The sequence below is a fragment of the Lampris incognitus genome, chromosome 14 (genome assembly GCF_029633865.1).
Source record: "Lampris incognitus isolate fLamInc1 chromosome 14, fLamInc1.hap2, whole genome shotgun sequence".
NCBI lineage: Eukaryota > Metazoa > Chordata > Actinopteri > Lampriformes > Lampridae > Lampris > Lampris incognitus.
The window spans coordinates 12861248-13121926 of record NC_079224.1 but is presented as its reverse complement, the minus strand read 5'-3'; the positions used below and the strand labels follow the sequence as shown (position 1 = coordinate 13121926).

At 46.1% G+C, this 260679-nt stretch overlaps 3 protein-coding genes across 5 annotated transcripts; 2 read left to right on the top strand and 1 right to left on the bottom strand.

Moving 5' to 3' along the window:
- Window positions 1–60431: 60431 nt before the first annotated feature.
- On the bottom strand, window positions 60432–74051 carry LOC130123527 (alpha-amylase-like). The gene is made up of 10 exons (XM_056292718.1): window positions 74011–74051; window positions 72710–72884; window positions 71550–71696; window positions 70232–70429; window positions 67329–67559; window positions 66645–66778; window positions 65568–65790; window positions 65253–65374; window positions 63006–63131; window positions 60432–61702 (listed from the first exon to the last, which is right to left on the bottom strand). Exons 2-10 carry the CDS (start codon window positions 72875–72877, stop codon window positions 61513–61515), a joined length of 1539 nt encoding a protein of 512 aa, XP_056148693.1. The 5' UTR covers window positions 72878–72884; window positions 74011–74051; the 3' UTR covers window positions 60432–61512.
- A 45622-nt stretch (window positions 74052–119673) lies between these two features.
- On the top strand, window positions 119674–236514 carry LOC130123817 (collagen alpha-1(XI) chain-like). The gene is made up of 67 exons (XM_056293117.1): window positions 119674–120164; window positions 128642–128806; window positions 131494–131707; window positions 133380–133542; window positions 150939–151067; window positions 155313–155402; window positions 156082–156180; window positions 159971–160279; window positions 161928–161993; window positions 162808–162849; window positions 163198–163260; window positions 165834–165908; window positions 167025–167108; window positions 167990–168046; window positions 168991–169044; window positions 169482–169535; window positions 170440–170493; window positions 170765–170818; window positions 171656–171709; window positions 171817–171861; window positions 172811–172864; window positions 172966–173010; window positions 174682–174735; window positions 176205–176249; window positions 176775–176828; window positions 176947–176991; window positions 177650–177703; window positions 177787–177831; window positions 179202–179255; window positions 179381–179488; window positions 180497–180550; window positions 184148–184201; window positions 184975–185019; window positions 185271–185324; window positions 186321–186365; window positions 186738–186791; window positions 186907–186960; window positions 188004–188057; window positions 190834–190941; window positions 192437–192526; window positions 195550–195603; window positions 199061–199168; window positions 199457–199564; window positions 200810–200863; window positions 201819–201872; window positions 206744–206851; window positions 210454–210507; window positions 211222–211275; window positions 211447–211500; window positions 211847–211900; window positions 214632–214739; window positions 214874–214927; window positions 215414–215467; window positions 216682–216735; window positions 219085–219138; window positions 221851–221958; window positions 228037–228090; window positions 228491–228544; window positions 229182–229289; window positions 229539–229592; window positions 229685–229720; window positions 229840–229893; window positions 230686–230938; window positions 232434–232546; window positions 232973–233041; window positions 233394–233627; window positions 233727–236514. The coding sequence occupies exons 1-67, from the start codon at window positions 120050–120052 to the stop codon at window positions 233871–233873; spliced, it is 5466 nt and encodes a 1821-aa protein (XP_056149092.1). The 5' UTR covers window positions 119674–120049; the 3' UTR covers window positions 233874–236514.
- A 7839-nt stretch (window positions 236515–244353) lies between these two features.
- LOC130123914 (noelin-3-like) lies at window positions 244354–259933 on the top strand. 3 transcript variants are annotated; one of them, XM_056293242.1, is made up of 6 exons: window positions 244354–244436; window positions 252846–252981; window positions 255278–255433; window positions 256936–257155; window positions 258845–258951; window positions 259256–259933. In XM_056293242.1, exons 1-6 carry the CDS (start codon window positions 244354–244356, stop codon window positions 259931–259933), a joined length of 1380 nt encoding a protein of 459 aa, XP_056149217.1. The 3 variants fall into 3 exon arrangements, with proteins under 3 accessions (XP_056149217.1, XP_056149219.1, XP_056149218.1); XM_056293244.1 differs by lacking the exon at window positions 244354–244436 and adding an exon at window positions 244620–244676 and having other exon boundaries at window positions 252838–252981; XM_056293243.1 differs by lacking the exon at window positions 244354–244436 and adding an exon at window positions 251503–251532 and having other exon boundaries at window positions 252838–252981.
- Window positions 259934–260679: the final 746 nt, after the last annotated feature.

Genomic DNA, 260679 nt, shown 5'->3' with positions numbered 1-260679 from the left:
TTCGAGGTGTGCCGCAGAGGACGACGGAGTCCCGTCGACGGCGGGTCGGCTCTAATGAGAAAATCAACCTCGCAGCGTGCAGCTCATTATTCTTTGAGGCGAGCCCGGTCGGCTGGGGGAGCGCGCGCTAACTAGCGGGATCAGAGTGGCCAGAACACTTGCGCTGACAGGCCCTTTGAGAGGCCTCATTAGCAGCCTACATCTGAACTTAAGAGGTCCGCGAGACGGGGCAGACTCGACATTTTGAAAGTACCCCCACCGAGACGCGCGCACAAACATAAACACGCACACGGGCGCACACGCGTGTCTGCGCACCTGCTGCTGCACACACACACTTTAGGGGACATTTTACGCGCGCGCACGGACACGCGGGTGCGCGCTCTGTCATGCACGCACAGTGATACAGCAATACAAGCGCTCACGTCATGCGCCGAAACTCTACGCGGACGCACACACAAACACACGCACACACACTGCTAATTTGCTTATTTTGATAGGATGCAAATAGGAGACTAATAAAAACACTTATTAAGGTAAAGCGTGAGTTTGTCTGTGGGCATTCTCAGCAACACACCAAAGTCACATGGCTCAAAAAGTGATCCTCTTCACAATTAGTTAAACCTTGTATTTTTCTCAACAAAATCATAAGAGTGTGTGGCGTCCGGGTGGCATGGCGGTCTGTTCCGTTGCTTACCAACACGGGGATCGCCGGTTCGAATCCCTGTGTTACCTCCGGCTTGGTCGGGCGTCCCTACAGACACAATTGGCCATGACTGCGGGTGGGAAGCCGGGTGTGGGTGTGTGTCCTGGTCGCTGCACTAGCGCCACCTCTGGTTGGTCGGGGCGCCTGTTCAGGAGGGAGGGAGGACCTGGAGGGAATAGCGTGATCCTCCCACGTGCTACACCCCTCTGGTGAAACTCCTCACTGTCAGGTGAAAAGAAGCGGCTGGCGACTCCACGTGTATCGGAGGAGGCATGTGGTAGTCTGCAGCCCTCCCCGGATTGGCAGAGGAGGTGGAGCAGTGACCAGGACGGCTTGGAAGAGTGGGGTAATTGCCCAAGTACAACTGGGGAGGAAAAAGGGGGGAAAATAATAATAATAAGAGTGACTATTGTAAGTTATCATCTTGTATTTTTCTCACATATAGTAAAAAAAAAACCATTTCAATTCAATAACACTCAACTTGATGCCAGAGTTTTTGTCGGAACTCCTGTCAGGGTTTGATAACCTGCCTCACTTTTAGGATACCAGCACTTTAATATTATTTGTACACCAAAGTTTCAAATATAGTGATATCAAGTATACAAGTGAAGTGAAGTCACCTCCACTCAGACTGAGGCAAATTTGCAATTTGTGATACTGGGCTATACTAATAAAATTCACTTGACTTGACTCTACCAACCCCCCCCCCCCAAAAAATCCTCCAACTTCTCAGCCGTAATAGGGTGTTGGATGAATATTATTTGGTTGTTAGCCCTGCCTTACACCAGTATTTAATCTTATTGGGTGCAGCCCAGATACCACACAATGCAAAACCCACTGCATCATTGCCATGCAGCAGATCCTGGTTCTCTCATATTCTCCCCTCACGTATCCGAACCAAAAATCCTTCGCAAAGCCTTATAAAAATCTATGCCCCAGGAGAGAAGGAACTAGAAAATACCAAGATGTGCCAGGTGCTGCATTTAAAAAAGCAGGGCTCTGCCTAAACAGAAATGCATTATTGAAAAGACAACTGAGAGGCATAAATAGAGTGAAAGCATGACAAGGCCCAACAATCTGTAGCCCCTAATAGGTCCCCGGTGGTCTTTGTGTGATTTCCTTGAGCAAGATCAGCTGATTCACCCCCCCCCCAGCACAAAATAGCATGCTGTTTGCCTTGGTTTGACCTTGAGTGTCCGTTTCCCAGTCAAATAATTTAGCCCAGTTGGCCAGCTATGTGAAATAATGGTGGTGTTGAGAGAATGGCCGTGAATATTATTATAGTCACTGTATTGTGTACCGTTAGCTGTGGCATTGAGGGGCTTTGATCATTTTACCGCCAAGACATTGAGGAGAAAATTATTATTGATCTAGCGCTGTGATATGTCTATGGTAGTTGCTCATGAGTGCATGAATTATTCCCTTTTATCTGACTAAAATGAGTACCTAACCCTTCATAGGATGGACAGGCCAATGCCAGTGAATGGCATTGGCCTGTCTGGACCAAATGCTCAACTCGAATCCTCTGTACTGTTATTATACAGTGTTATGTAGGTTGTGTCTGGCCGTGATGGTTCACCTGAATAAGATCTGCCACTCTTCCGTTGTTCCTTCATTTGCAAGCACCCTGCTCCAAGGGTAAACAGCATCTAAAATGAATGGGAAAGCTAGGGCTGAGACACCGGCTACATGGCTAAAAATGTACTTTATGTGACTCTACAACTATGAATCTTTTTTTTATGTTTTGGAAAGTGTTATGTCTGTCCAAATAGTCTCAAACTCCAAAAAAACAAAAAGGCCACTTGAGTCTGGAACTCATACAAATTTTTTCTTTTCTTTTTTTTATACCAGCTTTAAAGCCATGAGACTAAACAATAGGGCGACCTGGTAGAGCAGTGGTTAGCGGTGTTGCCTCACAACAACAAGGTCCTGGGTTCAAACCCCGGGGTTGTCCAACCTTGGAGGTCATCCCAGGTCGTCCTCTGTGTGGAGTTTACATGTTCTCCCCATGTCTGTGGTGGGTTTTCTCCAGGTGCTCCGGTTTCCCCCACCATCAGAAAGACATGCATGTTAGGGTTAGTACTCCTGTCTGTGCCCCTGACTGAGGCGTGGCAAGATGAACCGGAGTTGGTCCCTGGGTGCTGCACGATGGCTGCCCACTGCTCCTAGCTACACAGCTAGGGTGGGTTAAATGCAGAGCAGAATTTCCTCCTGGGGATTAATAAAGTATCTCAAAATAGATAAATAAATAAAAAATACTGATTGGCGTTGGTAGGACAGGATGCAATCAAACCCTTACATTTGACACAGTGACATCTCTCGTAGAATAAGAGAATAAAGCTCAATTTTTCTAAAAATATAAGTCAAATGTCAGTTGTATTTAGTACATTTCTATCTAGCATGGACACAGTCTTTATGGAAATGAGCAAATATAATTCCCTAAATGGCTATGGTTTGTGATTTTTATGGAATTCACGCATTGTCTCCTAATCATTTTCCCACTTATACCACTTCAAGCGGCCCTAGTGGCCATTTTCCGGAGTTGCGTACCTTTCATTCAGGTTAAAGTACCTTTGGTCTGGCCAAGTGGCCACTGTCAGATTACATCATGATTGTGTGACACTGGCATTACAAAGTCAGCTGTCCCTTTTTGCGCAGTGGAAATGAGTCATTCAGCATCAGGTGTTGTGCAGAAGACTGCCACAACCTTCTGCTCCAGAGAAAGATGAATTGACTGAGTCATAGACTGGTACACTGCCATGAATCAGTCCCCTCGTGCCGGCAGCACACTGCATGGCATTTCAAATCATAGCAAACAGGGAAAAGACAGGGTACAACACATTTAATCACTGACATAAACCTTTTCTGATCAAAGTAGTCTAGTCAAAAGTCAAGCCAAAATTTATTATAGCCCAATATCACAAAGTATGTCTCAAAGCATTGTACATATAATAAGACAACAGTGACCAATATTAGTAAAATATATAAAAATGTATAAAAGTGTAGTCCGCGGTGGTGTAGCGGTCTAAGCATCGGCTTTGTGTCGATGCAGTTGCCCACTGGGGACCGGGGTTCGCGCCCCGGTCTCGTCAGATCCGACTATGGCCGGACTCGATGAAGCAGCAATCATTGGCAACGCCGTCTTAGGGAGGGGGGCGGAGTCGGCTTGTGTTCGTCACGTGAATGCGCCTCTGTGTGTGTCGGAAAAAACAGTGGTTCGGCCTGGAGTCGCCTTGTCATGAAAGTGGGGAGGCGACTCCCTCGAGACTGCCGGCCGGCCGGAGAGATGCAGTTGGCGAACGCATGCAGTACGAGGGTGGGTGTTTGAATTAAAATAGGGATCGATTGGCCACTAAATTGGGAGAAAAAAGGGAAAAATCAGAAATAAATTTATTAAAAATGTATAAAAGTGAGAAAATCTCTATATAAAAATTATATACAATTCATTCATTCACTCATTATCCAAACCATTTATCCTTACTCAGGGTCGCAGGGATGCTGGAGCCTATCCCAGGGCTGACACACACACACACACACACACACACACACACACACACACATATATACACATACCTACCTACCTACCTAGGGACAATCTTAGTACTGCCGATTCACATGTGTTTGGACTGTGGGGGGTACCCGGCGCACCCACAGAAAATCCATGCAGACATGGGGAGAACATGCAAACTCCACACAGAGGATGACCCAGGACGACCCCCGAGGTTGGACTACCCCAGGGCTCGTTGTGAGGTGACTGCACTAACCACTGCGCCACTATGCCACCTAAACAGAACAATACATTACAAAAATACAAAAAAAACAATACAAAAAATGTGTAACATACAGTACATATACATAACAATGCGCACATAAAATGAGTCAACTGAACTGAAATCAGGGCAGGCTAGGCTAACTGCTAGCCCATGCAGACCGGTGGTTCCGACAGTCATCCTGGCTGGCGTTGGTTCCCTTGGACAATGATTTTTTTTTTTTTAGGTTTGAATATATGTGTTAGTTTGAATGTGTGTGTTCTTGTAGTTCGTGAATGTGTTTTTGTCTGTATGTTGCACTGCTGTGGGCTGGGAGAAACGGCATTTCGTTTCACTTCATGTGTGCAAGTACATGAGGTGAAATGACAGTGTTCCTAATTCCTGATTCCTGAACTAGCCTCTTGAATTTGTACAGGAAGACAATTCCAAAGAAGAGGGGCTGGGTAAGAGAAAGCCCTGTCACCTACTGATATTTTATTAATTTTTGGATTAGTCAGGAGTCTGGCATTTTGTGATCATAGAGCCCTAGCAGGTAAATGAGGAGTGACTAGATGTGATGAGTAAGATGGTGCAAGTCCATGTAATATTTTCTAAGTTAAAAGTAAAATCTTGAAGTCAGCTCTAGCATATACAGGGAGCCAATGTAATGACATAAAAAAAACAAGGGTGAAATGATCAGATTTTCTACTCTTGGTTAATATCCTAGTAGCAGTATTTTATACAAGCTGTAATTTGCTAATAGTTGAGTTAGGTAAACCAGAGAAAAAGGTGTTATAATAGTCAAGCCTAGATGAGACAAATGCACGAACAAGTGTTTCAGCATCAGACAAGGAAAGAATGGCATGAATCTTGGCAATATTTCATAATTGGAAATGTGCAGTGTTTTAATATCATTGAAATGTGTTTCAAAAGCGAGATTAGGATAAAATAAAACGCAGAGATTTCAAATACTAGAGCTTTGTGAAATTGTGGAAGCAGCTTAGTTCAGAGTTGAGATCACTGAATTTGTTCCTAATCTGCTTTGGACCAAGAACCAACATTTCAGTCTTCTCAGCATTTAAAAGGAGGAAGTTAGATGACATCCATCATTTGATTTCTATTAGGCATTCCTCCAGCTTCACCAGCTGATGACATGCATTAGGTTTAACGGAAATGTAAAGCTGAGTATCGTCTGCATAGGAATGGAAACCTAGTTTGTAATGATTGATTAATGTACCAAGGGGCAAGATGTAAATAGAGAAAAGAATAGGACCAAGCACTGATCCCTGTGGTACACCATAATTGACCTTAATGTGATCTGATGATCTGTTGTTGTGTAAAACAAAGTGAGATCTGTCAGATAAGTATGATCTAAACCAGGGAGAGCAGTGTCAGTAAGACCAATATAACTTTCTATGCAATCTAAAAGAATGTGGTGATCAATCATGTCAAATGCTGCACTTGGGTCTAGGAGCACCAATATTAAAACTGAGCCAGAGTCCAAAGCAAGTAGTAGTACACCATTTACCGCTTTTAATAATAATAATAATAATGCATTTTATTTGTGGGCGCCTTTCAAAACCCTCAAGGACACCTTACAGAACATAGTTAAAAAAAACAGCACTGTATCAGACAGCGTAAAATCAAAACAAAGCAGGGTAGACAATAAAAAGTTAACACAACAGGTAAGTATACAATCAACATCTGCACAAAACTCAGTGAAGCGTGGATCAGACTGAATATGCCAGTTTGAAAAGGTACGTTTTGAGATGGGATTTGAAGGTTGAAAGAGAGTCAGTGTTGCGAATGTCTTGTGGGGGAGAGTTCCATAGGCGGGGGGCAGAACGACTGAAGGCTCTAGTCCCCATGGTAGTCAAGTGGGCCGATGGTGTAGTGAGTTGGAGAGCAGAAGAGGATCTGAGAGTGCGGGAGGGTGTGCAGATATGAAGGAGTTCAGAAAGATAGGAAGTAGCTAAGTTATTAAGGGCTTTAAATGTGAGTAGCAGGATCTTGAAGTCAATACGGTATAAATCAAAATTAAATCAAATCAATTTTATTTGTATAGCCCAATATCACAAATTACAAATTTGCCTCAGTGGGTTTAACAGCAACACAACATCCTGTCCTTAGACCCTCTCATCGGATAAGGAACAACTCCCTAAAAAACCCCTTTAACAGGGAGAAAAAATAGGAAGAAACCTCAGGGAGAGCAACAGAGGAGGGATCTCTCTCCCAAGACGGACAGCGTGCAATGGATGTTGTGTTCACGCAATTTACATAATACAAAATTGAAAGAGGATAACAGAATTATAATGGACATAAATTTATGAAGAACATGATGCACAGGATGCCAAGCAGTGTCCACGTGCCAACGGAGCAGTCCAGGACCCAAGCCACGTGACCAGCATCATCATGTAATAAAAGAAAAATTTATGTGAACGGTGAATGTATTTCCGGCGAAAATGACGAACGATATCTCGGTGACGTTGGAGTGCTGGTGGTGGCTCAGAGAGGTGGGGTCGTAGTCGAAAAAGTTCCGCTGACGTGTATTGAAGTAGCAGTGTTACTGGATGGAGTATCAAAGATAAAGTAATCCAGGTGAAAATAATCCAAATGAAAAGCCAATTGATCCACATTATTGCCAGTGTTGTACCAAACATAGGCTCCGAAGTAGAAAGACAGTCGCTGGGGGAGGCGAGGAGACCAGTAGCCAGGTATAAAACAATTGGTAGCCAAAAAACACACGGGATTGTCCGATAAAAACAAATGAAAACAAACAAACGTTTCTGAAATTGTGAGCCGAATGGGCTACTATTCCTTTGGCTAAAGGAACAGTAGAGTCTACGTCAGAGCAAAAATTAGCAGAAATCCAGCGGGCAGCGGCGGCAAGTTTCGTCAGCATTCACCCAGCTGGAAGTGAAGTCAGACTTTTGTCAGAGCAGTTTCTGTGCTGCGGAATTTTCTGAAGCCGGATTGATGAGGTTCCTACAGATTATTGGATGAAAAGTGAACTATGAGTTGCTGAGCCACTGCTTCTTCAAGGCGTTTTGAAAAGAATGGCAGATTTGTTATTGGTCTGTAGTTGCTGATAAAATCAGGGTCCAAATTATGCTTCTTTAGGAGTGGCCTGTTTTAAAAGATGAAGGCACAATGCCACTAATCAGAGAGCTGTTTATTATCTGTAGTAACAGTGGGCTGAGAATTGGAAAAAGGTCCTTAATAAATGTATCCCTGTCATCAATTATGACAGGGATATGACTATAATTGTGGAAGAAACAGTTTTCAATACTGTGTGGATTTTCTGGGGCTTGGCAGCTATCGTTAGAAGTTTTATCATTTGGATTAGTAAAAACTGGGTGTATTTAGAGTGGGTGTATTTAGAATCAAAATGAGGTTGCTAGGGTCTTATTGGGATGTGGTTCAAAAGGAGTTAAAAGCTATATAATTGATAAAATTTGACACCGGTTGCCTGGTCCCCTTGCAGTTTGGATGTAAACCATCAGTTTTATACTGTCCAAAATTAATCGAAATGGCTGACAAAACCATAACCTGTTGCTGTACAGAAATTTTGCAACCACTGATTGAGGATAAAAAGATGGCTAAAATGTTCAGATCTCGTTAATGGGGATTGGACCAGATAAGATTCAATGTTTGCCCATGCTCTCAAATTGGTTAATGCCAATGATTCCATGTCGCACTGCATTTTAATTGATTTTCTGGACATGATGTCATTTGTTCCCGCCGTTGCCCAGGAGGAGCAGCCAAGAGCCAGGCAGTTGCCATCCCCATATGGCATGATTGCTGAGATCAACAGGGACTGACAGCCTGGCTGTTCTAGACTGGCTAACCGAGAAGAGAGCTCTGTTTGTCAGTGGAGAAGATCCATGATAAGAAGCTCAATGGATTGCAGCTCAGTTTTTATGTCTGTGATTGCTGATGCATAGCCATTCTTCGGGAGGACACTTCAATCGGACGATCAGAGAGACAGGATTGTAGGTATGGCGATTGACCTAGATTATCCCGTTAGCTGTCCGTTTTGGTCATAGATTCATAGTCAGTGCCAGCAGGGAAATGGAGTATACTGTAGAATGTCACATGCAGTCAGGCCAGTGAGATGACCCAGAGGCTGGAAACCGGCAGCAGTGTGGAATTGTGTGAAATGGCTCCGTTTTTACTTGGCAGCAGCCATAGCTGTCAGAAAAACAATCACCACAAACATAAGATGCTGTGGTCCACATTCAAGGATGACAAACCAGGAAACAGGTTTGTGCTTTCCGAAACACTTACCAGCCGGGCCCGGCTGTGGTGATCCAGCTCTTGAAGTTGGTGTAGCTTGGTTCCCAGCTGACCAACAATAGGCAATTAACTTTGGGCAGGAATGTAGCCGCTAGTGCAGTGTAATCATGATAATCAAATGTGTATCAAAAAACGACAGTCGAAGTCAAAAGTTATTACCCAAAATGTCCGAAAGGCCAACCGCAGTCTCCACCTCTTCCATACATCCATCCATCCATTATCCAAGGCGCTTATCCCAATCGGGGTTGCGGGATGCTGGAGCCTATCCCAGCAGTCATTGGGCGGCAGGCAGGGAGACACCCTGGACAAGCTGCCAGGCCATCACAATCGAAGGTAATCCTACAGAAGTGAATGAGTAGTTGCAATTGAGGAAGGGGTGAGCCTGTTCTCTCTTCTCCAAATACCTGAACTACATTTTCACAAGCAACTGTCATTTTGTGAAATTGAATGTTTGATTATGAGTATTTGAACAGTTGTCAATGTGCATCAAGTTAGGGCGATCAAGGAGTACTTTGAGGGGCTGATGAATGAAGAAAATGAGAGAGACAGAAGGTTGGATGATGTAGGGATAGTGAATTGGGAAGTTCCGTGGATTAGCAAGGAGGAAGTGAGGGCAGCTATGAAGAGGATGAAGAGTGGAAAGGCAGTTGGTTCTGATGACATACCTGTGGAGGCATGGAGATGTATAGGAGAGATGGCAGTGGGGTTTTTAACTAGATTGTTTAATACAATCCTGGAAAGTGAGAGGATGCCTGAGGAGTGGAGAAGAAGCATACTGGTACCGATTTTCAAGAACAAGGGCGATGTGCAGAACTGTAGCAACTACAGAGGTATAAAGTTGATCAGCCACAGCATGAAGATTTGGGAAAGAGTAATAGAAGCTAGGTTAAGAGGAGAGGTGATGATTAGTAAGCAGCAGTCTGGTTTCATGCCACGAAAGAGCACCACAGATGCGATGTTTGCTTTGAGAATGTTGATGGAGAAGTATAGAGAAGGCCAGAAAGAGTTGCATTGTGCCTTTGTAGATTTAGAGAAAGCATACGACAGGGTGCCGAGAGAGGAGGTGTGGCATTGTATGAGGAAGTCGGGAGTTGCAGAGAAGTATGTAGGAGTGGTGCAGGATATGTATGAGGGAAGCGTGACAATGGTGAGGTGTGCGGTTGGAATGACAGATGGGTTCAAAGTGGAGGTGGGATTACATCAAGGATTGGCTCTGAGCCCTTTCTTGTTTGCAATGGTGATGGACAGGTTGACGGACAAGATCAGGCAGGAGACTCCATGGACGATGATGTTCGCAGATGACATTGTGATCTGTAGCAACAGTAGGATGCAGGTTGAGGAGAGCCTGGAGAGGTGGAGGTATGCACTGGAGAGAAGAGGAATGAAAGTCAGTAGGAGCAAGATGGAATACCTATGCGTGAATGAGAGCGAGGACAGTGAAATGGTCAGGATGCAAGGAGTGGAGGTGATGAAGGCGTATGAGTTTAAATACTTGGGGTCAACTGTCCAAAGTAACGGGGAGTGCAGGAGAGAGGTGAAGAAGGACAGGATTAGGAACGATTATATTAGAGGGACCGCTCAGGTTGGACGGTTTGGAGACAAAGCAAGAGAGGTAAAATTGAGATGGCTTGGACATGTGTGGAGGAGAGATGCTGGGTATATTGGGAGAAGGATACTGAATATGGAGCTGCCAGGAAAGACGAAGAGAGGAAGGCCAAAGAGGAGGTTTATGGATGTGGTGAGGGAGGACATGCAGGTGGCTCGTGTGACAGAGGAAGACGCAGAAATTAGGAAGAGATGGAAACGGATGATCCGCTCTAGCGACCCCTAATGGGAGCAGCCGAAAGTACTAGTAGATTTGAACAGTTATCAATATTACCTCATTACTTTTTGTCATTTCTGTCTATGGCGTAGCAAAAGGTCTCCCGTGGTTAGTTCCTCTCACAGACAGGCATGCTGTATTTAAACATAACATAGGCTACCCTTGTCCATGCACGAGAAATGCAAAGTATGGCATGAGTGTGTGTGAAAGGACCGAATTGCATGAATTTGGGCAGCCCTGGGCTCTGAGTAACACACACATAGAGTATAGCATTATGGGAAAAGACTAAACATACACACAAACACGCCCTCCGTAATATCACAAGAGCACAAAGTCCAATAATATGTCACTCCTTTGACATAATTTTACCTCAGTTTCATTGTGTTGTGATTGTGGTATTGGGGTTATAGAGTTGATGTTACAGAGGGACTCATGATAATGCCAACTTAGTAACAACTTCTCCATATCTGTGCTCTAGTACACTTGGTGTTTTCCCTCTGTCTTTTTTGCCGGCTCCGCTGTCCTTCTGGAATGCCTTTTCCCACTTCCTGTATTTTTTTTCCTTTTCCGTCTTCTCTCACATGCATGATTGCTTAAAGACTTGATCCATGTCTTTGACCAACTCTCTCACACTGTAGGAGTAGGCTTATGTAATGACTTAACCAGATTCCAGCCGAAAACATAAAATATGCTTGAAAAAAATCAAACATATTTCATTTTTACGTCTCACATCTACCATCTGGAATCGGGAGGCAAGACATTAGAGTCTTTAACCCTAACGCATCATAAGATGACTCAGCCTTGAAAAACATAAGGACCAGATTGTAGCTAAGATTTAAAAGTTATGTAGTGTGTCCCCCACATTAGGGCCATGCCCAACCCCATAGTGTTAAAAAACCAAGTGTGCTACACTAAATTCGTTTAATACAGACTGAATTCAGCCCCATCAGTGGAATCACTGCTGCTTTTTAGGCCCTTTAACACTTCCTTATAGCGCTTTCAACCAGGTCTCACACTTCTCCAGATCCAATGAGTAATTCTCACAGATCGCTGGAGTGCAGGTGTGCCAGAGAGACTGATATCTCATTAAAACATGTATAACCACCTTTCTTTCTCCGATTCCCTCTGCTCCCAACCTCACCCTGCAATAACCATATGGACCCCATGCTGACTCTCATTATACAGCATGAAGTGAGTTCATTCTCAGCAAGACAAGGATAGCCAAGTAAAGCTCCTATGTTTGGGCTGTCTCACTCCTAATAAGATCTATATCCATGGTAACGGAAAATCCTTTACTGCTTCCCATTTCAGCTTCACCTTTCAACTTTACTGTTACGACAGAAATTGCGTTTGCAGGCAGGGTGTAAAAATGCTTATATGAATATAATAAACAATATATCCTAAAAGACATCACATATAGTAAAGACATTGTAAACTGACAAACCACTCAATACAATATAAAGTGCTGCAACATGAAAGTGCCAAGTGTCATAAGAAACCTTTCTCGTGACATTAAAATGCTTGTTTTGTTTGTGGCCATGGGAGCACAAGAGCCTCTGACGCTGCGTTTTCATTTTAGGGGACCCTGAATCATCTGAAAAGTGGAGCACAAGCTCTTTAATAATAATAATGATATACTAACTTTATTTATATAGCACTTTTCTAAAACAATGTTACAAAGTGCTTTACAAAAAAATTAAACCAGATAAGGCAAAAATAAGAATAATATCAAATAAGAGTAAAAGTACAAACAGCATAAATAAATAAAAACAAATATCAAACATTTGTAAAAACGTTCATAAAAAGAAAATTTTTAAGGCGAGATTAAACAGAACCTAGAGACTTGGTTAGTCTTTGTTCGACAGGAAGAGAGTTCCGTAGTGTGGGGGCTCTAACAGCAAAAGCCTGATCACCCTTTGTGACAAACCGAGACCTAGGAATAACCAGCAGGGCTACATCTGCAGATCTTAATGGTCGAGAGGGCGTGTGCCAGATCAACAAATCAGGAGTGTATGTACGAGCAAGACCATTTAAAGCCTTAAAAGTGAGCAATAAAATTTTAAAATCAATTCAAAATATAACAGCGCCAGTGTAGGGAGGCAAACACAGGAGTGATATGGTCATGCCTCTTTGTCCCAGGTAATGAGCCGAGCAGTGGCATTTTTGGGGAGCCCTTGCTGATAACAGAATAAAGTGCATTACAGTAGTCAAGCTGAGAATAGAGAAAAGCATGTACAACTTTTTGCAGATCGGCAATTGATGAAAATGTCCTAATTTTGGAGATTAGCTTGAACTGGAGAAAGCGTGACTGAACAACATGTTTGATTTGATCATCAAAACCAAGGCTAGCATCGAATATTACCCCAAGATTCCTAGCAGCCTGCTCAAGACTACCTGACAGACCACAAAGATTAGCACCAAAAGGGCTGATGGAATTTTTGGGACCGAACAGAGTGACATCAGACTTATCCTCATTAAATTTGAGAAACTCTTCGGACATCCAGGATTTAATGTCAGAGGGGCAAGTTGTGAGATTTGCTAGGGCGCTAGGATCTGTGGCTTTCAGTGGTAGGTATAACTGTGTGGTGTCAGCATAAAATGGTAGAGCACATCGTGATTTTGAATGACCTGGCCAAGGGGCAGAATGTATATAACATGAGAAGGGGACAAAGAACTGACCCTTGAGGGACACCACAACTCAACTGAGCCATTGACAAAGGAGAGTTACCCAGAACAACAGAAAAAGTTCTGTTGGAGAGGTAAGAGCATAATAAACAAAAAGCCAAGCCCTTGATGCAAACCCAAGTCTCTTAAGCGATGTAAGAGGATGATGTGATCGACTGTGTCAAACGCAGCATTTAAGTCTAAAAGAACTAAAATCTAGCTGTCACCTCTGTCTGCAGTCAGCAGTAGGTCGTTAGTAACCTTAACTAGAGCTGTGTCTGCTCTAAAACCAGACTAGAAACTGTTAAAAACACTTGGTGTTCATAAAAGAAATCAATTGAAATTAAATTAGTCTCTCCAGAACTACTACTGCTACTATTACTACTAATTTCGGCTGCTCCCGTTAGGGGTCGCCACAGCGGATCATTCGTTTCCATTTGTTCCTGTCCTCTGCATCTTCCTCTGTCACACTTGCATGTCCTCTCTCACCAAATCCACAAACCTCCTCTTTGGCCTTCCTCTTTCCCTCTTCCCTGGCAGGTCCATATTCAGCATCCTTTTCCCAATATACCCAGCATCTCTCCACACGTCCAAGCCATCTCAATCTTGCCTCTCTTGCTTTGTCTCCAAACCGTCCAACCTGAGCTGTCCCTCTAATGTACTCGTTCTTAATCCTGTCCTTCTTCGTCACTCCCAATGAAAATCTTAGTATCTCTAACTCTGCCACCTCCAGCTCCGCCTCCTGGTGAGTGCCACTGTCTCCAAACCATATAACATAGCAGGTCTCACAACCATCTTGTAAGCCCTCCCTTTAACTCTTGCTGGTACCCTTCTGTCATAAATCCCTCCTGACACTCTTCTCCAACCACTCTACCCTGCCTGCACTCTCTTCTTCACCTCTCTCCTGCACCTCTCACCTCGCTCTCATTCACGCATAGGTATTCCATCTTGCTCCTACTGACTTTCATTCCTCTTCTTTCCCGTGCATACCTCCACCTCTCCAGGCTCTCCTCAACCTGCACCCTACTCTCGCAACAGATCACAGTGTCATCCACGGAGTCCATGGAGACTCCTGCCTCCAGTCTCTCCAGAACCTTAGACAGAAAAGACAGTTTGGAGATTGGTCTGTAGTTACTTAAGGACAGGGAATCTAAATGAGGTTTCTTCGGCAATGGGTGAACAATGGCATGCTTAAAACTGTCTGGTAAAGAACCAGAGGCCAGAGAATTATTAAGAATTTGAATAACTGGGCTAATGATTGAAAATACCTCCTTGAGCAGCTTAGTGGGAATGATGTCTAAGGTGCAGGAAGAGGAGTTCATGTTGGACACTGTACTCTAACACTTAAATTGTAATTGGTTGAAACTGGCTAAAGAGGCAGAATTAACTTGGGGAAGTAGAGCCTTGCTGGATTTGGGACCTGATATTCTCAACCTTATTTACAAAATGTGTGAGAAATTTTTCAGACAACAAAACATCAGGTTAAAAAAAAAAGTGGACGGACCATTAATAACAGTATCAGTTACCTGAAAGAGAACTTTAGGATTGCGGTTATTTCTTTATATCAGTTCAGAGAAATATGTTGATCTCACATCCTTAGCTGCCTTCTGGCATATTAACATTTAGTTTTTAAGGGTGTTATGTGCTAATTTGGACTTGTTGACCTTCCATTGTCGTTCTGATTTTCTACAGTCTTCTCGGTGCGTGGGTGTGATTGTTCAGCCAGGGGAGGCTATTTGATTTTTGTTTCCTAGTTTTAAACGGTGCAGTTTGGTCAAGGATGGATAGGCACTGATTATTGAATGAATTTAACAGTGCATCTGGATTGAAGGGTGATAGAGGGATTAAAGGATGATGAATTAAAAGCGGTACAGAGCCAGCATTGAGAATGTGAGATCATGTTTTAGGATAGTGACTAGGAATAGTGAGCTGTAGTGGGACTTTGAAAATGACAACTTTATGGTCAGATACAGGCATATCCACTAGATTAAGACACTCGAGAGAGAAACAGGATGAGAGTACAAGGTCTAAGATATGACCTTTGGAATTTGTAGCCCCTTTAATAGATTGAATGAGATTAAACGAGTCTATAAGATCTAAAAAATGTGAAGTCAGGGAATGGGAGGGACAACACACATGAATATTGAAATCACCAAGAGTAAGCACCCTGTCATATTTTGGTAGGAGAATGTGTGGCAGGAGACTCCAGGAGGGAACCGTGGTATGTCAGTCACAGTCAGTCACGTGAAGAGGACTGTACGGCATGCTGCAGGTTGGCCGCTAGCATCTGTCTACCCAGCCTGTTTTGGGTGAACTCCGTCAGATCTAAAGAAGGAGAGACGATCTCCAAACAGATTAAAATTGTCAATAAAACCAATATTGTGAGTCTGCAGGTGGAGTTGAGCCAAGTGTGCAAGCTGAGGATTCTGCTGAAACATCCCGCTCCACAGGCCAGTGTCAGAATAGGACCTGAGATAAAAACAGACTCTCCACAAAAACTCTCCACAAAAACTTCAGACTGCTGATGAGCTGCATTGTTTGTCTCCACATGAACAATCACTCGATTGGTGGAGGACGTGACTGAGTAGTTCAACCCTGGGAGTTGATTCAGGATATCAGGGACTGTGGCTCAAGGGGAACAGTCAGCGGCTGTGTTGAGAAAACGGTTGTTCCTGGTTATGGAATCCCCAACTATTAATGTTGGCTGGGATTAATAGGGGATGAGGAGATGTCAGCTGTGGGTGTACATGATCCACACTGTGTGTTGAAATCACTGACTGGGGATGTGGTGTCCGAGCAAACAAGTGTTGTGACGAGGCAATGACATCGGCACTGAGAATGGGTTTCTCTACTGGCTTAGGGTACGGAAGACTTTGAGAGTGTCTAATCATCGGCTCTTTCAGGATCTTATGACGGGAAGAGGAGGTCATTATCCAGGATGAGGGCTGTTGTTTTGGCTTCACAGTAGGATGGCGAATAACAACCAGTACCTTACCTGCAGCCTCCTCAATCTCCTCCTGGCCTTCAGTCAGACCCAGTGCTGGGCCATGCTCCAGGCCAAACTCTGGGTGCCTCTACGGCTGCTTTGGAGAGGCCACAGCCAGGGGTTGAGGAGGTCCGACCAGTATGAGCAAGGGCTCACCCTGCTTACTTAAAGGACTGTATCACAGAGTTCCATGCGAAGGCCTCAAGGGCATTCTACTTATACCAACCCCAATTCCAATGAAGTTGGGACGTTGTGTAAAATGTGAAAAAAACAGAATACAATGATTTGCAAATCCTTTTTGACCTATATTCAATTGAATACATTACAAAGACAAGATATTTAATGTTCAAACTGATAAACTTTATTGTTTTTTGCAAATATTCACTCATTTTGAATTTGATGCCTGCAACACGTTCCAAAGAAGCTGGGACAGGGACAACAAAAGACTGGGAAAGTTGAGGAATGCTCAAAAAACACCTGTTTGGAACATTCCACAGGTGAACAGGTTAATTGGAAACAGGTGAGTGTCATGATTGGGTATAAAAGGAGCATCCCCGAAAGGCTCAGTCGTTCACAAGCAAGGATGGGGCGAGGTTCACCACTTTGTGAACACCTGTGTGAGCAAATAGTCCAACAGTTTAAGAATGTTTCTCAATGTACAATTGCAAGGAATTTAGGGATTTCATCATCTACCGTCCATAATATCATCAAAAGATTCAGAGAATCCAGAGAAATCTCTGCATGTAAGCGGCAAGGCCGAAAACCAACATTGAATGCCCGTGACCTTCGATCCCTTAGGCGACACTGCATTAAAAACCGACATCATTCTGTAAAGGATATTACCATGTGGGCTCAGGAACCCTTTAGTAAACCATCGTCAGTTAACACAGTTCGTCGCTACATCTACAAGTGCAAGTTAAGACTCTACCATGCAAAGCGAAAGCCATATATCAACAACACCCAGAAACGCCACCGGCTTCTCTGGGCCCGAGCTCATCTGAGATGGACTGACACAAAGTGGAAAAGTGTGCTGTGGTCTGACGAGTCCACATTTCAAATTGTTTTTGGAAATCATGGCCGTTGTGTCCTCCAGGCTAAAGAGGAAAAGGACCATCCAGATTGTTATCAGCGCAAAGTTCAAAAGCCAGCATCTGTGATGGTATGGGGGTGTGTTAGTGCCCATGGCATCATGGGTAACTTGTACGTCTGTGAAGGCACCATTAATGCTGAAAGGTACATACAGGTTTTGGAGCAACATGTGCTGCCATCCAAGCGATGTCTTTTTCAGGGACGTCCCTGCTTATTTCATCAAGACAATGCCAAGCCACATTCTGCACGTGTTACAACAGCGTGGCTTCATAGTAAAAGAGTGCGGGTACTAGACCGGGCCTGCCTGCAGTCCAGACCTGTCTCCCATTGAAAATGTGTGGCGCGTTATGAAGCGCAAAATACGACAACGGAGACCCCGGACCGTTGAGCAACTGAAGTCGTACATCAAGCAAGAATGGGAAAGAATTCCACCTACAAAGCTTCAACAATTAGTGTCCTCAGTTCCCAAACGCTTATTGAGTGTTGTTAAAAGGAAAGGTGATGTAACACAGTGGTAAACATGCCCCTCTCCCAGCTTCTCTGGAACATGTTGCAGGCATCAAATTCAAAATGAGTGAATATTTGCAAAAAAAACAATAAAGTTGATCAGTTTGAACATTAAATATCTTGTCTTTGTAGTGTATTCAATTGAATATAGGTCGAAAAGGATTTGCAAATCATTGTATTCTGTTTTTATTTACGTTTTACACAACATCCCAACTTCATTGGAATTGGGGTTTGTACTTGTTCAGCAGTGCTGATAACATGTCTGTGAATGTTCTCATTCATCCAGGTCATGGTTATCCAAAGGAATCAAGTGCAACTGGACTTGGTATATATCCGTGAAGACGTTTCGCCTCTCATCCAAGAGGCTTCCCCAGTTCGTGCCTTTCTGACTAGACCAAGCTAGTCTGACTGGCTGGTGATGAGACTCAGAATTTATCCTCTAGGAGTCGTTGTCAGAGCTATTGATATGTGTGGCTCTTTGTGATCCGATGTTTACCAACGCCCGTCGCTAACAGAGCCATAGATATGCGTGGCTCTTTTGTGTACCGATGTCCGGCCGCGCTCCGATGGCAACGGGCGCAGCCGGACATCGGAGCACAGGAGAGCCACGCATATCTGTCCCTCCATGACCTCTACTCCTCCAGGACACTGAGGTGAGCAGGAAAGCTCATGGCCGACCCTTCCCAACCAGGACATGGTCTCTTCAATACGCTCCCTTCTGGCAAGAGGCGAAGGTCTGTAAAAACCAGAACCTCACGCCACAAGAACAGTTTCTTCTCTACAGCAGTAGGCCTTTCTAACAAGCCCCCAGACACCCACAGATCCTGACACTGCTGCCCACCCACCACACAAACCCCTTTTATCTTCCCTACTATGCTCTCTGTATATGGACACCCTGCATAAAACCTGCCTTATCCTGTAAATAACTCTTAATCTGTAAATAACTTCTTAAAATTCCAATTTAACTTTTTGCAAATACAGCTCCTGCCACCCAGTGCCGGGCATCAGGGACTGCCACGTGGTCTCTTGTTCAACTCTGAACCGTTGTTGATTGCACTTTATTGCACCTTACTTTCATTTTTATTTTATTTTATCTTGTATCTATATATTTTATTTGTTATTCTTTTTAGCTTTTATCTTTACTATTTACTGTTAATTTTTCCCTCTTACACCAAAATGCAAAGACAATTCCTTGTGTGTTCTCATACTTGGCTATAAATCTGATTCTGATTCTGCTTCTGATTGCTACCAATCACTTTAGGCCTACTAGTGCAAATACCAGATGTTGGGAACGTGGTGCGCGGGGAATATATCACAGCCTTATCAGTTACAGGTGGGATGTTGGACACTGCTCGAGGGGCGGACAGGAGGGACAAGTTATGATATATATTTTCCCTTGCTCAGTTTTTCCACAAATAAACCCAAGCATGAAAGCACTTATCGGCCGATACAGAGAAAAATGTACAGTATAAAAGCTGAGTCACTTCAGCATTTCTTCATCTCAGAGATGAAGAAATTAAACGCAACGCTTGCTCATTCTGAAATTTGCCCATTGCAAATGCTGCAGTGTATGTGGTGAAAAAATGTTAAGTGCAACAATACCCACTGCGCGCACATTTTATGAAATATTGTGTTAATAAGTGGTGTTTTTGAGAAGAAAATGCCGGGTCACACTACAGGTTCACCTCATCAATTATCTTCATTGTCACACCCATCTCCCGGATTCTCTGGGGGTAAGTAAACATTTCAGAGGTGTTATGCTCTCTCCCTATAACATAATCAAACAGTCTTTTTTTTATTCCTATTTTCATGTTCAGGTCATGTACTGTACTGTGAGTTTTTGCCACTTGGCTCTGGACATCTAACATTGTTCATCCAGTAAAAATGACAGATCTCCCTCTGGGCGGCATGGTGGCACGGTTGTTAGTGGGGTTGCCTCACAGCAAGAAGGTCCTGGGTTTGAGCCCCACCCCGGGGTAGTCCAACCTTGGGGGTCGTCCTGGGCTGTCCTCTGTGTGGAGTTTGTATGTTCTCCCCGTGTCTGCGTGGGTTTCCTCCGGGTGCTCCGGTTTCCTCCCACAGTCCAAAGACATGTAGGTCAGGTGAATCGGCCGTACTAAATTGTCCCTATGTGTGTGTGTGTGTGTGCACGTGTGTGCCGGCCCTGTGATGGACTGGCGGCCTGTCCAGGGTGTCTCCCCACCTGCTGCCCAATGACTGCTGGGATGGGCCCCAGCATTCCCGCATCCCTGAGTAAGGATAAGCAGTTTGGATAATGGATGGATGGATGGATATACTCTATATATGAGTCAAGTAAATTTGTGGATTATTTTGCTCCTTATTTGTTGAGCACTTTCGCTACCGTTGAGTGTTTCTTTTAACAAAGTTATATTTATTTTTTTTGGCTCTTTTTCCCCTCTTTTTCTCTTCAATTATACTTGGCCAATTACCCCACTCTTCCAAGCTGTCCCGGTCGCTGCTCCACCCCTTCTGCCAATCCGGGGAGGGCTGCAGACTACCACATGCTTCCTCCGATACACGTGGAGTTGCCAGCCGCTTCTTTCCACCTGACAGTGAGGAGTTTTGCCAGGGGGATGTAGCGCGTAGGGGCCAGGCGAGGTACTGTGGAGCGCTGGACAGTCTCCGCCTGAAAACAGACAGACATCCTCATGCCAACCGGCAACAGCTAGGAACCGCGGTGAACCAGGAGTGTTACCTCAGCCAGTTATTCCAGACATGGAGAGAGAGTGCAGCTGTCGCTCATCAGTAACGGCACAAACCGGTTCAAAGATGGCCATGTCCAATTGGAAAGTGGAGAGGAGGGTGACGTGTCTGTAGAGGGGTCTGATACTCCCTGGTGGCGTTATTGAATATTTGATGCTGCATATGGTTGAAAAATCGGTTGATCTGTGAACTGAACTAACTGGACTGCTTTCTAATCCTCTGACTGTGTATTACGGACTGTAGGAAGTCCTCCTGTCCTGTATATGTCACTCACCCCTCTGTTTCTTTATCAGAGAATACAAAGCCTCAGTCAAAACTGGTGGTTAGCTCACATTTGTGGTTGTTAATTCCAGTGAGGACATCTTCATATGGTGAATGTTGGCTGAGTTTTTTTGATACAGGAGTTGCCTGATGAATCTTATTATAGCCATATATACTGTATCTACACCAATAGCCAGGAAGGGTTTCCCCGTTTTGCTCCTCAGTTGTACCCGGCCAATTGCCCCCCTCCCCTGAGCCGTCCCGGTCGCTGCTCCACTCCCTCTGCAGACTACCACATGTCTCCTCCGAGACATGTGGAGTCGCCAGCCACTTCTTTTCACCTGACAGTGAGGAGTTTCGCCAGGGGGACATAGCGTGTGGGAGGATCACGCTACCCCCCCCCCCCAGGCGCCCTGACCAACCAGAAGAGGCGCTAGTGCAGCGACCAGGACACACACCCACATCCGGCTTCCCACCCGCAGTCACGGCCAATTGTGTCTGTAGGGACGCCCGACCAAGCCGGAGGTAACACAGGGATTCGAACCAGAGATCCCCGTGTTGGTAAGCAACGGAATAGACCGCCACGCTACCCGGACGCCCCCAGAATTCAGAAATTTTGCTCAAATCGCATCTAACATAGCTGTCAATTTGCCACAATCTACCATAGTGTATACTTATTTTCTCTTTTCTATCTATTCCCTCTCCTGAAAAGTCTGCAATTCTAACAGTTCGAGGAGTGCATTACTAGTTTCCTACTTAATTAACCGTTGTGATATTATATTAACAAGCACTTCCGGTAATCAATCATATTGTACCGCATTGTACTGTGCACTTGTGTTTTGTATTATGTAGTAACAGTTCATATCGAATGGCATCGAATCTTAAAATTATTCTATCACATCAACGGCATCATATTGCATCAGCCACTATTCAGACTCGGATCCTTTTAATGAAAGAACAGCCAGTCTGGTGGAGTTTACTTTCAGTACAGCTGTCTAACCATCCATCCGGACACTCTGGACAGGTCGCCAGCCTATCTCAGGGCAGTGACTGTCTAAAATGGCTGATTTTTTTCTTTTTGCCATTCAGGCTGTAAAGGCAGACTTGTATGTCTACAGGCCTCATGAAAAAAGTATATGGCTTTTTAAAATCACTCATCCACACATGCATGTACCACTCTCCCCCTGACCTCTTTTTCCGTGAAGCACCTTAATGTTACATGTCCTACAAGTCAGGATCCTTAAGTAAGAACGGGGGGGGGGGGGGGGGGGGGGCTCAGCCATTAAACATAGCCACATCTGCTGACATGGTGAAGCGAACAGCTCTATAATCAGGTGACAAGTGATGGAAAGAAATGAAGCAGGAGTGATTGGGAGGGCTGTGGAGAAGATGCGTATGCACTTTCCCCAAAAAGGTTGCATGTGTCAGGCGGCACATCTGGAAATTAGGTCGTCAGCTAGCTGTCAGGGTGCATTGACCTAGCGGGGCTAGCATCCCGGGCAGCTGTCGCTGACGTGTCAGTCTTGCTCTCTGTCTCGGTCTCAGCCAATCAATCTCCTTGACAGGAAGGAGACCAGCTCTCAATAGGAGGGGCGGACGAGGACCTGTCGCTGACAGGGCTGCTCTCGCTTACCATATCATCATCCCCCGCGTTTCCCATTCCTTTAGTGAAAACGGAGGTATTCGCGCTGCTCTCAAATGATACACATTTAAGTTCCCTTCAAAAAAGAAGACAAAACCCCCACAGGAAAGACGGCAAAAGTAATAACCTCAGGTGATTCTCGGCAGATTTGAGCTTCCCATCACGGCTTCTCTTGTTCATTTCTATACCTGGAGGAGAACCACTCGGCAAATAAATCACAGCTATTAGTCTCGCTTCTTTTCACTGCGGTTGAACAAAATGTCCAAACCATTTCTAAAAATAGTTCTCATCACAAAGACCTAAACACACACATACACACTCACTCACACACACACACAAACTGACCCACAGACTCACTGGAGCTGCATATATTTAACACGTCATTTCATCACTGAGAAAGAGAAGTAAAAAGTAAACTCCCTCTTTCTCCAGTGGCAGGCTTCCTCATTGTCTCTGAAGGTCAAGCAGGGGGGGGGGTGGAGTTTGGTGGGGGTTGTGGGGTTATGGGGGGGGTTGTGTGTGTGTGGGTGGGTGGGTGGGGTGGGCGTGGGGGTGGCAGTGTATATCGGTGTACCTGAGGGCAGAGGGAGCGCTGTGTATGTTTTCAGTGCCAGGTCTGGACGGACAACTAGGGCTCCTAACCACGAATCTACGCCCCACTCACCCTCCCCCCCCAACGCCACCCCCACCTCCCGCCCTCCTCAGCTTGGGCATGTCAGCTTTCTGGGGCACAGCAGCCGGGCTCCCCTGGGGAGAAGGGAGCAAGAGAGAAAGGGGGAGGGAGAGCAAGCGAGGTGCGGCATAAATAAAATAACACTTCTGTTTCACCTTGGAGAGGCCGGTCGCCTGTTGTTGTTTTTCTCTGTGCACATTTAAATGCAGAAACAAAACCCCAAAATAACATGACCATCCCCGGGAAAGATAACATTTCTCCCCTAGGTGTTTGTGTCTTCATCCACCAAAATTTGGTCAGTGTTGGCGAGAGCTGTTTGCTAATTCATTGCGAGAGAAAAATCATTACCGACTTATGTGAAAACTCCACTATTTCTTACATTTGGCTCGAATGCCCTTTACGGAAGTTATGAAGTGCACATAACCGGCATATAACTATCTATGACAGTGTAGTGTTAGTGCAGAGGTGGTTGAACATGCAGGTAGTGTGACAGTATACATGTACAAATTCACAGGAACATGGGATGAATCGGACCCAACAGTACAAACAGAAACCCTTCCTGCACAGTGGTGCACCTTTCTCATCCCTCAAGTATGCTTTTCCACATTTCATTTGAAGAACAATTAGCCGGCAGTGTTTTCCGTCATAAAATTCTGTCCCAATGTCACTGACTTGTAATATAATGTGAGAGCTCCACTCAAACACGTTTATAAGCTCTCCATTTGAAGGTGTTATTTGCCTGTTTTGAGTTTTTCCACTTACATCCATTTGGAAAAACTCGACACTCACTTCTCACTATTTGAAAAATGCAGATGACTGAACACCTATGTAATTATTTTGTATGAGCATGGCAGCTAATAAATTAAATGGTCGGGGTGGCGCAGTGGTTGGCACAGTCGCCTCACAGCAAGACGGTTCTGGGTTCGAGCCCAGGGGTAGTCCAATCTTGGGGGGGGGGGGGGTCATCGTAGGTTGTACTCTGTGTGGAGTTTGCATGTTTTCCTCGGGTCTGCGTGGGTTTCCTCCAGGTGCTCCGGTTTCCTCCCACAGTCCAAAGACTTGTAGGTCAGGTGAATCGGCCCTACTGAATTGCCCCTAGGTATGTATGTATGTGTGTGTGTGTGTGTGTGTGTGTGTGTGTGTGTGTGGGCCCTGTGTGATGGCCTGGTGACCTGTCCAGGGTGTCTCCCTAGCTTGCCGCCCAGTGACTGCTGGGATAGGTTCCAGCATTCCTGCGAACTTGAGAGCAGGATAAACGGCTCTGATAACAGATGGATGGGCGTCTGGTTAGTGTAGCGGTCTATTCCGTTTCCTACCAACATGGGGAATACTGGTTCGAATTCCCATGTTACCTCTGGCTTAGTCGGGCGTCCCTACAGACACAATTGGCAGTGTCTGCGGTCGGGAAGCCAGATGTGGGTGTGTGTCCTGGTCGCTGCACTAGCGCCTCCTCTGGTCAGTTGGGGCACCTGTTCAGGGAGGAGGGGGAATGGGGGAGAATAGCGTGATCCTCCCACACGCTACATGCACCCCCCTGGTGAAACTCCCCACTGTCATGTGAAAAGAAGCGGCTGGCGACTCCACATGTATCAGAGGAGGCATGTGGTAGCCTGCAGCCCTCCCGGATTGGCAGAGGGGGTGGAGCAGCGACCGGGACGGCTCGGAAATAGGATAATTGGCCAAGTACAGTTGGGAGAAAAAGGGGATTAAATAAATACTTTTTTTTAAAAAGTATTCTGCATAACAAGTTTAATTTTGTGTCAGGGTCAAGGTTAATGTATGAAGTGCATTCAAAACAAATATTTGGCACAATGCTGCACAAAATCTTAATTAAACTGAGCAAAAAAGGCGGGAAGTTGATTGTAGCAGATTTTTTTTTAGATGTTAGAAACATCTGCATTTAACTCTTCATCTGCATTAAATGCATAAAAAAATTAGAAAAAAAACCCCCATCTGAACGTGCAAGTTGACTATTTGTACAGTCAGCTAGTGTTGTAGATTGTGTGCAGTCTCACGTGTGTATGTGTGTGAAGATGTGGACGTTGCTTTAGAAACCTAAAAGGTGCTGTGCTGCAGAAGATGTGCGAGCCTCCTTGTGTTTTCTGAATCCGGCTGGAAGCGCGGAGACTGCAGGGAACTTGGGGCGGTTTCTGTAATGGCAGAGCATTGGGCTTGATTGGTCACAAAACAGGTTTTGACATGGTCTGTCTAAACCAGCCGGACCCAGACATACAAATTTAATGTTGTGTGTTGCCTGGGGGTGGTATGTATAATTGAAGTGTTTCTCTGGGCTCCCCCCCCCCCACCTCCCCACAAAGGCTCGAGCATTCACAGGGAATTAGGTGGGGAAAATCCATTTGAATCACTCACAGAGGTGAAAATAATCTGCCACGATACGGGGGGGGGGGGGGTTACTATTACTTAGAAAGTCCCTCTTTAAACGCAGCTTCCAGTGAATATTCATCCGTCGAGGGCAGTGAAGTTATCTCTTGATTTTTCACATTTGTGCCGGAGCAATTTTCATACAATAATGGTCCTGTAGATGTACAATTTACACACCCCTCCACCCCACAGAACCACACCATCCATCAACTCGGCAACACACACACACACACACACACACACACACACATACACACTCATATCAGCCACAGATCAGCCACATGCCCATACATACAGACAACCACACACACACTGTCAGATCAGCCACATGCCCATACATAGACAACCACACACACACACACACACACACACACACACACACACACACACACACACACACACACACACACACACACACACACTGTCAGATCAGCCACATGCCCATACATAGACAACCACACACACACACACACACACACACACACACACACACACACACACACACACACAGTCAGATCAGCCACATGCCCATACATAGACAACCACACACACACACACACACACACACACACACACACTGTCAGATCAGCCACATGCCCATACATGCAGACAACCACACACACACTGTCAGATCAGCCACATGCCCATACATGCAGACAACCACACGCAAGGCCCATCACATACACAACACATACATCAGACAGACATATTAACCACAAAGATAAAAGGCAACCACACAAACACGAGCACACACACTTGCACACGCACACACCACAACAACATATGTACAAAGTACAGGCAAACACACACAGACTCATCACACACACACACATAAAAACATGAGGGCAGAATCTTAAAGAAGTCAGCTCGTGTCAGAGTCCAGCAGTACAGTACAGTGAGTGTGTGAGAGTGGCAGCGATGACCTTGAAGGTTCTGCCTCCTCACGCAGAATCCGGGACGGTGGAGCCTTTCCAGCACATGAATTATGAGGAGCGTTTGTCGAAGTAATGTGCAGCACGCGAGGTAATGGGCGGGGGGCGGGCGGGACCTGCTGCACTATTCATGTCACCATCTGATGCCTTTCAGCATCTCTTGCTCCGTGGGCCCGTGGGCTCCGAAACTTGCCCGTGGCCTCGGTCCCTGGTCCAAGTTCCTTCCAAGCGCCGCTGTAGCAGCCTCAAGACAGATGTGCGGTTTAGGTCGGCCGCCCTCTCTGTTGCGGTCTCGGCTGCAAACAGTCAGGAACGAGCCACCTGTGCAGCTGAATCCTGCTGAGATGGGAAGCGAGTGTGAGGCGGCAAACAACGGTGGCGGTGGAGGGGGGGCTGGGGGTTTGGGGCTCCGCAACAATAAAAGGGATCAATAGAAAACCCACCCAGGATGATAGCAGATAGGGTCATCAAACAGGCATCTGAAAGCCCATGCTCAGTTGCACATGGAAAATGAATACTGCTGAAAGAGGCGGGATTTATTTTTTTGGGACACATCACTCTAGAGCAAACAAGGGCCGCGACCCATTTCCAAGCTTTTCGATCAGTCTCGGCGCTCGCCAGTACATTCCGGACATTTCTCTTGAACGCCGCGGCTTGCAAGCTGTTGACTCACTGCCCAATTTATCTCTGAAGTGATTAAGACCCGGCAATAGGTTAATTGAAAGCGTTAGTTTGCACTTCCCCGAGTGTGTTTGTGAAGTAAATCGGTGCTCTGATTAAGTGTAATATCCACGGCGAATATCTGTGAGAGGAGGCTATGTAATCTGATGGAGGCGTCTTATCAGTATGCAAATTGAACAGCTCACTTTGCTCATTATAGCAAATGAGCCGTGACTGAATGAGTTTGTCTCAATTATTCCGGGGCTGCGCAGTGCGTCCATTTGCCGTAGCGGTGTCTCAGCTCCATGTAAGAGCCTGGGTGAGATGTAAGGGCTAACTGGAGATTTTTTTGTCTCACTGTATGTTTTGCGGGCTTGTGCACGTGTGCACGCACACACACACACACACACACACACACACCGTGCAAGTCTTAATACCGGCCACCCTGTGGGATATCAGCTGTAAAAGATGACTAATCTAAGCAATGAAAGAAAGTGCAGAAATGCGGGAGGACACAAAAGGCCGACCCCCGTCCTGCTCTGTGGGTTGCTGTATAATCTGACGGCGGGAGGTACGAATTAAACCCGCTGGAGGGACAGCAAAGGTGTTGAAAAAGGGTAAATGTGACAAAGAGCAATATTCAAATGTACAAATGCGAATTCATTTTTATGTTCTTTTGTCCTATGCATGATGACGTGGAACGTGTGGTTTGAAGCTCAGCCACTTCACATCCTGTCAGTGCTTGTCCTCAGATAATTAGGAAAGACTTGGATCTGTTTCTGAAAGAGGATGTTTCTACGCTGCACACGTTATCAGTAATGGAAGATAGCAATGCACTTTATTGGACGCTTTTGATCGTTCCATCCATTATCCAAGCGGCTTATCCCAACCGGGTTCGCGGGGATGCTGGAGCCTATCCCAGCAGTTGTTGGGCGGCAGGCGGGGAGACACCCTGGATCGGCTGCCAGGCCGTCACAGGGCCGACACATTCACACCTAGGGACAATTTAGTACGACCGATTCACATGTCTTTGGACTGTGGGAGGAAACCGGAGAACCCACAGGTAACCTATGCAGACACGGGGAGAACATGCAAACTCCACACAGGGGACGACCCCCAAGGTTGGGCAACCCGGGGTTTAACCCAGGACCTTCTTGCTGTGAGGTGACCACGCTAACAATTGCGCTATCATGCCACCGCTTTTGGTAGTTATCATGGACTATCACAGGAGCCTTAACATTACTTTAGACCCTGGAGCCGCAGACGTTTTGGACCCCCCCCCCCCAAAAAAAAAGAAATCCTTGTGCTATGCATAAAAGCGCATCACCAAGCGTGTTAACAGGCTCCGACATCCCGCCTTATAAGCAAGCCCAGTTCAATTCATTTTTATGCATAAAACTATATTATCAAACTGGCTAAAATAATCCCACATCCCGACTTGTAAACCATTCCAGTTTGTATTCATTTTTTATACAGTAAGCGGGTAACATGTATCAACATCCCGCCTTGTAAACCATGTCTTTTCTATTAATTTTTTATACAGCGCACATCACCAAGCGGGTAACATGTACAAACATCCCGCCTTATAAAGAATCCTTATTCTGTTCATTTTGTATGCATAAAAGCGCATCACCAAGCATGATAACATGCTTCAACATCCCGCCTTGTTAAAAAACACGGTTCTATTCATTTTCTAAGTGTGAAAACAGCATCCCCTAGCAAGTTGACATGCTCAGACAACCTGCCTTGTAAACCAGCCCAGTTCATTTCATTTTTTATTTGTACTGGGGAGGTACCGTCACGATTCCTGCTTAGGCAGTGTGTGTGTGTTTCCCTTGCCCATTCTGTCTCGGTCCCTGCCTTCAGCATTCTCTAACCTAGTCTTTGCCACTTTTCCACCTGCCCACCATATGCCCCCAGGCATTCCTTCCTGTTTACCACACCCACCTGCACACCTACTGCCTATTCACTCATCAGTTCTTCAGTACTTATACCGGTCTCAATCATCCATTCCCTACAGCTTATCATAGTTTCTTTCATGGACTGTTTTGTTCTCGACAACCTGACCCTGATCCTAATTCTGCCTGTTCCTGTTTTATGCTCCTCACTGCCATCTGGAAGTAGTTCCCTGAGTCTGTCCAAGAAGTTGCTTTCCATAGGTGGAAATTCTTTTATACACCCTGTTCCTAATCCTGTTCCTCCAAAGCCCACCATTCCAGTCTCCCATGTTTCCCTGGAGTCTCCCAGCTCCTTCCTGGCGCAGCCAAGCAGTTTGTTAGCTAGCTCCAAACTTGTGTCTTGTGTGGCTAGCCTCTGGCTAGGGGGTATCTGGCTTGCTAGCTATCAGCCTGGCTCCCACTCTGCTGGCTTTGGGTCTGCAAGCCACCAGCCTGTTTCTCAAAATGCTAGCTTTGGATGGGAGCATGTTTATGTTCCCTCAGCCCTATGTTCCCTCAACCCTATTTCATTGAACTTACCTAAACGTAAACTAACCTACCTTAACCTGACTTAACCTCAACCTCTACCTAACCCTAACTCTAACCCTAGCACTTACTTTAACCTAATATTAACTGATAACTAACCTATTTTATAGCTAACCCACAGGGCTGAGGGAACATAGGGCTGACCCCCTTCGGATGTGCTAGCCATCACCCTGTCTCCCAGTCTGCTTGCTTTGGGCCTGCTAGCCACTGGTTTGCTACCCAGTCGGTTAGCTTTGGACCAGCTAGCCACCAGTTTGCTACCCATTTTGCTAGCTTTAGGCCTGCTAACCACCAGTTTGCTACCCAGTCAGCTAGCTTTGGCCCTGCTAGTGACCAGCCTGTCTACAAGTCTGCTGGCCACCAGTCTGGTTTCATGTCTACTAGACTCCAGTCTACTTCTGTCCCCGAGTCAGCTAGCCTCCTACCTTATCCTGCCTCAGAAGAAAGCACGGTTCCCGAGGCTGCAGGCTTTATCCACTGCCCCAGCTCGTCAGCGTCTTCACTGCCCTGCACCACAATCTAATCTCCGCTGCCCAGTGCCACGGAGTCTCTGTGGCCCAGCACCACAGAATCTCCGCCACCCAGCACCACTACTGAGGCCCAGCCTGTTCCTGAGCCGTTGGCCGCCCCTGCTGACGCTCAGGCTGTTACAGTTCCTGAGCGGTTGGCTGCTCTCACAAACACTCAGCCTGTTCCTGAACAGTCAGTCATCTTTGCCGATGCTCAGCCTGTTCCTGAGCTATAGTCCACCCCTGCCAATGCTAAGCCTGTTCCAGTTCCCGAGAGCTGTCGGCTACCCTCACTGATGTTCAGCTTGTTCTTGAGCCGTCGGCCCTCTCTAGTGATGCTCAGCCTGTTCCTGGGCCATCGGCTGCCCCTGCCGATGATCAGCCTGTTCCAGTTCCCAAGCTATTGGCCGTGCTCCCAACACTCAGTCTGTACCCGAGCCATCGGCCATCTCTGCCGACACCAAGCTGGATCCGGAGCCATTGGCCATCTCGTCTGATGCTCAGCCTGTTTCCAAGCCGCTGGCTGTCTTACTGATGTCTAGTCTAGCCTGTACCTGAGCTGTGAGCTGCCTTTGCCAATGCCCAGCCAGATGCCAAGTCATCAGTCGCAGAGCTGCTCCGCCCATTTTTTCTGCCTTTTGGTTGCCCTCTGGAGCAACTCCGGCTATCTGCCATGCCTCCTGGTTGCCCTCCGGAGTGACTCCGTCCATCTGCCCTGTCTTCTGGTCATGGTTTCCAGCCCCCTGGCTGTCCACTTGAGGTTCCTTGCTCAGCCCCTGTTCTGTCTTCAGGCTGTCCTCCTGAGTTCTCCTGCCCTGCTCTTCTCCAGTGTCCAAGTCATCCATTGGTTGGCCTTGGTTCTTTTCCCTGAATCCCGCCTCCAGAACCTCTCCACCCACTCTGCTCAGTTTGACCTCTCCTTTTTGTTTTCTCTACCCTTATCTGGCTGAAGGGACGTCTGGGAGTCATCCCTGGAGTGGGGATTACTATCACGATTCCTGCTTAGGCCCTGTGTATGTTAGCCCTTGCCCATTCTGTCTCTTTCCCTGCCCTTAGACCTTCAGCATTCTATACTCTAGTCTTTGCCATTTCTCTACTTGTCCACCATATGCCCCAGACTTTCCTTCCTGTTTACCACACCCACCTGTGCACCTGCTGCCCATTCACTCATCAGTTCTTCAGTACTTATACCGGTCTCAATCATCCATTCCCTGCAGTTCATCATAGTTTCTTCCATGGACTTTCATTCTCAGCAACCTGACTCTGTCCCTAATTCTGCCTGTTCCTGTTCAGATTTTCCCTGCAGCAGAGTTGCCATTCTAATTCCCCTGTAGCTGAAGGCCACCTCTGTGTTTTCCCGCAGCTGAAGCTTCTGTTCCTGTATGTTCCTGTCTGTTCCTGCACCTGTTCCTGTGGTCTAGACCTTCAGCCTGTTTTTGACCTGCCTGCCTGCCTTTTCCTCCTATGGACTTTGTTTGCCTGTATCGGACTCATTCCCCGCTTACGAACTGTAAGCCTGTCATTTGTGTTTTGAGCATTAAAGCCTCTTCATTCAGCCTGTCTGTCTGCCAAATCTGCATTTGGGGTCCTCCACCTGTCTGCCCCCTTCTTATTTGTGACAGTAAAAGGAATCTATGATTGATTACTCCTCTATTTCACTATGATTAATTACTCATCTCAGAGATGGACTGGGATTAAAAAAAAATCTGCCCTTGACTTTTGTCCAGACCATCCCACCACAATCAGCAAGATACACACCATACTTGCACTTTCACTTGTTGCACGTATACATACCGTACCAACCCCTATTGCCACCACTTAGCTGATTGGTATATAAGATAGTGAGCTACCATAATCACTCAGAAAATACACTATTGCAAGCCAAAGCCTGATTGAACGTGAGTGAATGATTGTTTGCTGGTGTAGGTCATAGTTAAATCTGCTATGGTTTGTGAGAACAAATTTAAGTAGCATAGTTGCAATCATGTTAGAACCATTATGCTGATGGAATAGTGATTACCCCACCAGTGACAGGACCACAGATGTCACTACTGACACAGGAATCCCTTTTTAATCTATTCCAAAGGTTTGCTAAACCCAAAGGAATAACTACTTACCTTAGGGTGGAGTAGATATAATGATCATTGTATATTTGAAGCTTCCAGAGAAGTAGATCAACAAATTACTATAACAAGTTCATAGAAGGCATACGTCTCTGTAGGGTCTTATACACATCTCGTGAGACCATTGGGCGTAATCGCTACGTTAGCAAACATATCTTGGCACAACAGACAATGTAGCTGAAGGTGGCTTGATGTCATAGCTGATCTCATTCAAAGTCTACCATGTCTCAGACAGAAGTTCAGAGTTTATCATCTGTCCTTGCCAGGGCCAACCACTCCTTATGTTAGTACATAGTAAGAGAAATAGTACTATTACAAATTAAGCGTATTAATTTTTAAGTAAAAGATGATACATATCTTGTTCTTTCAGCTTATTCCCTGGTTCTCAGAGGTTGCTACAGCGGATTTTACAGTTTCCATCGGTACCCTGTGAGGGCACAGCACCAGTGACAGCCGTTGTTAACCCGGGCCTTGACTGATCTGGTATGGAGCCTCGACCATGCCAGTATGGTCTTGTCAATCCGCATACAGATTTGAAAAATTTTTACGCCGGATGCATCTTCCTGACACAACCACTAACCCTATGGGTGGGAGCACAAGTAAAGCGCTGGATGCCATTCCAATATTCATGGACTTGTACCCATGCCTGTCGCCCGAAAAAGAATCATAAAAAAGACGATAAAAATATTGATAAAAATAATAATAGTGATGCATTTTATTATAGAACGATTTTCAGAGTACTCAATCAAAGTTGAAATGAACATAAAAGCGACACCCAAAAAAAACCCACAACATCAATCAAACATTAAAAGCAAATTTGAAAAGGTGATTTTTGATTAATGATTTGAATGTGGACATATCACTGCAGTCGCTAATGTATTTGGGAGAGCACCAGAGGAAGTTAGCAGCTATGGAGAAGGCTCTGTCGCCCCATGCCTGATGTTTGGTCCAGTTTGGTGGAGACAGGAGGTTGGTTTCAGAATAGCAAAGGCTGTGTGAAGGAGTGCGGTAGTGGAGTAGGTCAGTGATGTAGGAGGGGGCCTGATTATGGAGGGATTTGTGAGTGAGGGAAGGACTTTGAATTGGATCCATTGTGGGACAGGGATCCTGTGGAGATTCTGGAGGACAGGGATGATGTGGTCACAGGAGCAGCGGGAGTGGGTGAGCAGGCGAGTAGCAGAGTTCTGGATGTACTGGAGTTTGTTTAGGACTTTGAATGATGAGCTATAAAGAATGCTGTTGCAGTAGTCAATTCTGGATGTGATGAAGGCATGGATCAAAGTTTCGGCAGCAGAGAAGGAGAGACGAGCTATGTTTTTTAGGTGATTTGATTGACGTGGTGTTCAAAGAAGAGTTTGCTGTTGAAAACAATTCCGAGGTTATGGGTGTGTGGGGAGGGAGACAGAGTGGAGTTATCGATGGTGAGGCAGAAGTTGTGAATAATTTTGATAAGGGATTTGGGACTGATGATCATGTCAGATTTAGCACAATTTAGTTTGAGGAAGTTGGCTTGCATCCATGATTTCATTTCAGTGAGGCAGTTGGTCAGAGTGGAGTGAGTTGTAGTGGTGATGGATTAAGTGGAGATGTAGAGCAGGACATCATAGGCATAGCAGTGGAAGTGGAGACCATGACGACATATGATGTTACCAAGGGGAAGCATGTAAAGGATGAACAGGAAAGGACCAAGCACATAACCCTGGAGGACGCCTTGGGACAGTAAAGTGGTGAAGGAGGTTCAGTTTTTCATGCTGATGAACTGATGTCTGTTTGTGAGATATGACTTTAGCCAGGAGAGGGCAGTACTGGTGATGTTGAAGGAGGATTCAAGGCAAGAGAGAAGAATGTTGTGGTTGATGTTGTCGAAAGCTGCAGTGCGGTCAAGGAGGATGAGAATGCTGAGGTGGCCAGAGTCTGAGGAGAGGAGGGGGTTGTTGGTGACTTTGAGGAAGTTTTGTTTCTGTGATGTGCTGTGAGAAGAAATGAGATTGAAATGTTTTGAACAGGCTGTTAGAGATGACGTGAGCTTTGAGTTGGGAGGCAACAACACGTTCGAGTATTTTTGACAGAAAGGGGAGATTGGAGATGAGCAGTAAATAACTCATGATATCAGGGTTGAGTCCAGGTTTTTTGAAGATGGGGGTGACAGCAGCCAGTTTAAGTGTATGGAGGACTTAACCAGAGCTGAAGGGAGAGATTTCTGTGATGAGTGAGGAAATACCAAGGAGACAGTCTTCAACAAGATTGGATGGGATGGGATCCAGAAAGCAAGTGGAGCTTCTCATTCCAACTGTAAGGTTGGACAGCTCCATTTGGAAAACAGGGGAGAACTTTGACAGGGGCTGAGTGGTAAAAGGAGGGGGGGTTGGAGGGGTGGAGAGGGTGGGAGAAGTGGTCAGCTTACTGTAGATGGTGTCAATTTTAGTTTGGAAAAAATGAAAGGAAAGAGTTGCATTTGTGATGAAACTTTGCTCCTGCCCACGCTACAGTGCAGACGCTTTTGCTCTGGCTCTTGGCTTTGCTCTTTGATTTTCCAAGTTTCCCTACTTTTTTGTTACTTTTTACTACTTCTCCACAAGCAGTACTCAACTCTAGCAACTAGATTATTTGTAAAAGTTACCATGGTTTTCACAGAGTTTTCAGATTTCATCTCATTGAAGAGAAGAGACTCTCTGTCCACAGCTCTGAGACTGAAACACGAGTCCCGCTGCCCTTGGGAGCCAGAGTGGCTTTTCTTTGTGGCCATTGTTTTCTCTTCTAGTCGTGGATTGTGAGTAATTGTTGTGGATGAATTGACATTTGAGTCACTGGAATATATTAAATAGACTGAGGCTTCAAAAAGGTAGTGACATTCACTTGGGATGACAACCCATTAACAGATGAAATAATGAATAATGTTAATTGAATGTCAGGAAACAACTTGAAAACTTGACAGAATCAAGTTGAAGATAGTTGTACAGTACAATAGGTGAGACTTGAAATAATAGTAATTATTCCCCAACTATTCCTTGTGCACGTGGCCATTTTAACTCTGATTAATGGTCTCGGCAATTTGCATATGAAACCGAATGCTGGTTTCAGTTGTGACCCACCCATGCTGGTTTCGGTCGTTATGCAACTGTGCTGTTTATATGGTTGGGGATACCTGCAGTCAGCTGAGACTGATGAAGTTATTTAGATGAATGATGAAACATTACTGTCACCAAACCTTGTGTCCAGCTGAACCGATTCAACTTTCAAGGATGCCGTTTGTAATCCGTATTGACTTTCACTCTGTAATTATTGTTGGTGATTTAAACATCCATGTTGACAACCCCCGGGACAGAGGCCCCAAAAAACTGTTGTGTTCTTGATAACTATGGACTGACTCAGCACATGATAGAGCCCACACACAAGGGGCCCACTCTGGACTTAATTATCCCCAAGGGTCTGAACATTTCTAAGGTTGTGGTGACTGATTTTGCTCCGTCCAATCATTCCTGTGTTTTCTTTGAGTGTACTATCTCTGTGCACACAAATGTTCAAAATGGAGGTTATCACAAAACGGCATATCACCGAAAGCACCAGTGAAATATTTACTCAGGCTTTCTCTTCCACACCTGCCCTCTCTTGGGTCTCGGTCAGTGAGCTTGTAGATCATTTCAATCCTAAAATTACAAATATTATTGATGCCATTGCACCCACTAAGGTGAAGGTGATCTCTGGTAAGAAGAGATCTCCATGGAGATGTTGGTCAGAACAGAAAAAAAAGAGAGTGTTGTAAAGCTGAATGCAAGTGGTGAAAAACAAATCTTACCTCTCATTATGATACCTATAAGGAGAGACTGCGCATTTATAATTTTGAACTGAGAAATGTGGTCTTACTTCTCTGACATCATTGCCAAAAACAATAATAGTGTGTGTGCCTGGTTTACTACTGTCAACAGGCTAACAAACCCTCCTGTGGCAGTAGCCTCTGAATTTCTATCTACCAGGGCCAGCAATGAATTTGCCTCCTTCTTCAATAACAAAATTCAGAAAATTAGTCAACCAGCGCCTCCATACAAGGTTCGGGGTATGTGTTGTGCCTGTGTCCACCTAAGATCAATTCAAATAGCATGCTATAATTTGATCCCATCAACCATAGAAATTTAGAGGCCATTATACAACATCAGAAATCTTCCTCCGGCTGTCTTGAGATTCTGCCAGCAGGCTTTATCAAAAATGTTCCCAATTGCCTGGCCTCAGATCTTCAGTCACACTTTATTTTTTTGGTACAATAACAAGCTGTACTTTGTATCGAATTAGACAAAAACTAGAACTAATATGTTCTTTATCAGACATTAAACAAACACAGTTATAATTAATTGGACACCATGCTCCTTAATTATGCTGTAATTAGAAACCTCACATAATACCGTATTAGACCCAAAATATGCTATACTTAGACACTATTATACCAAATTAAACTCTAATTAGAAACCAATCACATCTGTTCGCTACTGTACATGTCCCTCGTAGCCTGGATGTTCTCTGGAGTTCCATGGAGTTTAAAAAAAGCCTAATGCATCCTCGACACTCTACTTCCATACCAGTTAAGACATCAGACCATTTAATGCCATGTCACTATCCAAACCCAGGACCATTAGGCTATGGAAGTTGCCAGGACATGGCATCTTTATTTCCCACCATTAGACCCTTATGAGATTTTCTTAGAGGGCAATTTGCAGCACAGTACAACAGAACTGTACCATGAACTAGAGTCAGAGTTCCTACAGTTTAAGGCAAGTTAGATTTAAAACTTTCTAAAACTTTTTTAATGCCACTCGGAATGAAATTTAAGAACAATTTTACAATAACCAAAATTGAAAAAAAAATTATACATATCAATTACTTGGGGTTAGGGGCAATTTTGAACAGTGAAAAAGTTAGATAACCTACTTCAAATGTTGAACAAAAAATGTAACACTTTGTAGAGTGGAACACATGGAAAACAATAACATACAATGACATAAAAATCATGAGTCATCACTAAAAAGGCAGAATTGGCTAAAAACTACGATTCGCATAGCTAGTAGCAGATCTACACCGACCCTGTCTCCAGTTTCAGTAGTATGGGTGGCTTTGCAAGGTGAGTTTTCGAGTGAAAAGGCACTGACCCACGTCCGTGACTTATCTGCCACAACCCTGAAGAACAGCACGCCTCGACACCACTTCAGAGTTTATGTGAAACCATATGGCAGCCCCTGATGCCCGGCACTGGGTGGCAAGAGCTGTCAGACTTGGTCCAGCCTTCTGGAATCCCCACCCCCTCCCCTTAGTCTTTACGTGTTGCATCAAATTGGGGCCCTAATCCTATCAGTTGGGTTACGTATAATGACAGCAATACGGGGTTGTTAGAAGGATAGAGACTGGGGATAGGGACCCTAATCCCTTCTTTGTAGTACACAGACTCTTGAGGCCCTTCCCCTGTACCCCAAATGCAATGGCAAAGCTAGGTGACTAGTCAGTTATTGGGAATCTATTATCAGTGAAACGAATAAGAAAGTGGTTTCCTTCATACTAACCACTCAAAATAGGATCAAGGTCTATTGGAGTTGTCTAATACTAGCCCAAAGTGTCCTCTTCCAACTGGGTGTTGTGTTTTAGTTGTATTTGTTGTTTATCATTTTATCCGACGATGTCTTTATGGGTTTAAGTTAGGTTAGGTTAGGGCTGCTTTAATCCTATTCTGAGGTAGTTAAATGTCGCTTTTTGGATTGGTTTGAACCTAGTTTGAAAAGAAAAAAAGGGGGTGGGGGAGTTCGGGAAGGTCTGTTGTATAAGTTTTTAATGGTTGTTAGGGTGGAGTTTTGGTGAAGCTTAGGGTCAGGTTATGGAAGGGTTTTAGGTTTGGTTGGGGTTTGTGTTGTAAATCAATATGGCATCTTGGGCAGCGAAAAAAATGGTGATTCTGGCAGGAAAAAATAAGAGGTAGACTGTAGTTTGGAGGGTATATGTTTTTTTTTTCCTAAACTTGTGTTTTAAGGGGTTAAGTTTGGTCAAGGTTAGGGCCTACTGGGTTATTTTGATCTTATTCACAAATGGTTAAGTATAGGTTCTGTTAGGTTAGGAATTAGTTTGAAAACTAAATGGCGGCTTGGTCAAGAGACAAAGTGACAATTTTTGACAGAAAATTTTGAGCCGAGACAGTTTGGGTTAAGGTTAGAGTTGAGTTTAAGATAAAGGCCTCTTTTGAGATGGTTAAGTTTAGGTTATGGATTGGTTTGGGCCCCATTTAAGAGAAATAATAAGAATTGTGGTTAGTTTAACTGGTAAGTTGGTTTGTATAATTTTTTCCCCTCTTTTCCCCAACAATTGTATCCGGCCAATTATCCCCACTTTTCTGAGCCATCCTGGTCACTGCTCCACCCCCTCTGCCGATCCAGGGAGGGCTGCAGACTACCACATGCCTCCTCCGATACATGTGGAGTCGCCAGCTGCTTCTTTTCACCTGTCAGTGGGGAGTTTTACCAGGGGGATGTAGCACGTGGGAGGATCGCACTACACCCCCCCCACTTCCCCCTCCCGCTGACCAGAGTGGGTGCTAGTGCAGCGACCAGGGCACAGTCCCACATCTGGCTTCCCACCCACAGACACGGCCAATTGTGTCTGTAGGGACCAACTGTGTCTGTTACCGCCCGACCAAGCCAGCGGTAACACGGGGATTCGAACCGGCAGAAAAAATTGAGTCATGGCAGTTTGGGTTAAGGTTAGGGTTGAGGTTAAGATAAAGGCCTCTTTTGAGATGGTTAAGTTTAGGTTTTGGATTTGTTTGGGCCCCGTTTAAGAAAAGGAATAAGAATTGTGGCAGATTTAAAAGGTAAGTTGGTGTGTATAAATTTTTAGGTGTGTTAGGACCGAGTTTTGGTTTAGACCTCGTTTAGGGACCAAATGGCGGTTTGCACAAGAAATAAAGAACAAAATGGCAGTTACATTACATTACAGTCATTTAGCCAACGCTTTTATCCAAGGCGACTTACAATAAGTTCATTTAACGTAGGAAATCAGGAGAACTACTAGTCATCAGAGGTCATAAGTGCATCTTCTCTCTGAACAAGCAGCTAAGAGCAGTTACAGTTACAGTCATGCTTTGACATCTTAAACCTGTAGTCAACACTGTCTAGTTTTTGTGGTCACTGGCTTGTTTGTGGTTATTTTAGCTTTAGGTTGTTCCTATTTTGTAGAGATTTTTAGGCAAGAAACATTTCATCATTAGTGTCACCGCAGAATCATGGAGCGTTTCGGCCATTTACACACACTCTCATCTGTGGAGGCCAGCTGGGGTGATCAAATCCCAACTAATGTTCCGAGCCCAACTAATTTTATTGCAGTATTTGTTGCTGGAGCCTTGCTATTTTGTGTCATCTACACCCCACGGAAGCAAAAACGATTTTTTGGGAGCATTTCTGTGTCCTCCTACACCGCACGACCTCAGGAGTTGCTATTCTATCACGTTTTTGGAAAAAGCCAATTTTTAAAGTTCTCCTGTGTCTCATACACTGCATGGCCCCAGAAGATGGTGTGTTAGCCTGTCAAATGGGATAACCAGCTCCATCCCCTCCAGGAGGATGGCGCGGGTGGGGGATGGGGGTTAGGGTAAGTTAATGCGTATTACTATATTAACTAATGTTAATTGGGTTAACAAACTGTTAATCAACTGTTGATTAATGCATAATATGGCGGCCTGTCCAGGGTGTCGCACCGCCTGCCGCGCAATGACTGCTGGGATAGGCTCCAGCATCCCAGCGACCCTGAGAGCAGGATAAGCGGTTTGGATAACGGATGGATGGATATTAAGAATGTTTATATTACTTCTTTAAAAGAAAAACTCAACGGTAGGAAAAGTGCTCAACAAATAAGGAGCAAAATAATATTACTGTACTTGAATCAATGGATTAATATTAATATTATTAATAAATATTAATATATCATATATACTATACATTATATTATTATATTAATAATATTAACATAATAACGTTAATTACTGCAGTAGATCATGTTATTTATTGTACCGTTATTGTAAAGTGTTACCAATGGTCTTAGCTGACAGGCTGGTAATCTGTGATGGTTTTCGCCGAGCTCAGAGTGTCTCTGTCTGACTTGTACCAGTAGTTCAGAACCGGTTTTGGACATGGTCTTGACGCATGCTGAATAATCCAGGTTGTATCCAGATGAACTGATTCAACCTGCTTTGATTTTCGGACATTATAGCATTATACTCGTGCTATAAAGCAGCAATCCTATTGAGTAATTCTGGTTCATGCTTTGTTCTGTGAGAATCTTCCAGATTATCTAACTGATCATCTGTTTCAGTTAACGTTTTCGTGGACTTTTTCTTCCCTGCTGCCTCATATGATGTTGTGTGGCCTCTTCCAGTAGTCTTTATGGCCTCCTAGAGAGTGGAATCACCAACATCGTCTGCATCATTGGTGATGAGGTATAGATCTATTTTACCTGAAACATAGGAGCAAAATTCCTTGCATTTCAATAAACTTACAAAATTCCTTCCAGATCTGTGCCATTTGGTTGGTGATGCTGCATGGGGTGGTGCTACTTCTAATAGTAATTGCTTATTCTTTTTTGCCTTATTTCATTATAACTGGGTGTAGTCAAACTTTCTCAGATGGCACCGATTGCACGTCTCTCCGTTCTGGGAGAGGGATCCCTCCTATGGTGCCTCTTCCTTAACTTCACTCCCTTTTGACCTCTGAAAACTTTTCTTTTCTCGGGCGTTTTTCCTTCGTCCGAATCGAGGGTCTGAGGAGAGAGGGTGTTGACCGCTGGCGTCTACTGAATCTGCCTGTTTTGACTGTTTGAACGTCAAGCCCTCTGAGACTGTAACTGTGATTTAGGGCTGTACAAATAAACTTGAATTGATCTGACTTGACGTGTAGTGGCATCTTAAAGGACAGGACTTGCCAGTGACCAGAGAAGAAGGGTGTGGTGCCATCAAGACCGCGGGATCAATAGCACTCCTCTCTGGGATTATTTTTGGCAGTCTGATCACCTGAGACTCCAGATAGTGATATCCCAACACCACTAAAGACAAGCTTTTGACATGAATGAAGTCTGAGGTCAGGTGTCTGTATCCAAAACCAGAAAAAAAATAAGACAGCCTTGCAATGCAGTATTTAAGATTAACCGTCATCCACAGATTTTGTATTCTAGGTGAGAATATATAATTCACACTGGCGTTATTGATCATTAATCACTCAATTCGCCTCTCATCTTGAGCAAGTGTGAATTGTATTATAGGAGTCAATTATTTTACTGTGATGGGATCGATTTCAATGAGGGCACAATGTTTCTGTGAAATCACCGTCAAGCCATCAAGCATCTAGGGAGGTTTTTTTGTTGTTGTTGTTTGTCTCAATACTGCCCCCATGTGGTAGTTACCTGAATGTTACAAAGTGTGTAACACCGCAGGGAAATGGCTAACTTAAAATGTGTGGGTTTGGCAATACGGTTTGATCAGACAGACAGACAGACAGACAGACAGACAGACAGACAGACAGACAGAGATGACCATTTCCAAGATTTCCATTGTATAATTATGAGTTGATATATTTTTTCATCACTAAAATGAGTTGGAAAAAAATAACACCTTGTCTATTAATAAATGCATCCCAACCTGGGGTATACTGTCTCTTGAGCAGCAAGAAAGGGATGATCCATCAATCAATCAATCAATCAATCAATCGGTCAGTCAGTCAAAGTTTATACAGCATACTTTTTTGCATTAAAATGCAATGTAATAATGTACATTATGTGAAAGTGCACAAATAAAAAGAAGGTAATGACAAAAGAATAATAGTCAGAATAAACAAATGAATAAATCGATTAATTTAAGCTTCAATAGAACAGAGTGAGGATGCTGTGAAAGAATAATAAAATGACATGAATCAAAATAAAAATTGAGTTAAATTAAATCAGACAGAACCCATGATTGACCGACACGGGGTTGGGTGGCAGATAAAAGTGGAGAGGGTTACCCTGGGTGAAAGCACAATTAGAAAGGGGTTGTTGTGGAGTAAACGCTTAAAAAAAAGTTGATCAACTCTTCATCTTTAAGTTTGGTGAGCGGCTTCCTCGTTGGGTGACGGTGACAGGCAAGTTCCTGGTGCACCGTATGAAATATGAAACAGGGCTGGGGACACTGTTGACAGCCATGTCACAAAGCGTCAGTGAGGATGACAGGACCAGAGACCGGTCTGCCACGCTGACATCTCCTCGGCTAATCGGAAGCTACAGGCCCTCGCAGCAGCCGGACCAGGAGATGGAGAGAGGGGTCAATAATTTAGCAGGTGCAATATGTTAAGGCTGGCGTAACGCGCAGGCATTTCTCCATCTGTCTCCTCCTTCCTCTCCCCGTGTCTGTCCTCCTCTCCTTCCTCCGAACAAAGACGGTGCTAATCATTTGCTGGGTTCTGTCGCTCGCCTCCCTGTAAACTGGAGGACAGCAGTACCACTTAGCATGGCTCCTGAGCTGAAACACAGCAGCAGGGTTAAGGGGGGGGGGGGACAGACTACTGGTGCAGATCAGCCTAAGGTGTTGACGTACTCGTGCTTCCAGTAGTGACTGTACTGCACCTCATCTGACTGGGGACCTTTATCTGAATTCTGCCTCCATTAGCATGCCCCTGTTGTCGAACAAGCGCAGCGCCTTGTTCTCCTACCCCATTCCCGTTGAGCAAACAAGTCCCTGTCTTTCATAGAGTCGATGTGTATTTATTCTGCCAAGGCGGTGTTTGAGCCGCTCCCAGGTTCGCTCTCCTCTCCTCATGGGCCATGTTGCCATGACAACCGGGCTGAGCACAATGTTCCGGCAGGTGTCACCTTCGCTGTCTCACCTCTGGTGGCTGGCCCTCCAGTGTCGTTGACGGTTACTCAGTAGGTGGCCGCAGGGTGTGGGTGTGTGTTGTGTGTGTGTGTGTGTGTGGGGGGGGGGGCGCATTGGCTCCCTGGGTCCCCTCACCACACTGATGACGGATGCCAGCGCTGCACTCAGGTGAAACTGAGGTGGCTGAAATGTGATGGTGAAGAGGGGTGAAAAGCACACACACACGCACACACAAGGAGTATGCCACGTAGGAAAGACTTTCACATGACTCCTGTAGGGCACTCGCTAACATGATAAGTCTTTTAAATATAAGCCCTATAAACATTTATTCATGAAAAGTTTTAAGTAAGGCGCAGCTTGTTTGGCTTTCCTCCGTTTATCTGATTGGACAACATCATTCAGCGTTGGTTTGCCTCACGCCGGCACCTACAAAACAGCCTCACATTTTCCAGTGTGATTTTATCGGTCAGGCACGGAGGAGGAGGAGTTTTAGTCATGCTAAAGATGAATGCTCTTACACTGTATATTCAAAGCTGGTGCATTATGTTGATGCACTTTTTCCCTGGCACCGAGAGACAGTCAGTGGCTATGTGCTTGTGCAGGTAACAGCTGGATAACATAGCCGGTGTAGATTACTGTGATGTATTGATCTGGAGTTGCTGGGAGCATCATGCCTAGCTGAAATGCTTTCACACTTTTGCCTTTTTCCATTATCATGCTGTGGCTGTAATGGCGCCATTGAGTTGCGCGGCGTGCTGTCGGGGACCTGTGCACACGGTTATCATGTCTGTACTTCTATTAGCATAGCAGCTAAAATCACGAGTCCAAGAAGTCCCACAGAAAAAAATGACGATCCCCAACAAATGACGACGCACGCGACGTCGTCCGTTTACGTAATGCACGCACGAAGGCGATCGACACCCAGCGTCTTCTCCACTGACCGTGACATGGATGCAGACATTTTATTTTGTTTGTTTTCTGGTTATAAAAACGTTAAGACACCTGCTGTGACTGCTGTACTGGGTTGTAGGATCAGCGTAAGATGCGTAACAATGGCGCCGTAGAATATCCACGCTACGCTGGTTGTGACGTCACCGGATCTGACGCGAACGTAAAAACCAATCATTGAATACCAACGTCATTAAGCCCGCCCACCGGCCACTGGCACGAAGCAGAGCCCTAGAAAGAGAGAGTTACGTCAAATGAGGGGATCAGAACGCGAGAGAACCACGTGGTTCATGTAGCCGCCGAATAGTTCCAAACGAAGTTTGGCGGGTCATTTAAATGACCTGCTTAGCCGCGATTTCTGGTAACTACTAACCAAAGTTTTCAGATTTTTACATTAATATATAGATATAGATATATTCCAACGTGACACACAGTCTATGCGCATGTGTAGGAATTGACGAGCTGTCACGCTTTAAATTACATCGTTAATTTGATTCAAACGTGCTTGTAAAGTGGTCCTCATTAAAATGTCAACTGTAGCTTCTTACCTGTAAATTAACCTTTGATTAATGCGAGAAACATACCTTCGCCATAGAAATCCTATTGCCCCGGGTCGCACTGTTTGGAACTATCCGGGGCTCCCATGATCCGCCATACGCCCATTTCACGCCGCGGCCATCTTGGATTTAAAAAAAACCAAGTGGTGGGAACTTAGCCACGCCCCCTTCTTACTCAATCGGATATCAATGCAGCCGGGGCCAGCAGCAGCAAACATGGTTTGGACTACCAACCTCGAGCACCTACCGTCATTTACCACAATATGAAAACTAAGCTGGATCTTTTCTTTTTCCAGTACTTTCTGCCTCTCCTGTGCCAGTGAGGAGAGACACACACACAGGGCTGTATTCAAAGAAGCTGTTTAATCACAATAAAATAAAAAATAAGATACATTTCATTTTTATACTGTACATTCAATATTTATACATTAGATTGTCCCATCTACAATATTTTCATTCTTTGTCCTTTAACTTTAACAAAACTGTTGGTTCATTTTAAACTAAATTATGTTCGGTCAACTGTCATTCTGTTGTAGCAATAAACTGGAACTCGCTACCAACTCAAATCATCAATTGTTTACTAAACTAAGATAGTGATTGCTCATCTCAAGGTGTGGGCTAAAAAATGGGACTGTACTGAAATGAAGTTAAATATGTTTCAATCTATGTAAGGTTTGTGTGCACTATTTTCTTGTCAGCTGAATTTAACAAAGGTTTAAAACAGTGGTCCCTGAAAATTTGTTAGGAGAGCACACACAGTCCACAGTTGGTTGACTGTTCCACTTAGTGAAAGGGGTATGACTCCATCAAAAATGTGGTACTCCTTTATGCGTCTTATTGACCGTTCGACGTGTATTCTCAAGCCAGCAATACTTTGTGTGTCTGTGAGCTCATCACAGCTAAACTGTCCACTTGGGCCTAAAAATGCAGGGATGACAAGTTTTACATCTATTTCATCGAGCAGGTCTTTGATAAGGAAGCCCTTATCAGCCATGGCCTCATCACTTGACTCTTAAGAGGTCCAGAACACCTGACCTCTTAGTTATCTCCTTATCAGAAATACATCTTGTGTATAGGTTACTTACCAGGCTAACTGACCCTGAGGGAGTGATCCCAATTAGGGATTTCAGTGTAGTATTACTTTTATAATGGGAGTATGTCATGGTGTTCAAAACCTTCGAACTAGCTGTCTCGATGCGGATCTCTGTGCAGTCTAGTATCACTCTTGTGTTTGGGTAGAATTCCCTGAATACTGGTGGCATTAGCTCATCTACTGCTGCTCTACTAGGCCATATTGGGAGGGTCCCTAACATAAAGAGCAAATAGTTGGCCCACGTCGTACAGTTCCTGCTGACTGTGGCCGGCGAAACATTGAATCGTACAGATAAATCCAGAGCAAAAAAGCCCTGCCTCACACGGCACAAGAACAGGAAAAGCTGATCAATCAGCGATAACTGCTCTGCATGGAAGCCAGACACAGAAATGCATTCTAGGTTATGGCTGTTCCTTTGCATTTGAGTCCATCGCACCATGGACTCTGCAGTAGGCTGTAAAGCTAGGAAGAGTGCTTTGAGGGTGTGGTAATCCTTAAAACCAGTGTAAAACCTGATCAGATTGGACGCACACTGGAAGCGTTGTAGACCAAAACGCTCACTTTTCAGCTTTTTATTTTCGTCCTCCAGGAAAGCGATGCATTTCTTTACTGCGTCAAGCTGGTCTTCCACAGAAAGGGGCTTCACATCGTAGTCATGATCAGGTAGAGTCGCCCAAACCTCACTGGACACATGAGGATATGTCATACATGTGGGAAGCAATATAAATCCACACATTTTCCTGTTATCAAGATGATGTGTCAGAACAGAGCTATCCACTATTGAAAGATTAGTGAATATATATATATATACATATATATATATATATATATATATATACATACATATTATACAATGCAGTAATCTACATGTTGGAAAAATTGTATTGTACTGACAGTAACAACTCACTTCATGTTCCTCTTTATGTTCCTCTTCATCTTCTTCCGCTATTAAGTCACCAATGCAACTACAAACAGGAGCAAACATTTTTCAACGTCAAACTTCTGTCTCCCTTCTAATGTTTTAGTCACAGTGAAACTGGTCACCCCAATATTATTTAGCTGGCTGTACATGGTGCAACCTCTGCAGCTCAATGCATACAGTAACGTTAAATGTACATGCAACCTCTGCAGCTCAATGCATACAGTAGGCCTACATGTACATAATGTCTGTTGCAATAATAGCAGGGGGAGTAAACATTTAGCCATATGGCATCTTAATGTGTCAGTTGAATTTAGGATGGTACACAGCAGTACGACATGTTGCTTCCAGCAGTGTTTTCAATGAAGTAAGAAGGGGGCGTGACTAAATTCCCACCGCTTGGTTTTTTTTAATCCAAGATGGCCGCGACGTGAAATGGGTGTATTGCTGTTAAATAATTGGCCCATTGACGTCTATAGGGCTCTGGTACGAGCTGGCCGTGGTGAGCGCTGTTATCAGCCGTTGCCCAAATTCCAGGAAAATGAGCGCGGTTTAGATCCGTTCCCAGCCAAACCGTTCACGAATGAAAAAGCCATTGGAATGGTTCCGCCTTGCTATGGAAGAGCACTATTTTGCTACTTGCCTTCCACAAATGTAATAAAAATAAGCAAATATACCTGATTTTTTTTATAATAATTCTGTAAAGTTGTCATTTAGCGGCACACCTGTTCTGTGCACAGCGACTGAATTGATATGTCACAATTCAGTGCAACTCCTGTTTTCACCTCCCGGCACTCAGTGTACGTTCCTGACAGCCCATTACTGAGAATCATGCTGAGTGACGGAGCAGGATGTCAGCAGGACGGTTGTGATCTCCCCTCATCATCTCCTCTCCTCATCCAGTCCTTCGGGGGGGGGGGGGGGCACCGCCTTTATGCAAAGGGTTCAACTCCTACTGCGGGGCAAAGGGGTCAGCAAATGAAGTAGAGTGTGCATCTTTATGTCTTATGTCAAAGAGGCTGCCACCGGGGAGATGAACCTTCTATTTTGTGTGATGGAAAGATGGGAGAAACAACTGGAATACAAATTGAGAAAACCAGTTTCATAGCTGATCCAAGACCAAAGGAAGTACTGAAGGTGTTGTGTAAGTTTTAAGGGGTAGAGACCTTTTTTATGTGTAATTGTAGTATCTTCGTCAAACAGTAAAAGAAAATAATGATTGCCTTATATTGCTGGAATAACAGACGCAGGGGTCAATCGTGAAAACCCTTCAATGACCCCAGTAAACTTCAGGCAATTTGAAACAAACAGTAAGATAACTATGGTAATGCTATTTGACCGTAGCCCGTTTCGGAAATTTGTATTCATCATTCATCATGTTGATGTCGACCAGTGCAAAGACACTTCACAAAAATTGCAGTTTTTGGATGTTTTATTGTTAAGTTTTGTGTTGTGTTTTTGTCTCAATTACAACAGCAATAAAGATGCAGGAGATACAGTTAACGTGACTTTCCCGTTCGCCATCGAGTCCAGTCACACGTGACATACATGTATAGCACTCAGTTATCAGGTAACACTGTTAACCTACACCGGATCTACCACATGGGCAACCTGGGCATATCCCCGGGGGGCCCTAAGCATAAAAGGGCCCTCTGCAATGGGAGAAAAATATCAAGTTCCACAGATATAATACAAAAAGCTTGACCCATTCTCTTGACAATTATCCAATTAGAATGAAATAAAAGTTGTTTCCAAGAAAATTAAGTCTCATGATTGATTATTATATCGGTGAGATCGCTGGGCAAGCGGTGACTGGTGAGATTGGCTAGATGGACTGGTTAGATTGGCTAACGGTCGAGGTGGTTGGGAATAGAGAGCAGGTGGCTTACATTGCACAGGCTCAAGATCAGTTTTTCTTAAGCCAAGTCAAGGTCAAAAACAGTGGAATTAATTCTTACCTGACCCACTATCAGTTGGGTTGTATCAGTGAGAAGTGTGCGGGGAAAATTGCCAAGCAGCAGAAAATGGATGCCGTTAACCACTAGCCCAGCGGGGCTGCCAAAAGAAAGAAAAGGAAGGAAAAGGAAGTGAAAGAACCGACCACAATAACAAAATATCCTGCTAGTAAGTAGATTTTTGAAAAAAAAGCTAAACAAAGTGAAGAAGAGGGCGTTCCGATGGAGGATGTCGAGCTAGCAAGTAGTAAAGATAGCCTGGAAGCGTCTACCATCGGTTGCAGCAATGCACTGCCTCATAGCTAGCAGCAAAAACGTTAGCCTGGAAGTCTTTGGCCTCATAGCTAGCAGCAAAAACGTTAGCCTGGAAGTCTTTGGCCTCATAGCTAGCAGCAAAAACGTTAGCCTGGAAGTCTTTGGCCTCATAGCTAGCAGCAAAAACGTTAGCCTGGAAGTCTTTGGCTCCGGTAGCGACACGCTGCCTTCTGCTACGGGGACAAAAAGATACGACGAAAAAACGGGGGAAGAAATGGACAAAGACGTGGATGACCAAACAGTGGAAAATAACATTACTTCAAGCTTATTTGCAGTGGCAGGTCCCATCATTTGTGAAGACCTTGCAGTATGCGGATCGATTACATGTCCGGGAGGACATTCTGAGGAAAGGGGTTTCGGTCTTTCAGAATCGGGCCGCCAAGTATCCAGCATCCCGGAGGGGGAACTGAGGCTAGCAAGACCCATTCTCTCACTAACAATGCACTAACCAGACACCCTCACAACCACGGGAATGGATTATTCACCGTCCACCTGAGCTTTTAATTGCCTTGCTTGTAAAGTTTTATCGACACGTTGCAACGCTTTTGTTGCTGGGTTTACTGGCTGGGAACACCCCGAGAGAATAACGGAACACGAGATGAGTGGCGAGCACAGAAAAGGCATGCTTTCACTTATACGTTGCACTCAACATCCGGGCGCTGTGGATGCTTCCCTTGGCAGACAGTTCGAAGCAGAAGGTCACAGTCCTGGAAGGAGGTATTAAGGCGTGTAGTTACCGTCATTAAGTTCTTAAGTGAAAGGGGGTTTCCGTTCCGGGGAGACGATGAACTTTTGGAATCCCCACAACGGTGATCGCCTGGGAATTGTAGAACTGGTCGCACAGTTTGATCCATTTTTAAAGGAACATTTTCAGAAGTATGGTCAGAAGGGCCGTGGTAAGACTTCATAGTTGTCATCAACTATTTGGGAAGAATGTATTGGCCTAATGGGTGACAAAACAAAGCAAGCAATTTTTACAGAACTACAGCGAGCACAATATGTCTCTGTGATAGTAGACTCCACACCTGATAAGTCTCATGTGGACCAACTGAGTTTTGTGTTCCAATTTGTGATAGAGGAAGGGAAAGTTGTTGAGTAATTTATAGGATTTGAACCCATTCACAATCACACAAGTCTGGCTGACTGTGTGATGAAGATGGTCGGTTATTTGGGGCTGGATCTCTCCAATTGCCATCTGGGAAATATAACGGGTTGCAAGCTCATCGCAACAAAAACAACCCACTCATTCATTACATTCCATGCGTGGCACATTCCTTGAATTTGGTTGGTGGGAACTGTGTTGGAAATAGTTGTCGGGAAGCAAGCTGGTTTTTGACTTACAAGCACCATATGCTTTTTGTTCTGCTTCCACCCACCAATGGAATAAAGTGTTGTGATTGTGTGTAGCTGTATATTTTCTGGATGAGTTTATTTGATATGCCATTTGCGTTACGTGTATTGCATCACTGTGGTGTGATGTTGCAAAATTGTGTTTGAGTCAGTTTGTCAAGTTCAATAGATGTTGGTTTTTGCAGTTCTGTGTGAAGTTGCCTAGCTCACGTAGTCAGCCTTATTTTGAAGCCTGCATTCAGCTGTGCTGAGTGATTATCTTAGGATGGCGTTGTTGTAAGCCTATTCCTAGTCAGTCACATTATTATGTATCAGTAATACCTGGCGTGCTGTCTGCTTCGGTGGTTTTCCATGAACACAAATATTGCCACAGTCTAGAGTCATACACTGCCTTGTGATGATTTAATCCATTGTTTCCTTGTGATTTGTGAGTGAAATGGTAGAATACTTGGTCTATTGAACTGTATAGGCATACCTGCTCAGCTGGACCGGTTATTCAGCCTTTAACCAATAGGTGTGTGATTATGGTGTGGTAGATTTCACATGCCAGCTTGACTGAAAGCTCAAAATAATGAAGGTGGGGTTTAATGGCTGGGGCATGGTGTGTGTGTGTGTGTGTGTGTGTGTGTGTGTGTGTGTGTGTGTGTGTGTGTGTGTGTGTGTGTGTGTGTGTGTGTGTGTGAGTGTGGGGGGGGGGGTCCCTGGGGGTACTAATCTAGCCTTGCTGTTAACATAAAATAGTGCCTTTGTTGTAACTGTGTATTCCACAGACATAACATTTCCTCCCTTCCAGCTTTGATGTAACCTGTAAACATCTCAAAGTAAGTAACTATAACAGAAATATGGCACTTTATCAACTCTCAAATAAACATCACTTGTTTACAACATTTGTCTTTCTTTAACCTTTTTTCTTTTCAACAATATCAACTGACAGTCAACTGTCTAGGGTAAGTTATTCAGTCATGACTACAAATCAAGTCACTGAGAGGCTCTGCGGTTTCTCTCATGCTTACGTCTGGTTTGGGAACCAGGATTTGGTTGGGGTTCAGCGTGCAGACTCAACGTCATTATCGGCATCAAAGTCCTCTGGTGTTGCAAGCGCTAACTCATCCCAGTCTTGATGTGCATTTGTTTCCCCAGCTGTGGTATTGCGAGCTGTTGCCTCCAGTAGCTGGTCAACATGCCTGCACAAGACCGTGTCGGGCCCTACACGCACAGTGTAAGTCGGTGGTCCTGTCTGTGACAGCATGTCTCCAGGCTGACGTTTCTGGTTTTTACCTCTATAGTCTCCAGCAAGCACTTTGTGTCCAACACTTGATGTTCTCAATTGCTTTTGTGTCTGTCTACTAGAACAGTGCCTCTCCAGCACATGTTTGCAGATCCTGGTTTTAACAAATCTAAACACAATCTCAGGTTCCTGTCCATGAACAACATAGCTGGTGTCTGTCCTGTTGTAGCATGAGCTGTGTTTTGGTAAGCCAGTAGGATGTTTGCTACATTTGTTGTAATGATGTTCCATTCCTCCCACTTGCTTTCATTGACTGCTTGAAAGATTGCACGAAACTCTCTGCTAAGCTATTCGTTGCGTGATGGTGAGGAACTGAGGTGAGGTGTTTGATACTGTTCGTTTTGAGGAAACTCTGGAACTCCTCTTCAGTGAATATACTTGCGTTTGTTACTCACCAGTTGTTGGGGCAAACCTGTGTGCGAGAAGAGTGTGTGCAGTATGTCCACTGTTTTAGTAGATGTGGCCTGTTTCACTGTGAAGACTTGAGGTCACTTTGAAACGGCATCAGCCACAATGAAGAACATCCTATCCATAAAGGGTCTGGCATAGTTAATGTGAATACGTTGCCACGGGGTAGTGGGCCACTCCCATGTGTGTGTGTGGGGGGGGGGGCTTCTGGGGCTGATGCTGTATCTGTTGGCTTCCACTGCAGGTCTTAGCCAGGTCTTTTATTTGAGTGTCTATGCCAGGCCACCAGATGCAGCTTCTAGCAAGGCTTTTCATCTTTACTATACTGAGATGCTCTTCATACAGTGATTCCAACACTCTTGAACGCAGCTTGAGTGGCACAATGACACGTGTACCCCACATGACACAGCTTTGACACTTGATAGCTGGTCACGACGGGTGGAGTACTCAGGTAGCTGGGAGTAGCCATGAGTTGGCCATCCATTCACTGTCAACTCATATCCCTTCGATACGGTAGGATCTCTGGTGGTCTCCTTTTGTATCTGAGCTCTTGTGACAGAAAGTGACTCCAGTTGGGTCAAGTGGAACACGTCAGCTGAATCCATTGTGTCCTCCACAGAGTGAGACTTGTGTGGGAGGCATGTGAGCCTATCAGCATTTTTGCGTTGTTTAGTCCCTTTAAACTCAATGGTGTGTGTGAACACCTAGGAACAGAGCCCGTCTTTGTAAGCATGTTGCTGCCATTGCTGGAATACACGTTGTAGAGTTGAAGATTGACACAAGGGGTTTATGACCTCTGATCAATATGAAGTGCTTTCCGTATAGATATTGATTAAAGTACCCTTCCACTCAAAAATGTATTTTTCTTATGGTTGTGTCCCTTAAAAACATCTGGCCTTGACTATACTGACTTGTATCTGTGCAAAGGTTGTCACTAGAGCGGTGTTTTCACATGCCTCTACTGGAGGAGGAGCTGTCTGTGCACTTCTCTAAAATCTGAGATTCAAATGTACCCCAGGCAAGCTAGATTTGGTGCGTCACAAATCCGGAAGCCAATCGCTGCCTAATATGCAAATACCGGGTGGGCAAAGAAACCTGAAACCTCCTGCAGAGTGGACTTGTCAGTACAGAGAGCGAGATTGCATTAGCATAGTGAAAGTTTTGACAGCAAACATGGTAGAGTGTGCAGTTTTTGGATGCCAAAATTTTTTTTTTTAAATCCCACTATTCAGCTGAAATGGTCGGAATATATTTGCAGACATCAGGCTGACATGCCTACAAGCTTGAGGGACTGCACATCTGCAATGCTCATTTCAGTCAGGAGCGTTTCCATAACCTGATGCAAAAGTCACTGGGTTTTCACAAGAAATTAGTTTTTAAGTCTAATGCTAGGCCGACCATTTATCCTGGGACTGCGACGGCGAATGGGAGCCAGTACGTAAATTATGTATTTCTTTTACTCAACCAACAGTCAAATTAAAGCTTTTTGCATATAACAGATTTCCTTTGTGACGTATAGATAGCATTAACTACGTTAGCTTTTTTGCTAGCTGCTGGTAGCTGCTTGGTAATAGTAAAACTGTGAACTATGTATTTAGCCAACGTTTCAAATTTCAGCCATATGAAATGACGACGCAGCCCAGTGTGCATCGTTTTTCACTTGAATAACTGTGTGGTGTGCAATGTAAACCTCTTTTCTAGTCTGGACTTCGATCCAACCAGGCTTGTGCGGGTCCCTCCCCTGCTCCGGCGGTGTCACTAAAGGCATCCATCATTATGCACTCCGAGTGCTGACGGAGCAGCATTGGGAGCCATAGGCATTGGAAAACACGTGACACAAAACTCTCAGGACCGTAATCTCAAGTGCGGTGCAGGCCGCCTTGCCCTGACGTACCACCGGTTTTGAATTTTAGACTGCCAATGACGCAGTTTCCAGGCAAACTTGGTTGGCTATCAAGTTAAACAGATGTTACATGTACTGTAAAAATCTCAGCCAGACGCAACATATCTTTCTGCAAACTTTGATTAGACCTCTGGTATATACTTACGTAATAACAATGTGACATGTGAACACACTGTAACGTCATAGCAGATATTATTGTATGTTTCACAACCACTGCTGTGTCAGCCACTGCCTGTTACATGCTAACAAATAACATATAAATAAAAGATGCTAACTATACTTGCCATTCTGATACGTCTGCCAGTCGCCAATTTTGGTGCACAACAGAGTCTGAGTCTGGGTCTGACTGAGGTTCAAATAAGTATGGCTGAATCTCTCCGACGTTTGCTCTAACGTTAGCCATCTTGATGCGCACCACTCTTTCATTGGTCAACCTAAAGCAAGCAGCGGTGGTGGGCGGAGCGTGAGGCATGTTATATTTGCATATATATAGATCCTGAATTTCTCAATGAGGGAGAAAGAGTAGATGTGCTTCCAGCCTCTTTTCAGAGTTTTTTTTTGTTGCTTTTTATGTGAGAAAACCATGTCAAACCATATATTAATCATCTCAGAGTATTTTTAAACTTTAAAACGTGTCTGAAGGGGTACTTTAAATTTCTTCACTCCCCATACTAAACTCAAATCTTCTCTGTCAACTTGGGCGTAGTTGCATTCTGCAGAGTTTAGAAATCTCGACACAAAAGCGATTGGCGGCTCAGTACCATCAGGCATTCTGTGCGAGGGCACAGCACTGATACCATACAGGGAAGCATCACAGGCAAGATGCAGAGGGAAACTGGAGTCAAAGAGTGTGGTCAGCTGTTTAGCAGTCTCAAACGCTCCTTCACAGTCTTTTGACCACTTCCATTTCTTGACCAATTGTAACAGACAGTTTAAAGGGTGCAACACAGTGGAGCGGTTTGGCAGAAATTTGTGATAGTAGTTGACAAGACTCAAGAATGAGCACAGCTGGCTCACATTTTCTAATTTTGGTGCTCTCAGAACAGCATCAGTTTTGTCCGGAGATTTGTCGAGGCCATGCCTGTCATTGATATGACCACAGTACTCAATAGAGTCTTTGAAGAACTCACATTTGTTCTTATGTTTGGAGTCAGTGGCATGCTCAGTCCTCTCTGTAGTTAAGTAATATATTTGTTGGGTGCTCTTTGGTCCAAGGTTAGCAGTTTCAGATGAGAACAAATCTCTCTGACCAAGGCACTCCGTGTAATTAAAAATGTCTTTATTGAAACTTAGACATATCCAAAAAGGACCTAAAAATGCCCACGCGTAGCGGCTCGGGCCTTCTTCAGGGCATAGTGAGACAAAACAGGAGTGAATGGTTTTTGTGCAGGCACAGAGCACAGGTGTTAGTTGCTTGATTGGATCTAAAGCAACCAATTACTAAGACCCGCCCCTCACACAGATCCTAGAGAGCAGTCACATGCCAAACACAGTTCTTTGTAAAAAGAAAACAAAAACACAGATTAAGTGTACACACATGCACAACTATATCACAATAAAGGTACATGTTCACAGTGACTCGGAAAGACAGTAGACTATAGATTAGATATTTTTACAAAAAAGGCCTATAGTCTATCTCCTCATTCAAACCTGGATATTCCATTGCCTTAAAATTCCAGATCCAAAAAGTTTCCTGCTGCAGCAACTTTTTCAATCTATCCCCCCCACGTACAGATTTCTTTATCATCTCAATACCCTGGACTCTTAAGGATGAAGGGTCGCTATGGTGCATTTCTCTATAGTGTTTGGCCATTGGATAATCTTCATTGTTGATCCTTATTGCATATTTGTGTTCAGAAACACGTTCTTTTAATTTCCTCTTTGTCCTACCTACGTAAAAGCACCCACATGGGCACTGTAGGCGATATACAGCAAACTCAGAATTACAATTAATAAAGCCATTGGTTTTGTATTCTTTTTGGGTTTTCAGGTCAAGGAATGTCTTGCACTGAATGACACCCACACAGTGTTTACATGACCCGCACTTATAAGTTCCCCAAAGGTCTTTATGCAACCATGTTTTTTCTTTTGAGCCTGGCAGGTAACTCCTGACAAGTTTGTCTTTTATAGAAGGTGCTTTTCTGAACACTGTCATAGGTGGATTTGGGAAATTTTCCTTTGGAAGTGGATCACTATTAATCATTTTCCAATTGGACCTGATTATTTGTTTCATCCTGGAGGCACAGCGGCTGTGTTGTGTGATGAAGCATGGTCTGGGATTGTTTTTAACCATATTAGTTTTCTTCTTTTTCGTTAAGAGGTCAGACTGATTTTGGAACTGGGCTTTTTTTACTGCACCATCAATCAAAATTGGGGAATAACCCCTTTCACAAAATCTCAATGTCATGTCTTTGGCCTGTTTTTCAAAATCTGAATCATTGCTGCAAATGCGTTTCAAACGCTGAAACTGTCCAAAGGGAATGTTGTTTTTAAGTCCCTTGGCATGGAAACTGTCAAATCTGAGTAAAGTGTTCCTGTCTGTACTCTTTCTATATATTGTGGTTTGTAAAGAGCCACTCCCATCAATAGAAATCGATGTCTAGAAAGTTTACAGACATTTTGGAATAGTCAATTGACAACTTAATGTTAGAATTTGTGGCATTGATATAATCATGGAATTGTAAGAGTTCACCCTCACTTCCTGACCAAATTAAAAGGATGTCATCAATAAAGCGACCCCAACAGGCCAAAGACATGACATTGAGATTTTGTGAAAGGGGTTATTCCCCAATTTTGATTGATGGTGCAGTAAAAAAAAGCCCAGTTCCAAAATCGGTCTGACCTCTTAACAAAAAAGAAGAAAACTAATATGGTCAATGCAAGACATTCCTTGACGTGAAAACCCAAAAAGAATACAAAACCAATGGCTTTATTAATTGTAATGCTGAGTTTGTTGTATATTGCCTACAGTGCCCATGAGGGTGCTTTTACGTAGGTAGGACAAAGAGGAAATTAAAAGAACGTTTTTCTGAACACAAATATGCAATAAGGATCAACAATGAAGATTATCCAATGGCCAAACGCTATAGAGAAATGCACCATAGCGACCCGTCATCCTTAAGAGTCCAGGGTATTGAGATGATAAAGAAATCTGTACGTGGGGGGGGGGGTAGATTGAAAAAGTTGCTGCAGCAGGAAACTTTTTGGATCTGGAATTTTAAGGCAATGGAATATCCAGGTTTGAATGAGGAGATAGACTATAGGCCTTTTTTGTGAAAATGTCTAATTTATAGTCTACTGTCTTTCCGAGTCACTGTGAACATGTACCTTTATTGTGATATAGTTGTGGGTGTGTGTACACTTAGTCTGTGTTTTTGTTTTCTTTTTACAAAGAACTGTGTTTGGCATGTGACTGCTCTCTAGGATCTGTGTGAGGGGCGGGTCTTAGCAATTGGTTGCTTTAGATCCAATCAAGCAACTAACACCTGTGCTCTGTGCCTGCACAAAAACCATTCACTCCTGTTTTGTCTCACTATGCCCTGAAGAAGGCCCAAAGCCGCTACGCGTGGGCATTTTTAGGTCCTTTTTGGATATGTCTAAGTTTCAATAAAGACATTTTTAATTGCACAGAGTGCCTTGGTCAGAGAAATTTGTTCTCTTTTTCTCATCTCTCACATTTGCTCTTGTTGGTTCTCAGTCCATAATCCTCAAATCTGGACAGAACTGCCTGAAGATTTGCCAGATGTGTCTCGTCATCAACTCCACTGACAATAATGTCATCCAGATAGATTGGGTGCTGAGTATCCCTTGGAGTATTTGGTCCATGGCATGTTGCCATATCACTGGGGCACTAGATATATCAAAGACCATACTGTTATATTGGTAAAGGCATTTTTTGGTATTTATTGTCAGATACTATGGTGACGACTCCTCCATTTCCATGTGCAAGTGTGCCTGAGCAAGGCCTATCTTTGAGAAATGCCCTCGACATACCAGGGATGCAAAGATATCTATGCATGGGTGAGGATAATAGTCTGCATGCAGGACAAGATTTACTGTGACCTTAAAATCACAGCTAATGCATACAGCACCAGTCATCTTGACTACGGGCACAATACCTTGATCTTTCAAGTGCTGGATTTCCGCCTCCACCTTTGGGCGATTGGTGTAGGGCAGGGTTCCCCAATGACTTTTCCCCAAGCACCAAATCATGTCATGCATGCCAAGCCAAGGGCCAAAACGTCTTGGTTTTTTTTTTTATTCCATTGCGCCAGCAAAAGTTGTTTTATGTGCAGTTGATGTTGCTGCTATTATGATTTTTATTATCATTATTATTATTATTATTAGTAGTAGTAGTAGCGGTGGTGGTGGTGGTGGTAGTAGTAGTAGTAGTAGTAGTGGTAGTAGTAGTAGTAGTAGTAGTGGTGGTAGTAGTAACAATTTAGGCCTGGGATTCTTAAAGCCTCTGTTGTGGGTCACACAAGAAAAAAATGTACTCTTGAAAAAATAAGTCCAAAACCAACCGTTTAATTATGGACAAACGGACAAAAATAAATGGATGTTCATTCACCAGTCAGTGACAGAAGTGAGAGCGACGGGATGCGGTGATCCTTCTGATGTCAGGCCTGTATTCTGTTGTGGCAAGCCTGAGGCACTGGCCAAGATGTGCCCTGGAGAGTCCATTCTGTCTGGTTCAAGTCTGGTTCTTGATCGAGTTCATTGAAGAAAACAATGACTCACATATGTACGTGGAAGGGAAAATTGTGAGTGGGATCACTGCAATAGCTCTCATGTTTTTGAATTGAGCTTGGGGAACCACGTTGATCTAAAAGTCACTCACCCCAATGTCCTTGTGTTGTGCTTTGAGCAAATCAGATGTTCCCATCTCCAAGACCTCCATCTAAAGAGTTGCCTCATCTATGGAAGGTACCAGCCTTTCGGCCTCTGCAGTCCACTGGCCGTCAGCCAAAATGGAGAACGGCTGTCTCAGGAAGAGGAGCCTGTCACCTGAGAATTTAGGGATGCTTTCAAGTTCCTTGAAGTTCTCTATAAAGTTTTTTCTGGCTCGTCATGAAATGCTTCATCGCTGGATCCTTCCACATCTCATGCTTCTCGCAATGCTCCCGCAGACGTGGTAAGTCCAGCTTTCTCCCGTGAATATCTCTCTCCGAAAGGTTCTGCTTTGACCAGAAAGCTACAGCCGCCTCATACATGTGTGCAACCGTGTGGTTCTTGCCTTGTAATTGCAGATTAAGGTGATTTAGATAAGACATAATGTCACAAAAAATAACATATGCCATCACCTTATTGTCACTTAAAAACCTCTGATATTCTTGGGCTTTTTGGCTCCACAGTCCAGATAAAAATGACACAAGCTCATCGTGCATGTCGCCCACCCTCTCCAACACACGGCCTTTGCTCAGCCAGCGAACATCATTATGCAGCAAAAGATCCTTGTGTTCCACTGACATTTCCTCCAGCAATGCTCTGAAAAGGCGATGTTGCAGACTAGAACTCTCGCGAAGGAAATTTACCAGTCTCGTCACAGTATCCATCGCCTCTTTCATTTCCACACACAGTTTAGTGCACAACACTGATTTGTGAATAATGCAATGAAATGCTAAGAGTGCTGGGTTAACAGTTGCAAGCCTGCTTGCTGAGCCCTTGTGTTGTCCCACCATTGATGGAGCCCCATCGGTGACAAGGGACACATTTTTGCTCACATCTAAACCATTCTTCTCAAAGAACTCTGTTGGTTCATTAAAGATGATTTCCCCAGTTGTGCACCCAGGCAGAGGACGCAAACAAAGCAGCTCTTCTCAGAAGGTCTTCCCATCAAAAAATCTTGTGAACACAGATGGCTATTCCATATCAGTTCGGTCACAGGATGAGCCTATGGCTAGTGCTTCTGCTTCTAGGCTTCTGCTTTCTTCCACTCAGTGAGTAGATTGGAAAAACACTCCTCCACTAAAAGTTCTTCTCTTCTTGTTGCTGTGTTAGCCAACAATGGCACCTGCTTTAATAACTCCACAACCGTTTTCGTGTTTACTCACCATGACTTAAAACTTCGCCAACCATATCAATTGCACATGTTTCAATCAACTCAGCATCAGCAAGTGGCTTCTTAGGTTTAGCAAGGTTCCATGAAACATGCTAAACCTTTATGAATGTAGGTGTTGCACTCTGTTGTGCCAATGTTGATTTACAGATAGTAGAAATGGAGTGCTTGTATGATGTTATCATGTTTGCTATTTTTTGTTTGCAGTGATCTGATTTTGTAGGGGAGTTGGCATTAAAACTGGCAGCATGCATAGTGTTGAGATTATCTGCCTTGCAGACACCTACCGTCTGCATGCATATCAAGCATGTCTGTTTGGGATTGGCGTGGTCTGGTAAAGTAAAACAAAACTGATCAGTCCAGTCAGATTTGAACTGACAGTTTTAGTGGTCAACTTTGTGCTTTTTTGCATAGGCCATGTGCATGGTTTAGGACAGTTATTGCTTATTTGTGACTTAGCTGGTGAGTGGCTCTGTCTAGTCAAGGACCATAGAGAGCATCTTACATCTACGGTCAAGTGTACAGTGAGGTCAAAATAAAATAGAATAGAACACACTTTATTTCATACATTGCACACTTTATTTCACATTATGACAGCTGCATTTAGTGCCAATGGGTCGGCGCGGGCCAGACATTTGGCTCTTGCAAGCCGGATCTGGTTATTGGGGTTCAGGGGTGTAGGGCATAGGACGAGCCTTGTAAAACTTGGGTTTGTCATTGTCCTCGAGTACAACCTGTGCTTTCATGTGTTTCAGGTACCTATTCCATCTTTGAAAAACCTGTGCACACTGTGTCAGTGACTGTGTTAACCGTTCATCTGTAGCGCTGCTGCTTTGTTTTGAGGTGATCTGCATTGCCTTCACTGACGATCAGTTAAGTTGAGTACTTCCCGGCCATTCACGTCCAAATAAAAGTGCACCCTCGCTTTGCAGCACATACAACTCCAACCTGTGTCATTCTCATGTTTCACTTTCACTTTTCCCTTAGGAGATCTTCTCTCACCTGTGTATGTTTTTAACATCGCTGAGGTAGGTTTCAGTTTAAAATATGGAAATTTCCTCACACAGTCTTTGTGGGAAATGATTGAGAGGGCAGATCCAGTATCGAACTCCATTCTTAATTCACTCCCACTACCCCAGATGTCACCCATATGATTTTATGATCTGTCTCTTTGAGAGAGTGAAGTTCCAGACATGACAACTCTACACTTGAATCAGTTTCACTGACCTCACATACATTCCTGTCTCTTCTTCCCATTGCAGCTTTGATTTGCAGATTTTCTGTACGTGTCCTCTCTTGTTGCACTGTCTAAAGTCTTTATCTTTGAACCAGCAGTCAGCTGGGTCATGTGACTTTTCCCCACACTGAAAGCACGATTATGTTTTGTGTGAAATTCTTCCACGGAGCACTCTTCTGTATTTTTCCTTTGCAATTGAACGTGTAGCATGGCACCGCAGGGATACGTCTCAATTCTCATTGCCAGTTCTGTTGTGTATTTGCTTCAATTACCACAATGATAAAGATGCATGAACCAGGAGATACAGTTAACGTGACTTTACTGTTCACCATCAAGTCCAGTCACAGGTAATGTATCACTATGTACGTATAGCACTCAGTTATATCAAGTAACAATGTTAACATAAAATAGTTTACAGCTTGGATTCGGCATGAATAGCCACAAAGGGGTCCTCGTCTATGTTGCTTATCCTGAAGTGAGCGTAGCCACTGTCCCCGACATGGATCTGCTTCCCAGTGCATCTGCCTCCATCCTTCTGGCCAGAAATAACGTCACAGTAGGTGCCACCGGTCATGCCTGTGTTCAGAGTCACATCCAGGTCCCTGAGGAAGTGACAGGAAAGACAGGTTATTGAATGTTGTTTCCAAGCTTCAGCTATGATGTTGGTATAATGATAATAATAATAATAATAATAGTAATAATTATACTACATTTTATTTGTGGGCATCTTTCAGAGCACTCAAGGACACCTTACAGAACACAGTAAAAAAAAGAAGCAGCACTGTATCAGACAGCATAAAATCAAAACAAAGCAGGGTAGACAATAAAAAGTTAAGACAACAGATAAGTATAAAGTCATCATCTGCACAAAACTCAATGAAGCGTGGATCAGACTGAATATGCCAGTTTGAAAAGGTGCATTTTGAGATGGGATTTGAAGGTTGAAAGAGAGTCAGTGTTGTGAATGTCTTGTGGGGGAGAGTTCCATAGGCGGGGGGGCAGAATGATTGAAGGCTCTGGACCTCATGGTAGTCAAGCAGGCTGATGGTGTAGTGAGTTGGAGAGCAGAAGAGGATCTGAGAGTGCGGGAGGGCGTGTGGATATGAAGGAGTTTGGAAAGATATGAAGGAGCTAGGTTATTAAGGGCCTGGGCCTTAATGGTGAGGAGCAGGATATTGATATAGTATTTAATAGGGAGTCAGTAGAGTTGCTGAAGAACAGGGGTGATGTGATCTATGGAAGGAGTTCTGGTAATGATACGGGCAGCTGAATTCTGGACCAATTGAAGTTTATGAAGACACTTGAGGGGAAGACCAAAGAGGATAGAATTGCAGTAGTCGATACGGGATGTAACCAGGGTGTGAATGAGTATGGCTGTGCTTTTAGGTGTAAGTGACGGGCGAAGATGATTAATATTGTGTAGGTGGAAGTATGCAGACCGAGTAGCATTGTTGATGTGAGCTTCAAAAGATAATGTGCTGTCCAAGAGATGATACCCAGACGCTTAACCTGGGGTGAAAGGGGAACTATAGAATTTTCAATAGTCAGGGAATACCTATTAGGTTTGGCCAAAGTAGATTTGGTGCCTACTAGGAGGACCTCAGGTTTATCACTATTAACTTTGAGGAAGTGGTATGAAAACCAGGATTTAATTTCTAGTAAGCAGTCAGAAAGGGAAGTGAGCAGCATCCTCCGAGTCTCCATGCAGTGCACTTGAAATCATAGACAGCCGACGCTAGTGATCCAAACAGCCACGACTGACAGTTTATGAACTCAAATGTTGATATTTTTATGGAAAAAATGTGTCATTCTTTGACATCATTGTGACCAAGGAAGCATCCTGCACATGTATAGTAACTGTCACTTGAAAAGGTAATAGCCAGGATGTCAAGTCACTCTTCTCACCAGTCATCGTTGTTGAAGACGATGAAGCCGCGGTTCCCACGTCCAAAGGCAACCTGGTTGCCGTTGTTGTCCCACCAGTTGCTGTGAGGCTGCCCGTTGACCACATTACGGAAAATGACCATGTTTCTAAGGGAGGACATAAGACAACATTGTTGTAAATATACTGTGTGCGGGACTGTTGACAGCGCCTGGACAGTATGAGAGTAGTATCCAGGTTGACATGAGTACAAAGTCCCCCCCCCCTCTCTTTTTCTCCCCAATTGTATCCAGTCAATTACCCCACTCTTCCGAGCCATCCCAGTCACCCCCCTCCGCTGAGCCGGGGAGGGCTGCAGACTACCACAAGCCTCCTCCGATACATGTGGAGTCACCACAGGACGTAGCGCTTGGGAGGATCACGCCATTCCTCCATGTTCCCCCTCCCCCCCGAACAGGCACCCCGACCGACCGGAGGAGGCGCTAGTGCAGCGACCAGGACATATACCCACATCTGGCTTCCCACCCGCCGACACGGCCAATTATGTCTGGAGGGACGCCCGACCAAGCCGGCGGTAACACGGGGATTCGAACCGGCGATCCCCGTGATGGTAGGCAGCGGAATAGACTGCTACATTACCCAGACGCCCACGAGGACAAAGTTTAGGGAAGATTGTTTCCCAGGGAGGAAATAATGAAGAGAAAATAAATGTTTGATCACAATCTGAACAATTCAGTGAAAAGTAGTCAAAACTTCTCGGGCCACAACAAACACAAACAAACAACATTCATGTACATTCACATACATACACAAACACAAATAGGATCTCACAAACACACACACTCTTGCAAACACACATACACTCTTTAGAGGCAGACACACAAGTGGAAACACACAGACACAAACAACACTGAAACTTTTTTTTTGCTTTCGCCGTCGTCATTATTTTTATTGCTCTTATCATTACTGTCGCCTAATGATTTATTGAAGTTTCTTTTTCCCCTTCTTCATTTTTTCTTTATATATTTACTCACTTACACACTCACTTTTTCCCTTTATTTTCCACCGACCGTCCTTTTGTTTGTTTCTACTATTACTGCTGCTACAAATATCATCAAAGATCCAAATACTTTTTTTGGGGTGGGGGGGATTTTTCCCCCTTTTTCTCCCCAGTTGTATCTGGCCAATTACCCCACTCTTCCGAGCCATCCCAGTCACTGCTCCACCCCCTCTGCCGGTCCGGGGAGGACTGCAGACTACCACATGCTGCCTCCGATACACGTGGAGTCGCCAGCCGCTTCTTTTCACCTGACAGTGAGGAGTTTCGCCAGGGGGACGTGGCACCTGAGAGGATCACGCTATTCCCCCCAGGTCCCCCTCTCCCCCCCGAACAGGCGCCCCAACCGACCAGAGGAGGTGCTAGTGCAGGGACCAGGACATATACCCATGTCCGGCTTCCCACCCACAGACACGGCCAGTTGTGTCTGTGGGGACGCCTGACCGAGCTGGAGGTAACACCGGGGATTCGAACCAGCGAGCCCTGTCAAGTACTTTTATGTCTAAACTCCACACAGCTGCTACTTACAACAATCCTTTACCACACATCATGTCCATGCACATCGACATCTTATCTCTCCATTTCTATACTCTACATGTTGTTGACCTCTATCCACCCCTCCCTTCCTGTCTGTAGGTCATTCCTGTGTCTTTGTGGTTGTAAATAAGATAAAAAATGTATAAAAAAAACCTGTTTGTCACATGACCTGGGCCGCATTGCATTTGACACAGCTTTTGCAGATTCTCATCTGGCTTGAAGGTTTTAACTGTTAGTGAGTGTTGCTCTGCATCATCAGATTCATCCCGGCATGTTGTGCACCTTAAACCTCTCAGGACCTTCTCCTGCCCTCACAGGTACTTCCTGCAGAGCAGGACGTGTGTGTTTGAGATTTTACTCTACATTAACATTACACAACATTTTCTTGATGTTTGCAGCACCAGATGGGTAGGGTTTTCCATAAAATGTGAGATGTGTTGGGAGAGGTGTTCAGGTTCAGAGATGTGCTGTCAAACACAGAGAGGTGACTGACTTCCAACTGACTTCCAACTGACTTTCAAAATGTCTTATCTTTCTGGCACTCATTGAAGTTTAAACAAACAAATACATTTTTTTTTTCCCAAAGACCAGTTGAACCAGCTCTAATAAACAAAGCTTCCAGTGCAGAATCAAAGCACGTCGTGTGAGAGGATTCGGTGGGTTTTTCAGGACTCACTTGATCTGACGCCATCTGTGCTCACACACCCAGCCATCTCCACAGGTCTGGTCAGGGTTGATAGGAACAGGCTTGGTGGATCCATTACCATAACTGGGAGGGCCCATCCAGTCATTCTGATCCTGGCACATGATGATGGATATGCAGCATCAATGGAAAGATGGATGGATGGATGGATGGATCAGCAAGCGGACATGCAAATCCATTCAGGACAGAGGAATTTAATCCACATTAGGTTACAAGTGACACATACTGGGCAAACCCTGTTATTGTTGCATTAAATATAACAACAACAAAAATGAAATGACGGTGAACCTTTCCGTTCACAATGTTGCGGTTCCAGCGGAAGCTAGACATAACCCTGGTCACTCCGTAAGGGTGGGCCAGCATGTAGCCGACAGCCATCTTGAGGAGCCTGGAGTCCCAGAAGGTGACAATGGAGGCACCGCCCGCACCGTGCCCTCTCTGGTTATCATGGTTATCAACGAAGACCAGGGCGCTGTCGTTGGGCATGAAACCCCATCCCTCTCCCCAGTTCCTGGGCAGAAAAGTAAGATTTAACAGTCGAAAAGCGAAATAAATATGTTAAAAAAATGAATTATCTGCATTTGTATTGTAATTCAAGAACTACAGTAGTTTTGAATTTTAAAGACGGGCAATCGATCATACCATAATATATGTATTTCTTTAATTTCCCCCCTTTTTCTCCCCATTTGTATCCGGCCAATTACCCCCACTCTTCCGAGCCGTCCCGGTCGCTGCTCCACCCCCTCTGCCGATCCGGGGAGGGCTGCAGACTACCACATGCCTCCTCCCATACATGTGGAGTCACCAGCCACTTCTTTTCACCTGACAGTGAGGAGTTTCACCAGGGGGACGTAGCACATGGGAGGATCACACTATATCCCCCCAGTTCCCCCTCCCCCCTGAACAGGCACCCTGACCGACGAGAGGAGGCACTAGTGCAGCGACCTGCACACACACACACACACACACACACACATATATATATATATATATATATATATACTATATGTGTGCGTGTTGAACACATTGGCAGCTGATGAGTGAGTGACGCACAAAACAAGCTTATACTGACATGTATTACAACTTTTTTTTCCTACATCTCTACATCTTTATATATATATATATATATATATATATATATACACACACACACACACACACACAGACAATTGTGTCTGGAGGGACACCGGACCAACGCTGGAGGTAACACAGGGATTCAAACTGGCAATCCCCGTGCATACCATAATATTAAGCGGCATTTTTCCCCCAAACGGCAGCAATCTCATTTTGAGGAGAAACTCTTGAAATGAGCTCCTACATAACACACACATCGCAAAGGGGGACGACGGACGCAGACCAACATACTTGGTGTATGACAGCTTCTCGCCGTTCCATTTGCGGAAGACCGTTCCCAGTTTCACACCATATTTGAACTCGGTCACCCTTCCCAAAGCGAAGTACTCTCTGGATGTGATCGGCTCTCCCCCGAGATCAATGACCTCGAAAGGAAAACAACACCGTGAACGCAACATTTACGCCAAACAAGGAAACAATTAACAAACAGGTCGAACTTTACCACAGAAATGCAATTTACAATTGGTTCAGAAGAAGATGGAAAAAATTCCCGATGCCCTCGTGAAATCAATGAGCTGTGTCCACATTAAGCGTCCACATGGAGCATACTTTGGCAACGCCGCGTTCAGTGAAACCACAGCTTGCTTTACTTGCAGCGACTGTGTTGGTTTTTTTTCCCCCGTTTCTGCAAGTTTTTGAGCACACTCACTGTCCTTGTTTGGTTTTGTTAAATCACCAAATGAATATGCAGGTATGGATAAGTTGGTATCAAGCTGTCCATATTGCTGGTACGCTCCCTCCCAGTTGATCCGTGGCCCTCTTCTCCCATGAATTTCCTCTTTTTCTTTGGCAGTGACATGTTTCATACCCACATTTGGGCTCCCCCCCCCCCCATCTGGTGTCTTTCTACTTTTTTCCTTTTGTTTTATTGACCTTGTTTCCTTCGTAAGCTCAGATCGATCCAACCAAACGTACCTCCTGATAGATGAAGGGCCTGGAGCCATTGGGGAACCACGTGGCGGTGAGGTTGTGCAGACGGCCGGAGACGGCGTCCAGGTCGCCGGGCCACATGTGCTTGCAGGCGTCCACTCTGAACCCAGCCACGCCCATGTCAATCAGCTTGTTCAAGTAGTCGGCCACCTTGCCCCTGACGTAGTCCTTCTCCAGGGCGAGGTCCAGCAGGCTCACCAGACGGCAGTCACGCACCTAAGAGAAGCCGGAGTCAGACTCGCAATGTGTTTCTGTTTGCTAAGAACAGGGACAGCTGGTGGTGGTATTGGCTGGTGGTGATATTGGGTGGTGGTGATATTGGCTGGTGGTGATATTGGGTGGTGGTGATATTGGGTGGTGGTGATATTGGGTGGTGGTGATATTGGCTGGTGGTGATATTGGGTGGTGGTGATATTGGCTGGTGGTGATATTGGCTGGTGGTGGTATTGGCTGGTGGTGGTATTGGCTGGTGGTGATATTGGGTGGTGGTGATATTGGGTGGTGGTGATATTGGCTGGTGGAGATATTGGGTGGTGGTGATATTGGCTGGTGGTGATATTGGGTGGGTAGACTAACAGATGCATCACACCCATCTGTAGTTCATGCTGCAGCAACCGCAGCATCACACCCGAGATACCAAGTTACAGCCATGACACTATAGACCTTGTTATATAATATAGCAAGGGCAACACTATAGAGAAGTACCCACAAGAATGGCCTGTCTCTCTCTCCTGCCCTCTCTCTGTCTCTCTCCTGCCCTCTCTGTCTCTCCCCCCCTCTACCCTCTCTGTCTCGCTCTCTCTCCCCCCCTGTCTCTCCATATCGTTCTCTCTCTCCCCCCTCGCTCTCTGTCTCGCTCTCTTCCGTCTCCCATATCTCTCCCCCGTCTCTCCATCTCTCTCGCTCTCTCTCTCTCCCCTCTCTCTGTCTCTCCCCCTCTCTCTCTTGCCCCCTCTCTGGCTCTCTCTCCCCCCATCTTGCTCCCCCTGTTTCTCTCCATATCTCTCCCTCCGTCTCTCCATCTCTCTCTCTCCCTCTCTCTCTGTCCCTCCATATTGCTCCCTCCCTCTGTCCCCCCCCCCTGTTCTCTCTCTCTCTCTCTCTCTCTCTCTCTCTCTCTCTCTCTCTCTCTCTCTCTCTCTCTCTCTCTCTCTCACACACACACACACACACACACACACACACACACACTTCCTAATTTGGTCGGATAAATGTTTCAAATCCAGAATTCCTTGTTGGGTCCAAGCCGCGTCTCCCCCAGAAAGCAGGCATGGGAAACAGAAAAGTGAATTCTTAGCTACACTTGCCGTTAGCCAGTCCTTTCGTTGAAACCAGGTAACACAAAACTTGGGATTTTGTCGTTTGCCCCTTTGTGTTATTTGAACATCATTCGGACAATGTGTCCCCAGTCTCTTCACTTCCAATTTTTTTCCTCCAAAGACAAAGAAGAAAATGGCTGACAATGTAAATAACCCGCCTCGTTCATGCTAACGCCCGCTCTCGCACAAGTACCGCCTCACTGTGCGTACCGTTACTCTGTACGTCTGCTGTCATTGGTCAAAAGTCAGTGGCCTGAGGGCTGAATGAATTTAGCCCAAATGATCAGCAAATCAAGGGGGCGTGTCACGACGCCTGTCACTCACTCACCACGAAGCTGACTGGAAGCCGATGCTCCTGTGTTTGGGCTGTAAAAAATAAGCCCGTTAAGATATATCCTGTCACTGTGTCTTTTACGAGTATTTGGTGCTGTTGCTGCTCTAGGTTCAACCAAAATCTGTTCTACGGTTTTTTTAACAATAATTTTCTCATCTTTATGGTAAACGATAGGGAGGGTTTAGCCCTGTTAACCCATTTATACCAGCCGTCCCTGGCTAAGAAGCCTGACCTCCTTCTTTTTTCCTATCAGCACACACACTGTAATGTGATATTTAAAATCACATTCATTTACCCACCCCACCCATCCATAGATCAGTTGTCTTTTCATTTGTGGACTTTTACAAGGAATTCAGATCACTGAGCAGGGCAGTGCCCCATGGAGCTGGTGGCAATAGCATGCGTTGCTCAAGGGCACTTAGCAGGGCACATGCTTGCTAGCATAGCGCTTGAAAGTAGGCTAACTTGTTGAAGGACAGTCTGTCACCTTCAGGGCACCCTGATGCTCACCTACAGCGTGTGTGGGCATCTTTGCTACGGGTGCATATTGATAACATCATTCACTTCCAACAACACAGAAGGGCTGGGATCAAACCCAGGACATCCTTCCCTGTGAGGTGATGGTGCCAACCACTAAGTAGATGTGCCACCTGAATCCATTTCAGAGGTACCATTTGCATCCATTTCTGGCTTATTGTTATGTATTTTATTTTATTTACCATTATTTATTGCAATTTTCTTTCACGTTATTGTTCAGTGTTACGTGCATCGCCAGGATGAGTCATCTGTAGGTACATTCTCTTTTTTTAATCCTAGCGTGAACATCTGGATGAAGAAAGGGAATGAGTAAATCTCATATCTACCTCACAATCTGCTGTCAAAGCTCTCTTGAATAGGTCAAGTTGAGCTGAGCTTGTTGAGCTGCCAGTGTGGTTAACAGTACAAAACCACTGTGCATTGTGCATGAGTGTCTGTAACCCAGCAGCTACACTCTCTCCAGGCTATGAATAAGGGGGTATTATAAGGGGTGAGGGTAGTTTAGTCTGAAGATGTCACTTAGTTGAGTGATGGAACGTATCTCTCGGTAAACGTTGTGTCCAGATGAACTGATTCAACCTTCTTTGATTTTCTTCCCTGGATTACTGAGCATGCATCAAGACACTCCCTCCAGACTATCGCTCTAAAAGAAAAACTGTTCCCTCGATCAGCGCGGCAACGCTCAAGTCACACGGTACCTGATTGGCATCCCCATAGTTCTCAATATTGCCGCTGCTGGTCCTGCATTTGTTGTCATTAAAGTCCCAGTGGCTGTAAGGCACGCCGGGGAACTCCTTCCTGCTGGCGCTGAACCAGCCTCCGCATGACGAGTGCGTACCTTCTCCACCGCCGGCTCCACACATGTGGTTGATGACAGCATCCACATAGATGTTGACCTGTGGGTAAAAATAGCAAAAACAAGGAAAAGCCAAAACAGGTAAAAAGCAAACTTCAGATCCGCCATGATGATGCAGAGACTCTTGCCATGCTGGCTCTTGTCTGAGTGCAGCATGCTGAGGTTGAGTCGAGCTCAGGGCCTCAGCTCCATGTCCTCTCATTGTCTGTCTTTATAATAGACTGAAGCTGTCCAAAAACATCAGTCCTTCCACCCTTTTAAGCTCCATTATTTACATTCCTCGCTGTTACGTGATTATCCCAGAATTACTGTAATTTTCTACCAGAACTGTGTCTTTGACCTTTCCATTCATGACACGAGGTTGCATCTAATGGGGGGTTTTTTAGAGGTCAGAGCTTAAATGTAAATGAAGGCCCCCTAAGACAAATGTGGTGCACTGAAACAAACTGTCCTGCAAAATGTTTCTATGCCACCAACCATGAATGTTATTAGTAAGTGTTAGGCCATCTCTCTTGCCCCCCCCCCCACCATCATTCATATATTACCCATGACTACATTTTTTTTGTTTTTTTTTTATTTTTTGGGGGGAGGGATTTTCCCCCCTTTTTCTCCCCAATTGTACCCGTCCAATTACCCCGCTCTTCCGAGCCGTCCCGATCGTTGCTCCACCCCCTCTGCCGATCTGGGGAGGGCTGCAGACTACCAAAAACCTCCTATGATACATGTGGATTCGCCAGCCACTTCTTTTCACCTGACAGTGAGGAGTTTCACCAGGGGGATGTAGTGCATGGGAGGATCACGCTATTCCCCACAGTCCTCTCCCCCCGGAACAGACGCCCCGACCGACCAGTGGAGGCGCTAGTGCAGCGACCAGGACACATACTAACATCCAGCTTCCCACCCGCAGACACGGCCAATTGTGTCTGTAGGGACGCCCGACCAAGCCGGAGGTAACACGGGGATTCGAGCTGGCGATCCCCATGTTGGTATGCTACCCGGACGCGGACTACATGTTTTTAAGTTTGGCCTTTGAGTGATTAATCTGCAAAAATATTGTATTTAAAAGTTTCATAATCTGATTCCTTCTATTAGTTTTCAGGTGAGAATATGGTGGCCTACTGTGCACGGCTGTGGAGTCACTAGGTGCTGTCAAAATGTACCCCGACTTTGTTGCATCTGGTGATCATGTCTCTCAGCTCGCTCTCGTTGCCAGATCTGGAGCACAGGTTGTAGCTGATAGGCTGGTATCTCTCCCACCAGGGTCTCCAGGGGCTGCTCAGCACAATGTTCTCACTGGGAGGAGAGATCTGAGTGACACGGGGAAACAGAAACACGTGTTAGCGATAAACATTTCCACCTTTAATCACACGGACTGCGCTCACTAGCAATCTTTAGGAATTTAACCTAGATAGGGATAAAGTGAGTGTGCCTCGGACTCGTTTTCTTTCCAAGAAATAGGATCAGGTGAATCCGGGTGAGGGTTATAATCTGTTATTGGTTTCTCCAGTCAGTTCCTCTTCATATGTGGAGGCGACGTGTGGGGGAAGCTTGTGAAACGGGATAAAGAGCAAATCTGGCTTGTGTGATGATTGAGACCCATAATATGCAAAAGGGTGCTGTGAGGTTGTTATAATCTTTTTGCATACTCAATTAATCTTCTGATGCGGTGTTAATCTGAGTATTGCATCTGGCTTGAGTGAAAAACATCTTGCAATATGTTCCAAAAATCAGGAATCGGGAACATTTATTTGTCATTTCATTCCATATATCGTCGCCCCCAGCCCACAGCAGTGCAACACAAAGACAAAAACTCGTATCCAAACTACAAAAAAAACCTACAAAAACACATATAGCCAATGTCTACAACAACAAAAAAATTACTGTCCAAGAGAGCGAACGCCAGGATGACTTTCAGAACTGCCGGTCTGCATAGGCTAGCAGTTAGCTTAGCCTGCCCCGCTTCCGCGTCCTGCCAGACCGACCTTGGTGTTTCCTCATCGGGCACAGCTCCAGGCAGGGGCCGGGGTCCCTGGGCCCACCGGACGCAGCAGACCAATCTCTCCCAGCGGAGCCAACGCCTGCTCTCCCAGCCAGACACCCTCGACACACCTCCCCGCACGCCACACGGCGACACCAAAAACACAGTCAACGCCAGGCGAGGCCGCCGCCAGACCGTCCTCGGTGTTATCGGGACTGCCAGTCTACATGGGCTAGCCGTTAGCTTAGCCTGTCCCGCTGCCGCATCAAAAAATAAATAAATAAATAGCTAAACCTGTCACTCTGCCCAGCTTCACACATGGTAATAACAGGTCGTACATACCTGAACTCCACCGAAGCCATTGGGGGCTAAGAAGCGCTCGCACTCCTCAGCGATGTCGGCCCAGCGCCATTCAAACAGGTGGACAATGGTTGTCCTGCCATGCTTGATGTGGGGGTTGTGCTGGGCCAGACCCAGCCCGAAGACGGCAACCAGGATAAAAAGCCTCATGTTGTCCCTGGGCGAGAGAGAGAAGCGGACATCAAACAGCAGCTTGACTTGGCTTATTTATATTCACTGACCCGCTCCTTCAGACCAATGAGTGACCTACAGAGAGTCAACATGAGGGTCAAACTTGTGTGCAGCCTGCTGACAGCTGTGCACTCCCAGTACCTTCTCACCGGCCCCCGGCATGTTTGAAATACGGAGGCAAAGGGGGGAAATGGCCCCAGAGTGCACGCATACGGTTGGGGAAGCAGGCCACATGGAAAGCACGGGTTATATCTGATATTTCACTGCATGTTAAGTGGTGGATTAAATCCTCCGATGTCTAAATCTCCTGCGAGATGTTTTCAGAAAGGTCCGTCATTGGCGATGTTTTCTGTGCTGAAAACAAAACCCTCTGGATTTTTTTTTTCTTCACTACTTTATTGATCCCCGTGGGGAAATTCTTCCTCTGCATTTAACCCATCCTAGCTGTGTTGCTAGCAGCAGTGGCCGGCCTCCGTGCGGCGCCCGGGCACCAACTCCAGTTCTTCTTTCCGTTGCCTTGCTCAGGGGCACAGACAGGAGTACTAACCCTAACATGCATGTCTTTTTGATGGCTGGGGAAAACCTGAGCACCCGAGAAAACCTGCCGCAAACACGGGGAGAACATGCAAACTCCACACAGAGGACGACCTGCGATGACCGACCCGACCCCCCCCCCCCCCAAGGTTGGACAAACCCCGGGGTTCGAACGCAGGACCTTCTTGCTGTGAGGTGAAAGCGCTAACCCCTGGGCCACCGTGCCGCCCTGGGGGGTATGAATTGTACACCGGGACTGCTATGAGCTGTAGTGATAAAGGGATTCAAACAAAAGGTTTGGGCTGGCAACACTACGTCCCAGCAGCAGCCTTCCACGCTGTCATCAGATGTACAGTCAACGTACATCGATACAGTATTTACATTTCTGTCATCAGATATACAGTCAACGTACATCGATACAGTATTTACATTTCTGTCATCAGATATACAGTCAACGTACATCGATACAGTATTTACATTTCTGTCATCAGATATACAGTCAACGTACATCGATACAGTATTTACATGTCCCTGCTATATCGTTTCATGTATAAAAACAGCAGCACAAGTTATCTTACCTTGGCCGGCACAACTGAATCAAGCCAGTGTCTGCTTTAGTATTTGCTTATTCGGGTCAACAACCAGGTGATGATGCAACAACCAGGTGATGATGCAACAGTGAGGTGAACCTTCACCTCTGATATGAAAACAGATTTGATGAGGAAATGCAAAGTTGCTCAATCTGATGCTGTAATGTGTGTGTGTGTGTGTGTGTGTGTGTGTGTGTGTGTGTGTGTGTGTGTGTGTGTGTGTGTGTGTGTGTGTGTGTGTGCTGTTCTGCATGCTGGGACAAATGCTCCCCCCTGTGAAATCTCTGCTGTATTGCAAGACGGCACGTACCCCAGAGTCTCATTTCCTTCAGTAAAACTCAACAAAATACCAGAGCAGTTGTGTGATGTGATGACTGGCCTTCACATGAATGTAGGTTTATTTCATTTAACAATGACACCGATCCGGGCACTGAGTTTTGTTGACAACAGGTAGTAAAATAGTCTCTAATGAATGTATTGGTGTCGAGCAGTGCAGTGGTCCTGAAAACTTCCTGAAATCCTCCATTTCTTTCAGCGTGTAATCTATTTAAATACTTAATTTGCATGAATACCTTCTTTTATTCACGAATCCAAATATTTTCATGTACCTACATAGTTACATGAAATAAATAATGTATATATTGACAGCTGATGATTGCTTACGGCATGAAACTGGCGTGTACTGTCTCATAAAGAATTTACTTGACTCACTGGATTATATATATATATATATATATATATATAATTATTATTAATATTACATCCAAATTATGGATTTTATTATTTTTATATCCCAATTTTATTATTTTTATATCCAAATTTTATTATTTTTACATCCAAATTATTTGATTTTATTATTACTATATCCAGTATTATTATTATTATTATTATTATTATATGGTTAGATGAACAAATGGAAAAAACAGCAGGCAAAATTGTGAATTTGGTTGCGCAAGTTGTTGAAATTGATATGAAAACTTTAAAAAAGACATGTTCATGTAACAACAGTTTCATCACTGCAGCATATTAATCATATTAATCTTTCAGTTTGAGTGTATAACGTAGTTTCCTGTGAGAACTGCCAGACCGATGCACACACACGTCTTCTCTTGTTAAAACTAAACAATCAACAAGTAATAATAATAATAATAATACATTTTACAGCTTAATACAGTCATTAGTTGTTGCAGTGGTCGTTATCACCACGCGTGGTGTTTAAAACGAGGAAGAGTCCTAAAAATAAGTCCTTACGTAACCTTGGAAAACTACTTATCTACCCTGCAACAAAACACAACCAGTACAGATAAGTCTCTTTTTTTTTCCCACAAAACATGAATGGTTTCCCATCAGAGGTTTGGCTTTGACCTCAGATAGAATATATTCCTTCTTTTGGCCAGTCATGGCTCACTGTTAGTTTGTTTGTTCAGGCTGATGATATGATGATGCCGTCCTGTCTGTTTATAGAGCCCCATTCCTCTCTTTCTACTCAGTGTACTGCAGCCATTGCATGGCTCGTCCAAATTGTGCGCGAGTCAATCAATCAGTCAAACAAATTTAATTTTTGATGCACATTTCATATATAAAAACGCAATGCAAAGTGCTTTGCAAGTAAAACACATTAAAAATACATAAAAGTATATCGCTAGAATAAGAAATTATGCTTAAAGGGGGACTCAAAACCCTCCTACCTAGCCTGCGGATGTGGGCCACTTCAGGCAGTGATGCGGCACTGATGGTCTTCTTCTGGCCCTGACAAAATGGGTGTGAGCCTGAAGTGGCCCACACATATAATAGCAAATATGGCCCAAATATGCCAAATCAAATGTGGGCCTTTTTTTGGGCAAAGATGCGGTGCTCTCGGCAACATGTGATCTGGATGTGACCCTGAAGTGGCCCGTGTGGTAAATGGTGAATATGGCCCAAATATCACAAAACAAATATGGCCCACCTCTGGCAAATATGTGGCACATGCGGCATTGCTATGGCTTGGTTCTGGGCCAGATCTGGCAAACAGGAGCGGGCCGCCCAAGCGCCATCATTCCACGCGGTATGTGGGCCAGATGAAGTGTCGGGTGGGACGGGTCCGGGCCACAGCAGTTTTGCTTGGGCCAAATGCATGTGTTGTATGTATGTTTGCATGTGAGTGTGCTGATGGGCAATGCAGGGGCAGCATACCAACCCCTGGTTTGGTAACAGGATGTGTGTGTGTGTGTGTGTGTGTGTGTGTGTGCGTACACAACTAGATTCTGACTACTGTCCTACAGTTGCAAATAACACAGTATGCCATACAAGCTGAACCCACATAGCTAGATAGTATTTATGTAGTAATTTTATAATGAGTAATGTCAATAGTCCACCGGCAGCCATATTTCTTGCGCCGTCTGTTTGCTCTGTGTGAGGAGACCCATTTGTTTCCTCGCCATGTGTCAGAAAATACATTTAAACTCTGCGTTGGCAACACGTCTTCTGCACCAGTGTTACTGAGACAAGGTCCTGTGCAGTTCTAGTACCTGGAAATAAAAGTGGTGCACCATAAGGGAGGCCCGTATGGAGTGTAGTTAGTGGTCAAAGTGGTTCAAATGAAGCTCCCGATGCAGCATGACGTCCTTAAGGAGAGTTCATACCTTGACATGACACTAGCTCCCCCAAGGGTTCTGAAGGGTTATTACCGCCCTTTGTCGCCTCAAAGCCCCTCGTTTGGCCCCGTAGCATCCTGAGCCCTCCTCAGGCCTCGTCTGCCCCCACCACTGACATATATTCAAATGATATCTCACCGTCCATTTCTTTTCCTCAGCGTATGACCCCACATAACCTGCCTTTGTTCACGTGTATGTCGCTGTTGGAAGGAAACGTGTCTATCTCTGCCCAATGTGCTGCACTCTTAATGCTTGTATACTGTGTCTACTTTTTTTTTTTACTTGTTTTACTCTTTTAGCGCCTTCTTTCAGTCTATGAGCGTTGCTTTTTAAATGTGCTATATAAATAAATACGATATAAATGGCGGCACGAACTCATGTTTGCGACGGCCTCACCCAGTACCATCCATGCAGTGTCTTTGCCCGTGTCTGTGTCTAAGTTTGTGTTGTGGTTTGATGGCTGGGAGAGCTGGCGCTGGATCGGCTGGGAGAGCTTGGTCTGCTGCATCCTGTGGGCCCAGGGACCACAGCCCTGCCTGGAGCTGCACCCGAAGAGGAAGCACCGAGGGCGGTCTGACAGGACGTGGAAGTGGGGCAGGCTAAGCTAACTGCTAGCCCATGCAGACCGGCAGTTCCGATAACACCGAGGGCGGTCTGGCGGCGGCCTCGCCTGGCGTTGCTGTGTTTTAGTGTTGTCGTGTGGAGTGCGGGGAGGTGTGTCGAGGGTGTCTGGCTGGGAGAGCTGGCGTTGGATTGGATGGGGGAGCCTGGTCTGCTATGTCCAGTGGGCCCAAGGACCACGGCCCCGCCCGGAGCTGCGCCTGAAGAGGAAACACCGAGGGCGGTGGGCAGGCTAAGCTAAGTGCCAGCTAGCCCATGCAGACTGGCAGTTCTGACAGTCATCCTGGCTGACGTTTAGATTAATGTGTTGTTCTAGTTTGGATATGTGTTCTTAGTTTGGATATATGTGTTCTTGTACTTTTTGGATATGCGTTTTTGTCTTTGTGTTGCACTGCTGTGGGCTGGGGGAAATAATATCTCATTTCATGTGCACAAGTACATGAAATGAAATGACAAAGTGTTCCTGGTGTCCGATTCCTGAATAAGGTTTGATGTGATTGTGAATGAGCGAGTGATGATTTATTTCGAACACATGCCGGGCGCGGTGGCGTGCGCCTGTAATCCAAGTCACCTGGAGGCCGAGGCTGGCGGATCGATTGAGGTCTTGGTTGCAGCGGACTGTTCCGATCGGGTATCCGCACCAAGTTCGGTATCGATATGGTGCTCCGGGGGGAGCCCGGGACCACCAGGTCATCTAAAGAAGGGAGCAAGCGTCGGCTAAATGCCTGTAATGTAATGTAATGTAATGTAATGTAATGTAATACATAAGCAGGATTCTAACGTACAGATAAACCATTGCCAATAATCTGAAGTTCTCAACAAATCCTCACATCAGACCCAGCGAACAAATCTTCGTAGGGGTCAGATTGTTTGTTACATGTTCGAAAAGGAGTAGGAGGAAGTATACACTTACTTTTTCCTACCCCTTCTCACCTACTCTTAAGTTAATTCAGTTTCTATACATTACAAACTCAATTCCCACTGTACTGTGTGGTTCAAATTCAGTGCGTTGTAGTTGATATGGTCATTTAAAAGGATGCTTCAAAACCGTGGCGGCTGGCCAGTACAGGGCACTGGGGCGCCTCCCCCTTCAAATATCAAGAGAGGAAAATCTACTTAAACATGTTAGATATAATTTAGTTGTATAATGCAAATAATTATGAAATAAGTGTTTTTCGGTGTGTGAGCGCCCGTCAGCAGCCATTAAACATTGGTTCAAATGGTGTTTGGTTGATTTGTGTCTGAATACATATACTTCCTGGGTGAGGGGCGCCGGCCAAACCACACCTTATGTAAGCCCTCAAACTTTTGGCGAGCAGGGGACCTGAGGCTGCTGTCTGATTGGTTTCTTCAGATTTTCCCAGACACTCCCACTTTTATTGGCAGCGAATTGGTGTTGTTTTAGTGTTTTTTGATCTAATGTGATTGGACAATTCTCATGGCCGTCAATCATGTTCACACCCACCACCACGCCTCGTCTCGACTGTCAATCACCCACCGTCTACGAACCCTGGTAAGCTCTATAGGCCACATTGTGCTTCTTCATAACTCTGTGACTGAGTGGACATTAAAGCAGCTGTCGGGTGTGCTGCGTCACGGTAAATTGTGCACCCCCCCCCCAAATTTTTTTTATCACCAGCCGCCACTGCTACAAAATGAAAAAGAAGTACGTTGCATTGTAAATAACAAAATAAATGATCAAACGTTGCCGAGTGAATGATAAAATGTGTAACGCGTCAGGTTAAATTGGAAGGGACCTCCGTTAACCACACAGTTTGTCACAGCGTTGCCGGTTGTGTAACACAGCAGATAGTGATGAGAGCCGAGTCGCTCGGTGGTTCCAACTGGAAACAGACAACAGCCTGATTAAAGGGTCCGCGTCCCGTCGGGGCCAATCGAGATAAAAGATCTACGCGTCCGTCATGCTGTCGGGCCCTTGGGGCGGCAGCGGTCTCTACATAAGCATGCTGCTTTTAAGGAAAAGTCTGTGAGTTGAGAGGCTTCTGTGAGGCCGGCCGGGCCTGACTCGTGTCAGCCGGCTGCGTGGCGGGCCCCTGCGGAGAGCCCGTCACACCGGCAGCTGACCTGAGCTAGTGGGTTCGTTCCGGGTCGCTTCTCCCTGCAAACCTGCGGGTCACCGTCATGTAAACGTCAAGGGGCCAGACGCCTTTACGGTGGAAACAACAGCTCACAACTTGCAGACGGAGAGAGTTGGCACATGAAAACTGATGGGGGGAGGGGGGGAGGGGGGGGATGCAATTTAAAAAGTTATTTTATTGCTTAACTTGTGGAGGCCGTGTGCTCGGCGGTACACTTTTCCTTTGAGGGTTGGTTGGAACGGGAGTTATACTGAGCGCTGTGGAAGCCTCTCAATGCACGCTTAAAGGGATCACACGGAGGGGCGTCCGGGTAGCGTAGCGTTGCCCGCCAACATGGGGATCGCCGGTTCGAATCCCCGTGTTACCTCCAGCTTGGTCCGGCGCCATGTGTGCGGGTGGGAAGCCCGATTTGGGGATGTGTCCTGGTCGCTGCACTGGCGCCTCCTCCGGTCGGTCGGGTCGCCTGTTCGGTGGGGAGGGGGAACTGGGGGGAATGGCGTGATTCTCCCACACTCTACGTCCCCCTGGTGAAACTCCTCACTGTCGGGTGAAAAGAAGCGGCTGGCAGATCCACGTGTATCGGAGGAGACGTGGTCGTCTGTAGCCCTCCCCGGGTCGGCAGAGGGGGTGGAGCAGCACCCGGGACGGCTTCCCAGATAGCATCCGGATGTGGGCCACTTCAGGCAACGATGCAGCGCTGATGGTCTTCTTCTGGCCCTGACAAAATGGACGTGAGCCTGAAGTGGCCCACATGTGTAACAGCAAATATGGCCCAAATATGCCAAATCAAATGTGGGCCTTTTTTGGCAAAGATGTGGTGCTCTCGGCAACACGTGATCTGGATGTGACCCTGAAGTGGCCCGTGTGGTAAATGGTGAATATGGCCCAAATATCACAAAACAAATATGGCCCACCTCTGGCAAATATGTGGCAGATGTGGCGTTGCTATGGCTTGGTTCTGGCCCACATCTGGCAAACAGGAGCGGCCCGCCCAAGTGCCATCATTCCGCGTGGTATTTGGGCCGGAGGAAAGTGTCGGGTGTTGGACGGGTTCGGGCCACAGCAACTTCGCTATCTGGGTTGGAGGAGTGGGGTAATTGGCTGGGTACAGTTGGGGTGAAAAGGGGGGGGATTTAAAAAAGGACTCACACGGGTCTGGTATTTATATAGTATTTTCCTGGTCTAAACTGGACAGGGAAAGCACGTTAAAGTGAAGAGCATGCTTGGGATGAAATACAAAGCAGATTTTCAGCTTTGCTTGGTAAAGTGGAATAATTTCAACACGGTGAAATTTTATTCCGGTTAAAGGAAAGAAATGTCCTCCCATTGGTTCAACTCTAATACCGTCCTAGTTTGTGCTGCGTTTTATCAGACGTGTAATGTGAACGGTTAACCGGCGAGTTGGGGACAGTAGCTGAGGGTAAACAGACTGGGACAGTCTTCTGATCTTACGAACTTGCGGGTTCCCTCGGAGGGCCCTGTCACATTCCGGGAGCAGGATGGGAGCAGCAGGGCCTGCATATTTCACAAGTTCACATTTGCTGAATCACTGGTGCTCAGCCTTTCACCTAGATGACGCAGCGCGCTCCACGGAGGCCGATGTCGGAGGAGGAAGAGTTACTGTAAGGTCGGCTGACGCTCTCTGGTTGGCCCCCAGGATTCCAGCCAGAGTCTTTTTCCTGTTATGGACAACACGGGACACGGCTCCGAGAGGGTTGGGAGGACAAAGCTTACTTTCACAGCTCCAAATCTAAGTTAAAATGAGATTTAATCCCTTCCTCCGGTTCTGGCATGGTGGGAGGGGAACTGTGAAGCTGGGTGGGGGTGAAATAGGATGAGGGATAGAGTGCAGGGTAAAAAAAAAAAGGATGAGAAAGGTAATCAGAGAGAGAGAGAGAGAGTGTGTTTCTTTAACCTTTTATCCAGAGACAGTTTACCGAGCATACAAGCCCTGTTCCAACAGCGGTCTGTCCACCGTCACACAGTAACACAGACAGGGGCACCGGCCCACCGGGCCGGCCCGGCCCGGCCCGGTGCAACCACAGACAGCTGCACGTCGGAGGATGAGCCGCTCAGCTGGAGCACTCAGGAATTCACCTGTAGCCGTCTTGCTCAAGGGAATCTCACATCGGGAGGGTGAGAGCTACAGACTCCAGACGATGTTCGAGTGCTGAACGAATGAGAGGGAGGGGGACGGGGGGGAGAGAGTGTGAGGGAGGGGAGGGAAAGGGAGAGGGGAGAGACAGCAGAAAGTATTCGAGGGGAAAACAAGGAGAGGTAGACAGCTACAGCGAGGCAGAGAGACATGATGTGAGTCCAGGGCCAAGGAGGAAAAGCAAAGAAGAAGCAATGAGGAAGATTGGTGTTGAAAAGCAGAGAGGGGGGGGAGAGAGAGAGAGAGAGAGAGAGAGAGAGAGAGAGAGAGAGAGAGCGAGAGAGAGAGAGAGAGCGAGAGAGAGAGAGAGAGAGAGAGAGAGAGAGAGAGAGAGAGAGAGAGAGAGGGAGAGAGAGAGAGGTGGGGGGAGCAAGTTAGGGGGGGGAGGTTGGGTTTGTGCGCTGGCACAGGGCAAATGAGGAAAACCAGGAGAGCTTAAGAATGGGAGTGGGTGGAAAAAGAGGCGGTGGGAGTGGGGGGTGGCGGTGGGGGGGTGGAGGCTGGTGGGGGGGGGGGTGAGAACTGTAAAGGAAAATGGGGGAGTCCAAAGAAGGCTCAAAAGCTGCGTGTACCCCTTCCCTGTTTCATCTCGGGGCGCTGTCCTTCAGCCAGACGGCTCGTGTTCGAGACGTGCGGGCGCGTGCAGGCTGACGCGCCCCTCGGGGGGGGGGGGACCTAAGCGGCGTCACAGACGCCAAGCAGGAACGACCGCGTTACACGTCACGTCCGGTTTATTTGCGTAGCCCTGATGAACGGCTCCAGGCTGGCGGGTGGATGGCTCGCCCGGCCCAGCAGGCGGTGTCCCGCGCTGACGCGTCAGTCACCGTGAGGACGTGATTGGGAGGCGTCGGACGGGAGCCGCTGGGCGGAGTCTGTCCCGGTCAGGAGGGGGATGGCGTTTGCCTGAAACGACTGAGCAGCTGGCCAATCAGAGCCGTGCTCTTCACTCGTTTTAACGCTCCCTGCTGTGCCGTCAAAAACGACTCCTCCTCGTCCGCACTGCTTGAGCTCACGAGGAATACGTAGCCGTATTTTCCCTTTTTAATGGCTTTAATATTTTCAAGAAATGAATTCCTCATTCAGTCAGGGATCCTTTCAGCCCCCCCCCCCCCGCCGCCGCCGCCCCCGACCTAACTGGGCATACCAGCAGGCAAAAGCAAAGTGCTGTAAAGTGAATGCAACTGGTTCCACCGATGGAAACTTGCAGCGTGGTGTCCTGCTTTCTGCCGCCATGATGTGTTGTGCAGATGTTCACTAAAGCTTTTCCATCTCACTGCAAAGAATAACAGCAGCAGCGGAAGTCCTCCGAGAGGGGTTTATGGTCTGAAACCCGCTCTCTCTCTCTCTCTCTCGCTCTCTCACTCACACAGACACACACACACATACACACACACAAACATGCACACACAAAACATGCACAAACACATGCACACACGCACAAACATGCACACATACACACGCACAAACACACAAACAAACATACACACTTACACACACAAACATGCACACAATACACTTACACACATGCACAAACACACGCAGACATACACGCGTGCGCGCGCACACACTGACACTCACAAACATGTACACACTTCCACACACACCCACAAACACACAAACAGACACACACCTACAAACCAACATGCGCACACATACACTTACACACAAACATACTCGTGCTTTTACATGCACAAACACACACACGCACACATAGTGTTTGCATTGACAGACAAGTCATCGCATCACAGCGGCTCACCCGTGTGTGTGTGTGTGTCTGTGTGTGTGTCTGTGTGTGTGTGTGCGTGTGTCTGTCTAATGCTCTCTCTCTCTCTCTCTCTCTCTCTCTCTCCTCTCTCTCTCTCTCTCTCTCTCTCTCTCTCTCTGCGTGTCTTTCTCTCGTCATACCTCACAACACATTGCTCTCGATCCTCGACCCAGTCTGAAAAGCCATACATTTTCGGGCCTCGGTTCCTCTCGGGGCACACATGCTTCTCAGATTCAGACAATTAGAGAAACACATGTACACGGTGACGCATAACAAATACCGGCCCGGCTCTCGTTACATCAAACGGAGGCCGTCAAGTGGGCCGTTCTGCAGGGTTTCGGGTTCGAGACAACACGTAACGACAGGGCATCCCTGCGGCTCAGCCCGCTATGGCTGTGCCGGTTACCCACAGTGCTGTGGGTTCAAATCTGCAACCGATATCCTGTTATGCCCCCCCCCACACACCTCCCCTCCCCCATCCATAACGTCTCTTTCCTCCGCCTCCTATCAAGCAGGGCAGAAACGCCACGAAAACCGGGCTGAAAGAGCGCGCGCAGCGGTCCCGCACACAGGAGGCCGTCGTAGTGGTCTTGAGACTTGCTGTCGGGATCAACGCCGAGGTGAGTAAGACTTCGTCAGAGGAATGCCCCCCCAGACCTCTCGGTGGCTGGAAAGCTAAACGTAAAATTACAGACGGAGTCCATTTTTATGATCCTCTTTCACAGTAGTCAGCGGGAAATGAGAGCTTTGCTTTCATGGTCGCAAGCTGAGCAACAGTTTTACTGTGAGCAACATTCCCGAGCCGCCCCCCCTCGCCCCCCGCCCCCCCCCCGGAACCGGGTGCTCCTCAAACGTCCGTCACTTCCCCTCCTCTCACACGTTTATTACCATTTACACTGCAATAAGGGGGGATTAAGGGGTGTTGGGGCTCCCCCTTGGCTCAGGAGCTGGGCCTGAACCGCCTCCCTCCATGTTCCTCACTTATCTTTCGGGGTTGTGTTTCTTCCACCCTGGCTGTGATGGTGCTCGCGAGGATAAAGCCTGATCACGGGGTTATGACAAAACCGGCTTGGGGGGGGTGAGGGGCGACCGGGTAGCGTAGCGGTCTATTCCGTTGCCTACCAAAACTGGGATCTCCAGTTCGAATCCCCGTGTCGCCTCCGGCTTAGGCGGGCGTCCCTACAGACACAATTGGCCGTGTCTGCGGGTGGGAGGCCGGGTGTGGGTACGTGCCCTGGTCGCTGCACTAGCGCCTCCTCTGGTCGGTCGGGGCGCCTGTTCGGCGGGGAGAGGGGGAACTGCGGGGAATAGCGTGATCCTCCCACGCGCTACGTCCCCCTGGTGAAACTCCTCACTGTCAGGTGAAAAGAAGCGGCCGGCGACCCCACATGTATGGGAGGAGGCATGTGGTAGTCTGCAGCCCTCCCCGGGTGGGCAGAGGGGGGCGGAGCAGCGACCGGGACGGCCCAGAAGAGTGGGGTAGAATTCGGGGAGAAAAAGGGGGGGGGAAATCCAAAAACACAACTTGGGTATGGACTCGGTCTGGTGTCGGACTTCACAGCATACTGGCTCGGACTTGACCCGGTCTCGGACAGTGCGGACTCGTCATAACATTTTTCAGTCTTTGAAATGGATACCCAGCTTCCCTTGTGGTGAGCAATAAAGTGCAATAGCAGCTACTTCGTTGCTCCTTGTTGTTAATATCAGCTTGTATGCCTGTGAAAGGCTGGAGCGCGGAGTCTGAACGCTGCCTAAGTAAATGTTAGTGTGGTGAAGTTCGGACTTTTACTACCCTGGTAAACCACCACCGTTACAGTCCTGGTGTTTTAATTGGACATGTGCTGTTCTGGTGTCAGTCTTGACAGCAGTTTTGGCCCCGGTGGCCTGGACTTGGACTCGCCACCTTAAAGTTTTGGATTTGACTTGGACTTGACCCCCTAAAGACTGGGTCTGGACTCGATCTTGGCCTTGGGTGGTCTTGACTGCATGGTCGGTACAAGTATTTGTGAAGCTATTGATGGACATCACACATTAGATTGAATCAAAAACTCATGCAAGCCCTGAGTGTCAGCATTTTCTGACAAGTGTGTAACTGCTCACAGAGGAGGAGCGCGATTCCTTTGGCACTGCCGCACACCCACTGACGGGAGAAGTACTCGGATCGTTTACTTGAGGGAAAGTAGAAAGACCACAGTGTAGAAATACTCTGTTACAAATAGACGTTCCGCGTTCCAAATCTGACTTAAGTTAAAGTACAAAAGTATTAGGATCAAAATATACTATAAGCACCAAGAGTAAAAGTACTCATTATGCAGAATGGTCCATTTCCGAATAATAGATAGTACTTCTGTTGATCCGCTGTGGCGACCCCTAACGGGAGCAGCCGAAAGTAGTAGTAGTAGTAGTGATAGTAGTAGTAATAGTAATAGTAGTAGTAGTAATAGTAGTAATAGTAGTAGTAGTAGTACTAATAGTAGTAGTAATAGTAGTAGTAGTAATAGTAGTAGTAGTAGTAGTAATAGTAGTAGTACTAATAGTAGTAGTAATAGTAGTAGTAGTAATAGTAGTAGTAATAGTAGTAGTAGTAGTAATAGTAGTAGTAGTGGTAATAGTAGTAGTAGTAATAGTAGTAGCAGTAGTAGTAGTAGTAATAGTAGTAGTAGTAGTAGTAGTAGTAATAGTAGTAGTAATAGTAGTAGTAGTAGTAGTAGTTTATTGTATCATGATTATTGATGCATTAATGTGTAGTAAATGTTGCAGCTGGCAAAGGAGGGTTTTCTTTTTCTCTCCATTTTTCTCTCCAGTTGTACTTGGCCAATCGCCCCACTCTTCTGAGCCGTCCCGGTCTCTGCTCCACCCCCTTTGCCCATCCGGGGAGGGCTGTGGACTACCACATGCCTCCTCCGATACACGCGGAGTCGCCAGCCGCTTCTTTTCACCTGGCGGTGAGGAGTTTCACCAGGCGGGTGTAGCGCGTGGGAGGATCACGCTATTCCCCCCCAGTTCCCCCTCTCCCCCAAACAGGCGCCCGGACCGACCAGAGGAGGCGCTAATGCAGCGACCAGGGCACATAACCACACCCGGCTTCCCACCCGCAGACACGGCCAATTGTGTCTGTAGGGACGCCCGACCAAGCCGGAGGGGATTCGAACCGCCGATCCCCGTGTTGGTAGGCAACAGAATAGACCGCTACGCTACCCGGATGCTTGGAGGGGCTTATTTTAATTAGTTTATACAATGCTGGTTAGATTGTGACCCCCCCCCGCCACGCCCCACCGATCAGTGTCGTCTTGTATTAATCTATAATAATACATCCTAATTTATTTTTGGATTATACTTTATATTGTTCACCTCAATCTGCAAGGTAAGCAAAGCTGTCAAATACATGTAGTGCAGTAAAAAGTACAGCGTTCGCCCCCAAAATGTGGTGGAGTGGAGGAGTAAAGTAGCGGAAAATGGAAATACTCAAGTAAAGCACAAGTACCTCGAAACTGTACTCAAGTACGGCACTTGAGTAAATGTACTTAGTTCCTTTCCGCCGCTGCTCACACCTGTCTGACCGTCAAGCTGTGTGCTCTTGAGACAGCTCGGCCTTTTCCATGATATCACCGCTGGCTTTGAGGTATGGAGAAGCGCTCTTTTTCTCTTTTTTTCTTTCCCAGAGCAAGGAAAGAGGAGGAGGAGGAGGAGGAGAGGAGGGTAGCTGTGGGGTTGGAGCAGGCAGGCATCTTTGAAATCCAGCCACGCCAGGCCTGCCCTGTATCAAACGCGTGCTGGAGCCTCCTTTGAGTCCGCCGGCCTCGGCTGACCGAAGCCGGGAGGAATGCTCCGACGTCGCTCCTCAGCCCCACACCGCGGCTTATTGCCTCCTCTCTGAAAGCCTCTGGCTGGATTTCACCGACACCGGGGGTTATTGAATTGCACGACAAATGGGGACAACCGCGGCTGCTATGGGAGGGAGTATAAAAGGAGCGAGGGGAAATATCTGGCTTTTTAATTGGCGTCTGAGCACGACCTCAGAAATACCGACCATGTGCAAAGGATGAGCACCGCTGGTACGCTGCGGCAATGTGCCGGACAGATGTCTGTGGCACAGGAGGGGTAGCATTACCGCGCTGAAATCATCTCCTAAAAAACTGCCCCTTATTCTCTCCCTCACAAGGGAGCGAGAGAGAGAAAATAGCAACTGGTGTTTAGAGCCAAAGGGACGGTGCTGTAGGTCTCCGGCGTATACGTGAGGGGCACGTGGAATAATCACAGGCTGTATAATTGAGGCCGGCGAGCTCAGCTGGAGACCTCGGTCTGATCTCACACGCTAATGAGCGTTTGTATAATCACGCTTAACGCCCATAGTTCGATCTCCGCGGGCTCTGTTTGTTTTTCGGTCCTGAGCTGTGAAGTCCCAGCTTCGCCGGGTCCGTCCAAGTTCCTGTCTTCGGCTGGCCCCTGTCCCACATTCCCTGCCATAACGGTAGCCAAGTGTTACCTCTCTGCAGAGGCGCTGGCACATACGCAGATGTACACCTCATGTTATGGGGGAGAGGTGCGTTGAAGAGATGCAGAGAGGAGCAGGAGACCTCTCGTCAGACCGATTCTCCTTTTCTTTTCTTTTTTTTCCCATGTACTCTTGTGTAGCTCCTGTGTGTTATAGACAGGGGTGTAGCACAACATTCTGGGCCCTATACGTAAGCAGTCTCTGTGGGCCCCTGTCCTCTTTTGTCTCTCAAACATCACTTTTTGGAGTTCTAGCATGCTTTATATTATTTACAATCACAGCGCATTAATCTATTGTAACCTAACTTGACCTAGTATCAGGGCGGACTAAACCATTTTGCACCTTTTGTAAGGGGGGGGGGTCCTCAGAGAGCCTCCACTATTTTCTTTAAGTCCCTCGACCGATGTATTGAGCCAGCTTTAACTGAAGCTATGACACTAATTGGTTAGAAGTAAACATTTGCAAACCAGAACAAACTTTTAATTCCAGGCTTCCCGAGGGCCCCCCCTCCCTTCTGGGCCCTGGTAGCCCCCCCCCCCCACTACGACGCCGCTAGACAGGGAAGATGAAGGCGACCCTTCGAGGATTAAAAGTCCACACCCCACAGCATCTTAAGGTACTTTTGATAAAAAGAAAAAAAAGTGTATATGTTGTAAAAGAATTGCTCATTTTCTAGAGGTATTACGGCAGCAGGGGTGTGTATGTATGGTTTGTAGAGGTATTACGGTAGCAGAAGTGTGTACGTGTGGTTTGTAGAGGTATTACGGTAGCAGAAGTGTGTACGTGTGGTTTGTAGAGGTATTACGGTAGCAGAGGCGTGTACGTATGGTTTTTAGAGGTATTACGGTAGCAGAAGTGTGTACGTGTGGTTTGTAGAGGTATTACGGTAGCAGAAGTGTGTACGTGTGGTTTGTAGAGGTACTACGGTAGCAGAAGTATGTACGTGTGGTTTTTTAGAGGTATTACGGTAGCAGAGGCGTGTACGTATGGTTTTTAGAGGTATTACGGTAGCAGAAGTGTGTACGTGTGGTTTTTAGAGGTATTACGGTAGCAGAAGTGTGTATGTATGGTCTCGCCATTGGGTTGGTTTGTATGGAAGACCGGGAGCTGCCTTGAACCGGCCCTCCGAACGATGACAAACTTGGATAGGATCTTGAAGTCCTACTTGAGTAAAAAGTCTGTGCAGCTAAATACAGCTATAACGGGGGCGTCCGGGTGGCGTGACAGTCTATTCCGTTGCCTATAGCAACACGGGGCTCTCCGGTTCGAATCCCCGTGTTACCTCGGGCTTGGTCGGGCGTCCTTACAAGACGTAATTGGCCGTGTCTGCGGGTGGGAAGGCGGATGTGGGTATTTGTCCTGGTCACTGCCCTAGCACCTCCTCTGGTCAGTCGGGGCGCCTGTTCGGCACTGGGGGGAATAGCATGATCCTCCCACGCGCTACGTCCCCCTGGTGAAACTCCTCACTGTCAGGTGAAAAGAAGCGGCTGGCGACTCCACATGTATGGGAGGAGGCATGTGGTAGTCGGCAGCCCTCCCCAGATCGGCAGATGGGGTGGAGCAGCAACCGGAACGGCTCGGAAGAGTGGGGTAATTAGCCAGGTGCAATTGGGGAGAAAAAGGAGGATTTTTTTTATAAATAAATAATACAATTATAACTCCATGCATATGTAGACATGTACATATATACATCCATACATTCACACATACATACAAATTATTCCTACATACATTGCGTACATGATATTCAATCAAGGATCAGGTTTATTGGCCATGTGGGTTTGCACTACATGGAATTTGACTCCGTTTTCATGGCTTTCTGTGTACTTAACCTAGAATAACAACACTACAACACAACAATCTTCAGATATACACACAAAAGGTGACTTTAAACAGGCGAAGTAAGAGGTGCTATGGTGCAGGGAAAATATCAGAACCACAGGATGGGACAAAGGTACACGGGCACAGACAAAGCCTTTCGATGAGATGTTTTATGTGAACTTGCCATCTCCAGGATGTGGACGAGGACCTCTGACCTGATGGGAGTAAAGTGACGAATAGGATGCAGGGATGCCCGGGGTCATCTGCTATTGTAAGTCTTTACGCCCCAGACAGCAAAATTGCTGTGGCCCGAACCCGTCCCACACCCAACACTTCATCCAGCCCACATACTGCGTGGAATGGTGGCGCTTGGGCAGTCCGCTCCTGTTTGCCAGATCTGGGCCAGAACCAAGCCATAGCAATGCCGCATGTGCCACATATTTGCCAAAGGTGGCCATATTTGTTTTGTGATATTTGGGCCATATTCACCATTTACCACACGGGGCCACTTCAGGGTCACATCCAGATTACATGTTGCCCAGAGCACCGCATCTTTGCCAAAAAAAAGGCCCACATTTGATTTGGCATATTTGGGCCATATTTGCTATTATACATGTGGGCCACTTCAGGCTCACATCCATTTTGTCAGGGCCCGGAAGAAGGCCATCAGTGCCGCATCACTGCCGGAAGTGGCCCACATCCGGATGTCATGGCTTTGCTGTCGAGGTCTGGGAGTACAGTATATTATATATCGCCTTTGGTTTTGTGCTTGAAATAGGACCTTGACTGAGCACTCACGGCCACATGATATTGTTGAGTTTTGGTTGTTAAAGCCCCCCCCCACACACACACACACACACACACACGCCAAGAGTCCGCATATACATCACAAACACTAGTTGCACAATCCACCACGGAACACTGTAATGCGTGCTATACGCCTCACACAGAGCCATGCTGGAAAACCCTGTGTACATATAGGGAGCACCTCCTCTGGACGCTCTTGTAACTGATAGCCAAAATGGGAGTTATCTTCAGCCGTAAATCCTTTTGACTTTCACCGACGTTTCACTTCCCTGACTCAACTCTGCTCCAAACACATGGAGTATTAATTAAGAAACAAAGCTCTCTTTGAGAGACATAGAGGGGAGGAAGGGGAGGGAGAAAGATACAGGGGGGGGGGTGAGAGGGAGAGAAAGAGAGAGAGAGAGGGAGAGAGGGAGAGAGAAAGTGATAGAAAGAGGGGAGAAAGAATGAGAGAGGGGGGAGAGAATGAGAGAGAATGGTAGACAGACAGAGAGAGAGAAGGATAGACAGAGATAGACAATGATAGTGAGAGAGAGAGAGAATGATAGAGAGAGGGGGGAGGGAGGGAGGGAGAGAGAGAGAAATACAGAGCAAGAAAAAGGGGGAAAATAAATGTCAAAGGACGTGTGCCATGTTGTAATACGTTTAACCCAGTTCTGCGTCAGGAGCTAGTGGAACAGCGCTGTTTGACACCCTGGCAGTCTGTGGGTGGGAATACAGTGATTCCAAGCATTCCAGAAAAGACACCTCGTATCCTGTGTGTCCTCTCACGTTTTCCTTTTCCATTGGAGGGAGCTTGTTGCTTTTGATCAAGGGAAACCAAGAACACGTGACTGATCAGACCTGCAGTGAAACGGCATTTCGGAAAAAACTAGTTGCATTCGCACCAGTTTATACTGGCGGCCAGTCACCGAAGAAAAAGCACATTAAAATTATTCCGACATGCTTGCTTCCTGTGTGGCACCTATCTGGTAGCTCAAGTCTGCCAGAGTAAATGTTCATCTGCTATAAGACCCTTCTGTCGGACTACTATTTGTATGATCACCTCATCGTGTCGTCGTCTCATCGCTGTAGCCGGAGAGGAGTCTTGTTCCCTTATCCCAGTTTGCACCAATCATCTCTGATTGATAGTTACTCTTTCTCCCTTTGTGCGATTGCTAGTTACTCTTTCCCCGTTTGTGTGATTGATACAGTTACTCTTTCCCCCTTCGTGTGATTGATACAGCTACTCTTTCCCCCTTCATGTGATTGATACAGTTACTCTTTCTCCCTTTGTGTGATTGATACAGTTACTCTTTCCCCCTTTGTGTGATTGATACAGTTACTCTTTCCCCCTTTGTGTGATTGATACAGTTACTCTTTCCCCCTTTGTGTGATTGATACAGAGTTACTCTTTCCCCCTTTGTGCGATTGATACAGAGTTACTCTTTCCCCCTTTGTGCGATTGATAGTTACTCTTTCCCCCTTTGTGTGATTGATACAGAGTTACTCTTCCCCCCTTCGTGTGATTGATAGAGTTACTCTTCACCCCTTCGTGTGATTGATAGAGTTACTCTTTCCCCCTTCGTGTGATTGATAGTTACTCTTCCCCCCTTCGTGTGATTGATAGAGTTACTCTTCACCCCTTCGTGTGATTGATAGAGTTACTCTTTCCCCCTTCGTGTGATTGATAGTTACTCTTTCCCCCTTTGTGTGATTGATAGTTACTCTTTCCCCCTTCGTGTGATTGATAGTTACTCTTTCCCCCTTCGTGTGATTGATAGTTACTCTTTCCCCCTTTGTGTGATTGATACAGAGTTACTATTTCCCCCTTCGTGTGATTGATAGAGTTACTCTTTCCCCCTTTGTGTGATTGATACAGAGTTACTCTTCCCCCCTTCGTGTGATTGATAGTTACTCTTTCCCCCTTTGTGTGATTGATACAGAGTTACTCTTTCCCCCTTCGTGTGATTGATACAGTTACTCTTTCCCCCTTTGTGTGATTGATAGTTACTCTTTCCCCCTTTGTGTGATTGATACAGAGTTACTCTTTCTCCCTTCGTGTGATTGATACAGAGTTACTCTTTCCCCCTTTGTGTGATTGATACAGAGTTACTCTTTCCCCCTTTGTGCGATTGATAGTTACTCTTTCCCCCTTTGTGTGATTGATACAGAGTTACTCTTTCTCCCTTCGTGTGATTGATACAGAGTTACTCTTTCCCCCTTCGTGTGATTGATAGTTACTCTTTCCCCCTTTGTGTGATTGATACAGAGTTACTCTTTCCCCCTTTGTGTGATTGATAGTTACTCTTTCCCCCTTTGTGCGATTGATAGTTACTCTTTCCCGCTTTGTGCGATTGATAGTTACTCTTTCCCCCTTTGTGTGATTGATACAGTTACTCTTTCCCCCTTCGTGTGATTGATACAGTTACTCTTTCCCCCTTCGTGTGATTGATACAGTTACTCTTTCCCCCTTCGTGTGATTGATACAGTTACTCTTTCCCCCTTCGTGTGATTGATACAGTTACTCTTTCCCCCTTCGTGTGATTGATACAGAGTTACTCTTTCCCCCTTCGTGTGATTGATACAGTTACTCTTTCCCCCTTCATGTGATTGATACAGTTACTCTTTCTCCCTTTGTGTGATTGATACAGAGTTACTCTTTCCCCCTTTGTGTGATTGATACAGTTACTCTTTCCCCCTTTGTGTGATTGATACAGTTACTCTTTCCCCCTTTGTGTGATTGATACAGAGTTACTCTTTCCCCCTTTGTGCGATTGATACAGAGTTACTCTTTCCCCCTTTGTGCGATTGATAGTTACTCTTTCCCCCTTTGTGTGATTGATACAGAGTTACTCTTTCCCCCTTTGTGTGATTGATACAGAGTTACTCTTCCCCCCTTCGTGTGATTGATAGAGTTACTCTTCACCCCTTCGTGTGATTGATAGAGTTACTCTTTCCCCCTTCGTGTGATTGATAGTTACTCTTTCCCCCTTTGTGTGATTGATACAGAGTTACTATTTCCCCCTTCGTGTGATTGATAGAGTTACTCTTTCCCCCTTTGTGTGATTGATACAGAGTTACTCTTCCCCCCTTCGTGTGATTGATAGTTACTCTTTCCCCCTTTGTGTGATTGATACAGAGTTACTCTTTCCCCCTTCGTGTGATTGATACAGTTACTCTTTCCCCCTTTGTGTGATTGATAGTTACTCTTTCCCCCTTTGTGTGATTGATACAGAGTTACTCTTTCTCCCTTCGTGTGATTGATACAGAGTTACTCTTTCCCCCTTTGTGTGATTGATACAGAGTTACTCTTTCCCCCTTTGTGCGATTGATAGTTACTCTTTCCCCCTTTGTGTGATTGATACAGAGTTACTCTTTCTCCCTTCGTGTGATTGATACAGAGTTACTCTTTCCCCCTTCGTGTGATTGATAGTTACTCTTTCCCCCTTTGTGTGATTGATACAGAGTTACTCTTTCCCCCTTTGTGTGATTGATAGTTACTCTTTCCCCCTTTGTGCGATTGATAGTTACTCTTTCCCCCTTTGTGCGATTGATAGTTACTCTTTCCCCCTTTGTGTGATTGATACAGTTACTCTTTCCCCCTTCGTGTGATTGATACAGTTACTCTTTCCCCCTTCGTGTGATTGATACAGTTACTCTTTCCCCCTTCGTGTGATTGATACAGTTACTCTTTCCCCCTTCGTGTGATTGATACAGTTACTCTTTCCCCCTTCGTGTGATTGATACAGAGTTACTCTTTCCCCCTTCGTGTGATTGATACAGTTACTCTTTCCCCCTTCGTGTGATTGATACAGTTACTCTTTCCCCCTTCGTGTGATTGATAGAGTTACTCTTTCCCCCTTCGTGTGATTGATAGTTACTCTTTCCCCCTTTGTGTGATTGATACAGAGTTACTCTTTCCCCCTTCGTGTGATTGATAGAGTTACTCTTTCCCCCTTTGTGTGATTGATACAGAGTTACTCTTCCCCCCTTCGTGTGATTGATAGTTACTCTTTCCCCCTTTGTGTGATTGATACAGAGTTACTCTTCCCCCTTCGTGTGATTGATACAGTTACTCTTTCCCCCTTCGTGTGATTGATAGTTACTCTTTCCCCCTTTGTGTGATTGATACAGAGTTACTCTTCCCCCCTTCGTGTGATTGATAGTTACTCTTTCCCCCTTCGTGTGATTGATACAGAGTTACTCTTCCCCCCTTCGTGTGATTGATAGTTACTCTTTCCCCCTTTGTGTGATTGATACAGAGTTACTCTTCCCCCTTCGTGTGATTGATACAGTTACTCTTTCCCCCTTCGTGTGATTGATACAGAGTTACTCTTTCCCCCTTCGTGTGATTGATAGTTACTCTTTCCCCCTTTGTGTGATTGATACAGAGTTACTCTTCCCCCTTCGTGTGATTGATACAGTTACTCTTTCCCCCTTCGTGTGATTGATAGTTACTCTTTCCCCCTTTCTGTGTTTGTGTGTGAATACGTGTGCACCGTACCCCAACACAGACACAAGCGTTAAATCACACAGATACATGCAGACACAGATACAGACAGACAGATGCGCATGCACGCACACACACACACACACGCGCGCACATGACGCATAAACCACGGAGTTGGCTTAAGTGTACCATTTGGGTACGAGATGGAGACTCTGTAGAATATCCAGGAAGTTAACGTTGGAGGATTTCCATTTAGCACTCTGGAAAGATCTGTTTTCAGCCAAGTCAAATTAAAACCTCCAGAGTTGTGAGAGGTTTAAGGCTGAATGAGTATGACCTCATCCAACCCTCCCCTGGATGTCCCTTTTCTTTTTCTGTCTATTCAACCTAAAACACATCGCGATACCTGAGGATCATGGAAAAAACAACAGCAGCATAAATCTCATGGTTCTGCAGGAAGACCTGTGTAAATTTAGGAGCGAAACTGCAGTTGTAAATCTCAAACAATAGGGGTGTCTGTCAGGACTTGATCGGAGTCTGATTGCTCAGCAAACAAGCCGAGGAGCCAGTAGCTCCAAGTTGGACTTGCTTCATCGAGGAGCGCGAGAGGAGGCGTGTGATGGCGTGCTGGGTCGCTCCACCAGTCCGGTCCGGAGGTGGCCAGGACGTTTATTGACTTTCCTATCTGAGCCGAGGGAGGTCTTCTCGTGTGGACGCTCAGCAATTTTGCAATCGGCACCTGGCAGACTCTCGGGCTTATTTGATCCAGAGCTTCGCCCGACATTTCGACACCACGTCCATCTTGAAGGCGGGAATGGTGTGAAATTGCCACCTCAGATATGTGAACCAGAACGGCCCGACACAATAACACGCTCAGCTCCTTACAAAACAGAGCAATCCATGATATGTGCGGCCTTTGTTGTCGCAGAAGCATGCCGGAAATTGTACATATTGGTTGACACAGCTTGGATCCAAACTCTGCATTTCAATCAAATGTCCCTTTTTCGTTCGTTCATACTCCCCCCGACACCTTTGCACGATACAGTCGGGTCGGGTTGCACATGCTCGAGGTTGCGTTGTTGGATTTTTTTTCTTTTGCATTTCATTGCAGATCTTTTCTGCTGCCACACAAGCTGTCAACGCTCGAGTGTAGCTTGAGTGTTGAATAGTGCCATAAAAAAGGCCTGTCTGTCAGTCGGTCACGCTGCCTTATTCATTGAGTGTGATAAGGTTTAATCCTAATGGCACAAGCCAAACATGAGCCAGACCATTATGAAGTGTGTGTTACACGTACTGTATCTGGAAGTGGTTTGACTAAACCGCACGGCGTTAGAGAACGTGTCTAACGGCGGGTTTCGTATCCTCGTTGCTGCGGCTACTGTATAAGACGGCTATATGACATCACGCCTTCAATTAGACAAGGCCGCCATTTGACCTTTGACCTTTTCAGAAAAGCAACCACTCCACCCCCACCCCCCAGTTTTCCTCCCTAGTTGTTGCCGGCCAATTACCCCACTCTCCCGAGCCGTCCCGGTCACTGCTCCACCCCCCTCTGCCGATCCGGGGAGGGCTGCAGACCACCACATGCCTCCTCCCATACACGTGGAGTCGCCAACCACTTCTTTTCACCTGACAGTCAGTACGTTCACACGATGTTAGAAAAAGTCGATTTGTTGTGTTAGTCCGACTAAAACTGGACTTTTAAAGCACATGTCAACGTGTTAGTCCGACTGAAATCGTGCTAAATCACATTTTTCGAAGTCGTACTAACACACCTACATCAGGTTTACTGGCCATGTAGGTTTGCACAAACATGGAATCTGACTCCGGTTTCGTGGCTCTCTCGGTGTCCTTAACACAGAATAACAACACCACAACACAACAATCTGCAGATATACACACAAGGATTGACTATATGCATGTGAAATAAGAGGTGATAAAGTGCAGTGGTGCAGAGAATATATCAGAGATGCTGAAATACATGTTAACAGGTTACTTACATACACGCCTGAGGTAGGTGGATGTGACGGAGCCTACCAGTGTACGTACAATGTACAGTACAGTGGTGTAACGAATTCGGGTCTCCCGCACCACGGGCGACTACGTTAACCAGTCGACTAAAGGGTCCGACCCGTTAGCCAAGGGCCAGCGAGTCTAGTCATTCGTGGTCGTTACAGTATATAGCAGATGGTTGGCTTTATTGACAGTGTTAAGCGTTCATTTGAATGACAGCCCGCGGAGGGAAACGGTATCAACCAGTGGCGGCTGGCCAGTACAGGGCGCTGGGGCGCCGCCCCCGTCAACTAGCAAGAGATGAAAATCTACTTAAACATGGTAAATATAATCTAGTTGTATGATGCAAATAATTATGAAGTAAAAGTGTTTCTCAGTCTGTGAGCGCCTGTCAGCAGCCATTAAATATTGGTTGACATGGTGTTTGGTTGATTTGTGTCTGAATACATATACTTCCTGGGTGAGGGGCGCCGGCCAGACCACACCTTATGTAAGCCCTCAAACTGTCGGCGAGCAGGTGACCTGAGGCTGCTGTCTGATTGGTTTCTTCAGATTTCCGCTGCGCCCCGGACACTCCCGCTTTCATTGGCAGCGAATTGGTGTTGTTTTAATGCTTTTTTTGATCTAATTCGGTTGGACAACTCTCGTGGCTGTCGATCATGTTCGCACCCACCACCACGCCTCGTCTCGACTGTCAATCATCCACCGTCTACGAACCCTGATAAAATCTATAGGCTACATTGTCTTTCTTAATAACTCTGTGACTGTGTGGACATTAAAGCAGCTGTCGGGTGTGCTGTGCCAAGGTAAACTGCGCCCCCCCCCCCAAAAAATTTTAGCACCAGCCGCCACTGGACTGAAATCCAACTGAAACCAAAGTGAAAGACAGGAGCCAGCCGTATTCACTTGTATATTTTACGATACTTAACATTTTCCCCGATTGCTCTGAATCTGTTGAACGAACTTTAACCTCGACGCTTGTTCGATTTCCGTCCCGTGCTCCGCTGTGAGGTCTTCTTGTACACAACGTGCCTTTCCTTTGTCACCCACTGACACAAAAACGGGAGTTTTAAAAGTATAGCTTCTAACTTTGTGTATGTGCACGTGTATGTATGCGTGTATACGTATGTGTGTGCGGACGAGTGCATGGGAGTGTATCGGCTTCACAGTTCGTGGATATATGTGATTTTCTGTTATATTTGTTCCAAGGTATCAATTTGGTGAGCCGGGCTCGCCTCTCTGGCCAGTAATAAACGTCTATTCCAGAGCTGCCTGTGCGGTGCTGCACACCACAGGCAGCTCTGTGGCCTCCTGCCCGTGCCACCACAAGGAGTGCCTTACATATGACTATTATAGGTCACCGGCTATGGACTCCATGACACAGGGCCACAAACTAGTATGTCTGGTATCAAGCTGTAGGATTTCAAAGTATAGTTCTCAACCCCGAGTGGAGGGGAAAAAAAGAAAAAGAAAAGATGTAACACTTGGAAAAATAAGATTTTTCATCAATAAATGTGCCTATATGAAGGCTAGCCGCTCCCCCCGATATGGTCTTAACATGACCGAGAAATGTGTATTCACCTGACCTACGGGTCTTCGGACTGTGGGGAGGAAACCGGAGCATCAGGAGGAAACCCACGCAGACACGGGGAGAACATGCAAACTCCACACAGAGGACGACCCGGGACGACCCCCAACGTTGGACTACCCCGGGGGCTCGAACCCAGGGCCTTCCTGCTGTGAGGTGACCGCGCTAACCACCGTGCCGCCCTGGGTCACTACAACACTTTACAAATGTGCTTTATTCCTATATGGTCTCTACGTTACCGAAAAATGTGTGTTCTGTGTGATCCATAGACAGGGGACGCTGTGGAGGACCACAGAAAGGAGACGAGACCACTTCTCCGCTTCACCGCACAGCCGTGGGGTCGTTTAGTTGCTCCACCAAACATAAACTCGCGGCTGCTCGACACGCTAGCTCACGACGACCACCGGAAACCTCAGCCCCGCGTCTACCCACAATCCCCTGCTGCTAACCCCTGAACCCACCGTCTTAAAGGGACAGGGTCTGGTCAACATGGTGAATGTCTAACCTGCCTGAAGTAGGTCACTACATCCATCCATCCATTATCCAAACCGCTTATCCTGCTCTCAGGGTCGCGGGGATGCTGGAGCCTATCCCAGCAGCCACTGGGTGGCAGGTGGGGAAACACCCTGGACAGGCTGCCAGGCCATCACAGGGCCCACACACACACACACACACACACACACACACACACACACACACACACACACACACACACACACACACACACACACACACACACACACACACACACACACACTCCTGGGGGCTATTTAGTACAGCTGATTCAGCTGACCTACATGTCTTTGGACTGTGGGAGGAAATTGGCGCACTCGGAGGAAACCCACGCAGACACCGGGAAAACATGCAAACTCCACACAGAGGATGACCCGGGACGACCCCGAAGGTTGTACTACCCCGGGGTTCGAACCCAGGACCTTCCTGCTGTGAGGTGACCGCGCTAACCACTGCGCCACCGTGCAGCCGTAGGTCACTACAACACTTCACAAATGTGTTTTATTATGCATAAACAAACACCGCTCAGCCTGTGCCTCATAAAATGACATTGGAATGAATGTGCAAAGATTTGTGCGAATGGATACATAATTGTGAATCCCTGTTCTTTCTTTTGCACATATGCACGTGTCGTACTTTGTATATCGTAATCAAATACTATGTATGTGTATGTTTCCCATTTCCAAATGGCTTGTGAAGTGTTGAATCTGCACTGATGGACCAGGCAACATGTGTGATGTCATTTAGTGATGTCATTTTGATACTTTTTTATTTATTTTATTTATTTTTTGAGACGAGCTTTTTACTATTCCTGTGTAAGCCACGTGCAAATAGCTACTGATCCACACACAAATGTGGCAGGTTTCCTTTTACTCATCCATCCATCCATCCATCCATCCTTCCATCCATGCAATATCCAAACTGCTTATCCTGTTCTCAGGGTCGCGGGGATCCTGGAGCCTATCCCAGCAGTCATTGGGCGGCAGGCGGGGAGACACCCTGGACAGGCCGCCATGGCCATCACACACACACACACACACACACACCTAGGGACAATTTATTCCGGCCGATTCACCTGCCCTACATGTCTTTGGACTGTGGGAGGAAACCGGAGCACCCGGAGGCCCAGTCTCACGACAATTCGTGAAATAGTCACGACATTTGATCTGTTGATTCATGTACATGGACACGAATTTTCCTCTTTTTTTCCGTGACACTCAGCATGACTTTCAAACTCGCTGAGGATCATGGGTAGGCTAACGTAGCCTTCCGCTGTTGAAACTAACCCTAACCCTAACAGTTAATCACGACATTTTGTCCTTGTTTTTATTTCTTTGTTTTAATTTTATTAGTGCGGTGGGCGGGCCGGACTGGATCCTGTGGATTTTAAAGACATCTTTAACATTTCTCAACACAAAAGCACGAAAGTGTCCTTGATACCTCAACAATATGACAGGCTGGTGTTACGCCCATCCGTTTTCATTATTTCTCCTTCGATTCTGAGAAATCACGCTTGTTTTTGTCAGTTTCAGTAGCGGAAGGCTACGTTAGCCTACCCATGATCCTCAGCGAGTTTGAAAGTCATGCTTAGTGTCACGGGGAAAAAAATGGAAAATTCGTCTCCATGTACACGAATCAATATGTTAAATGTCGTGACTATTTCACGAACTGCGGTGAGACTGGGTAGAAACTCCACACAGAGGACGACCCGGGACGACCCCCTAGGTTGGACTACCCTGGGGCTCGAACCCAGGACCTTCTTGCTGGGACGCAACCTCGCTAACCACTGTGCCACTGTTTACTCAATTCTTTCTAATTCTAACTCCTTTCCCATGTCATCTTCAAATATTTCGGTATGACACACTCTGTGATCATGTTATTACACACTCTGTGATCATGTTATTACACACTTTGTGTTCATGTTATTACACACTTTGTGATCATGTTATTACACACTCTGTTCATTTTGTTACACACTCTGTGTTCATGTTGTTACACACTCTGTGATCATGTTATTACACACTGTGATCATGTTATTACACACTGTGTTCGTGTTATTACACACTCTGTGTTCATGTTATTACACACTTTGTGATCATGTTATTACACACTCTGTGTTCATGTTATTACACACTCTGCGATCATGTTATTACACACTGTGTTCATGTTATTACACACTCTGTGTTCATGTTAACTTTGTATTTACTCTGAGATTTCACCTGAGAGCTGTCTCACTTTTCATACTGGCTTTAAGGCTCGGTTCTGGCCTTTTCACAAAAAAAATCTGTGACGTTCACAGGAAATGTTGAAATGTATTTGGGGAAAAAAAGGGGGCTACCTGAACCGCGGTGCGAGCCCGGCTGTCTTTGGAAACAGTGACACTGCTATCGGGAGAAATGATTCCACATGCGGGAAGGCGTTCTCCCCATTCTCCCCGCGGTTAAGTGATTCCAGACATGCTCCTCTCCCTATCAGGGTTTTTACACAAGCACGTGCATGGCGTTAACGCGTGTACACGCACAAACACATGCACACACTCGCGCGCGCACAACCACCCACCATCGCACACCTAAACAATTAGGGTGTTCCACTGACCTGCAGCACCCATGCAGTTTTTTGGGGTTTTTTTTTTGCAGCATCACTTCTCACTAAGTTGTTCTGGCACAAGGCCAGAACTGAGCCCAAAGCCCGGAAAGACAGTCGACGCTGCAAATGTACAGCCAGCTGCTCTGCTGTCTCTCGGTTCGATCTCTGTTCAAAAGAACTGCAGCCTCTCCACTGGAAAAGGCAATGAATCAACGTCAGTCAAAAATGTTTATAATGGTCTTTGATATTATTTCAGGTCCACCCAACAGTTTCCCCCTCCATTCCGCAGCGAGGAGTCAGCTCGCTGACAGCCAGATGTTGGAAGGTGGGACTCTCTGGTCGTGTTTCTGCCACATGGAGTCCCCATCTAAAACAGGCTTACCTGTGATCCTCGCCCGCATATTTGAACCGTGTAACAGCGAACCCTACTTCATTCATTGTCAAAGACGGGGGGGGGGGGGGCAGCTGTGATTTGTCTAAATCTGCCACCGAGCTGACTAACACACATACGGGGAATAGTGGAAAGAAGGAAAAAAAACTAGGCTTTGCTTTGCTCATACTAATGGAAAACCCATGTGGTTTTGCTCTCCCCTCACCCCCTTCCCCCCCTGTGTTAAAAAAAAATGACGGCCGATGACTGCTGGGCCTGCCGGGGGACTTTGTGGAACAATGCATCGGCACCACAGCTTACCGGCTGATGTGGAAACAATGCTCCAGCCAGCTGGTGGACACGGTCCCCAAACCCAGCCACGCTTGGAAACCACCCAACCCGTATGCCGTGGGAGGTGATAAACATGGAGGAATCGTGTTCCACCACTGCTACTGCTGCTCTGCTTATCTTTTCCATCGTAACTGTCAGGTTAAATATTAGGGCCTCTCAAATTGAAGCGAGTAGTTAGCTAACCCTGGGTGGCCGATATAAATCAGTCTAATAGAAAAACAGCTACACAAATCTTGTTATGATCAGTAGAGGCAAGCCCGAATGTAGGCACAGACAGTGGAATTAAGTAATAGAAAAAGGCGTTTCTTGAAGGACTAACAGGGGGGGGGGGTGAGGATGGCAGGTAAAGCAGAAGGTAGCGAAGCGAAGGTGGATGGCAAAGCTGAGCTGAGCAGGATAGGCGGATAAGGGAGTGACCAAGACTGGCTGAGGATAAGCTCGGGGGTTTAGTAAGCGAGCAAGAGAGACAGGCAGGCAGGGAGACCGCAGAACAGTGATCCTGGAAGTACAAGGAGACACACTAAGTACAGGTAATGCAAACAACATGAGCAATAACTCTTAATATGCAATTGCAGAGCGGCTGAGAACAGGAGACTACCACTGTAGTTGAAACAACGATGAATGGGTGGAGAACCAGAGTATACTGTTGAGCTGATGGAAGGCAGGCATGCAGACTTGGCGGGTAAAGTGAATGAGCCACAATCAGGAGGGAGCCAGAGAGTGCCAGGGAAAGAAGCCACGCCCACACCACATACACACACACACACACACACACACACAGGGGAAAGCAGGACACCACGAGGCCATGACAGTACCACCTCAACCCCTCAATTAGAGCATCCAGGTGAACCATCAAGTTTGTCAGGGTGGTCTCTGGAAGTCCCGGATGAAGGAGGGGTCCAAAATAAAGTGCCGGGGTATCCAGCTGTATTCCTCTGGGCTATATCTCTCCCAGTCAACCAGATACTGGTACCCACGGACTCAGCAGTGTACGTCCAACAGCGTTGGACAGTGTAGACCAGGTGATCGTCAATGACCCAGGTGGGTGGAGGGGGGATGGCCGGAAGGCACAATCGGCTGATAGAAACTGGTTTCAACTGGGAGACACAGAAGTTGGGATGAATTCTCATGGAGGGAAGCATCTTGAGTTTGACAGCACAGGGATTGATGATACAGTCTGTTTCATAAGGTCCAGTGTAACGAGGTGTTAATTTTCTGGATCCAGTTTGTAAAGGGGTGTCTTTGGAAGAAAGGCAAACTCTCTGACCTGGCTGGTAGTTTGGTGCTGGAATCCGGTGACAGTGATGTGCTGGTTGTGGTCGACAGAGTGGAGCAGGCATCCTTCCACACCTTGCGACAGCAGCATAGATGGGCCTAGACTGAGGGTACGGCGATTTCATCCTGCTCAGGATCAGAAGCAGCTGATAACCCAGAGAACATTCAAAGGGTGACATGCCTGTGGCAGCACTAAGCAAGGAACTGTGAGCATATTCAGTCCAGGGAAGATTATTACTCCAGTAGGAGGGGTTCTGAGCTGTGAGACAGCGAGGTGCAGCTTCCAGGTCCTGGTTGGCCTGCTCCGTTTGTCCATTGGTCTGGGGATGGTAACCTGATGAGAGACTCACAGATGCTCTGACAGCCTGACAAAATGCCTTCCATACCTGGGATATGAATTGTGGTTCAGGGTTGAAGCTAATGTCAGGTGGGATCCTGTGGAGTTGGACAAAATTGTGGACCAGGAGTTTGGCAGTTTCTGTGGCTGTGGGAAGTTTGGGTAGGGGCACAAAATGTACAGCCTTAGAAAATCTCTCCACAATGGTGAGTATGACAGTGTTACCTTGAAATAGTGGAAGTCTGGTTACAAAGTCAAAGTCAACATGGCTCCATGGTTGACTTGGGACTGATAGGGGACAGAGTAGGCTGGTGGATGGCTGGTGAGATGACTTACTGTGAGAACACAGTGCAAGCGAGCACGAAGGTGCAGGTGTCAGCGTCCATGGAAGGCCACCCGAAATGCTGTTTCAAAAGGGACAAAATTCAGCTGATACCAGGACGACAGGCAACCTGGAGGTGTGAACCCATTGAAGGACCCGTGAGCAGACAGAACCAGGCACAAAAAGATAGTTATCAGGACCATTTCCTGGGCCCAGTTTAGTTCTTTGGGCATCCTTGATGAGGGGTTCAATTTCACAGGTCACTGCGGCCACCGCGCATGATTAGGGAAGGATGGTGTCTGATTTTGCTGAGTTGTTGTTGGGGAACAAAATGTCGGGAGAGGGCGCCAGGCTTGGTGTTTCTGGAACAAGATCGATAAGTGAAAGTGAAATTAAATCTTCCGAAGAACACCACCCAGTGGGCTTAACCGGAGTTATTTGGCAGTCTGGATGTACACCAGGTTCTTGTAATCCAGCCAAATGATAAATGGGTGTTCCACTCCCTCCGGCCAGTGTATCCATTCCTCTAGAGCAAGCTTGACTGCAAGCAGTTCCCTGTTCCCAGCATCACAGTTCCACTAATTGGGAGAAAATCGGTGGGAGAAGAACACATAGGGATGGAGTTTCTGGTCAGAAGCTGAGCGCTGGGGAAAAAAGCTCCAACCCCTGTATCTGGAGCATCCACCTCCACAATGAACTGACATGAAGGGTCTGGTTGGACAAGGACAGGTGCCAATGTAAAGCGTCTCTTTAGCTCGGTGAAGGTAGCATCTGTCTCAGGGTTCCAGGAAAAGGGGGTAGCTGAAGAAGTGAGTTGGATAAGAGGTATGTCCACATGGCTGTAGTCTTTGATGAACCTTTTGTAAAAGTTGACGTATGGTGTAAAAGTGGGTATGGGCCACTCTGCTACTGCCCGAATCTTTCCTGGTTCTGCCCTCACCCACCCACTCTCAACAATGTATCCTAGAAACCCAAGAGTTGACACTGAATCCACATTTTTCAGCTTTGATGAAAAGTTTGTTCCTCAGTAATCTTTGGAGAACTTGCCTCAAAATCTAGATGTGTTCCTCCATGTTCTGGGAGAAGATAATGATATCATCTAGGTAAACAAAAACAGACCGGTTCAGAAGATCATGAAAGACGTCATTGACAAGAGCCTGGATAATGGCGGGGGCGTTGGTTAATCCAAAGGGCATGACTACATGCTCAAAGTGGCCAAGAAGGGTATTAAAGGCAGTTTTCTGTTCATCTCCACCCTTGATTCGGACCTGGAGGTAGACATTTCTGAGGTCATGTTTGGAATAGATGGTGGCTTCCTGGAATGCTTCAAAAGCAGAATTAATCAGAGGAAGAGGATATTTGTTTTTAAATGTTATGTTAGAAAACCATGGTAGTCAATGCAGGGGTGCAATGAATGGTCTTTTTGGAAACAAGGGGGAAAAAAACTGCTCCAACAGGGGAGGATGATGACCTTGTGATACCTACGGCTAGAAAGTCACGGATGTAAATCTCCATGGTTTCTCTCTCGGGGCGAGGCAGGTTGAACAGGAGACAGAAACAGAAGGCAAGGGAGATCCTGGTCGCAGATCAATGGTACAATCATCAGGGTGATGTGAGGGCAAAGACAGAGCTCGCTGCTTACTAAAAGCTTCTCCCAGGTCATAGCAAACAGAGGAAATGGATGACAGCTCTAGGGGTTCAGTATCCGAAGAGGGCACAGTGGCCTCTACTGGGGTTAGGGCAGATTCAAGCAAGATGAATGACAAAAAAAAGCTCCAGCTCTGAAATTTATTGGTGGACCAATCGCTGTGGGGATTATGTAGTTTTAACGAAGTTTGACCGATGACCAAGGGGTTATTAGGGGAAGAGATGATGTGGAATTGGATGGACTCACGATGATTGCCGGATAGGATGACGTGCAGGCAGTGATGGACTGGCCATCTGGAATGTAGGCAAATGCCAGAAGGGCCGCAGCCAACCATTGGCTATTTGGGCCACTCAGAATGAAGTGTTATAGTAAGGGGGGGAAAAATCAAATAAAATATATATTCATCGACTAGTGCATCTAATCCCAGAATCCGCCCTCTCCTCACTCTTCAAAGTACATGTTTATGAAAGGTACTCGTGTAAGAGTAGCGTAGCTCCTTTAAGGAATAGGGCAGTGCGCAACGTGTGTGCGCGTGTAACATGAGCGCTAGCGGCAGTGGCGGGGAATTCGAGCAGAGCAGAGGACAAAGTTAGCAGTAAGTTGTCAATCTGGCAGTAAATGTACAGTATAGGCTACAGCAGGGGTTTCCCCACCATGATAAGGCTTAGGCGCCACCTATGATGCGGAGCGCATCAAAACTAACTAAATGGCTTTTCCAAAATCTGATGGTTGTAGTTTTTCCCCAGTGGACTTCTTTAGCAAGTTTTGTCTTTAAGCTTTTTGGGTGTTGTTTATTTATTAGCTGCTCTAGCTTTTCCAACTGTTTGCACACATATGATAATAATAATGGTCCAAAATGACGTGAAATTTCACATTTATTGAAAAACACGAAATTTTCTTGGAGGAGGTGAATACAGGCCGGTGTCTCATGCTCGTGGACATACGACACACGCAACAACACTGCTACTGAAACACATTCGAAGGGAAACACTGACCTGTGTTGACTGTAATACGTATGCTATGGTAATATACTGCAAAAATCCCAGCAATACGCTTAGTATTACTTGGCTAAAGGTGCAGTTGAGTTTGGCGCTGGGTTTGGAAATAGGGTCGTCAGGCCAGTATATGTTGCAAATGCCAGGGCTGTCTTTTGATCCCAGTCCGTCACTGCAGGGGCTCAGGAACACGGTTTACTTGAGCGAGGAGCTTTCCATTGAGGGCGTGGGTGTCAAGGGCAATGTTGTGTGATTGAATGGATATGCTGGCTTGGGAAACAAGGTTGGCATCAAGGGAGTTTTCATCAGCTCCTGAGTCCACCAAGGCACACAATGAAAGAGACTGTTGGTTCCACATAAACATGGTGTTGAGCTGCATTCTGGACTTGACTGAAGGGGAAGTGGTTTGGCTCACCAGAATTGCCACTCTTTCTAGTAAGCCTCCTCTTTTGGCCAAAGCGGGCAGGAGGCTAGGAATGGCCTGTATGGCGCTCACGAAGATCATTATCCAACTTAATGGCTTGGGAGATTAAAGCGTCTAAACTGTATGAGTCATCCCTAGTTGCTAACTCATCTTTAACTGAATCACACAGCCCTTTGAGGAACACCCCCTGAACTGAAGCATCGTTCCAACCCGAATCTGCAGCTATGGTCCTAAATTCAACTGAATATTCAGCTACACCATGGGCACCCTGATGCAGTAACTGGGGGTGTTTTGGAGCGTCCCTGCCATTAACAGGATGGTCAAAAACCTCTCTCATTTCAGAGGGAAAAAACTAAGGCAAGAGGAGTCAACACGTGACTGCTTATCCCACACCGCTGATACCCAGGCTAAAGCATGCGCCCTAAATTAACCAAATGATACAAGATATTTTTTGCCTTATTGGTTATGTGGGTAGAGAGATGTCGCTCGAACACTTGGGAACACTGGATCAGAAAAAACCTGCACATCGCCAAATCTCCAGCGCTGGGATGTGAGGTTCTCTGGGCTGGAGAGCTAGCTGGCCTGCAGGTTGTTCCGGAGCAGGGGGGCTAGCCGGAACTTCGGAGGCTGGAGAGGAAAGATATGTGGAAACCTGGTTGACTTGGAAGACCAATCTGGGCCACGCTGACAAGGGTGACTTGAGGGGTTCCATGAGATTGCGAAGGACCTGATCATGTTGTCCCACAAGGGCGCTCTGGATAGCGAGGGCTTGGTGGAGGTGGTCTGAGACCACTGGGTCCATGACGGCCGGGTCGCTCTGTTATGATCAGTAGAGGCGGACCCAAACATAGGCACAGACAATGGGATTAAGTAGTATGAAGAGTTAATTGTAGGAATAAGTGGGGGGAATGAGGGTGGCAGGCAGGGCAGGGGGTAGAGAGGTGATGGTGGATGGCAAAGCCGAGCTGAGCAGGACAGGTGAAAGAGGGAGTGAGCGTGGCTGGCTGGGGATAAGCTCGGGGGTTTAGTGAGCAAGCGGGGCAGGTAGGCAGGGGGACCGGAGAGCGGTGGTCCTGGTAGCACAAGGAAACACACTAAATACAGGTAATGCAAACAACACAGAGAATAGCTGTGAACTGGCGGTGCCTGGCTGGAGGGCCGGGGCAGCTATACCGTTGAGTTAATGAGCTGATGGAAGGCAGGTGTGCATACTGGGCGGGTAAAGCGAATGAGCCCGTAATCAGGAGGGAGACAGGGAGTGCCAGGGAAGAAGCCACGCCCCCCCTCCCACACACACAAAAACACACACAGAGGAGACACGGGGGGGGGGGGGACACATGATGGAAACACAAGGGAAACAAGCGGAGGCACGGCCGAGACCGTGACAAATGTCTCATCGGCCAAACTGTTTACGGCCTGTTACTCGAGCATAGCATTGTTATGATGCCATCGGTGAGGCTATAACGAGGGCCCGCATCAGAGTGGAACAAAACGGCCCATTCACGTTGCGTGCGTTGCGGGTGATATGATTGCAGGCCTCCGTATAATCAGTGTCATGTGATTTTCCAGACCTCCGGCAGCAGTTGTCTCTCCGGCCCTGCCGAGGAGCGTGCAGACGCCATCGATGAATCACGCCAGCGTGGTTTCCATTCCGATCCCATCCCGTCGCTTTCCGCGTCGGCGTGCGTCGTCGTCCGCTTGTCCCTGGCTCGCTTCCCACTCGCTATCGCGAACGCTTGGTAACAACTTTACGCGTGGCTTTTAAAAGGGCTTTCCCCCGTTTTAACCGAAGTGCTTGGCACACACCATTAACCTGTGACAGCCAGTCGTGACGTCATGCACATTTGTATGAAATTGGATAAACCTCTCGTCACGTAAACACCAATCAACTGATTGCGCCAGCGACAGGAGCGCAGAGGACGCTGACGGGTTTCCGGTGCTGGTCTGGACTTGGGACAGTTGCTTCTTGATGTCGCTAAGGAGAAAAATATGTCGTCCGGGGCGTGTAATTCAAAAGCCAAGACGTGATTTAAGCCAAGACTGGAAGGACTGCTTCAGATCCCGGCCTCGGTCTCGGACGTGGCCGCACAGTTCTGTTCGTGTCTCCGGGTGCCAGCGCAGGTGGCCTCGGAGCGATACACAACAATGCGTGAGAGGAAAATACACGCGGGTCCATGTGAAAGAGCGATAGAAGACGATGCACTCATATTCCCAAGACGGGCCGGGCCTCTGGTTCGACAGTCCACTTGCCTTTTGGAGCATTCGTGCAAAAAAAATAATAATAAAAAGTGACTTCTCCTTTCTTTAGTTAGACTTGAAATGCACTTTGCTGCTTCCTTCGTGTGGCCTTCTACTTTTAAAGAATGTGTTTGCTGTTGGATGGCAGCGGTGCCGTTGTCTTTTGCAGGTCCCCGTCTCCAAACAGAACTCGCTGTTTTCGGTGGTGGGGGGGGGGGCCAGTTTACATGAAGGGGTCAGTGCAAAGTCACGTTCTTTTTGCTAGTGATATATTGTGTGTTAGTGTGTGTGTGCATGGGTGTATACGTGTGTTCGTCTGGGGGGGGTGTTGGGGGGGGTGTTGGTTAATGATGTTGTTTTCCAGTAACTTAACTATATAGGTCACAGTTGTCATTATGATCTCAGTGATCTAATCAGTGATATATTGGTTGTTATACGTTGTGTTGCACAGAGCAGCCACAGCCAGACTGCTGGCTGCATGAATCACACGTTCCTCTGGTGCAGCAGATGATACAGGATACTGCACATACCGTAGAGAGAGGCAGGCACCTCCGTGTGAGGCGGGGAGGTGGGCTGGCTTTACTGGAGGACGCCCAGAACTCGAACCATTGCTGATTTTTTTTTTACTCTCCCTTTTTCTCTCCAATTGTTACCCGGCCAATTTACCCCGCTCTTCCGAGCCGCCCCGGTCGCTGCTCCACCCCCCTCTGCCGATCCGGGGAGGGCTGCAGACTACCACACGCCTCCTCCCATACATGTGGAGTCGCCAGCCGCTTCTTTTCACCTGACGGCGACTAGTTTCGGACCCTTTACTCGACTGGTTAACGTTGTCGCGTGCGGGCTCGCGTCCCGGCTGAGGCGACGGTGTCCCAGACTGCCCCCCCGAATTCGCTACAACATGAAACTTTTCACCCGTTTGCTGGTAGGTGCAGGTGAAAGTTCGTCGGCAGTTCTGTGCATGTTGTTGACATTTATCCATGGTAAATCTGGCAGGCATCGCGAAGAATGTGCCATTATCAATAGCGCGCGCCAACAAACAGGAAACTGGTATGATCGCTGTCGTAGAAACCGGAAGTCAGTGGACTACAGTTACGCACCGAGTCGGTTGTGCCTGTAGGGACGCCCGACCAAGCCGGAGGCAATACGGGGCTTCGAACCAGCTGTCGCAAATTCGGGGGGGGCGGTCCGGGTACCGCCACAGCCGGGACGCGAACCCGTATCTCCCGCTCCGCAAGCGACAACGTTAACCAGTCGACTAAAGGGTCCGACCCGTTAGTCAAGGACCAACGTGTCTACTTATCCATGCACGTCACACTACCCCGCCCCTTCGGGAAGCGCGTCCCCGCCCCTCAGCATATCCGCTCCCTCACGCCTCTGGGCGCACGCGCTTCCGATGACCTCACGGTCTCACCATCCCACTTCCGACACCAATGTAGCGAATTCGGGAGGCAACCGCGGCCGAGACGCGAACCCGTGTCGCCCGCACCGCGGGAGACCTCGCTAACCGCTCGACGACTGGTTAACGTTGTCGCTTGCGGTGCGGGAGCCACGGGTTCGCGTCTAGACTGTGGCGACGGTCTCCCGGACTGCCCCCCGAATTTGCTACATTGTTAGTGTAACGTGAATGGATAAGTAGACACCCTGGCCGACGGGCCTGACCCTTTAGTCGAGCGGTTAGCGACGTCTCCTGCGGTGAGGGCGATACGGGTTCGTGTCTCGGCCGCGGCAGTTCCTGTGGTTGCCCGCCCCCGAGTTCGTTACACAGCGATCCCCGTCTTTATGATCGCTGATTTTAACCCACAGTGCCACAAGTGACGATACCAGCTGAAGTTCCTTAGCAAGGGCACTAGTGACAGCTCCGACAGGGAAAACGACCCCGGGGGGGGGGGTCATCTTTATTGCCCGTGGCATCAAAAAGCTAAGATCTGATCGGTGCTGTGATGCAGGAGCAGCAGGCCGCGCCGCTGTGTGCACGTGCGTGCATATGACGAACTGTTATCTTAATAAACAGATGACTCTTTGGAAAAATGGCGAGGGAAACTTTAACCAACAGGCATTTTCTCATTAAGTCTACAATGGGTGAGCAACAGTTTACAAGCCTCGGCTTCTCGCACCCCCAGGTATCTGGAAGGCCGGGAGCGTAACCACGGAAAAGAAAGAGAGCTACAACTCCCCCGGCTGAATGGAAAAACATTCCCACAATCCTAAAACACACGCACGCACGCACGCACGCACACACACACGCACGCACATCAGTTCAAGGAACAAAATATTCATTCTGGCTGCGCCGCACAACCATAAAGTGACTGGTCTGACTGTTCACATTCCTCCCGCGTCGCATTCCTGTCGGGCTGCTGCCGTCCTTCTCCTTCGCTACTTGTCTGCGCACTGATTCCTGTTTGCGTTGCGAAACAGGCGTCCGTGACGTCACTCCCGCTGTTTTACGGACGTCAAAGCCCGAAGCGAGCGCTGTGGAGAGGAGCTCTGGGCCCGTGCGTGAACCGCGGCGCAGATTTATGCTCACGCGCAACGCAGAGGTAATGAGGAACACCCGTGGCCCGAGTCCACAGAACCTCCCCGAACCGTCCTCACTGCAGAACTCCTCACCGGCACCACTGTACGTTTGTCTTCTTATGGCAGAGCTTCTGTATCCCTCCCTCCTTCTCTCTCTCTCTCTCTCTCTCTCTCTCTCTCCCTCTCTCTCTCCCTCTCTTTCTCTCTCTCTCCCTCCCTCTCTCTCTCTCTCTCTCTCTCTCCCTCCCCCCCCCCTCTGTCTCTCTCTCTTGTATTTCACACTTTTTGTCCGCTGCTTCGTCTCTGTGTGACCTCTTTCAACCCTCTCAACCCTTCTGTCTCTCTCTTCCGTCCTCCCCTCCTCCTCTTTTACTTTCTCATCCTCCAGCTGTCCTCATGTCTCTCTCTCTCTCTCTTGCTCTCTCCTTCTTTCTCTCTCTCCCTCTTTCTCTTTCTCGCTCTGTCTATCTCTTGCTCTGTCTCTTGCTCTGTCTCTTTCTCTCTCATCTCTGTCTCTCCCTCTCCCTCGCTCTCTCTCTCCCTCTTTCTCTCTCTCTCTTTCTCTCTTCCTCTCTCCTCTCTTTCTCACTCTACCCTCGCTCTGTCTCTCTCTCCCTCCCTCTCTGTGTCCTTGCCCTGTCTCTCCCACTCTCTCTCCTCTCTCTCTCTGTCTCACTCTCTCCCTCGCTCTCTCTCTCTCTCCCTCCCTCTCTGTGTCCTTGCCCTGTCTCTCTCACTCTCTCCTCTCTCTCTCTCTCTCTCTCTCTCTCTCTCTCTCTCTCTCTCTCTCTCTCTCTCTCTCTCTCTCTCTCTCTCTCTCTCTCTCTCTCGCGCCTCTGTCTCTCTCGCTCTCCTCTCTGTTTCTCCCTCTCTCCCTCGCTCTCCCTCCCTCCCTCCCTCCCTGTGTCCTTGCCCTGTCTCTCCCACTCTCTCTCCTCTCTCTCTCTCGCCTCTCTGTCTCTGTCTCTGTCTCTCTCTCTCTCGCCTCTCTGTCTCTCTCTCTCGCCTCTCTGTCTCTGTCTCTCTCTCTCGCTCTCCTCTCTGTTTCTCTCTCTCTCCCTCCCTCCCTGTGTCCTTGCCCTGCATCCCCCACTCTCTCTCCTCTCTCCTGGTTTTGACTAGACTCGGTAGTTGGCGAGTTAATTTGACAGTTTGATGTCCCGCAGCTCTTATAAAGTATGGTAACAAGACGCGAGGCTTTGGCCCCGCCGGCGTGTGTGCGCGAGCCCCCACATTCAGCGCTGGCCAGCTTTTAATGTGGACGGCTTGAGACGGAGATCACGGAGACTCCGGGCCCTGCAACACGAGATGGCGTGTTTAGAGTATCGCAGACCTCTCCACTTAACAAACCATAACACCGTGCTCGCCCCTCGGAGGGGAGGCATTCATCACGCAGGCCTGACAAGCAACACGAAGATAGGATGAGTTCTGCTCGCTCACGTGGGTCCCTCCTCCGGTACTCCCGGGCCGCTGAATCAGCTCCGCGATCTCACACACGGACGTACGCTTCTCAACAGGCAGACTTGTCTTACCGCCGGAAATGATGACGGAAAATCACACAGACCGACACGGACAGACCGACACGGACAGACAGACAGACAGACAGACAGACAGACAGACAGACAGACAGACAGACAGACAGACAGACAGATCAATAGACAGACAAAATAATAATTACGAATAGGTAGATGGACAGACAGACACAGACAGACAAAATAATAGATGCATATGGATAGATAGACAGACAGACAGACAGACAGACAGACAGACAGGTCAACAGACAGACAAAATAATAGATACAAATAGACAGACAGACAGACAGACAGACAGACAGACAGACAGACAGACAAAATAATAGATGCATATGGATAGATAGACAGACTGACAGACAGACAGATCAACAGACAGACAAAATAATAGATAAAAATAGATAGATGGACAGACAGACAGACAGACAGGTCAACAGACAGACAAAATAATAGATACAAATAGATAGATAGACAGACAGACAGACACAGACAGACAGACAGACAGACAGACAGACAGACAGACAGACAGACAGGTCAACAGACAGACAAAATAATAGATACAAATAGATAGATAGACAGACAGACAGACACAGACAGACAGACAAAATAATAGAAACATATAGATAGATAGACAGACAGAATAACAGACAGACAGACAGACAGACAGACAGACAGACAGACAGACAGACAAAATAATAGATACAAATAGATAGATAGACAGACAGACAGACACAGACAGACAGACAAAATAATAGAAACATATAGATAGATAGACAGACAGAATAATAGACAGACAGACAGACAGATAGATAGACTGACTGAAAAGTAAATGTACAGGCATCACTGAGAGAGCGACCAAATGTCCACCACCCATTTCTTCTTCTTCTTCTTCTTCTTCTTCTTCTTCTTCTTCTTCTTCTTCTTCTTCTTCTTCTTCTTCTTCTTCTTCTTCTTCTCCTCTCTCTCTGGACACACACCTTCAGCAAGCGATGACTTGACAAAAAAAAAAAAAAAAAGGCAAGTAACCTTATGAAAATCGAAAGTGAGCCTCCACTTCCCCCTCCCTCTCAGCTGCCATTAGGTAAGGCTTTTCGGGTACCACTCGCAGCTATAATAAGCATGCCTAGACAATCACACATTCCTGTCGGTGGTTGTGCGGTCTGTAATGTCTAGTATGCATCCTTCTCCACCTCCAGCGGGCCGCCACCCACCGCTCGCTGCGCTGCTGTGCGGCGGCACAATACACGGGGACACATGAGCGCGTGAGGCTTCACCTCCCCCTGATAAGATTAACGGCGGTCTGGAGGCTGCAGCTCCAGACCCAGACCAGTTTGCCGTCTTGTGAGCGCCGACTCAAACGCTTCCATCTGGACCCAGAACGTTTTGGGGGGGGGGGGTTGATAGTGAGCATGAGAAGTTTTTTTTTTTACATCACAAATATGTAACCCACTTTGGACCAGATGGACCCACATCGTTCTGAGCTGTCCCGCTCGCTGTTCACCCTTGCCGGCGCCGGCGGCGGGACGTCGTCGACGCCCGCGGGTCGTCCCCTCGGGCTGGCCCTCCAAGTCGGAGCCCGCCCGGTTCGAGCCCCCACCGCCCTGCAAGGGCACGGCCGCGTGCGGCTGGGCCTGCGCCGTGAAACGCCATGTGGGGGGGGGGCAGGAGGCACGCGCCAAGGGGGGATCTATCTCCATCGGTTCCCGTATCACTTTATTACTACTGACAGCGAGATGTGGCATGGGGGGAATTCCTACACGCATCTAGTTAGGAGGCGGGCGGGGGAGGGAGGGGGGGTCTAGTTAGGAGGCGGACGGGGGGGGGTCGTCAGAAGAGGGGGGGGTGACAGGGAGATGTGGCATGGGGGAAATTCCTACACGCATCTAGTTAGGAAACGGACGGGGGGGTGTAGTTAGGTGGCGGACGGGAGAGGGGGGAGTCTAGTTAGGTGGCGGACGGGAGGAGAGGGGGGGGGTCGTCAGAAGCGGGGTGGTGACAGCGTGTTCCAGCGGTGGGAGGGACGGCGTGTACGCCTGCCTGTTAAAACGAGGTTCATCAGCAGCGGCGCGTTGTTGGGTGTGCACTCCATTACGCGCAGCGTCCTTAGCGCAGTTAAAAAAAAAAGAAGAAAAGAAAAGAAAAAGAGAGGGGGGGGTTAAGAAAAGGGTAAGAGGAGGTGAGAGTACGGCGCCCTACATGACTTCTGGGCCCTAAATCTGTCAGCCTGCCCCATCTCTGCCGTTTTCCTGGCAAGGGGCTCCGAGTGGGTCGGTTCCCTCCTCCCCTCCTCCAGCTCGGAGGCGCTGTGATTAGAAGCTGTGCCTCCAATAGCGAAACAAAGCCGCCCGCCGGGCAACGTTTCCAAGACGTGCGTGTTTTTATAGCTGCCCCGGGCCGCCGGGCCGGGTCGGGCCGGGCCGGGCCGCGCCGGGCCGGGGCTGCTCTACTTATTATAGAATAATTATACCGTGTCATCTGGGTGCACGTTGGCAGGGGAAAAGGCTTCGGTTGTAATCACACGCTTGCAACTGCAGAACAAGCGCAGCCCCAGAATCCAGTCTTGCCGAAAATTGTAGACCGCTTCTGGAAAACCAGGCACTATAAGGGGCACTCGGACCGCCGCCTGTACTTTCTCGTCTGCAGCGCAGGTCCGTCCAGGGTCGGATCCATTTCAAAGGGACGCGGAGCGACGCGAGCTTGTCGCTCGTCCGGCGTCCGCCGCCGCTCCTCTGCGGAAGGGTTTCCTCAAATTAAGCCTCCTCTCCGCGCTCGGCCGCGGCCCCCGCGCACAACATGAAAAAGGGCGCTCGGACGTTTTCCCGCGGCCTGTAGTCAGAAGACTGGCCCACTAATTTACTAATTAGCTTAATAGATACGTAGCGCTGGTATGTTGTCAGTAAAGCTCTCCGGAGAACCCGTTTACCTCTCACTCAGAGTGCCGTGACGGTCGAGTCCTTGCACCCGGAGTCCTCCGGTAGGGTGAAGCCACATGTCGGACGCAGGGGGCCCGATGCACGCAGCTGTCACTCACACACACACCCGCCCTGCCTGTGGAAAACGCGGAGCCTCTAGTTCACCTGGCGTGCATACGTGTTGCACTGTGGGAGCGAACCAGATCACAGGCACGTGCCGACTCCACTCAGACGGGTGGGGATCAAACCTGGGACACTCCTGCTGTGACCGGGTGCAGACACCAAGCCACCTCACAGTAGTTGCCCCTTCACACACACACACACACATATATATAATAGGGTGTAGTGCAACCCCAGAACTCGTTCAGTATCGCCAGGGGGATCTGGGGGGGGGGGTGTCGTTTCCCTCCTTGCACCAGTTTTAAGCGTTTCTAAAGACAAATCAGTGTGACGACTGACCCGGTCCCTTGGTCTGGTGAGCTGGACGGAAACAGGCTGGCAGTGTGGGAAGCGCATTTACACGTGCAGAAACACCCCAGTTTATAGGAGCAATCGCTTTAAAAGCAATATTTCTGATGAAATGAACATGGATGAAATAATGTGATTTCCGTTATAATCACACAAACACACACACACACACACACACACACACACACACACACACACACACACACACACACACACACATACATATAATGTGATTTGTATATATGCAATCCCTTGATATGTGGTCTAGGTTCACCATCTCTGCATTGCACCAGCAGTATCTGACATGATGCATGGTTGCATGGTTGCGTGTTGCATGATGCATGGTTTGCATGATGCATGGTTGCATGGTTGCATGACGCATGGTTGCGCGGTGCATGACGCATGATGCATGGTTGCATGATGCATGGTTGCACTGTGCATGATGCATGGTTGCATGATGCATGGTTGCAGTGAACGTGTTCTCTGCATGTACCCCGTCCTGTTGTATAGGAGCAGTGGGCAGCTGCAGCGCCCGGGGACGCAACTCCACTTCTTCTTTCCACTGCCTTGCTCAGGGGCACAGACAGGAGTATTAACCCTAACGTGCGTGTCTCTCTGATGGTGGGAGGAAACCGGAGCACCCGCAGGGAACCCACGCAGACACGGGGAGAACATGCAAACTCCACACACAGAAAGGGCCTGGGACGGCCTGCGGTTCGAACCCAGGACCTTCTTGCGGCGAGGCAGCAGTGCTAAACCACCGGGCCACCGTGCTGCCAAGACAAGACTAAAATGTTAACATGGACAGAGTGAGCAAAGGCCTAGTGTTGTTTATCTGATAATCAGATGAATCAAGTCAGCGCGGTGGCTTTCTCGGGTAATGATGGTGTTGTCAGAGGGCATATAGTATCACTACGAGCAGTCCAAACGGGAATCGAACTGCCGTCACCCTGGTTATGTTGGCATGCTCCACCAAAGGCATCATGCATTTGATCTGCAAGTCCTGTGTTCATCAGCAAGCACTCGGGTATGGAGAACATTATTAGTGCTTTAGGACTGCTGACACATATCCCCTAACCAGAGGCGGCGAAACCCGGTCCAGAAAGTAAAAGTCCAGACCGTGTATTTGCTCCACCCATGAACTACATCAGCTGATTTCATCCCCCTACCTGGCTGAGGGCTGGGGTTCATTTCATTCAGCTGGTGTAGTACATGTGTGGAGCAAACACATGGTTAGGACTTTTACTTTCTGGACCTGGTCCCCCCCCTCCCCCGCCCCCCCTCGTAAACCGCAGGAGAATATAAATGAGTGACATTTTCCTTTACCCCAACTTCCACAAGTCTGGCCCGGAGCAAGGCTTTTAACATACACCGTCCCAACAAGCTGACAGCGGATAGCGGCGGTCGTGCAGAGCTGCTCGCTGATGTGAACGGGTTTGACTTTACAAATCTGAAGACGTGTTTTCACCCGAGCAACACGCACTCGCACGCGCACGCACGCACGTATACATACAGCAAGCGTGCGTGCTCTCGGCAAACTTTTTCCCGGATAAATATTTAAAGTTAAAAGAAAAAACTGATACGACTCTAAAGAATTAGGAGACCAGACTTATCCACTCTTTAGTCCAAAGCAGCTAATCAGAACCAGACGAGCACGCAGCTGCATTTTCTGAATAACATTTTAAGAGTAGATCCAGGTGTTGCATTGGTGGCTTTGCGTGGACTATGCTCCGCGAATACGTAATCCTAACGCGACACGGCGCACGCGCGCCACCCCCTAATGGCAGTTCTTCACTCTGCCCGCATCTGCGCGTTACAGCGTCCCCAATAGTCACGTCGTCGTGCTAATTTCTTCTTTTTTTCGCGGAGCGAGTTTGGGGTCTAATTCGTGCCGCGCGATAACACGTGAGGACACTGACGACGTTTTCCCCAAATGTGGTTTCGGTTTTGCGCGACGACCGCTGCCATCACACTGTCCAATCCGTCTGTCGGCGTCACGCCGAGGAAAACCAAATCAAGGGCAGGACTCTATGGCTACCACCTGTGCTTCCATTCCTCGTTCCAATCATCTTCTGCCATTTATTATTTTCAGACCTCTGCAGCGCCGCTGTCCAAAAAAAGAAAAAGAAAAAAAAGTTTAAAAAAAAGAAGAAGAGCTTCGGGGGCTCTTTGAGGAACCTCCTAGAATCTGGAAAACATTCCCTTTTGGCCACTGCGGCTCCCATATAAAACGCCGGCCAAACATAGGGGCTACTTCATCTCTATTAGACATTCTGGGGGCATTCGGGAAATATCTAAAACAATCGCTCCGGCCCACCACCTCATTTGTATTTACTGGAGAGGCCAGTCACCCCACCCCACCCCACCCCCACCGTGGCCTACATCCTGCTCCATCGCCATTCATAACCCAGATAATGATGATCTCTCATATTAATGGAGGCAATTTGGGGGGAAATGGGTGAAATTCCTTGCCTGGCTGTATTATTTATAACGACGGACCGTAGTCCATCTGACTGCATGGTTGTGGTGTAATAGGGTGTGTGTGTGTGTGTGTGTGTGTGTGTGTGTGTGTGTGTGTGTGTGTGTGTGTGTGTGTGTGTGTGTTGGGGGGGTGCATTATTGCCTCCCTTGCATTCGGTGCCCAAAAGTAGCCTTTAATTACATCGCGCATCGAAGCGACGTCCCTTCCCTCGTAGGACCTCTCTCTCAGAGGAGGAGGAGGGGGGGCGGGGCCTAAGACAACTTTCCGGGCCGGGGATTTGATGAACGGAGGATTTTCCGGTGTCAGTTTTCCGGACAGCCTCGCACCTCAGGCTTCGCAGCGCTTACTCTCAGGGAACCGAGCGGTCTGCGTTCCTCCATGAGACCCGCTTCACCTTCAGCCTGACAGCCGGGCTCAGGGGCAGCGGACCCGGCTTTACGAAGCATCTAGTGATCCCCCCTTTTTTTCTTTTTTTTCTTCTTCTTTTTTTTTCTTTTTTCCTCCACACATGGCTCTTGTAACACAAACATAACACACGTTTTGTGGATTGTGGAAGTTTTATTTATAGTCGCCCGGGCTTTTTTTGTTGTTTTTTTTTGTTTTGTTTTTTGCACAGCTGCGGGCGCTAACAATGGAGATGAGACGGTGGTCCACCAGGTGGAAAACGAAACGATGGGTTTGGAATTCCGTCTTACCCGCCGTGGTCGGCCTGACTTTAGTCCTGCAAGCTGCCGGTGTCGGAGCAGGTAAGGAGTTTGGTCAAGTCCCTCGCAGCTTGCCCGGCTGCTCAGCCGCCGCATCCCCGCCGCCTCTCCCGCCCCTCCTCCCCTCCCCTCCCCTCCGCGGGCTGCGTCTCAATCCGCGACACTTGACCTGCGACGTGCGCTGCCAACGCCGGAGCGCGTCTTGACCTGTCGTGTCCGTTGGCCGAGGTTTGAAACTCTCGCGGTGAACCGGATCGCGTGAAGCGGCCGCACCGTCGCCTTTTTTAATTGGCTCGGAGAAAAACTTGGGGGCACCCTCTTTTGTTGAGCGCCCTACAACGATACGCGAGGCTACGCAACCGCGCCGTTTAACCGTTGTGTATCGATTATCACTTGGCCTGTAAATGAACTGGTTGACGCGCGAGCTGTTCTCGCGGTGCGTGCGTGCGCGCGCGTCCCAGTCCAGGTGCGGTCATGCCGTGACTGAAACGCTGAAACACAATTCAGATTTTCCCCTCAGGTCTGTCATCGCTTTCAGAGCTATTCTCTCTCTCTCTTCGGTTGTGTCCTCGGTGTGTTCGTGTGGACAGAGAAGGGAAGAGCCGCAGTGTGTATTATTATTATTACTATTTTATTTTTTATTTTTTCTTCACTTGGCACCATGAGTAAAGCCAGCTGCAGCCCCACTCTCGGCGTGTTTGTGGAAGTGTCAGGGGTTCACACGTCAGTGAGCAGCCTGTGAATACCCTCTAGAAAGAAGAAAAGTGCAAATCAGTTTCAGAAATCTTTAGGACAATCCATACTTTTGTCATGTTTTCCTGATTTTTTTTTTTTGGACAATTTCGCTGTGTATCCAATGGCCACGTGAATAGGGATGCCAACTGTGCAGCGAGTCATCGTGGAGGTGAAGGACATAGAATAGCCCGGAGGATCATCATTCCTCCTTTTCCCAGAAAAAGACGAGACAAGAAAAAGGCCAAGGAGGGGCGTTGATGGAAAAAAAAGAAAAAAAGATGGTGCTCTCTGGAGTAGACCGTGGCTATTTCACCCCACTTCCAAAGCACGTACATACTATGTAGGTCACATCAACCGCTTCTGTCTTTGTAGTAAAGAGAGAAGAGTTATGCTGCCCCTGATGTCAGAAAGGCATCCATTTGCTGCCTCCGAGCCAGGCTGGTCACCAGCAGCCGGAGTCGACCCTTGAAGTTGTCCGCGTACTCCCTTTAAACATGCGGGGTATGTTATTGGGCCGGATATTTGGCTGTCTCCTGACCACACCAACATTGTGAAACGGAAATACTACCAACAGCCAAAACAATAGTGTTTGAGTTTCCGTTGATTTGACCGCCTGTTTTGCAAAGAGCATCGCGAAAATCACGATGCCATCTGAGACGAGTTGACCCAGGCCGCGTTGCGCCCCGTCGGGACATTTCCTGTTTCACAACCCACCCTTTTCTCGACCCCTCCCTCCCTCCCTCCCTCCCCCTCCCCGCCACCCCTCCTGCAGTGATGAGGTGCATCGTTGCCCTGCAGAGCGCAATAGGCAGGCAAGAGAGATGAGGAGGCCGTGGAGGCCGATACCACGGCGGCATGGCTTGCTCATTGCCCGTCTTTCTCCTCTCCGTCTGATACTCAAACCAACCATAATTGTACGATGTGCTCGCAAAGCAATGCTCTGTAATTGCCGCTTGGGCTGCCAACTTCTGCTGGGATGGCGATGACACGAGAAAAGACTTGCAAGACGTCCCAAGTCGTTCCCCCGCAGTTCAGGGCCACACAGTCGCGGAGTCAATAGGTGAAGTTTCTGTCGAGGCCAAACCTTAACATCACACTGCACACTCTATTGGCTCCATAAACGTGGCACAAATCTTCACATTACAGACAACATATAAGTAGGAAATAGTGAGAATTAATCAGATTTAATGGTTTTTTTCCTCCGGATCATTAAATATTGCACTGAGCTGTGTTGCTGACTTGGAAGCAAGCTAATGGTTTTAGCAGGGGTTGCGCATGTCGGTGCGTGCAGCGCCGCCGCCTCGGAGAAAATGCACTTCTCTGTCATGTTACTGCCTTGTTAACATGTCAGGTAGTATATCACCATTATGTATCGACAGCAATCACAGAGACGTGTTGCTGAGTATGTGTGAGATTGTCTGTTTACCCCCGAGACAAGGCTTGTGGGTCGCCTTGAACTGCTGTGGTACTGTCAGCGTCGGCCCAGCCAAAGTCTGCTCTTGCCTTCTCTCTCTCTCTCTTGTGGTTTCCATCCTTATCATTAAGATTGGGTTTATTCCCCCCAGGGGGAGGAAGTGTTGGCGTCTTTATCCAAGAAGTGTCTAACACATAGCAATCTAGCCCCACCACGTAAGGTTGAAAAGTGCTTTTTAAAACCCGTGCGTGCTCATTTGGGGTCCTTAATGGCTTTGGGGTATCGCCTGCTTTTGAGCACTTCTGTGAGGAGGAGGAGGAGGAGGAGGAGGAGGAGGTGGTTGGGAAAGGAAAGCAGTCTGAGAGTAAGGAGGGAGGAAGGGGGGGAAGAGGAGGAGGAGGAGGAGGAGGAGGAGGAGGGGTGGTGGTGGTGGTGGTGTGCGATTCCTGGCCAATTCAGCACATCTGGAATATATGAGGCCTTGAGGTATGCAGTAATGCAGAAAGGCATTCTGAAACTCACAAAGAGACCTTTAGTTTATGCTTTTTTTGAAAGAACCAGTAGCTCTGTACTCGGGACCATATTCAGAAGAGACACAAACTATTTTCCTTTTTATGAGGCATTCGGCGTGAGGTTATAAAGGTGCGAGGCTTTTTGTGGTTCCAAAAAAATAAATAAAATAAAATTGTATTTTTGTGCAGTTTTGGGCCCCAAGTGCATAGTTGGTCTGGAAGCTTATTTGAGCACAAAACAAAAACTTGTCTTTGTGAAATATCTCATTAGGTCTGGCTGTGGGTTTAATCTGAGAAGGTTTCTACTCTATCTGGTTCCCAAGGCCTCGCAATAGAAAATCGGTGGCGTCTGGACTGAATTTAACAGGATTTGAAAAACGGGAACGCGTTGGGGCTGTGCGTAGAAGTCAACACGCACACCACTTGCTTTGTCTCTTTTGTGGCGCAGGGACTCGGTTCCCCCGAAGACCCGGTTCCAAAGTAAAAAAAAGAAGAAAGAAGTCAGTTCCCGTTTGGAGGTGATAAGGGTGTGCAGGAATTGACCTTCTTGTCTGAAACGCATCGGGCCCGATTTCCCCCAGCGGTGCCGCCTGCTTGGCGATAACGCTCTGGACGATTTGAATTCACGGCGTTCAGCATCAGACGTGTGTTCGTAACCTGGCACCTGGTCAGAATAAATAACCTTAATCCGGTGATTAATCTAGCAGCAGATCTGCGTAACATCACATTATGTAAAGACTCGAGACACGAGCCCGTCTAGCTCAGCTACAGGAGCGAGGCTCACCGCCCAAAGTGTTGGGTTTTTTTTTTTTTTTTGGTCATTTGAGGATGAGGCCTTCTCAGTTGAGTCCCATGTGTGCTTTAGTTTGGGAGAAGGGGAGGGGTGAAAGGGAGTGGTGCCAGAGCCGTAATGGGTTCAGCATGTGGACTTTTAAGCTCCACCCATCAGACCCCCACCTGGCTACTAAGACCGAACAGGAACTCGAGGCTCAGCAGTTCCTGGCTCCACCGGTCAGATGACTCAAAAACGATGACCATGTAAACATGGTTGTGATTTATTTTCATGACAATATTCCCTTTGCCTTGAGCGTGGATCAGTGTTACAGTTGTTTGAGGAGATCTGCTCAGAAGCATGGTGAAAAAAAAATACCACACCTTTGACTAGTTCCCCTGAAAGAGTTGCTTTCTTGGCAAACGCCGGAGCCTTTGTCTCACAGTGCCTTGTTTTCTCTATCAAATACGTGGATTCAGTTTTAATATGAAGTGAGAGCTCATATTAAGTGGGCTCTCTGTGCTTTCTGGGAAGTCGTGTCTTCCCCAGTGGGACTCGAAGCTGACCGATGCTGTACTGTTTATTGTTACTGGGTCTTTGAAGAGGCAGCATCCTGTCTCTCAACTCACTGAAAGGCCAACGGGCGGTGCGATGTCCCGACATCCCTATTGCCACTATTGTTTTTGCCATGCTGGACAAGAAACTTTTCAACAACTTCAAAATGAACCTTGAAATCTTCGAATATCCTTCCCTTATTAGAATGAAATCCCAGTTCTCAAGTTTGTAGTTTTTTGGGTGATTTCTCCTCACTTGGAGACTTAGAAAATGTGACATAGACATAGAAGAAGAAAAAAAGTGGACAGTGGAACACTTCCTTTGCGTATTTGTCTAAATAAACTTTGTTATTGCACTATGTACAACAGCACTGCAATACAAAAGGAGCTTTCAAGTATATGTAGGAGTACGAAGGCTGGGGTTTGAGAACTGTTTCTCCTGTAGGTCTTTGGAAATGACAGAAAATAATTAACAAAAATAACTTTAAGCTACTAAATCCTTCATGACATGACTTGAGCTGAACCCATTGACATGGCAGAAAATCTTCACTGAGGGACGTACACAACTTTGTCTCGTTATGACTCTACAGTAATAAATACAGGTCCCATTAGAATAAAATGGGTGCCACTTTGCAATAGACTACCCTTATAAAGGATTTATAAATCGTTTATAATTAGGTTATAGTTGGGTTGTGAACACTTATAAATCATTAATAAACAATTATTTCATAGTTTTCATACATTGATGCAGGCTCACTATTTGGCAAGATCAAGTTACTGCTGGACTTTTTATCCATCCATCCATCTATCTATCTATCTATCTATCTATCTATCTATCTATCTATCTATCTATCTATCTATCTATCTATCTATCTATCTATCTATCTATCTATCTATCTATCTATCTGTCTATCTATTCTGTTAAATGTCAGATTTTGCTAGTTGTTAGCAGATCTTGCTAGCTGCTAGCAGATCTTGCTAGTTGCTAGCTAAGTAACCTATCAAATCTGAGGCTTAACAGTACAGATAAATCTAGGCTCACCATTTGGCAAGCAACAGGTCACGGTTTCCCTTTTTATCTAATGTGTTATAACAGCTTATTAATGATTTGTAAAGTGTTTGCAACATAATTACAAATCATTCATTAAACTTTTATAAGTGCAGCCTTATTGTAAAGTGGTATCATAAATTGCACTAAGTAATTTATCTAAAGCTCATATGTTATACTTTAAATCAGGGGCTCCCAAACGTTTTAATGCTGTGATTTACCTGTGGAGATACTTTTTTTGTCCGAGACCCAAAAAATACTTTGTGTAGTAAAATAAGCAATAAATTCTCATTACCTGTAACTAGCAAGATAACTCGTAATCCTGCTGTATCCCCCTTCTCAGTCTTCAATCATGGTCTACCAATGACTAAATAAAACAGATAGGGCATGTCACCATTAAACGTTGTGTTTATTGTGGTCATCTTGCGACCTACCTGGCCCCCTGCTTTGTCCCACTTGTGGGTCATGACCCATTGTTTAAAAACCACTGCTTTAAATGACCTGTCCATTAAAAGCGGATGCATCATTTAGCTGTGAAAACACGTTTTTAGCTGTTGTAAAAGTCTGTGGGGCATAGTATTCTGGTGTATTTACCCTGTGGATGTGTTTACTTTGATTGAGAGCGACATTTACAGGCGAGCTGCAGAGTCGGACTTAAAACTGTCAGTGGTCATTGGTTAGCATCAATGGTTTTGTACAGATCTCCACTTTACGTTGCCTTTTGTGGGCATATTTCTGCATCCCCTTACATTTACTGCTGCCTACATCTACATTCACAACCGCGATGAGTGTTAAATTAATAGCTCGCTCCTCTATTTTTTTTTTGCAACAGCAGAGGTGCACCCAGGCCAGGCCAGGCATTGGATTAACATTGACCATCTTGTACGTCAAGACCTCCATTTGTGCACAGCTCTTAAAAACGTGTGCTATTTGGCCTTCATAAATTCCCCATAAGCAGGCTGTAAATCATGACGTGCCCCAGGGTTATGTGAGGGATGTAGTTGAAAGGGGGGGTGGGGGAGAAAAAGGAGAAGACGAGCATAGGGAAGAGGCTGAGAGTAACAGGTAACTATGAGTTTCAGGTATGCAGATGGAAGGCATGGCTTACAGAGAAGAGGAAGGTTAGACAGAGGCAGTATGACAGTCTTCATCGCATACATACTACATTGTGCTTGTATGGCAAATCATTTAATCCAGGATTAAATGTTTAACTTTTGTTTTCCTAAAACAACAATGAAATACGATCTGATAAGGAGGCGCGACAAGTTCTCTTGTCTCGTAGGCAAACTAACTTGATTCAGGAATTTTATTGATTGTTCTTTTCACTTTCTCAAAACAAGTGAAAGTGCTCCGTCTTGTTTGAGGATGTTGTACAAGAGAAAGTCTTGAAACAGGCTTCGCTGCACCAGACAAGGGAGAGTCTCTCACCTTAGTGCCATATTCCTTCTTACTCGTTTTCAGTAAGACATGATTTTAAGACTTTGGATTGATTAATATTAGGTAAAATAACTCATGAAGATGTTTGTTTGTTTGTTTGTTTGTTTGTTTTCATATAGCATTTCGGATGACAGAAAGAGGCTTAACGGTGCAAAGTAGTCAATAAAGTCGCCTCCCTCTGTGCTTGACTTACTGCAAAGCCCCAGTGAAAAGCTGCAGAGGGGTTCATCATTAGAAACTGGGGTTTTGTGGAGGGGGCAGTTACCAGGGGGCCCAATTATATCCGCTGAATAGTTTCTAACATTTTTACTACTCCACTGCCAGCATAGCTCATAAAAGAGCAACGGGTTGAGTCGACATATTTGGCTAACAGTCAGTGACTAGGCAAGGGTTGTAATAGATAATAGGTGTTGCTTTAGCATCAAAATGCCAGATACTGTTAGACTTTCCTTTGAGAATTGTTGTATATGATGCATACTTTACAATTAAATGGTCTGCTTATATGAATTGTAAAACTACGCTATTACGAGAGCAGCCTGAACCTTTTTTTCCACATATCAATATAATTGCCTTGGTACATTGTTTAATTTGGAATTTTTCATACATCTGCGGCCCAATGATTAGACTAAATGTTTTAAAGTGGACCCGAACTGAACCACTAATATTTTCTGACATCTTTAATTGTCCTACATTTTGCCTTGTCTCTTTCTATTGGAAAAAAAAATGTAAGTATAAAAGCTCGAATTCAGTTTTTCTATTTTTTTTTCCTTTGTAAAAGAGCGCCCCTTAGTTCAGCTTCTCACGGCCAATTTCCGATGCTTGTGACGTCATCACACTCCTTTATTTACATACAGCATTCACGTCATCAAAATACGAAACCCCGCCCACCCTCACTGTCAACGCTTCCTTGTACTTGTTACTCAAAGGCCAGCCCATGAATATTAATGATGACTAAACCTCTCCCTCAGTTCTTGGGACAACAGAGAACAGTTGCGGATGAAGGTAGCGCTGCACGGTTAATCTAATCACAATCGGCTCTGTGCATAACTGTAGTCCACGGACTTCCGGTTTCTACTGCAGCGGTCGGACCAGTTTCCTGTTTGTTGGCGCGCGCTATTGACAATGGCACGTTTTTCGCGATGCCTGCAAGATTTGCCACGGATAAATGTCAACGACGTGCATGAAATTGTCGACAAACTTTCACCTGCACCTACCAGCAAACGGGTGAAAAGTTTCAAGTTGTACATATCAAGTTACGTCCACAATTCCGTCCGTCTGTCCGCATATGCCATTGCACACGTCAACAAACAGGAAACTGGTATGGCCGCGGCAGTAGAAACCGGAAGTCACTGGACTACAGTTACGTACAGAGCCGATTGCGACGTCAGCCAGTGCAATTATATAACCGCAAAAGGCTGCGATTTATTTAAATAATAAAAATGTGCGCGTAGACGTGTTTGTGTGCGGTCTGCATATCTACGCCCACAATTAAGAGACGACCAATCGGTCTCTGCTTAGGCAGTGACGCGTGTTCAGTCTGCGGTCACATGACTACCCGGCGTGCCGCGCGTGCAGACCAGAAAGAAGGGGAAAATGGATGCCGGCGGCGACGGGCGCGTCAACTGGTGGCAAAAAAAAACCCAAAACCGCGACCCCTGATATAAGGCGATATAAGGGATTCAAGCTCAGCGAAGTTGAGCAGAAAGGGGCACTGAAAGTCCCTACATGTCGCGGCAACACGACAGATTTGTAGTATTTGTATACATTTGTTTATTATATCGCAGTGGCAATGTTGCGCACAATCATCGCCATGTGACCTTTTCACCAATCGTGCAGCACCAGACGAAGGTATAAAAACCACGATATGAGTAAGAAAAATGTCGCTGGATGTTTTATTACATTGTGATTAAGGCTTTTAGAAGTGAAAAGTTCAACCTGATGTCTGTTTGGGTCTGACTTTAAGTGCTAGGCTAGTTGTGCATTTTGCCATGTCAAACGTCACATCCGGGGAAGGCACCTCTCAGTTTTGTTTCACCTCTCCCAACAGCTGAACCTGTGGATGTACTCAAGGTGCTGGACTTCCACAACTCCCCCGAAGGAGTACGGAAAACAACAGGGTTCTGCTCAGTCCGGAGAGGATCCAAACCAGATGTAGCTTTCCGAGTGTCGAAACAGGCCCAGATCAGCGCTCCAACCAAACAGCTCTTCCCAGGTAACCCTCTTTGCCTTGCAACCACACACAAGTTTCAGCATCTGGAAAGTTCTACTCTAGAATGAACCACCTACCATTTGAAAGAATGTGATGCCAACTCGAGCCCTGTTGTTGCAGAACAGTAACAGTTAGATATTTTAGTCATCTGTGTTTATTTAAAACAGACTTCTTTTTCTTTTCTTTTTTTTTTTTTGGAATGAGTAATGAACACTAGCTCCCAAAATGTAATCTCCAAACGTCAAATAGTGAGTTTTTCATAAAACCCGGAAAAGAATGTTGATTTTCTAATCAATGCTAATTAACTTCTGAAATGACTTGATTAGGTCCCATGGCCCCAAGGGGTCAAGAGACTTACTTTCAATATGAAGTATATATATTTTCATTTCAAGTAAGGAGGCGTATAGTGCTCAAATTGCAGTTCGATGATGCTTGCTCAATGCCTGCAATTTATTACAACTGATCAATGACAAGTAGATTGTTTGTGACATTTTGTGGACTGATCCAGTCAAAAATGTGATTTCAGCTCTGATATACTGGCAGTCTCCAGTGTGCTGGAGTTGGCTGACGTGAAGAAATCCAGCTGGGTTTTCATATTGAATGCACATTGTCTGACTCACAGCTTTGCAGTGTCTGATGCCCAGCTCTGTTTTTGGGAAATTAACCCATATTTATTGTTTTAGGACGGAGTCCACTCCTAGAAACAAAAAGCTCTTTGATAATGTTTCCATGGGCTGGCTACTGTCTTAACCCGCTTGCTGCTCACCAGCTAATTCCAAGATCTGATGATAAACCATAGAGGAAGCACAGGATCTCTGTTATTATTCACTCCTGTAGAAAAATATCAGGCTGTTGACAGATGCATGTATGTGGGCACTTTGTCAGTTTCCAATCCATACCATGTGCTTGGTCTCCAGACAGCTGTAATACATGGCACTTTTAAGCCACAGTGCATTATAATACAATGTCAAACATTGATAATATCCACTGGAGAACTGTTACCTCTCCATTCGTAGATCATACTGTATGAAGAGCCACTAGGTGCCTACTTGCCCCATGTTGGCAAAACCAGTACACAAATTTAATGGGAACTAAGCATCATCAAATAAATTCTCCCAGTTTATTTGTGTTGGGCTTCTTCCAGTTTGGCTTGATTGCAAAGGGCAAAATGAAGCACAAAATAGTGTGAGATATTAGCAGCTAGATCTATGTGATTTTTGGCTGAAACTAATTGCCTGCAAACCTTGCAGTTTTCAGGAATGGGAATTTGAAGGGTACAATTTAGCTGGAGGGGTGGAGTGCTGGAGTCGCCTAAGAAATGAGGTGTCAGAATGTCCTCAGTCAGAATAATTTAATTTGGCTTCATTTAGCTTCCACACTCAACATAATTTGACTTTTATTTAAACACCAATAACCTGTTATTTTTTCACTGAAGTGAACTATATTAACTGTTCTCCAATGACATTTGTTTGAGTTCTATTTACAGGCCTTGTAAAATTATCATGGCAACAACATCACTTTTTACTTCTTTTGCTCTGTGCCAGCCTCTGCTTCAGCTTCCTTAATAAAGAGCAGTCCAGGTCCAATTGTCTAGACTTGTGTGTTTTATGTGAAAAGTGAAAGTCAAGGAGTCAGTACTTATGCCATTATTCAATTTACTCATTAGAAAACAATTGCAGTCATAATGACGTCCTCTACAGATAGCCATGTAGAACACATGGTATCAGGACAAATGCAGTTTGAGCTCACATGAAAACCCTGCATTTGGATTTGGCTTTTTGCCATTTAATACAAACGGCACAGATAATGCGTTGAGTACAGATAATATGTAGCTGGACATCTTAGTAGAGAAGTGTGTAACTTCCTCATTTCTTTAAGTTAGACTTTGGATAAGAGAGGGGCGTCCAGGTAGCGTAGCGGTCTATTCCGTTGCCTACCAACATGGGGATCTCCGGTTCGAATCCTCGCGTTACCACCGGCTTGGTCGGACGTCCCTACAGACACAATTGGCCATGACTGCAGGTGGGAAGTCAGATGTGGGTATGTGTCCTGGTTGCTGCACTAGCACCTCCTCTGGTCGGTCGGGGTGCCTGTTCGGGGGTAGGGGGAACTGGGGGGAATAGTGTGAGCTCCCCATGCGCTACGTCCCCCTGGTGAAACTCCTCACTGTCAAGTGAAAAGTAGCAGCTGGCGACTCCACATTTATTGGAGGAGGCATGTGGTAGTCTGCAGCCCTCCCCGGATCAGCAGAGGGGGTGGAGCAGTGACCGGGATGGCTCGGGAAGAACGGGGTAATTGGCCGGATACAATTGGTGGGAAAAAGGGGGAAACCCCCCCCCCCAAAAAAAGACTTTGGATAAAAGAGTAGATAGGAAAAATACACTTGTGACCCAAATATCAGCGGTTTGAATTTCTGGTTGGGGAAATGATGAACTTAACAATCTCTTATCTATCAACACGGCATTTCAATCCAATTGGTTCAGTGGAGTTGCTCAGAGAGGCAGACAGCAGAAAAGTGTGATTATATCGAGCAGTTTCAGTACCAGGTGTAAATCTATAGAATAGTGTGGGCATAAAGCAGGACAAAAGGGGGAAAATGAAGAAAGAAAAAGCACTATTACCCTGGTTCCTAATGGGGCATTGGTCCCAAATAACAAGCTCACCAACCCCCTATCCGTATCACCATCCAGGAGGAGTTTTCCCTGAGGACTTCTCCATCCTGTTTACCATCAAGCCCAAGACTGGCCTCCAGACCTTCTTGCTGTCTGTGTACAACAAGCAAGGCATCCAGCAGCTCGGCGTGGAGGTAGGCCGTGCTCCCGTCTTCCTGTACGAGGACCAGCATGGCAAGCCCGCCCCCGAGGAGTACCCCCTGTTCCGCTCCATCAACCTGGCCGATGGAAGGTGAGTGATGGAGAGGTTTCTCGGATGCGGACGACTGGTAGAAGTTTGTTTGCCGTTTCTTGTTATGCCTGTGCCGGGCCCTTGGTTGTCTCAGTTTCGTGCTATCCGTTTGTGGCAAGCAGACATTTTATGTGCTAAATGCAATGTGTCTGGGAAAAAAGAAGATTGAAATTAAACATTATTTCAGTCGATGGCTGCATTTGAAAGAGAGATAAATGTTGCTGAATGTAATTAGTGGTGCCGGTAACTTTTGGGCTGCTGCATAGTCCTGCTAGCCTGCAGGGTCGTTTTGTTTCGCCTGAATTCGCCATGATTTATCGGTTCTACTGTATGCACAACAAACAAAACCATTTTTTTGTAATTTCATCCACTTAATATATTTTCTCATCTAATCAAAGAGGCCCTTTCTTGTCAGGCGAACTGATACATTCCAGTAATGATTTGTTATTGTCATATGTGAGCTTATTCATTAAGGCATATGGAACAAGTCAGACAGGAATGGCATATCGATTACTGGCAAACATTTGATGACAGCCTTTTCTTTCTCAAATTATTTACAGCGGCAAAATACCAATGTGCAATAACACAATGAGCTGGATCTTTATAAATCACGTTACATTCCAACGAAGTTAATAAGAAACATTTTGTTAACTTGTCTCATGTGTTTGAACAAAGACAAACCATGAATGCCCTTGCACGTGTGCTTGTAGTCTTTATCGTTTGTTTATCAGCAAAGTGTTTGAATATACATTGATGAAGTACCAACTATGGCGTCAGCTTCTCTGGTTGGCTCCCATAAGATTTTCCATGTGTTGAGGTTTTCCCTCCAGCTGTTAGTAGATTCATATAGGGATTTCATTTCTATTCTGCAATGAAATTTTCCTCTACCAAGGATGTCCGGGTAGCGTGGCGGGCTGTCCCGTTGCCCGGCAACACGGGGATCGCCGGTTCGAATCCCCGTGTTACCTCCGGCTTGGTCGGGTGTCCCTACAGACACAATTGGCCGTGTCTGCGGGTGGGAAGCAAGATGTGGGTATGTGTCCTGGTCGCTGCACTAGCATCTCCTCTGGTCGATCGGGGTGCCTGTTCAGGGGGGAGGGGGAACTGGGGGGAATAGCGTGATCCTCCCATGCGCTATGTCCCCCTGGCGAAACTCCTCACTGTCAGGTGAAAATAAGCGGCTGGCAACTCCACATGTATCGGTGGAGGCATGTGGTAGTCTGGTCCTCCCCGGATCGGCAGAGGGGGTGGAGCAGCAACCGGGATGGATCGGAAGAGTGGGGTAATTGGCTGGGTACAATTGGAGAGGAAAAGGGGGGAAATAAATAAATAAATGAAATGAAATAAAAATGTTCTTCTACAAACAGTTCTCGTTCCTGTAAGGACCATCTGAAGAGCGTTTGTATCAAACCCAGGTCAAAGCTTATTAAGATATAGATTTTGTCAAAATCAGGTAATGACTAGAGTTTTCTTAGATTTTCTGATTGTAATCAGCGACACACACATATTATAATCCATAGTCTAAAACCATAGACTTTGCGCCTTCATTTCTGAAAGTATCCTCTGAAAGAAGGTCATGATGGAAATCAGGCAAGGGAGGCAAATGGTATTCTTATGGAGGAGCCACTTGGTGTTCTGTATTACTAGTTTCCTTTTCTCTTGTACAACGCAGATGGCATCGTGTAGCCATCAGTGTAGAGAAAAAGACCGTCACCATCATCGTGGACTGTAAGAAGAGGCTGACCAGGCCGCTCGGCAGAAGCGACCAGGCTGTTATCAACACAGAGGGCATCACCGTCTTCGGCACCAGGATTCTCGATGAGGAAGTCTTTGAGGTTGGGCAACCATATTGAGTTAACTCACCGCCAGAGTGTGTGTGTGTGTGTGTGTGTGTATGTGGGGGGTGATAAGTAATAGATATGTCTTTATGCTATCCTTATGCTTTATCCCAACATACTTTATCCAGCAGTGTGTTTTGGGGGACTTTTGCATATGGTATCCATATAGAATTATATGTGTCTGGGTTGTGAATGAAGATGTACTGCAATACATCTCTGACAATGTTCTTTTGAAATTCGGTATAAAAGGCTCCCTAAAGATATAATTTACAAAGGGTTGCCCTTTTAAGGAAAGTGAACTTATTCCTCTGTGAGTTTGGTCTTTGTGCCATGTCAGGGTCGTGTTTGGGAAACCCCCAGGGGTTTATCTTACCTGCTTAAATACAGATATAATTGGAAGCATACTGTGGATCATTGTTCTCAATTAGTTTTTTTTTCTTTCTTTTTTTTTTCATTCAGCATTGTTAAAAAGAACAATTGGAGTGTCTAACGCCTAATGTCCAAATGCCCCAAAGGCTAGACGTTTTATTTGCCTTTCACTAGATTTGTTCTAAATGGTAAATTTTTATGGAGCAGAACAACAATATTGGCTTTGTATGGTTGGTCAGAGCCGTTGGGCGAGGTCTGTGGAAATGCTACTAGTGCTGTGTGTGCCTCAGAATTTTTTTTTTCCCCCTAAGAGGGATTTGTTTGAATGGCTGACACAGTAAAGGGAAATTCAGACAAACTTGTGATGGGATTGTTTGCACAGGATTGCATTTTGGAGCTGGGCCACAATTTGAATATTATTGTTTATCATCTTTCATTGGTATTGTATTGGGATGACATTTGGATATTGTCGCATCGTAATACACAAAATGAGGTCTGAAATATTTGAGGGAGTATTATTTGAAAAATAGTTGTGGTTTGATGTTATACTCTAACAAACAGCTCAATCTGTTCAACATTAGTTGGGTTGTTAAACACTGTATTTTGGGGGCGTGTGGGTAGCATAGCAGTCTATTCCGTTGCCTACCAACACGGGGATCCCGGTTCGAATCCCTGTGTTACCTCTGGCTTGGTCAGGCATCCCTACAGACACAATTGGCCGTGTCCGCAGATGGGAAGCCGGATGTGGGTATGTGTCCTGGTCGCAGCGACTCCACATATATCGGAGGAGGCATGTGGCAGTTTGCAGCCCTCCCTGGATCGGCAGAGAGGGGGTGGAGCAGCAAAGATGGCTCGGAAGAGTGGAGTAATTGGCTGAATACAATTGGGGAGAAGAGGGGGGGAATCCAAAAAAAAAAATTGCATTTTTTGGAAGCCAATATCATGATATACTGTATATTGATACCATGTCAAATTCCATATGATCGTCATGGTCATCATCATCATCATCATCATCATCATCATCATCAACAGTTGTAGAAAAACTGCTTTCATTTCATTTAACTTTGACTTGTTCTGGGAGCACACTTCTCTGTATAGAACAGACGATCCTCATCTGAAGATACTATCTAGTCGTACGCTTGCCGCTAATTTGAAGCACGCTGTCCTGTCCACCACACGTGACTGACTATTTACATCACATACATACCTTCCTGAACCCTCTTCTTCCTCTTTGCCCACAAGAATGACTGTCACATCCTTTGCTCACACCCGCTTCTCCTTGTGGTATGATCACACTGCTGTTTGACCTCTTCCCATTCCTGACCGCATTACCAAAACACATCATTACCCTCACCGTCACCACAGCAAACAACACGTGAATGGATCAGTCCAATCTCCATCTCCTTTCTCAGTTCTCAAAGCCTCACAAAGCAACGTCATCTGAAACTGGTTTTGTTCAACACTCGTTCCACTCAGTAACAATAGCCTCATTCTGAACGAATCTAGAACTGACAGTAATCTTGATTTCCTCTGCCTCACTGAAACCTGGCATAAACCCTTGGACTATCTCTCACTAAATCAGACCACACCGACAGGATTCATATACATTGAGAAACCTCGTCTTGAGGGGCGGGGAGGTGGTGTTGCTGCTGTTTACAGGACGGACATTAAAACAACCACCATTTCCATTCCCGCGGCTCATTCTTTCAAACACCTTGCCTTCAAACTCCCTGGTCCCACTCCCTTGGTCATTGCTGTTATCTACTGGCACCCCCCCCCCCCCCAGCCAAACCCTCACTCTCTCTCTGACTTCTCTGATTTGCCGACCCAGCTATGTGCCATCTCAGCTTCCTTTCTCCTCTGGGGTGATTTTAATATACACATTGATGACACTGACTGTAAATCTGCCATAGAATCCCTGGAACTGCTACAATGCTTCAACTTCACACAACATATCAACTTCCCCACTCACAGCCGTGGTCACATTGTGGACTTGGTCTGTTCCACTGGTCTCGCAATACATCAATTCTCCAGCCTCAACCTCAATATCTCTAACCACCTGGCAATCATCATGGGCACTGACACCCCATCCCAAAAGTCAAATGCATAATATCCTTCAGAAATCTGAAGTCTATCTCCCCTCAGCTCTTTCTGCCTCTCTTGCTAGTGAAATGTCTGCTTCCCCTCCCCCACTGTCTGATAATGCTTCTGATCTTATCAGTTATTATAATGACACACTCTCTTCCTCCTGTGTCGATCAGCTGGCCCTCATTAAAATCAAAACACTCATTCCCACACCCAGCTCCCTGGTATACCCCTCCATCCAATGAAATCCTGTAAGCGCCAGCTTGAAAGACTCTCAAAGAAAACTGGTTTAACGGTGCATCTCCAAGCCTCCTCAGACTCCTTCAACAATACAAACACAACCTCATCATAGCCTAGTCCACCTACTACTCACACCTCATACACTTTGGCTTCATCAACCCCGAGGCTCTCTATTCCACAATAAACAAACTTCTCTAACCCAGTGACCTCAAATTCCTTCACAATTAACAAGTGCAACTCTTTCCTTTCATTTTTACAAACTAAAATTGACACTATCTACAGCGACCTGCCCCCCCCCCTTTACCACTCAACCACTGTCAAACTTCTCCCCTGTTTCCCCAATGGAAACAATGACTGTCCAACCTTACAGTAGGAATGAAAAGCTCCACTTGCTTTCTGGATCCATCCCATCTTGTTAAGGACTGTCTCCCAGCAATCTCCTCGTTCATCACAGAAATCATTAACTCTTCCTTCAACTTTGGTTCAGTCCCCCATACACTTAAACTGGCTGCTGTCACCCCCATCCTCAAAAAATCTGGACTCAACCCTGATGTCATGAAGTATTTACTGCCCATTTCCAATCTCCCCTTTCTGTCAAAAATACTGGAACATGTTGTCACCTTCAAACTCAAAGCTCATGTCATCTCCAATGACCTGTTCGAAACATTTCAATCTGGTTTCCGTTCACAGCACAGTAGAGAAACAGCCCTCCTTAAAGTTGCCAATGACCTCCTCCTCTCCTCAGACGCTGGCCACCTCAGCATTCTCATCCTTCTTGACCTCACTGACACCATCAACCAAACCATTCTTCTCTCTCGCCTTGAATCCTCCTTCAGCATCACCAGTACTACCCTCTCCTGGCTAAAGTCATATCTCACAAACGGACAACAGTTCATCAGCAGCAACAACTGCACCTCCTTCACCGCTCCTCTGTCCCAAGGAGTCCCTCAGGGTTTGGTGCTTGGTCCTCTCCTGTTCATCCTTTACACGCTTCTCCTTGGTAACATCATACGTCGTCATGGTCTCCACTTCCACTGCTATGCTGACAGCATCCAGCTCCACATCTCCACTAAATCCATCATCACTACAACGTACTCCAGTCTGACCAACTGCCTCACTGAAATTAAATCATGGATGCGAGCCAACTTCCTCTTACTAAATTGTGGCAAATCTTGACATGGTCATTATCGGTCCCAAATCAGTTACCAAAACCACTCACAACTTCTGCCTTACCACTGATAACTCCAACCTGTCTTTGTCCTCACACATCTGCAACCTCAGAATCATTTTTGACAGCAACCTCTCCTTTGAACACCACATCAATCAAATCACCAGAACTGCCTTTCTCCACCTAAAAAAAACATAGCTCGTCTCTGCCCATCACTTTGATCCATGCCTTCATCACATCCAGAATTGACTACAGCAACAGCATTCTCTAAGGCTCATCATCCAAAGTCCTAAACAGACTCCAGTTCATCCAAAACTCTGCTGCTTGCCTGCTCACCTACTCCCGCTCCCATGACCACATGACTCCTGTCCTCCAGAACCTCCACAGGATCCTTGTCCCACAACTGATCCAGTTCAGAGTCTTTCTCCTCACTCACAAATCCCTCCATAACCAGGCCCCCTCCTACCCCACTGACCTGCTCCACTACCATACTGCTTCCCGTGGCCTTCGCTCCTCCAATGCCAACTTCCTGTCTCCACCACATTGGACTAAGCACCAGACCTGGGGTGACAGAGCCTCTCCATAGCTGCCCCCTCCCTCTGGAACCCCCTCCCGAAACATATCAGAGTGCACTGCAGTGATCTGTTCACATTCAAATCATTAATCAAAACACATCTCTTAAGAATTGCTCTTAATGTGTGATTAATGTGTTTTATGTTTTTGGTGTATTGCATTTATGTGTTTTTTATCTTACTTAAAGTGTCTTTGTGTACCTTGAAAAGCGCTATACAAATAAAATGTATTATTATTATTATTATTATTATTATTATTATTATAAGTTCCTTATCGCCCAGCAGTATTGCGTGTTGTTGCCTCAATGTAGAATCTGATTTCATTTCATCCCCACAACATCAGATATTCACAGCTCTGTACAAGGTTGCCTGAGCAGGGTTGGCTGTTACGTTTTAACATTGGGATCCAAGCTACCAGCTTGTCGCAGGTAGCTTTGAGCTCAGTGGAAAATGGTAGCTGTGTGTTCGTGTAGCAGACAATAGTCTCTCTTTGATGTCTGCACGAGGAATGCTTTCTAACTAGAACAGCCTGATAAATGCCTGCCTGCAGGTCAAAGATTACTTTTTTTAATAGAGGAGCCGCTCACGATCCCTCTCTCCCCCAGCATCTGTAACACGTGCAGGGAAAGGTCACCATCAGGACTAGTATTTAGTAAGGGTATAGCAATTACTGAATATTGTACATTGCAGGCTACGGCTGTTGTCCAAAGCGACTTGAAATCATCAATCGAGTACAAAAATTCATTCAAGTGTTCGAAATGCTTGTACTTTCATCAACGTTACAAGCAACCCATTGTAATGTTAGGCTCGGGGCTGTAGTGATGTGAAAATACACGTAACAGGATATTCCTGCAGCTTTAGAGCAGTCAATTATAGAGTAACATGCACTGAAGAGTTGTCCAGCAGTAGGAAATTAAGAGCTGAGAATAGAAGGTAGGTTGTTTTTTTTTATTTTAAGTAACAAAGGGCTTTCACTAGGGATATTTTTAATGCCGGTTATAGCAGCTTTCGTCCTTTTTCGGGTGTTTCTTGGTTTGAACATTCGTTAAACTAAATGGAGTGAAATTATAGAGCAATTTGTCTTTCATTCTCTCTCTCTCTCTCTCTCTCTCTCTCTCTCTCTCTCTCTCTCTCTCTCTCTCTCTCTCTCTCTCTCTCTCTCTCTCTCTCTCTCTCTCTCACTCTCTCTGTGTTTAGAAGCCTTGAGCTGAGAAAATGTTCCTGTTTGTCCCAAGGGACGAGGCAATTTCCATGTTGCAAGGCGCTTTTAATCTGGGTATCACTCCACTAGCACTTTTGTAACAGTGGCCCGAGCTGAAAATACGCAGACCCTGGCTTACACTGTAATTATTTCTTTCCACTGCAAGTTTAATAGCTCTGGGTTTGTTGATTGCGAGCTGCCTATTTGTAAGCACACTGCACACTAATGACTCAGTCCAGAACCCTTAGTGTCTGGAATAATCCATCTTGGTTAGTCATACTCCGAATGTTGAAGCCTGTTTGCAGGCTTTGATTTAAGCCAACGTTTGATGCAAAATGTCCTATTGACATAATCCTTCACCAGACTGACGTTATACTCTGGCCTGGATTTAATAACAACTGTGTTTGTCTTGATGCATGCTCAATAGTCCAGGTAAGAAAAATCAAAGAAGTTTGAATCAGTTCGCCTGGATACATGTTTATTGACAGAAACGTTTGACCGATACGTTTCATCACTCAACTAAGTTGAATGATGAAACGTATCTGTCAATGAACGTTGTGTCCAGAGGAACTGATTCAACCTTCTTTGAACATCTGTGTTTGTTCACAATCAGTATGCTTTTGATGCTACTATGGAAGATTATGGCAAATAGCTGTCAGTGATGCCCTAAATGATGAACACATTTCAAGGATCTGAAGCTCACTTGTTGCTGAGGTAATGTGGTCAGTTTGCCAAAGTCTTCTGCCGCTTTATAGCAGTCAGGTACCGTGGCTTAAATCCATCTTTTTAAATCCTTGTGATTGTTTGAAACTCATATATCAGTTGCTTTATGGGTAACACTATAATAACTACACAAATGAAGCATTAGTTAAGTATTAGTAACTACTGAATTCATCATTTGTAAAGCATTTGTAAAGCAAGGCATGCACCAATGGTTAGTGAGTGTATTTATAAATGTTTATAAATACTTGTTAATACTGCAATTCATGATTAACTCAGGTAGTTACTAGTTGTTAGTTAAGTATTTTGTATGACCTCATCTAAAGTGAGGACTATCTGTGCCTTACAAAGTATTTACAAATGAGATTGAAAGGCCAGCAGTACCTTGAGACTCACAAAGGATCTTATGATCCATTAGAAAGTGTAAGTACATGATTAACAAACTATTTAGATGTAGATTTGTGCATGAATTAATCATGAATTGCAGTCTTAATAAATATTTATAAAACATCTATTAACACATTAACCATTGCTGCATTCTTGCTTTACAAATGCTTTACAATTGATGAATGCAGTAGTTACTAATACTTGACTAATGCTTCATTTGTGTAGTTATTATAGTGTTACCGCTTTATTTTATGTCAGACATGCGACCAACAATTGCCGATATCTGATATACACCGTGCTCATTACATTGACTGAAAACAAAATATTGTACCTTGAGTTTTGTCCCTCGCTCTTCAGAATACGATAAACCCACAGAGCGCAGGTAATGACTGTTACATAAGCCAGTTCTTTTTAGTCCTCAAAAGTTCTGGCTCAGATGTTAGAAAGAAAGCAAAATCAGTAGATCCTGCTATCCACTGATCTGTACAACAAAATGTAGGTCATAAAGTTTTACTACACTGTGAAGAGATGCTCCTGCTTGCCCAGTGAGGCTTGGCTGAGTAGGTGACACTGGAAAATGGCACTTAACTCAAGTGGTTTTGTTCCTCTGCAGATTCCCCCAGACAAGCAGATGACACGTGTTAGACAAACTGAATATCAGTGTCGGAACCGGAGAGATACTCAAACGAACGGGACTCACACGATCTCGTGAAACAATGTGATTGGATACTTGCTGTTACTACCGTCGAATCCAGTGGTAAAAGTTTGTCTCTGTCAAGCCGTGTGATTGGTCGATGACACATTCCCAAAGTGTGAGTCATTTCCATTAGGCATAACTTGCACAGCTTTGATGGCTAAAGTAGGGTAAACTCTTGGGGTTGCAAGAGAGTCGATAAGAAACATTAGGGAGAGTTAGTAAAACATCTCTTTTGTTTTCTCTGCACCACTTTTTTTTTTCCGCCCCCCTTTTTCTCCCCAATTGTATCCGGACAACTATCCCACTCTCCCAAGCAATCCCGGTCACTGCTCCACCTCCTCTGCCCATCTGGGGAGGGCTGCAGACTACCACATGCCTCCTCTGATACATGTGGAGTCGCCAGCAGCTTCTTTTCACCTGACAGTGAGGAGTTTCGCCGGGGGGGGGCGTAGCGCGTGGGAGGATCAGAAGAGGCGCTAGTGCAGCGACCAGGACACATACCCACATTCGGCTTCCCACCTGCAGACACGGCCAGTTGTGTATGTAGGGACGCCCAACCAAGTCAGAGGTAACACAGGGATTCGAACCAGCGATCCCCATGTTAGTAGGCAATGGAATAGACCCCCACACCACCCGGACGCCCCCCAGAGCACAACCTTCTATGTCTTACTTTGAGGGAATAAGGTTAAACTTTTAAGGTGGGACTACTGCCTGTGCAGGCGGGACTACTGCCTGTGCAGGCCTTGTGTGAATGAGTCGATGTTCCAGGTCTTTGAAGACTCAAACAAAACAGGCCATAAAGGTTAGTCGTAGACCCGCTTTGGCTTGAACATTGCAAAACTGATTCGTGTTACCAGAATACACAAACATGGAGACATTTGGCTCATCTGCTACCTGAGTCATCGTCAGATTTACTATCAACAGTTATGATAAGCTACCTGCATCGCACGCTTGAGCCTCAGAAATGTGAAACCCTCCCCTCGTCTCATTAGGCCGGCGAGCTCCGAGCAAATCCTGTGAGCTGTGAGCATATGGTTACCTTACTGCCGTTGATCGCATAAGCAGGTGTCCAAGCTTAGAAGCGAAGAGGGGGACGAGGGTTTGAGGAAAATGTGATCAGTGTGTGCTCAGCCTTGGCTCAGACAGCCCAGCTGTTTAAGAGATATGGCCACTGACCAGGCCACTTAATGCCTTTTCTTCTCCGTTTTCATGTCCTTCCTCTTCTTCTTTTAAATAAAGGCCACAAAATGGGGAATCAGCTGCACTTATATCGATGCAAAGTGCTATTCCAGATTGTAAAAAGTTCTGTGAAGCTCTATATGTGTGTGTGTGTGTGTGTGTGTGTGTGTTTGGGCATATGTGGGTGTGTGTGTGCACATGCATGTGTGTGATAGAGAACAAGAGGGAGCGCCACAGAGAAATAAAAACAGAGAGGTGAAGATAGTTTGTTTATGTGTGTGTCATTATGGCCGTCTAGACGGGTCCAAACTCTGTCCCTCAACCAGGACAGTCCCTGGCAGTGAAACCAGAGCAGCCTCTGATGGGCTCTGTGCCTTGAAGTGAATCACTGTTTATACTTCAGTTGGCGGGAGGAGACTTGGCTTAACGTCCCTTGTCTCTCTCGATCACTTTCTACACTGAAGCAGCCGCCGCCGAATGTTTTACTTACAGCCGTTTAATGGCGCTACAGTCGTAAGTTTACTGTCGTACGAGTATCACCAAGAGGGTTTGGTGTGTGGTGCGTGCTAAATATTTATCAATGAAGGAACAGACGGGGGTGAGACTGAAACGTCTTTTTTCCTGTGATATTGGCCCACTTTTTCTTTCTCACCATCTCAGCACTTTTTGTATTCGTGTTTCCGTTTTCTTCCCCTATCTTTCTATTGTGTAATTGCACTGAAATATTTAGCCTGACCTTATCTCAAGCAATTACACAGTGTTTCAAACTGGGCCCCAGTACACGAGATGCTTCCAAAGCTTCCTGGTTTCGGGCGTCTAGGTGGCGTGACGGTCTATTCCGTTGCCTACCAATACAGGGATCGCCGGTTCGAATCCCCGTGTTACCTCCGGCTTGGTCAGGCGTCCCTACAGACACAATTGGCCATGTCTGCGGGTGGAAAGCCGGATGTGGGTATGTGCTCTGGTAGCTGCATTAGCGCCTCCTCTGGTTGGCCGGGGCAGAGGCGAATAGTGTGATCCTCCCACGCGTTACATCCCCCTGGCGAAACCCCCTACTGTCAGGTGTAAAGAAGTGGCTGGCGACTCCACATGTATGGGAGGAGGCATGTGGTAGTCTGCAGCCCCCCCCCCCCCCCCCCTGGAGCGGCAGAGGGGGTGGAGCAGTGACTGGGACGGCTCGGAAGAGTGGGGTAAATGGCTGGATACAATTGGGGAGAAAAAAAAAGAGAAGGGGGGGGGGGCTTCCCGGTTTCATGTCTGTGGTCCGGTCCCCTGGTTGAGAGGAGCCCCTCCCCCATGGATTTTAGTATCATGAACACATACTGCCCCATCCCCCCCCCCGCACCCCATCCTTTGACCAAACTTACCATCCTACCTGTCCTATCTCTCAGTGCCATGGGGGAATAAGAGTCAAGCTTCTTACAAAATCCTACTGATGGATGAGAGAGACGAGGCAGGCGGGAGGAGGGGGACAGTCGGAGTGAGGGAGGGCAGGCGAACGCAGATGGTGGAAGCCTTTGTACCGGTTTTGTGAGCTACTGTTGGAGGGGGTGGGAGGTATTAATATTCAATGGCTGCATGACATTTGTCTGCCCCGAATACTTGAAAAGAAACCTTATCCAAGCCTTGACCACAAAGGCTGCATCTGATAAAAACCGGGAGAAATCTGGAGGGTATTACGGGGGGTTTTTTTCTCTCCTCTCTTTCTCTCTTTTTTGCTCCTTGGTTAATTGTTGTCCTTGCACAGTTTTGGAATCTCATCCGTCTATTTATTCTTTCTGCGATGATGTGCTCCCCTCCCAGGGCTTGGACGTGCGGGCTTTTCAGATGATAACCGTGTCAAGTTTATGTTGAGACTCCGACACAAGATATAAACATGATAAAGAAAACACAAGGCTCCGTTTTTCCAAATGTTTCGGGGGCCGGAGAGCAAAATCTGCTGCGTAGTAAAGATTAGCAAGGAAATTTGAAAAGGAAAAAAAAAAAAGTGGCATACGGATGTAAAGTGGAGGTGGTATCGTTCGTGACACGCCCGTTTGACTTGTGTAACCCTCATCCGTATCGTTCCTGAGCAAACCGAAGCTGGCCCGAGGTGAACCGGGAGGTGTGATGTCACCGGTAGGTCACAATCACAACTTAACGCACAATACAAAGAAGAAGAGACGCCAACTGTGTTTACAGAAGTGACGCGAGGAAAAGTCCACAAGACAGGTCACTGATAGTAGCACCAACCTTAGTTTGGAGTTTTTTTCTTTTTTTCTTTTTCTTTTTTAGAAACCCCCCCCCTCCCCCCCATTGTATCCGGCCAATTACCCCACTCTGCTCCAGGGAGGGCTGCAGACTACCACATGCCTCCTCCGATACATGTGGAGTTGCCAGCCGCTTCTTTTCACCTGAGAGTGAGGAGTTTCACCAGGGGGGACATAGCATGTGGGAGGATCACGCTATTCCCCCCCAGTTCCCCCTCCCCCCCCCGAACAGGCGCTCCGACTGACCAGAGGAAGCGCTAGGCGAACTGGCAAACCCTGTGTTGGTAGGCAACGGAATAGACCACTACACTACCCGGACACCCCTTAGTTTGGCCTATTGGTCATGTCCCACCATGAGTATTCTGTATTAAACCCTTACCAATAGACAGTAAGCAATCAGTCAGTTGCTGTCATTACCTTAATTATAAGTCTTCATCTTCCACATATTGACTACTTTAAGCATACTCTATCATTTGTTAATGGGATTGGACATGTGGCCTTTTTTTTTTTTTTTATCAGCCTCCGGTTTTTACATCTGTGCATTTGTTGTCTTGTGGGTCAGGCTGCAGATGCACTGGTGCATATTCCCAAACATGTGACCCGAGCGTATTAATGTCCACCAGCTGTTACCGGAGGCAAACTGACCCGCACCACCGGCCGCACCTGCACCCGGGCGCGGACAATCGGATTTCAACCGTGCGGTTATGCACTTGCAAATTGCTCCGCAACACCGGGGTACGAAATGGCCTCTCGTCTGCGGAGGGGAAATTCTTGCAGTAATTTGGTAATATCATTCGCAATATCTCTGCGTGCACCTCCGGTCTACCACTTTGTCTGATCAGGAGTTGAGTCGGTGTTTCTTGTGAGGGCATCAATCATTCTGAAATCTTGACGGTAATGTGCTTGACTGGCTTTGAATGGTTGTGGGTTTGCCGTTTTATCACATGCTGTCGTTTTCTATACCTCCCTTTGGAATCTCGTTTATGTGCTAGCTCGATGTCCAATGTGATGCTGTGGAGGAGGGACTGACTAGTTTTTGTGAACAATGACCCCCCCCTCCCCCTCCACCAAATACCAATACACCCTCACAAATTCCTGTTGCAACTGCCAAAGTGTAACACTGAAACTTTTAAGACTGCAGTGGGAGCGAAAACAGCCAGAGGAGAGTGGCGTCGCTCTCCTTACGGCTAAATAATCACACTCCCCGAGGTTGCTGAACCTTGAAAAGTTTCCGACGCATTACAAACACAGCGGACCTCTTGTCTTTCATAATGCTGTTGTGATACTGGACAGTCAAAAAAAAAAAAAAAAAAAACAATCTACCATCACTCGAGTCTTCCCTTCGGAGATTATTCCCATGAGGCGGCCTTGGATGTGAAAACTCCCGGGTCCTGTTTATCGTCTCTGATCGGGGGCCAGCGCTAGCTCGCAGCGTCTGATCAGACGTTTCGGCCACAGTCCTGGGGGTGAGGGGGAGGTCACGCACGTTCATAACCCTACGCCGACTTGCGGGCTCGATTAATCCTCCGCTGGACCTCACGTTTGAAGTCCTACCTGGATTTCACGGTCTGCTGAGGAGCTGCGATATCAAGCCACTTTCCTAGGTGATCAGCTGAGGTGGCCATCTGCCAGATTACTTGCCTTTGGTGGGTTTCTGTTTCCCAGAAGGTGTGGGACGTGGCCCGGGAGGGGGTACTCTCAGGGTCACGCAGTTCGGGGGAAAATCCAGCGTCCCATCTCCCACCGTTTCAGATCTCCCTGGCTTAGTTTATCAGAAATGAAATCTGCAAGCTTGAGAACAAGAACCTATTGTTAGATTAATTTCCAGGAGGCTTTAACTCGCTTCATATACAGTCAAAGACTTGAAACGAAAAGATAAAACGGACCCTTTGATGCTCTGTGTCCACACATTGGAGTTTATGGGCCTCCCCGTGTCGGAAAATAAGATAAATTGGGGACACAACAGCAGTTCAGAAACCCCCCTTTTTTCTTCTTCTTCTTTGCTTTGATCCATTTAACCTTCTTCTTTCCCCCCCCCCTTTTCCAAGTCCGTCGTTTCATCTTGTTTTTTCTCTCTCTCTCTCTCACACGTTGTAACCACTGGGTTGTGGTGTGAGGCTGAGGTAACAGTGTGTTGTTGGAAGGCAGGGTATTTCTGCACACCTTCACGTTTATGGATTTATAGTCCCATTAACAGATTGATTGTTCATAAACTTGACAGCTGATTTATCCCGCCGCTTTGTCCGCCGGCTCCGACCGGGGGCCAGATCTGTGCCGTAGATCATCCGCGGAATTCAGCGGAGGAGGAGGAGCCTCGGAAGATGCCGGAGAGATATGCAATACAATCAGCATTTTTTTTTTCTCTCTCTGTCTCTCTCTGTTTGTTTTCCATCACGTTTGCTGTGTGAGTGTTTACTATGTGTGTCTGCCGCCGCTCATCGCTGCAATATTAGGGATGAATGAAGCCGTACCGTAGTTTGATTTATCGTAACGAGGCAAGTCGTATCAACAATAGCACTTAGAGGAATGCGGCACGAAGAGACGGGGCAAGGCGAGGCACATTTATCTGTCTAGCACATTTCTGCAACAAGGCAATTCAAAGTGCTCTTCATACATCATAAAAAGGCATCAAGACAAAATTTAAAAGCAACACAAGGCAATATAAAGATGTTTAGATACACATAAAAAGGTAGAGTAAAAGTTCCGGGGGGGGGAGTAGGGGTATGAAAGAGTTGAATGATTGCACGAGAGGGTGAGCGAGCGACTGTCTGACGGACAGACATACTGAGAGACTGAATATATGAGAGAGAGAGAGAGAGAGAGAGAGACAGAGGGAGTGTTGCACACAGGCAAGACAACAGAGAGGGAGACGGAGGAGGAGGAGGAGGAGGAGGAGGCAGGCTGTTGGAAAAGAGAAGTCTAGCCATGCTAAATGTGATGTAAATGTGATGCAGAGGGGTTTTTTTCTGCTTTATTTTGCAGTGATTGGTAGATCGCTTCACTACTGGCTTTGATTTTACTGACACTCGTCTGACGCCAGAAACAGCTCAGGACATGTCCTCTGTCAGTGGATGTACGCCTGATATCTATCTGCACATCCTCGGTGCGGACCGGACCCTCTGTTTGTCATTTAAGCCCGTCTTTCTCTTCATCATAGCTGGAGCCACATCGCGCTGACCCAGTTAGAGCTGAAAGCCGACACCGGGAAAATTGCACGGAATGAGTTTTGTTCGCTGATTGAGACACAAAGAAATTACAATGACAAACCAAAGCAGAGGGCGCCGTGCCCCAAAACTGCGGACACCGCAACGTGCGATGGATCGAAAAGTATTGCGAGCTGGAAAAAAAGTAGATTTGCAATCAAAATTCAAGACCCCCCCCCCAACCCCGTTCACTCACCATGCCATCAAATGTGGAGATTCTGATTATATCATTCTATGAAGTTTCCAAAGCAATGGCATGTCACTTTTTTTCAACGCTAATGAAGTACAACTATACTCCTGAAACCCTAGTTTGTGTTTCTGGGTTCGAGTTTGCATTCCTCAGCGTGAGTTTGCATTCCCGCAATTTGCAACGCCTTTCCTGAAGAAGACTTTGTGGGGCGGAATTAGGGAGGGGCTTTTAAGTCTCTTTGCATTAATACTCGGGTCAAGGGTTGCTTTTGCGGTGGAGCTGGAAGCGTGTGGGTTATTCAAACCTACACGCTGATGTAGGTTACTGCAGCCACGGTATCGCAGCAGGCCGAGGCAGGTCACCGGCCAACAAATGGGCGGCTCATTCGATCCACTTGAGCAATATGTACAGAATTATTTCATAGACATCTGGCGTGGTGTGTTGTGGCTTGATGCCATTTTGTCGCCTGCCACATGCATCTCCATGCTGGCCTGGGGTTTGATCCTGACAGAGTTATGGTCCCCCCCCCCTCCACTCTGGTTCCCTCCCTTTGCATTTTCCGACTGTCTCAAAGGGAGGAGGGGGAATTTTCCTTTTGTTTTGACAAATTGGTATAACTACTGTATATCTATGAAACACATCTGTGACATTTTATTCACTAAAAGGTTGTTTGGTTTCACTAAAGTAATTTGGTTTCCAGTGCTACGCCCACCGCTAATGAAACGGGCTGTTTGGGAGGTTAGTCACATAATAACAGCATTATTCACGAGCTGTTTCTCGTGAATAATGCGTGAATAATGGTCCCGCCCCCTCCGTCAGCAGAAACAGTAGCCGCCCAACCAGAGGCTGGCTTGCTCTTAGCGTGGGCGGCCTTATGCAAAATGTGGGTTGGCTTTTCCTGGTGTGACTCCTCCCCGCCTGCCGCCCAATGACTGTTGGAAATAGGCTCCAGCATCCCCGCGACCCCGAGAGCAGGATAAGTGGTTCTGATAATGGATGGATGGATGGACTTCCCTTCAAGGGGCAATTCCAACTGACTTGTTCAAATGGTGCTATTTGGTCACGTAAAAAAAAAAAGAAAAAAAAAAAGCTTATGAAACAAAGATGTTTTTCATGTGCTGTGTAAGCATGAAAATGGTCCTCCGCCTCTCTTTCAGCAAAATCCACCCCAAGATGAGACAAGTCTTGTTTTCCATGATACACTCCCTCTAATAAACAATAATACTGAAAATGAAAACTACAAAAAAATAAATACAGCAGTTGAGTAGACTGACCAGTCTCCTTCCCGTTAAAAGAAAAATAATTTGTGTTTGAGTGTGATTATTGTTGTCTAGGCTGTGCACTACCCGGCGCTCAGTTTGACTGGACACACTTGACAGGAACAGGGGGCGGTGACTCTCTAGCGCACTGCAGAGGGCTTGTGGCGGCGCAGCCTCCTGTAATTTCATGTAATCTGCGTGGACGTGTTTCCCTTTTGGGGGCCACCCTGTTCGGTACCCCCCTTCGATTTCTTTTGCCGAGCGCTGCATTTCTGACCCTCTTCGCTCCTCCCCCTCTCTGTCGGTCATTCCCAGGTGGGGTTTGGAGGGGGTGGGTAACTTTCCAAGTCCCTCACTCTTTCACCATCACCCTCCGCACCCCCCCCCTTACAGGAAGGCACAGGTCAGCTGAGGTATCTCTGTGGTCGACTGGGAAAGGCTAACGTTGCCGACGCTAGTGATAGAAGAGCGGTCCCTGGTTCAAAAATTTCTTGGGAGAAGATCATGCGAAAAAGAGCCCTTGGCTGGGAGAAGGGGTGGGAGCCGGGATCTAATTTCCTTTTCCAAAAGCTCATGAAAAACAGACGGCCTCAGATATTTCACATAAGTGCAGACTTTTTGGTTGTTTATCTTCCCGTTCCTCCAGCGGGAAAGGGGGGGGGACACGGCTGCGGCAGGAGATTTGCCGTCCCTAATTGTCGGGCGAGAGAGACAGTACAATAGTTCTTTCTAAGACGGCTTGTGGACGCCCTTCTCTTTATTCCAGTTCGTGTGCACACATGTACATACCACCAAGCCCCCGTCATTCTCTTCCTCTCACCCCCTTTTGTATTTTCTTAGCTGGGAGGCCAGTCTGTGTTTTCTTGTGTTGGCGAGTGGTCTCAGATGGAGGGATAAACCACATGGATGGTCCAGTGATAAAGCTCTGATTCATCCCTCAAGTCTGGGAATGAATTTAATATTCGGACGATAGCAACCACTCTTTTTATCAACATTATCTTGATGTCACGTTCCATTTTCACCCGAGCTGGTGCAGTCTGAGTGAGGGGGAAATGGCTGGCCTAATTTCCTGAAACCAAACGCTTGATTTCTATTTCTAATCAGAGCCGGACTCGACCAAGCCTCTGGACATGAGCCAGATCATCTTTAAGCCCTTCTTCTGGCATGGCTGCTTTGACGTGGACCGCTGTTAGGTTTTGTTGTTGTTGTGTGTGTGTGTGTGTGTGTGTGTGTGTGTTCGGTGTGTTTTGTTGTGTTTGTTTTGTATGCTGTGACCCTTTATTAGTGCGAATCAGTCGGCTGATGAGATGAGAGGGAAAGCTCAGAAACTCATAAAAAACTACATCTCATGGTAGTAAAACTCTGTGTGGTCTTGGGGGGGGGGGTCTCTCCGACTGTGTTCCTCTGTTGAACCCAGACTGCCCGCCTATAGTCATGTTTCCATTCAACTTTTGAATAAATTAATGTGCATTTCCACTGGATCTGTTTAACAGAAAGACAACCCTGAATATAGAGCTGTGTGCCATATGTCCATACTTAACACCCACGAGGTGGACCAGTTCAGATTAAGAAACGGCTAATTTTTCCATTGCATTTTATTTGTGTTTTATTTTATTTTTCAGCAACTGCATTTCCATTGAAATATGGTTTCTTTTTATCAAACAAATAGTTTATCCACCTCAACTGGGTGCAAAAACACATATTTGGGGTTTTATTCGATAATTTTAGTTTCTATCACACTTACTGCCATACTGGGAAAGTCAGTGTACACTGCAGAGAAAAGCACACTGAGTTCATGCCTGACCTTTCAGCCGGAGACGTTTGCTACCCTTTTCCAGTACTGATCCGGTTTCTTTCTCCTCTTCTGCTTCCAGGGTGACATCCAACAGCTGCTGATTGTGGCGGACCCCCGGGCGGCCAACGACTACTGTGAACATTACAGCCCCGACTGTGAAACCCCCAACCACCATGACACCCCCCAGAACCAGGAGCCCGAGGGCGAGGTCAGTATCTGAAGGGAAGGGGAGGTGACAGGACTCCCGTCACAGGTCAAGATAAACAGACAGACAGACAGACAGACGGATGGATGGATGGATGGATAGATAGATAGATAGAAGGCAGGAGGCTGCAGGATTCAGTGTGGAGGGAGGAAGGACAGTATCAATTCCCAGTCAAATCCTCCTTAACAATCTGGTACCTTACTAACTCCTCTCTTGGCTCATTCCTCACAGGATCCTTACAAGACTGTAAAAATACAAAGCCTGTAATGATAACATGTTTTGAACTGATTCTAAGCTTGGATAGACTCGATGAATTCAAGCCCCATTTCCAGTTCCAGAGCAGAATGGACGGAAGAAATGTGACCCATATGTATGACAGTGATGTATTGTCATGTTGTTGCGGTGCTCTTAGTTTAAAACCTGGAGTGAGAAATCATAATAACTGACTCAGCTGTGCACAACACCAGACCGGCTGGTTAGGTTTGTAGCTACGCTAAGGTGGAAAGCAGACTCATATTTCACATTATTCTGGGCAGCTTGGTGTAACCTGTCCCTATTTAAACTTGTGTTGTCTGGACCGTTTACAAGTCGCTAAGGTTTGGCATGTAACGCGGGGTTGATTTGTTCCTCACTGAGAGATAGCCAAGCTTTGGATCATTCCTGTCTTAAAAAGCCACCTCGGCGGGACGGGAGGGAAAACAGTGGAGACGCGGCGCAGGACGAGAATAGAAAGAAACGGGGGGGGGGGAAACACCGGGCGGGGACGGCGGAGAGGCGGAGGGAAAGTTTGACGTGCAGCACGGATGATAAGAGGGATTCGAAAACAGTACCTAAGGAGAGGTGTCATTAGGCGTGAGAGGGAATGGGGGAGAGAAAGAGTAAAACCAAAGGCTCGAGGACGAGAAAAGTGGTTAGGAAAGACAGAAAATGACATGCAGGCATTTGTCAGGGAGATGAATGGGCGGGAGAAACAGACGGATGAGTTATAATGAAAAGGCCAGGCGGGTTAAGCGTAGGGAGAGTAGAGCGAGCGAGTGCAGTGGGACGGGCGTGTTACACGAGATGGCTCAATCAAGTGCACCATTACCTACGTTTGTTATTCTTCCAGACCTCATTTCGTTCATCTGCTCTCAAACACCCTCATAACAGAATGCAATGGCTTGTGACAGATACCGCGGCAGTAATACTGGTAGTAAAACACGAAAGCAAGATATTTATAATCATATTTAGTCAGCGCAAAAAAAAATATATCCTAAAGATTGAAAAAAAAAAACAACCTCAAATCATTCTCTCCACGTTAAATTACAGAGTCAGGTTTGTATGAGATTCAAAATGAAAGGAATTTTTCCATGTTAACCCCGAAAGCGTTTCTTCCAGAGTGTTCTATTGATAGGCACAATGCTTTTACACAGTATATATTAAACGCCATCCTTGAGGTTTGAACTCATCTGCCCAAATTTGAGTTTTATGACCATTGGCTCCAGTGGCTCTCTCCACAGCCTCGGTAAACTGTGTGCATCATAAGCCAAAACTCGTAATTGATATACAACGCTTTATGTCGGGGTCCCTCTCTTTTTTTTTTTTTTTTTTTTTGTTATTTTGCTAGGTCAATTCTATCTGCCGGCTGACATTTTCCTACAGTACTTCACTAAATAACTGATGAGCTCACGCTGGAAACTTTTCCTCTGCCCCTGCCATGAAGTCTGAGCCCACTTTGGAGTGGCCCCGTGATTTATATCACTAATGAGTTCTCCAGGCTCTGCCCAGGCTCCCAGGGAAATTTAAGCTTTTCCTTCCCCCAGCTAGACTCCCTGTACCTGGAAAAGTAGACTTAGATCCCTGGGCCGGGAAAAAATCAGGAGCCGAGGTGATGCTGTGTTTGAAAATATTGGCTGCGGATCGGTCGGGTGCCGGTCCCGGAAAAAGTTGCCTCATCACAAAGTTACTTGAAAGAGCCAAGACAAGGAGCTTGTCAGATTGAAATGGACAACAGGGAGCAGTTGGACTCCGTGGCTGATGGAACATTGTAAATCGAACCTACTCTTCCCTGCCTGCTCGGGCTGCACAATACATAGTTCCAGAGTCGACGTCGCAGTACGCACATGTGCAATAGTCATACCGCGGAGCATGCAGTGTGAGGCAAATTGGGCACATCAGTCACGTTAGGCTAAAACTCTTACTGCTTGATTGAAAACAAAAATCTATTAAGGTCCGTTTTTTCGGACTAATCGAAGAAAAATACTGTAGCACATCTGACAAATGATGTGATTTAGTTTGATTTAATGACCTTTTGGACAGCTGCTTTATTTCCCCATCCAAAATCGCAACGATCATTCGTCACAGGTGGAGCTTTGAGAATTAGAAGTCATATCTAGCTGATGAAATTGTGTAACTCCTTTTTACTCTTTCACATTGCCATACATTTCATTAAAAACAAAAAATATATATCGCAATGTTGCTTTTTCTCAACATGGTTGCGGACAGAAATGTAGTTTCCTGAATTCCAGGACAGTACATCACTCAGTATTTCTGATCCTGAACTCTTAGAAAAAAGGAAAAGTCAGAAAGTGTAGGGGCCTCTGAACATCCTCAGTAAAGGAGGGCTCGTGGAGGAGTTTACAGAGCATGACTTTGACCCTGACCTCTGAAGATGCCCTTTGCACTCTGCACAGCGAACCTTTACGGTTGACGGCCATATGTCTGCAGTTATGTCGAAACGGAGGAAAAGGGAGTGACGTGGGAGAGGAGGCGGGGGCGCACTTTATGAGTGCCCACCAATTTTGGTCCCCTTCATCCCAGCCTGTGGTGACGGCCTTCAGCTTGGCCAGGCACTGCAGCCCCATAACTCTGTATGAAGCTCTCTCTCTCTCGTTTTCTCTCTCACTCTCACTCTCTCTCTCTCCCCCTCCCCCCAGCTGTCTCTCTGTCAGTCTGGCCCTGTTGGCCAGAGCTTCCCTCTGGGCCAGTGGATGGAGGCCAGGCCGGCAGGCCAGCGGGCCATGGGTCTCTTATTATTTTTATGAGTTTAGCAGTTATCCTGGGAGTAATATTTATCCCTGCTCTGATAGAGCAAGGGAGATCGGGGGCAGGACTGTTAACTTAATCTGCCTCAACTTTATTTTGACTGGCCCTACTGGTTTTGAAGATGAACAATGTTAAGAGAGTTTGAACAAACATACAGATGAGTGGGGATCAACATTTTTGACATTCGAGGATGAGAGGCCAAAACATGGGTGGTGGGGGATTGGCCAAAAAACACAATGAGACAAGAGTTCCTGAGCAACAAGCAAGTAGCAGGAAAGCTTTTCAGGTCTTTACAAAGCGGGCCAAAGGTATGCACCAGAGATTACCCAACACTGGTATCCATTCACTTACTGGAAAAGAGGGGCAGAAAGGTTTTTATAGAGGCCCCAACCGGGGTCTCCTGTCTCTTTCTCCCTTCATTTGTCCTAACTCACACCTTTATTTCCCCCTCCCATCCCATATCCTTTCTCCTTCATTCGGTCTGTGCCCGCTCCGTCGTGTTGAGTTTATATTCCACATGGCGCTGATGGTATACTCGTACTATTCACACGTTCCCTCGCTAGCATTTAGCATTTTATGTGTTGAAAGGTAATTAAGGGGGGAAAGGGAGAATGAGATTGTTAACATATATCCTCTCTTAGAAGAGACTGTTTTAAGACATTTTCTTTTTTAATGACAACTTTACCCCCCTGCTCTATGCTACACATTAGCTATTTACATGCAGCCAAAGCGGGCGGTTTGACGAGTCTGGTTTTAAAAGGGCCCATTAGTGCAGCTTGGAGGTCGTTGTTGGCATACTGAACCCTCATTGGCACCATATTAACCCTCTAACATCCTGTTTGAAGCAAACAAGAATCTTTATAGCCGTTTGCTTGGTTACAGACATGAGTTCCTCCTCCATACAGTAGGTCACGTGAAGCAAACAGGGCTCGTATGGAGCGAGTTCGGCATCCATATGCAAAAACTGCCTTTTTCATCATGGATGGGACGTTTTACTCATGTAGCAATTTTTCGGCGTTACCGCAAACCTGCACCGCTTCAACGTGGCACCTCTGAAAAAAGCATTAACACACTGTAGGTGTTAATGATGGTGGCCGTTTTGTCACCGACTCTTACCAGCCATGTAAATATGGTAGCGTATGTCTCTAAGACACTGCGACACCTTATTTACATGATTGCCCAGACTAATGGATTGTTACCCCTTTTTCCCCTCTCGTCATGTAGTACACTAACTATGACTATGGTGAGTTGTATGACTACAGTGAAGGGGAGTTGGCCACTGAGTCCCCCCCGACCGAAGGAGCCAAACCTGAGGTAACGCTTACTAACACTCGCTACCCTGTTCTGCTACTTTATTGGGTGGCGCAATCTTGATTTGGATGCATGAAATCTCTCTCTCTCTCTCCCTCTCTCTCTCTCTCTCTCTCTCTCTCTCTCTCTCTCTCTCTCTCTCTCTCTCTCTCTCTCACACACACACACACACAAACAATGGATGTCTTGTATTATCTCTTTCTCTCTTAACCTCGTCAATCACTGTTTGTCTTTAGTCAGATTTGCACAAACTCAGTCATCAATCTCTCTCTCTCTCTCTCTCTCTCTCTCTCTCTCTCTCTCTCTCTCTCTCTCTCATTTTTCATTCCCTTTCTCACCCTCACTTAATGTGTTTTTGTCCCCGTCTCTCCCTCTCTTCGTTTTTCTCATTCTGTCTGATGCTTTAAATGTCATTTGATGATACTATTTTTTTTACTATAAATGCTTAAAAACGTACCATATGAACTAATCATGTGACTGGTGTGATTTTCCAGTGAGTTTTAGACTTATGCTCTCCATGTGTGTGGAGGACAACAATACCATCTCTGTCACTGTAATGCTAGTAGTGCTCTGGAACTTATTATTTCCATTCACAGAATCCATCAAATATGAGAAAGCCTAATTGGGCCTTCTCAGATTTGTAATCCTTTCACTCTCTGTGCTTCTCCCACCCTGATTTCAGACCAACATGGGTGGAGATTACTACCCAGATGAGTACGACTACACCGGCATGGACGGCAGTCAGACTGAAACCCCCACCGACTCAGCCGGACCAGGCCAGGTAGTTTTCATCTCCTAAAAAATAAAAAAATAAATATATATATGGGGTGTTCGGGTAGTGTAGCGGTCTATTCCTTTGCCTACCAACACGGCGATTGCCGGTTTGAATCCACGTGTTGCCTGCGGGTGGGAAGCCGGATGTGTCCTGGTCGCTGCACTATGCCTCCTGTGGTCAGTCGGGGCACCTGTTAGGGGGGGCTGGGGGGAACAGTGTGATCCTCCCACACGCTACATCCCCCTGGCGAAACTCCTCACTGTCAGGTGAAAAGAAACAGCTGGCAACTCTACATGTATTGGAGGAGGCATGTGGTAGTCTGCAGCCCTGCCCGGATCAGCAGATGGGGTGGAGCAGCAACCGGGACGGCTTGGAAGGGTGGGGTAATTGGCCGGATACAGTTGGGGTTGGGGGAATGTGTGTGTGTGTGTGTGTGTGTGTGTATATGTATATATATATATATATATATATATATATATATATATATATATATATATATATATATATATATATATATATATATAGTGAATTAAACACAGAAATCTGCTAGATCCATGACACAATAAAGTCGCTGTCGTTTGAAGGAGCCTTTCTTCCACCAAAACTCATTCACGTGAGGCGCATAATGTGAAATGACAGAGTCAGAGCTGGAAAAAGCATGCATCCAACGCTGCATCTGATTATTTTAGCCGCAGCAAAACTCCAACTGGGCCAGAGACACTACGGATTATATATGGACTTGTGTTCGTTGCACATGGACTGTCCAAACTCTTGCCAGTACACGCACAGGAAGACAGATCATTACCTCATGTCTGAGCTGGTGTCAGTCTCCACTATATTATATTTCCCCCGCTGTGTTCCTATGTGCAGTGTAATCTTCTCCTGGCCAGCTGTGATCAGATCCTTATGGAGTATTGAGGATTTATGTGTCGTTCTACTCATCCTCAGGGAGACCCTGTTGAACCGCACAAAACTTTGTGCGTCACCCGGTTGACGCTCGCACACTGTCACACACTTGTCTCTAGTCTCAGATAAGAGCTTTAACATGATCGCTCGAGGGGAGCTGCGTTCAGTTCAGCGCAGTAAAGCCTCGCCCACGGAGAAAGCCCATTTCCTTAAAACCTCCAGCGTCTTCCTCGGAGGTTCCGAACCCCCGGATGGCCCCACCGGGGTTCGCCTCCTCGTCCGCCTCTTTGATTCCACTCGGGGACCGACCCCATCAAACCCGACAAGAGTAAAGACCGAAGGGGGAGTACTTTGTTATTTAATGAAGCGTAAACCAACGGAAAATCAGCAGATGCGCGCATGCATCCCCTCCGTCTCTCCCATATCCTGAATTTGGCACATCCTGTCTTCATTTGTGCTAAACCATCACATAAAACAGTACATAATGAAGAACACTCAGGAGCCAAACTCGAACAATATGGCCGCGCGCTCCTGCAGCCAAACGTCTGCTGCTCGCGATGTACCTCGAGGTGGGATAACACAGCTCCCCTGTGTTCGAGGCATTGCACCCATTAAGGGAAAACAGAAAGCGGGACGGTGTAGGCTGTTGTGCATCACTAATATGATCATATAGGCCTTTGATACACTAAAAAGTGTTTCGGACAACACTGCGAGGCAACATGTCCGTTAGACATAACACAACATGTGCCCTTTGCTTGGACGTCTTGTACCGTTAGGAGTGTGTATCCCCAAGTGTGGGTGGGCGGTTTCACTGACTCGAGCTCCGTATCGAGGTATGCAATTGCAACTAATTGCAATTGTTTTTCTGGATTAGGGCACCAGTCTCTTAGGGGGCGTCTTTCAATGTAGCAAATTCAGGGGCAGCCGGGAACCGAACCCATGGGTAGTCCAGACCACGGGCGACCACGCTGACCAGTCAACTAAAGGGTTCGACCCGTTAGCCAAGGGCTAGCGAGTCTGGTTATTCGTGGTCATTACACTAACCCCCTCTCCCCTCCTTCGGTCTCAGCATACCAGCTCCCTCACGCCTCTGGGCGCCCACGCTTCCAATAGCCTCGTGGTCTCACCATCCCACTTCTGACCCCAGTTGTAGTGAACTCAGGGGCAGCTGGGAACCGCCGCCGCACCCGGGAATTGAACCCGGATGGCCCGCACCACGGGCGACTGCAGTAACCAGTCAACTAAAGGGTCTGACCCATTAACCAAAGGCTCGCGAGTCTAGTCATCCGTGGTCGTTACACAATGAATATGATATGTGACCCCAGCAGGTTTTGGGCCATACACTCTCCGTTGAGCTATGCGGGGGTTAAACCTGCTGACTCCGGGGATGACACAGGGTCACACTGGGATTTTTCAACACTTGTGAACTGATTACGTGTCAGATAGTTATTCTCCATATGGTTTCTATTCGCCTCTTCCTGTCTTGAGTAAGTGTTAGATATGCCGTGCTGGGTTGTTGCCCAGACAGGTGCATCATGGGCTTTACTGGTCATACCTGTACGCAGGTGAGGATTGTAGTCCGTCAGATGCTTCGAGGAAAACCCAGCAGGTGCCGTCATTACAATCTGCATTGAAATCTCCCATGAGGACAGTCAGCGGTCTCCTCGAGTCAACCGTGACATCAAACCGCTGGACGACAAAACGTTTTTAAAAAGCTGTTTACAACATGGAAGAATTTTTACAGAGCCTTCTAGTTCTTTAATTGCACATAATTCTGTCAGGGAAAGCCTGGAATTATGCTCGGATCCCGTTAACTAAAATAATTACTTTTGTGGACAGTATTTCCAACTAACAGGTGTCCCAGACAGGTAATACATGCTAGAAAATCACAAAAGTAATGTTGGCGTAAAGTCGCCTGAATATTTGTTCAAACTGCCTTTTACAAACTGTTACAGCTAAACTGAAGTAATATTCAGTCATGTTTATGTGTAAACGTGTGTTTTACTAGTTGGATTTCAAGATTCAATCGCCGGATGTAAATTTCTTTAAAACTTTACATTCACGGCTATAGCATGGAATATTTTGTCTTGTAACTTGCATTTTCTCCATTTCTCCTATTTGCTCTTTAAAATCACAGATGTGTCTCTGGTTTGGGTTGATGAGCTTTTTAGATACTTTCCGTTACCACACACTGCTGTCGGTGGATAAAAACCTTGAACTTCTGCTAAACCAAAAAAGTAGGACCCTCACTAGACCGTAGAGCCGGTCTTTGAAAAAGTTTTTTTAAGTTTCGGCCCACAGAGGACCATGTGAACCTCCAGTTAAAGTGAAGGAAATTTGAGTTACAAGGTTTGACAGCAGTGTTATGTAATATATCTATATATCTATATATAGCTAGATATAGATATATAGATAGAAATAAATAAATAGCAGATATATCAGTATATCATCAGCATATATATATGTATATGTATGTATATGTATGCATGTATGTATGTATATGTATATATATATATATATGCTGATGACACATTATACTGTAGGTTTATGCTATTTTTATGTTTAGAGGATGGTGAACATAATTGCATATGCCCCAAACTAGATACACATAATGCATTGAAAATGATGCATGATGGGTTTTTATTTTTTTCTGAGTGCATAGCAAGGCTGAAGAATCCCAAGGGAACTTTAACTTTGTTGGTTGCCAGTAATTCCTAAACAGTTAAGCGTCTGACTGCTGATGCTTTAACTGTGAATCATGTCATAAAACCATGTGCGATCTGTTCACATGGTTTGATTTTACTAACCGCACCTCCATGTTCCTTTCCAATCTGCAAAAAAACAAAAACTCCCTACCCGTCTCCCTTCCTGCGTGGGGATCGCTACCCAGAACTACGAAGAGGAAATAGTTGACGATTACATCACCGGTGTGGAACAGGTTGGTGCGGACCCCACCGTCGCCGTGGAAACGCCCGCCCTGGTCGACGCTACGGAGAAACCCGTGGACGCCGGCACCGACCTGTACGACTTTAAGGAATACGACCTGAAGGAATATGACACCAAGGAGTACGAAAAGAAACACTACGAGTATGGCGACTATGGTGATTACAGCGTCACTGACTCCAAGCCCACACCCTCGATGTATGAGGAAGAGTTTGGGCCTGGTGTGCCCGCCGAGACTGACTTCAGAGAGAGCAACGTAAGTGGGGGGAGGGGTGATTTGTTTGATGGGCCGTTTATAGTGCCCTGTTTGTTTGCTGATTAAAATAGTATTGTGTGACGGCTCAGTACACGGATACACACACACACACACACACACACACACACACACACACACACACACACATAGGATATAGGTGACACACACACCGTATGTGTCACCCATATCCTCCCACAAATAAGCAAACATTGGTGCAGCTGTCAGTGCAGGGGCACCTTTGCTGACCATTTGACCTCAGTGACCTCTGCTGCGTATCGATCACAATCTCATCCCAGGTGGTCCCACCCCACCCAGCAGCCACCCTTTGCATCTGACCTGTAAACAAACCATTAATTTAAAAAATGGGTATTTTGCCATTATGTCTGTTCAGATTGATGTCTAAAAGAAAACTGAAATATGGGCGTCCGGGTGGCGTGGCGGTCTATTCCGTTGCCTGCCAACACAGAGATCGCCAGTTCGAATCCGTGGTCTACCTCCGGCTTGGTCGGGTGTCCCTACAGAAACAATTGGCCGTGTCTGCGGGTGGGAAGCCGGATGTGGGTATGTGTCCTGATCGCTGCACTAGCGCCTCCTCTGGTCGGCCAGGGCACCTGTTCGGGGGGGGGGGGGAGACAGCGTGATCCTCCCACACGCTACATCCCCCTAGTGAAAGTCCTCACTGTCGGGTGAAAAGAAGCGGCGGGCAACTCCACATGTATCAGAGAAGACGTGTGGTAGTCTGCAGCCCTCCCCGGATCGGTAGGGGGGGGGAGCAAAACCAGGACGGCTCGGAAAAGTGGGTCAATTGGCCAAGTAAAATTCGTAGAAAAACTGGGAGAAAAAAAGAAAACTGAACTATCTGATGAGTCGTCTCTTTTGTTTTGGTCAACGTCCCATCCTGCGTTCATCTCCTGAGGTTGAGTCTCAGAGTCAGGAAGTGACTTCAGTCATTCACCCACAATCAGTCCGTCTGGATGTGGGTCTAGACCTGGCTGCTTTGGGTTCATCTGCCCCATTTCTGGTATTAGACTCTACTGGAAGCTAACGTGTAGGTCTCATAGGCCCTGTCCAGCAAGATGACTTTTTCAAAAGGGCTCGCTCCCTCCATCCGGCTGCACGGTATAATCCAGTGGTTTGTGGAGCTGCTGCTGTAGGTGGTTTGTGTGAATTCCTCCCTCGTGAAGTCACTGTATAGTTAGTATCAGGTAACGACCCTTGCATTTATACACAGTTGGGGTCTCTCATTTTTTTTCAGTCCCCAGTTAGCTAAATAAGTAGGAGTCTGACTCAAACTTAAATTATAGCTTTTCACAAAATGATTTTTTTGGTTAACTTTTTTTTTCATAGTGGGCAGTAAAAAAAAAAAATCATCTGAAAAACCTTTTAGCCCCTTTTTAAGTAATCCTCATAGTGCTATGTAGTCAGCATTCTCCTGAGGTTTTTTTTTATTGGTTTTGTTGGTTTATTATGTAACCTCCGTACAAGAGATGACACCCATTTCTGCTCTCGGGGCATCTGTTGCTCATTGGTCTCGCTTTTTCCCCACTCGTAAGAGTTTTTAGCATTTTTTATTTTATTTTTCTATTTTTTTAAGAACCCATGACCCGTCATTGTGTAATAGCTCAGCTGCTACCTCTGCTGTCCATAGGTGGGTGGAGGTCAGAGTTACATGGGAGAAAAAGGAGAGAAAGGTGAACCCGCTGTCATCGAACCAGTAAGTGCCATATCTCACCGTGGTTTTGCACCCCTGACACGCCAACATCCTGTGCATAGGACATTGTTATTACATTTTTATTACATATTAGTGTGCACAGTATGCATTGCATGCATCTATCTATCTATCTTGCATATATCTGTCTATCTATCGATCTATCCATCCATCCATGCATTCATCCATCCATCATCTATCCATCCATCCACTCTTCATGTCTTTCTTATGTACCCTTTATGGCTGTTTTCCAACTGACCAGTCACCACCAAGGCAAAAAACGGCAGCTGCAAATCCGACCGCAGACAGCCTTTTTTGTGGGGGTGTATCCTGAGTCGTGTTTATTTTATCTGAGACCTCTCTAACCAGCAGTTTAGCAGTACCTGTTCCCGACATGCGAACACCGAGAGGCATGTGATGTGGCGCACAAACAACTGGTGTGGATGGGAAAACCTCCCCTAATGTGGCTTCTTAAAGATGTAGTCATCCCATACGGCTTACAGATACAAGATAAACATTTGCTAAAATAGCAACTGCAATTAACTCCTGTCTTCCCATGCCATCTGTGCAACCTCAGCCTGCCGTCAAGGTCTTTGACCACACACACTCACTCACACACACATCATAGCGCTATAGTACATCACTTTAGTTGAAGTTTTGTTAACTTTAGGTTGGAGCTATAAGTAAACTCCCGAACCTCAAACCCGACTTCTCCGCTCTTTGGACTACCAAGGATTTTTTTTTTTCATCCTCCAGCGCCTGTCCTGTGGATTTACAGCCTTCCCTAAATGCTACTGTATCCACTTTTTCCCTTTTTCAGGGGATGCTTATAGAAGGACCCCAAGGAGCCCCTGGCCAAGCAGTGAGTATCACATTCTCCCAGACTCTTGCCTGCCTTGCACACATGGAGAACAGCTAAAGAGGGAAAAATGTCTTTATGGAAAGAGCGTCAGCCCTGATCGCCAGTGAAGCTTGAATTGAGAGAGACAGTGAGAGTTGTGTGTGCGTGCGTGCATGTGTGTGTGTATGTCTGCATGTGTGTGTGTGTGTGTGGTTATGTGTTTGTGTGTGTCTACAGTAAGTCGATGGCTTCTCGTGTGCCTCTGTGAGTGAGAACCAGTTGATAGGTTGAATGTGGTGGGAACAGTGCTTGGCTGTGGTTTGGAATATTATTGGATAAGTGTATGTGTGTCTGTGTGTGTGTTTTCAGGGTCTCCCCGGTACCCCAGGCTTGCAGGGTTCCCCAGGTCCTCTAGGAGATCCTGGTGAGAGGGTAAGTAGGAATTGGCCTCATTTCCGAGCCAGCTCCAGATGTTTGGGAGAAGCTCTGTCACCCTCGCGATATGCATCATGATTATTATTTACATGCTACTTTCATTACACCATGAAGAGCAAGTTGTACCTTTCATCAGCATGAAAAGAAATAATATTTTTTAAAAAAGCACAATTGCATAAGGCACAGCCAAATAATGGCCCAATTGAGTGTGTAGCATTAAAGCACCCTCGGAGTAATAGCTCTCAGACTTTGCGGGCAGTAATTGATACAAAATGTTCAAAAATACAAACTTTATGCTCATGAACTATCCATCCATCTTGCTTTTTAGAATTAGAGGAGTCAGCATATACGGCGAAACAGTGCTGGGTAGCTGTGCAGCGGCGCCTCATGCCACAGAGTGAATAATACAATTGGACAGAGCTCGCTACTGCAGCAGTAGGGGGGATTAGCCAGGGAATGATGTGGGGAAACTGTCCTAATATATCCCAGTGAAAAGTCTCTAACAAACAGTTGTGTTGGCATCTCCCCGGGCATGCTTGGGAGCGTCAAGGAAATTGCTGAAAAAAATAATAATAATTAAAAAAAAAAAATGGCAGCGCCTAAACTTTCTCAAGCCTCTTTCCCTTACACTGCGGGATTCCTCTCATTTGCTTGATTGATTGGATGACATGGAATAAACGCTCATCCCCCCTGGATCCCCCTCGCCTGTTTTTCCAAAATGCGGTTACCCCCACCACCACCACCGTCCGGCACACATACAAACTGCCCACCTCCTCCCTCATCTCACTTATCGCTCATCTATTCTGTCTCCCGAGCTAGCTTGCGAGGTTTAACCCTTCCAGCGCCGGCAAGAAAGCCACCCGGGCCCTGAGACAAAAGCCTCATTGTTTCGGCGGGCCAACACAATCGCTAAATATTTGGGCGGCTCACGGTCCCCCCCCCCCCCCCCCCCCGCTATTTCCTACATTTCCTCCCATGAGAAATGCCCTTTCCGGGGACTGAGAGAATGATTAAAAGTGAAGCGCCGCTGTTGTCTTGCGGTTTTCCTCCGCCCAGACCGATCGTTTGATCAGCACATTTCTCACATGGACACCCCTCCCCCACCCGCCTCACCTACGCCTCCACTTTCCCTGGCATTGCGGGAGTGCCATGAGCACTTGGTGGCGCTCTGCGTAGCTCTAGCGGAGCGATGGACGGGAGCGCTGGCTGCCTCTGGGGAAACGGCAGTAGGCAAACATATGGCAACAATTTGGGCCGGGAGTCTGCGACTGCGGCACGTGACGGGCCTGCTAAAGAGACTCCCGTTTAGGACACATCTTTAAGATAGCTCATTTTATTTTTTCCTTCGCCAGCTAAGCGGTGGCATCATTTTATTATCAGTGTCCCCCTAAAGGGTGGATATCTATCCTCCATGTAAAAGGCCATGCAGGGATATGAAGCCATTTTGCTTAATAGCATAATGCTTTTTATAAACTCGGCTCTGCGCTTATCTGCAAAAATAAAGATAAAATTCCCAGACTAATTCAATGCAACAAAGAAAAAAAAACGCACAATTAGTTGTTGCAGTGCTTTGTTTTCATAGTTCTGGGGTTTAGTGAGGTTTCCTGGATAATGACGGTGGCCGGCATCGGTGGGTGTCGGGCCAAGCAGGATAAACATCGGCGCACTCTGGTTCATATCAATGCTATGGGCCCTGCCGGCTGGCTCGGTGATGAAGGCTCGTACGGAAAAAAAAAACGCAAACGCTCATCACAGATTGAACCTGCAATCTCATTTTGCCAATTATCTGCTCTGAAAAAAGGACCGTCATATCGGTCCAATTACCTCTTTGGAATAAGCCACAACAACGCGGACTCACGCACAGTGTCTTCCTCTGTGGAAATTCTGTGTGTTTGAGGAAAACAGGAATAAAACAACAATTTTCCCTTCAAGAGCAAAAAGCAGGGGAAAAAAAAATCAAACATCCATTGTGCTCTTTACTTGTTTGCACTTTGTTGCCAATTGGGACCTGAAATGGGTGGGGGGCTTCCTCTCTGAGGCGGGTGTCGCTGTGTTCTCATAAGCTTTTCATTATTCTGTGTTTGCACTGCGCCTTTCCTTTTTGCAGATGATGCCGAGAAACACAGTTAAACTATTATGCTACAGCACACAGAAGAAAAAACAGAGGACTCACGCCACAGCCACAGCCACTGTATCATGGTTATCTGTTCTAGCAAAGACTGTCATTACTATTAGATTTGATAAATACATAAATAAATATAAATATAGCATATATAATGTAGATATATTAAAAATTTATATAAATATAAATAACATATCATAAATCGACCAGGCCCCGCAGAAGCAGCTGATGAGATGAGATGAAGATTTATTGTAAACGGAAAAAACAAATATATATATATACATATACATACATACATATAACATGTAGGTAATTTTTCTGATTGTAGGTTAAAAAGAAACTCTTTTGCTTGTGATCATGAAAAAGACGTTGGCATTATCTTTTTGCTGGCCGAAGAGAAAAGAGGACAATAAAAGAAGAAACTCTCCCTCTCTTTCCCGTTTCCCAGGGTCCTCCAGGGCGTCCCGGTCTTCCAGGTACAGACGGTGTTCCTGGTCCTCCAGGTACCGTTCTGATGCTGCCAGTAAGTTCTGCTGCCACTCACTCGCCCACTGGGCTCTCTCTGTCTGTCTGTCTGTCTGTCTGTCTGTCTGTCTGTCTGTCTGTCTGTCTCTTTCTCGCTCTGTCTGTCTCTCTCTCTGTCTGTCTGTCCCTCTGTCTGTCTCTCTCTCTGTCTGTCTGTCCCTCTGTCTGTCTATCTCTCTGTCTCTCAACTCAAATCAATGCTCTCTTGTCTCTCTCTCTGTCTCTCTGTCTGTTTGTCTCTCCGTCTGTCTGTCTCTGTCGCTCTGTCTGACTCGCTCTCTGTTAGTCTGTCTCTGTCTCTTTCTCGCTCTGTCTCTCTCTCTGTCTCTCTCTTTCTGTCTGTCTGTCTATCTCGCTCTGTCTGTCTGTCTGTCTTGCTCTGTCTCTCTCTGTCTGTCTGTCTGTCTTTCTCGCTCTGTCTGTCTGTCTCTCTCTTTCTGTCTGTCTGTCTTTCTCGCTCTGTCTCTCTCTCTCTCTGTTTGTCTGTCTGTCTCTTTCTGTCTGTCTGTCTGTCTCTCTCTCTGTTTGTCTGTCTGTCTCTTTTCGTCTCTCTGTCTGTCTGTCTGTCTGTCTGTCTCTCTCGCTCTGTGTCTGTCTACCTCGCTCTGTCTGTCTCTCTCTATCTGTCTCTCTCGCTCTGTCTGTCTGTCTGTCTGTCTCTCTGGTGCACATACCTCTCATCTCGGCTGCCAGTCGCTGGCCCATGAACTCATTTCGTTCAGCAAGTTTACATCATAGCAGCAGAAGGCCAAAGTTTCTCCACCTTATTTGCTTTGAGTCACAAATCACTTGCCTTTTAAATGTCAGCCAGTGCAATGGAGTGGAACCAGTGACTGAGGTTCTGAAAGGCCCGGTGTGTGTGTCACCGAGCCTTTCACACACACACACTCACTTCAAGGGGCACGGATCCTCTTAAATGTGCTAGTCAATGTGTGTGAATCCGAGTTCACTCGCCCTTGCCGTCTGCGTGGCACAGTGACAGGTGTGGCGGCGGAAAGCGAGGCGATTAACACACTCTGCGGCGAGGAGGAGCTGTTCAGTGTCCTGGTCTGTAAACAAAGACGACTCAATCCGTTTTCATGTGTTTGTTTTCCTCCTCTGCTGCGGCCCACAGTTCCGTGCGGGAGGAGAGGCACACAAGGGACCTGTGGTTTCAGCCCAGGAAGCCCAGGCTCAGGCTATCCTGTCGCAGGCTAGGGTACGTATCCATGGCAACAGTTGTCCGTAGTGTGCCCTGCTTGGTCCAGAAAATGTTTCTCTCTGGTGTGTGTGTGTGTGTGTGTGTTTTTTTTAACTTCTTTTCTCTGCAGAGTTGTTGACTTATGGGGCATCTTTCCAAAGCACGGGGTACCAATTTGCTGAAATGCACACACAATTTCATCCACACAATAGTAAACTCAGAGGAAGCTGCACGTTCGGACCAACGGCCAAATCCCCCCACAAGCACGCCTGTAATCCTCGGCCCCGAGGACAACACTACGCCGGCTCCATTTAAGACTTAAAAAAGAAATTTAAGGAATCTCTACCCCGCAGTAAAACGAGCTGAATCGGTAGTTAGTGAGTCCCACTCATCATATTTAAGTGTTACGCCCAGCGGCACGGAGCCTGTGATCTAGTTATACACCCCCCCCACACACACACACACACACACACTTTACAAGTGTCGGCTGTCTAGTATATAGGGCCACGGCGGATGTTCCCGCCCACTCAGGGGTCTCGGTAACCATGGAACTGTTGAAAAAAAAAACAGGATGCACGCTATGTGGCTTTAAGCAAGGTGTGTCCGAGAACACATGGCGAACATTACACGTCGCACAAACGCCGAGCGTTCACAAGACCCCGCGGGGCCGGAGGGCTGCCACGGCAGGTGCCAGCTAACGTAGCGCACTTGTCTGCTGTGAATGTTACCCCGGCCTTTCCCAGGGTTCCTTATGGGCAGGAGATGGAGATTAAAATAGAAGTAAATAAAAGAAGCATTGTTAATCCTGAATCCCGACAGGTTTACACACAGCATGAGTGCTGACACAAAGCTTATTTATTGTTTAAGTAAGTGTGTGTTGCCTTCTCTCTTGTCCACAGCTAGCCATGAGGGGCCCTCCAGGGCCAATGGGCCTGACGGGAAGATCAGGACCTGTGGTGAGTAGCTGTTACACACTCTCACCTGTTCATTCACACACACTCACGTGCACACACACACACACATTCCCCTCTCTCTTGCTCTCTCTCACACACATACGCACAAGCACATATACACACAGACCCCCCCCCTCCCACACACACATACACATACACACACCCACCCCTCTCTCTCTCTCGCTCTCACACAGACACACACACACACCCCTCTCTCTCTCTCTCTCGCTCGCTATCTCTCTCACACATACACACAAGCACATACACACACAGACCCCCCACACACACACACATATACAAACACACATAAACACACACACCCCTATGCATGTACAATGGTGTGTGCACACACGTGGGTGGATGCAAACACATGAATATACAAGGACATACGCTATGTACATAGGGATTCTGCTTGAATGGACATACCCCCCCCCACACGCACACACACACACACACACACACACACTCACGGTAACACACAGAAAACAAGCCAGACGTACGCAGACACAACCGACCTCTACTTTTTAGGCGAGCTGATTTCAGCCTAATGCTCTATATGTTGTGCGCAAGCCGTTGTTAAAAGCAGATGTTGCTGCACAGACAGAGCTGCTTATGACACACTGTCTCACAAACGCAGGAGGGTTGATGTCACGCTGAACCTTGTTCTTTTGGCAGGTGTGTTTTTGCTCCTCTCCCATAACAAATCAGTACTACACTACACAATATCCTGCACTGCTGGCGAACTTGAGGGAAACCATGTGCATGTGACTCGGCTCTGGGTGGTCCCATTGTCCCAAATTTACATTCCAAAGTTTAATGTCTGTCAGGATTTGTCTTTGGATTTGTGTTGGATACGAGTCCAAACTGGTTCCCGAAGCCAAATGGTGACAAACAAATATTCGGCTTTGGTGAAGCTAGATATTCACCCGTTGTTTCTTCCCTTGCAGGGAGGTCCTGGTAATGCTGGACTTAAAGGTGACAGTGGTGACTCTGGACCACAGGTGAGCTGGACAGCTTTCATTTTACACGAAGAACCCAGATTCATGGCAACTGAATTACAACTGATTAAAATATGTCAGCCATCTTCTGGCCTACTCTACACACACGCACACGCACACACACAATCATGCATGCACACGTGCACGCATGCACACACAAAATCAGACTGCTATAAAAGATTCCCTCCTACTGGTGCCCACAGTAACAAAGGCAAAGGGTTAACAAACTCAAATTTCTGACTTCTATTTAAGTTGCACCACATTTCTTTACTGTGATATATACTTTTGAATATAAGAAAGTATTATTTTCTCTCAGAAAGTTTGAGCTTGTTGACTTTGTGTTCGCTTTCAAATTTGAACACAGGACAAATGATAACAAGATACTGCTATTATGAGAACAATCTTTGGAGAATTCAAATAACCATGTATTCTCTCTGCAGGGACCAAGAGGTCTTCAAGGTGGTACCGGTCCCCCGGGCAAAGCAGGAAAGAGGGTAAGGGCAAATTTCACCAGCCAGGAAGTGTTGAGGTATGCTCCTACTCTCTGAATCCCCCCCCCCCAACCTTACTACTGTCCATATCCCACCACCATCCTATCACATGGTACCCTAACCAAGGTTCATAACAGAGAAGTGCCGCACAAGTCAAGCTATTACTGAATTAAGTCATTAGCTGTCAATCATCACTGTAACAAGTCATCACTACAAGTCATCACTGACATGACTGTTCTTAGCCTTTACCTGATCCACAGTGACAATGATCGCAACATCTGAGGAAGCTCAGATCTCTAGATTGCCAGCATTAAAAGAAGTCAAGAGCCAGTCAGTGCCATGGGATGATGGAAGTCTGCACCCAGTCATCTGCCACTCTTCCGTGGCCCAGTGGTTAGCGATGTCACCTCACAGCAAGAAGATCCTGGGTTTGAACCCCAAGGTTGTCCAACCTTGGGGGTCATCCCAGGTTGTCCTCTTTGTGGAGTTCACATGTACTCCCCGTGTCTGCGGTGGGTTTTCTCCGGGTACTCCGGTTTCCCCCACCATCAAAAAGACATGCGTGTTAGGGTTAATACTCCTGTCTGTGCCCCTGATTGAGGCATGGCAAGACGAACTGGAGTTTGTCCCTTGGCGCTGCACGGTGGCGGCTGCCCACTGCTCCTAGCTACACAGCTAGGATGGGTTAAATGCAGGCATGAATTTCCCCATGGGGATTAATATAAGTAGTAGTAGGTATTACTACTACTAGTAGTAATATCCCTCTCTCCATCGCACATAAATTCACAAAGTCATGTTTAATCAAATCCCAACCAGTTTCATCAGCGGTAGCAGCTTTACCGTGATCGTTCTCCGTCTCTTAACGTGACCTTGATATGTCCTGATGAGGTCTTTGTGTGTTCTGCAGGGTCGCAATGGAGCCGATGGTGCACGAGGAATGCCTGGTGAGGCGGGAACCAAGGTACAAATGAACCCATCACACCATCGCCATCACAACTTTTATCACTGTTATCCCTCGTTGCAAATAGATATTTACTGTTTAAGCTCATTGATGATTAATCACACAAAGGATGCTAGGTAATTTCCGTCTTTGCTTTACAAATACTGACACTTTTCATTTGCTAGATTTTCCACAGTGTAAAGATTTTAATAATGAACTTAGGATCTATGTATAGCATGGTGGAGACCAGATGGATTGTAAGTGAAACTGACCTCCTGTCATTATGTTCTAGGGTGACCGTGGTTTCGATGGCCTCCCTGGTCTTCCTGGAGAGAAGGGACATAGAGTAAGTAAGGCAGGCACAGATGTCTAGTACTGCAAATGACCTTCAGGAAAGGATGAAACTGGAGCAAGCTATCTATCTACAAAGAACCGATCAGTCCTCTGTTTCTTCTGTCAACATCTAAACACGGTCATTGATCAGAGTCTATGCTGCCTTGTGCCCTAGCCTTACTTAAAGCAGGATCTGGGCTGCTTGGTAGTTCAAAGGCCACCTCCCATCCATCTCATGTACTCTTCAGGATTCACAGCTTTGAATCAGGAACCAGTGCAACTCATTATAGCATGTGACCCAGTTACACTGGGCGGGTCCGACTGGAGAACCACTAGTCCTGAGTTTAGAGTTGGAGCCATTCAGGCCTATGCAAAGTGTAGGAACAGAGATGCCACAGTTCACAGAGATGGTATTTCTAGATGGGCCCTCATTGCTAATCCTATATGGAGTAATTACAGGGCACCCAGAGGCAGCAAGTGCCTATCGGCCTCTATAAATACTGGCAACAATATGGGCCCACGCCAAGGGTGGTGGCCATTATAAGATTAAAGGCATTTTTGTTGTGGTTCTCTTTTTTGACTGTGCATTTGATGTGTATTTTCATAGTTTGGTACATCTATATGGTGTTTTTGATCTTAAAAAACGTTTCAATTGCCATATTACAGATAGTGTGTAATTAGGGATCCGTTTCTCTAGCTGTTACAGAAATCATTCTCGTGACTTGCTGCTTCCGGGGCAGTCGTTCTGGCCAGTGGGCCACTCTCTGCCTCCATCTTTCCTCCATGTACTGTCATTTTCCTTTATAGCCATCATTGCTCACCCCTCTTTCTCTCTCTCTTCTCCCTCCAGGGAGAGCTGGGCCCCACAGGTCCTCCGGGGCCTCCAGGAGACGATGGCCAGAGAGTGAGTAGTGCCTCCCCCTTCGCCACACACCCATCTCATTCGTTGACCTCTCTCCCGTATCGCAACGCTTTCCCTCATAACCTCTCGTCTCTCCCTCGTAACTGCAGGGTGAAGATGGTGAGATCGGACAGAGGGGCGTCGCTGGCGAGAGCGTAAGCAACTTCACTGAGACCTTTTAATTTCAACTGATGCAGGTTATTTAAGCTAAGGCCCATGGAGCCTTGTGTCAAAGATAAGAGCATGTCGAAGACTGTCTCTAAACACAAATAGGTGTATACCTATGTGTGTGCGTGCGCACACACACACACACGTTTCCTCAACACAGCGGAGCACTTTGGTGGTATGTTGTATATAGGTCTGTGATAATGTTGAGATGTTATGTTGTTGTTTGTTGTTGGTATTGCAGTTATCTGATCGTTTGTCTGAGGATTACTATGTAGCACACAGTGAATTTCCAAAAAGGACTAATAAATATCTATCTCCAGATAATAGCATTTAATCAAGCAGAGAGCTCAACCTTAAGTTCTCCTTTCATCTTTAGTAATGGCATTCCTGCCTGCAAGACCCATCTCATTTGTAATTCACCCTTCGCAAGACAAAATTGGCGCGGATAATAGATCAGAAAACAGAGCTGCAGAAAGTGCTGTTCTGTCATAAGCCATGAGACACAGCAGCATTATCACCGTTTGGATTAAATGGACTGCAACGTTGCGTGAGAAACTGTTTTCTCCCCGCTATACCCAAAATGTCATTTCTCACTTAACCAAGTATTTGCATACCATCTCTTGATATATTTTCCATAAGATAAAAGAGGGGTGTAAATGCGTGGCATTAAGTGCATTACTGAAGAAGATAAAGAAAATATGCGGCACGACTCTGAAAGTTGCACTTGCAGTTACCACATTTTACCACATGAGGTCAATATTTTACACCCAATCCTATTTATTGATAGGGCGTATCAGTGCATTTCTGTTATATTAGGCCTGCGTCACCTTTTATTTATAAAAATTTAACTACAGACAAGTAATCATGAAGTATGTTTATATCAAATGAAGAATTTGAATTTTAGTTTGCCTAACTTTGCATCATCTTGCTACACAGGGCCCTAGGGGTCTGCTCGGCCCCAGAGGACCTCCAGGTCCTTCAGGACAGCGTGTATGTATCTTTTGTCTACTGCTGAACACTACCACTTCTTAAAATCTGCACTGTAGCTGTATAGATATATGATATTTACTGTCAGATTCTTACGCCTACAGGGTCTCCCTGGACTTGACGGCCAAGCTGGACCCAAAGGGAACATGGTGAGAATTTGCTTGGTTGAACATTTTAATTGGTTTCAAATGTTTATCCAGAGAAATTTAGAACAAGCTTTTGTCAACAATGAGCAACTGTCTTCTAGCACTTTTCCCACAACTACCCAAAGAATCAGTTTGTGTTGTTTTGTTTTGACCTGGGGCTGATCTCAGGTCAGTGACCTCAGCCACCCCAACCCTCTGTGTAACTTAACAGTGCAGGTCAAAGTTCAGTTGCCAATCAGAGATGGGAGATGACGGCAGAGTGGTCTGCTGTCCCGGTTAGCAGTTTCAGCCATAAACTGCCCTGCCGCTTTAAAAAAAAAAAATTATATATATATAATCAAGAAAAGCCCTCCTGACCTCTAGAAAAGGACAAAGGGGGAAAGCGTGTCTGTGCATTGTCCAGCCATGAGTTCAGCCCACCAAATGACTTTGGTGGGATGTTTGAATGAGGCTGATAGATCATTGGTCAAGACAGCTGAACAAGTCCAAACTTTCTCTGAAGTCACAAAGTCACCGAGCCAAAGAAACCAACAGCTGTTGAAGGGGAAGCTAAACAATAAACGATCAATTATGCTCAGTCTGACGTTTCTGTGAAAGCTTGCATTCATCTTGAAGCGGTTTTCTACCTACGCTATACAGAGATGACGGCTCACAAGGAGCCTCGAGGGTTTCGTGAGATTACAATACAGGAACACGAGGACACTTCAAGGATGAGTCCTATGTAAACTTTTTATATGTTAGAGGTTTTTGAGGGCCTCTGTAGAGATAATTTTAGTGGGAAGCGATCTAAAAAGTTACCTTTTGGCTTTGTAGTGATTTCAGAGAAATGCTCCATCAGCCATTAGTGTTTAAAAGTGTACATTTTGCAATCGAGGTCCCTATAACAGTCAGTGAAGAGCAACTTGAAGCCTTTGAATCAAGCATTTGTTTTGTGTTTGTTGTAACAGCTGTAGCAGATAGCTTCCCAGAGGGCTCGTCAGTTTTGTACGTGAATGACTTGTGACACGCGAAGTCTCAGCGGGGACACAAAGCAGCCCGCCATTCCATTTAGTCCCATTACTCTGAATCCACTTCCAGATGGCTCCATTGTCCCGCAGCATCTACCTGAAGAGAGCTGTGTTTCACAACCGAACTCAGATCTTAATCAAGATTTTTAGGTCTGTCTTGGAAAATACCGGGAACTGGACCGCTCTGTTCCATGAGTCATTGAGTTGAATTTCTCCCCATTTGAGTTTATTTTGCATACTTGAAATTGTCGCATTAGTCAGATGAAGCCAGTTCGTCCAGTCTATGTGGTGATCCATGCGAGCCACTTGATGCAGTGTATTTATGCTCTGACCTGGGAACAGTGCTTTTGGTGAGACCCATATACATTACCATACAAAGTAGAGCTTCAGAGCAACTATGGGTGCATTGGAGCGAATGACACAGCTTAGCCTGGTCTATCTTTATTGCCTGCCCACCAAAATCTTATACAACTCAAGTGTTAGACTGTTCAACCGACTATCTGTGAAAGGCTGTATGTGTAATTTAGTGTTTTGACAATGCTGTTTTTTTTCAGCAGTCACTGAAACAGGCTTGAGTAGAGTAGAACAAAATGGAATGTGTTAGGATGTATTTATTTAGTGTACATGATATCAACTGACTTCTTCTTCTGCTGTTGGTTCTGTGTAGGGCCCACAAGGAGAGCCAGGACCACCTGGACAACAGGGCATCTCTGGTCCACATGTATGTCGTCTCATTATTTATTACCTCTCTCTCTCTCTCTCTCGCTCTCTCTCTCTCTCTCTCTCTCTCTCTCTCTCTCTCTCTCTCTCTCTCTCTCTCTCTCTCTCTCTCTCTCTCTCTCTTTCTGCCTATCTGTCTCTCTATCGATCTATATCTATCTGTCTGTCTGTCTTTTCCTTGTTCTCTTTCTCTCTCTGCGTCGTTGTCTGTTTCTCTTGCTCTATCTATCGCTGTCTGGCTCTTTCTCCCACGGTTTATTTCTCACTTTCTTACAAACTGCCTCCTCCTTGTGTTCTCCCTCCACCACCCTCTCTCTTTCTTTTTTGCCCTCTTTCTCTCTGTCTTCTCACTCTCTTTTATTGTCTTCTCTCTCTCTTTTTGTTGTCTTCTCTCTCTTTGTTCTCTCTCTCTCGCTCTCTCTCTCTCTCTTTCTCCATCATTCATCATTGCTATGTATATGTCGGGGGGGCAGACTTGGAGCTCAAATTGTTTGCTGGTGCTTGTGTTCTCTTAATCACACAGCGCTCCTCCTCTGTTTTTTTTTCTTTCTTAAACTCATTTTATTCCCCCAAATCTAGGCCACTCTGTGGGGTATCCCCACAGTGCAGCAAACACAGCAAAGCGTTTAAGGCTGTTCAGTAACTCTGGCTTGCTGCTACCAAACAAAAACACGCTTTCCATCCTGCCAAGATGACACACATCTTGTATGAATTTGATACTGCTTAAATCAATTTCACTGTCCACTTGATGGCTCGGCAAAAGATATTCAGTTGTGGAATTGCTGATAATGTAAACCAGCGTACTCGGCGTCATAGCCAGGGGTGAATTCCCGTTGCCAGGTCCAAAATCTCAGACCGACTGATGTTCAGAGACTGGACAGACTGGTGCCACGCCACTGGAAAGTATTAATGAGAATATTAATTAAAGTAGCGACCCTGATGATATTCAGGTTGAATGAATAAGCTGGGTCCTTCGTTCATACCCTGCTGAACGCCTCCCAGTCAATGACATAAAGAAAACTACAACAGCCTGTTCTGTCCAACCAGTCTGTTTTCTTCACGTCATGAATTCCTGAGTTTTGAAAAATGTGTGACAAGAAAATTACACATTTGACAATAAAACAGGAATTGGGTGTATTTGGAGAAAAAAAACCTCACTGTCCTTCCAGAGCACAGCTGGCTTGAGTAAAAGTGGATAAGAAATGTGAAGTGGTTGACTCACCCTCAAAAAACAGGTGTGTGATTGCCAGAGGGAACACAACGAAATGACTGGGGAAAAAAAAATCATAGCGTACCATGAAATTGAGATATCAAACTGCTCGAGTCAAGGTAGCAGATGCTCTCTCTCCCCCTGAAACAAACCACTTTGTTTTACATTTCTAGCACGACTAGTTTTGGAAAAAGACCTTTGCTGATCTTTACAGCCGGGCCAATGTAAGATAACTGATCTATTTCTCCATTATACTTCAGGGTCTCGTTGGTCCTCAAGGTCCAATCGGGCCGCCCGGTGAAAAAGTAAGTATGAGGCAAAATTCAGCTACCCGCACCACCCGCCCCCATCCACTCATGTCCTCCATATAAGTAGATTTTTCAGTCGAGACTTCATAAGTGATAAAACAGATACCTTTCCTCCAATTCACAGACCTCCACTAGCGCACTACTCATGACCAGAAGAGAAAGACACACACATACCCCCCCCCATACACACACACATACATACATACATATATACATACAGAGGGAGTTGTATGTACTCATAGATGCAGGCACACACATTGACAGGGACTTGCAAACACACATACATACTGTCCTAGGACCACTCCTGCACAAACATGTACATTTTCTCCCATGGCGTATTTCCATAGTGGTTTTGTGGATTTTGTGGATACTTCTTAGGAAATGTTGGCAAGCTTGAAACCGATATTACTGGCACAGTCAATGAGATGTGAATCTTTGTCTTGGTCTTACCAACTATCTCTCTGTCTGTTATTGCTCACTCTCTCTCTCTCTCTCTCTCTCTCTCTTTCTCACTGTATGTAGGGACCCCATGGTAAACAGGGTTTGGCTGGCCTGGCTGGCGCTGACGGTCCTCCTGTGAGTAGTGCTTCCTTGTTCCTGACATGCATTTCCTGTCCTTGTCTCGGGGTCAGTGTGTTGATTGACATGACCGAGCAACTGCTACTAAACGGAACATCTCTTATCTCTCTCACAGGGGCATCCAGGGAAAGAGGGTCCGCCAGGAGAGAAAGGAGGAGTTGTAAGTGTCACTTTGTTTAGTTGCTCGTTTTTATAACCAGGGTAAAGTACTATTTTGAGCTTTCACAGATTGACTGAATGTGCCAAAATGTGGAGAAATATCTGAGTCTGACAGACTAAAAAAGCCCCTTGAGGCAAATTTGTGATATTGGGCTACACAAATAAAATTGACTTGACAGTCTTAACAAATACTCATTTGTTTTCTTTTACATTGTGCCAAGAAAATTTGGATAGTGTCAGAAAAGTGTACTAATTTAGACTTACTTTTCTGTCATCGTCAATTTTTTTCTGGCCATCACTTTGTTGCACCCAGCTGGCACTAAAGAGGGTAACTGGTAAACAACCATTTAACAGTAGTCTCAATTACTATTGACCCAAAGGCAGGTTGATAAAAAATACCTACAGGTAAATAATAAGTTCCTTACCTTATTTTGTAGAGACAAAATGGATATTATTTTCATTATTTTCCAAATGATCAGTGTTTAGATGTTTGCGTCTCAGACTTTTACAGAATCCAAAAAGTTCTTCACTGAAAATGTGGTTACAGATGGTTGAAAAGGTGTCGTAGGTTGAGGTACTAACTGTACTTGTATTTACTAGGTTGTGGGTTCGAAGCTAGACCATTATGTTCATCTCATCTTTTCTTATTTATCTTATAGGGTGCTCCTGGTCCTATGGGATCCATCGGCTACCCAGGTCCTCGAGGTGTGAAGGTAACAACTACTTCAGCGTTAGTGTTTCACAGTAATACATTACCCCTGAGTTCCTTCACAACACTATTTCCCTTTTTTTCCAGGGTGCTGAGGGTATCAGAGGACTTAAAGGTGGCAAAGGAGAAAAGGTAGGCCCCTCTTCAGTCTCCAGATCTTCCTCAACATGGCAGACAGATGGCATTCGCCTCTAAAAATGGCCACACCATAGTAGTAATTTCCTCTCGAACGAGTCCCGCTTTAAAACCAGCGAGTGGAAAACCTTTTAAAAGCACATCAGGCTGGCAGTAAAGGCCCCATGCCAATCAGTTGTAATGGTGTGTAGCACATTAGGCTGGTATGAGGTTGTTCTAGAGTTGTTAAGTGGAGATTTATCTGTTAGAAATGTTTTCGTTTTTTTGCTTTTGTTTGCTTTTGATTTGTTGCATTTGAAAGGGGTCTTTTAACAGATGTTTATGTTTGTTTTGTTTTTGTTTTTGAAGGGTTTTTTTTGTGTTTTACATACATAGCCTATATCGTTTTAGATATTTTATATTTCTGTCTCAAAAGTCAGATACCATAATGTTTTAATCAGACCAAAAATTACAAATCAGACAATGTATTTAGGAATGTTATAGACCCGTGGTTCTCACTCGGGTCCTCGAGTACCACCGACGCTGCTGCCAGGTTCCCTGCTCTGCCAGGTCCTTCATTGCATTCATCTGGGGATGGAGGCTTGAATAACTGGCACAGCAGGTGACTGTAATCAACGACCTGGCAGAGTAGGAACCTGGCAGGGCTGGTGTTACCTGAGGACGTGATTGAGAACCACTGCTGTGGAGAACACAGCTATCGTAGTCATAGGTTCAAACTGCATTCTCACTTTCTACCAGCAGAGGTCAGGAAGCATAAAGTCTTAGTTCACAGGCGAAGCCTAAATCAGCGATGAACTCTTTCTACGGTATTTCTGTGATCCATCGCAATTAATTTATAATTAGTAACGCTTTTCAATTAAAAGAAATTTGATTTTTATAGGCCAGGAATCAAAGATAATATTAGATTTAGAAATTATTACGCTAAAAAAGAGGTCTTAATAGCATGTGGTTTATTTTTTGCCATCAGGTGTCAGTATTAATCTTTTCAAATGCATCTGTATGCCTCTTTCATCTCACAGCAATAACGTTCACGGTTATGTTCTCAGATTAACACTAATCAATACCTTGTAGAAGCAATGTGGTAACCTCTGTTTATGTTGTAGGGGTCATTTATTCTGCCACAAGGTGTCAGTGTTCATCTTTCCTAACCGGTCCTTACGCCTGTTAGTCTTAAACAACAGCGCTAACCTTCATTGTTCGGCCAGTGTCCTCATATGAATATGAATATTCAGTGAATCCCAATTTCTTACCATTTCAGTGACACCAATTCCGACAGGTGTCAGGTTTGTCCTCCGTCGTGCTGGTTGAAATCCCCTGTCTTTTGATCAGCCATAATCGAATCTGACACGTTTCTCCTTCATCTTTAGGGAGAAGATGGATTCCCTGGCTTCAAAGGTGACATGGGTCTCAAGGGTGACAAGGTGAGCGCTCACCTCTGAAGAGAATACTGATGTTCATCGCTCCACGTGTTGACACTTAGGAGGTTGATGCTGAAAGAGGAACTGAAGATAAAAGTTATGTAAAGGTGTTGTAATTTTTTGTCCAGGGGGAGGGCGGCGTGCTGGGATCCAGAGGAGAGGACGGACCTGAGGGCCCCAAAGGCAAGTCCGGTCCTGGCGGTGAGGCTGGCCCCATGGGATCAGCTGGAGAGAAGGTGAATAGAAAGTTACCCAAATTCAATCAGGAAACTGATGGAACCCACATGCCCTGTCGAATGAAAAATATCCAGTTCCACAAACTCAAAAACAAGGCATGCTGGGGGAATATAACTGAATATTGACAGATAGGAACTTCAAAAGAAAGTCATCTTTGTTATCACCGTTCAGTTATCACAGTCTTTCCTTAAGAAATTAGTGAAGCCATCACACTCTATGTGTACCGCATAAGCCAAACTTCCCCCCATAACAGGAACACAACCATTTGTATAGCTTGGATATTGGGGGGGGGGGGGGGGGGGAGAGCTATGACCCAAGGAAGGGCTACTGTCATGCTTTACATCCTATTCTGTTTGACAGTGAAATAAATACTCTATGATATGAATGAATACTACTGTGCCACTAGTATCACTCTACTCTTTCTGCTAAGTACATTAACATTTTTACATTAAGGCCCTTGCTTGATCAACTTATAGTGGTAGAAAAGTAGACTCAATAGAATTCTCTCAGATACCTACCATACATCAACATCATAAGATGACTGCAGCGAGAAATCCAAAGGTCAAAGTCAAAGTGGTCCCATAAGTTCAAGTTCAACAAGCAATACACTGGTGTAGCCACCATCTTTTTCTCAATCCCTAATCGTCTTACATGCTACTAAGACAGGTTTCTAAGGAGGTATTAAATGTAGTTGGCTACCACAGGGGATAGTTATATCACATCTTGTGTATCAGCACCTGGCATAGATCATCTGAGGCCAGATGGACTGTAGTGAAGAGACTTTGCAGCTAGAGGCCAAAACGCTCCAGTGGAAAACAGCTCAAGGTCATGAACACGGATGTAAAGAAGCGTGTTGCTAACAAGATTCAGAGCCCAAGAACATAACCAAGTTTATTTCTTTTGATGGCGCTGCTATGAATTTTTATTGGTGCCTTAAAGGATTTCTCTGGTGATGCAATGAGGATCTGATGCCTTTCTTCTGTTTTGCTTTGTTCTCTTTTGTTTAGGGAAAACTCGGTGTTCCCGGATTACCTGGATACCCCGGTAGACAGGGCCCCAAGGTGCGATATTATAATAATGACAAAAATATTATGCTACTCTGTGCCCATCAGGATATTTTTCTATTCACCTGCCTCCCTCCGTAGAGAGGTCAAAGCCAACAAAAGCATTGCACCCCTGGAGCTGGTAGAAACTCTGTGTCTTTCACAAGGACACTCCCCACAGGCACGATGCTCCCCCCTCCCTCACTCCCTATACTCACTACTACACCACCTGGGATGGCGTTGTGTGTGTGTGTGTGTGTGTGTGTGTGTGAGAGAGAGACTGCACTCTCGTAATTATCTCAACTTAAGAACTTGCTTGCATGTGCCACCCCAATGTTTGCTGATTCGCTGACACAAATGCATGCACACGCACACACAGACACACACGCACGCACACACTTTATCACGTGGTGCAAGAGACACACACACATCCTCATCTGCTAGAGTCATCAGCTGTCCTCTGTCCTTTACCTCAGCCAACTCAGGACATCACTTAGCATTTAACATTCCCCGGTACTGTGTCCCCGGTGTGCCATCGCTACTCCATCAAGATGTGCTGTTACAGCTGGTTCCTCTCTGCCCCCGTCAGCACCGGCGAGCTTCGGCACTGTTATGACTGCTCAGGTCCACCCGTGCCCTGGCATATCCACATGGGCAAGTCTGCGATCTGTCAAAAGAAGGGCTATCGTGTCAGCAGGATATCTGGGTTTGAGAGCAGCAGACGAATCAATGAGAGATCTGGACAGATTACACAAAGTGAGAGATGTGCAGAGAGGGGGGACAGATAAGCAGAGTTGGAAACTCACCCCAAACACTCTCGGGTGTTCGTTTTGGGAGATAAATGCCATCTGAAGTTCAGATGATGACTCAGTGAGTGAGTATTCCGTGAGGAATTTCTTTCAAATAGTGGATTTCTTATTCAACATTTCCAAGAGGATACTTATATGTGTCCTGTCCGCATGCTGCAGAGATTACATCTTTAAAATGTTGGGGGCGTTCGGCTAGCGTGGCGGTCTATTCCGTTGCCTGCCAGCACGGGGCTCGTCGGTTCGAATCCCCGTGTTACTTTCGGGTTGGTCGGGCGTCCCTGCGGACACAATTGGCCGTGTCTGCAGGTGGGAAGCCGGATGTGGGTATGTGTCCTGGTCACCGCACTAGCGCCTCCTCTGGTCAGCCGGGGCGCCTGTTCGGGGGGGGAATAGCGTGATCCTCCCATGTGCTACGCCCCCCTGGTGAAACTCCTGACCGTCAGGTGAAAAGAAGCAGCTGGCTACTCCACATGTGTTGGCGGAGGCATGTGGTAGTCTGCAGCCCTCCCTGGATTGGCAGAGGGGGTGGAGCAGCGACCAGGACAGCTCGGAAGAGTGGGTCAATTGGACAAGTACAATTGGGGAGAAAAAAAGATCAAGTGTGATTTTTTTTTTTTTTTTTGGATAGTTGTCTACTTTTTGTGTATGTGTTTCACTATTTTTGAAACTGATTAAGCACAAAAAAGAGGTACCACTTAAATACATACTGAGTCATTTATAGACATTGACCCTCATCAAACCGCAGCTCTCAGACCGTGCGAGCTCACGGCAAATTCATCCCCCCCCCCCTTTTCAGCCTCTCTCGCCCCCTCTCTCTCTCGCCTCTCCTCCAGCCTGTGAGCGAACTGCTCCTCCGGGTGTGTTTTTTGGCTGCCTCGCCAGGTCTCTTTCTGTTGACAGCTTTCCCACACTGGTGATTCGGGATGCAATAGGCTGTAGCTCCCGCGGACTGTCTTATCTCGGCAGAACAAGTCAGGCTTGTCCGGTTTCAGTGCCCCCTTTTGGTTTACCGTCACCGTGGGGCTGTGAAACCCAATTAAGCAGTGTAGAGCCTTCTACCTGCTGTCACCGCAATGTTTGTCTGTTTGCCCCTCTGTCGTCTTGACCACGCTACCGCATTTTGCTCACGCCATTGCACCCGTGATATCCAGTAAACATGCATGCAAAGAAATAATGAGCATCACACCTACTCTGTTGCCAATATGTGTGTGTGTGTGTGTGTGTGTGTGTGTGTGTGTGTGTGTGTGTGTGTGTGTGTGTGACCCTCTTGTGTTGATGAAATTCAGAGATAACTTTTAATTGTTTACGTGCCCCCCCCCCCAACGCTGCATAAAATGATACGGTATTGCTAAGCTAACCAGTGGTCCTCTTCCCAGATGTGTTTATCCGGCGGCATTGTCATGCGGCGGGCCGTCTTGTTTGACTGACGCCATAGTTGCTATCAGAGGGCACAGCCTGTGAAAACCCAACAGCTAAATTGCTGATCGGTATCAAAGGGGATCTGCGTTTCCCAATCCCTTGTCTTTATTTGCTCTCCGCTACCTAATTTATCTTCCCGTTTTGCTCCCTAACTGTGCTAACAAGCTAAGAACACTAGAGCGCCATGTGTCGGAAAGGTCCTAACCAACTAAGAAGGAAGTTCACCTTGGCTTCCTGCAGAGCATTGGGACGGAAACATTCATCTACGTGAACTAACTGGCAGATTGTAGACTGAAGTCCCACGAACAAATCTCTCTGTGGTGTGCCGATTAGATGATCACAGCACCTACACGAGGACCGCTCCATTTCTCTGTTAATTACTCCTGGTCTAAACAGGAAGCAGCTTCATGGCCTCCATGAGCATGGTGCTATCACACTTACACTACAGGACACGTTTTCTTTAGGCCTGGGCAATACTGACCAAGTCCAACACGATGTCTTTAACTTAGTACCTCGATATCGATAATATCGGCGATATTTTGAGGATGATTATTGGTGCTTTCATAAGATAGACCTGATTACACACACACACACACACACACACACACACACACACACACACGAACATTCTGAGAGATGGTCATTAGTAATGTGGCTATGATGACTGAGCAGGCAGAGACAGTCACTGCTCAACTCTCTCAGCTAAAACAGGCAAATGAATTCTGAAAATTGTCATTTTATTGTAATGCAGCATTTAAGACTTGGGAATGACAACATTTAAGTGGTGTCACAAATCCCAGATGACATCTAGTTTCATATCACAATATCACGTGTTGGAAGGATAATTGCCCAGCTCTAACTTTCTATCCTTCTGACCCCAATTTTCAAGTCATCAACAATTTTGTCTCTTTATATATGTCCGTCTGTGATGTCTGTCTGTCTGTGTTGTCTGTCTGTCCTCCTGTCTGACTATGTTGTCTGTCTGTCTTCTGTCTGTGTTGTCTGTCCTCCTGTTTGTCTGTCTGTCCTCCTATCCCTGTGTTTTCTGTCTATCCTACTGTCTGTGTTGTCAATCTGTCTGTCTGTCTGTTTTGTCTTCTGTCTCTCTCTATCTGTCTGTCCCACTGTCTGTGTTGTCTGCCTGTCTTCTGTCTGTCTGTCCATCTGTCCTTCTGTATTGTCTGTCTGTCTGTCTGTCTGTCTGTCTGTCTGTGTACCTGTCTCACTCTGCAACCTTGTATTTGCAGGGTTCCAATGGCTTCCCCAGATTCTATCTGTCCTACTGTCTCTCTCTCTGTCTGCCTATCTGTCTGTCTTTCCCCCTGTCTGTCTGTCCAGCAGTCTGTCTGTCTACCTGTCTCACTCCTCTGCAACCTTGTATTTGCAGGGTTCCAATGGCTTCCCCGGATTCCCAGGATCAAATGGAGAGAAGGGGACAAGGGTAAGCCGCGTTTTCTTCTCCTCCTTTCCTCTGTTAAAGAAGCGTCGGTTCGGTCACGGCATTTTGTTCTTCTCGTTTATTTATTCTTTTTCATCTCAAGGGTGTTTCAGAGACACTGTGCTCACAGTAGTTTTCTTTCATCACCAGTGCAGATGACTGAAACACAACTTGAATAGTGGAGAAAAGGAATACGATAAAAGAAACAAATATAAAAAAAAAAAGGAAAATAAAACGTCCATGTGAATGGATTTGTTTATGCTGAAGGGTGGCTGGGAGCGCTCTTGACAGCATCTCTGAAGGCCTCTCAGCGGAGCGGGCGGAAGGGAGGTCCAGAAAAGAAGTGTTGCAGGCTGGTTTCGGGGAGGGGGCGGGGGCGGGGGTTGAGCTGGGGCAGATTCGGGGCAGCCTGCTGATGAAACAAACGGCCCTCTGCTCTCAGACTGACATTGAGAGGCAGACACCTTTGGACCCGACACACCCGAACTGACAAGCAGTCCAAGCTGTCAAGGGCCTCTGGGTAACCATTTACCATGGCGATTTGATTATTTATTCTCGTCTGAAAATGTTCCGGCTGATTCTATTACGTCCCTTAGCACGGGCAACCGTTCTGATACGGGTTGTTTTTTCTTACAGTGGTGTCAGGTTAAACCTCTGAAAAGAGAGAGAAGGAAAAAAAAGAATAGTATTTCTTATTTTTCAGATGCTGTCTTTGCTACTGTCTAAAATGAGGATTGGTTTTGTACTAAATCAAAATCGTTGTTTTTCTTTCTTAGGGAATCGCTGGCAAATCTGGCCCAAGAGGGCAGCGGGGCCCAACGGTAGGCAATTCAGCTGTCTGCCAACTCAGACTGAGCTTTCCACACACATGATTTATTGTTTTCTTTAAAGGTATCTCTCCGGCTTGATGCTCCATGCAGGAGGGAGGGTTGGGGTTGCAGCGGACATTGATTTCTAGCCATTCGCACAATGGCATATGTTGCTGCTGGTGTTTCATTTTAATTTTGCAGTGAAATAACACATAATACAAACAAATGTCGTACTTCACTCACTTATTCTGTTTCATGTACAGGGTCCACGTGGTGGCCGCGGCGCCAGAGGACCAACGGGAAAACCAGGTGCAAAGGTACGGACCGACGTCACCAGTGTTAAAGAGAATAAGTTCATGCAAAACATTCTGAGCAGGGTGTCCAGGTGGCGTGGCGGTCTATTCCGTTGCCTACCAATACAGGGATCGCCGGTTCGAATCCCCGTGTAAACCTCCGGCTTGGTCGGACGTCCCCACAGACACAACTGGCCATGTCTGCGGGTGGGAAGCCGGATGTGGATATGTGTCCTGGTTGCCACACTAGCGCCTCCTCTGGTCGGCCGGGGTTACCTGTTCAGGGGGAGGGGGAACTGGGGGGAATAGCCATGCGCTATGTCCCCCTGGCGAAACTCCTCACTGTCAGGTGAAAAGAAGCGGCTGGCGACTCCACATGTATCAGAGGAGACATGTGGTAGTTTGCAGCCCTCCCCGGATTGGCAGAGGGGGTGGAGCAGTGACCAGGGCGGCTTGGAAGAGCTGGGTAATTAGCCGGATACAATTGGGGGGGGGGGGAGGGGGGATCCACAAAAAAAACAAAACATTGAGCAGTAGTCAAATACCGGTCACGGTTGTACTTGGCACAAGATGCGTATATGTATTTTCACCTTCAACTCAGAAATATTACAATATACTTGAACAAGAAAAATAGCCTGAATAAGGTCAGATTCAGAAATATTACAATATACCTGAACAAGAAAAATAGTCTGAATACAAAAGTGAGGAGAGGTTTAAAAGACTTTGAATCCCTCAGCATGCCGATCTGTTTGATAGCCACCATGTCTGAGATTGTAAAATTCCACGTTTGCCATCTCACCCTGAATGTTTCAATAAGCCATAACGTCTACGTGCACCACGTTGTGCAGAAATCCTGCAGAGAGCAATACAGAATTTGAAATGTGTATCTAAACCCACATGCTGTCTCACCCCAGCACGTCTACTGTACCCGAGTCTCTGTTAAAACCTTCGCCCCGGCGAAATAGCTAATCTTCACTTGGTGATGTGGCAGTGATATCTTTATCATCTCTATCTCTTAAGGGTACCTCAGGCAATGACGGGCCCCCCGGCGGGCCAGGAGAGAGGGTGAGTATCACATTCTGTTTGTTTTCCTCCCTGTTATGTTCCGTTTCAAAACTGCCCATCTGTGGGAAGCAATAACAACACTATCTATGGCTCTTCATCACTTGGAGACGAAGCTCAAAGTAAATGAAAAATTTCGGTTCTCCACAACTTGTAGTGGATGATCACTGTTTAAACCCAAAGTGTCAAAACAGTACAAAGTATAATGTCTATAGTGACCTTATATTAGAAACACCACGGTGGGTAAACCATCTAACACAGTCGAAGTGTTTGGGTCAGTACACCCTGCAGTCCATTTCTTGTTTTGAGCCTTATTTCACATTTCCAGCCTTCCAATTCTTTTATCAATTCATTTTCATTTTCTTCCTCCTCAAGGGACCTCAAGGGCCACAAGGACCAGTCGGCTTCCCTGGACCCAAAGGACCCAATGTGAGTTAGACGCCGTCCATCTCACGCCGAAAGCTTTAGAATGGTTTCACGTTGACTCTATGCAGTATGTTGGACTCTTTTTTTTTACTGTCCCATTCACTCCCCACCACCACAGGGCCCACCAGGGAAGGACGGGCTGCCTGGCCACCCAGGGCAGAGAGGAGAGACGGTGAGTTGAGCGGTTCATTCTGCGGATGGATTGCGTTGTGCCTTTTTGACCACGTGTGCCCGTCCTGTTAGGTAGGTTGTAGAAATGACGGAGTACGGATCAAGACCGCAGCAGTAGGTCTCAAATGACTACCTCAGAATATGCAACAGAATATGTCGTGTGTACTACATGGTACCGCGGATTCCAGAACATGCAGTTAGTATTATCACTTAGGGTAGTACAAAATATTTTTGTGGTTGTGTATTGTGTGCTGACCAAAATTAAATAGATTTTGCAAATGTTTACGCACGCTGCCAGAAATCCACCGGTTTTTCAGTAGTGTGCTGCAGCCCCCGGGGCGTGTGCCATGTGGGTCCTGGCCTTTATAAACGGAGACAATACGGGACTGGCATGAGTTGAAATTGAATTATGATGCAGGTCCCAAGTTAAACAGTATTTACTTTTTCGACTTTATACTCTAATCCCAGGAAACCATCTGAATTGTCCTTGCGTGGCAAAGCCTGTCCAGCTTTTGGACTTCCAGAGGTCAAAATGAATGCGAACCATTACTTGACTCTGTGCCTGTTGTCAAATACACACAGGATGTTTGAAAAGCTTCCATAACAACTGGGGGTGTACGGGGAGGAAGGTAGCCTTGTATAGGAAGGGTAAACAGAATTAGGATGGCCTCATTTGGCGGATACGATCACAGTACGGGAACTGGTCTCAGTGGAGCTGATGCGAAGTTACACCAGAAACTTACATAACAACATCGCATGCTGAGATGTGGTACAAGTACAGTGAGACTTAATGTACCGCACAAAAGGACAACGCAAGACACACGTTGTGAACAATACACATGCATATCTCTTTACATGTGAACATTGAACAACACAAGGATCCGAATCCAAGTCTGGCTTTAATTTCCAAATAAGTTTATACAAACCAGGGATTTGCCCTTCCATGTCTCTCAGATGAGGGTATTTTATCTACGTAGGTAGAGAAAGAAGAAAAAAATGAATTGCAGAATGACTGAACGTTTACTCCTCCGTTTACTCCTCCAGGGCTTCCAAGGAAAGACTGGACCCCCGGGACCTGGAGGTGTGGTCGGGCCACAGGTAAATTTACACTGCATTTAAATTGCTGCTGTCAACCTCGACATCTACGGTGATCCCATGTTGCTGCAAGATAAGATGTGTGCTGCCGGGGATGGTTGTTTAGAAAAAAACAGATATTTGCACCAATTTGCAGTAGAGAAGACATTTTTTGAGGGGGTTGAGTTGCACAGAAATGTCCCAGTATGTTCAATCGAACCACTAAGGTCTCTTTAAGTTTTCTTTAATTTTTTTGGAGTCTGAGAAAATGAATTTGGGCCTGTCTGGTTCTGTTAAGAAAAACATTGATAATACTATATCCTAGAAAATAATCCACCTTGCCAAATAAAGAATTAAATTCAGTGTAGAAATGTGTTGAAAAGGAGGTGCCCCTCCTCAACCATAGTTAAATATGACAGGGTGGTAGAAGTATCACAGTGGGAAAGTCTCCGGTGTCCCCCGATCCTTTTTGAACCACATTGTGGCAGAAGGGGTGGAACGGTGGTGCAGTGGTTATCACAGTCGCCTCACAGCAAGAAGGTCCTGGGTTCGAGCCCAGGGGTAGTCCAACTTTTGGGGGGGGGGGGGGGTTGTCCTCTGTGTGGAGTTTGCATGTTCTCCCCATGTCTGCGTGGGTTTCCTCCGGGGGCTCCAGTTTGCCCCCACAGTCCAAAGACATGTAGGTCAGGTGAATCGGCATTACTAAATTGCCCCTTGGTATGAATGTGTGTGTGTGTGTGTGTGTGTGTGTGTGTGTGTGTGTGTGTGATAGCCTGGCGGCCTGTCCAGGGTGTCTCCCCACCTGCTGCCCAATGGCTGCTGGGATAGGCTCCAGCATCCCCGCGACCCTCAGAGCAGGATAAGCGGTTTGGATAATGGATGGACCCCGGGTGAAAACGTATTGTAGCGAATTCAGCGGGCAGCCGGGAATCGAACCCGGGTAGCCCGGACCACGGATGTGTAGACTCGCCAGCTCTTGGCTAAAGGGTCCGAACCTTTAGTTGACTGGTTAGCGCAGTCGCCTGTGGTCCGGGCTACCCGGGTTCGATTCCCGGCTGCCCCCTGAATTCACTACAGTATTATTATTCCTTCCATCCAGTCACGATGAAGTTTTATGTGGTTAAAAACTCACAAACTCAGTAACTTTTTGGCATTAGGACAATGCAACACATCTTTATGTTTTATGAGTCTTCTGTCGAATACTCATGAGTAACTAAATAGCTGGAAGTTTACAGACGGATTAAGTGTCATTCGGTCAATTATGTCATCTTAATGCGCTTTTCTTAATGATCAAGCTCCGTCTATTGTCACTGGGTACCATTAGCATCGCCACTGTGGCATTGCAGTTGTGCGTTTTGCTCATTAAGTGTCACCAAAGTGGATTGATGCAAAGAAAAAAAAAGAAGAAGAGGAAAGTCGACTTGCGGCGTTTGAGGCATGGTGTGTTTAATTAGCAAACACGAGAGCATTTCCCTTGAGATTAGCCTCCCACAACACCTGCTTAACCCCCGTCAGGGAAGTACTTGAACCTGATGTCTGAGCTCACCGTCTTTTGCTGTGATCCGGATGACACAACTGACAGAGTGACACTTAATGACAACAGTCACAGACATTCATAAAGACTCCTTCATGTTCATGACAGGTGTCATATCATGTCATCCTGAGCATGCATCAAGACATGTCATGTTATATGCACACCCCTTCAAATAAAGTCTTACCAAAGTATTCATAAAACAGTATGTAATGACTAAAATATGGAATTTCATCTTTTTACTTCCTTTTCCCACACACAACCCATGTTTCGAAAAAGTGTTTCACATACAGACGGTGTGCTGTGTTGAGAAAATGGCCATTAAAGTGTTTTATTTAGGGGCGTCCGGGTGGGGCGGCGGTCTATTCCGCTGCCTACCAACACGGGGATCGCCGGTTCAAATCCTCGTGTTACCGCCGGTTTGGTCGGGCGTCCCTACAGACACAATTTGGCCGCGTCTGCAGGTGGGAAGCCCGATGTGGGTATGTGTCCTGATCGTTGCACTAGCGCCTCCTCTGGTCGGTCGGGGCGCCTGTTCAGAGGGGAGGGGGAACTGGGGGGAATAGCGTGATCCTCCCATGTGCTACGTCCCCCTGGCAAAACTCCTCACTGTCAGGTGAAAAGAAGCGGCTGGCGACCCCACATGTATTGGAGGAAGAATGTGGGAGTCTGTAGCCCTCCCTGGGTCAGCAGAGGGGGTGCAGCGGCAACCGGGATGGGTTGGAAGAGTGGGGTTATTGGCCAAGTACAACTGGGGAGAAAAATGGGGGTAAACCCCCCCCCCCCCAAAAAAAAATTGTTAATATTTAGTAAAAATATGCTTGGTGCAGGCGGCATGGTGGTGCAGTGGTTAGCGCGGTCACCTCACAGCAAAACGGTCCTGGGTTCGAGCCCCGGGGTAGTCCAACCTTGGGGGTTGTCCTCTGTGTGGAGTTTGCATGTTCTCTTCGTGTCTGTGTGGGTTTCCTCCGGGTGCTCCGGTTTCCTCCCACAGTCCAAAGACATGTAGGTCAGGTGAATCGGCCATACAAATTACCCCTAGGTGTGTGTGTGTGTGTGTGTGTGTGTGTGTGTGTCAGCCCTGTGATGGTCTGGCGGCCTGTCCAGGGTGTCGCCCCAATGACTGCTGGGATAGGCTCCAGCATCCCCATGACCCCGAGAGCAGGATAAGCGGTTCGGATAATGGACGGCTGGACGGATGCTTGGTGCAGCTAGTACATATCGATTAAAGATATACTACTTCATGTGTTCTTCTGTTGTCCCTCACAGGGCCCCACGGGAGAGACAGGACCCAGCGGAGAGAGAGGACACCCGGGCTCCCCGGGGCCACCTGGTGAGCAAGGTCTACCTGGATCTGCTGGCAAAGAGGGTGGAAAGGTGAGATGCGGGGTCTGTTTGAAAATGTGTCCCGTTTAGTGTTCCTCTTGCTCCTCGTCTACGTGTCATCCCGAGTGTCTCCTCGTCCTGTGTATTTGAAACTGCTCTCCTGACTTTTCTGTCTTTATCCTGTCAGCTTTTGTGCGGTTCATTCCGTGTTTTTGTTTCCCCTGTGTACTGTATGAATCACTTCGATGGTTCAACTTCACAGAACTAATTTACACTACAGGGGACGATGTTAGAAAAAAAGGATGACATTTTAGAAAAAGAAAATGTCTCTCTATTGAATTGTGACCAAAGGGACACCCGGCTCTGTCAAAAGAAGATGAATTAATGGTTTTACGACCACATTTACCCGCCATTTCCTCTTCATTGTGTACCGTAATGTCAGAGTCATTTTAAATGCAGAAACGCTGCACAGAATAACGACTGTCGGATTAGTAAGGAGCGTTTTCAGTCAGGAGCACGGCCCCTTGGTTTGGAGGTCTGAGCTCAAAACGCCGAGCAAACAACAATGGAGGAGCTGAACAGGAGCTCCCAGCCTCTCATTGTTCCCCTCAAAGCAAACTCACACACTCGCTGGGTAATTGTTTTAGGAAAATTACGGTGCAAGGTTGCCGCGGCAATTGCTGCGGCGCCTTTGTTTGAGACCCGACGTAGTTCATTATCCAGCCTCTCTGGTTCCTGACGTAGTTCATTATCCAGCCTCTCTGGTTCCTGACGTAGTTCATTATCCAGCCTCTCTGGTTCCTGACGTAGTTCATTATCCAGCCTCTCTGGTTCCTGACGTAGTTCATTATCCAGCCTCTCTGGTTCCTAACTGGTCCTATTGAAACCGTTTGATTGAGTCTGTTACCGCCGCCTCCTGCTACGTTCTCCTAATCATTTGCTGCCTTTCTCACATAGTGGTGTATTTTTTTAGCGTTGATGAAAATGGAAAAAGGGCATCGGGGTAGCATGACAGTCTATTCCGTCGCCTACCAACGCGGGGATCGTCGGTTCGAATCCCCGTGTTGCCACCTCCAGCTCGGTCAGGCGTCCCTACAGAGACACAATTGGCCGTGTCTGCAGGTGGAAAGCCAGATGTGGGCATGTGTCCTGGTCACTGCACTAGCGCCCCCTCTGATCGGTCTTGGGGCGCCTGTTCAGGGGGGATAGTGTGATCCTCCCACACGCTACGCCCCCCCCCCCTCCCCCGGCGATACTCCTCGCCGTCGGGTGAGAAGAAGTGGCTGGCGAATCCACGTGGAGGGATGTTGTAGTCTGCAGCCCTCCCCGGATTGGCAGAGCAGGGTGGAGCAGTGACCGGGACAGCTCGGAAGAGTGGAGTAATTGGCCAGATACAATTGGGGAGGAAAAAAAAAATGGAAACATTTTTTTGATTCTGAGTTTCTGCAACCGTGTACAGGTTCACGTTGTCGTTTATTAAAATTCAAGCCACATTCTGCCATGAGATGATGTCACATAAACTGATGCCTTGCTTCTGCCTCTGTAGGGTGACCCAGGTCCCCAGGGTATTTCTGGGAAGCCCGGTCCTCCTGGCCTGAGGGGCTTTGCAGGAGCAAGAGGTCTTCCAGGAGCCATGGTAATGTACACACACACACACACACACACGCACGCGCCTGCGTCATCCCGTGACCCGTACACACATCCTGCTTACTTTCAAAAAGCTTCAAAACACCAATTACCAGCATAACCACCTGCTGTCAAGCCAAATGCCGTTGTTGGCAGCGGGCCTGGCTGAACGCCGTGGTCAGTGCTGCGCCGGCCTCCATCACAGCATTGGAGGGAGTAGAGATTCTAACAGCCGCCATATTGACACGCTTCAGCGTCATTAGCTTCAGCGAGGCTTAAAGCCCATATTCACGAGATGCCATCCAGTTTTATTCCGTTTCCTCTCATCAGCGACATTATCCTCCCATGGTGCTTTCAGCACGAGAGGGTTTAGTTCTGTGGCAATATTGTAACAACACACATTACACATCCTACCTGCAGCACAAGGTTGAACATGTCCGTATATCTGATGTACACTACTTTATAAAAATTACTTTTGCTCCAAGGGTAGGTTAAAACTGTTTGCTGGGGCATCTGGGTAGCTTAGCGGTCTATTCCGTTGCCTACCAGCATGGGGATCGCCGGTTCGAATCCCCATGTTACCACCTGCTTGGTCGGGCATCCCTACAGACACAAATGGCCGTGTCTGCTGGTGGGAAGCCGGATGTGGGTGTTACGTCCCTCGGTCTGGTGAGGGTGCAACAATTAGTGCACCGGGTAACAGTGAGGTGAGGGTGCGACACAAACGTATAAATGTAACAAAATATAAATATTTATTAACACCATGACAGGACAAGGGAACCGAACGGTTGCCAAAACAACAAACTATTAACAAAAGTAACCCACCCTCGACAGTGCTGAAAAGCACCAAACCTAAAAGACAGAAGGTGGCTACCGCTGCTAACCTAGTGTGTCTAACAGAGGTAAGCTACGTGATGGGGTGTATGCCCATGGGCATCTTACCTTGATCCTCTTGCCCAAAATAACTAAACAAACTCAAGGCTAAACATATCTCAAAATACTCAGGATAGAAACAACGCAAAACTTGACCGAAAACGGGCCAGACATCACAAACACAAAGTAGCTACACCACGCTAACTAAAATCACACACAAACTAAACTAGCTGGCCGGCCAGGGAACTGAACACATGTGGGGGTTTAAATGGGAGACTACACAGCTGATGGAAATGGGATGATTTGTTGACCGGTTGATTATGTGATGAGGAGCACCTGGCGGACACCTGAATGTAGAGTGAGAGTGAGGGTTAGATACAGGAGGCAACACAACACAACTATACGGACACGGACACACCCGTGGCCGTAACAATGGGTATGTGTCCGTCGCCTCCTCTGGTCGGTCGGGCGCCTATTCAGGGGAGGGGGGACTGGGGGGAATAGCGTGATCCTCCCACGCGCTACATCCCCCTGGCGAAACTCCTCACCGTCAGGTGAAAAGGAGCGGCTGGTGACTCCACATGTATCGGAGGAGGCGTGTGGTAGTCTGCAGCCCTCCCCGGATCGGCAGAGGGGGTGGAGCAGAGACCAGGACGGCTCAGGAGAGGGGGGTAACTGGCCAGGTACAATTGGTCCTATTCACCATCTGCTTTTACATTCTTTTGGTTTATTGAGTCGGCACTAACGGACAGCGAGAGGAGAGAGACGGGGGATTTAAACCATGGCAATCAGATGAGACCCCGGATTTCATTTTTCACAAAGTTGTGGGGTGGGGGGGGGGTAAGTTCAGGGTGATAGAGAAAGGCTGGGGGGCTGACTAAGTATCAGACAGTCGGATTCTGGCTGAAGCCCATTTCAAGGCTGTCCATTAAAGACAGTCCACAACAACAGTGTTGATGTGCAGAGATGACTGACACACACAACACACACACACACACACACACACACACACACACACACAAACCAGCTGGTACACATGAAGAGTTTCTCGTTTGCTCTCTCGTGTACGTCTGCTCACTCACACGCGGGCCTACACACACACACCTGCTCACTCACATTCTTTACACATACTCCTACACCGAGGCAGACACACAACGTACAAAAACTTCTCAAAAATAACATGTACTAACTACGCTGCTGGGGGTGTAGGAATACAAACACACCCACAACACAACACAACACAACACACACAAACAATGAGCAGGCAGGCACACATGAAAGTCTTCAAGGCCCCCTTTTGAATGCATGCGCACACACCCCACATAAAAACAGAAGTACACACATACACACACACACACACACACACATTTCACGAGTGACTAGCTAAGTGCACAATTGTTTGATGGCTATCCTTTAATGACTATCACACAAATGTTCATGACCGGAATACATACACACACACACACACACACACACTTACAGACACGTGCGCACACATCATCCCAGTGCTCAATCTGGAGGAGGCGGCACAGTAGCGATATATGAGCCAATAAATAACTTTTTGTGTGCCCGACGAGCGGGCTGCTTCCATCCCTCTAATGCACCGTGGTAAGACGGGGACGCCGGTCCTGGTGAGACGCCTGCTTTGGCAGCTTGCGAGGCCCCTTGGCTCGGCGGGAGCCTGTAAATTAGTTATAATAATGAAAGTCTTTACTGCCCCTGGCGAACAGCATTTTCCATATGCCGCTTTAGTGACTGGTGCTGTGATTCGGCACAGACGCAGTCGTTCGCGCGGGCCGAGGCCTCGAGGAGGTGTGGCGGGTATCTGCGGATAGACCGGCTCCATCCGAGAGCGGCTGCTCCATCCGAGAGCGGCTGCTCCACGGGCCACGCTACACTCCCTCCCGGTGGGGACTCAATAAGGAGGTCTAATTTAAACACCTGTTATGAGATTAACGCTGTACGTTATACAAAGTGTCAGTTGATGAGAATACACTAGTGCAGCACGCACGCACGCACACACACACACACACACACACACACACACACACACATTAATACTGAAGAGCCCCATTCAACAGCTTTGAGTGGTCTTTGATTGGCATTAAGTGGTGTCCCGCATGGAGCACAAGCTAACCCTCTCCTGTCCTCTGCTTTCAGGGTCCAGGTGGCTTGAAGGGAGGAGAAGGGCCTCAAGGTCCCCCCGGCCCCGTCGTAAGTATCATGTTACCATGGCCACCTTGCCTCTCTTGCCACGGCAACAGCGGAGAACAGGGACTTTGTTCTTTTTGCAGAATGGACAGCACACGCTGTGGGAATAGCTGAAAAAGAGACATCATCGTTGCAGTGATAGCAATAGGGAGCCACCTGACAATTTCTCCCATCTCCACTTTTTTTTCTTTTTTCCTTCCACTTGCACACACCGCCTGCAAGAACAGTTTTCTGTCTGTTATGTGCGTCAGACAGCGTTGTGTTACCTCCGGCTTGGTCGGGCATCCCTACAGACACAATTGGCCGTGTCTGCAGGTGGGAAGGAGGATGTGTCTGTGTATGTGTGTGCTAGCACCTCTTCTGGTCAGTCGGGGCGCCTGTTCAGGGGGTAGGGGAAGAACCGGGGGGGGGGGGGGATGGCGTGGTCCTCCCACGCGCTACATCCCCCTGGTGAAACTCCTCACTGTCAGGTGAAAAGAAGCGGCTGCTGGCGACTCCACGTGTATCGGAGGAGGTATGTGGTAGTCTGCAGCCCACCCCGAATCGGCAGAGGGGGTGCAGCAGAGACCAGGATGGCTCGGAAGAGTGGGGTGATTGGCTGGATTCAATCGGGAAAGAAAGGGGGGGTGCTGTATAAATGTCACAACACCATTGAGGATGGTCTTTAAACTGTATTTAAAGGGTGCGTTGATGCTACGTCCCAGACATAGTCTTGCAACACTCTCGTACCCGCGCTCAAAGCAGAGGAAGTCCTCTGGGGTGTTGCTGCTGTTTCTCAGTGCTGCCTACGGTGTCTCTCCCCACTCGGTCGTACGCTGTTGGTGACCCTGACAGAGATGGGTGGAGGCAGAAGTAATCCATGAATAAGTTGGCCAGCTTTTCTCCGTCTTTCTGTCTTTAAGCACCAGCACACACACACACACACACACACCCCACCCCTCCCCGACTCCAGCCGGTGATGTGTGCAGTGAAATGCCTCAGGAGTTCCAGCAGTGAATCTGCACAGAAGGCTGACTGACAGGCAGCTTTGAACCGTCTGACATTTAGCTCAAGCGTTAAAAGCTGACTCCCGATAATTGCACCTCGCCAATGACAGAGCAATAGCAGATTAGATGAGAGCAGATATGCAGAGCACGCATGAGAGATGATGAAAGAGAGAGAAGAGGTTCCTCCAGCAAACGAGCAAAACCATTTCCAGTGCGATACGAGCTCCTTCTCTCAAATTGGCCTGGAAGTCGGTTATCGTCTGAAAACACTTGATGGACTGTGTTCGCGGTTGTGTGGAAAAACTCCGGTTAAAAAAAAAAAAGTGACCGGCGCACAATGCTCATGCACGCCAGAGATCTGATATTTTCTTCCATCGATTTACTGCCAGTGTTGAGCTGCAGGAAAGTGTCCATGTAACAGCGGTGTATGTGTGTGTGTGTGTGTGTGTGTGTGTGTGTGTGTCCTGACTTTTCCTAGTTTCAGGGACACGTTTCAGACGAAAGACCAGTTAATTGGGGACGGCTTGTCCCATTGAGGACAAAAGCTGATTTTGGGGTCAGTTGTTAAGTTTAGGGTAAGGTTGGGTTAAGGTTAGATTAAGGTTAGGTTAAGGGTTAGGGTTAGGCATGTACGATGGTTAAGGTTAGGTTAAGGGTTAAGGTTAGCCATAGTTCTGATGGTTAAGGTTAGGGTAGGGTTAGGGTTAGGCCTGTAGTTCAGATGGTAAAGTTAGGGAATGAACGTAAGTCTATGTAATGTCCCCAAAAGGGCCCTAAGTAAACGTGTGTGTGTGTGTGTGTGTGTGTGTGTGTGTGTGTGTGTGAGAGACGTGATGCGGTCGGTGTCTTAGTCTTCCGAGAGACATCCTTTAAACCGCACGGGCATGCGTTTGTCAGAGTGAGAGATAAGAACAGTGAAAAATGAAAAGCAAAACAGAATTAAAATGGAGACTTCTGTCACACACGCTCTGTGTTTGTGTGTGTGTGTGTGTGTGTGTGTGTGTGTGTGTGTGTTTTGTTTTTCATTTTTCAGTGCAGGAATGAGACGAGTGAAAGAGTGAAACATAGACACTGAGATGGGGGAAACAGAGAGAGAGGGAGAAAAGATACAAAGGGCTGTGAGTCAGAGGAACTTGCGTGATGGTTTGTGAGGGTGTGTGTGTTTGTGTGTGTGTGCGTGTGTGTGCGCAGGCAGGGAGTTTGGCAGACTAGGACTGACAGTTTGGAGCTGTGCGTGTCACGGGAGATGTCTGCCATGAAATGGGCCAGACATATGAGTGCCAGGTGGCAGCTCACATCAGCAGACGAATCACTGTGTGTGTCTGTGCGTGTGTGTGTGTGTGTGCCTCTACGGGTGTTTGATAAATGTGCGACCGTGCGAGTGTGTTTTTGTTTCGAGAGCAGCTTGTTTCATGGAGAGAACCTTTGCTTTCCCCCGGGGGATGCCTAAACGGCTCGTGGGTCAAAGATGCCGTCACAGTGTTTTGTGATTTTGGCCACCTGCACACCGATGAGCGCACAACAGGGCACAGGAGATAAGAAGGCAGTTAGACGGGCGTATGCAAGAATGAACGGAGAGATACTCCTCAAGGCCTCGGCCAAGGATGGTCCGAGAAAGCAGCCGAACTGCATTACCAGATAAGAAGTTCCTCCATCCTCCCGATGCTCTTATCCCAGAGAGGCTTGCAGCAATGCCGCTGGAGTTTTACTTCTTTTCATCATGTTCCTTTTCTTTTACTTCTATTTACCAATGTGTTTCGGGGGAGCACTTCACATGTCAGTGTGACTACGGTGTACCGTCACAGCATGCATGGAACTTTTCCCCAAACATGGCCAATTCATTACAACTTTGTCCACTGAATTGAAATTAAACCAATTTGAAGTATGATACTTTATTTTAGTTTCATTTATTTATTTTTTTAATTTATATTTTTAGTCTCACAACTAACCCTCACCTGTGGTGATGAGCTTTGGGTAGTGACCGAAAGGGTGAGATCGCAGATACAAGCGGCTGAAATGAGTTTCCTCCGTAGGGTGTCTGGGCTCAGCCCTAGAGATAGGGTGAGAAGCTCAGACACCCGGAGGGAGCTCGGAGTAGAGCCGCTGCTCCTTCACGTCGAAAGGAGCCAGTTGAGGTGGTTCGGGCATCTGATTAGGATGCCTCCTGGGCGCCTTCCTTTGGAGGCTTTCCGGGCACGGCCAACTGGGAGGAGACCCCCGGGGTAGACCCAGAACTCGCTGGAGGGACTACATGTCCAATCTGGCCTAGGAACACCCTGGGATCCCCCAGGAGGAGCTGGAGGGCGTTGCTGGGGAGAGGGACGTCTGGAGTGCCCTACTTGGCTTGCTGCCACCGTGACCCGACCCCAGAGTGCGGCTGAAGATGAATGAATGAATGAATGAATGGTCTCACTACTAACTGTTAGATAACTTTACCTGGCAGTCACTGATGGGTGTCTGTCCCTGAATGACAGGGTTCTCCTGGAGAGAGAGGTGCTGCTGGTCCCGGCGGTCCCATCGGTTTGACAGGACGCAATGGCCCTCAAGGACCCCCTGGCCCTGCCGGAGAAAAAGGAGGCCCTGTGAGTGCTCTCTCTCTCTCTCTCTCTCTCTCTCTCTCTCTCTCTCTCTCTCTCTCTCTCTCTCTCTCTCACTCTTCCTGTTTCTTTTTCTCTTGGACACACACACACACACACACACACACACACACACACACACACAGCGCTCCACACTGTCAACTGCTTCCTTTCTTATGAGTCTGTAGGATTTGGAAACAGGAGGCTGTGAAAGACTAAATGAGAATTTAAAATGAACCGTTACTGCTGACTGTTTGAGGCGACTTGTTGACCGTGGTTTGATGTGCTGTTTAGGGTGAGAAAGGCCCCATGGGTCCAGCCGGTCGCGACGGCATTCAAGGTCCTGTTGGTCTCCCCGGACCCGCCGGCCCTCAAGGACCCCCCGGAGAGGATGGTGACAAGGTGACGTTAACACATACACACACACACCAGTTACGTAGAACTTTACTGAAAATATCTGTTATACGTCTGCTCAGAGATAAATTAGGGTTCGATACTTCTCGAAGCACAGCAAACATTATTTTTGTTTCCCTTTTCTTTCACAAACAAGGAAATGTGGCATCATGGTTTTAATGATTTGAGAGTGAAACGAAACACAACGTCTGTCTCCAAAACACGTTGTTGTGAGGAAGATTAAAAACAAAACAGTTTATTTAGGAAGGGACAATGTACATTAATCAACATTCAAAACAAACGTAAATGTACCCGGGGTAGCTAAGAGGCTATTTTCCATCGGCAGTCCCTTTGCCCGATGTTGTCAGACATCCTAGGGTAATAAAACAGTACAAAAAACTAAAAATAAACATACAACATAGTTAATATACAACACACGAACAACAACAGCAAACAAACAAGAAACTATGTACAGAATATACAAATAATGTGGAAAAAGATACATTTATAACTTGTACTTTTATAACTGGCTGATATTTCTGCTCTCATTCATCATCATAAGCAGCAATGACAGGAACGCCATTATCACCGCGAGGCTGTTGATGAACCCGGGACTCGAAACGAAACACGCTTAATAAACAAGACGGCACACCAACATACATTAAAGACACAATACTCAACAAAAATACCCTGTCCTCACATATCTATCATTAAACCATTATCTGGTTTTGCCCCAGGCTTATAAAGGCAGGAAACATAATTATCACTGATAGATTGTCACACTTAATAATACGATTCGGGATGTTTTCCACTGACACGCATAAAATATAAAACACACATATATAAAAAAGCAAAAAAACAGTGAAATAATGTGCTTGCATAATCGTCACTTTTGCATACTCAGTCTGACCCCAGGCCAGCAAACACCATGTCCACAGCCGATGCACTCAACAACAGATCAACATCTATGGATTTGCTCCCATCACACATTTGTAATCCCCGTCATGTCCCTTGTCACGTAATTTTATCAGTTATGGTGCCAATAGGGTTGGGGGGGCGGAGCGAGTAATCAATTAATTGCAAACACTTGCCCAAGGTCTTCGCGGGTCAGTCAGATTAAAATCTCAGTAGAAATGATTACCACCCAGTCACAGTAAAGGTGACATCTCGAGCCACTGGGTTTAGATTAAACACTGAGAGACGTTTAAGATGCAGATGGATGATGTGAACCGTCCTGTTTGTATTGCCCCACAGGGAGAAGTTGGTGGACCTGGCCAGAAAGGAAGCAAGGGAGACAAGGGTGAACTTGTAAGTTTCCTTTTTCCACTTTTCTATCACTTTTGACATGTCCATAAATCTAGGGGCCATTTCATAGTCCAGACATAAGGTACGCAGATGGCCATCCGACCAAAATGACCAGAATGCCAAAGTGGACCACAGTGAACATCCACCAAGGATGTCCACACAAATTTCATGCACGTATCTGTCATTTGCCTTTCGCCCACAGCCATACCTCATATCACTCAAAATGTGGCTCTCAAAAGTTGTGGGAAAGGTTGGCTTTTAGTACACGCTGGTATGCTTGCAGTATGAAAGGTAGAGGATGATGGACTGCATCCACGTGCCTATTTGCACCTTGAGCATACTTTATTAGTGATACTTATTTATTTATTTATTTATTTTATTTCACCTGCTAATCTACTACAACACCAGATGCTGAATCCTCAGAAAAGTGTTGATCAAGTAAAAGGGCACAGGTTGATTATTACTGAGGGCGCACTGAAGAAGAGCATTCTGCTCAAAATAGTCTTTGGAATTTAAATCAATAACCAGAGAGTCATTTATTGCACTCTGATGATATCTCTGGAAACTCCATTCATGGTTTGGGAGATACCAGAACGACAAATACATTTGGCCTAACGCATTTCAGAAAATTCAGTAATTGAATGGGATTCCAGTCAACAAATGAGACATGCTACTAACGAAATGTAATTGGCTGGAATGACAGAATGTTCAATAGAGACTGATAACATCATGTAACTAGCTATAAACATTTGGTCCATTGTAAAAAACGAATTGAATATGAAAATGCATCATTTTTATTTTCTGCCAAGTGAGATCCCGTACTTCCAATTAAAGACTGGGTATACGGATAATGCACAGAACGTTCTGAACGTAGTTGCTTTTTCACAAACCTATGTTCTCCAATGTGTATGAATGCAACATGTCTGAATGTGTATCTCTTTTTCCTCCACATCTGCAGGGTCCTCCAGGCCCAAGTGGTCTGCAGGGTGTGATCGGAGCTCCTGGTCCAGCTGTAAGTCAAGTCAAATTTCAACTCGTTTATTTGCATGGTCCCGAATCAAATTTAAAGTCTCAGAAGGCTTTTACCATTCACACGGGGAAAAACGGGATTCCATTGGCGGGACAAGGCTTTAATCCTATTGAGGAAGACTGAACTAACCTTGTGTTGACACCAAGACCCTCTCAGGGAGGAGGTGTCAAAGTCAAGCATCAACAAAGCCAAACAACTCAGAGGTAACTGCTAGTCAAACAGTAATGAGAATAAGTAGGTTATTAGTTGAGATCTGACGTCAGCAGGGAAAGGGGCGGAAAACAAAACACTCTTTCTTTCTTTTGGGCTCTGGGAACAGAGAGGACCTTCATCCTGGGATTGGATTGGATTGGACGGGGTGGTACACTGGGCTTCATAACTTCTATCGATTAATGATTTAGTCAAGATGTTTGCAGCGGCGTTCTGCGCTATCTGGAGCACCTTCTGTGGCAGGGTGGAGAAAAGGACTTTGCAGTAATCTAGTCTGGATGAAACCAGTGCATGAATAAGAGTCTCGGTACTGGCGATCGGTAGGATAGATTGGAGGTGCAATGTTTCAAAGGTGGAAAAAAAGCAGCCTCTTTGATTTCACTGGCATGTAAGTTCAAAAGAAGGAGTCGGGTGAAAAGCAACACCCCGAATTTAAACAAAGGAACTCTGGGAAATCACGTAGTTATCAAGATTCATTGTTATTTTCTCAAACTGATGTCTGTGTCTAATTGGGCCAATAGCCGGCGTCTCTGCTTTGTAAGAAGTTAGATGACATCCAGTTTTTAACTGCAGACAAGCCTGCCTCTACGTTTCTAAACTGGGGGTGATCGTTCAACTTTACGGCTTCATACAGCTGCATATTGTCTGCCTCGCAAAGGAAAGTGATTTCCCAATTTCGAAAAACTCAGACAAGAGGTAATATAAAAAAAGAGAATAAAAAGGGACAAGCACTAAACCCCGGAGAGGGCCTGTTCTCTTGGATAAATTGTTCTTTTCCCAAGAATGAGCCGGCAAAGAATGAGACACCTCTGTAGTTCTGCAGGCAGGCTGAGCGTACGACATGGTCAATAGTGTTGAAGACTGCGATAAGGTCAAGTAATAATAACACTGAGGTGGAATCAGAATCCACTACAGGCAGCAGCTCATTTACCACTTTTGTGAGAGTATTTCAAAAGGACATAAAAGCACGAGTATAATCTGGTGAAACATCATGTAGCTGGACAACATTCGGTCTAAGCCACATTTCATACAGCCCCTGCTTGTAGAAACTATAACCTGGCATTACATAATTAAGCCACAGCACATTTAGAGACAATGATCGGACGTTAGTGGAGCCAAATAATTTCCATTGCTCTGGTTTTCTGAGATTGGCAGAAGTCCAGACCTCATAATAGGTGCATTGGTTTTAATCTGAGCTAAATGACTAGCTGATTGTGGGACAATCAGCGAGGGAGAGGCAGTGTCTCAATGGGACAAACTGAGTCATGCTATAGTGCCGCTGCCAGAAGTGAGCTATAATAGTCAAGTTTTTGGAGTTGACATTTAGTGCGTATGAAAACTGTCGGGAAACACGATGAGCGAGGGAGACAGTCAATCTGATGTACTACTCTATCTGACTTAATCGACTGCGTCTGCACAGGGTGTATGCTTGGCCAGCTCTCTAATCGCCTGCGAACCTGGCATGCTTTAAACTCCTGAACACATGAATAGCAGCACCTATCTCGGTAGGGTGTTTTTTAGCAAGTAAGGCTGACCTCAGAGAGAGAGCCACTTGTTTAAAAATAAGAATCCCTGCTTTTCGGAGAGCTAAACTAGCCAGCGGTTCAGAGAAACTAACCTACTGTACCTCTCATCATTACCAGTAATGGGTAAGGGACCAGACAGAATTAATTGAGGCGTATATGCTCCGGCTGTCTCACATCCACCTCGCTCACTTAAAAAAAATACTCTTTGCCTCTCACCCTTCTGCATCCTTATGCATTATTTACAGATTGTGCCACTATGGAGAGTAGGGGGCAAGCACGTTCCAAGCCCCTGTCTGGTCAGTTGCCCACACTGTCAGGTAGCACATAGAAATGAGAGGAAATATTGAAGATAGTGGAAAAGCAATTCAATTTTGTATGGTGGAGGTAAAAACGGAGTGGTGATATCAGTAAGAGATGGGGTCATCTTAAGAATGACAATGCAGAGACAGGAAACTAAGGACATCATACTCCTTCTCTGTATCCACTTAAACTCAAACTAAAGTAAACAGTATGTATTTTTATTTACACTGGACCTTGACAACGTGGCACCGCTAATCTGTCTGAGTCTTGAACCTCCCAGAATTAGTCGCCAAATTTCACAGTACATAAACAGGAAGTTATAATTTTGCCTGGCCCTTTCAGATACCGTATTTCCCAGACTACAAGTCGCACTGGAGTATAAGACACACTCGGCAAAAAATGTGTAGGTCGCTTCGGTATATAAATCGCATTTATATTGTGCTACCATAGAAATTGAATAATAGTAGAACGTACATTCCCATTCGAATCAGCATAGCAGAATGGTCAGACCGGCGGCCATTTTTATTTGAACCGCTGCCATTCCAAAGAACTGCGGCCGTTGTAGCGGGCTGACTTCCGTATAAACGTCCATACAAACCGACTTGCGGCAAGTCGCAGACTTTTTTTTTCTTTTCTTTTTTTAATCGCAGGACTCACTCAAGGTTTTGCAGTAATGACCAAACGAGCAGTGGAGTAGAACGAACATTTACGGCCCCGCTGACGTGTTTTGTCACCATAACAACTAACAACCGCCATTTTCTTTTGAACTACTCAAATGACCATGGCAAAAAGTTGTGTCCGTCCTACTCTCATCCAATTTCTGTGGGCGGTACAGTATTTTCATTGAGTCACAAGATTAAACAGTGCCATCTAGTGGCCCTAGTTGAAATGCAGCGTATTCAAAATTACTTTGTGTCAGTTGCTTATAGCCGGGAAATACGGTACGCGTTGGATTAAAGTTGTAAGACATTCAGGCTAACTAACCTCTTGGCCTCTCCGCCAATTATTTTCATGTATAACCTGGGCATAGCGTTGATAGAATGAGAAGCAGCTGAGGCGACTGCCCTATATAACGAGTCTACTAATCATCCTGCTCATAATCATCCTGTTTCTCCAGCCGCATGGCCTGAGGGTAACGCGCTACAGCTCATTGCTGTAGATTTATCAGGATTACCTATAACAACCATCCTGACAAAAATGCAGCATCTCCCGGGCTCTACGGGGGCTAGGCTAGGCCTGGCGTGATGCATTGCCGCCAGCAGGTTTGCTCACACACAGCAAATAACAACAAATAATTTAACTTTGGCCTGTCCTGGTTCCTCAGTCTATTTTTTATGTGTTTACTCCTACACAACCATGTGGACGTGACCTCTGGCCCCTGGTTTACCATTTCAGCTCTCCGTCTGCTATTTCCTGTTCAGAGTACTGTTATGTCACTCACAAATGAGCCACTTCTCAATCCCAGACAAATAGTGGTGGTGGTTGTGAGGAGAAATAACTAATCACCCCTTTTTTCCTTAATTGCTCAAGCTTGAGAAATGCATTTTAAGAGATCCACGAGGTCCATCAATTTAGCTCTAATTTATTTATTTTTTCCCTGCATCCTCTGATAATTTGTCATTTCAGCACCACAAGTTACTGTATATTGTGTGGACATCATTACACTACTTAATATTTGATGGTTTGTGGGAGCAAGTTTATTTTGCTATTGCTCTCATTGTAAATAGCCATGATAGTAGTGCAAGCTACTAAATCCCAATGATGTCACATTTGAAATGAAAGAAAATATACTATATGTGGAACAAGTCTATCTTCATAGCATGTTTTGTTTTACTTTCTTCACTCACAACTCCCACTTTATGTTTATTTTGTCCAAAGATGCACGCATCTCTTAAACCTCAGGTAAAGCTAGGAAGGCCTGTTAGGTTGTCGCAGAGGACAGTTTTTTTTGCAATGGCCACAATATTAGGGTAACACCAGTGGTATTAACTCAACAGTCAACACGGTCAGTTCTGGTATTCTGCAGTAGTAGAAGCAAAACGCAAATCATTGGTCTGGCACCAACACTTGGCAACTAAGTTAAACATATAGACACATACAACACACCTAATGCGCTGACTTGTGATTAATGGCAGAGTAAAAGATTTAGATTTGCAGGGCACAATAAGGGGAGGCCACTGTCCAACTCTAGTGGCCAAAGGCAGGATCAATGATTTTTAAAAAGTTGCAGCACCACTTTTAAAATGGAATTGCTGGGACAAGTCCAGTGACTGTGAGTTTATATATTCAGTGTCACAAGCTTCGACTCCACTGCCAGGGTGCAAAACAAAAAGTATTTGCTTTTACAGCACCGTCCCTCTTAATTCTGGGCCTCGCCGCCACCCATAACATGCAATTTTAGATGCAGAGCTTGCACTCATTCTACCTGTAATTCTCCCACATTGCTTTCTAAACTGTTCTGCATTCACTACCAGCAACCCGAGGCAGTCTAAATGTCCCAAGGCTCGGCAAGAGCTCCCACAGCTCTTTCAAGTGCTGACGTGCATTTGAGCTGAAAGCTCCCAGTTTGTCAGCACTTCCCTCCCTCCCTGTGGCCCTCCACCATACCCCACTCCACCCCCGTTTTTCTACTTTAGCCAGACGCACCTTTGCTGCTCTGATCAGCGCAGAGCTAGTCAGCATATTTCACGTACTTGCCTTACCCCCAAACCTGTGGCTATGTGGTGTATTATCATTTATATTACCTGATGTGGAGCCTGGGCAGACCGGCTGCTGTTCCTCGGGTGCGTTCTTATCACGAACTTTGACCTCCCACAGGGCAGCGATGGTGAGTCAGGACCCAGAGGTCAGCAGGGGATGTTTGGCCAGAAGGGAGATGAAGGATCCAGAGGATTTCCTGGTCTGCCAGGACCCGTTGGACTGCAGGTAAGTCAGTATATGCATATTGTATGCACACACACACACACACAGCGATACGTCTCTGCACTCTTTTGTACACATGCACAAAGACACAAACATCAACCCTCTCTTTCTTTCTCCGTGTTTCTCGCTCTCTCCCCCTCGCGCTCATTCTCTTTCTCTTCCTGTCTGTCTTGAACACATGGCATCCCGATCACGTTGAACGCCGCCCAAACACACGTTTCTCCTCTGACAAAAGCCAGCCAGAAGTGAAAAAGTTTCCCCATTCGTTAGCACCCTATAAACCCACAATATTTCATCTCTCCTCACATCATTTACATTACAGCAAAACAGAGCATAATTTATTGATGCAGCCTCGGATGCTAATAATACTTTGTATAGCTCCTGGCCAAGTAATGTTTTTTTCCCCCCTCAAGCTCCTTCCCCAGTGCAGACAGTGCTAAAAATCCATCTCCATTGCTCGCATTTTTGCATTTGGCATTTTGCCACGGCATTAATGGCAGGGACGCCACCATTGGTTTCCAGTCATACTTCATCGTTATCATGCAGTATATTGTGCCTTGCAGCGCTCTCAGGCCCAAATACGAGACTAGCAGCTGTGGCAGCCACTAGCTGCAATCAAGGTTGTATTTTCTAGATATCATTGTGGAGTATTTCATCCACCGTAGGTGTCTGTGTACATATCCCACCTTATAAATCTACGTACCAAGGTGCATTTTACTAGCAGAGCGCACGGGCACCCAGGAGCAGCATCTCTGAGCATGCTCAGAGTCATGTTCAAGGACACCGACAGGGATGGACACATTCAGGTGCATGGGAAGATGTTTTAAGTAGGGGGGGCCGCCAACAAAAATGGAAAGTATTGTGGCAAGCCGGCGTGAAAGAACGAGTCGAGAGGGAGAGATCTCTTTGTAATCGCAACTCCGATGCCCCGTACACCGCACGACCCCAGGACTGCTCTTTTATTCACACCGGCCAGAACGGACCAGAACTGACAACAACGTAACAAGTCCCCCCCAATGTCCCAAGTGGTGATATCAGTCCCAGTCAGGGTCCTACAGTCAGTTAGTCAGTAAACGGTCTCCTACTTAGTCTGAGTCGAACCCTCAAAACAACAACACAAGAATAACCACAACATGAACGCCACATCATTAAGTCCCATCAGCCAGTAAGTCCCATCAGCCATTGTGCTCCCCCAGCACAGAACTGCCGACAGAGCAACCGCCTCCCCCGGCTGCTACAGTATGACGTCATTGTTGTTTGTAAAGTGCGTGTGTAGCAGATTTGGAATAGAGTGTTTACTCACTTTATTATTAAAAATGTACATTCCACAAAGTCCTAGCCCACTGAAAAGTTAGGCAAGATGTTACACAGCCACCTGCCACTACTGCAGCCCACCCCACCCCACCCCCCACGCTAATGGACAAATTTGTTGTTGTGGGGACCAGTTACCTGCCAACTACGTGATCGATGGTCTCTCTGTCACCATTATCAGCACACCGCCTCCAGAAACATGGCAGCGTGGATGTCCCGTGACCAAAGTCTGTGGGGGATGAAAACGGATTTGTGGACAGTAACCAGCGAATGATCCAAGTTCCCATTCTCCACCCCGAAATCACTTCTCTGTGTGACTACACTATTTGTACCTCTGTCGGTGATGATTGCGGGGCAGTGGAGTTTCATGGAGTCTCATCCAGAGAGTCTGTGGGGTCTGCAGAGAAATGCTTCGATGTCCTGCATGTTGGATTAATGCATGTGTTATGTGTCTGTCGTTGAATGATTGCCTTTGCAGAACCTTTGCTGAAAGGCCAGTTGTTTCACAGACACATTAAATATTTAGGCCAGTCTAGTCTACTCTACTCTTCTCCAGTCCTCGCTGCTCCTCTCTCTCTCGTACCCTCAAAACTGCAGTAGAGGGAAAAGGAGAACCAAAGGACAGAGTTAATTTAAGTCAATGAGCCGAAATCGAGGAAACTTGCTTTGGTGGCAATGAATAAAGAAATGGCACACTTTAGAATATCTCGAAGTCAATTATCCAAGGACTCGCTAAGGATGAAATTAGAGCGAGGCCCCACTGGTCAATGGGGCCAGATAACGTTATGATTAAGTGCAATTGGCTTTTAATTGGGCATAATGTATTCCATCTCCACTTTTTTAATTATGTTTGGCTAAGCTGCCGTTCAATAGATGGCAGCAGTCAATGTGAGCGCAGCTCTTCAATGTAATTATCTGCCGCCTTAATGATTTTTGACTGTGGAGGAATAAATAGCTTTGATTTGAAAGCCTTTGGGGGTGGTTGGAGTTGTGTTTGCCGCGGAATATTGGGAGCCCTCGCTGAGCAAACAAATTCTCCGGTTTAAGAGGTTAAGCTGTAGATGGAGAGGAGAGCAAATATCTGATCACACTGGAATGCCCTCGCAGTCGACGGCTAGTGTGGAAAGTGATGAGAAATGCCAAGTCATAAGTAAACATTTATTGATCTGCTGTGATCTAATGCAGTTCGTTGGGGGTGCTGAAACCAGGTGTGTGTGTGTGGGGGGGGGGGGTCAGCATATCTTCAGGCCTGTGAATCTGCATGTATCTGCATATATAGTTACATACCCCTACAAAAGCATGTATATTTAAATGCCCTTTTGGTTGACATGCATGCATTTGTGTGCAAACATGCATGTGTGTGTATGCGTGTACATGCATGTGTGTATGCGTGTACATCCATGCAAGTGCGGCGTGGAGCGAGTTTGCTCGCTGCAGACAAAACACTCTGCACTGAAAAGCTAAGAAGTGCTACTTCCAACCAACCCCGACAAGTCCAGTATTTGTCAAGTCCCCTATGCAGCCCATTCACTTTCCATACATTAATTTGATTCTTGATGTATACTTTGCTCCTCACTTCCCCACAACCTTTATTACCGCGACTTGGTTCCTGGTCTTAGTTATTTATAAGTTAGCCCTCTCCGCCGTTGAATGCGAACGGTAAATCAACAAAATGAGCTCCAATGGCTCATATATGATCACGGTGACTGATTCCCCCGTCATTTCAGTTTTAAAACAACTAATCATGACTGCCGCCTTGCCTTCCACCCACCTATCGATTATGAATGCTCCGTCGACGGCGTGTTAAACTAAGAGGAAAAATACAACAGCTGCAATGAGGCTGCTAGACAATAAGCGATAGCGGCGGCGCAGGAGCTCTTTCACGTTCCCATGTGCGGGCGTATAACTTATCATCCCACAGACACACCCTGCAGCGGTTGTACTCGAATCTGCTTTAGTCACGCACAACTGAACCCCGCAACCGAGTAGGCTACAGCACCGGCCCCGTTTCGTTTGTTTTGACTTCCTGTGGACAGAAGACAGATGGCGTTTGTGCCTTGTAATTTACAGATGCTGATTATTCCCAACGCTTCCTGTTGCCTTTAACCACAACAGGTACTCTTTGTTTTGACTGATTGTGTGTTCAACAGCTTTCTCAATAACATCATTAGCAATCATTTGCTGATGAAAGAGGAAAATGTATTTGTGCAGCTGTTGGTGGGGCCCCGAACATACCCCATCTTTCGCTTTGTTCAGAAACTAAAAAGAGATTTTTCCTTTTCTCACCTTCTCAGGGACTGCCTGGCCCACCAGGTGAGAAAGGAGAGAACGGAGACGTAGGACCGATGGTGAGTTAAACGTTCTTTACCCCTTTTTTGTGTGCGTTTGCTTGATTTATGGCCAAATAGGAAATCAACACAGGTAGTAGGCCAAAAGCTAGTACATATTCACTGTTCTCTGATAACATCCTCCATTGCTCCAGCCCCATTGCACGTGTTATTTTTTTAAGATAATGGGATATGCATTCCAGTGGTGCAGTGGTTAGCGTGGTTGCCTCACAGCAAGAAGGTCCTGGGTTCGAACCCCAGGTCGTCCAACCTTGGGGGTCGTCCCGAGTCGTCCTCTGTGTGGAGTTTGCATGTTCTCCCCGTGTCTGCGTGAGTTTCCTTCGGGTGCTCCGGTTTCCTCCCACAGTCCAAAGACATGTAGGTCAGGTGAATCGGCCGTACTAGGTGTGAATGTGTTTGTGTGTGTGTGTGTGTCGGCACTGTGATGGACTGGCAGCCTGTCCAGGGTGTCTCCCCGCCTGCCGCCCAATTAGGCTCCGGCATCCTCCGACCCTAATTAAGATAAGCGGCTTAGATAATGGATGGATGGATGGGATATGCATTTTATGTAAACATCCATTTAGCTGGTAAAAATTTAGCGGGACTGGTGTAATGTTTGGATTCAGCTGCCCCTGAGGCAGCTTGAGCAAAGATTTTCCACCCTCCAAACTATGTTTTTTAAGCCTGTGGAACCATACCATGTACACTGAACACATCTTTCATCTTTGCTGACAGGGTCCTCCTGGTCCACCAGGTCCAAGAGGTCCTCAGGGTCCCAGCGGAGCTGATGTAAGTGTGTTTCCACACAATGATTCTGTGACCAACAGTCTGCAATTACACTTACAATTTCAACACCGGTCAGTAGGTAAGTGCGGATGGTTTTCCCCCGCACTTAACCTACTGACTGCTGTTTTGTTTCATTGGTTAGTCGCTAACAGAGTCTTCATGTGTCATCCGCAGGGCGCACAAGGACCCCCTGGTGGTATCGGCAGTATGGGAGGTAATGGAGAGAAGGTGAGAGCCGCTCATATCCAGATGATGGTCAATGCAACTGTCTAGTCTTTCTGCAGACATTTCCTTTTCTTATCAAACCATTGTTGTCTGTAAAGTTTTGGATATGAATTCTTGAATTCTTTGCAGTTAATGTTTTTGACTCCAAATTTCACTGCCGCCATGTGAAAACTCACAACAGGGTTTAATGTATACGAAAGCAAATGTTTTGAAACTCTGCACACTCTGTATAAAGGTGAAAAATACAAATCCAGATGACATTTAATCTTCTATTCAGCATTTTAATTGGCTGAAAATGCCCAACTCTGTAATCGGTGTGATAATCTACATTTTCACTGTGCCTTCACAGGGAGAGACGGGTGAGGCCGGCAACCCAGGATCACCTGGAGAGCCTGGTCGTGGAGTAAGTACTCCTTCCTGTCAAATCCAGATGTGTTTTGCTCTGCTGTCTCGCCTCAGTCCAGAAAAACACCTTGTAAAGAATAATAAGTACTATGAAGACTTGTGTAAACACTAGTTTGATGAAACTGCTTAGTGCGCAGCTTAAACACCACCGAAGCCATATTTGGTCATATGCACCGACAATACTAATTACCCCAGGTGTTTTATTCTCCCCTTATGTTATTGTGACTGTTTAGTTATCTGCTTGTGAATATCTCTGAGCACAGCTAATGAAGTTATGTTTAATATCTGTCACTTCAGCAGTGGGGGTGTTCCACCTTTTGCTGCCTCACCTCCATATTATATTGAAGTGTAGCCAAGCGGGAACCCGGTGGCTTTTTTAGCAGATAATTAGATTGGCCATATATGGAAACCCCCAACATGGTAATATCATTTACCTAACCAATGGGGTTCTCGTTGGTTATTCAGACGTGCTTGCGGACAAACACAGCCTGATATGGTTTAGTACAATGTAACGGGATGATCCAATATCATTTTGTTGTTGTGTTTCATTATTTGATTCTTCAAATATTTGATGCCCATTACCTGTGGTTCTGTTTGAAATCATATCAAGTACATATATTTACATCAGGGCGGCACGTTAGTGGTTAGCGCAGTCGCCTCACAGCAAGAAGGTCCTGGGTTCGAGCCGCGGGGTAGTCCAACCTTGGAGGTCGTCCCAGGTTTTCCTCTGTGTGGAGTTTGCATGTTCTCCCCGTGTCTGTGTGGGTTTCCTCTGGGTGCCCCGGTTTCCTCCCACAGTCCAAAGACCTGTAGATCAGGTGAATCGGCCATACAAATTGTCCCTAGGTGTGAATGTGTGTGTGTCAGCCATGTGATAGACTGGCGGCCTGTCTGGGTTGTCTCCCCACCTGCCACCCAATCACTACTGGGGTAGGCTCCAGCATCCCGTAACCCTGAGAGCAGGATAAGCGGTTTGGATAATGGTCTGGATGGATATTTACATCAACATTACATGGAAATCTCCCCATGACATACATGAGAATTGTTTCAGTATCTTTGTCAAAATCTAATTCTCTGGGGCATCCGGGTGGCATCGCAGTCTATTCCGTTGCCTACCAACATGGGGATCGCCAGTTCGAATCCCCATGTTACCTCCGGCTTGGTCAGGCATCCCTACAGACAAAATTGGCCATGTCTGCAAGTGGGAAGCCAGATCTGGGTATGTGTCCTGGTCGCTGCACTAGCGCCTCCTCTGGTCAGTCGGGCCTCCTGTTTGGGGAGGGGGACTGGGGGGGAATAGTGTGATCCTCCTACGCGCTAAGTCCCCCTGGCGAAACTCCTTACTGTCAGGTGAAAAGAAGCGGCTGGCGACTCCACATGTACCGGAGGAGGCATGTGGTAGTCTGCAGCCCTCCCCGGATCAGCAGAGGGGGTGGAGTAGCGACCTGGACAGCTCGGAAGAGTGGGGTAATTGGCCAGATACAATTGGGGAGAAGGGGGGGGGGGTCTAGTTCTATGTCTACATATCTCTATTGATAATGAATTCAGTAGCGCTCTTAGTAAGGAGCAGCACGGTGGACTGGTGGGAAACATTTTTGCCTCACAGCGAGCGGGTTTTGATCCCAGCCCCTTTGTGTGACGATTGCATGTTTTACACATGTTGGCGTGTGTTTCCTCCAGGTACTACATTTTCCTCCCACAGGCCAAAGGCGCTCATGTTGGATGAACTGGGGGCTCTAAATTGACCATTTGTGTGAATGGTGCATGAATTATTCTGTGTGGAGGAGGAGTGATGGACTGGGAATCTCTTCAGGGTGTCATCCTGCCTTCCACTCGGTGCTTGTTGGATAGACTCCAGCCCCCTTAGACCCAGAATTGAATGAAAGCATGAAAATGCTTATTGCAAAATCAACACATACAAATTCCAATGATAGCGACTAAACTGGTCGTATATGTGTCATCAAATTATCCAAACACACACCTATATCTGTAGCCATTCACATACAACGGAGCCAATTGGTTTCCAATATCTTTCTAAAACCAAAATCAGGTGTCTGGTGCATATCCTGAATCTTGAACCCAATCATTTCAAATCATAGCCCTGCCATCAATCTAGACTAAGCAGTTGACTCAGGCTCATCTCAGCCCAGGCCCAGGAATAGGACCCCTCCTCGAGCCTGAGTCCATTAGGTTATATTGACGTTGCCATCTGCCGCTGTGTATCTGTTTATAATGACAGATAGGCCTTGTGTCACCCGGCATGCTGGGGTCGATTGGAAAGGTGCCGTGCTGGCATTGACCACAGAATAACTCCGCTCTAATGCGCCAACTAACGATCTCTCTTAAGTGGCTTGTAATTACTCCTTACCTACTGCTCAGAGGCACAGCCGTGACTTTTAGACAGCAATTCCTTCTGTAGCGAGGGAAAGACTACTGCAAAAAGTTTATTGGATCAATCATGTATGTTGAGAAAAAATTAAACTATCATCTGGCATTTCATTTATAAAGGAAAATACAATAAATGATTTGCTGCGTGGCCTTTATGTTCACTTTTGGTTTCTGGTGTCTGTATTTAGGGCCTTTCTCAGCACAGTCCGCTGCATCTATTGATGCCAGTAGAAGTGACAGGTTGAGCATGCCTTATTTAGCATGGTGTTGTTGCCACTGTGGCTCCTCTGACACCAATGATGGTCCAGATGCAGTCGTCATGGTCAGTACTCTCTCCCCAGGGCCCAAAAGGAGAAACCGGCGAGAAAGGCGAAGCCGGCCCACCTGGAGCTGCCGGGCCCGCGGGTGGCCGTGGACCCTCTGGAGATGATGGCCCCAAGGGTAACCCTGTATGTCAGCTTCACAGACACCCACGCCCACACACCCATAGCTATGACCAACGCCATTATTATAACTCTACATAATGCTGTGTCAAATGTTCTGAGTCAAGCTTAGTCCTCATTTTGACTCACACTGTCTGCAGGGCCCTGTGGGATTCCCTGGAGACCCTGGACCCCCTGGTGAGCCTGGTGTTGCTGTAAGTGCTACATCTGAAACTAAATTAAAGATATGTTATTATTTCTAGGGTAGAACACCATGCGTATCACCAAACAAACAATGTTCTTTTCATAATTAATGTTTGATGCCAGTAAGAGTGATATATTGTTAAAAACTGAGAGTTAAGATTGTATTTATTGTCAAGTTTCTTTTTTGTTCTTTACACATTTTCTTGCTTCCTTTCCTTTTGGTATCAGGTGGGTTATTGTGTGTTTGTTCTGTCGGATGTTTTTACTTTGTTCTTCCTATTTTTTGAAGTGAGCTTTTTTTTCTTCACCCTCGTTCTTTGTGGGGGTTTTTTATCTCCCCTGAAAAATGAATTACTTTTCTTCCTCTTCTTTCATAGCTTTGTCATTTGTAGACAGGTACACTCCACGCCGTTTGCTCAAATGGCATGGCACCACATGAAATATAACCAGTTAGTATAATGCCGAGGTGGAGTAATGCGTTCCTGTATTCCTCTCAGGGCGTGGATGGTTTACCGGGAGACAAAGGGGATGACGGAGAAGCCGGTCAGCCTGTGAGTCTACTGTCATTTACATCCTTTGTTTACATGTCACTGTTCACACATTCAAACAGCAAATGTCAGTCGTAAGTCTCATTTTGAAAACATCCATAAGTCACATTCAAACCCCTGGCTTTGTATTGAATTTAAATGCTCGGTTCCCCGAGCAAGGTGGCCTGTGCCAGTGATCAAATTCTCATGCACAACAGCACTTGTAGTGGTCACAGACCATACACACAGTTCATACATTATATAGCTCCGCTTAATGTCATTCATCTGTGAACCTATATATAGATGCAACACACACATATATATATATTACAACAATATTAAAATGCATAATTGGTTAAATTTATGTCAGGCTTTCAGTCAGTTCACTTCATATTAAGTCAACTAACGCAGAGATTCTCATATTCACTCAAAGAATATGTTGACAACGAATAACTACTTAAATCATTGTTTAAGTTTACTGCATTTTTTTTATCTTTAGATTTAAAAATGACTACGATTTGACACATACAGTGAAACGGCACAGTGGCGCAGTGGTTAGCACTGTTACCTCACAGCAAGAAGGTCCTGGGTTCGAACCCCAGGGTTGTCCAACCTTGGGGGTTATCCCAGGTCTGTGTGAAGTTTGCATGTTCTCCCCGTGTCTGTGGTGGGTTTTCTCCGGGTGCTACAGTTTCCCCCATCATCAAAAAGACATGCATCTTAGGGTTAATAATCCTGTCTGTGCCCCTGACTGAGGCAATGGCAAGACGAACTGGAGTTGGTCCCCAGGTGCTGCACGGCGGCTGCCCACTGCTCCTAGCTACACAGGATGGGTTAAATGCAGAGGAAGAAGTGCCCCACGGGGATTAGTAAAAAAGTAGTAAAAAAGTAAAATACAGTGAAAAAAAAGGATAAGGTGAGAGGAAAGCAGTTGAGAACATTGATGTCACCATTTTAATCCTGCTTTTCATTGTTAATGTTATCAAGTATAGCCATTTATCAAGAAAAAAATTCATTTAGACTAAAAACACAGATAATCTAGTCTGTAACGGTATAAGAACCATGGAAACTTGGTTCCACTTTAAAAAGTTCTATAATTAGCTTCAATATTGTACTATCCATCATCGTGAAACAGAGAGTGTCATCTTTTTCAAATGGTTGAATGGTTTTCATATTTAGACAAAAAAAAAATAACTTCAAGTGGATTTAAGTTTAATGCGGTATCTATTTCAATTTAGGGCCCTCCTGGACCATCTGGCGAGGCTGGAGTACCAGGACCACCTGGCAAAAGGGTGAGCGCATGAGCAAAATGATGCATGAGAGTACGCTCCTCCTGAGAGCATGTGAGATAGCGGGCGGCGTGTGCATCCAGAAGCCTCTTAGCTAGCCGGTGTAGGCTATTACAACTTGTTCTGTTTTCAAGTAGATGTGAGCTAACAAAATCACAACAAACCAACAAAAACAAAACATTAGAAGGTACCAGACAAAGCTCTGATGAGCTGACTGTTGAAAAGCGGCTGGTAATTAGAAATAGAGATTGCTCTGGAACAGAGTATTGACCCATTGTTAAGTTTGACTGGCAGTAATGTGAAGGCAGTTTTGCTACCTACTAAAACCAGGACATTAAGTTGTCACTTGCAGCTCTGGCAGTGACCGTTGTTTCTGTCGGATCAGACCTGAGCAGAGATTCTTTCATTTCGCTGACATAGCATCTTTATGTTCCCTTCCATTTACAGTCGTGTTTTATTGTTGGTAATAAAGCACCACGGTAATGTGTCCTAATGAAAGGTTGACGCAACACGGCAAAGTGAGCGGGGATATTTAAAGTTAATTTATCCAGTTTCATTCACTTCGGAACGGAGGTGTCTTGGTGCACTGCAGAGCTTACCTTCAATAAAGTCTACCTCAGTGACGGAGCCAAATGTTCTGCACTGCTGCTGTTTATATATCCTCTGTTATATGGTAACACAACATGGCACAAAAACTCATGTCAGCTGTCAGCTAGATCGATGAAGATAGATAGACAGACAGACGGATAAAGGGCATCCGGGTAACGTAGCGGTCTATTCCGTTGCCTACCAACACAGGGATCGCCAGTTCAAATCCCCGTGTTACCTCCGGCTTGGTCAGGCGGCCCTACAGACACAATTAGCTGTGTCGGCGGGTGGGAAGCCAGATGTGGGTATGTGTCCCTGTCGCTGCACTAGCGCCTCCTCTGGTCGGTTGCAGCGGCGCCTGCTTGGGGGGGAAACTGGGGGGAATAGCGTGATCCTCCCATGTGCTACGTCCCCCTGGCGAAACTCCTCACTGTCAGGTGAAAAGAAGCGGCTGGCGACTCCACATGTATCGGAGGAGGCATGTGGTAGTCTGCAGCCCTCCCCGGATCGGCAGAGGGGGTGGAGCAGCAACCGGGATGGCTCGGAAGAGTTGGGTAATTGTCCGGATTCAGTTGGGGAGAAAATGGGGGGGGGGGGGGTAGATAGATAGATACTGAACTCTTCACAGCTATCATCATTGGAGAAGGATAAAAAAAAGATGATGGCACATGTTGAAAAATGGATAATCATAATTTGCTCTGCTAAATATGTTTCAAAGTATGCACCTTTAGCTCAGACACCAGAAAGGTGTATGGACATTAATCTCTCTAGCTAATCAGGATCACACAGCTTATGTAGATACTTTAGTTTGTTTGGCCTGAGGATGATCAGCAGGTCCACGATAATTCGCCCACCAAACAGCCAGAGTCAGTGGTGCTTTGTAAGCATTAGATGTACTAATTTGCATGTTTCTGGGGAAATTCTGTGTCGTGAATTTGATATTATGGCTTAAAAAGGTTGACTGTGTATTTGAAACGCTCCATATGGAAAGTGCTGTTTGGTCCAGAATTTGTATTCTGAGAGATGGCCGTACAGGTGAATGAGGCCGCGGAGCAAATTAGACCACAGGTTCATGTCCATATTAATGGACCTTGTTGATATGATGTTCTTTCATCCTTCACTTTGGTAATTTCAGTTTAGTCTCTTCCCCAATATCGCTCCTAAATTGACTCAGGCCTGGTGGTTACTGATGCATGGGGATGCTTAGCTGTATTATCATACACATGCGTTTATGTACTCATGCACAAGCATGCGCACGCACACACACACACACACACAGAAAGCACTTGCAGACATTGACAGACAGGCAAACATTGGCAAACTTACTACTTACAAACACACATTCACAAATGCATGCACACTGACACGCACACACTTACACACACGTGCTTGTGTGAATAACCTACATTAAAGATTGGCTTTTTTTTTTTTGGTCCATTTGATTACAGTTTCTAATGCCCAGTGGCAGCCCATTTGTGAAGCTTTGACCAGAGGCCGTGTGGTAAAAATGCAGACGTGCTTTTAGCCACCACTTATTGTGTTTGGAATGTAGGACAATTTTCTTACACTGTTGTTGTTTGGTACTGAATGAACCTCTTTGCTGTTGTCCAAAGTCAGAGTTACTATTTACATGGAATCAACTACTTGACTGCAGAGCTTGTACAGTAAATGTTTAATTCCTTCTCTAAGTATGCTCATGTATTAGTTAGTTAGTTAATTAGTTATATTTCACATCATGACATCATATTGTCCCACCCTTCTCAGGGACCCATTGGACGACAAGGTCAGGAGGGCAGACAAGGAGAGAAGGGATCCAAGGTAAGTCCTAAATGATAAATTGCATTCATCTTAAACTCCCTCTTTATCTTTGATGTTGGAAATCATATTTTATCCATTCAACTTTGGAAGGATTGGTTCATGGATACCAGCGTTAACTGTGGCGCCTCCTCACCCTTCACCTGGCATCCATGTCGGAGGTTGAATTTTCAATAGGTGCATAATTTCGTGAGGGATTTCAACATAAAACACTGCTTTAGTAAGAAATTGGTCTCACTGGAGAAAAGTTGGGATTCCTTGACGCTAACGTTAGATTTGATTGCTTTGTTAAATCTCATAATGTGCTAATGTTTGCACAATGAACCAGAATCAAATTGGGAAAAGCCCTTTTTAAGTATAAGCTTTAATGAAAATGAAAACATTTCTATCTCAAAATCAGCTGTTTTAGAGTAAAGGACGCACAGATATACACGTACATGTGCACATACACATACACACATAACATGGATAAATCTCTGACAGGACTTCTTTTATTTATTCTCCCTCAGTCTCCATCTGTCATTTTTCTTTCACACATGCAGTCATGCACACACAATTTCACCCTCACAAGTGCACATTCTAAGCACACAGGTAAAGGATTAAAGTTGATTTGATGGAGACAAGCCAGACCCCGTGTGGTGGGCCTGTGTGGTGGGAGTGTCAAATGCAGGCCTAATTGGCTGTCAGAACAATTTAATCCTCTTAATTCTATCATCCTAGCCAATATGACATATCTGGAACCAAGACACACAAAGGCTCCCTGTTGCTCTTCAAGAACAATAAATGAGATCTGGCAACAATTGATCGTTCCGAGCTTTTGAAGGCAACTCGTGCAAAAGATCAGACCAGTGAGGCTATAGGCATCACCATCTCTTTAATTACTAACTACAGAAAAGGTCTCGGTGACATTTGTGTAGAGACATATTGACAATGATTGTATGCACACAAAAGCTACTGGGACAACTGGACATCACTTGCAATTCAAAGGTACAATGTAATAATAATAACTTTATTTATATAACACTTTTCTAAGTGCTTTACAAAGAATTAAAACCAGACAAGGCAAAAATAAGAGTAAGACCAAATAAGTAAGAGTAAAAATAAAAAGTATAAAATAAAAACAAATATCAAACATTTATAGAAGCTTTCATAAAAAGAATGTTTGTCTTAGTTCAACAGGAAGAGAGTTCCATAGTGTGGGAGCTCTAACAGCAAAAGCCTGATCACCATTTGTGACAAACCGAGACCTAGAAATAACCAGCAGGGCTCCATCTGCGGATCTTAATGGTCAAGGGGGCGTATACAAGGTCAATAAATCACAAATGTATATGTGGGAGAAAGACCATTTAAAGCCTTAAAAGTGAGCAATAAAATTTTAAAATCAATTCAAAATATAACAGGGAGCCAGGGTAGGGGGACAAGCACCGGAGTGATATGGTCACTCCTTTTTGTGCCAACTGCAGACAGTGGAGAGAGCCCTTGGTGATATCAGAATAAAGTGCATTACAATAGTCAAGTCGAGAATAGATAAAAGCTTGTACAACTTTTTGGAGACAAAAAGTTGGAGACTTCAGCTTGAGAAAGCAATGACTGAACAACATGTTTGATTTGATTATCAAAACTGAGGTTAGCATTGAATATTACCCCAAGATTCCTAGCAGCCTGCTTAAGACCACCAATATTAGTAAAAAAAAAAAAGGGGGGGGGGCTGATGGAGTTTTCGGGACCAAACACAATGACCTGAGACTTATCGTCATTAAATTAAAAAAAAAATTACATCCAAGATTTGATGTCAGAGACAAGTTTGAGATTTGCTAGGGCGCTAGGATCTGTGGGTTTTAGTGGCATGTATAACTGAGCGTCTTCAGCATAACAATGGAGAGCACATCATGATTTTGAATGATCTGGCCAAGAAGCAGCATTTATATAGAAAAGAGAAGAGGGCCAAGAACTGAGCCTTGAGGGATACCACCACAAGTCAGTTGAGCCATCAAGAAGGTAGTTAACAAGAACAGAAAAAGTTCTGTTGGTGATGTAAGAGGATGTTCTGATCGACTGTCTCAAATGCAGCAGTTAAATCTAAAAGAACTAAAATCGAGCAGTCACCTCTGTCTGCAGTCAGCAGTAGGTCATTAGTGACCTTAACTAGAGCTGTCTCTGCTCTAAAACCAGACTGGAAACTGTTAAAAACACTGTTAGTGTTCATAAAAGAAATCAATTAAGAAGAAATTACTCTCTTCAGAACCTTACATGCAAAAGACAATTTGGAGATTGGTCTGTGGTTACTTAGGGACTGGGGATCTGAATTAGGTTTCTTTGGCAATGGGTGAACAATGGTAAAACTGTCTGGAAAAGAACCTGAGTCCAGAGAATTAATTATTAAGAATTTGCAGAATAACGGGGCTGATAGCTGAAAATACCTCCTTTAGCAGCTTAGTGGGAATGATGTCTAAGATGCAGGAGGAGGAGTTCATATTTGAGACTGTACTCGCTAACACTAAAATTGTAAACATAAGAAACATGATGGATATTAGACCAAGTATCACCCAATATATAGATTCAATGCATTTGGGCAACACTGCATATAGCATAGTTGCTCAGCTGCAGGGCAACATGTATTAGGAGCCTGTCTATGCATAGGTCCTGTGAACTGTGGATTGTCATTTAATCTTAAAGAATATATTGTAATTTTGTCATGTTGTCGTCTTTCTACAGGGAGAGGCTGGAGCCGAGGGAGCTGTTGGGAAAACAGGACCCGTGGGACCACAGGGACCACCTGGAAAAGCTGGACCAGACGGTCTGCGTGGAATACCTGGCCCTGTTGTGAGTAGAATAGTGCAGCTGGGGAAAAAAATCCCTTGATTTATACTCTGTGTTGTTATGCTATGCATTGTATGCAGTTGCACAGCTCAGCAGCATTTCCATTGTAAATATTCATTTTGGGCAGCCCTTCAATGTTAAAACCTGATTTTTCCCAGTCTCATTCTCTTCTACTTTAGCACCAGTTTTCAAGCCACTTCGCACATTAACTCGTATGCCCAATACCTTGCCACATACCAAACACGGGAAGGATTTATTCAGCCGTTTTCTCACAGTGAGATGCTTCAAATCAATGTCACAGGATTAAGACTTTTTCATCGGCGACCATTATCTCACGTTCAGCAACACAGATCCTTATGATAATATACCAGTCCATCCAGCTAAGGTTGAGGATGTGCCTTTTGGTGGCCACATTTATGTAACTGGTGCTGAATTTAAATGAAAGTTTAGTATTCTACAATTATAAAAATGACTGGACCATTCATTTTCAATGAAACATTTTTAAGCTAAGCTGTTAGAAAATACTAATAGAATTAGTATTTGACATCAACAAATGAATGCAAGCAGCCAAGATAGCAATTTAAAGATAGCCAGCCAACAAGGCAGCCTGTTTACTCAATATCTCTCTATCAAACTCATATTACCAAAGCTAGCATGGACTATTCAACCACGTTAGCTGGAGCTATCATACCTGAGCGATCAGCTATCAGCATCTCAGTTAGCAAAAAAGCATGGCTAATGCTAGCCAGCTTGCTATCTAACTAGCCACCAAATTAGCTTATTGATAGCTAACCATCTTAACAAATATAACAGAGTATGGACATAGTAGCAGCTGCTCTAGCTAACAGATAAACAAACGGACACACACACACACACAAGGAGGCGAAATACGTTTCGTTAACCTGGAACTCTACAGCATATTGCAGGAGCATTATTTTGCAATAAATGAATGTATGAAGACTGAGCAATTTGGAGAATGGATAGCCTACCAGACAGAGAAAACAAGGTTCTTATTTTCAGGAGCCTATCCTAGGATATGATCATAGATTACTTATAGTTAAGGATGTGATATGAGTCATGAAGATGAGGCAGTGTGGAATGGATCGTAGCATGTGGTGTATGTTGTGTTTGGTGAGAAGAGACTGGCTGTGGCTGGGAATAATTAGGGTACACACACACACACACACACACATCTGTAATCATCCCACAATTGGAAATGAAAAGACGTGTTCTGTATTTTAGAATGAATTCAGTGCAAATCTATGGGAGAGAAATATTACAGGTTCGACTTAGCCAGGGAACCAGACGAATTCCAAATGCTAATTAGTCTGGCTCAGGGGTGGGCAACGTGATCCAGAAAGGGCCGGTGTGGATGCAGGTCTTTGTTCCAACCAAGCAGTTACACACCCGATTCTATTAGTCAACCAACAGTCTTTGCTAAGGACCTTGATTTGTAGACAAAGGTGTGTAACTGCTTGGTTGGAACAAAGACCTGCACCCACATTGGCCCTTTCTGGATCATGATTGGCCCGACCCGGGTCAGGTCAGGCTGAAATCTGTCTGAATGGGGGGGGGGGGGGGGGGCAGACATATATGCCAGAGCTAACGGCGTAATATAAACAGTGCAGGCAGTGCAGTTGCACTAGAGCCTGTTGGGTGGGGGTGGTGTAGAGAGAGTGGGCCCTGCAACAATGTGTTGGGCGGAGAACGGGCCCTTGTGAGTACTTCAGATTACCACCTCAGTAATACGCCTTTGTTCAAAGAAGAACTCACATTAAGTTAAAAACTGGTGCCAGTGGAGATATAAGCCCTCTAAAAGGCAAACCATCTCCACCGTGGGCTTCTCTCTTCTTTTTTTTTTGGTTAAAATAGTCTGTTGAGGGCATCCGGGTAGTGTACCGGCCTATTCCGTTGCCTACCAACACAGAGATCTCTGGTTTGAATCCCTGTGTTGCCTCTGGCTTGGTCAGGTGTCTCTACAGACACAATTGGCCGTGTCTGCGGGTGGGAAGCCGGATGTGGGTATGTATCCTGGTCGCTGCACTAGCGCCTCCTCTGGTCGGTCGGGGCGCCTGTTTGGGGCAGGGGGTGGGGGGGAACTGGGGGGAATAGCGTGATCCTCCCACACATTATGTCCCCTTGGCGAAACTCCTCACTGTCAGGTGAAAAGACGCGGCTGGCGACTCCACATTTATCGGAGCCGGATACAATTGGGGAGAAAAAGGAGGAAAAAAAATAATCTGTTGCAATATATAACAAAATTATATGCATATTCTGAGTAAACTATAAAAACTATAGCTATAAATAACTATTCAGTTAAATGAATAATTTCTTATTTTCTTTGGCATTTTTGTCATATACATATATGCGATGGTGGTTGCTGGGTAATATGTATGTTGTCGTCCAATGTCACGTCTCTATTTGATCATGTGACGAGAGGATACGGTATAGGTGCAAAATCTGAATGTCAGGCCTGACAAGCTGAGCACATCTGCAAGCCGAGCGAGCAGTCATGCCTTTCAGACATGAAAGAGGCAGAGAGAAAAGACAAGAGAGAAAAGAACAGCGGGAGAAGGTAGCAAAGCTCACTAAATGAGATTCCTTTGGCTTTTTTACAAACAGTCGCCAGCTCTCACTCACACACACACACACACACACACACACATACTGAGTCTGATTGACAGTCCATTTTCCCTCCGCCAATTATTGCATGATTAGGAAAGCAACCTTGAACAAATTACTTCATTGCTGGACTCAACATACTGTACAAATGATTTGCATCACAACACGACACCACACGTGTGCAACAGGGGATTTTGAATTGCAGTAATGACACATCGCTGCAGGTGTTGTCGGTTACTTATTTGGAAGTTTACGTAGCCAGCAACAACGATTTCTCCTGACATTTCAGTCACGCAGATCAGCGGACGAACTCGTCTGTTCTGTGAAGCCGACAGCAACAAGCAGCCGCTTAAACTGACTGCAGAAACCGTTAATCCATGTCAAAAATAAACCTAACTTTAGCTCCAGTCAGCTACATATATATATATATATATATATATTTACAGTAGTTCACAGGCTAGTTATCTAGCAACTCGCCTGCTGATGTGTTTTTTACCTACATCCCTTCCCAATAACAGCTATAGTTATGTAAACATTCCAGCTATAGTTGGTTGATTAGTTGATTTGATTGACAGTGTGTTTATATTAACGCGTGTCAGAGCGCGGCCCACGGTTCCGATAGCGTTCTCTTTGGCCTCTCTACTTTCCCAATACAGTATCCTTAGCAACTCGTTCGACTGTAAAATCGAACACATTGTTGGTTAAATATATATATGCCTGGCGTGTCCAGGTGGCATGGCGGTCTATTCCGTTGCCTACCAACACGGGGATCAGCGGTTCAAATCCCCGTGTTACCTTCGGCTTGGTCGGGCGTCCCTATAGACACAATTGGCCGTGTCTGCGGGTGGGACGCCGGATGTGGGTATGTGTCCTGGTCACTGCACTGCACAACCTCCAAGTGACCATTCATAGTCATTCATAGTCTCTCTCTCCAAGTGACCATTCATAGTCTTCAGAGTTGTACAAAGTCACCCACGACTGCTGCAAGATGGAAGTCGCTCTGGAGGGGGGTTTAATATGGGCTATATAATTCATTAAGGGTGACACAATAATATCTTTGTACTTGCTATGTTAAATAAATTAATGTGGCTAAATGTTGTCTAACATTATTAGCCATTATTAGCGCTGCCGCCCTCCCCTAATGTAAATCCTACATATAATATCAGTTTTAAATTGTTACTTATACAATTGTAGAGTGCATAATGTACATTTGACTACCACCCAAAGTCAGTTGCATAGTGCATCTTGGGTATTTGGCCTGGCCTAGGGCATTCACAATCACAAGGTCACCAGTTCTATCCCTAATGGTAACCATTTGTCGTGCCTCCTCTCTTTCCCCGTTCTTTCCACTGCTCTCTTCTACCGATTGGAATCAGGAATCGTCATTTCAATCATGTACTTGTGTACACAAAAGAAACAAAATTTCGTTTCTCCCAGCCCACAGCAGTGCAACACAAAAGATAAAAACACATATCCAAAATGACACCACCAAAAACAGAGAGAACAAAGCAAAAAAAAACAAAAAAAAACAAAAAACAGAAACAGTTAACAACACAGTCCATTTAGCCACACAGTCCAAAAATTCCACTATCCAGAGAGCGAACGCCAGCCAGGATGACTGTGGGAACTGCCGGTCTGCATGGGCTAGCAGTTAGCCTAGCCTGCCCTGCTTCCGCGTCCTGTCAGACCACCCTCGGTGTTTCCTCTACAGGTGCAGCTCTGGGCAGGGCCGTGGTCCTTGGGCCCACCAGACGCACCAGACCAGGTTCTCTCAGCCAATCCAACGCCAGCTCTCCCAGCCATCAAACGAAAAACATCGGCAATCAAAATAAAAACGTCAGCCGATGACACAAACTTGGACACACACGTAGACGTCGACAAAGACACTCCCCTAATATACAACGTTACCATTTCATTTAGCAGACGCTTTTATCCAAATTGATGTACACCTGAGAGTTAATACAACACAAACAAGAATCTAGTCAGGAGACAACAATATAAGTAAGTGCCAAAAAACCGAGGTTCAGGTCCGATAGGACATAGGTGTCAACAGGCAGTGCACAAAGGCAATGCATAGGGTGCATAGAAGTGGGTTTTTTCCCCCTCAATAAAGCAGAAATATGAAGTATCTTATAAGAATTCACTCGAGGAAGGACTACCAGGGTGGCCCGAGCACCTGTATGGTTGAAGGGTATGAGTTATACATGTCTATAGCCTAATGCATCACAGCATAAACATAAACCTACAGTGTACCTGTTAGTCCAGCTGTGATATGATTTGTCGTAGTACTTGTACTCTGTGCAATGACAATAAAGTTGAATCTAATCTGATTTGATATGAGCTGTGGGATTAATAGAAAAACACACAAAAGTATTTGTACACAATTCACTAACATGGGTGAGAGCACCTACTCAGTATGCCAACATGTAGCTGCAGCAGCGTGTAACAGTCAGATACTACAGAGACGGATGTTTGCTTTGAAACTGATGCTCGTTTGAATTTCCCGACTTTTGCAGCTTTAAACCAAATCAAACATCTCACTTAAAACATAGTTGCTTTTGTCATAACTTGTGCAGAATGCAGGGGGGCTTACTCTGCAGTGTTCCATTCCAAAATACTAATACTACCTCGCTGAAGAGCTCAGCAATTACAATCCAGTTTGAAATAACATTTTGTCAGTTAAAGACTTGGGTTACTTAGTCTTAATCAATAAATAAGTCAAACTTAGAGTGAGGGACAACGGAACAGACAACCATCTTCTAAGAGGGCGCGTGTGGGGGCATCTGGGTGGCATCGTGGCCTATTCCGTTGCCTACCAACACGGGGATCGGCAGTTCGAATCCCCGTGTTACCTCCGGCTTGGTCGGCCGTCCCTACAGACAAAACTGGCTGTGTCTGCGGGTGGGAAGCCCGATGTGGGTATGTGTCCTGGTCGCTGCACTAGCACCTCCTCTGGTCGGTTGGGGTGCTTGTTTGGGGGGAGGGGACTGGGGGGGGAAATAGCATGATCCTCCCATGTGCTACAGCCCCCTGGTGACACTCCTCACTGTCAGGTGAAAAGAAGCGGCTGGCGACTCCACATGTATCAGAGGAGGCATGCGGTAGTCTGCTGCCCTCCCCGGATTGGCAGAGGGGGTGGAGCAGCAACCGGGACAGCTCAGAAAAGTGGGGTAATTGGCCAAGTACAATTGGAGAGAAAAGGGGTGCGTGTGTGTATGTGCATGCTCGTGTGTGCAAGGAATAAAAATAATATAAGAAAATATGCATGCATGCATGTATATGAGTGGGCTGGATAGGGGCATGGGTATAAGACGGGGGGAGTTGGGTCTTGTGTTGACCCTGATTCACTTTGATGAACTAAATGTGATGTCATGTGGTGCCGCCCTTCAGTTTGTTAGCCTACTGTTTTTACAGAGGGTGGATACATCAAGTTGTAACCTGACTCTTGTGCATTTTTAGGGTGAACAAGGACTTCCCGGTTCTTCTGGTCAAGATGGCCCTCCTGGACCTCTAGTAAGAGACTGGCCCTCTATATCTCCAACATCTGTCTATTCTTTCATTTCCCAGTCAGAGCTGTCGTAGAAGCCCAAAGTCAAATGCGGCGCTGATTGACATAGTGCTGAACTGTTGATCCATCGCTTCGAGGACCCATTTTGTAAAGTAAAATGTTTTGCTCCTATCAGCTGTCAGAACAGCACATGGGAAACTACAAACTATGCAGCCAGCTATCTAAAAGACATGATCTCTGGACTCACAATATACACGTTTTATTCTGATAACATTCAGGGAAGAATAGTTTGCTCCAGCTCTCATTGGAGCCGGAGCAAACGCCATCACGGCTGCTAGTGCTTTAACAGTTTCATTCCAGTTCACTGGCAGGCGGGTTTGAAAAACTGATTCTTTCTTTCCGCAGGGACCCCCTGGACTTCCTGGCATGAAAGGTGACTCTGGATACAAAGGAGAGAAGGCAAGATAGTGTTATGATGCTAATCTCAAATTGCCTCATTGTGTATTTCTCATATCTGCTCGGCACCTTATCCGAAGCGTCCGAAGTAAGCAAACATCTAGCGCCCGCCGTCTACCCTGTTTCTTTGTTGACTTTCCCTGTGAGCTGAAGAAAACCTTTCCCCAATATGTCGTTTCAACATAGTGATTTAATGCCATGAATGAATATGTATTAGTAAGGAAGCACTACAATATCATCTTTTTTATGGTCATTGGTTTAATGCCAGCATGCCAGAGTCAAATGGGATACTAGCAGATGGCCATAACTCTGTCTAGCAGCAGGTGCCGAGGCAGACCACCATTGTTAAATATGACAACCACTATAAACAGAGTAATTATTTATAGGCAGAACTAAGACACTGTTCTCACCCACTGGCCAGACATTGTTCATAAACTTAAAAGTGGATTGCACATTAGTTCTACTCTGAATTAGGGCTTTAATTTCCTCAGCATTTATGTAGGATATGAATGGACCCGAGTTATAAATTCTTATATATGCAAATTACTTTAATTTTGTGAAACAGAATATCTTTTTTTTACAATATCCTCTCTAATTTCATTCCATTTTTCTTCTTTTTCTCTCTCTTCTCCTGCCGCAGGGTCACCCAGGTCTGATTGGTCTCATTGGACCCCCCGGTGAGGCTGGAGAAAAGGGAGACAGAGGTCTGCCTGGACCTCAAGGTTCTGCTGGTGGAAAGGGAGACGCTGTAAGTCGATCTGCATCACGCAAGTTTTCTGCTGCAGCTATGAGCTAGTAAATATGTGTTTGTGTTGACTTCATGTAGAGCTCATGGGTGAAACTGATCCCTCCGGGTTTGGAGTTATGCATTTTAAATGTCTGAAGACATGTGTTGCTGTATGGCGTTTTGGACAGACTCATCCATCAAATGGCATATCTTAAACGGCTTCGCTGGGCTTTTGTATTGTGATCGATGTGTTCTGTTTTTTATCGTAAGGGTATTGGCGGTTCTTCTGGCCCACTTGGCCCTCCCGGCCCCCCTGGAATTCCTGTAAGTTCTTCTTTCTGTCAACCAAATGAGACATTTTCACATTCTGTCACAAGCACTGCTGTTAACATCTCCTAATAATTTCATGTCCTCAGGGCCCTCAAGGATCGAAAGGATCCAAGGGATCATCTGTAAGCTATGGTCTTTCTCTTTGTTTGTACATTCGTGTATCATGTATTTCTAAGACCTGAAAGTCACGTGACAGGGTTTGCCCTTCACTTCGCTCATGCTTCTTCTCTGCACCATCCAGGGTTCAGCTGGTCAAAAGGGAGACACTGGAATGATTGGACCGCCTGGACCACCTGTAAGTTGATCATTCTATTTGCTATTAAAAATAGATGCACTCCTCTCTCTGTATGTTGGTACTTTTGTGTTCATTTGATTATATGGGACTGTACTTGTCTAAAGGAAATATTAATATGAATAAATGAATAAATTTAAGTAACTGCATATAGCTGCCTAAAGAAGCCAGAAGAAACTTAACCCCCTGTGGTAGGGAATTTATGATTTGCTGGAAAGCCTCTAGGTTTAAAGGGATTTGAACGGGCGTGGCGGTCTATTCCATTGCCTAGCAACATGGGGATCACCAGTTCGAATCCCCATGTTACCTCCAGCTTTGTTGGGCGTCCCTACAGACAGTTGGCCGTGTCTGCGGGTGGAAAGCCGGATGTGGGTATGTGTCCTGGTCACTGCACTAGCTCCTCCTCTCGTCAGTCAGGGTGCCTGTTCAGGGGGGCGGGGGAACTGGGGGGGAATTGCATGATCTTCCTACACGCTGTGTCCCCCTGGCGAAACTCCTCACTGTCAGGTGAAAAGAAGCGGCTGGTGAATCCACATGTATCGGAGGAGGCACGTGGTAGTCTGCAGCCCTGCCCGGATAGGCAGAGGGGGTGGAGCAGTGACCGGGACAGCTTAGAAGAGTGGGGTAATATGCCAGATACAATTGGGGAGAAAAAGGGGGAAAATCCAAAAAAATAAATAAATAAAAAGGATCTGAACTGTGTGATTAAGATATTCAAAAAAGGAGCATGCATACCCTCTGTTGATAAAGAAAAGTGAATTCCTTGCCCCTTGACCTTTCACCCCTGTGTTACAGGGCCCTCCCGGTGACATCATCCAGCCGCTGCCCATCCAGCAGACCGCCAGAAAGACCAGGCGACAGGCTGAGATGCAGGAAGACGAGGCCATGGCAGACTACGGCATGGGGATGGAGGGGATGGAGGACATTTTCGGATCCCTCAATAACCTCAAACAGGACGTAGAGCGTATGAAATTCCCAATGGGCACCCAGGACAACCCTGCCAGGACCTGCAATGACCTGCACCTTAGCCAGCCTGACTTCCCAGATGGTGGGTTGGAGACTAAACTAATTTGTATCCTAATGTTACCAACAGGGCAAGATTCAGAAAATGTAACTTAATTTAAAACAAAAGATTATCAGCAAGCATTAGAATATTAGTTCAAATGACCAGAGGCACACACGTTTTGGCTGCCTGTAAAACAACAATATCTAGTGATGTTGTACTAGTGATAGTAATAATTCTTTATTGAGCCCCTTTAACAAATTTCTATTATCTATGAAAAAGCTGTCATAGGAAACATAAAGCAGAGATATACAATACACAGAGCTCTACTCACAATAACTGGGAAATACTTTTAAGAGGATAGGTCCAGAACAACCCATCCCAAAGTCCAGCTTACATCAAAGTTTCATTGCAATAATAACAAAGAACATAAGCCTCCTCCTGCAAAACCCCAGGACTAAGTTTTGCTCACTATGGGAGACTCAGCTTTTTATTGTTTTGTACTTCTGCACCCCATTTGTGGGACCCTTTCCCCTGCCAACTGACAGAGACCTGGACTCTGGACTTTTTCAAAAACAACTTTATGAGAACTGGCTCTTCCACTGACAGCCTGAACTCCCTTTAACACAGTAGCTGTCTGATTTTATCTGTAATCTTTCATTCGTAAAGAATAGGTGGAAATAGTGATGATGACATGTGAACTTTCGACAACACTCATAACCAGGCCAAAACCTTTGAGTTAGAGTCTATGTCAAGTCTCTACGACTGACCAGCGTAAACCACAAGACTGTGGAGGTCAGGTGGGGTCGCCTTCAATGATTATAGATAAGTGACCTGTAGAGTGATGTTGACACAGTATAACCATAAAGTGGGGAATAAGGCCTTAAAAAAGGAAAACGAGGGCGTCCGGGTGGCGTGGCGGTCAATTCCGTTGCCTACCAACACGGGGATCGCCGGTTCGAATCCCCGTGTTACCTCCGGCTTGGTCGGGCGTCCGTCCCTACACACACAATTAGCTGTGTCTGTGAGTGGGAAGCCAGATGTGGGAATGTGTCCTGGTTGCTGCACTAGCGCCTCCTCTGGTTGGTCGGGGCGCCTGTTCAGGGGGGAGGGGGAACTGGGGGGGAATAGTGGGATCTTGCTGTCAGGTGAAAAGAAGTGGCTGGCAACTCCACATGTATCGGAGGAGGCAAGTGGTAGTCTGCAGCCCTCCCTGGATCGGCAGAGCGGGTGGAGCAGCAGCCAGGACCCTTCAGAAGAGTGGGGTAATTGGCCAGATACAATTGGGGAGAAAAAGAGGGGGGGTCCCCCCAAAAAAGGAAAACAAGTTAAAAAAAAAGTGAACCTATTGAGAAATGTACATGTAGGAGACATTTTCTCGCTGTATTTACAGGAGACTCTTATTGTGCATGAATACTATTTGCGTGTCCGAGTCAAGTTTGAAGCCATTGGAGGACCATGTTTGTATGTCTTAAGTCCCTTTTCATGCAGCTTTAAGTCCGACTCGAGCGTTTAATGTCCTGCATGACTTTCCCCTCAGGTGAATACTGGATTGATCCAAACCAGGGGTGCATGGGAGATGCCATCAAGGTCTTCTGTAATTTCACAGCAGGAGGAGAGACCTGCATCTATCCAGATAAGAAGTCCTCAGGAGTAAGATATATCCATTGATAGTGCTAACATCCAGTACATGCTAGAACTAGGCCGAAAAGTGTTGCAAACAAGTATGGTAAATAGTACTTGGTTTAATCCCGTCTGAATGCCAAATAGGTGGGCTTCCCCTTCAGATAATAATCAGATGACCAAACCATTAGAGTTAGAAAGTCACAGACAATCAGGGAAATATTTGATCATATGTAAGGATACATTGCTATAATTAGCAAATTTATGGATGTTATCTGAATTGTCCTGATCAGCAAAACACCGCCCAACTGGTACTTCAAGGAGAGTGAAACTAACTCTGAGATATATTTGCACCTATGTGTTTTTGCTGAGAGTTTGTACCTTGCTGTAACAACGATGTCCTCTAGTCCTTTTAGTGTTTCATTGATTGTGTCATTTGTCTGTTCTTTACAATAGGTCAGAATATCCAACTGGCCCAAGGAGGCTCCAGGTTCATGGTTCAGCGAATTTAAACGGGGCAAAATTGTAAGTCAGCCTAAGCAAACAGACCGCTACTTTCTCCACTGTATTGTGTTTCCCTCCAGTAGACACTCACATCATTCTGAGATAAGTTTTCCAATTTTGTCAGTGAATTGCACACTTTGTCTCAGTGCTCATTTGTTGTCTCCCCACCCACTCTCATCTATCCCCGCTCGCTCTCTCCCCTCTCCCCTTGTTAATGCTCCCTCCCTACCCCTCTCCTTTTCCGTCATCGCTCACTCTTTCCTTTTCTCCTCCTTCCCTCTGTCTCTCGTCCATCCGTCTTCCCCTCCCATCCTCCCTCCGATCGCTTCCTTCTTCTCTTTCGTGCTCTCTCTCTCCCCGCCCCCCACCCCAGCTGAACTACGTGGACATGTCGGAGAACTCAATCAACATGGTGCAGATGACCTTCCTGAAGCTGCTGAGCTCCTCGGCACGTCAGAACTTCACCTACATCTGCCACCAGTCGGTGGCCTGGTACGACGCCAAGGCCGACAACTACAACAAGGCGTTGCGTTTCCTGGGCTCCAACGACGAGGAGATGTCCTACGACAACAACCCGTTCATCAAGGCCCTGTCGGACGGCTGCTCGGTGGGCAGACACCTCTTCAGCGTATCATATTTTTGGTTGGATCCTTTTGGTTTGTCACTTAACTAACTCCCTGCTCTGTCTCTCCAACTGCCCATGTAGCTGAAGCAGGGCTATTCCCGGACGGTGATGGAGATCAACACCCCCCGCATCGACCAGGTGCCTATCATCGATGTCATGCTGAACGACTTCGGGGATCCCAATCAGAGGTTCGGCTTCGAGGTCGGACCCGTCTGTTTCCTCGGCTAGACGGCGTCCCCCCCCAATCCCAATACCCCCTCCCCCCGACACCCTCCGCCACCACCACCGCCGCCTCCCCACTGCAGGACAGGGTCAGAGGGCACACGTTCGTTAACACACACACACACACACACACACACACACGCATGCTGAGATCTGACCACATTCGCCTTTCTCTCCTCGTGAGCCAAACCTGTGTTGTTGGGTTTTTTTTTGTTATTTGTTTTTATTATTATTATTATTATTATTATTAAGAAGATCCACTCAAGCCCGTAGAAGACGCGTGCCCCCGGGCCCTGTCGTGTAAGCATTGACCAGGGGAAACTTGCTCCTCGCCCTTGTAGGGCCACAATCACATGACTTTAACTTAGCAACGGGAGTGACATCAAGAAGAGGACATTTGATGCCGTGGCGGACAGTGGTGCAGCAACAGAGAGAGGCCCCACCCTTCCTTAACACCCCCCCCCTTTCCAACCAACAACCACCCTCCCCATCAATGCCTCCCCTCTCTGGATGCTTCAGGTGCCACTCTGAATACAACCACAGAGGTGCTTTTGTGCAGAATCACAAAACACCCAAGGTGCTACAAAAAGTGCATTTTGATAAACTGTAATTATTATTATTATTTTGTACAATAGTGTTCCTTTCTGAATCCACTTTCCACACATGCATGTGTCCTGGCTCCTAAGGTTCTAACAAATGTTTTGGTAAGCTATATAGATAAATCTGCAACATACTTGTTTTGAAATGTTGGCTGAGAACTAATTGGCAAGAAATATTACGTTGTCTTTGGAAAGCAGCGAGACCGTATATCAATTAGACCAAAACCTCTTGAATTTGTAAGTACGAAGAAAAGTTCCCTTTGTAAATAATAAACACTTCATGTTTCGACCCCTGTAAGAAGAGTAAAACCGTGATGCAACGCAGCGACCAAATCAACTCATATTTTTTTTGCATAATTTGCAGTCTCTATGTTTCTTACATACTACTTTGCGTGACAAAATAGCAAATTAAGGCATAGAGAGGAAGAAATGGTAATATAAATGTGTTTCTTAGCTGCTGCAATGCAGTATCATTTTAATTACAGTTTATTATTCCAAAAAAAAAACAAAGACTTTATTCTTCCAGATGGTATACCTCAATTGCTCTAAAGTATTGCGATATTTGGATGTTCAACCCCGTATACGCCTTGATTATGTAATTAAGCTGATATACGTGGGTGGAGATATTTTTACAGGGGAAACGAGAAAACAGTTTGTGTAGTTCCACCTGTCCAGTTTGTTTATGAATGCACAAAACAGCCCTTTCAGTACTATTTTTGTAACAATAAGGAAATGTTTTCATGTGGCTTTGGATGGTTCATTCAGAAATATTAAAACTGGATTCTGAACAATGCTGGGTTGAACGTCTGGGTTGATGTCCACCTGCGCGCAGAAACGATTTACGTACATTACTCTTTTTTTTGTGTGATTCTAACGCTGTTTTATAGGCATTGCTTTCCCTCGTCCCGTATAATTTAAGATCAGGAGAGTCAGTGGTACATGTTTGGGTTCTTGCGGGTTGATTTTATTCGGCCTCGTGTGAATCCCAGCAGCCGCCCCCCCCATCCCCGTCTCTCCCACCATTTTTCTCTGACTCAGATTTGACTTAGATCGAGGTCTGTGTGAATCTCCATCTCCCCTGCTTATGGCAACAGTAGCGAAAGACTTCAGAGCCGCTTTCAAATTTTGTGTAATTATGTTTACAACCTATGTATAACTGAAATAAATGTTTGGTGCCTTGCCAAATGCACACTGCAATGGTTTTGCATTTACTGAAAGATAATGTTATTTTGGTTAAAGCCGCAATTATCCGAACAGAGTCCAAAAGTATTTGGCTGTGCATTAATACGTTCCAGTGATGCAATGGAATATTTTATGTCAATACTTGCTGTATCTCTGCATGTTTGTTCAGAGCAGATGTGCAATGTGATTGCACAAATACTGTAATTTGCCAGATGTGGGGTGGTGATAATAACGCTAAGGCTGGGTCGGTCTCATATTAAGTTTAAATGCATCGCTGGGTTTCGTTGTGGGAGTCAGGTTTGACCGTACGAAGCCAACGGGAGTCTCCTACACCGAGTGCGACGGCGCTTCAGAGACCTTATAGTAAACCTCCACCTGCTCTTAGACGAAAAACCTGCATCACTACGAAGTCAGATTCTCAGCATTTTAGAAAAGCAGTCTTTTTTTTTTTCAGGTTAAAGGCCACATGTTGTTGAAATTGGTTTTGAATGGGTGCAATGGACTCCGGGCTGATGAAAAGCACTCTTACCTGTGAAGGACTGTGTGAAATATTCAAGTAAAAATGATGAACAATACCAAACATTGTTTCTGGTGCTTCTGCCATGGAGCTGCCGCAGACTATTCTATAGTAACACATGGTGTCACTCCACCAGAGCTCCAGGGTCAACACGTCTTTGAATTCAATTTGTTCACATTGCAGTCTAACAAATATGTTGGGTTTTTTTTCTGTTTTTCTTTTTCTTTTCTTTTCTTTTTTTTGTTGCATAAGTTGCATGTGTAATATTCTTCTGGAATTACGTTTGTTTAGTGAAATGAAATGGTTATGTATTTTACAGCAACTGATTCACCGACAAATACAGCCAGCCCATCTGATATTTACCTTGTGGAGCTTTTATCACTACTGGAGAAGTATAATCATCTTCTTTTTCTTTTTTTTCATGTAGAGTTTCTCCATTTCGGTTCTGAATGGAATCGTTAGACTATCACTACTACTACTATTACTTTCGGCTGCTCCCATTAGGGGTCGCCACAGCGGATCATCCGTCTCCATTTCTTCCTGTCCTCTGCATCTTCCTCTGTCACACCAGCCACCTGCATGTCCTCTCTCACCACATCCATAAACCTCCTCCTTGGCCTTCCTCTTTTCCTCTGCCCTGGCAGCTCCATATTCAGCATCCTTCACCCAATATACCCAGCATCCCTCCTCCACACATGTCCAAGCCATCTCAATCTTGCCTCTCTTGCTTTATCTCCAAACCGTCCAACTTGAGCGGTCCCTCTAACATAATCGTTCCTAATCCTGTCCTTCTTCGTCACTCCCAGTGAAAATCTTAGCATCTCCAACTCTGCCACCTCCTGTCTTTTCATCAGTGCCACTGTCTCCAAACCATACAACATAGCCGGTCTCACAACCATCTTGTAAACCTTCCCTTTAACTCTTGCTGGTACCCTTCTGTCGCAAATCACTCCTGACACTCTTCTCCACCCACTCCACCCTGCCTGCACTCTCTTCTGTACTCCCCGTTACTTTGGACAGTTGACCCCAAGTGTTTAAACTCATCCACCTTTGTCACCTGTACTCCTCGCATCCTCACCATTCCAGTGTCCTCCCTCACATTCACACATAGGTATTCCATCTTGCTCCAACTGACTTTCACTCCTCGTCTCCAGTGCATACCTCCACCTCTCCAGGCTCTCCTCAACCTGCACCCTACTCTGACTACAGATCACAATGTCATCCGCAAACATCATCATTCACGGAGACTCTTGCCTGATCTCGTCCGTCAACCTGTCCGTCACCATTACAAACAAGAAAGCATACATAAATTATGGGACAGAGTCCTAAAGAGTATTCATCACAGGTTTTTGCATGTGATGTTTCTGCACCTCCAACCTGAAAACAACAACAGCAGAAGTATTAGGAGCCATGGCAGCAACAGCAAACAAATCTGGGTTGTTGTTTTCTGCAGTTGTTTCCCCTACGGCAGTGAGACTTATACACGTGGTGAAGGGTTTCACTCAAAAAAACCTGTATGTCCATTTTCAGAAAACAAAGTTGAGTTTCACGAAAACATCTTTGGTGATTTTGTCCCCCAAAAGTGTTCAGTGGGTTTTACTATCATGTTTGCAGTGTGTGCAGGGTATTAGACGAGGGTCAAGACTAGCTTATCTTATGATCTTCCTTTAAACAAAAACCTTTATCTATCTGGAAATTGTGGGGGGGGGATTCCGCCTTTTTCTCCCCAATTGTATCCCTCCACTCTTCTGAGCCGTCCGGGTCGCTGCTCCACCCCCTCTGCCGATCTGGGGAGGGCTGCAGACTACCACATGCCGCCTCCGATACCACTTCTTTTCACCTGACAGTGAGGAGTTTCACCAGGGGGACGTAGTGCAACTTTCCGTTAGTTTTCACCTGTAGGTTTTTCTCACTTGCTCACCTACAACGTTAACATTCTCAAAACTGTAAGTGCATTACCCACATCCGTTTATACAGCTCACCACAATGTTATACCCCACCTGCAAGAGGCCCTTACTCGCCAAAAATATTTTAACTCATATTTCAAAATTAAACAATTCCACCATTGAAAACAATCACTATCACCAACATGGCACATTCCTTTTTTCATTGCAAGACAGTTCAAGACAGTCAAAATGCCAAAGACTACCGTCAGTATGAGGTGCACCTGCTTATCTGGTGATTATCCAGTTTCGCATTTGTGTGGCTAGCTGAATGGCAAAATAAGACGTTACAACAATACCACAACACTGCCATATATACTGCATGTCTGACAGGCCATGACTGTCGGTTAGACTATTTTACATGTGAGGGCTTGTGTAGTACAGTATGACTGCATTTTGGGGTAAACCCATTCAAGTGAAAAGCAGCGTAATTCGTTTTGATCAGCAAGGCTTACTCGACTGATCACTGAGCCAACTGTAGACAATTGTACTTACGCATTTGCATAAATGTGCTTTAAACTTTGCATTTTGGGTGAAATAATGAGAAATGGCTGTAATGCTGTGAGCCAGAGAGCTAACGGTATAGAGCATTTTGCACATTGTTTTAAGAACATCAGTATTCATTTGAGGGCTGTGCTAAAGCAACTGAGAAGAACCTCAACTCATAGACATGAACTAGACAGTTGGCGACATGTTCGGCATTAGTCAGAGAATGTCCCCCCCAGTATGTATGTATGTATGCATGTATGTATGGTTGCATATGTGTGTGTGTGTGTGTGTATGGGTCTGTCTATCCATCTATCTATCTATCTGACTCTGTTACATCATCTTCAGCTGTGATTCATGTTGCATAGATGTTTTCAACTTAATCAAGAAAAACAAGCCGACTTTCATGAAATCTGTTTCATGTCGGGTGTCTGCATGCTGTCCAAGAGGAGGTCTCGTTTTGCAGTCTGAGTCATTGCATCTGTTAGTGCAACTCTCCCTAAACGTCTATAGTGTCGCCATGGCCCGGCCGGCAAACGCACATATGGTGATAAGTAATCATTGACTTTGTGTAACAATTTGGCTTGCACTGATGGCTGCTGATCAGAAATGATATTTTTCTCTTTTTCGTGTTATTTAATGAAGAGCCACCTGTTATCTTATTTTCTCCCTCCCTCCCTCTCTCCCTCTGTCTCACTCGCTCTCTCTCCCTCCCTCTCTCTCTCTGTCTCACCCTCTCCCTCTCTCTCTCTCTCGCTCTGCTGGCAGAACAAGGAAAGGTTGGTGTTCTGTGAAAATAGCCTCAGCGAACTACCGGAGAAAAATAAAAGGAAAAATCAGAGGGACAAAATCAAAATGATTGAATGATCGAGCGGTAAATAGGATGATAGAAAGAATAATGGAACAACAGATAGGAAGATGGATGGAACCATAGAAGAATAAATAGAAGTCTGCTCCAGAATAAAGCCAAGGTTCCTATACTGCAGAAACATTTACCTGACGAAAGATGACCTAAATAAACAAGATAGATAGACAGATATAGTTGACTCTGATCAGATGGATTACAGATTATAGATTATAGATTACATGTCTACAGACTTCTCTGAAGGCCTCATCCCGTTATGCAGAGGAATATGAAATTCAACAACCAAAAACCTCGACTTTTCATTTTAACACATCGGCTAATTCTGATTTTTCTGTGGCACATGGGGGTTTTAGCATTTGCTGTGAAGCCAATATGTATTCAAGCGGCATATGCCAAATGCCCTACACGATACAACCTTTTCAGCCTGTAAGACAATTAAAATATAACACATTAAATGCAGAGTACACCCAGAGTGGAGAATTTGTGTTGATACGAACGTATGCACAATTTATTCAACTATATTAGCTGTCATGTCTTTTCACTTTAGGCAGTGTTTTGAAGATACAAAAATACAGTTGCAGTAGAAATCCATTAAAAAAAACTTTTCTCCTTACCAAGTGCATCTCAACCAAACAAACAAGCAAAAGAGAAAAAGTTGGGAAAGTAGAAAATGCTTTACTTTCCCTATATTATGCATTAAAAAGCAGCATCACTTATTTTCATTTCATGATATCAATCATATACGCTCTTCAAAAGGTGACTCTCTCATTTTGGGAAATGGCTCTTAGTTCACAGGAACGTTTCATTTATCTCTGCCCGTCCTGTAAATATGCCTGGAAAAACCTTCACAACCAAAGCCCCTGACTTGGGCCAGAGCCATATGGCTTATGTCCTTGAGTTGTCCTCCAGCTAGTCCCCTGGAGTCTGTCCTGCTAACAGAGCGCAGGGAGCCTCGACCCTTGGCTGCAGGAGTTCCCTTCACCCACTGTGGGGCCCATAGGCACTCCAGTACAGGCTTTCATTTAAAGAAGTCAGTAGAGAGAGAGAGAGAGAGAGAGAGAGAGAGAGAGAGAGAGAGAGAGAGAGAGAGAGAGAGAGAGAGAGAGAGATAGACAGATAGATAAGGGGGAGGGGGGGGGTCCGGGTAACATGGCGGTCTAATCTGTTGTCTACCAACACGGGGATTGCCAGTTCAAATCCCTGTGTTACCTCCGGCTTGGTCGGGCATCCCTACAGACACAATTGGCCGTGTCTGCGGGAGGAAAGCAGGATGTGGGTATGTGTCCTGGTCGCTGCACTAGCGCCTCCTCTGGTTGGTCGGGGCACCTGTTCGGGGGGGGGGGGCGGGTGGAATAGCCTGATCCTCCCACGCGCTACGTCCCCCTGGCGAAACTCCACACTATCAGGTGAAAAGAAGCAGCTGGCGACCCCACATGTATCGGAGGAGACATGTGGTAGTCTGCAGCCCTCCCCGGATCAGCAGAGGGGGTGGAGCAGCAACCGGAACAGCTTGGAAGAGTGGGGTAATTGGCCAAGCACAACTTGGAGAAAAGAGATAGATACATAGATCGATCGATAGATATATTAATTTTGGTCTCATCAGACAGATCTTAAAACACAACACAGTACTTGCTGGCATGGCAGAAAAACACATATGCATGCAGATGGATGCATGCATAGATGCATGCAGATAGATGGCTGCAGATAGACCCACCTGTGGATGCCGTGTAAGTACAAGTTAGTTAAGTTCATTGCGGCTCACCTGTGGAAGAACAATTTTCTTCTTTCCTTGAACTCAGCGTGTCCTCGACTGTGCTTGAGCACAACAGCGACCTTCTACAATACCGGCTTAATCTGCCTCGCTCTGGTTAGGATCGCTAGTTGACCGCTAAATAAATTCTAATTCTCATATTCTCACTCAGTAGATGACGGCAGCCTCTCTCGTCAGTGCAGGGTAGCACCGTGCAGAAAAGGTTTTGGTTTGATGAGAGAAAAAACAAAATTTGGTGCAAAACAAAACACAACGTGTGAGTGAAGTAGTAGGTTTTCCTAAGCTCACCACTGCCTATCGTGAGCCGTTGCCCGCCTTATTTTTGCACCCTGCTACTGTGGTGAAGACCGAAACTGCAGCGTCTCGTTTTACCCTGGAAAAGTACTTCCCAACAAGGACCATTACAACGAACAACTGCAAAACTGTTAACGATTATGATATTCACGTTTGAAAGTATCAAGAAGTACACTGGTTTGCAAGTAAATCTCCCAAGATTTTTTGCTTTCGCCTCCGGCCACTCTTGTAGTGCTGCTCAGTAACCACAAGGTGAAAAAGATGACTGACTGTCAGTACTGGGCACGCACTGGGAACGTGCGTGCACGAGGGCATGCGTTCTCCACAAAACACTTGCCCAGGTAAATAAAGGGAAGGAGAAATTAGTTTACATTACAGCAAGCGTGCCAAGTATTTTCCTGCCTACTGAGCAGGAGCATTAGCAAGCATCGGTACTGAACAGGGTGTGTGGGATAATCACTTACTCCATCTACTGTGATTCCCCCCCCCCCCCCCCCGCAAGACACGGAGTACTCAGGGGCACAAATATATCTCATGCACTGGGAATGTTGATAGCTTTGTTGATTTTCAGCCTTTTCTCGGAATCACATCTCGGCAGAATATTTGAATGTCAAAGGGTAAGCCGCGTTCAACATGCATCGACCTCAATTTGAATGGCGTCGTGTGATAAGGCAGGCGGCAGCCACTGCTGTTGCCGGAGAGGATCTCATCGGCGACCCAGGTCATGGTTGACAGAGTATGGCAAGAAACTTCCCTCTCTACTTCCTCTCAAAGACGCTCCTCGAGTTCGGGACACCTTGCATCGGTGCAGCACTCCACCCTCGGCCCCACCCTCCTTCCTGCCTGCTGTTTAGCGGCGGGCCCTGGGGACACCCCATCTTCTCTGGTCGCCCTTTGAAAAAGATCACATGCAGACAAACCAATGCCTGGCTAGACCAGAGGCGGTCAAAGGGGTTGAAAGACTCTGAAATCATATGGAGGAGGGGTTGCCATCACAAGACCTAGAGCCGAGTACCCGCCGAAGCTTTTCTCCCCTGTATCTCCCCTGTCCAGTCCTACTTGCGTTTTCCATGCATTTTGACCAAAGAATAATGAGATGATAACTTTTATTCCTAAAGCACTTTGCCAAACAATTTTATAACCCGCTTGCCAAAGAAAAGCAGCGCGTGCTTTCCATAGAGAGTGCTGAAAAAAGAAATACTGGTGCCAATATACATTCAAACTACATGTGGAACAGGTGAGAGAAAGTTTATTGACACGTTCAAATCCAATTTCCTTCAGTCCATATGTTGTCTGAGCTTGCTTGAACACAAATCTGAAGAAATTTTCAAAAATGAATTTTGCTTTTGGTTTAAATAAGATATGGAGGTAGATGAGTAGATTTCCTCAGGTGAGTTTATCCAAAGTATGGGAGCAGTGGGATCTCTCTCTTCTGGGGTTTAAGTGAAAGCCTGTACTGGAGTGCCTATGGGCCCCACAGTGGGTGAAGGTGACTCCTGCAGCCAAGGGTCGAGGCTCCCTGCGCTCTGTTAGCAGGACAGACACCAGAGGACGAGCTGGAGGACAACTCAAGGACATAAGCCATATGGCTCTGGCCCAAGTCAGGAGCTTTGGTTGTGAAGGTTTTTCCAGGCATATTTACAGGACGGGCAGAGATAAATGAAACGTTCCTGTGAACTAAGAGCCATTTCCCAAAATGAGAGAGTCACCTTTTGAAGAGCGTATATGATTGATATCATGAAATGAAAATAAGTGATGCTGCTTTTTAATGCATAATATAGGGAAAGTAAAGCATTTTCTACTTTCCCAACTTTTTCTCTTTTGCTTGTTTGTTTGGTTGAGATGCACTTGGTAAGGAGAAAAGTTTTTTTTAATGGATTTCTACTGCAACTGTATTTTTGTATCTTCAAAACACTGCCTAAAGTGAAAAGACATGACAGCTAATATAGTTGAATAAATTGTGCACACGTTCGTATCACCACAAATTCTCCACTCTGAGTGTACTCTGCATTTAATGTGTTATATTTTAATTGTCTTACAGAACCCAGCCACTGAGGATGCACAAGCCAGTGCATCCTTAGTGCCGGTCCCAAGCCCGGACAAATGGGGAGGGTTGCGTCAGGAAGGGCATCCGGCATAAAATCTTTGCCAAATCAAATATGCGGATCCTAAATTACGGATGATCCGCTGTGGCGACCCCTAACGGGAGCAGCCGAAAGTAGTAGTAGTATTTTAATTGTCTTACAGGCTGGAAAGGTTGTATCATGTGTAGGGCATGTGGCATATGCCGCTTGAATACATATTGGCTTCACAGCAAATGCTAAAAAAAAACCATGTGCCACAGAAAAATCAGAATTAGCCGATGTGTTAAAATGAAAAGTCGAGGTTTTTGGTTGTTGAATTTCATATTCCTCTGCATAACGGGATGAGGCCTTCAAAGAACCAAAAATGTCAGTAGACATGTAATCTATAATCCATCTGATCAGATTCAACTATCCATCTATCTGACTATCTATCCATCTATCTGACTATCTAACCATCCATCTATCTATCTATCTATCTATCTATCCATCTATCTATCTATCTATCCGAGCCCCTCCCAGACACTAAACGCATGTTTTGTTTTGTGTTCGTCTTTCCTCTCCGCCCCAAACCGCTGATTCGAACTTTAGGCGCCTCCTCTTCCCAGTCAATTAAAGATGGGCGACACACCGCCGATGATGTCACATCCGTAAAGCGGTCCTCCGTCGGCGGCGCCAAACTTTTCCGCCCCCCCCCCCTGCCTCGTCGCGCTCGCGGGCCGCGTGTCTCCACCGCTGTCCACCTGGCATGCGTGCGCGCGCGTCTGCTGTTCCGCTTCTGCTCTCGCTCTCTCTCTCGCGCGCGCTCTCTCTCTCTCTCTCTCTCCTTTCGCGGCGCTCCGTCAGTCCGTGGTGAGCGCGGGGGGGATCTTACCAGCGCGCGGGGGTCGGGGCGGCAAACTTGGGCGAAACATTTGGGACTCAGGAAGAGGAAGAGGAAGAGGAGGAAGAGGAGGAGGAGATTAAAAACGCACGCAAGAGAAAAACAGGTTTGCCTTGAAGAAAATGTCGCTGTCCGCGGTCCTGAACCCGCTATTGTTTCTGCTCCTGTTTGGATCCTGCCCTTCAGCGGTGAGTTTCGCTGAATGCCTTTTCATCTCCCCCCCCCCTCTCTCTCTCTCTCTCTTGCCCCCTCTCTCTCTCTCTTGCCCCCTCTCTCTCTCCTGCCCCGTTCGCGCTTCACTGGGGTATATGGGCACTTTACATCCACGGTGTGGTGTGTCACGGTGTGGTGCGTCTTGCGGTGTGGATGTTTTGAGTTTCCAGTTCAGATTCCAGATGATTCTTGCTGCGAGTGGACGCTTAGGAGACCTCTTGGAAACACTCAGGGACGGTCGATACGGAAGAAGTCCGCCTAGTTTTTCTTTCATGTCCAGATTTGAATGTGTGCCAGTTGCACTCAGTTGTATCCCACGTTAAGCCTGCGCTCGCAGTGGGGGGGGGGGGGGTGGCTAGATATCCCCGATATGCAAAACAGAATTAATAAAAGCAGGACTCGTCGCGGTACATTGACATATGACCTGGAAATCCAGAAGTGGTTAAACGAGGTGGAGACACGCAGCTCTCCTCTCCGCTTTGGCTTCCATCGACCACATGGTACCGTTATTGATCCTGGAGGAGTGCCAGGGACGTAACTCACTTTTTAGGGGGTTTCAGTCATTACAAGGAACAATTACACTGCTGTATCTTGTCCAATTACCTTCTGAAACAGAGGGTGCTTCTCAAAACATGCCACATTTGATATAAGTTAAGCTGAACTCGATGGTTCAGTCTACAGATAATGGTTGTAAACATGCATACTAGCTATCAAAGCTACCCTTTTGCAGCACATAGTAGCTATCATGTGGGTTTTGCTTTTTTTTTTTAGCCTGACTTTAAAACGTGGATGTAAGGGACTATTATAGCAAATTGGAAAGAGCAGCTTCCATATCACCAAGCCATTTGGACTTAGACGATGGTCATTTAGGGCCGTCCTGCCCAACAGGCTACCATCTCTCTGCCAGTGTCTTAATTGTGATGCAGCGCCCTCGCAGACTAACTCCTCTCCATGATTGAAAGTGCTGTGCAGAATTAATGTTTTATGTTTATTCATAGAAACTGGGGGGCATTTGGAGGCAAAGGCAGTATTAATACCATCTTGAGTCAGAAAGTCTAAAAATCGCTGCCTGAAAACAAAACAAAAAAAATGAGGGGGGGGGGTATCCAGCTGTCTGAACAATTTAACGAGCAAAAGCTCCCCATCCCTCGCTCAGAGTTCCCCACAAAAGGCCTGGTCGGAGAGTGCGTCTGACTTGGCCGGGCCACAGATTCGCCTGAATGTGAGGAAAAGTGAGTGCATGGAGAGACAGAGAGAGAGAGAGAGGAGGCAGGATGTGTGTCACTCGGGAGACACAGATTAGTGAAGCTGGCTTCTCTTTAGGAGCCTTCCAAAGCGTAGTAAGGACAAAAAGAGATGAGGGCTGTCCCCCCCCCCCCTTCAATCCCGTTCAGCCATGATGCCATGAGAGGAAGGCAGATTTCAGCTACAGTCACGCCACACCAAGGGACTCGGTCACTCATAGAGTCTCATAGTCCCCTATGCTGTGTCCTCACAGTGCACCACACATGACCCGCAACTCTCCCGCACAACTGCCATGGATTTCTTCTTCTCTCCCTTTTCAGTGGGTTTTTCAAAGCACGACTTCTCTCCAACAAGTCAAATCACCTGCCTGTCCAAACCTACCGTCTTGCTAAAAATGTTTCTGCTTCGCTGACCTTTTACAGTGTAGAGTTAAGAAGATTATTTTTATTTAACATGATATAAATATGAAACGTGCTGAGGTAAAGTAAGGGATGATCTGTGTTTACCTCTGTTCATCCTGTGTAAAATCGCAGTGCTGTGGGTGCAATGGAAATAAACTTCGGTTTCTAACTAAAAATGTTGCCAGACAGAAAGCAAGGAGACAACTGAAAGAGATAACACTTTTTTGATTCAGGATAAAAACTCACTGAAGCGAGTAAAGATAAAAACTCATTAAAGTTAGTACTGCAGGGATAGACAGCAGAAGGTATGTGACTTTAAGGTTCAAATGAAATTCAAAAGAAAGACAGCAAAATGTCAAAAAGTGTTGGCCAGGGTAACGATTTCCTTCTGATTGCCCCGGTCTTAACTGCAGGGCAAGACCAAGTTTAGACCAAATCTTTAGGGGGATGTCCAACTTGAGACCATCCATCCATCCATTACCCAAGCCGTTTATCCTAATTTGGGTCGTGGGATGTGGAGTCTATCCCAGCAGTCATTGGGCAGCAGGTGAGGGAGACACCCTGGACAGGCCGCCAGTCCATCACAGGGCCGACAAAGTCACACCTAGGGACTATTTAGTACGGCCGATTCACCTGGCCTACATTGTCTTTGGACTGTGGGAGGAAACCCATGCAGACACGGGAAGAACATGCAAACTCCACACAGAGGACAACCTGGGATGACTCCCAAGGTTGGACAACCCCAGGGTTCAAACCCAGGACCTCCTTGCTGTGAGGCGACTGCACTAACCACTGCGCCACCGTGCCGCCCAACTTGAGACCAAAGGGGCCAACACTAAAAAACCGACACCAGAACAGCATGTGTCAAATTAAATACCATGACTGTACCTGTAGTGGTCTGCCATCGCAGTAAAAGTCAGCATTTCACCACACAGTAGTATTTATTAAGGCCTTTTTCTCTCCTCTAAAGGGATTTCAGATTTCAATTTTCCAGTTTTTCAGTGACATCAGTTAATAATGAAAAAGAAACCAATTAGATTAGAACGCTCTTTATTCAGCTCCTCGGGGGAAATCTGATATTCATTTTTCCAAAAAAACAAAATAAATTAAAGTCTTATACTTAGCTGTTCTTGAAATATTTTCACGAGCCTGCACTTACCGAGACCAAGTCAAGTCTGAGTCATTATACTGTGAAGTCTGAGATGAGTCAGAGACCTTCAGAATGCAGAATTGAGACAGGATTCGAGGCTCATTAACATACTCGGGGAACTACAACCCTACCGACAAAGAAACATGAGGTGTAATCCACAGCAGTGGAACAAACCAGTGTCCTAAAGGACCACGTGATGCTGACGAGAAACGAGGACACGCAGTCTCGGAAAGGTCAATCGGTTCATCTGGACACGTTTATTGACAGATAGGGTTCATCACTCATCTGAGTGACCGCTTCAGTCTCAACTGACAGCAGGTATCCCCGCCCCTTATAAACAACACAGTGGCATAACGACCGAAAACAACGACTGCAACCCTTCCCCAACCATCATCATCATCATCATCATCTTCTGTGAATAGTACACATGGCCATTGTAACTAGTTAATGGTCACGGCTATATGCGAAACCGATCATTGGTTTCGGTCGTTACGCCACTGTACTGTTTGTAAGGGCGGGGATACCTGCAGTCAGTCGAGACTGAAGAGGTCATTTAGATGAGTGATGACACGTCTCTCTGTCAATAAACGTTGTGTCCAGATGAACCGATTCACCTTTCTGGGATTTCCTTTCCCGGGTTACTGAGCATGCATAAAGACAAGGACAAGCCGTGTCATCCATGTAAAGCACTGCTGTTATGGAGTCCAAGCAAGTTAAGAACTTAGTGAATTTGCGTTCAGCAGATTGTGTGTCTACCTGAGAGCTGTAGAGAGAAGAGCTTCCTGCATATTTGTACCGTTTTCCACGGAAAGGTCACAGTTTGAGCACTTCCAGCTCAATGCTAGGTAGGACCCCTGCGGTGAGCACTCCCACTCTTTGCCAAAGCAAAACAATCTTAACTTTTACTGAAGTGCACACCTCATCAATGTCACTTCAAGTTCCACCAACCGATAAGAATGAAGGAGAGGCGGGCCCGGAGAGGAAACGAGCACTAAATCTACTTTGCCAACGCAGAGAGGAGAAACATAAACAAACTAGAATGAATGCGATTCGTTTCGGTAACAGGAAACTCCCGTTTATTTGGCATTTTGCTCGAATATGATCACAGTATGACTGAAGAGAAAGCGGATGGAAGATTTCTTTTTGTTTCATGAAACTTATCTCGTCGCATATCAACAACCGCCGAGCATCACCTGCCAGCACTCGACGTCTGCTGTCCAAGAGCTCACCTCCAGCGTTGGCGCTGGAGATGTTTCTTAGAGAGATGGGTTCCAGTAGACACGCGTCCTGATTCTACATGTGTTCAGCAGGCACGAGGATTTCAAGGGCGTGTTTCCCTGACTAGTCACAAGCGGTTCACAGTAGGAGAACAGGAACCGGCTGAGAGGGGCCAGAACGAGGCTGACCACCGAGGTGTTCGTCGTCACATTGTACATCAAATTTATGAAAATGTTGCAGGTTCATTGTTCATATTCTCAAGCCTGGCTGTACACAGTTTAACATTAGACTCATGTGGTCCTTTTTTTGTTTTGTTTTGTTTTTTTTTGCTTCTTTGCCCCCTCAACCTCATCCCACACCCTAGCCATAGTGAGAGACTTCCTCTCAGGTCCACGAGCTGCGCCGCATCTGAAAAGCTTCTCTCGGTTTCTTAGGTGAGCGGATGAGATGAGTCAAAATGCCTGTGCTTTTTCGAAGCGTGACATCTCCGGTAGCTCACAGGGAGCCGGTCTTTCATGCACGATTCCAAAGGCTTTTTTAAACTTTTCAAGGATAAATTGAATCAGGAATGAATTGCAACCTTTACGGTAAGCAGAGCAGTAAATCTAACTTCACAACCCGCCAGCTGTCTGGCGGGCGGTTACCAAAATCCACTTGCCACTGTCACTCTTTCACCAGCCACAAGGGTTTCATGAATGTAGAACAACGTTTAGAAGTAGTCTGATGTATGATAAATGGGCCGGTGGAGCAGATGAATGTCTTACCCACACCAACGTTTACCAGCATCTCATTTGTGGCTGGATGCTGGTCAACCTTTTGAGGGTGTGATGTTAACATTAACTTCCCATTCTGAAAATAAACCATGGTGGAAGGTTAAGGAAAGCTGAACCAGTTCCTCTGGACACAGGGTTTGTTGAGGGAAACGTTTCATCACTCATCTAAGTGACCTCTCCAGTCTCAACTGACTGCAGGTGTCCCCACCCTTATAAACAATACAGTAATGTAATGACCGAAACCGACGATCAGTTTCATACGCAAATAGGCGTGACCATTAATTAGAGTATCCCCCCCCATTTTTCTCTCCAATTGTATCTGGCCAATTACCCCACTCTTTTGAGGGGTCCCGGTCACTGCTCCACCCCCTCTGCCGATCCAGGGAGGGCTGCAGACTACCACATGCCTCCTCTGATACATGTGGAGTCACCAGCCGCTTCTTTTCACCTGACAGTGAGGAGTTTCGCCAGGGGGACGTAGCACGTGGGGGAATCACGCTATTCCCCCCCAGTTTCCCCTCCCTCCCGAACAGGCACCCCAACTGGCCAGAGGAGGCGCTAGTGCAGTGACCAGGACACATACTCACATCCGGCTTCCCACCCACAGACACAGCCAACTGTGTCTGTAGGGATGCCCAATTAAGCCAGAGGTAACACGGGGATTCGAACTGGCGATCCCTGTGTTGGTAGGCCACGGAATAGACCGCTATGCCACCCAGATGCCCTAACGAGAGTTTCAATGGCCATGTGCACTATTTACAGAGGATTTGGGGATGTTTGCAATCACAGCACTGTAAGATGGTGACAAATGTACTCTTAGCCCCCCCCCCCCGGTTCAGGGATGGTTGTTCCCTCTTCACATAGATGGCCTCTTTGACTCCCCATTCAAACCAGCGTTCCTCCCTATCAAGGATGTGCACATCCTCATCCTTGTAAGAGTGGCCAGTGGCCTGTAGATGGGTGTAGACTGTGGAGTCCTGGCCTGACGCGTTAGCTCTCCTGTGTTGTGCCATCCTCTTGGTCTGTTCGGTTTCCCTGATGTTCAAGTCACAGCAATCCTGATCGAGCACGCATAAAGACATGTGATGGGATTTATTTTGCATTGCATGCTGGTCCAAAGCTGGTGCTGCTTCTTTGTGTGGTTTCAAGTGTCATGTTTTTCTAAATGCAATTGTAAAAATTGTATGCTTGTAGAACATCTGGCAGCAGGCAGGACACGCTGCACTGTGTCCAGTCCATGGCAGCATCCACACCCAGCCAGTCACACGTTGGGGTTGATGGATGGGCCCAAACTGAACCCAGGGGCCGCTTGCTATTAAGTGACGGTGCTAGCCACTAAGCAGCCATGCCACCTTTCACCTACTCTACCACATTGTACTCTTTATGACACAAAACTTTTTGTTCTTTGGACTTCATGTTGTTCCGCTGCAGAACATACTGGATCTTATAAAACATGGAAAATCCTCACACAAGTCAGGTTTAGCTGCTTCTCTTAGAGGGACCCCGCCACTATTCTTCTCAATGAGGCGCTGCAAGGCCGAGCGGGGGGAAGCTGACGATTATCAGGACTCGGGCTGTTCATCAAGGTCAAAAAACAGTATTTATTGTTAGGAAGAAAACCCACTGGAGACCATTGTACTGTGGACCGAGAAATATCTTTTAACTACCTTGTAACAAAAACTCTTAGTTCCTCAAAATCCCCAACTCTCACTCGTCGGTGGAATCGGTTGGCGTCAACAGATGGGTGGTGGTGGTGCGGGTATTGGGGGGGCGGCGGAACGAACAAACCAAGAGGGAAATAAAAGAATTAATTAATTAAACATAACAGTGTGCCAGGGTTTTATGATAGTCCTATCTTCTTCAATGAATTTATCGTGTGTGCCTGTGTTCTCTATTATATCTGTGTGTGTCGGTCTCTGTATGTATGTATATATATGTATATATGTATGTATATATATGTGTGTGTGTATATATATATATGTATATGTATGTATGTATATATGTGTATGTATATATGTATATATATGTATGTGTATATATATATGTATATATGTATATATATATATATATATATATATATGACGACGCAAAGTTGTTGTCTATGTACGTCTCTATATCTGTGTGTGTGTGTGTGTGGGTGCATGACGTGTCTATGTTTGCGTATGTGTATATGCGTATGTGTGTGTCTGTACTTGTGTGAGAAAGACAGAGAGATAGGGTTTGTGTGTTTGCGGGTCTGTGTGCGTTTGCATGTTTGTCCACCTCTACCTATCGCTTTGTGATGTGTATGTCTGTCTGTATCTACACATGTGTGTGTGTGTGTCTATTCATGTGTCTGCCTCTGTATTGTCTAAGTCGGCATCTAAGACTGTTTTGATGTAACTGTTTTGTGTGTGTGTGTGTGTGTGTGTGTGTGTGTGTGTGTGTGTGTGTGTGATCTATCTCCATCTGTGTGTGTACATGCATGGCGTGTCTATGTTTGCGTGTATGTCTGCTTGTGTGAGAGAAAAAGAGAGATGGGATTTATGTGTTTGCGGGTCTTTGTGTGTGTGTTTGCGCACCTCTACCTATCTCTTTGCGATGTGTATGTCTGTCTGTATCTACATATGTGTGTGTGTGTGTGTGTCTATTCATGTGTCTGCCTCTGTATTGTCTAAGTCAGCATCTAAGACTGTTTTGATGTAACTGTTTTGTGTGTGTGTGTGTGTGTGTGTGTGTGTGTGTGTGTGTGTGTGTGTGTGTGTGTGTGATCTATCTCCGTCTGTGTGTGTACATGCATGGCGTGTCTATGTTTGCGTGTATGTCTGCTTGTGTGAGAGAAAAAGAGAGATGGGATTTATGTGTTTGCAGGTCTTTGTGTGTGTGTTTGCGCACCTCTACCTATCTCTTTGCGATGTGTATGTCTGTCTGTATCTACATATGTGTGTTTGTGTGTGTGTGTGTCTATTCATGTGTCTGCCTCTGTATTGTCTAAGTCGGCATCTAAGACTGTTTTGATGTAACTGTTGTGTGTGTGTGTGTGTGTGTGTGTGATCTATCTCTGTCTGTGTGTGTACATGCATGGCGTGTCTATGTTTGCGTGTGTGTTTATGTGTGTGTCTGCTTGTGTGAGAGAAAATGAGAGAAAAAGAGAGATAGGGTTTGTGTGTTTGCGGGTCTGTGTGTGCATGTGTTTGCATACGTTTGTGCACCTCTGCCTATCTCTTTGCGATGTGTAGGTCTGTCTGTATCTACATATGTGTGTGTGCGCCTGTGTTTGTCTGTCAGCGTCCAAGACCATTTTATTGTAACTGGTGTGTGTGTGTGTGTGTGTGTGTGTGTGTGTGTGTGTGCCTGCCTCTGCGTACAGACCATCAGACCAAAGGAGGGGTGGCAGGTGTACAGCTCAGCCCAGGATGCAGATGGGCGATGCATCTGCACAGTGGTGGCTCCTGAACAGACCCTCTGCTCCAGAGACGCCAAGGGCAGACAGCTACGCCAGCTCCTGGAGAAGGTACGTGTGTGTGCACGTGTCCGCATGTGTGTGTGTGTCTGTGTGCCAAGACTGTCACACACAAGTCAGTTTAACCTACATGCACACACAATAGGCCTGCCCTGTAATCTAGAGACACACAGTTCTCACGCACAAACTGTACAGTACACACAAACAAAGCGGACACGCCTGCATGTTCGCTCTTTTTCTCCTTTCTTTCTCTCAATCTCACACACATCTGCTCTATCTTGCACACAGGCACACACACAAACACACACTGCTGATTCTCAGGGCACATTTCCCATGCAGACACATAAATACACATACATTGCACAAATTTCTATTTTTATTCATATGTCCCCGTCGCCGTAATCCTCAGGGAGATTGCACTGGCGAGGGCCATAACCCCATTTCCCCACTTCTCCTTTCATTCAATGGCTGACACCGGCTGAAAGGATCCGTGTGTCAATCAAAAGATTCCCCGTCTCACGGCAGCATTCTTCTGCTGCGAATAGCCTATCACGTCTGATGTATGGCATGCTGGTGCTGGTCTGCTGCTGACACGTGAAGACACTTGCTTATTTTTCCAAAAAAGAAAAAGGGTTTTATTTCCATTTGTGCGTATTTTTCAAATTTTAATGTAGATTTTGAACGGGTCTCAATGGGCCCAGATTCATGAAATTAGTTCAGTTTAATTAAAATTACTTCAAACTGGAAATCCTCCTGGGCTTTCAATTTAAGCAGAGGTGGCAAATCCAGGTCCAGAAAGTAAAAGTCCTAACCGTGTATTTGCTCCACCCATGTGCTAAACCCAGTTGATTCTAATCAACCCCACTCATCAGCTTCATAGGGTAATGAAATTGGCTGATTTTGTACACGGGTGGAAGAAATACACGGTTCGGATTTGTACTTTCCGGACCTCTGAATTAAAGATGGAAAAAAATCAAAATCCCTATATACATTTGAGTCCCCAGATTCTTTCCATGACATGTGTATTTTATTGAATTATCATTATCAACAAACTAACAGCACAGCACCAGGTTTTTTTCTTCCCTCAGTTCAATGAAGGCTATAAATGGACCGCTGCGTTAGCCTACATTTTAATGGCGGTTGCCAAAGGCTGCTTTCTTGTCACTGGTGCCTTTGACACTAATGTACTATGTTGCCCCGGGGCTTTAGTGGGGCCATTTCAAGACCCCTGAACCAGGGCCATGCATGTATATACACACAATGTGTGAGTGTGATGCCACTTTGCTGGTGAATATGCTACAATGGTGTTAGTTAAAATAACAACAAAAGGGGGAAATGTAGGCAAAGAGAGAAAGAAAGGACGGGATGGGAGAGTAGTCAAAGCTAAAAACATGCCTTGTGTACTTTACCATGGTTCTTTTTTTTTTTATTTGTAACCCATAAAACTTGAGAACTTTTTTTTGCCCCCCCCTTTCTCCAATTACCCCACTCTTCCAAGCCATCCCGGTCGCTGCTCCACCCCCTCTGCCGATCCGGGGAGGGCTGCAGACTACCACATGCCTCCTCCCATACATGCGGAGTCGTCAGCCGCTTCTTTTCACCTGACAGTGAGGAGTTACGCCAGGGGGACGTAGCACGTGGGAGGATCATGCTATCCCCCCCCCCCCAGTTCCCCCTCCCCCTAAACAGGTGCCCCGACCGACCAGAGGAGGCGCTAGTGCAGCGACCAGGACACACACCCACATCCGGCTTCCCAACCGCAGACACAGCCAGTTGTGTCTGTAGGGACGCCCGACCAAGCCGGAGGTAACACGGGGATTCAAACCGGCGATCCCTATGTTCGTAGGCAGCGGAATAGACCGCCACGCCACCCGGACACCCATCTATACAACTTGAGAACTTTTTTGCAGATATCCCGGTGGAAGATTTTTGTGAAAGTATCTCTCCAATTTCCACTTGTTCTTTTCAGTACTGATAAAATGATTAAAAAAACACCGTCTAATTTGATAAGTATACCGACTGATGTGAAAACTCACAGTACAGGACACAGCTTCCTGTATATACAGAAAGCAGTTCTACACTGATTGGAGGTTGCTCAAAGTAAAGGACGTGAAACTGGTCAAAAAGGTGAACCAAAAAAAAAAAAGTCTAACAGTCATTCCAGCTGTGTAACCTTCATTTAAAGCTCATTTCAGCTCACATGAGGATGTTTAAAAGACAGCGGGCAGTTTGAGGTCAAAAAGCTGATTGGTTCCTTTGGAAGTCAGAACATGGCAGACGTTGAGGACATTTTAATCTCGCAGCAGACAGAAAAATCAATGCCACCTGTTTCATTCTATTTCAAAAGGTGCAGAACATGTCACAGTCAATAGAGGTGTTGAACCTACGGACGCAGAGGGACTTTCAGTATATCATGAGGATGGAGAGCCAGATCAAAGGACTCCGGTCAAAGTTCAGACAGATTGAGTCAGACAGGAAGACGCTGGTCAACAAAAACTTCCAGGTACGTTTGGTTCGGTGTCTAACTTTGTGAGAAACTTGACTGGACTGCCCCTGATAGCCTTCTCCTCTGAAGCTGCCCGCATAACATCTGAATCAATAAAACGGTCGTTCTGTGTTCGGCATTGTAGGTTTACAGTGACATAGCCAAGGACGATGTGGTTGCAGAATCTTGATGAAGTTTGGAAGCAATTCAAGATAATCGCCTCGGTATGAATACCGAAGGCTCCCTATTAGTAAATCTCTGAACATAATCGTGATGAAGATAACAGCAATGACATTTGTTTACTGAGTTAACCCTTACTTTACTGCCTGACTTCAAACTATCTGTGCAGCAACAGCCTCGCGGAGAAGCTGCAACAACATGTAGGAGCTACATATCTGGCACCATCACAGGCTTGTGCAGTTAGCCACTGGGCAGTAGATTTTTATAGATCCCCCCCCCCTTTTCTCCCCAATTGTATCCGGCCAATTACCCCACTCTTCTGAGTGGTCCCGGTCGCTGCTCCACCCCCTCTGTCGATTCGGGGAGGGTTGCGGACTACCACATGCCTCCTCCGATACATGTGGCGTCGTTGCCAGCCGCTTCTTTTCACCTGACAGTGAGGAGTTTCACCAGGGGGACGTAGCGCGTGGGAGGATCACGCTATTCCCTCCAGTCCCCCCCCCAAACAGCTGCCCCGACCGACCAGAGGAGGCGCTAGTGCAACGACCAGGACACATAGCCACATCCAGCTTCCCACCCACACACATGGCCAATTGTGTCTGTAGGGACACCCGATCAAGTCGGAGGTAACACGGGGATACGAACCGGCGATCCCCGTGTTGCTAGGCAATGGCACCACGCCACCCGGACGCCCCCGATTTTTATAGATTCTTATCAAGCTTTTTGAATAACAAAAAGTATATAGTTGAAATGACAGACAGGCAAGGCAATCTATGTAATGAATGAAATAAGTTAGAGAAAGAGAGAAAATAGAGGGGGGGGGATTTTTATAGCATTAGTTTTACAATTAATTTGCTTGAGCCAAGGATGTGTATGTAGGTTCAATTCCAGAGAAAAAGGCAACACTCCACAATAGTGAAAAATATATCGTAAAAGCTTAGACATGTCCTAAATAAATTAATAGTGTGGTATGTTTTTAACCCCCAACTAAATTAAGGACTAAGTTCTGATCATTCTAAAGAGGCAGAATCTGATCTGTGTTAAATGTGTACAGTGCATTTATGCACAGTTTAGTAAAATTAATGATGAAGCCGACTGGAAGCCATAGTTGGTGTTTTAAGAATGCTCCTCCTAAGAGACTGACATTTCATAGTAGAATGATTAATTATGAGGACATGTAATTTTAACTTGTGCGGTTATTGTGGGAAGAGATGTTACTTGTAGCGCCACCCGGATTTCCTATTCACTTTGTTCTTTGAGCTAGAGCCACACTGATCAACAGTGATTCTGCTGCTATTTCTGATTCCTCCACCTAAATTCAAACTCTTGGTCTTTTCCAGGAGCTTAGAGGGAAGATGGAGTCCCTTCAGCCGCTCATCCCAGTGCTGGAGCAGTATAAGACGGACGCCAAGCTCATTTCTCAGTTCAAAGAGGAGATCCGGAATCTGTCTGGCGTGTTGATGGGCATCCAGGAGGAGATGGGAGCCTATGACTATGAAGAACTCCAGCAGAGGGTCCTTAACCTGGAGGGCCGGCTCCACAGCTGCATGAGCAAACTCAGTAAGTTCACTGCAGACACCGCATTAGGGAAACCGGCACAACTGTCCAGTGGTTAGACTGCACAATGATGGAGAAGTAGGTTCTTATCACAGCGTTCATCAAAGTGATGTGGCTGGTGTGTCCAAAGTACAAGATACTTAATCATCATCTGGCTCGTTCAGTTTTTTGGTGGGGGGATAATAGCTTTTGATAAATAGCTAACATATTAGAATTGGCTGGTGTGTCAAAGTTCTCCTATTGGCCGCCGCCACCCTTTCAATCAGCGATTGCTGATGTATTGGGGAGTCAGACAGACAAGCAGCTGTTTCCCCACTGATGACCATCTACTTGTCTGATGCTTGTCTTGTCTGCTTGTCTGTCTGTCTTCAGTGAGGAAGCAATAGCAAACACATTTTGGTCCAATGAACCGTGTCATTGCTAGTAGCCTCAAAATGAAAAAACAAGTGGGAATTACAGAGCTAGCCTGCTAGGCAGACAAATTATACACATTACCCCATCACCTGTGTGGAGATGACCGTCCCTTAAATTGTATGCTGGGGTTTGTGTTGTCTGACGTGGCTATACGTATATCCTGAATGAAGCATGTTCCACTGTGACTTGTTTGCCTCACACTTGATGCACTGAATGCTTGATGATGGAAAAAGTTAAATAACCAAAATAAAGGACCTTAAATCAGCCAAAATGGATTCCCAATGTTTTCATCTATTGGCCCAACCCCAATAACATATAGATGTAAATGAGATTTGGCTAACTTAAAGGGACCAAGTTTGAGATTGATACTTTCATTGTGCATTCACTGCACATTGAGCTTGGTAGACCTGTGTGAAATACCAGTGAATTACAACATTAATACGTCAAGAGAGGCACTTTTCATTTTGCAAGTGAGTTTTCCACATGATACTGTTTGAGCCTCTAGTTAAATTGCTAAAGCAAACGTACACTAGTTCAAGTATTTCAAATAATTCAAAATAAATGTAGAAAAATGCAGGCGTCTGGGTGGCATAGCGGTCTATTCCATTGCCTACCAACACGGGGATCGACGGTTCGAATCCCCGGGTTACCTCCAGCTTGATCATGCGTCCCTACAGACACAATGGGCCGTGTCTGCGGGTGGGAAGCCGGATGTGGGTATGTGTCCTGGTCGCTAAACTAGCGCCTCCTCTGGTTGGTCGGGGCGCCTGCTCGGGGGCGGGGAGGGGGAATTGGGGGGATAGCGTGATCCCCCTACATTCTACGCCCCCCTGGCGAAACTCTTCACTGTCAGGTGAAAAGAAGCGGCTGGTGACTCCACATGTATCAGAGGAAGCATGTGGTAGTCTGCAGCCCTCCCCGGCTCGGCAGAGGGGGTGGAATAGTGACTGGGACGGTTCGGAAGAGTGGGGTAATTGGCCGGATACAATTGGGGAGAAAAAGGGGAGGGGGGCCAAAAAAATGTAGAAAAATGCATGATGGCTATCGGGTATTAGTTGATACATTCCAAATGTGGCAGTTTCTTTGGTTTTAATTTGGCAGAGGAAACTACTGTCCAGATGTTGACCTAGCTTCATGATAGAACGATTTGCAGCTATCAAAAATAAGCCATCCAGTGTCTTATGATTCATTCCAATAGCAGTGCCATAACATTTGCTGCTGCACCATGTGGAGGTGGAGCAGTATGTGTGTGACCAGAGTGTGTGATGTGTTTCCCAGCTTGTGGCAAACTAATGAAGATCACTGGGCCACAGACAGTCAAGACCTCGGGGACCCGATTCGGAGCTTGGATGACTGACCCACAGGCGTCGCTCCAAAACAACAGGGTGAGTCGAGTTACTGCACTTGGCAATGTGCTGAAAGCCTTTGAAGCGACTGTGAGTTTTTCAATGATTTATATCCAGCTGCTTGCCTCCTGTTGTTCAGAGGCAAGATGTTGTTGAATTTTGAGCACCAAGCTTACAAAAACTTTTTCATCTCTGAAAACAAATCACTTAAGATCAAAGACAATGCTCTGATTTTGCCACTCAAAGAAGATTCAGACTTTATTTTTTTTAAGATATAGATGATGAAAGACAACAAGTAAACATCATACTGACATGTCCCTAACTGAATCATTCTCACCCACAGGTGTGGTACATGGACAGCTACACCAACAACAGGATAGTGAAGGAATATAAATCCATCAGCGATTTTGTGGCAGGAGCCAAGTCTAGAACCTATAGCTTGCCTTACAAGTGGGCTGGAACCAACCACGTAGTGTACAACGGCTCTCTGTACTACAACAAGATGCAAAGCAACATCATTGTGAGGTACAGCTTCGAGACGGGCCGCGTGGTCACCCAGAGGGCTCTGGAGTCGGCCGGCTTCCACAACGTCTACCCCTACACCTGGGGGGGCTTCTCTGACATTGACCTGATGGCGGACGAGTTGGGCCTGTGGGCCGTGTACGCCACCAACCAGAACGCCGGGAACATCGTCATCAGCCAACTAAACACGGACACTCTACAGATCCTCGGCACGTGGAACACGGAATACTCAAAAAGGAACGCCGGCGAGTCTTTCATGATCTGTGGAACACTTTACATCACCAACTCCCACCTGACGGGCGCCAAGGTGTACTACGCCTACTCTACTAAGACCTCCACGTACGAGTACACGGATATTCCTTTTCACAACCAATACTTCCACATGTCCATGCTGGACTACAATGCAAGGGATCGTGCCCTGTACGGCTGGAACAATGGCCACCAGGTCCTGTTCAACGTCACGCTTTTTCACATCATTGAAACCGAGGATGACTCATGAGGGGGAGCAACACACATGGGGGAATATGATGAAAATGTCGGTCCGGTGAGGTTTGGAAAAATGGCCCAGTTCAGTATGATTAATATTAACCTCTTTGAAGCGTTGATTACTTTAATTTGATTAACCTGTGTTTTAATTTGATTTGTTGGTTGGTATTAATATATTGTGATTTTACTTACATTCGTTCATCGATTTGATTTAGGTTTTTGCTTGATTCCAAAATAACTCGTCCGCCATTTTAAAAATGTTCTTCAACAAAGCAAATTTATTGATAGCACAAAGTCAAAACACGATTTGGGGCTTTTTGAATCGAATGTCGAGCAAAAACTTTGGTTTGCAAAATAATGGCACTTGAAACAGAGAAATGTAGTATTAAGTGATGAACATCAGGTCATATTTCTAGATCGTTTTATTTTTTGAGAAAAAGAACAAAGGATTTTGGAAATTAATTCTTAACACTTGGTGTTTTTTTCCTAATTTGCTATTAACCCTCGATTTATTAACGTATTTATTGATTAACATTTACTGCCTTGAATTTTTTTTGCCTTTTCCAGTTTTGATTCAATTCTTCGGCATTTATTCATCATTACCTGCTATTTTATCTCCCTCTTTCAGTACTCTGATTTAGCTTGATTCGTTTCTTCCACGCGAGGTTTTTGCACTTGACTCGTATGTCGGTGATCAATCTGGCGAAACACGATGTATCTGTACAGTTACTTGGCTTTTTTGTATTTACAGCATCAGAA

Bases quoted from the DNA above. Each gene is read 5' to 3' on its own strand.
- LOC130123817 (XM_056293117.1), top strand. From the start codon at position 120,050: ATGGAGATGAGACGGTGGTCCACCAGGTGGAAAACGAAACGATGGGTT. The intron at 177,832-179,201 runs GTAGGCCCCTCT...CTTCATCTTTAG, and splicing joins AAGGTGGCAAAGGAGAAAAG to GGAGAAGATGGATTCCCTGG. The intron at 185,020-185,270 runs GTAGGCAATTCA...TTTCATGTACAG, and splicing joins GAGGGCAGCGGGGCCCAACG to GGTCCACGTGGTGGCCGCGG.
- LOC130123914 (XM_056293242.1), top strand. From the start codon at position 244,354: ATGCGTGCGCGCGCGTCTGCTGTTCCGCTTCTGCTCTCGCTCTCTCTC. The intron at 252,982-255,277 runs GTACGTGTGTGT...CTATTTCAAAAG, and splicing joins TACGCCAGCTCCTGGAGAAG to GTGCAGAACATGTCACAGTC. The intron at 255,434-256,935 runs GTACGTTTGGTT...GGTCTTTTCCAG, and splicing joins TGGTCAACAAAAACTTCCAG to GAGCTTAGAGGGAAGATGGA.
- LOC130123527 (XM_056292718.1), bottom strand. From the start codon at position 72,877: ATGAGGCTTTTTATCCTGGTTGCCGTCTTCGGGCTGGGTCTGGCCCAG. The intron at 66,779-67,328 runs GTACGTTTGGTT...TTTCCTTTCGAG, and splicing joins GGCCCTTCATCTATCAGGAG to GTCATTGATCTCGGGGGAGA. The intron at 65,791-66,644 runs GTATGTTGGTCT...TTTTCTGCCCAG, and splicing joins GAGAAGCTGTCATACACCAA to GAACTGGGGAGAGGGATGGG.